Source organism: Bradysia coprophila, unplaced genomic scaffold (genome assembly GCF_014529535.1).
Source record: "Bradysia coprophila strain Holo2 unplaced genomic scaffold, BU_Bcop_v1 contig_138, whole genome shotgun sequence".
NCBI classification, from domain to species: Eukaryota; Metazoa; Arthropoda; class Insecta; order Diptera; family Sciaridae; genus Bradysia; species Bradysia coprophila.
Genome location: NW_023503409.1, coordinates 2,901,660 through 3,187,923, shown reverse-complemented (window position 1 = coordinate 3,187,923; position 286,264 = coordinate 2,901,660). Strand labels below are relative to the sequence as shown.

Sequence of the window (286,264 nt, the reverse complement as noted above, 5' to 3'; positions counted from 1 at the left end):
AAAAAATGTGGTTTCCGATAACTTTTGACGCGTGATATTCAGTGTTTTCATGGTTTGGCGAGTGTAAATTATTAACCGCTTTATGCTCAATAATATGGAGCGTTAAAGATACCTGAAAGACCTTATACAATCAGGATGTGCAAAGTCATACGCTAAATAATCAGGATGTGCAAACCTCCATTTTTCAGAGAACTGTAACAGTGGTTATGGCATCGATAACGACAGACGGCACGATAAGCGATAGCTCTGAGATTTATAGATTTAAGTACCCATCTTTTTTTGCCACGTCTGTTTAAGCTAATGAAGTCAAAACTAAACTATATGATACTTAGAAGAGCAATGACATTCGGTATTCTTCACATTAGGTTGTGGTTTTCAATGAATTTATAGAAGTAAAACGGACGTTGTTGGATTTGATTTATTTTGAAAAAAAAGCAAACGGCCACACATGCAGATAGCAGCATGCTAGTCCAGATAGCCATGATATCGAAATGGAAATACGTTTGGCAAATTGTGTTAATTCTGCAAATTAGATGATACAGAGACAATTATCTATTTAGATACCATATCATTTGTGCACATTCAACGATCCAACACAACGTAGACTAAATTTCCTTTACAAAAACAAAACTGTTAGATTCTTCAAATTAGTAATAAACGCAGGTTCTCGTATAATATGCAAACTTAATTATATTGTGGATAATATTCCAGAAAACTTTTCCAATGTATTCACGATTACAACAGCCTTCACAACCGACAACCGACGTTATATCGATCTCAAATCATATGTAGGAAGAGAACTTGCACTAATGGATGTCACGGGAAATTCGGTTATTTTCATGTAATCGAATTACGTAATTCGATTTACCATATTAATATTGCAATAGCATCAGCCGATAAATGTAGGCAACGGACTATATATAAATATAGTGGAAATTTTATCATTTCGCTTTGACTTCCTTTAATGTCTCGACTTTGGGGTGAATTTGATGAGTACGGAGAAAGCATCCGCTGTAAAGTTTATACTATAAAGACAACTGATGTGCGCGTTGAGTTGTTCAATTATGAATAACGTTCTGATGCAATGTGATGAACTACGTATAGGTACAAATACTTAAATCAATGGATGCAATGACGGATAAATTCATGGAATAAGGATGCATTAGTTCATTGTTTCAAAGATGATTCCTTGATGACTGATCAGAGCAGAAGCGCTTTCATCTTGAACTATAATATGAGACACATGCTCTTCAGGTGTATTATTGACAAAATGATAATCTTTTCATAATACTTCCGGTTTACTTAGTAATTGTAGTTAATAGAAACCTTTTCAGTGATCCATATACCGTTGTATGTGCCCACACCGTATTTTCAACTATTTTTATCACTACGATTAAGATTGCTACTTTTTGCACTTATTTGAATAGAAACTCAAGACATTTTTCACTTATGCCAGCAAAGAAAAAATTCTACGTTTGATGTAAGATATATATATATGACAGACACTCGGCAGCGCGACTGTAACAGATAAGGTTAAGGAAATGATGTTATTTAAATCAAATCTTTCCGGTGCACTTGTATCTGATATAAGGTTCTGTTCACTATAAACGTACATTATACGGTTTGAGAAAATGAAATAGCGATTTAAACCCGTAAACTATGCAAATAGAGTCCAGTAGAAGAGACAGTAATATGTTGTTGGTCTTTACGATAATAATACCATTTCAGTAGGTCGTCTCGGGGCACCACTTTATAATATCCAAGCTTTTTAAGCAAATTTACGATCACTAAAAGATTTTTGTAAAAAATTTCCTGCATCTAGACTATTAAATCAATACGGCGGTTGATCAATATTTCACTTGTCACTGAGTTTACATGCTTTCCACTACATCCCAGTCTATGGCATAAATTATCGTGTAAAATTGGCCAAATGATGAGTGAATCACATTCACAAGCACTTGTTTGAATGAGAGCCAGTGCCTGCACTCAAATATATTTGTCCCTAGATAAAAATTATAGTACTACCTGTTCCGCTTCGCCTCACTTCTTCCATAAACATTAGCAGATATAAAACCTCGCCCACATCACATTTCGCCCAGTGAAATATTCCTTCTGTTTTGATTATGAAACATGTAATGAACGTCTTTTGATGCTCACAAGGTTTAACGTTTAATTCCAGTTGAGTGTAAGTCATTCCCCTTTCAATAAACATAGAGAAGCCTGTTCAATGGACACTTGAATAGAATGGTATTTGTAAAATGATTATATTCTTATCGACATTGCAACTTTAAAACTTTTACAGGTCATTTTATTTCACAAGCAACTTTAGAAGCATAAAGGGATAATATCTAGTTGGAACAGTACGAAATTTCAGACATGTCCAATACATACTCCGATGGCACTACGCCTACAGTTTGTATAATTGGTTCTGGGTAACAATTTCACAAGTCAATTCTAACTTTTACTTTTCACATAAAATCTTCTGAAACAGTTTTTGTGGTTTATGTTCTGCGGTTAAATTGAAAACTGACCTGGGATTTGAGAATTTTGTCATTTATGAGAGAAATAAGGACGTTGGAGGCATTTGGTTGGCGAATACTTATCCAGGCTGTGAGACAGACGTTCCTAGTCATTTGTATTGTTTCTCGTTTGAATTGAATCCCAGTAAGTTCGCTTATTTTTTGATAGGGCGAAAGTCACGGTTATGGTCGAAGTTGACAAAATGGATGAAAATATTGTGTGATTTGACCATTTCCTTTTCCTCACTGAGCTAAGATGGTCACTTATAATTTTTGATTTCCGTTAAAGACTGGTCAAAACATTATGGGACATCAGCAGAAATTCAGGACTATTTCAGCAAGGTTGCCCGTAAATATGACCTCTACTCACACATCAAATTTGAGACTCAAGTTAAGTCAACAATATGGGTTGATTTCATTAAAAAATGGAGAGTGACAATCAAAAATAGAGTCTCTAAGCACGAGGAAGTGCATCTATTTGACATCGTGTAAGGTTTAGAATGAATTAACCAAGTTTCGAGTTATTTCATTTGAATTCTTTAGAATCAATGCTTGTGGTGGGCTTCGTTATCCAAAGATTCCTGAGGAATTCAAAAATTTTAAACGACCAATGTGGCATTCTGCTGAATGGGAACAATCTGTCGATCTAACAAATAAAACTGTTGGAATAGTTGGAAGCGGAACGAGTGCCTGTCAAATTATACCAAATATTGTGCCGAAAGTGAAACAGCTGCATGTCTTCCAAAGAAGGGCTTCGTGGGTTGTCGGACGCGCCCAATTCGAATATTCAAAATTTGTCAAGAAATTATTTCTATTGATTCCATTCCTTTTGTGGCTGTACAGGGCGTACATATTTATAAAGTATGAAATACGTCATCATGCCTTCAAAGGAAAATCTTATTTCTCAGAACTTGGTGAGAGTGCTAAAATTGAAACGGCATTTTAAGAATTTCTTTTTGAATTGCAATTACAGCTAGCCGAGACTCTATTGAGCTGCTAAAATCTCAAATTCCAAACAATAAAGACTTGCAAGAAGCTATGACACCTAAATTTCAATTCGGTTGTAAAAGGTTATTGGTAACCAACGACTACTACCCAGCATTGAATCAGTCTAATTGTACAGTTCACAACAGCAAAATTACAAAAGTTACTGATAACTCAATAATAATGGAAAATGGAGTATCACAGGAACTGGATGTAGGAAAAGTGTACCCTGTTAATTGTCTCTTAGTCCTCAACTATTTTCCCCGTAGGTCCTAATCTTGGCCACAGGTTTTCGTGCACAAGAATATTTTGCTCCAATAGAATTGATAGGAGCAAATTCAGTAGATATATTGAAAAAATGGTTGGATAATGAACCACCGAAAGTATACTATGGAATAGTCGACCGTCAAGTTCCGAATCATTTTTTTCTAATCGGACCGAACACGGTAACGAATAACCATCGGAATACGAACGGAAATAATGTCATTCCTAAATTATAGGCCATATTCCACAGCTCCGTTTTCTTCATGGCTGAATGTCAAGTTTCATTTATAATTCGCCTTGTTAGGGAAATGATGGCCAGAAATGCTAAAACCGTAACTGTCAAGGAGCATGCGGTCGAAGAGTACATGAAATATATGCAAAAACATATGGGTAACACCGTATGGGGCACAGAAGATTGTGGAGGATGGACCGCATCTAAAGCTGGAATAACAACAATTTTATGGCCAATGAATTCTACCGCCTACTGGCTACAAACTCGGAAAATTAACTATTCGCATTTCGATTTTGAATAGAGAATATTTTGCGGAAAAATGGTTAGCCAAGCGAAACTAAACAGATCGACCGGCTTTGATATAATAATTCAAAAACTTTAATTATTTTGTGTGGTTTTGTATAGAAACGGATTATTAGTATTAGTATGCTGAAAACATTTCCATTTTGATTCAATATGATGGTTCAATAAGGAAAAGGTTATTCGTAACGAAATGAATTAAATTTAGTTTTTAAATCTTTTATTTGGTTAGTGCGTTAGTGGATAACGTATATATATTCTGAGTCGATAAAAGCGCAATACCCGACCAGACTAACAAATGTTGAGAAACATAATAAAGGGAAAATAAAATGTTCGACTTCCATGGCTTTATAAACATTTGCTTTCGATAAGATAATGAAAACAAATTACAGCACATTTTATCAAAATTAGTGTGTGTCATTTAGTGCATCGTCATTACAAGATAGTATCATAGAAAGATATGGATGGGGTAACGTTCACGATTCGAAAGAATTGAACTTTGATTTATCGAAATTACTAGGGTTTGTTCAATAAGCACGTTCGAATATTTTTATATTGAGCTGATAATATCTAAAGAAAAATCTTTATTTATAAAACAAAGTGTGCTGCCCTCTTAGAGAAGCTTGCCCGTCCACACAGCATATCCATCAATAATACATTACAAAATATTTACAGCGAAAAGCTTAGTCAAAATCGAACATTAAATTATTATTAGTGACTAGGTACCACATATAGTTCTTAATAACCCTTAATAATAAGCGTGAATTAAAATGATTAGTTGATGCCATAGGTCCCATGAAATTCTAAACTAACCTTATGTATGATCTAACATCTAACGCAGCATTATGATGGGTAACTCACTATATTCTCATATTGTGTTGAAATTTATTTTTCAATTCATTTGTTCATCCACCGATTCACCAAAAATTCAAATTCTAAAGCGTACTTACGCAAGGTAAATACACATACTGAAGGTAACGCAAATCCTCAGGGAATAGCAAGAAATGCGGAACCCAAGTTCTGGGTGAATATAAGATTTGTTATGTTGCATCCGTGACGATTGGCGCGATAATGTTGTTGGAAGTGTGTTGTATAGTATTGAGTTTTGGCATGTGTTGCAACCTAACAAAGTAAATTTGACTTGTGTCCAACATTATAAAAACTATATTCACCCGAAAGTAGGGGTCCGTGTGTTCTTGCGGATTTGCGTTACCTTCAGTGTTTATATACTTTATACTTACGCGGCGTGAATTGAGAGTGACACATTAAATTTCAGACTGACGTTGCTGCATTACACTGCTGACAATCATAATTTTTTGCTTACAAAATTATGTTTTATCTAACAAGTGAAACGAAATAAACTGCGTAAGAATTCGAAGATTACGACTGTACAATCACTACTTGCAAAGCTATTGTGTAGTTAATAGAGAAACGTTTTAGTGAACGTCCCCTTAGATGAAAACAGAAAAAGACAATGTTGCCATTGACTATTAAGTGGAACCCTTTCTCGTCTTTGTTTATTTTATAGAAACAGAGGACTAAAATGCTCTTAAAGGACGGAAAAAATATTTTCCTCCGCACCATTATCGGTTACAACAATAATCTATATTGTCGAAACAGAATTTAATTGCGATTATTCATTCTAGGCCTTTAAACATCAGAACCGAATAGTCAAAATGTCCCTGTGTTTTGCACTTTAAGGCAAAAGCCTTTACAATGGTAAATGAGTATCAATTTTTGAGATTAATTCATTGAACTTCAAACTGAATTTGGGAATACTACATTCAGTAGTCGAGTGAACGTTTAGTAAAAATACATCTTTGTTATCACACGTAAATTTAGAGAGATGCCGAAGCCAGTGACTTACTCAGACGGAAACACGCCAAGGATATGTATAATTGGTGCAGGGTGAGAAGAACAAGATATTAATGTTCATTTAACTCTTTTCATGATGTAATTCATTACGCAGATTTTCTGGTTTATGTGCTGCGATCAAGTTGAAAACGGAACTCGGGTTGAAAACGTTCGTTATTTACGAAGGAAATGATGACGTCGGAGGCACCTGGTATTCAAATACGTATCCAGGCTGTGCTTGTGATGTACCCAGTCATCTTTACAGTTTTTCTTTCGAACTAAATCCAGGTGTGTAATGCTTTAGTGCACGTCCCGAATATCAGCAGACCATAAACACGGAAGCGTGGCGTTTAATCCAAATTTTCTTCCCGTAGATTGGTCGAAAAATTTCTCACCTCAACCGGAGATTTTAGATTATTTAAGGAAAGTCGCACGAAAATACGAACTTTATTCAAAGATTAAATTTCAAACCCACGTTAAATCAACAACCTGGGATGAGTCCATTAGGAAGTGGAAAGTGGTGCTACAAAATAAACTCACAAATCAGGAGGAAGAGCAAATATTCGATATCGTGTAAGATGTTTCTTTACAATAGGTCTTAGTTTTTCACTAACTTTTGTTTCTATAATTGGTGACAGTGTGAGTGGACCTGGAGCACTGCGTCTGCCAAATATACCCAATCAATTTAAATCATTCCAAGGACCTTGGTGCCATTCTGCCGAATGGGATAGTTCGATTGATCTGAATAATAAAGTAGTTGGAATTGTCGGAAGTGGAACTAGTGCGGTGCAAATCATACCAAGTATTGCTCCGAAAGTGAAAGAACTCCACGTTTTTCAAAGGAGATCAGCATGGGTTCTTCCGCGGCAACAATTCGAATTTCCCAAGTTTGTTAAAACGTTGTTTTCGTTCATCCCATTTTTCATGACGCTGTACCGAACCTTCCTTTATTTGTCATTGGAATTCCGATACTATGCATTCAGAGCTAATTCATATTTCGGGAAGGCTGGTATGGTTTAATGTATATTCCGGTCGTATCGTTCAGATCATAAACGATTTCTTTCAGCATCGAAAGCTTCAATTAAATTTCTGAAGGCTCAGATTCCAGACGATTCCAATTTACGGCAAACTCTTACTCCGAAATTTAAATTTGGTTGTAAACGCATGTTGCTGACGAATGATTACTATCCTGCCTTGAATATGCCTAAAACCACAATTCATACATCCACTATAACAGAAGTGGGTGACAATTCATTTACAATGGAAAATGGAGTCACTCAGAAACTGGATGTAAGACATTTTAATATACGAAGAATTAGCCTAAAATAAAAATTCCGTAATTGGCAGGTACTTATTTTGGCGACGGGCTTCCTAGTGCAGGACTTCTTTGCTCCACTGCAAATTATAGGAAAAGATTCGGCGAATATTTTGCAGAAATGGAAACAAAGCCAACCAAGATTATATTACGGAATTGTGAGCAGCGAAACGCCGAATCACTTTACGCTTCTTGGTCCTAACACAGTAACAAAATTGCCATCAATTTTCCGGTGTACAATAATGAAGACATTCATGAATTTCAGGCTTTGGGTCACAACACTGTTGTATTCATGATTGAATGTCAAGTGGATTTTATGATAAACCTGCTTAGGGAGATGATTAACAGAGATTCGAAATTTGTAGCTGTAAAGGAACATGTGGAAGAGGAATACATGGAAAGTATGAAAACCAAAATGACAGAGACAGTTTGGGGAACCGAAAAATGTGGCTCATGGTATGCAAACAATGCCGGTATAATAACAGCATTATGGCCGAAGAACTGCACGTCTTATTGGAGAGAAACAAAAGCTCTTGACTTTGCAAAATTCAAATTCGAATAATATTCAGGTCAGACGTTGTGTTAGACCTAGAAACACTTTAATTAAAATACGTTCGAAGCAGTTTTATTGAAAGCCCTTTAATGAATCTACCTAGGCTCGAAATTGAAAACATTTTAATTCTAAAGCAAGCATCAAATTCGCGCTTCTTCTTACCTTCAAAGTCTACCTCTCTGCCTTCAAATACGACAACCTTTCCACAATCTCAATAAGAATGATTGGTTGAGCTTATACCTATTTTCTTGTCGCACTTTATTCTCGTCAATATTCCTCCCAAACGATTTAAGTCGAATCAAATTTACCAGTCGCCAGAATATATAAATTTCACTGAGTAAAAATGCACAAAATGTTAGGTACACGCATATGTGGTGCTCCTTTATGATTAACAACATATTCCGTCCAATAAATAGAACAGTTTTAGTTTCCCAAAAACATTGTAGTAATCGTACCAATCCTCGGACAAGAATGAGTCCTCGGACACCTATTGTTCTTTCATTCATAAACTAATAACTCGTCAGGTTTCGGCTTCGGATTTTAGAAAAAATCGTTATAAATTTTCATCCTCGTCGACCCATGTAATAAATGCGGATTCACTTTTGTACAGTAACACGTTACCGAATGTCGAAAAGCAGATCACTGGCGCTTGGGAATGGTGTTTCAATCCAAGAAATGCTTCGTTCATAAAAATATTTCGATAACAATCACATCGAACTTGGCCTTAATATGAAGAAAAATTTGGACGACGTCATGCCTTAATGTGTAATTTGTCATTGAAACACCAATGTAAAGATAAGATTGAGTTTGTCTAAATCCAAATTCCAAATCATCCATTTCGATAATATTGGGAAACATCTCTACAATCATTTCAAGTCTTGTCAGTCAATTTAATTCGGTTAATGTTTTACCTTCAATGCGTTTATCTATTCCCAAAACAGTAACTTCGTGGTAATTATAGATTTATCTTGTTTAACTGGACTGATTATTTACAGTTACATTGTGACCTTTTGCTGCAAGTTCCTTCATCAATGATGTACCAGCAATGTGGTGCGACTAGAGGTGTGCGCCGATTTCAAAATAGTCGGCGGCGGTGCGCCGACTGGTGATGGATCGGCGGCGGCGCGCCGAAAGAAATTTAATGTCGGCGGCGGTGCGCCGATCGGCGCGCCGATAAATTTAAAAAAAATCTAAACTTTCTAAAATAATGCAAAGACATTTGAAAAAGCGTGCGCAATCCTTTTTACGAACACTGAATTCTTACTATCTTGCAAACTGAAGAACTGAAGTATCAACCACGAATCCAAGTACAATCTCATTTTTATCTTTCGAATGTACAATCCCTGACCTTCATTTTAAAAACATCTGATTCAATGAATCCAAGAATGATTTGTGAGTTTGCCTAAATGACATATAAGTCAACTTATAAGTTGGAAATTTTCAGTCACATCTTCATCTTCATACTAGATGTTCTAGAAGGTTACTTAAAATTTACAACTTATAATTTATATGTCATTTTCGCAAACTCACGATTGTTTCTTCGATTAACAAGGTTTTGAAAGAACAGGTTAAGACACTTTCGAGTTGATCACGAGAGCGGTGGAACCAAAATTTTCCTCTGTAGCGCCAACTAGGTTTGGAATATTTTATATGACGATTTCAACTTACAAAAAATAATTGTTTTCAAGTTGACTTTTCAACAATATGTAATAAGTGCGTTTGACAAATTTGGTTTCAACCGCCTTCGCGAGTGTATACCCTATTCTTTCAGAACCTTGGGAAATTATGAGTAACTGTCAGAACATCTAGTAGATTAAGAAGATGTGACTTTACATTTCCATATCTTCGATGTAGGAGTATATCTAGGACATAAGCTGAAGTTAGGTCTGGACAACCAAACTGCAGAAATAAGACGTAGGATTGGTCTTGCATGGGCAGCGTTCGGAAAACTCAGACTAATTTTCAAAAGCAAAATTAATAATAGTCTGAAACGCAAAGTTTTCGACACTTGTGTCCTTCCAGTGCTCACTTATGGAGCGGAAACGTTAACTTTAACGAAAGCATCCGAAGAAAAATTGAGAGTGACACAAAGAGCCATGGAACGGAGTATGCTTGGAATAACACTCAGAGACAGAATGACGAATCAATGGATTCGACAACAAACCAGGGTCGTTGATGTCATGGAAAGAATAGCATCTCTGAAATGGAGCTGGGCGGGACATATTGCAAGAAGGACAGACGAACGTTGGACCAAAAAGATCATGAACTGGCGACCATATAAAAGACGAGCTATAGGTAGACCACCAGAGAGATGGACAAACGGAATTAAGAATATTGCAGGTAAAAACTGGCAGCAAATGGCAATGGATCGTACGAAATGGAAAGAAGTTGGAGAGGCCTACATCCAGCAGTGGATAGAAACAGGCTGAAAAAGAAGAAGAAGAAGAAGATGTAGGAGTGAGATCGTAGTAGAAGGTTTGCGCCATAGAGTTACACTCGAGTGTTGGCAAGATGGCGCTTTTCTATGAAAATGCTACTTTTAAGAGGAAACCAGCATTTTGGGTGCCGATGCTCCTAATAATTGTATTCTTGTGGCCAGCAGCTGTTGTTTTTACTGCTGTTTTGACTGCTGTTACATGAGTACTGATGTCTGACATTTTGTGTCATTGAATTTGTGTTATGTTTGTTTGTTTTTAGAGTCGGTTTAAATGTGTGAATTTCGTTACAGTAATTGAATTAATAAATTTTAGGAACAAATTTAACTAAACGAAATAGTGAAAATTTATCAAATTAAAGTCAACGGTTTCAGAGTAAAAATATCACAAATTTCATTAAAGAATACTACTAAATTGGTTGCGAAATCGTATCAAATTGTCGGTACAGGCGTATCCAATTGCATATTCGAGCAATTGAACAATCAGATTTTATGAATCTTCAGAAGCAAAAAAGTGCAATGGTTTGTTTTGATATGAGTCATCATAATTTCCGTTTTGACAGAACAACATATGACTCAGGGTTGATAAGTAACTACAAAGATAGGGTTGTCCATATAGTGGCCACATGGATAGATGATAAAACGACAAAACGCCATCACGCCAACTCTCGAGTGTAACTCTATGGTTTGCGCAAATAAGAGATTTTGATAAACATAAATGTATAAGTAATAAGTAATTAGTAATAAGTGTATTTGCTGAGCAGCATATAGCAACCTGACTTAAAAAATTAAGAGATAGAAACATTTGCTAAAACCTTGTAATCACGCACACACTGTTGTATATATATTTCAGTTTAAGTTTATATTGCCGCCCATTAAAATGGCTGAAAGCAATAAAAGTATAAAATTTCGGCGCGACGAAAATGAAACCGGCGGTGGCGGCGGCGTGAGCCAATATTTTTCGGCGGCGGCGCGCCGAAAATTTGGCCAAAAATCGGCGGCGCGCCGGCGTAAAATCGGCGGTGCACACCTCTAGGTGCGACCTGGAAAATGTGTGAAAAATACCAAGTATTTTATATGATTCACTTATGCCAGCGAAACGTAATAACGAGAATAAGTCCATTTCAAAATCATCAATTTATTAAAAACGATTTTATATTAAATTGAAAGATTGAGAGTAAAATAGGTCCATATGTTGTCAATTTTCAATCTTAATTTTATCTAATGTCAAACATTTAAGTCGCGATGATTTCTTCTCGCGGTAGTCTACTGTTTTGTGTACTTTTAACGTGCGACCAACGGAGTTTAGAACAAGTATATTTAAAAATAGATTTAGTCAGAAGAAGGAAAATAATAGGGAAAAAGCGAAAAAAAATCCAAGTCCTACACGGAATCGCAACAATTAACAATAAATTCCCATGGTAAAATTTCACGTCAGAAGCACTTGTGCCGTGACCTTAAAATGGTATGAAATACGGGCAACGGGTTTACTGTAAAAAAAATAAAAACAAAATCAACTTCGATATAACATTGAATTAGAACTTTAAACATAAAGCATTTTCACAGTTCCGTTATAAAATCCTGTTACGAAAACGCAATGAGAAAACGGAGAAGGAAATACGAATTAATTGTTAAACAATTACAATCCACTAATCAATGAAAACAGTTCGCACAAAGTTTTGTTCAATTTTCGAATTATTTCCACGAAAAATTTCATTATAAAATATACGAGTCCATGCACCACCATAACAACCCTTTAAAATGCCGATCTAAAAGTTCTTCCAACCAATGTATTTCTTTACAGTTAAGATTTAAACGAATAAACTAATATATTGTGTAACCATCATTTATCATGGAAATAAGTCAGTGAAGGGTACTACATTTAAAATTTTAAATTATGACGAAACAGTTACCTTCCGGAACCGTTTCTTGTGGACTATTACGTCATCCAATTCGATCGAAGACTTCATGCTTTAAATTTTAAACTGTGTGCAGTTCAAGCCACACATATATAGCCGAATTTAAACCGCTTATACACTTCGTATTCGAGAATCTATTTTTATAAATTTAGCGATTTGCAATTTACATAACACTTAACTAAACGACGAATTCAAAGATTGAACTAACTGATTTTGAATGACACGGTGAATTTTCAAACAGATTAGAATAGAATGAAATGAAGAAGAATGAAGTGTCTATATTTTTCTTGTAACATTTATTTTTCATTTATTGTCACCGATTAGTAGAAATACAACCTCCATAAATTCCCACCAGACCAGGTATAATAGTTCAGTATATCGAACATGACCGTCTGATGGATGAAAAGCTTGGTTCGACCTTGTAACTAGAAGCGCATTTGAAGTAATCCTTCAATTAAAAAAGCAATCATATCATATATCATTAACTTTTGAACATAATTTCTATTTATCATTATCATAATTCCATGTATATATATTAACTTATTGAGCAGATTTTGCTTTGCACTCTGTCTTTACAACGGTGTTGCAACGAAACTGTTTATCGTATGATTTGATTAAGTGTGTATTCATTTGGATTAGCTGGTAAATTTAGCTTTATCAGTAAATACACATCTAAAACTATTTACAACCGTAATAATTTACCTTAACCCACGATGAATCTAGAGAAAGTAATTAAGGACTGATTTCCATATGTTTCATCTATTTATCTGAACTGTAACCGGCAGTGGCAGCATGGTCCCAACTTATTATAGAATATCCGCGAAATTACATTCTTAAATACTCAATCCATAAAGTAATTGATAACAAAATCACAAATATAACCGTTTCTCATTCACGAGAGCACAGCTGCATCCGTAGAGTTAAGTTGTATTTTTAGGCAGACTGGTAAAAAAAGTATGAAACATCTCCACTACTCAGATGATTTTTAACATTCACTTTTTGTGTTTCGATGGAAGAAAGAGAATATACGTAACACCTCAACTGATTGAACATTTTCTCTCCAAATTTTGAATAAACATATTTCGAACCGGTTGGTAATGATATTCCTCAAGTACGGTTGCGTCTTTTCTTTCGTTTTAAGGCTTGTTTAATCACTTGATATCATACGTTGGACAAATGACATTCAATAAATAAAATATAAAAGGTTTGTTGGTTAATCTGGCACATACAGCTATTCATCTGTTATCGATAACGACGATAAAAATAATGACAAGTTTTGGGTAATATGATCCTTTTTACAGTAAAATGCATGTTAAAAAAATTGAAGTACAAGATTTGAAATCAACCGATTCAAAATATTTTGATCGATGGAAGTAATGGACCCGATAATAATACTGGTCACATACTTGTCGCCTGTAACAGCTTAAAGCTCTAACGTTTAATTTAAACATTTCCGTTTCGTTGTGTACAGCTTATAGCTGTATTAGGTACTTTAATTATTAATTCTTTACGGGCGCTTCTCAGTCCTTAAGAGATATTTAAAAAAACTCGGGGACCGGGTTAATCTATTCATCTATAATGTTTTATTTATATTTATCAGATCTTTTGGTCGGTAGGTTTGTAAAAAATAACTTTACACCCGGAAACTCGTTTCTAGAAGTCTCCATGACCAACTCGAGCCATACTTGTCAAAATAAAAACATCCAAACCAGTACGAAATCTACAATTTTGTTTTGTATATTGTATGTTCTGCCTGAACAGAACGTTCGTACAAACAATAGGCACTCAATCCTTGTATTCGGAATCTATTCCCATAAATCAAATCTATTTACATAATAATTCATAATTCATAACATGAAGAGAAATATATTTTCAATAAGTAAATGAAAAGAGGTACGATAGTCGGTTGGTCAACATTCTCTTCCCACCATTACAAATTTCAAACGGTAAAAAAAACAATTTTCTGTGAGCAGTTGAGATATTTTTCTTAAATTTGTATTTAGTTGTTAAAGAAGTAGTGTTGCTTGAGACTCGGTGCAGTCTTGCAGTCATTTAACTTTCAATTTCGTCGTGCAATTACTCTTTGTGCTGTTGAAAAGTATTATTAATATATCGTACGTATCGTACCCTATGATCACGATCATATTTCGGTCTTTCGAATACAAATTCTAAAATTTTTGAAGATTTTCTCTATAACTTAGGTGAGCTCTTGTAAACGTTTAAGAAATATATGTAAAAAAAAACACGAAGCGCAGACAGTTGTAAATTTGTCTGATGGATCTTTGGTTGGTTTCTAGTGTTTCAATTCAAATTTCAATTGCAAAAGCAAAAGATATTGTTGTAATTTCTTATTTGCAGCGTATAAATAATTAAAGAATGAATCTAAATAATAAATAGTGTTTTGGTTCTTCCGAAACTCATAATTGCGGATTTTGTTTTTCTTTAATAGTAAAAAGTGAAACTTAACCATGTCCAAGAAATAAGTTGTTTTTCAATTTAAAAGTAAAACCAGAACTAAAGCAGGTTTAAAATGTATACTTATTTCTCTGTGCGTATGTGTATAAATCCAACGGCACAGTGCAACTTTAACTAGTGAATAATATCAAATCTGAATTCTTGTTTTAATTTTTAGAGATGGAGGTTGTATTTTCGATCAATGGACAACAATACAAAGGTATTAATTTTACGAGTAGTTGCTTTTTCACGTTCTTGACACCGTTGATAATTCAAATCAATTCACGATCAATATTTTAAAATCGTTTGCATAGTCAACTCAAACACCATACCAGTCGATACATCGCTCAACACATTCATCAGAAGTCATGCACACCTTCGAGGAACCAAATTTATGTGCCTGGAAGGGGGTTGTGGTGTGTGCATTGTCACTCTGAAAGGAATTCATCCTGTGACGAAACAACAGCGAACATGGGCTGCGAACTCTGTAAAGACTTTGTCAAATGTCTCAAATGTGGCCAATTCTAAATTTTCGAAATGTTTAGTGTTTATGGCCGGTATATTCCTGTCAGGGTTTGGAAGTGATTACCATTGAGGGCGTTGGAAATAAAAAGGATGGCTATCATCCAGCTCAGACTCGTCTTTGGAAATTAAATGGAACACAGTGTGGTAGATCTTTTTATTAAATTTTTTATGTTTCGCTTCGCCTTTACACGTTCCTAATGCAACGAACAGGATATTGCTCACCAGCTATGGTGATGAACATGTACAGTTTACTCGAAGGGAATAATGGCACGGTCACCATGGAACAAATCGAAAACTCATTTGGTGGAAATATTTGCCGATGCACGGGATATCGACCTATTTTGGACGCCTTTAAATCATTGGCAGTGGATGCTGATGAAAAATTGGTTGCAGCCTGTGCGGTACGTACGGAGTAACTTAAAAGAATTAAATTTTTCGACTGACGTGACAAATCTTAAGGATATTGAAGACTTGACAAAGGTATGCCCTAAAACAAAAGGTCCATGTGCAGGATCGTGTCACAAAGTACCTGTTCACCTCAACTTAAATGATAATCAAAGGGAATGGCACAAAGTCTTCGATTTACAGTCCCTTTTCGACGTTTTGTCGAAATCAGGCAACAAGCCCTACATGTTGGTTGCCGGGAATACTGCTCATGGTAAGCCGTTAAAACGTCTCTCAGAATCCCAAGAAATTAATTATTGCGAAACAGGTGTCTATCGAAGAAGCGAAGATTTGGAGATGTTTATCGATGTTAACGATGTTGATGAGCTACGATCACACTCGCTCGGCAATGAATTGGTGATTGGAGCTAATGTAAACTTGACCGAAACCATGGACATTTTGACTAAAGCATCGGCTACACCAGGCTTCGAATACTGCAAGCAATTGGTCCAACATATTGATCTGATTGCCAATGTACCGGTTAGAAATGTAAGTTTGGCTCGAATTGACTGAACCTGCGGAAGTTACCTTTTTTTCGTTTACAGTGCGGTACCATTGCTGGAAATTTGAGCATTAAACATGCTCATAAAGAGTTTCCTTCGGACATGTTCATCATTTTAGAGGGGTGCGGAGCAATGTTGACTATCGCTGCTGACGGAAACTCCACATCGTCGGTTAGTGTTGCCGAATATCTCAAGACGGATATGGCGAAGAAGGTTTTGCTTAATGTTAAGCTGCCAACATTGGATCCAACCACGTACAAATTTCGATCTTACAAAGTACAGCTTCAAATTGCCTCTTCCCAAAGAACAACAAAAACTTTTGAATTTTCTAATTTTAGATTATGCCTCGTGCCCAAAATGCACACGCCTACGTTAATGCTGCGTTCCTTTTCAAATTCAACGGCGACATTGTGGAGTCAGCTCGCATTTGCTTCGGCGGCATTAATCCCGGATTCATTCATGCCACCAATACTGAGAAAAATCTACAGGGAAAAAATTTCTACACAAACGAAACACTCCAATCGACGATTTCGGATTTAACCAACGAAATTCAGCCCGATTGGGTACTTCCTGACGCTTCTCCTGAATACCGTAAAAATCTGGCAATTTCGCTGTTCTATAAGTTTGTGTTGAAAACAGCACCGGAAGACAAAGTGAAACCGGAAAACAAAAGCGGCGGAGAAATTTTGCATCGACCTCTGTCGAGTGGCAAGCAAATGTTTGACACGTACAAAGATAAATTTCCACTCACGCAGCCAGTTCCGAAGTATGAAGGCTTGATTCAGGTTTCCGGCGAGGCTCAATACTCCAACGATATTCCCCAACTCGACAATGAGTTGTGGGCCGCTTTCGTTCCTGCCACGAAAGTTCGCGCTAAAATTGGTAAAATCGATGCCAGTGATGCTTTGGTAATGTCTACGGGACATTCTTGTCGGTTTATTTTAACTCAATAACTCAATAGTTTGAATTTTGCAGAAAATTCCTGGAGTTCGCTACTTCTTTTCGGCTAAAGACATCCCCGGCAAAAACAACTTCAGTCCACTGAACTTAAGTGGAATCGTGGAGGAAGAAGAGATTTTTGTTGGAGAAAACAGTGACATTCTTTTTAATGGTCAGCCAGCTGGTGTAATATTGGCTGACACATTTTCACTTGCCAATTCTGCAGCTTCGAAAGTGAAAATAACTTATGTGGAAGATGGTAAAGTTTGCTAGCTATATTTATACAGGAAACCAAAAAGTTATTTTATCGAATGCTTAGATTCAGTCTATTCTCTGGCACGGTCGTTGCTAAATCCTTTACTTGGCGTTGAAACTGGTAAGACTACGGAATTTTGCTGAGTCTGTTTCTTCATGCCCTAAATTTCAGACAAACAAATAATTCCAACAATCCGAGATGCATACGATCTTAATGCAACAGATCGCTTCTACGACTCACCACACAGTCAGAGAGCCACACATTATGGAACTAATGGAACAAAAAAGTTTTCTGGTCGTTTCGAAATCGGTGGTCAATATCATTTCACTATGGAAGCCCAGACTACGTGCTGCATTCCATCCGAAGATGGTATTGACGTTTATTCATCCACACAATGGATGGATTATGTGAATATAGCAATAGCTGAATGCCTAAAAGTTCCGGAAAATTCGATCAATATGATTGTCCGTCGTTTGGGTGGTGGGTATGGTTCAAAAATTTCTCGAGCGAGTCAAATAGCGTGCGCTTGTGCATTGGCATGCCATTTAACTAATCATCCCGTACGATTCGTTATGAGCATTGAATCGAATATGACGACAATCGGAAAACGTTATGCTCTGATCAATGAGTACGAAGTTGAAGTCGATGACAATGGGAAAATTCAAAAACTGAAAAATAAATTCGCTCATGATTACGGTTGTTCATTTAACGAGTCAGTTGAGGCGGCTACGGCTCAATTTTTTAATAATTGCTACATGGCCGACACGTGGGATAATAAAGGTCAATCGGTGAAAACTGACGCTCCGAGTCACACTTGGTGTAGAGCACCTGGAACCACGGAGGGAATAGCAATGATTGAGAATATAATGGAACACATTGCGAGAGAGGTCGGAAAAGACCCAATTTCGGTAAGATTGGCGAATATGAGTGATGATAGCAACATCAAGACAATGATGCCAGACTTTTTAAAGGACGTTGGTCAGTGTTTCAACTAGATGGGACATGTTGATTTTCAGTCTTAACAAATGGTTCAATTTTCACAATTTAGATTTCACTGAGCGGCAAAAGGAGGTCGATGAATTTAACAAAAATAATCGCTGGAGGAAACGCGGTATTGCAGTTGTTCCAATGAAATATCCGCAAGAATATTATGGCACGTTCCAGGCATTTGTTTGCATTTATCACTACGACGGCACAGTCGCAATTAGCCATGGAGGTATCGAAATGGGGCAAGGTATTAACACGAAAGCAGCCCAAGTTGCAGCTTATGTACTTGGCATTCCATATGAATTTGTTAAAGTAAAGCCGTCGAACAATTTGATCTCTGCCAACTCCTTCGTTACGGGAGGCAGTCAGACCAGCGAGAGTGTTTGCTTTGTAAGGGATCAACTTGATGCCAAGGAATAAGAATTTTGAATAAATTTCCATTATTGTAATCCATTAGGCTGTTAAAAAGGCTTGTGAGGTGTTGATGAATCGCTTGAAGCCTGTACGAGACGAAATGAAAGATGCTGCATGGCCTGATGTTACAAAGGCTGCTAACAATAAATTCATTGATTTGAGTGCATCGCATCTATTTAAATCAACTGAGGTGAAACATTACAACACATGGGGTTTGAGCTGTGCTGAAATCGAAACTGATCTACTTACCGGTAACATCCAAGTACGAAGAGTTGACATCTTAGAAGATACCGGTGAAAGTATGAGTCCACTGGTGGACGTTGGACAAGTAAGCAGCAGAAGATGCTTCAGTTGCTCTCTTTATCATTGCTGACCGTTTTTCGTGTTCAAAACAGGTTGAAGGTTCAATCGTAATGGGGATTGGCTATTGGTTGACCGAACTGTTGGTTTACGATCGAGAAAATGCTGAACTTTTAACAAACCGCACATGGACATATAAGCCACCCGGCGTAAAAGACATACCGGTAGATTTCCGCATTAAATTCTTACAGAAGAGTTCAAATCCATTTGGAGTTCTTCGGTCGAAAGGTAGACAAATAGCAAAATTTCTATTGTGTTGCTAATTTCTCCACATCTAGCCACTGGAGAGCCTGCAGTTTGTATGTCAATTGTGGTGTTATTCGCTCTGAGATATGCATTAGACTCTGCTAGGAAAGATGCAGGAGTAATTGAAAAGTGGTTTAAATTGGGTTCGTCTTTCTCGATTTGATTTGCTCCTAATTTCGCTAATGAAAAACTTTTATTTTTTCTGTAGGGGCTCCATCACCTCCAGATGTTATTTTCTTAAATTCTGGCAATTCGACTTCGTCTTACACTCTGGACTAAATAATTTCAACATATATGGGTGGTGGTGCAGATTTCATGAATTTTTTACTCAATGTTGTACAATAAACGCTTTTTTGATGCACAAAACAAAATACTTATAATTGTGACAATCACATCAATTTAAAAACGAGACCAGTGAATCGATGATCAAAGTGTCAATTGCGAGCGTGAGTATCAAAAAATTTGACCTTACACCAAGCTTTACACGTCCACTTCAGTATTTTCAAATAATATTTCGGTGGCTTTTATGTTCCAATTAAAAAAAAATAATAATAATTGTAGTGGGGAAGCACTTCATGAAATATCGAGTAGATATCTTGAAAAAGTGTCCTTTATCCTAACAGATACGTATTTGTTTACAACCAGCCGAGGGGGACACCACTCGGGTAATTGATTAAACACCCTGCTCGGAATTGACGGAGAATCCGGTAATTAAACGGAATTGACAAGAATTTAAAGGAATTGACAGGAATTAATGGGAATTGAAAGAAATTGACAGTAGAGATAGATAGAATAAGTGAGTGGAATATAACCTGCACCTAAGCCTCAGATGGGCCTGTTGTGCTTCCCAACAGTAAGTACCTTTAGAAATTGAAATGGAATTGAAAGAAATTGAAAGGAATTGAACGGACTTGAAATGAATTGAACGGAATTGAAATGAATTGAAAGGAAGTATAGCAAATCCGGCAATTAGATGAATTAGGTTCTCGAATATGAATTTTTTTCAATTCCATACACAAATAGCAGCTAAAAATTATTCTACACTATGCCAAAAAAATGTGTTGTTTTTTTATAAAGTTGATTGAAAGTGACGAATTTAAATAACAAAATTTGAAGGCTCAAATTCTAAAATTTAAAGGAGATTTGGTTTGCTTCTCTGAGAAAAATCCCGATACTTTTACATGTAAATTGTAACAGCTTCTAGTGAATAATTAAGATGGCGCGCTGGTCGCGTGTTGACGATCGTTGGTAATTCTATAAATTTTACCAATATACTTTTTACAATTAAAGGATAAATAAGCAAATAAGCTTCGACCCAAGGTAAATTATTTTTCATGTGTCGGGGCCTAAAATTAGGTAGTTTTGAGATTTTTCTCGGGTTTTCGACCCCTTACATGAAAAATTTGTTGAAAATCTGTTTTGGAGGATTGATTTTAGGCACTCACTTCGTTCGGGCTACAACTGCCGAAATTGCCTAAAATCAATCATCCAAAACAGATACACAAATAACTATAGGTTATTTTTCACTTGTTCGCTCGCAATGTTTGATTATATATTTACATATCTGTATCCCGAAAGAAGTGAGGGCGACAAGTGACAGTACCTAAAATAAACCGTCCACAACAGATACGTAACCAACTTTTCATGCTGAGGGCCTCAATTACGAGAAAAATTCCGTAATTTATGCCCAAGACATGAAAAGTAATTTTTGTTGTTTATGGTAGTCACATTCGGCTTTTTTCATCAACTAACGATCTAACCGATCGAACAAAATAATTTCAAAACAAACAAAAAATGGTACAGCTGAGTAAGACTCGCTATAATAATTGCTGTCTAAGCCAAATTCATTTCAGTTGTGCTTTAACTTTGGAATTCGTCTGATGGAAATTAGTGTGGTCTCTTAAAAATATTTTTTGCTTTTATAGAGTTTAGCGTTCTGCTAGTTGTATTATATAATTACACCGCTGTATTTCGATCAGAGTGGATTTGATAGTAACGATAGTGCTGGTAAAAATATTTTTCGGTAATCCATTTTTTGATTAATTTTTTTCCTTCAAAGGTGAGATGGTTAAAGTAAGATGAATATACAGAAACCTTTATAATTTACTTATGAGTGAGTGCGTCTCCACTTCGGATAAAGTTTTGAAGGTTAAATGCTCACAGAATAGTGAACAACAAAAAATGCAAACATTTATGATGATACTGGTGTACTCATTTGCATTTTTAGCAGTGATTAATTGAAGAAGGAAAGATAGTAGCGAACCGCTAACCCATCGTTTGTTAATTTAAAATCGACCATCAGTGACCATCAGTGACATGACACAAACTTTCATTTTGATTTTCTAATTAAGTCCAGAAGACCGTTAAAGAAAGTCGATGCGGGGATCTATATAACATAATAATAATTTCTACTTGATACTAGTTCGTGATAAGTCTGTTAACAATTTGTTTCATTTTCTTTTTAGCTATGGATATTGCATTTACTATCAATGGAAAGCGTTATAAAGGTAATGAATTGATTGATTTTCCGATTTAAGATTGAGGCTCCAGTGCCATTTCAATAGTATATCTCTCAGTTGTACTAGTTTGTAGTTCAATGGTAGGTATTAGCAGTAAAATATTAACAACGTTAAATTTTGTAATGAAAAACATTCAACTGCGCATTCAACCAATAGTTTATATTACAAAGATTGCGAAGATCAGAATTATTGGCATAAAATATGCTTGCATTGTACATATCTAAATATTGCTGAATCATCATCAAACAAGTATTATACCTAATTCAATTTCAGTTTCATCTTTTTTCCGTTTATTATTAGAAGCACTTGTTTTGTTGTTGTATAATTTTTCGTTTTCATTTTGTCCAACCGTAATCATTAGGCCAGTCCATATACCATCAGAGTAGGAGTAACGAAACATAATAAATAATTGTAGTTATTAGACAATGGAGATTGTCGGTTCCCCTCCTGTGAGCACTACGCACGCACATTGAAAGAGTGTATGCATAAAAATCATAATTAGCTTTTCGTTGAATCTGTGGTCCAGCAAAGGCCACAAAAATAATATTTTATTTTAAATTACATTTTTAAGCAAATCATTTGATAACACTGCTGTGCAATGAGCATGGAATTGATTTGGATCTCGTTATTAGTTAGATAATCTACATTCTACATACCAAACATCGGAGGAAAGTGTCACAATCTTGTCTGTAAAACTCAGGCGGAACAATATAGTTATAGCTAATATTTCAGGGTCTTCTTTCGAAACGATATCGTCGAATAGTCGGTTAGTTTTTTCGAACTTTTCAAGCTAAATCGCCCTTGCTTCTTCAGCTATCGGAGTCTCATTCTTTACTATCTCTATCACCATTTTCCATTTTTTCTCTATCCATCCATGAGTATTGGTGACTTTATGAGTATTAAAACAACGATAAGCGTACTTTCCAATCAGAAAATAATTTTTCTATTTTTCACTCAATGCTCCTGTACAGTCGACGCAAACACGATCTCAGTCGACACTTCGCTCAATACATTTATTAGGAATCATGCACATCTTAAAGGAACCAAATTTATGTGCCTGGAAGGGGGTTGTGGTGTCTGCATCGTTACCCTAAAAGGAGTTCATCCTGCGACGAAACAACAGCGAACATGGGCTGTGAACTCAGTAAGGATTTTCAAATGTCTCAAATGTGACCAACTCTAAATTTTTGAAATGTTTAGTGTTTGTGGCCGGTGTATTCTTGCCACGGTTTGGAAGTGACAACCGTTGAGGGTGTTGGAAATAAGAAGGATGGCTATCATCCAGTTCAGACTCGTCTTTGGCAATTAAATGGGACTCAGTGCGGTTAGCAAATTTATCATACTCTTCAAAGTTTTACCAACTATTAAACGTTATTAATGCAATGAATAGGTTATTGCTCACCAGGCATGGTGATGAACATGTATAGCTTACTCGAAGGGAATAATGGCAAGGTCTCCATGGACCAAATCGAAAATTCATTTGGTGGAAATATTTGTCGATGCACGGGATATCGACCTATTTTGGACGCCTTTAAATCATTGGCAGTGGATGCTGATGAAAAATTGGTTGCAGCGTGCACGGTATGTATGGTGTAGCTTACAAGAATAGCCTTTTTCGACTGACGTGACATACCTTAAGGATATTGAAGACTTGACAAAGGTTTGTCCTAAAACGGGAAGTCCGTGTGCAGGATCATGTCACAAAGTACCTGTTCACCTCAACTTAAATGATAATCAAAGGGAATGGCATAAAGTCTTCGATTTACAGTCGCTTTTCGACGTTTTGTCGAAATCAGGCAACAAGCCCTACATGTTGGTTGCCGGGAATACTGCTCATGGTAAGCCGTTAAAATGTCTCTCAGAATCCCAAGAAATTAATTATTGCGAAACAGGTGTCTATCGAAGAAGCGAAGATTTGGAGATGTTTATCGATGTTAATGATGTTGATGAGCTACGATCACACTCGCTCGGCAATGAATTGGTGATTGGAGCTAATGTAAACTTGACCGAAACCATGGACATTTTGACTAAAGCATCGGCTACACCAGGCTTCGAATACTGTAAGCAATTGGTCCAACACATGGACCTGATTGCCAATGTACCGGTTAGAAATGTAAGTTTGGCTCGAATTGACTGAACCTGCGGAAGTTACCTCTTTTTCGCTTACAGTGCGGTACCATTGCTGGAAATTTGAGCATTAAACATGCTCATAAAGAGTTTCCTTCGGACATGTTCATCATTTTAGAGGGGTGCGGAGCAATGTTGACTATCACTGCTAATGGAAACTCCACATCGTCGGTTAGTGTTGCCGAATATCTCAAGACGGATATGACAAAGAAGGTTTTGCTTAATGTTAAGCTGCCAACATTGGATCCAACCACGTACAAATTTCGATCTTACAAAGTAAAGCTTCAAATTGCCTCTTCCCAAAGACCAAGGAAAACTTTTGAATTTTCTAATTTTAGATTATGCCTCGTGCCCAAAATGCACACGCCTACGTTAATGCTGCGTTCCTTTTCAAATTCAACGGCGACATTGTGGAGTCAGCTCGCATTTGCTTCGGCGGCATTAATCCCGGATTCATTCATGCCACCAATACTGAGAAAAATCTACAGGGAAAAAATCTCTACACAAACGAAACACTCCAATCGACGATTTCGGATTTAACCAACGAAATTCAGCCCGATTGGGTACTTCCAGACGCTTCTCCTGAATACCGTAAAAATCTGGCAATTTCGCTGTTCTATAAGTTTGTGTTGAAAACATCACCGGAAGACAAAGTGAAACCGGAAAACAAAAGCGGTGGAGAAATTTTGCACCGACCTCTGTCGAGTGGCAAGCAAATGTTTGACACGTACAAAGATAAATTTCCACTCACGCAGCCAGTTCCGAAGTATGAAGGCTTGATTCAGGTCTCCGGCGAGGCTCAATACTCCAACGATATTCCCCAACTCGACAATGAGTTGTGGGCCGCTTTCGTTCCTGCCACGAAAGTTCGCGCAAAAATTGGTAAAATCGATGCCAGTGATGCTTTGGTAATGCCGAAGGTACATTCTTGGCGGTTTATTTTAACTCAATAGTTTGAATTTTACAGAAAATTCCTGGAGTTCGCTACTTCTTTTCGGCTAAAGACATCCCCGGAAAAAACAACTTCAGCCCAAAACTATTTGGAATTGTGGAGGAGGAGGAGATTTTTGTTGGAGAAAACAGTGACATTCTTTTTAATGGTCAACCAGCTGGTGTAATACTGGCGGACACATTTTCACTTGCCAATTCTGCAGCTTCGAAAGTGAAAATAACTTACGTTGAAAGTGGTAAGTAGAACTGTGCTTCTAGTCGTTTTATCAAAACGGGACCGGAATCAGACAAAGTGAATTTTTAAGACAGTTGACTGATTCTGGTAACAGCTAGAGTGGTGTGGGTTGAAAATTTAATACAAAGAGGGATTCTTTTGAAAATCCACCTATTAAAATCGGACCCATTTCGTCTGGGATGGAGGGTCTTTGCCAGTAGACCTCAAAACAGGCCTCACACATTCTCGAGCCACACCTGGTTGCTGGTGGAAGATCTCCGAAGTTGGAAAAATAGTGTTTTTTATCCGAATTTTTTGGCCGTTATAAATGATCGTTCCGGGTGAGAGTGGGCTCGTTGGAAAGCTGAGCTTAAGTACTTTCACGTCATGTCTAGTTTGATTAGATTCATTGATATATGTTTGCAAAAATTTGCAAGAAAAATTTTCAAAATCTGTGTGAACTTTAGACAGGGATGGGCTGGTACATTTCTTGCAAATTTTTGCAAACATATATCAATGAATCTAATCAAACTAGGCATTACCCGAAATTACTTAAGCTCAGCTTTCCAACGAGCCCACTCTCACTCGAAACGATCATTTATAACGGCCAAAAAATTCGGATAAAAAACTATTTTTCCAACTTCGGAGATCTTCCACCAGCAACCAGGTGTGGCTCGAGACTGTATGCAGGCCTCACACAGGCCTTTCAAACCATGTATATATCCATCCCAGACGAAATAGGTCCGATCTTGATAGGTGGATTTTCAAAAGAATCCCTCAAAATGTTTTGCTTTATAACGCTTAGATACTGTTTATTCTATGGCACGGTCGTTGCTAAATCCTTTACTTGGCGTTGAAACTGGTAAGATAACAGATAACTTGCGCAGATTGTTTTTACATTCCTTCAATTTCAGACAAACAAATAATTCCAACGATCCGAGATGCATACGATCTGAATGCAGAAGATCGCTTCAGTGAGTCTCCACACAGTCGAAAAGCTACACATTATGGCACAAATGCAACAAAGACCATTTCTGGTCGTTTTGAAGTCGGAAGTCAATATCATTACACTATGGAAGCTCAGACTACGTGCTGCATCCCATCCGAAGATGGTATTGATGTCTATTCAGCCACTCAGTGGATGGATTACATGAACATTGCTATAGCTGAATGCCTAAAAGTGCCGGAAAATTCGATCAATATGATTGTTCGTCGTTTGGGTGGTGGGTATGGATCAAAAATTTCCCGATCGAGTCAAGTAGCGTGCGCTTGTGCATTAGCATGCCATTTAACTAATCAGCCCGTACGATTCGTTATGAGCATTGAATCGAATATGACGACAATGGGAAAACGTTACGCTCTGATCAATGAGTACGAAGTTGAAGTCGATGATAATGGAAAAATTCAAAAACTGAAAAACAGCTACGCTCAAGATTCCGGTTGCTCCTTAAATGAGTCGGTTGACTTTGCTACAAACCACTTCTTTCAAAATTGTTATTTGAACAACACTTGGGATAATAAAGGGCAATTTGTAAAAACCGACGCTCCCAGTCACACTTGGTGTAGAGCACCAGGGACCACGGAAGGAATAGCAATGATTGAGAATATAATGGAACATATTGCAAAAGAGGTCGGAAAAGACTCAATTTCGGTGAGATTGGCGAATATGGGTGACGATAGCAACATCAAGACAATGATGCCAGACTTTTTAAAGGATGTTGGTCAGTGTTTCAACTGGATATGTTGATTTTCAGTCTTAACAAATGGTTAAATTTTCACAATTTAGATTTCGCTGAGCGGCAAAAGGAGGTCGACGAATTTAACAAAAACAATCGCTGGAGGAAACGCGGTATTGCAGTCGTACCAATCAAATATCCGCAAGAATATTTTGGTGCATACCAAGCATTTGTTACCATTTATCAATTCGATGGTACTGTTGCAATTAGCCACGGAGGTATCGAAATGGGACAAGGCATTAACACAAAAGTAGCCCAAGTTGCTGCTCATGTACTAGGCATTCCATATGAATTCGTTAAAGTAAAACCGTCAAACAATTTGATCTCTGCCAACTCCTTCGTTACGGGAGGCAGTCAGACCAGCGAGACTGTTTGCTTTGTAAGCAAGCAACTTACTGAGGTTGAGAATGATGTTTTGATTAAATTTAATTTATTGTAATCCATTAGGCCGTTAAAAAAGCTTGTGAAGTGTTGTTGGATCGCTTGAAACCTGTACGAGACGAAATGAAAGACGCTGCATGGCCTGATGTTACAAGGGCTGCTTACAATAAATTCATTGATTTGAGTGCATCGCATCTATTCAATCAAACCGAATTGCAGACATATATCATATGGGGCCTGAGTTGTGCGGAAATCGAAACGGATCTCCTTACTGGGAATATCCAGTTGCGCAGAGTTGACATTTTAGAAGACACAGGCGAAAGTATGAGCCCACTGGTGGACGTGGGACAGGTAAGCAGTTGGAGTTGTTGGTGGTCACTTGATGGTTGCTGATCCGGTTCTCGTATTCAAAACAGGTTGAGGGTTCTTTTATCATGGGCGTTGGTTATTGGCTAACCGAAGTATTGGTTTACGATCGAGAAAATGGCGAACTTTTAACTAACCGTACATGGACGTATAAGCCACCCGGCGTAAAAGACATACCGGTAGATTTCCGCATTAAATTCTTACAGAAGAGTTCAAATCCATTTGGAGTTCTTCGGTCGAAAGGTAAGAGAATTTTTGAACCCATTTTTATTCGGAGTGTGATATTAAAATTATCTTGACGCAATTACTTAGCCACTGGAGAACCTGCAGTTTGCATGGCTATTGTTGTGCTGTTTGCCTTGCGATATGCGTTAGATTCTGCTAGAAGTGATGCTGGAGTTGCAGAAAAGTGGTTTAACTTGGGTTCGTTTTTCATGTTTAATATTCTAGATTGTTGCGAAAAAGCGGTGTTGGTAATTACTCATTTATTCTATCCCCACTGCCAAATCGCGATTTGTATTGAACTAGTATACTGCTAGCAGTTGAGTTAATAAATGTAAATATTTTTTTAGGGGCTCCGTCAACTCCAGATGTTATATTCTTAAATGCAGGAAATTCATCTTCGTCTTACACTCTTCACTGATGAAATAATTATCGATTATGGTGGTGGGAAAAATTTTGAAATCTACTTTATTGTATTCCTTGTATAATGTGATGAACAATAAACATTTGCTATGGCAAAATTCGTTAGTGCAAGATTGATGATCATTTCAGCAAGTTCTGATCAAGGAAAACACACTAGACACAATAGATCAATTCCCGTCAGAGCTTATATATTTTAAATAAATTTTGACTGACAGCGGTTAAATTTATCACCGCACCGCTGCCGGGAAATAAGCTATGACATTGCTGCTAGAACTGAAAAATAAATTCATTGACGAATGTAACTTTAGAGTCGACAGTCAAATTCAACGAATTTTACAAATGATGGAATGATTTTCATCGATTTACGACTGGTCAAACAAAAAATAAAATGTCCACAAAAAAAGCATCAAAAGGTTCACCTTTCGTCATTGAGCTAAGACAATGCTTGTTACTCTCCGTCAACCAATTACAGTCTGTACTCTATTCCTACACCGTAATTCATACTTTACCCGCTGCAAATGACTTTTCGTTTGGGGAAACATAAACGACATAATTTTCTGGGTGATGGATGCTATATCGAGAAATATTTCTTCGTTGATCGCACGTGTGTGTATAAATACTGCCTATACGGACGATTGGATCGAATTTTTTATTTTTATAACAAAAAAAAATCTCAATTTCCACTCCGTCCGATATCTTCATACCAAGTGGAACGATTCTTCTCTATGTAGTCGGCCAGCAGATCTTGACATTCTATCGAATTGAGTACATCAACTTGTACATCATTCTCTCTAAGTAAGGTCTCGTCGCCACGAAAATTTTGATTTTCGCCAATTACGACCCGAGGAATGCCATACAATCGAATAGCTCCGGAACACATCGCACATGGAGATAGTGTCGTAAAAATTGTACATTCCTTATAAAATGACGGAATTTGTCGCCCTGCGTTTTCTATACAATCCATTTCAGCATGTAAAATTACGGAATCACGTTGAATCCGACGATTGTGTCCCCGAGCGACCACTTGACCATTCCGAACAATAACACATCCAATTGGTACACCTCCTTCAGCTAGGCCATCACGAGCTTCGCGGATTGCTTCGGCCATAAACACTAATGTTTGATCTGAGTTATACGGATTATCGACCGTTGATTGAGCCATTTCTTTTAGTATACTAAATAATGTTAATTCGAAAATGTTCGGCTGGTAATGTTGTAAATCACAGTGTAAAGTGATAAGATAAGGCTGTTATCAATACACTCTGGAGAGAGTATTGCTGTTGTTTGCGTATTAGATATGTTGTGCAATTAAACATTTGAGCAGCAGACTTCACAACTTATACTTTATGTTGAAAAACTCCCAATCAGAATTTTCTGTTGTTTTAAGTTATTTTTCAAAAACGTTTAAAAGCAGGAAAGAAAACTGAACAACGGATATGTTGAATTTTGTAGTTATTAAACGGCTCTAGGACTTATTAACCCCGGACAAAATAACTCCGGACAAAATAACCCGGACAAAATAACCCCGGTCAAAATAACCCCGATCAGGTCAGGACAAAATAACCCCTGGACTAAATGATGACGACATTGAAGGGGGGATACTCCCCCCTTCACCCCCCTCTGCGGGGGCTGCCGCCCCTCGACCCCGCTTTTTTATTTTTTTTTTATTTTCCACGGCCTGCGGCGCAGCATATAATCTATTAAATTATATCAATTATATACTTGAGTATATTCGAACATATCGACTATATACTCAAGTACATTCTAATATATCGACTATTAATTTGAATATATTGACTCTATACTCGAATATGTCTACTATCATCGAATATATGGACTACAACTATGTACTCGACTATATTCGAATATGTTGACTATATACTAGACTATCGTCGAATATGTCGACTAAGAACTAGACTATACTCGAATATATCGACTACATACTAGACTATCATCGAACATATCGACTATATACTCGATTTCATTCGAATATACCGACTATATTCGCATATATCAAATATAAACGACTATATTCGAATATATCAACTAAGTACTCCACTCCACTATATTCAAATATATCGACTAAGAACTAGACTATATTCGAATATATCGACTACATACTAGACTATCATCGAACATATCGACTATATACCCGATTACATTCGAATATACCGACTATATTCGCATATATCAAATATAAACGACTATGTTCGAATATATCAACTAAGTACTCCACTCCACTATATTCAAATATATCGACTAAGAACTAGACTATATTCGAATATATCGACTACGTACTAGACTATCATCGAACATATCGACTATATACCCGATTACATTCGAATATACCGACTATATTCGCATATATCAAATATAAACGACTATATTCGAATATGTCAACTAAGTACTCCACTCCACTATATTCGAATATATCGACTAAGAACTAGACTATATTCGAATATATCGACTACATACTAGTATGTATGTATCGCCTATATTCGCATATAGCAAACATGATCGATTATATTCGAATATATCGACTATATTCGCATATATCAAATATATTCGACAAGATACTCGAATATATTCGAATACATCCACTATGTACTCGACTATATTCGAACATATCGACCATGTACTCATGAATATTCGAATATATTGAGTGTATTGAAAATATTCGAGTAACTATATCGTTTTTTTTATTTGGGAGTTATTCTGTCCGGAGTTATTTTGTCCGGGTTATTTTGTCCGGGGTTATTTTGTCCAGGGGACATTATGTCCGGATTTATTTCGTCCGGGGTTATTTTGTCCGAACGCCTATTAAACAGTTCCTAACAATATCTTGCAACTGAACTTATAAAACCCACATTATCCCCTCCTTTCAGCTTATAAATTATTTTATATGAGTTGACTTAACAACACTTTGTATGTTATAATGCTCATTATGGAAACATTGTTATAAATCGTCTGCTCAGTTGCTTTATCAATTTTATCAGTCAGTCTATACACTCATGTTGTATACAACAATGTAGCGGTAGCCAATGCAAACATATTTTTATCGAAATTCTTTAACATTTTTAGATCGTTATTCATCTTGCTCATATACGAATCACATCGAGCCAGCAAAAAGTTTTTAAAGTTAGTAAACTGCGGTGTACGATTCAATCGAAGCTATTAGTGATTTCCTTGCTACGATTTCCTGTGTCATTTGAGGATTTTTTTTTTAAAGTTATCTTAGACAAAGAAATGAAAAATGCAACCAAATCACATACGAGAATTATTTATTTGAGCTTCAAACAACACTCTTTGCGACATCTAGCCAACGAAACTTTATACATCAAGAAAGCTTATTTGAACACTTTGAATGAGATGGAGATGCCAGATAATTTCTATTTCCATTTTTACGAATTTTACGGATTAGGTTCGGTGAATTTTATAACAGAAGAATCGATTAAAACTACTAGAAATTGGTGACTTACATCAATACAATAGACTAGATGGCATAGACTATGTAAGTACAACATTTCGATTCTGTTCATATCGCTCTATTATCATAATGTTCTTTAACTTACTTACGTGATGTATTCGGTTTGAAGTAGAAGTCATGCCCTTTCTGTTTTGATTTTGATGCTGCTGCCCAATCTGAGGATTTCTATGGAACGAACATATATTTAGCAAACAAAAAAGTTCAATGGCAATGCGTCCAAACATTACCGATTTATGTAAGTGTCTGCTCCACTCCTGAGCGGTGACCATCGGATTGGGATAATCGATTCCTAATTTAACTCCACCTAATTCACCTTGACGCAATGTCCACGGAGCATGAATTCCCGTTTTGTGAATATTGACCAATTCTGGTATCCAGAGTTTTATAAACTCACCCTAAAAATAAAGCTACAGCTCACATGTGATTTGATAGAGCCAATGAGCAGAACTGGCGCTATCGATACTTACTTCCGCATCGTAGTCCAACGCCTGTTTGATCATATTGAATTTTCGATCTGCCCTCGGATCATTTCCGATTCCTGCGGAATAATTCCAATTACCGTAATTGCTGCAAACATCATAGTCGATCTGTACAACAAAACAAAAATTTGTCGATTAAAATCGACAAGAGATAAATTCAACAAACCAGTAGATACTCGAACCATTCAGCTCCCAGGCGCCAGTCAAGTTTCAGATCTTTTGTGAGGAAACTAGCAACATTCTGTCGACCTCTATTGCTCATCCAACCGGTTTGAAGCAGTTCTCGCATATTTGCATCCACAAAAGGAACGCCAGTCTTCCCATCTGCCCATTTTTTGAATTGTTCCATATCTTCAGTCCATTTGTATTTCATTTTCTTAATGCCACCGGAATAGAATAACGAATTCCCATACTTTACGGCGACAAACCGGAAATAGTCTCTCCACAACAGCTCAAATATGACCCAATATGTTGAATCATTCTTAACGCGTTCCGTTTCATACTTCCTAATTTCATAAAATATGCGCCGCGGTGATATGCATCCAAAAGCAAGCCAGGGGCTCAATTTGGTCGAGTATTCAGAGCCCAGCAGACCGTTTCGTGTAATTTTATACTTTTCAACAGCTTGAGTGTCCCACAAATAGGATTTTAGCCGGTGTAAAGCTGCTGTTTCACCTCCATTGAAGGGAAAAGCAGAGTTGGCATGAAGGTTCGGCTCTGTAAAGAAATGTAAAACTAATTGCTGTTGCACATATCACCCGCCAACGGTTGTAAAACGAGGTTACTTACCTTCCAATTTCAAGTCCTGCAATAATGGAATCTTCTCGGATATACCAACCAATTCAGCTGGGAGCGGTTTTAGTTTTTCTGGCATTCGTTTTTCGGTTCTAACTTTGCTGCGAGTCTCCACGTCTTTTCTGAACTGAGTGTATGTGTCCGGGGTGCTAAGCATGATATAAGTTTCACATTTGAACGTGTTTGAATTGTAGGAGCCCAGTACCTTTTAACATCGTACGGAAGATCGTCCTTATGATATAGAGTTGATCCCCAGATGGCTTGAAAAGTGATATTATTTTGCAGACAGAAATTCTCACATTCACGTTCTACGTTGATTTCCTCTTTTGTTATTTCTTTCTGAAATGCAATAGCCTCGAATTTGCATTTTCCTCGAATGAATGCCAGTGCTTCTTCAGGCCGTTTAGATAGAATGATGAGCCCACTGAAATTGTATTAAAATTTGTACTCGGGCTCTCAGTGCAAGAGTTTTAGATTTACCTTCCCTTGGCCTTAATCGTTCTGTTTAAATCATCCACACATTCTATCAAAAACTTCGAACGAAAGTTTCCAGTTTTCGGAAACTGATATCGATGAGTTGTAGCGAACATGCGAGGATCAAAGCAAAATAAAGGTGTTATCGTCTCTGCATTTTCATGGGCCCATAGCAATGCCTGTGAGAAACGTCATAACAACAAATTCAGAAAAAAAAAGAACGCCGGTCGATGACGCTCATGACGCTATACAATTTATCTACCTCGTTATCATGAAACCGCAAATCGTTTCTTAGCCAAACCAAGCAGTTCTTAAATTTTCCCATTTTCGTTGAAGAAAGATAATAAATTTATAGATTGAATCGACTCGTTTGAGCAATAACAATGTGAAGATGACACTGTCACTGAGTGCATGGAATGAACCTTCGCAAATAAGTATACATTCACTATACTCATGCATTAAAAAAGCACAATCGATCGTATAATTACAATTATTCGCATGTTAAATACTACAAAACTGATTTCTCTTTCTTACTTTATTAATTTAGCTGCTTATTCGCTACGAATGACATTTTATCAGTGTACAAAATACAACAAAGCTTCTACCTACGGTGTAAAAGTTCAACAGCTTTGACAGAATCTTCGAAATCCATCATTGTGTGTGGAGATGCCCTGACCATGGTAAAAATTCTCTCATGCCCTGCACTCTCCCTCTCTGTATCGCCCAAAAATTCATGAAATTCTCTCAACAACTGACATAATGTAACTGTACAGAAAAATTGCAATTCGTTTATGTTCTCGTGGGATCCGCCTCTAGTTTGTATTATTCAATGACGGTGGACAGACGTATTCAATATACCGCGATTGTTCTCTGTATCTCTTATTAAAATTCAATATTCATTCACTTTTATGGTGTACCACATATCACAAGACCAGAAAATAACCAAGACAATATTTTTAGCATTCGTACATGGTTGAATAAATTAGAAAACAAAACTCGAAGCTAAAGTTCTATAATAATCTATTTTTGAAGTGAATTTTACTCGAATATTTTATCGAAAGGCCAACAGCAAAGAAAAATATTACCACATCGAAAGAGTGTGTATTAAAATAGAGAAATCTCTTCATCGAAGTGTCTTGTTGTGTGTTTATTTGTTTGGGTTTTACTGAAATATTATTTTGATGAATTTCTGAAGTGCACAATCGAGCGAATAATAGTGTGTTCAATGAATCATGACCTGGCATATTCATCAATAGCATATTGTGCGTAAAATTGTTTAATAAACCGTCGGTGAGACATTAAAAGATCTTCATTTTGGCGGAGAAGAGAAATTGAAATTTCATCGGAATTGAATTCAACAAATTGCTACGCATGTAACAAAAAAGTAGGTATACCGCAAAGATGTTTGTTATAATTGATTTTTAGTTGATTCAAAACTTGGTGATCGTTTCCTTTCCACTTTGTTTGCAAACCAATCTCTATGATGTAAATATACTTTCGCACAAATCATAACATCTCACAACATCATATCAAATCACATTTACATATTCAACAGCATCCGAGTTCGAAATTCTCCCTCATATTATGCATGATACGTGTGACTGTGTGTGTGTAATGTGTACAAGACGAATTGTTATTGTAACTTGTGAATTTTCCTTCTCTATGGGGTGTTCTCATTTTCAGAATATTTTTACTTTTTATATAACTTACGATAAGTGACGTCTCCACCCAAGTTGCGATATAGATCATTAAAGAGCAACAAATACATACAGTAAGCAGCAATTTAGATTCGGACTATGAACGAACATTCTAAAAATTGTTCTTGTTAACTTAACGTCCTTAGCATCTCGTACGTCCTAAGTTGAATTATAAGACCGGTAGAGGTAAAATAGTGGCCGGTCGCAAGGCAGAAATCTCGTTAAGTTCAAACCGTAGTTGTGATGAGTGCAGGACGTCTACCGAAAAATCTTACATATTTTCTAAGGAGCTACAATCGCATACAATTCCAAATGTGAGCAGCTGGTGCAAAATAACGTATGCACACCAGTTCGGTTTATCAATTGTAGCTAAGTCAAATAATTTCTAACAAACGCTTGATTCTCCTAGTTATTCATTTTATAACCGGGGTCCCTATTTTCAATCACGTGAGTTGAATCTCCCTGGAAAATGACGTCACTTTTTTGTACGAAAAATTACGTAATTTTCCAGGGAGATTAATCTTCCATAATAATTGAAAATAGTGACCCAGTCCCCAAGGTTCTGAAAGACAACGGTTCAGTGAATTCTTTTTTCATATTAAACTTTTAGTACTTAAAATGTTCCCTTCTCAGACGATAGAAGAGCTCCTAAAAATTCTTTCTGTTACTTCCTTCTTGATCAGAGGTGTCTTCCAGAACCTTGCTTTTACGGGCTTAAGAATCGATTATGTAAGTGAACAAAATCATATCTCATTAATGATGTAACCTGTTAAAAAAAATTGTTTTCGGTTCGACTGATTGGGTAAACTAAAATCTTAAAATTTCCTGTTTTTTTATGCTAATTGTGAGCTGTGTATTTTTGATTTTTCCATTGTAGCCTGCACCGAAAAAAAATGTATAAAAATCCACATTCCACAAATTACACAGAAAACACAAATTCTCATGGATTTCAATTACCCTGCATGAATTTCTATAAATACGAAAATTTCGCTAAGCGTCATTATTCGCAGTATGCAAAATCTTAAGAAAATAAACGTTTCGTGTTATATACACGGCGATTGTCCAAACAATTCATCTGGTCTGGTATAGTTCTTATGTGCGAAAGCGTATCACCGAACATTTTTTAAATATTTAATTTGAACAGAGTTATATTCGTTGCTTGGCAAAAAATCAAATCTTGTTTACAGATCGTTAAAATTGGTTTAAGAGCATTTTTAACATGGTCAAACAGATGAGCTTCAAGAACATAGGTAAAACCGTTGAACAAACATTAATCACTCACTAGCCATTCGGATTGATGTTTGTCAGTCCAAATTTCAGCAATCCATCCAACGTTTGATTCCTACTTCTATGGACATATTTCAACGGGTTCATAGATTATATATTGTAGTTTATGTGCAGGTTTTTTTTACATTTTAAGCTTGGTGACGCAAAGCGGAAAGCCAAAATTTATTGTGTCAATGGTACGATTCGGATCGAACGGTCATGGTATTGTATTTTAGTCATTTTTGTTCCGTTGTGTGACTTGAAAATTAGGTGTAATTGACTGTACAATACGTATGATACATCTGTTACATACGCTAACACACGGTTCATCTGCAGATATAACGGCAACTCCAAAAATGAGCTATTGAGTCAGAGGTTCCAATGTTTTACCGGCTTTCCCTTCCGTTTTTTAAAGAAAATAAAAACAGTAACTTGAATCAAACCGGTTTACAAATAATTTTTCTTCAGATTTCCTTTCGCTACATCAGTCTTACCTCCATCCCCATCATCTCAACCCGCTCAATGCATTAAATATACTTTTTCTTAGGAAAACAAGGTAACAGTAATTAACAGAGGAAAATTCAATGGTGTAGAATAAGGACAATGAAATCTCTTGTTTTTCATTTCTAACGTTTACATTTTAAAACGAACAAAATGTTCTGACACGGACATACGCTGGAGATTATGCTGGAGCAGAAAATAAACAATTTATTAAACCGTGAAAAGGGCGACCAACGAAACATTAAGTTTTAATGAGTTATTTTTTTTAAATGTTTCGTCTATAGACGATATATAGGTCGATTTTTGAGTGAGAATACCTAACTCGTTGCTTTTGTATTCGTTTGTTTTGTTTCTGCGTGTTGCTCATGATGACTCGACGACTTTGTGCATGAATTTTAGTTGATTAGAAACGGACGAAGTCATGAGTCTTACCAACAACTATTCAATTCATTCACCCTAGTTTGAGTTCATTTTTTGTTCTATAGAATTGGTAATCGGAACGTGCATTAGAGGTAATGTGATATTGATATATGATATAGATGGTGGACTGCTGCAACGTGCAACATTACAAAATTAATCCATACTTTACCGTAACTGTAACGAAGAAGGTTGTATACCTTTCGATAAGTAACTAAAACAGGGCTGTAGTAGCAACGGCGTCAATGGATGGCGTGATATGCCTCAGCATTTAAATACAACAAGCAGACATAAATACAGTGGCAGAGTCTCAATTATTAAGATAGCTTCCTTCAAGGCTTTGTTACTGTAGTTATTGTACCATAGAATAAGAGATTAGGTTGGCTAAATCGAAAGAAACAATGCCGGTTTCGACGATGTGAAGATGTGCAATGACGCGACTTATGTGGCAGGTCAATCTACATAATTCAATGGTACTGCTGCTTCATTTATTTAACTCTGACGTTACTGGGCCAAACATTTTCATATGATTTAAGTGGATTCATAGGCTACCTACGACCCTGTACGAAAAATGCATTCGTTTTCAAAGTTAATGAGATTAATATTAGACTACCCTTTACATTTTGTAGAAGGGTCTACAATGTAGACTCTACATGTTGTAGTGAACATACATCACTGTGAGTTGTAGTTTCTAATTGGAACATTGTAGGGAACATGAAGTAGCACCACAATAGTAGATTACGTATCTATGGGAGAAATTATGGAAAATAGTTATGAGGGATATCGAGCCCTTGGGCGAGAGTCGTACGCTAGTTTACTGAACAAATGAAAAGAAAATTTGGCAGCAGGAAATAATGTTCTATTTATCTCACTATGAATATGAGCTAAAAACCTAGAAGTTAAATTTAAAGCTTAATTTAGCGTCGAGCTTTGTGACGTGATTACGTATTCGATTCAATTGAATCAATGGAACAAAGCTGAGCAACTGCAATAACAAATGGTTTAAATAATTTAGTTACTAACGCTGGCTTAGGTAGTAATCAATTCGCTGGATAATTAGACTGAATCAAAATAACTTTCTCAAGGATTTCAGTCTTACTTAATCAATATTGTGGCTAAGCGATATTAATGACTTTGCATTTATCATAATGTTGTTACTTATGAATTCGCATTGCAATAATTGGTTCTGAATATTTTAAACCTGGCATGTCTATTCTGTTACGTCCTCGCTTCGCTAGCCATAAATTGTATACAATGGATGCATTCTTATGTTCTGAATATCGATTCAGGTATATTGGGAGTGAAATGGTTGGCTATTTTGCTGTTAATTCCAAGGTGATGAAGGCAAGATAACATTAGAATGCTCAAAGTTCTTTTAATTGTTTGACTGTGAACTCAGTCAGCGATGTGAACCGGAACCTTTATAAAGCGAGGTTGTGGAAATGGTGCCCTATTAAAAATAAATTAAATTAAAAAAAAACCTGAAGCAATTCTCACGCAAAGGAATGCTTTAATTAAACTAAAAATCAATTTCTTTACAACATTAATAGCAACAGAAATATGATAATATGCAACATACTAATGCAATGACGTAGATTGCAGTATAATTCGATTGCGTGTGTTGTAGCAATTGTTGCTACATTATTAAACACTCTTTTCTTCCGAACTGAATCAATGCGTCTGCTATTATGTTACCATCATTTTATTGATCATGACATTGAACGATTCTTCGATATTACTCAAGCAAAGCATAAATAGAAATAGATGACTTGCTATACCAGCATCATATAGTTCAAATAATTTCATCTAAAATCTACATCACTGAAAATCATCAAAATAATTTACCACAGACATTCGTTGATTATACAAGGCATCATAAATTTTGCTGATTTTAATATAGTGGCCATGACTTCATTTGTCTCTGATCGAAGTCGAACATTTAAGTGTAATAAAGGCCTATCAAATAGTATCGAAGTATCGAAACATAACGTACAATGGATGTGAATGTGTGGTAGAAATTCGGTTTTAACCGAAACCACAACAGCATTGCTGCAGTCTATATTTGTTTGATTTCATCACTAATATGTGAGCTCAGCTAACGATGCTCAATTTAAAAAAAATAATCAAATTTTTAACAATTTCATAACAATTTTGTCTATTGTGTTACTGGAAACTAACCTGAGGATTAATTTCTCGTAGAAATTGATGAAAAGGTGAAACGTAGGTAGTGAAAGAGAGCCAGGTTTGAGAAACAGTTTCTTTGATGTTATTAGGTAGAGATAGTTTTTGGCAGTTCACAGATAAAAACAGTCTCCTTCTTTTAGCTTCTTGAAGGATTGCTTTAATTTCTTTATGTGACTTTCAGACACTAAGAGAAATTTTGGCATTTGAGTACTTCTGAATAACTGTCTTTGACGATATGGACAAGGTCCGAAAGAGCAAAATAATTCGCCTGAAGTGATAACGTGCAAAATAAATAACACACGCTCCGTTTAAATGTAAGATTTAGCTACTTAATTTTACTTGTCTGTTCAACCTGGTTTGTATTTATTTTACGAATGTTCTTTTCATAAGTTTGCTCATGAAAACACAAACCAACTGGTGAAACAAAAGTTATTGTAAATACACACACGGAATTTCGAAAACCGACACATTTTCTGTTATTTGGTTTACTGATTTGTTGGGAATTTTACATGTATTCTGTATGGAGAAATCAAAAACTGGAGTAAAAGTTTTAAAAACACAGAAACAGAAAATGTGTCTGTTTTCAAAATTCCATATGTGTACATTTCGTTTTTTGCCATAGAGCTAAATTTTCTTTAAAATACTAAGTGTGTAGGAAATTCGAAATGACACTACTGATTGCTCCAAGCCAGGGTATGAGACAGTTTACATTTGTAGGTTGGTATTTGAGTTGCACTGATGGGAAAACTCCCACCTAAGATATTGAGAGATTGAGGTTAGTCCCTGTGGTGTACCATTTAAAGTGTAAGTTAATAGAGCAAGCAACTCTATCCAAATCAGCATCAGAATGTTAGAAAACTTCCAACCTTAGATACATACATAATAGGTATTTATGCAATTCCGGGACCTGTTTTTAATAACGTAAAGAAGAAGATTATTGTACGTATGTTTAAAGTGCGAAGAAAGCTTTATCGCACTAGTGCGTAAAGTTTTTCGCACTCTAAAATGCTGAGAGTAGAAACTGGGACCTGTTTTTAATAACGTAAAGAAGAAGATTATTGTACGTATTTTTAAAGTGCGAAGAAAGCTTTATCGCACTAGTGCGTAAAGTTTTTCGCACTCTAAAATGCTGAGAGTATAAACTTTATTGTATTTAGACTGGACTAATGTTTAATAACACATTAAATCATTCTTCTTCAGTCAGAAATCGTGAACATGTTTATTATGACATCGATTGCTATTACCTAATAAAGTACTTTGCGCCGAGTTTCATACAACGTTTTATGCGGCGTCCAAAATGTGATAATTTTGCCCATTATGATGTTGAATTGCATAAATAACTATTATGAAATACGTCAGATTAGTTTGCGCGATTGTTGGGCCACGTCAAAAGTAGATAGCTCTTCGTATTCAAGTGACTTCAAGTGTTTTGCAGAACTGTCAGAATAGTCAATATAATTATGTTTACCCATTTTATGCTCAAACAGTACAAATTTACATAAAGCATTCAAAATGTACTAAAACATGCTATCGAGAAAACTTTTTTTTCTGTCTGTAGTTTCATTCATCTATCATGCAAGTGTACAAACAGAAACCAAATGTACAAAACTATTATGATGAAACATAACACAGGAAAAAATAAACATAAAAATAAATAACTTCTAATATGAGCTTCCGATATAATATACACAAAAAAAACAGTAGATACGTCTACGTTCAACATAATCATACCGCTATACAGAGGGTTTGTTTTGAAACTAAATTCAAACTTTTTATGTCACAAACGTGTATCATATGTGTAGCCTGTTCTAAGTAGTCAGAACATAAATTTTTGTTTGCTATAGTTTCATGTAAATAACGATAAGAAAATGTAATTGAATTTGTCGATTTCGTTTATAACTCGCAGGGATATTATGAGGTACATTAGTACTACTTGACTTTAACTTTCGATCGGACAAGCTTTAGATTATAGTGAAGCCTGAGTTATAAGTTATAAGCTTAGTCATTTAAGAATTCTGTGGCAAATCTGTTGAAATATGTGCTTTTTTACTCAATCTGAATTTACGAGTTGGTGCATAGACGCACATTCCTTGTATAGTATGAACAATCAAACTTGTGTACAGTCTCAACATAAACCAAAGTGTTTCGGCTAAATACGTGCTATGTGCGCAGCACAGATAGATGACGTCAACTTATTTAACAAGGACGCTGGTGTGCAACTTTTCTTTGTATGTTTACTGTCTTCCTTTTTTACTTAAAATACGAAAAGTTTCTATTTGTGGACCAGCTGGAGTGAAAAAAAAACTCAATTTAACTGTAAAAACACAAAAATCACGTTATTGATTTCCAGAAACAAACTCGATAACAAAACTGTCGAACTCTTTACTTCGTAAGAGCTTCAAGCAAAACAGGCTTACAATAAGGACGTCTGCAAAATTATTTCAACAATATTGATTTACCTAGAGCAAAACCGACTTTATATTAGTCTGAAACTTACAAAGTTAAACTGGTGAGGAGGCATGTATTTCCTGTCCGACGATTTTTATTTCTATTCTGATCACATTGAAGAGGTGTTTAGGTGTCTTAAACGCCTATATGTGCAGAAACATCAGTCTTTAATGAACGTTTCTCTATCTTCATTCAATGTATCAGACTTGTGGAAAAAACATTTTCTGACAGAGATTTTTTGCTTTTTAATTTTTGTCTCTCGCTTCCTCAAGTTTTACAATTTAATAAAATCATAAATTCAAGAAGAGTATATACAATGCAATTCATTTCGTTCGACAGCGTCGTAGTAATTCTATCATAATTACTTCTCATTTCTTCCCATAGAGATATGCAAATATTTATTATAATTTGACGGAGCATAAAATTGCACTCAATGTTGTTTTTTTCTAATTGAATAAATAAAAGATAATAAAAACACTTTACAAATACATTCTATACATACCGCATTGAAATAAATATACTGACAATAGACACGCAGCGTATAAATATATTAATACACAAAAGATAAGTTCTTATCTGCTGGTAATGTAATATTTTGAAATATACACTTTCAGCATTCCATCCATCCATATTAATATCATAGCCTTTCACAGCGCTTGTAATGCTTCGAAAATAAATCAACTTGATTGAATAGAATGATGAACAGGCCAATTAATAGCGTTCCACATTGTCTATTCATTGATTGAATTGATTGTCGCTACCTTACAATTGCTTTTGTTGTCAACTTACAGTTGATATTGTTTTCATTATTGACTTTTCGACGTGTTAACATTTTAAAGTGATTTAGAATTTAGATGAGGCATAGAGAGGCAGTGTAAGATCATTTTATTGACGGTACTACGGAGGTATGTCAGACGCGACCTCCCGGGTCAAAGCACCATTTTTTTGTACCTTAAAAATGCAGTTTACCAAAAACTGACCGTATCAAAACATTTTTAAGTTTCAACCGATCAGGTCAGAAAATTTTTTGGATCCACCTCTGATACTCTAGCTGTTGAATTACGATCGTGACAATGTAAGTAGGGAAATTCAAAAACTCGATTTGTCAACTTTTCAACTAAGTGAAAGTTCATGATCTGTGCAATAGCTAGTAAATCCAATACTACCGGTTAGGTAACCCTAAAATTTTCAACGTAATTAGTAATCAGACAAAGTTTTAATGATCGACGCATAAGTATTAGGTACACAAAATTAACCTTAACACTATGTGAATGGATAATGTAACCATTGCGATGAGTACACATCATACGTCCATACTAATCATTTTATTTATTTACCTTACTTACCCGAACACAATCGAAATCTATTTGTAATTTGCAATCACTGCTAATTTCTATTTTATCATTTGATTAGCAACTTCAGTAAATTGTGTTTGATGTTAACAGTCAAGTGGCAATAAAATTATTTAACCATAAATTACACACAGAGAATTTATCAGATAAAACGTAATTTTGATGTTCCATCATTTTCGTTTCAGATTCAATCAACAAAATTTTCTATTGTTGTATACACAAGATACATTTACCCAAATTATTTGTTTTGGCGGAAACAAATTGCCAAATCAAATTATTTGTTTATCCTGGTGGTCGAGTTGAGATATTTTTGGACAATATAATCGTATCCAATTAGTGTAAAATTGTACACAGAGATGCTTTGGTTGTTTTTGCGACAGTGGGCTGCTTCAAAAGTCTCCATGTAATTTAATGGTGAGTAAGTAAAATTTTAAAATTATTTTTTTCATTGTGTACCGACCTATTGAAAAAGTCTTTCACGTTTGGGAAACACTCGTAACCGGTAGTCAATTTTGACAATTTTTTTCCACTTTGTAATTTGATCGGAAGTACTGGCGATACGACAATTGATAAAATTAATAATTTTGATAAAAATCTTTTCACCATTCAATGTAATTTGGTGTACGGTCGGAGTATATTAAAGCGATCGATTTTATTCGGTATCAAATGGTACACAATGTTTATGTGCTTAGTATTGTGGTACCAGCTGAACAACAACCATTCGAATAAGGACATCTGAAACAAGTTCGGTTACGGCATTAATTTGTAAGTCTTGAACTGTATACAAAATGAAGTTGTTTAACGGTCGATTTATTTGATGTTTGGCTTTTCGATTTGAATGAGCTGTTTCAATTAATATTAAGCGACATGGTTCATTCATTAAAGATCAGTTTATTCGGCTGGAATGAATTGTGGCCATTAATATTAAGCGACATGTTTAATTAACTAAATATCAAAAATGTGTCGTGGGGAAAACTCTTTTCAATCACTTGAAATTATCATTTCGATTTCTATTATTGAAGAGAATTTTTAGTACATTACTTATCAATGGGGCAAATGATGGAAATGGTGCTTCTTGTCAGTACATAGTCAGAAGTATCATTTCCATCATTTACCCCATTGCCAAGTAATAGTATATTACTTCCGAGGTTCCAAGTTGTGTATTTGATAAGTGGGGTGTTACAGCCCGACCCAAAGGGGAGGGCTGTATTTCCCACTTGTCAAATAACAACTTGGAACCTCGTAAGTACAATGCTTTACGTGATTAGGCAATGTAAATGAAAATGAAACATGCCGTAACACGTAAAACGTTTTTATTCAAAAACAGGAGGTTACAATCAATAGAAAAATCGGATTTTTATTTACATGGATACCTACGTATTATTCCGAGAGAAAACAACTGATTAGTACTTTCATAATTTGTTTTAATCAATTTTTTAATGGCAAGCACCATGTGACCGATTTAAAATTAAAACAACGAGACCGCAATCATAATCGTAAATATGAAGCAACAAAAATTCAGGAATTATTTTAATTACCTTCCGTGCGCTGGGTAACAAAAATACCGGACTCATTAGATAGGATAATAAATTTTGATTAAAGGGTTTGCTCATGCTCACACAAAAAATCAATTAACCGAAAGTGTGGCGTCGTTCGAAATAATAACAATAAATCCTACTGTTGTCACAGATGTAACATTCTTTTTCGATTTTATTTTAACAAATAATAATCAATATGATGGCGACATAATGGCGATGGAAAAGTTACTCTGCGTGGCATTAAGCTTACATATTTCTATGTACACATAACCAGCTACTGCTAGAAGTGTATAGAACCGATTTTAATTAATTTCGCTTTAGATGAGTAACAAGAAAAACAGCTAAAGTTTGGAGTGCTAATTGTGCACAGTAACATCTTCTTTCACTTCTGTTTTAGCTTGTAAAATGTATAGTTATTATTTTCCGAAATCGTCTTGAATGTGGCATTTTGTATGGCTGATGATAAAATATGATTTTGGACGAATTTTTCCTTTACATCTTCCATGTTTGCTCTTTTTAAGCTTTTAATTGTCAGTTGTGATGATGAAGTGCGTTCAAAAATACTGTAATATCTGTTCGTACGGTCGGTGTCAAAAATCAACTTGTAGTTTAGAGTGAGTGACAGTAGCTTTCCATGAAGAACATAAGTATTGACAGTGATAACAGATAAATGTCAAAAGTAAAATTTAAATTATAATTCAGATGTGTCAGCACTTGAAAATTGATGGGGGTATCGGAAGCTTAAGATTATGTTACCCACTTCAATTATTTATTATTCATTGGCGTTTCTTTGACTATGTAAAATGAAGCATTATTGTAGTAGGGTTGACATATTAAGTTGTTTGGAGAGTATCGTGAAACTAAAATTTGGAAGATGATATCCTGATGAGATAAAGAAGAAAATCTCCCTCCTTATAGCTAAAAAAAATCAATTTTACAAAATAAGTTTCAATCAAATCATGATGATGAGAGAACCACTTTGTTTTGTGTATATGGATCTGCTAAACAGGTCAATAGATTTTCAGTAAAAATTATTTCGTAAATAAGACAAATGGTTAAATGAAAAGTGGTAGCAAGTCATACAAGAAAGTCAATGAAACTCGGAAACTTAAGATCATTGACTATATTTGCCAATATTATTATTTCCCATGCGATTTCAGAGACACGTTCCCATCACTTTGCAAATGAAACAAGAAAACAAAAAGTTCGCTTCTGACTTATGAAATTTGTTTAGTCTTCAACTTAATATGAAATTGTTAATCGCATTTCTTAATGCATAAATGGAGTCATTCGACACACAAAAATTAAATACATTGAGACTTTCCAGCCATGCCAATTAGTTCTCGGTAGCTCGTTGTTTACGCTTAAAATTTTATGATTACCAAAATATTGATTAAATGAAATGAAAAAAGTTTCTTGCCGCAAAAACCCATTCACTCTGAAAACATGTCAGACTTTATATAATTATCACATTGGCAAAAAGTGATTTGTCAAACAAAGCAGAACTAAAAGGCGAAACAAGATGGTATTATACTATAGCTAAACAAAAAAGAAAGAAACCATATAGCGCGTTCGTATTGAACGTTAGATAATATGAAATAACAAGCTATTACCCGGCAGTTGTTTTCTAATTGAAATGTATAATTAAAAAGTTTAATTTCCAAATTGCCCATTTACGGCCGGATGATTTTAATTTCGCTACTTTTTAATGTTTTGGTTCTTTATTACACAATAAGATTTCATAAAGTTAAGTGTGCGAAACAGTACGTATATCAAATATCTTATATCAGTATTTTTACAGGTTCTTGCTGATTATTATTCATAAAGTTCAATGCGCTAGAGAATAAATATAATTTTTTTTTATACATTTTAACAATTTACTCGATTGTAGCGATGAATAAAGGTTTACTGAACTTGGATTTTTATTTAGAAAATTAGCAAACACGTGATCTCAGTGTTGGAATGAAGTCACTATTTGTTGTGCATCTTCTGCTGTGTTTTAAAGAAATAGAGATAGCTGGGAAGAATGAATTAAATGACTCAATATATCTTCTCATAGACGGCATAAATTATCTGTCCCATAATTGGTTAAAGATCTTTCGTAAGTAATTAAGTAATCGCAGCTGAGTTTGCGGTTATTCGTGCTTATTCCGACCAAGTATTTTCTTTGCATCCCTATGCATCACGAAAGGATTGGTTATCAAGTATCGATCACATCATAAATAAGTTATGTCTGATGACTGGTGCTGTAACGGGCTGGTCACTACGACATCAAATTGTAAATGCATATCAAAGTGTTCTCAAAATATCATTTACATGCTACATGCGTCGAAAACCGTACTTTTCATGTTTCAAGCACTTCTTTTGACGCCCTTAGCATGTAATAAATATTATGCACGTATGACAAAGCGGTCGAGGCTTGCCGAGACGGCTTGTCATACGTGCATTTTCTTTTTTATCGCATAAGCGAAAACGAGACAACAAGATATGCGAATGACACTTTGACAATTTACAGAAGTATAATGTTTGTTTATATATCCTAGGTGAATAACTTTTTCGGGGAATCACACCGCGTATGCGATAATATATATTATGCACCTGTTGCCAAGATTGGTATTTTGACGTGTAGGACATTATTGCCCTAGCCGAAGGCGTGGGCCATAATGCCTACACGTCAAAATAACAGTCTGGCAATAGGTGCATATCATATTTTATCAGTCGAGAACAGATATATCGAGATAAACAAAAACTCCCTAGAGGGATAAGCTCGAGATTATCGTTCTAGACAGATAAAATCCATTACATAATTCGGGATAAAAAATAAAAAGTCTAGTTTTCATCTTTTTATCCCTAGTCATGTAAAAAAACTATTTATTGAGACCCGATAAAGTAAATGAAGTTTAGTTTCCTTCAGTAACAATGCTAGTAAAATATACATCAGACCTGTGGAGTGAAAATTTTTATTTTTCAGCAACATTAAACGAGTAAATCTAAACATTTTTCTCATTTTGTGCTTTATATTAAAAGAAAAATGTGTTCAAACACAGGGAAGGAATAAATATTTAATGAAAATTTTTAAAAGTTTTGTCTCTTACCCTTTATGCTCTGAAATATGCATAAAAATTTATGTTTTTCTTTTCCGTTACGGTACATTATCTTCAAGTAAATTTATTCGTAGAAGTATACAAAATGATAATAAATTTGCACAAATGCTTTTTAATTCGATTTGATTAATTTTAGAATATTTCATTTTTGCAGACGATTACACTCATTGCTAAAAATGGGGCTGACTGTGTCGCCTCTTCGCCGACGTGGCTGTTTTTTAATTATAATAGTCATAATTTTGGTGCCGTTTACGATTCTACTATTGCTTATGGGACCAGGTAAGAATAACTTTTGTGGACCGAATTATTATTATTCGTTATTGACAGCAAAGAATTACAAACATTAATTAACGCCCACTGTTAACTCGGTATGGTATAGTGAGCCTGAAAACGAATGAAGTAATAGATTTTGTGTCTAAAGAAATAACAGTTTTATAGCAATAAGCTTGTTATTTGTAAACGTGTGATCTAGTAGTAATTTAGAATTTTTCCGCGTTATTACAAACAAATGAATAAGTGTATGACGTTTGTGAGTGTTCTATCTTGTACATGGGGTCTACGTGGTCTGAAAAATCAATTCATTGCAGGAAACAATTCAATACTAAGATATTTCGTCGTCTTATGTTTAGATATGGCTAAAAGATGATGGTGTATTAGAAGAATTAATTAGAAAATGCTTACCAAATACACCAGATTGGAAACCAAAGAAGAAGAATAATATTACATTTGTAATGTGAAAATTGTGAAATAAGAGTCTTCTGCCAACGATTTTATATTTCTTTTCAACATTCGCGACCGGGAATGGAAACAAAGGATCAACAGATCTGTGTTTCGAGATCTTCATTGATCGTCCCAACGTGATAGGTCGCTAAAAACATTTGCGAAAAGCTAACGTTAGTTACCCAAACTCCCTTATTTTTAACTAGTTCCAAAAATATCCTCTAAATACTTAAAATGTCCATATTTGCGAAGAAAGTAAAGTGTTAAAAATATAATTATTCGCTCATAATTATACACAAAAATTGTAAATCTAATCTGTTAAATGAAATTGTCTCTTGTGCGTATTACAATAAAACGCTATTCGTTTACATTTATCAAACGCACATAGGTATATATTATACTGTAACGAATAATCCCATACAATTTATAGGTTTGTGTGACTTGATGTTGAAAAAGACAATTCAATTATGTGCTCAGCGCTCATTATGTTTGAACTAACATTTCAGTTAAATTAATTGCCTCCATTTATACAAATTTTTATTTGTTTTGTGTACATACATGTAAATTGAGCCAATTACAATAGCGCGTGCAAAATAAATTCTGTAAAATTGGTGTAGAAAACAAACCAGTTGAATCTTTAATTCGTTTACGTAAGTTCTATTTGTTGTGGTTTGACGTATTTTTCGATTTAATCTCATTTTCAATGATACATTTTTTTTGGTAAATTGTGTAAATTTTGTTGTTTCATTGACTTAACGGCATATGCGAGTAATAAAAACTGTCTCATTAAATTTTTCTATAAATAACATATAGATAGAGAACGTGGCATGGTAGTTAAAATGTATCATAAAACGCGATGCAGAAGTATCGGAAAACTAATTTATGCAACTCAGCATCATATTGGGCATAATTTGCAAACTTTAGATGCCTCTGAAGCCTGTGGTCTCGTGACATCTTGAGTCTAATAAAGTACTTTGCCCTGGATGTCTAAAGAATTATACGAGAACCCCACCGAAATGAGTGACTACCTGATGAAATCTGATGATTTCTAGACACTAGAGACTAGTAAGATTGTTATGGTGCTACAAAGTTCTGACTCATAAAATATAAACTCGATGCTCTACCAATGAACAGGTCAAGTCAAGTTGCTGGATCTATTACTTCATTTGTTTGAAGAATGTTGTTCAACAGATTAATTTAAAATCTTTCATTTCAAGTTTTGTAACACGCGTTTTGCTATATACCGCTTTATTCACAGCTTTTAATTAATTTCTGAAGACGTTATGGATTAAAGATGATAGAAGCCCTTAACGATGTTACGGCGAACACATAGCTTATATTATAATCCACCAAAATGTTGTTTTTTTCATATTTTTTGTGTGTAACTTAAACGTTACACTTTTCCAACTCTTACACACAACGGCCACAAGTAGTAAAACTTTCAACATTATTCCGTATTTCTATTGGGAAATTTAAATATAGTTTACTATACTTGCTGATAACGTTGAGAATATACTTAGAACTGTTGAATAACACCTGGTTGAATAAGTTTTCTAATTAACATATTTGAACAGTAACATCGAAAATCGTAGCTTAGATTATAGTATTTTATCATATTAAACAGCAAGGCTTTGAAGAGAAAGAAGCTATTCGAAAACACGCCTAATCACTATTCAAACTCGACTACATGCCATAAGTAATTCTATTTATAGAACTAAATTTTAGATTTAATCATCTGCCTCATAACGAAACAATTGAAAATTACATAATCAATTTCAGTGTTTTCCTTTGTGTTAAGTTCACAGAGACGAAAGAGAAAGGAAAGGCAACAACAGTTCAACATGTATCTTAGACGCAGTGCTTTCCGTAAAAGCTTTTGTTTGCATTTAACAACGCCCCATTTACACTGTATTCATTCGAAATATCATTTATCTTATGAAAATGTCGATCCGAATGTTGATCTAAGGGTTTGCCGAATTCAACGATGCATATGAAAAGTTGCTTTACATCTCATAAAAGTTGTTATCGCTTGTCCGCTACGGTGATTCGTACCAAGTTTAGATATAAAAAGTGGACTGCCTGCTATTTGCTGTAATTTTGTCTGTTTAATTAAATACACAGCATGTACAATGAACACAATCTTGCATTAAATCTACTTGCGCAACTTAGTTTTGGGAAAAGTCAAATAGAAAATGAATCGGTTGGGGGTTGGAGTTGTAAAATTTCCTATTATTGAAGACGTCATTACGTCAATAGTATATTGATATAGATAAATCGTCAAAAATTTAATTTGTCTTTGAGATAACAAATCCTCTAGAATCGAAAGACGTGGTTGTTTGAGGATTGAACATCCCCTGACCCCATAAGATTTAGTTGCACTCATAATCGTGCCACTACGAAATAAATCAAATGTCGTTTTCTGTCGATAAGCTGATGATTGGCCGTCCGTGCAATGAAAAAAAAAACTTCTTAATAACACGCAAAACATTTGCTTCTTATCGACGAGTGTTATTCGAATTCATTGAGAATGTATTTAGGGTGTTTTCCACAAATCAATGACTGAACTCAATTATTTTGGCTGAACACATAAATAATTTGTCAACCGAAGGGTGGTGAATGTTATTTATAGAATTTTACGAGTAAACGAAATGCCATGGCGTCATATTTCATAATTGTAACATCCATATCGTCGACATGAGCATTTTCTTTGAAAATCCAAATCTAATCGTTTCTCACTACACACGCCCAGTCAGACACACGATTGATCGTTGGTAACTCGCGGTTAATCCAAAAATTGTGTATCACACAACCGCTCTGAACGTTCAAACGCAGACATCATCCCAACAACGCATGTATCGGTATAATTGGATTAAATAAATGATACTGCGTGTGCCGGTTTATGAATATTCATCAAGAACATATAACTCAGATTATATCCTAAGTAAACTTAATTTCGCCAGAGTTTTCCATTACACATACTTTATAAGCTTTTAAATTCCTGTTATATACTCAAGGTGAATTAATAATCATTTGTTTGACCCAACTCCTCCGTCAGAATTTCTAATTCGTATATTAAATTTGTGTCGCCAGAGTTCACTTTGTTTCAGTTGCTGGTGTCTGAAGAACACTATGCTGATGTTTAACAATTACGGCATGGATTAATTAACAAACAACTTATTAATTAACAAGGGGAATGGCGGGGGAGACGATCGCATAGAAAATTTTATTCTGAAATTCTAATTGTCAATTTCTTATACCGTGCACCAAAGGCAATTTTTAATTGGTCTTAATTCAGAATTTTATTTATTCAACCGGCATTATTCAACAATTGTTAATTCACCCACATTGTTAGAAACGACATTGTAATGTGAAAAGCATCCTAGAAACTATTGTTCGTTTACATGCCAGAAAAACGTTCGTAATGTAAATCCACTTCTCTATATGACTATTGCGCACTTTTAATTCCTCCGGCAAAAAAAGAAGAATTCATTACATGGAACAAAGGATGTGAACATACGGTCGACGTTTCTTAGAGACTACATAAAAGGAGTAATAGAAGTAACTAATAAAACGTCGACAAACGATTCAGCTAACCAATTTGTAATCTCCGGATGGTATTATTAAGAATATACCATTAACAAACTTTTTCTTGAGGTTGGTAATGAAATGTAGAGGCCAGACAAACTTTCTGCATTTTTTCTACAGGAGACAAAGTTGCTTGAGTTTTTTTTATTCGTGTGCTTTGTTCTGCAAAGAAATATACATTCGTTTATTGCGATAGACATAACAAATAGTACTTGGATAGACTCATGTAGTATTATACATAAAATGTATTATATGTAAAGTGATGTGATGTTTATGCTAGATTTTCTTTTACTTAAATTTCCACACGATATAGACGATGTGTAATGGTTAATTTAACAGAACTTGAAACTACTTTAAACATACACGATACCTGTCCGTTTTCGAAATTTGTATTAATGTTTATTTAATGTAAAACATTCTATAATATGCCAAAAGTGTAAAAACATCGATGATAGCAATTACATAAATATTTTCCAACTGTGCTATTAGGAAATTATAAAAATCGTAATTCTGTTATAGGAAACACGGTTGAACCACATTTTAGCATGTTGATTTTCAATTAATGTCTACAGTGCAATAATTTGAACATAAATAGCACAAACTGTACGATGTCTGCCTAGTTGAAATTCTTCGTGAGAGAATTTCAGTCCCTAATATCTTAGATGAAATTCTTTCCACTAACTCCTTTTGGCTTTACATGGAAACAATGTTAAAACAACCACTTGCATTCAATTGAAATTTTAAAGGTCGTTTACAAATGAATGGGCGCCGAAAGTTCCTTAGAGTAGCTTGACGTCATTTGTGAACGATCTTTAAAATGTCTTTTTTTAAGTCACATCTTTGTCCCTTTTGTTAGCTTCTATAAAGCGCTACCATTATGGAAATTAATGAACTATCAATAATGTGATTATCTCAAAATTATCTTTCTACCAAAATACCGAATAATCAAATTTCAATGTAATGCTTTCAGCACAATAAAGTAATGATTTTTCTCATGACACTTTCATAATTGGAAATTTTGCTTAAATCTCAACAATATCTGATAGCAAAAGTGACAGGAAATCCATACTTTCAATGTGTATATATAGGTTTCGCGTGACTGAACGCTGTACTCGGGTTTGATAATCAGAAATTTTCATACAGTGGAAACTGAAGAGGAAATCACATCAATTCGGATGATTATTTCTTACCGAAATTATCGAATTATAGATTCATCTCCCAAACTTTTTCGAAATGTCCTGTGTCGGCGCGTGGATCCTCTCTTCTATCGATTATAACTGTATTGGTATAACTTTTATTAGTTCGTCAGATAAAAACGGAATCCGTTCGCAGACAAACCTTTTACAAGATCCTCCAAGCACATCGCACATATAACTGACGTAAGAGTGGGGAATCCGTTTATTTCAAGCAAGATTGGATTGTGGTTTTCATCTATAACAAAATCACAGCCATACAATTGAAAATGATTCGGTTGTATCACTGTAAACTCCACAGATGCTGATACAGTTGCAATGATGTTCTGCTTCATTGCAGGATATATTTTATTGTCCCACAAAGTTGATTTATTTTGTTTGTTTAAGTATGCCAAGAATCGGTCACTGCTCCACTCGTTGCATTGGGGAATATTACGGGAACGATTTTTATCAATGGAATATTTACTTTGAACGGCTGTGTTTGTTATATGAATGGAAACTTTATAATTGAGTGGATCGTACAACTTGGTGCTAAACTTTAAGTATGACTTTTTGTACATCCACAAATGAATCCCCGTTGCATGGTGAACAAGTAAGAAGTACTGACGCAAATCGAACTTTGTATTGTAAATTAACATCGGTCGTTCTGGAATGAATTGTTCGAAATATACCATTTGAAAGTTCATATTCTCTAGTGCTCAGACATCCACACTTACCGATATATTTCTGCACCAAATACTTCAAGTTTTTGTTGTTCGTAGCATGACACAAAATATCGACATCTTCGTCAAATAATTTAATTCCGTTACCAAGTGAACCCCTGGCCGGTTTCAGTAGCCATAAGTTGTAGAAACCATCATTTTCGAAATCTTTCCAAACTTTCTTGCATTTTCTGTAAATGACGTTGCACTGGTCCAACAAATCGTTTCTATCCGCACTTTGTAAGTCAATTTTTGATTTGAACTTAACGATGCTCTGATAAATCTTTTTAAATTTTTCGAATTCGTTGTCAATTTTTTGCTGCATTTCTCTTTTAACAGTAGCGCTGGTCTCTACCTCGTTATTTTCTGGAGCAATAATAGCTTCTAACTTTTCAATTGCATAACTTATCCACTTTGGGCTAATTTTTCCTGTTTCAGAAAATGCCTTAGTTCCAGTCGCTTTCAAAAATCGAATGAAACTTGCGTATGCTGTCAAACGATAGTTTTCCATGAACTCGTTTCTTTCTCCTGTAAATAATTTGAAGGTCCTTGGCACGACCAAGTCAATATTTTTTCCACGATTCGGTTGACTCCTGGCGTAATCAAGCAAAACATCTTTGTAACAAAAATGCCTTCCAAGTATCAAACGGCTCACGATAGGAGATCCTTCAATTACTACTCCATTCGCACGAGATAACCAAAATAATCTTGGCAATATCGGAGAGTCATCGTCCACTTGCTCGGTCCATCCTCGCGCCAACAATGCCCCTCGTAACGGTTCCATCATTTTTCTTTTTTCATAAATTACGAATATCTTCGATTCATTTGCTTGTTTGCTGATACTTGATTTTTGGGATGATGGTTTCTTTGTCACACGAATGATGTTTTTCTTCTTCGGTGGTGCTTCGCTCTCCGTTACTTCTTTCTTTCGTTTGCCCGTTTCTTCATTTTCAATTTTGATTTTTTTGGTGTCCACTTTAAAACCATTATGCCTAATTATATATTCAATTATCCAAAGTGAGTCAAAGTATTTCAATTTCCTTACTCAAATTTACTCATTTTGTTTAATTTTGAATTTTGAGGTGGTGAACGGACAAAATTTTATCTTATTGACGTTAAAATTTTCGAATGTTTCTCTGATGAAAAAGAAACTGTTCAATTTAATAGCACATTGCGTCCGTGATTCCCAATTTTTATTTTGACGAGTGGAGACTTTATAGTTCGACCCGAAAGGGAGGACGGTATTCTCTCTAGTGAAAATAAATATTTGGAATCATGTACGTACTGTACTTTATATGCTTCTGGTCGGTAGATGCGAAAATAAACACACACAAATTGCATATACCGAGCAGAAGCACGTAAAATATTAATCTCGAAGGGTTTGTCACTGGATCATCAATATATACTTTATGCTATACGAGTTTCTTTGATTACGAAGCTACTGTCTGATACTAATACCATCTATGATGTACTAGGAACGAAATTAGTAAGACTATTATACCGGTTCTCCCAACAATGCTTTTGCTGGAAACGCTACACTTAACGTCACCTGACTAGAACCGATTCGATCAGTTTTTTTTTTGTTTCCAAATCTGTCAACAGCTCAATTAAATCTGGCTATTCAATGGAAGACCAGAGTAATTATAGCACATCGCATTGTTGCTGCCGTCTGTTATCATTTCTCGGTGGAAAGCAGACAAGTTGATGACTTAGATGAGAGTTGTTACTAAATATGCAACACAAAAGCATAATCATGGACAAATGGAAATCATTTGACAGCGTAATCGATCCCAATGGTCAAAACATATTAAGCAGCAGAATTCAATGTAATAATTATGTTCTGACCGAACTGATAATATGTTTTTAAGTCGTGCAAGCCGTGGACTCTCACAGAGCTTATGCAAGTGTACCGAATGCATTGGAAATAATCACGCCCAGCCCAATGTTATTTATTATTTAAAAAGTTATGAACCATTTTGTCGAAAGAAAGACAGGACTCACATTAACATCCGATTGTTCATGTATGTTATTAATATAGTCAATACGGTAACGGTAAACACTTAAACGCATGCAATATTTGATACCGTTTTATGCGAGGCAATCACAAACCTAATGTACGGTTCCATGTACGTAATTTACGTAATGTAAAAAAATGTATTTTTAGGCCAGATAGGAAATTATATTTTTCACAATGTCTATTTCCCTTTCACCAACGGTTACCAGCAGGAAGTGAGGAAATATAATATTCTGTTTGATTGTGGGTTGACGGATATGTCGTTAATATTGGTATGGTAAAAACGTCTGTTTGGTATACGTATAGGAGATATTCGTTTCGATTTTATTTTCTGATGGGTGGTCTTACGCTTTTTCGAGTCATTTCAAAACCACTTTGCCACTAAGGGTTAACTCCAAAAGGAAATTCTTTAATGGAAAGTTTTTCATTGTGGCTGTTGTGGCTCTAGTTTATTTTGCGAATCGTTAATCAGATTATCATCTTGATATGGAAAATTATTGATAAAATTCACGTGTACGGTTTCATTAGCCTCATAAGACTCTTATCAAATCTATGCTATTACGAATAATGGAAAACATCATTATCGCAACATACCAATACCCTTTCTGCTAAAAAAACATTAATCCGAATCGGATGTACGAGTTGCGAGCTAATGAATATTATACCCGTTCTATCTGCCATGTTGATAGCCATTATACGATAGTTTTGTTTTTGTTGTTGAATTGATAGACCGTTCACCGTAAATTTCCATTTTATTTCTTGAAGAGATGTGTATAATATGTAAAACTCATGTTTGATGTGTGTCATACACACATCAACCGCTGTTGTGGTTTTTATTTATTTAATCGATTTTCTGGACAAGCATATTGGTAATACAAAAACTACATTATTCACATGAGATTCGAAAATGATAAATATGCTAGCTGTGTTCGTTTATGAGGAATGAGAATATAGACACAAGGTGTGTATACGCACAGGCATCGTTGAATATGTTTACGTGATATAACCGATTATGATAAACGTTTTCTCTTCCTTTTAGTACATTTTCTACCTTGGTGTATATTTCGAGAATAACTTCGTATGTACAATTGTATATAACGAGCGCCAGCGAGTGTATATACAATTGTACATAAGAAGTGATTCGAGAAATATACACCAAGGTAGAACAATGTTTTATCTCCTGCAAGCTGATATTTCATACATTAGCGAAATAACCACAAGAATTTGGATTTAAAATTAATTAATTAAGCATTGTGTTTTAAAACGCATTCACAACAAAAAAAACATCATACAGAGAATCCTTTATTTACTTACTCACACACATATACTATCCACCTCAACATTTCGTTCAAATCACATCATTCCGACTACTCTGATTATTTGATCGATGTAGAAGTGACTAACGAACCACTACCGACACCAATTGCATCGCGCTATGTGATTTGTTGGCGTAGTGGTCAGCATGTTTGGTTGATATGTTGCTGGTCCCGTGTTCGCTTCCGCCGTTCGGCGATTTTTTTTTTTCAAATATGTAGATGGAAAGTAAATTTACCCTAGGTGGGTTATGTGTGAATTATCCAATCGTATAGGCTGTGGTTATGTATGTGTTTGTGTTTATATGCAGAAACGCGTAATGTATGAAATATCAGCTTGCAGGAGATAAACTTCTTAACCATCAAAGTTACGAAGATATGAGAATGATGTAGGGTCAACTAATGGGTCAAATACTTTGTGCTTCACTTCATTGAATGATGTCTAAATGTTCATGAAATATGCTATTCAGTATTGCAATCGTATTACAAATAATAAACTGTTGGTTCTTGAATAGAATATATTAAGTTATCGTTTTTTCCTTTCCTTTCTTTCCAGATTTATCAGCCGAACAAACACTATCCCAACGACTGGCTGAGTATCAAATGCGCCTACAATATTTAGAATCGATGTATCGTTCCCGTCAAGAAGATGTAGCAATTCTCTCTCAATACCTCGGACTATCACCAAGCACCGGTGACGGTGCTAACGTAACAATTAATGGATCGTTGTTGGACGCCTTAAGCCCAGAAACCAGAGCAATATTACGAAACATGACATCGTCACCACGGTTTCCATCTAGTCTTCGTTTACCTACTGCATTTCATTTCCTTCCCCATCTTCTGGATGATCCAAGTTCATTAAGGCCAGCTTATTTATTGTCGCGTGGTAGACAAGGGATTTCTGTTGTGCTTGGTGTACCAACTGTTAAGCGCGATAAACAATCGTATTTGATGGGCACACTACAGAATCTAATTTCTAATATGGATGATGAGGAACAAAACGAAACAATGATTGTCGTTTTTGTTGGGGAAACGGACCTAGAATACGTGCAATTGGTGGCGAAGCAAATCGAAGTCCGATTTAGTATGTATGTTGAAAATGGTCTAATCGAAGTGTTAAGTCCGCCGCAATCATACTATCCAAATATGGATAAATTACGACAAACACTGAATGACCCACCCGAACGTGTTAAATGGCGTTCGAAACAAAATTTAGATTTTGCATTTTTGATGGCCTATTCGCAGCCGAAAGCAACATTTTACGTTCAATTAGAGGATGATATTTTGGCTAAACGAGGTTTCATTACAATCATGAAAAAATTTGCTGTAGAAAAAACGGCTCGAAAAGATGCTTGGTTCGTGTTAGATTTCTGTCAGCTAGGATTTATCGGTGAGTTATCCTTTTTTATAGATTTTTATTGAATGAAAACACACATAAAATCCGTTATATTATCCAACCTAACACCCATTTTTTTCGGAATAATATTCAGAAACAATTTATGTCTGCGGAAATTTATTTTTTTTGTTAATATTTCGTAAAGATAACGCGACAGAGACACATCCATTGATAATATATACAAATTGCTAAAATACACGAAACCGTACGAGCGATGAATACTCCCAACCCAAAAACCCATAAAATAAAGGGAAGACAAATGAATTCGTTCGTTGTATTAAATAATAAAGAAAAGAAAAATTTCTTTGCGTCGAAAGTTTTTCACTTTTAGCATTTTATTAGGTTTCGTACTCAGCAGCTAACACGTAACTCTTTTAATTTGTATACCATTTACCTTAGACATGAACATTTTTAAGGGTATTTTGTTAATCTTCATCCAGGTTAATAAGTAGGTGATTAAATTTTAAAAAGTGTAGCATCAGCACATCAAGGAATGCCTTTAAAGTGGCAGAAGGGTTAGATACTAATTTCATGATTTTGAGGGTCGAGACATGGTTCATTTAGTATTATACGCTCTCCCGATTTTCTTCATGGACATTAAATCAAACGAAGTTCCATGTCTGATTATATTTAGCCAAAATTAGACAACATTTGAGTTCCACTTAATTTTCAGTTTGTATTACGTAGACTGTAGTTTCTTCATAATTTTTTGAAATCGACGATTTGTAAGTTAAAATAATAGAACGCCCATATTAGCCATAATGGCTGACCTAATTCGAAGCGGATGCTAGATCTTTGAAGGATATGTCACCCATTGAGGTTTCAAACACTGGAACCTGCTTGTACATTTCGGCTAATTTCCCGTTTACTTTGGCAAAGAGTGAATGAATTTTCGCATTACCATTGTCTTCATTGATGTTGTCACAAAGACTTTGTATGAAGTAAGTCCCATCACGCTTTCTCTTGGAAACATGACCTGGAAGGAGCAAATTAATCTCGTTAAACCACTACTGTCTTATGTTACAAATTACAAATTTGAGTTTAGATCACAATTAACGAACTTTATCAATACCATCCATGTCGAGTTTTCTTACCTTCATAAGTACTGTAGCTGATTATGCAGTTACTGTAATCGATGCCATTTGCCGTACTTGTAATATGCCCATCGAATTCCACGCTATCACTCTCCTCATAATTGTGCTCTCCTCTGCATGCCACCGTTATAAAAATCTTTGGAATGCCATTCAGACTTTTGTTTCCCATAATTGGGTCGATTATGGTATTTCTCAGATTAAATTCTTTATCTGCTGCAGAAACGAATCCATTTTTGTGACCATGTGACATGTAGACACACACGAATAGTTTATAGGTGGAGAAATCGATTGTTGATACTAAAACAAGGCGTCCGTTTAACTTGCAATCGTAACTTAGTGAACCTGACTTGTTTACTTACACGCTTCAATTTCCTTGACAATGTCTTTGTATTTCAGATCAGGTTTTACTGATGGTTCTATGCCGAGTTTTCTGAATGTAGTTGTCAAATATTCCACGTCGTTACTACTTCCGGCACGAAAAAATCTTGCATTTTTAAACTCTTGATTGAAAATTGTCATGTGACCATTGATGCTAAATCCAAGGTCTTTCAATCTAAAACATAAATAAGGTAAATGATAACATAGGTTTACCTTTACTGTGTCAATATTGTTAGTAACAGTATAAACAGGCAAAATAATCAACAATTAAATGTGAAAAAGAAAACATTTTTATTGATCTTCGATATTAACATCTGAACATCTGAAACTGGCATCACACCATATATCTTGAGAAATAGTAATATCGCTCACTAATAGTGAGTCACTATATCTTAAGTAAAATTGAAATCGCCGATAACTTTAGGTGGTCGTTCATTAACATTTCCATTGTAAGTTAAGTTGCTCGCAGTAAATTCCATATCCTTATTGAATGTAACGTTGTTCCTTAACATACAAAAAAGTAATAAAATCTAGACAATGAGTTGAAACTTATCAGGTGTACACTGTGTACACTCACATTTGATCTCGACAGATCAATAAATTAACATCTGAATCGAAGCTGACGTTACCCTTAATATCTTTGGCAACAGTAACATCACCGATATCTGGATGTTGTCCAGAAACTATTCCATGACAAATTAATTTGCTCGTAACATTTCCCCTTACAATTGTGGATTTAGTGACGGATCCTATTCCCCAGAATATGTTTGGTGTATCTTCAAATCTAGTTCCACACAAAAGTAATTAAATTGAAGAATTGACTAAAATTCATAATGTAAGTAATCAGGCAGCTTATAAGCCGATCTAAAACTGTGCATGAATGACTTAACATTTTTACGTTTTAGTTCGTTTTATAAGGCCTATTGGATACGCAAACAAATTTGAAAAATTATTCTCACGACTGTTTGGACTCTCTGATTCATTGCAGATTCAAAGGGAGAATAGGTTTGCGTCGCCAATAGTATGTAATATTTGCATATAATTGACTTACTGATTGTAAACGATGCTGCCAATGCGTGAAGTTCTTTAAAAAAGAAATGTTGATTCATTAACTAAACTTTATCACTCCGGAAAAATCTATTTCAAGTAATACGAAGAATATAAAATAATCAAAATGTGCAACAAGTGCTGCCCTTGAAATGTTAATGGTTAGCTACTTTAATGTATATTTTAACGTACACGCACAATATGTCGGCATGGCTACCAAAAGGCCCTTCGGGGAAATCGAAAAAAGAGGCCAGCAAATTTCGAAAAAAGGCCATTTTTCATAAAAGTCCGAGACGCCCGGTACTGACATGCATTGTACTGTACATTTTAATTACTTAACTCTTCAACTTTAACAAAATTACATACTATTACACACACGGTTAATTTTATGTTTTTCCTTAAAAAATGTGGGGAAAATGTCCAAATTTGCAAGGAGATAATTGTCGGGAAAATGGGGAAAATTTATAGTTTCGTAACGTCATTTTGTAATGGAAACAGTAAACCTCAATCGGTAAAGTACATTATAAACGCGTCGTCTACTCATTAAAAATTAGTCTTTTGTTTGTCACCATAGTTCATTCATTTAGTTTAGAAGTTTAGTTTAACGGTCTAGAAGCTCTGCTGCAACAAAAATTAAAAAAACAAAAGCAAATTTGTCGGCAATAAAGTCTATAATTTCATGCTGTAAATAACATTGATCAAAAAGTGTGAATAATTAGGCCCGATATAATTGACGAAAGCCATTGTGACGTCACGACTTCTGGTCTGTATGCAATTTTAAGCAAGAATTTTTTGACCAAGGTAATTCCAAGCTCATCGAAGGTCTCTGTGCCGACGGAAAAATTGAACTTGATTTTACTTTAACGCTTATTAGTACTAATTAAGTATGGTCAATAGTCATTAATCAATAGCTAAGAAGACGATAAGAAAATTGTGTTGCATCAAAAAAAAAAGTGCGTAATAAATATCTGTCCATGAAGAAATCATGTCAAATCATGAAAATTCCAATAGAAGTTCAGTGTTAACAGGCCAACCAACACTTGAAATGTGGCTATTTTTAGGAGTCAAAAAATGGTTTTAGTGAAAAATTTCGCTTTTCTACCATGCTCTTCATTTAAAAAAGAAAAAACAAGAAATTTATTATCAATTACAATCATATCTTGGATTATCGTGCCATTATGTACGAAAATAGATTATTGAGTCAGAGTAATTCACAGTAATCGACAGGCGGAAATGGATAACAATCAAATTAAATCTAAGTACTTACTCGCTAGGCTCCAACTTGTAAGCATTAACCTTTGGAGTTGAAGGTTCACTTGATTCGGAATTTGGTTTCTGGTCTGTATGTTCTTGAGTTGCAACATTTCTGAATTTATGAGGAAAGAATATGTCTGATGCAACAATAGTAATAAAATTGTAATTAGATAAGAACTTACAGCTGGTTTTCTTCAGCAAAGTTTATTTCACTCTGTACTTCTTGAGTGCCCTCAAATGTACTACCGATGTTAACGTTTGGTTGGGAATTTGAGTCAGAATTAGTAGTAACACTATTCTTCCCGCCGTAATTAATTTTTCCCTTCGACACTCCTTTGAAATCACTACCGACACGGATTGTGTTTGGATTCGACATTGTCAGCAATCGTATAAAAGTAAGACTGTATCGATTGAATGTTGTTGACTGATTACAAAAAAAAAATCGAAAGAAATTTATAATCCACAAAAATGATAAGACAAGATAAAACGTTCGAACATTTGTATTTGTGTAAACCTCTCTCTTCCAGGTCGTATAAAGTAAATTTTATCTACAGATTCTCAAAAGTCACTGTGACCGTGATATTTCTTTTCAAATATTCGTTCCATACCAATATTTAAACAACAATAAAACCTAAAGAATTCGATCAATCTACTCAGTTATGTCCTTTCTAAGTCCGTTATAACAAAGCCGTCGGCGTGGGCTACAAGCCACCCACTACTCAAAACGATAGAATCATAATTTAGAGTGCTACATTTTGTTTTCAACTTGAAGACCAAACTTTTCTGAGTAATGAACCTAATTCGAAAATTAGCTGAAAGCTCAATCATTATCAAATGTGTAGTAAGTACAAATCGATACAATATTTCCATTTTCGTTAAACCAAATATAATTTGATAATGAAGTGCTTTTACTGTTACACATTTATTCAACATTCATTGTGGGTTGTCAAATTAATTCCCTTTGATCACACTCTCACATGCAATATTTTTTGTTTGATATTTATCGACACGAAAACCCAGACGAGAAAAAAATCACTAAGAGCATTATTTACCTCGTCATGTATCGCGAAGAATGAAAAGGTTCAGAGTTTTTAGAAACGACAAGCGTTTAGCAGTCGCAACAAAATTATCGAATCTAGTACTTCACTTGTGTAAAGTAAATCCTAGTTTGTCACTTCTAGCTAAAGCTCATCGCTAATTAACGTCACCGTTGTCGATAGCAGATAGTTAATTATTGACATAAGTAAGTCCCGTCTGAAATCTGAGCTGACAAGAACAAATTCTACTTTTGAAAAGTCCATCCGTTCCACAATATATTTGTCACTTTTAAGTTGCCGAAACTAATTGAGTGGGTATCGTTTCTATCTATACAATTAATTAAACTTTGACTCGACAACACAGTATGTTAGAGACGGTGTTAGCAATATTAATTATTAAACATGAATAATGGAAATGAATGTTTCATAGAGGTCATGAACGTACAAAAGGACTATTCTCCGTTGAATTCGAAAGCTTTTGTGACACAAATTATTTTTTCGGTTCTAGAATATTCAAATTTAATTTCTCTCAATAACCAGATGTGGAAACGCCTACACATTGATAAAATGAATAAGTAATAACTACGAAAATAAGTTGTGATGTGTTTTGTGTTCCACCATCACATTGTCGGTGCGGTAAATATTCTATGCACGTATTGTGAAAAAGAATGTATCTGAAATCCATTCCATTTTGGCGTTTTCCTTCGTCCTATGCTGTTTTATGTTGGTTGAGGAAGTAAATGTATGTTCCGTTTGTCATTCCATGATTTACAATTCAAAATGTTTCTGGAACGGAAAAAAATGGATTATTGATAATTTCCGGATGAACATTTTTCCGATGGATTGATTGCAGATTTTAATGTTTTCAATTGGAAAGAATCACTGAAAAACAGAAATTTTAAGCTGTCGTAATGCTGCGATTCTTATTTTCTTTTCAGTGAATCAAATATTTGAATAAATGAGGTTTTTGTGTTATTTCTTTATGTAATATTCATGGCATTTGTTGCTTGAAAATTTTAGATGAATAATGCAACAAAAAACGTTTTTATTGACTCGTTGTGAATGAGCAAAGTATGATCACGAAAGCTTTTTTTAAAGCTTTACAATTTTGCTTTGAATCACAGTTGTATTTCTTTAGAACGAAAAATTTAAGTAGACAGAATCTATATACAGGTGTTCCTTATAGCTCGTATATTTACCTAGCGTTATTATACCATAACCATAGCAAATTTTAAGGCTCTTAGCGTGGTGTTCATACTTAACAATTCACATATTTTCCACTCTGGTTCCGCAATAAAATCGAATTCGGTGAAATATAAATGAAATTCGATAAAAAAAATCCTTCATGCTGCTAATATACTCTGTCTGATGCTACGTTTACAACATATACACAGACCATACAGACGAGCATCATTTGAAAATTATACGTACTCATAAAGTTTTTTTTATTTCTCCTTTTCTCATAGGAAAAATGTTTAAATCGGCTGAATTACCCTGGTTAATTACATTTTTCCAAATGTTCTACAACGATAAACCAGTTGATTGGTTGCTGGAGCATTTGATTTACACCAAAGTTTGTAATTGGGAAAAGGATATGGTAAGTTGTAGGAATAAGTAATTACCAGTTAGAAGTCTGTCTGAAATTTAATTAATAAAATCTGTAAACGTTCATCACGGTAACTTTTTATTACGATTCTCATTCGGTTCTACATCGGGGATTATGTGGTTCTTCAAGCAATTTAGAAGTTTTTCATCTGTCTCAAATTTCTGATTGGGTTATTTTGAGTTATTGCTTAAAAATTCTAAAGTAAATGCGAACCCACGGCGTTTGTTCAAAACTTTTGAAACAGCTGATTTAAAAGGCAGTTAATGATTGGTTGATACGTGAGTGGTGTAAGACTAGGAACAGGCCAGTCCGCGATCTCAAACTGAAATTCAAGTCGACCTGAAAATGTCTAAGTCGGAACTGAACTGACCTGAATTTATCTGAAATCTGAAAATATTGAAAAATTCAGGTAAATCAGGTCAGAAAAATCTCAGATATACCTGAAATATGACCACATTTACCAGAGTTTTTATTGATCTTCAGATTGCAGATAAACTCAGGTCAGGTAAAAAATGTCCATTCAGCATCAATACAAATGAGATTTAGAGATGATCTGAACTTTAGGCTCCAGGTTGACCAGACCTGTTTTATTACCTCAGCAGATTTAAAGTGTTTGCCTGATCGCTTTCGTTACGCAACCTAAAATGGGCAAATCGTTAGAATGTTCTATTGGAAAGGGCTGGAATCCATAACGTGAAAGGACGAAAACACATTTTCATTTAAAACTGTGACCGTTAGTCTTGCTCTTTGGTTTCTGTTTATATGGTTATTACTTACACATATAGCAGTCGGTTTGCCTATCCACTGCTACTCCCAAATTTTGTATATCTTTTTATGGTATTCGAGTCAACCGAAGATTTTAACTTTAACTCGGACACAATTTTCATTGTTCAAGCCAAATTGTAAAATGTTTCCTCTAAAATGCGTTTCGAATTTACGGCTTATCAAAATCTATACGACGTTATGTGTAACATCATAAAAGTAGCTGTATTCACAACCCAATTTTTAACAATTTTTTTTCTTCTTTTTCTTCCATGCAGAAACATTGCAAACAAGAAAAATCCAAACTTTGGCTCCACTATAAACCATCGCTGTTTCAACACATAGGCACAACATCATCGCTTAAGGGAAAAGTTCAGAAATTGAAAGACAAACAATTTGGAAAGATTCCAGCATTTTATCCCCATAATAATCCAGCCGCCACAGTTAAAACTGGTATAACACCATATAAAGGACATACCATACAACGAGCATACTTGGGCGAATCATTTTTCTGGGGATTACTACCACAACCAGGCGATTTGATTGAATTTATATTCAACAAGCCGTACAATTTGAAAAAGTACAAAAAAACATTGTTTTTCACCAACCTTAACGATTTCCATTTAAATGGGATTTGTCTCTTCTTTTTTTTAATAGGTATTTGTTCCGTAGTGGCAATACGGAACATCCATCTGATCGGCTATATAACACAACCATTGAAGTGTTACCGGAATCGTTACCAGAGAATTCACCCATCTGGAGCACATTCAATTCAACGGCTGATGGATTTCTTATAATAGGAAGTTTCAATGCATTGGGCATTGCTGAAGGTAGTGTTGAACCACAAATTGGATTGATAAAAGAAATTCGATTACATGTGCACAGCGACAGCGAGAACTGGGCGATTTTAAGTGAGGTATGTATATAATGCTTGACGAGAGGATGAAAACAACAAAATTTCAATTAATTACTGAAATCGATTTTCCTCTTACGCAATACAGATAATGCTTCAGGATAAAATGAACAGATGACCAAAAAATTATTTAAATTCTTTACGACCATTTACGGCGGCATCAGTAGAACGTAGAATCAATAAAATGCCACTGAAACAACTAATGCCGCAAACGAAAAAACAAACAATGAAGACTAATCTCAACAAAACTGTGATAATTTTATAAAAGAAAAATGAGGTAAAATAATAAAACTAAAATGGTGGAAATGATGACTAAGTTAGGAATTTAAGGATCAATGAACTTTGTTGTGTCAAGTCATAGGGGTCTGGTCTTTCATAGTCACAGCTGGAAACTTTTGTATTCATAATTCTGTTGGACTTGATTCAGATTATACCCTTCGTAACGCTGGTAATAGTTTTCTTGCAATTTTTCTTGCATTGAATAAGGTCAACTCAGTTTGAATTGATTCGCTTATCGTCGTGTAGTGAATCACATTTTCAAGCATTCTCAAATATTTCTGTTAATGTAGGTGTGGTTGACGTTAAGCATTTATCATAATCATGATTGCCGGGTGGATTATGTCCTCCGGCACTCCTTTATTAACATAAATGCAATTGCAACTATGCAAGCGTGCAATTTGAACGACACGCACTTGGTGGTTATACAATTTAATTTAGGGGTGTGCCAGATAAATTATAATGGATTTTTGTGGCGTTGGAAAATGGTCTAATATATGTGTCAGTTTGCACTTACGCCATTCAATATCTGATTGAGTGACAATAAACAATCCATTTTTGTAGAAATTCATGTTATTTTGAAGTAATTTACGGTAGTTATGTCATCAATATTTTATCATGCATCAGCTATTGCCGTAATTAGCTAAACAGCTTCATCGAGGCTGTTTATAGTTAGCTAGTCTAACTGGCACAATTATTACTGCTGTATCGCTGATTGTATCTGTCAGAGTGCTTCGATCGCACCAGCAATGGTTTAAAGATTACATTTTGATCACGGCTAGTGCATTTCTTTAAAGTCAATTTTTCGAAAAAGTCTGCTCCCGTTTTAAAGTCTGTCAGCTAAGCCTCGATAAATTTTACGATTTTGCATCTTTTCATTCAATTCATCTGAAAAGATTGATTTTGATTTTGATTCTTTCTTCTTCAGTTTACAGAATTCATTCAGAGAAAATAGTGAAAATTGGTGAATTACGATCATAAACTAAACTCAAAATAACTTTTTCATGTGTCGGGGCCGAAAATGAGGGAGTTTCGAGATTTTTCTCGGGTTTTCGATCCCTTACATGAAAAATTTTTTGAGTATCTGTTTTGGACGATTGATTTTAGGCACTTTCGCATGTAGCCCACTTCGTTCGGGCTACAACTCGCGAAATTGCCTAAAAACAATCGTCCAAAACAGATACACAAATAACTATTTATGTTCGTTCGAAAACAACATAGGTTTGTTCCAAGGTCATCTCGAAATGTCAAATTCCATCCACAGAAGACGAGCTAACCTCATCTTTCAGTTTGACAAAAATTTAATCGGAAAATTTGCAAATGATTAGTTTGACATTTAGTTTGACATCTCTGTGGATGAAATCGTCGTTGTTCTGGTTGTCAAAGTTCGTGTTTACAGTTATTTGGAACAACCCTATTGTTCCACATCACTTTCGAATTCGTTTTCAAAGCTCTCACAGCTTTTCACATTCAACAGATGTCACTACCTTCTATGTTGGAAAAATTGGAATGCCAGACATAAGTATGTTCGATATATTTCCACTACGTGTCGCACCCTTTGTTGCAAATCGCAAATTGGTTGTACAATCAAACTATCTGTGTAATAATCTCAGATGGTGTAATTTTATAGGTTTCTTCCATCGTACGGTAAAAACGAATTTTGACAGGTCGAAAACAACCGACCGTCATCCACAGAAGCAAACATAACCGCAACTTATACAAATTTGTTCGTTAAAACTTCAAAGTGAGGTTGTGTTGGCTTCTCTGTGGATGACGATTGACATTTTGAATGGACTTGGAAGAGACCTATACCAAAATGTAAGCGAAGTTTTGCTTAAAGAAGAAGAAGAAGAAGACCAGGTTCACTTGTGCGATGAAACTAAAGTGTGGAATGATTGGAACGAATAGAACAAATAAAATCCAAGATAAATTGGAAACTTATTTTGAGCTTAGTTTAGTAGCTTTCGTATTGAATTAAATTCAAAATATCCAAAGTTTTTGATTTTGGTAGTGGGCCCATTATTCAACCAGTATCGTAATTCCGTAGCGAGTTAAATTTTTTTTTTGTTCAAATCACTTAAACTTACGAAAGTTCGTTTTAATTTCGTCAAAGACAGGATAAATGAACCAAACACATGTAGAATTGTGATATCTCTACGGATTCATTTTACACGCAAAAGTTTCTTTGAGCTCTAAATCATTTCTAAGAGTTCGGTTAATACAAAGTTTCCTGCACCGACTATGGCTGTTATATGAATGTGTACATTTTGTATTTTATTAAAAGAATAATCTGTTGAGTTTCCAAAATTTAATTTCCAAGGGGTTTTAACTTATCGAATATCTTGTTTCTCTAATTAATTAATGGATAAGCTATAATGCCGGTACAGGAAGACACACAGGTGGTGTATGCGCGAATGGAATATTAAATAAGGCCAAAAATGCTTTATAAAATATTTTTAAGATAAAAAAGAAAAGCGACGAAAAAGAAGAAAATAATCAGAAAACTCATGTGTTAATCAATTGTAAAAAAAATGCAAAAGGAATGTTAAATGTTAGTTTAAATTTAATGGGTCATTTTATAAAAAACCACCAAACCTAATAAAAACCTAAACCGCATAAGAGAAAAATAACAAAGTTTAACTAAATGGAACCCGACAAAACTATGTAAGTTAAAAACATACAAATTAACTGTTAACTGTTATATAAAGGACTAAATGTGTGACGCAGTTCCTGTGTTTTAGCTCATGAATTATTGTGTACCCAGCGAGCCAATATTATAAAAACATTCAAGTAAAAAATTCCAAAATTGTTTTTATTTAACGAACCAGGCCGAGCCCGATAGTTTCTTTTAGAAACGTAAGTAATCTCAAATTGGTCCGTAAACGGCTTGAATAGGACTTTCGCGTTGTTGGTGGCGGGTAGAAGATAAAAAATCTGCATTTTACTCGATGAAGCATGAAATGGTTTCTGCTCTTCACCCACGAAAGTACTTTAACGACTCAATGTACTTAAATTTTGGAAAATTTTGTGGAAATTTTAACTTTTATATTAGACAATGGCCGAGCATTATTAATTCAATTAAAAATAAACGAGCGAACCCTTCCCGAACAGACGATCCAGGGCAGTTGTCGTATTTCTTTTCTGACAAATAGTTCATGACAAATGTTTTGAAGAAAGATAAGCACAGAAACCAATGTTTGGGTCAGAGTCAAAGCGGTCATTGTTCTTTAATTACACTCTACCACTTCGGGCACGTTGATTGATTTGTTGTGATCCTAGATTGGACTTGTTTAAAATGCGAACGTCTGTACTCAAATTATGTCAAACGAAATAAGAAATCGTTTTAGAATTCGGAAAAATGGTCTTAGAATACCATCAAAACCGTCACCCCAGCGTAAACATACAACGATGAAATTCCTCAGCTCTGGTTACAAACTTCACACTATTGTGATACATTCGAAAAATATTTCAAATTTTGTAATTTTATTTTCTCGTGACGATGGCATTCAAGCTGTTTAGAGGTTTTTGTTAAATAACAACTGTGATAATCGAGCAAAAAAAAACCATCACCTGTTCAAATGGTAATGTGAGACAAATGCTTTGAATCATACAAGAAGAAAAACAACATTCGTGGAGTTACTTTGTTTGTATTTCAATGTGATTCACTCCCATTTACGCACCATATTTCCTTAGAAAAACGTGTTAGAAAATCTTCACCAAATGTTTCAAACAGAAATGAAATTGAAATTTAACTAAAAAAATTTACAATGCTGTCTATAGCACTTTCAAACCATCCTACATCATTGCTTTCATCATTGGAGGTTTCCTCCCCCCAATTCTGTTCATGTTCATTGTCGGCCTTCGCTTCTTGGTCGCCTGACTGTTCATTGTCGGTAGCTTGTGCATTGCCGGTAGTCTGTTCGCAGGTATCTTGTTCGTTGCCAGTAGCCTTTTCGTTGCCAGTAGTCAGTTCATTGTCGGTAGTCTGTTCTTCTGTTTGATTATCTGAGCCGGAATTTCCCGAGTCCGTGTTTTCTGAGTCCAAATTGCCTGCAGCGGTATCGTTTGACTCGAGGTTGGAGGAATTGGTTGTTTCGTCCACATTGCCTAAATTGGTATTTTCTGAGTAGGGATTACCTGTAACGGTATTGTACGTGTCGACACTGCTGGAAGTGGTATTCTCTGAGGCGGTGTTACGTGAATTGTTTGAGTCGAGATTGACGGGGAAGGCATTACCTGATATAGTATTGTCTGGCTCGATATTAACTAAATCGGTGCTTACTGAATTAACCTTGTCTGAATCTGCAGTGCCTACATCAATATTATTTGTGTCCTGATTAACGAAATCTTGGTTCTCAAAGTAGATTTCAGCATTGTCTGAATCAATGTCACATAAATTGTTATTGATTGTAAAAACCGTGTCTGTTGAGTCTATAGATTCTTTCAGGAAAATATCGCCATTCACATTTTGATCGTCTATCAGAACGTCACAAGGCTCAATCAGAACATTATTATTATCATCATCTTCAATCAACCCATTTCCATTGAAGCCATTTTCGTTAATATCCATGATTTTTCTTTTATTAAACCAATTATTCCATTGGTTTCCTATTGCATCGAATGTCCGCCCAAACAAAGATCTTACGTTTTTCGGAGTACTATCAGTTACGTCCCTTCCATCAGATGTTGCAAACGCTTTAATAGAATCAATGCGTTGTTTTGCATCGTTTACCCATTCATATGAATTGGTTAACGGACTTTTGTGAATGACAATTTTACCAAGTGTGTCTTTTAATTCGTTGGCTTGAACTTGTCCATATTCATACTTAGCTCGCAGAATGACGTCACTCATTCGAATATTAATTTCCAATAGTTCATCCAATATTGCACCGATACTATAGGTTGGCGCTGCATTTGCTACCTATTTAATTTTAGTTTTAATGTTGAATCAAAAATGGTTAAAGTCAGGCGTTACCCCACGCACATGGCACATGGTACTAAAACAACGCATTTTTCAACTATGTAAAAGGTGAACTCGCACACGATTTTTCGATACCAAAATTTTGTAAAAGGAGTTATTAAGTCGATGACATGGCTAAAAAGCATTTGCAGCAATAAACTTGCGTGTGTGAAGTCACCTTTTACGTAGTTTAAAAGTGCGTTCTTTTGGCACCGTGTGCCAGATTCCCGATACCCATAGGAATGACTTACTTGCAGAGCAAATGCAAAGAAAATAATTGAAACGTACGGACACTTCATTTTATTTTAACGATTAACAGAGAACTAACTCGATTAAAAAATTGCGTTAGATGAGTACGTACTCTTTCAGTAAGACCTGTAGACATCTGTTCAAACAATACGTTATTTAGAAGAAAAAATATCTGTGATGATAGAAGGAGTGACCCAGTGACTCACTGTTCATTGAGTCAACTATAGCAGCCAAAGTTTAAGCTGTAACTCTTAAATGTAATGTCTTATAATAGAGGTAGACATTCTAGACAAGTGTCTTATGAGAATGTACAGAAGCGTTCCGAACTTTGAAGAAAAGTTCTAAAATTCATCCGCTTTGCGAAAGAATCTGTATTCTAAGGTATTCACTATAAACTTCGGAAAGCATTAGGCGCTTATTGTATACTTACGTTGTCGGATTTTTTGTACAATCTCTAGTTAACTCAGCGTTTTTTTGACTTTTTACTTGTGTCGGCCAACATTCAATGTTCATATTCATCGACTAACTCCCTCGTTTATTTTCATACGATTCCTTTTTACATCCCCGCTACCATTTACAATATCATACAAGACGATGGCGAGTAAGAAGACCAGACATGTCACGTTTACATTGCCATTTGAAGTCGACAACCGGACGGAAAAACTTCCAGTGAGTAAGGTGTCCAGACATGCTGCGTGTAAAATGCCGATCGAAGTCGACGAACGACCAAAGAGACTCCCAGTGTCCATAAGACTAGACCCAACAGTAGCTGGAATTATCGTTGAGGTGAGAAAGCTAAAGGATGACGTTGCACAAGTGCAAAGGGATTTGGCAGTGGAAACTGCAGCCAGAAATGAATTGCATTTGTGCGTGGAACAGCTAAAGGTTGATAATGCCGAAACGAAACAATTAATGGCCCAGGCAGCCAATGATGTTCGCAATCCGAATAATTCCGCGAAAACATTGAATCTACTGATGAAAAAATTACCATGCAAATCACTAGATGAATTGGATTGGTTGTTAGCCTTTATCGCCAACCGCAGTTTGCAATGGGTACGTACATTATCTTCGTCTAGAGAGCTCATAGTTGATGGGAAATCTGTTACTCCTTTTGATAAAATTAGTGAGATATCTCGAGAGCTCGAAGTTTGGCATTATCATTATTGTTGGTAAAAGAGTTGAGAAGGTTGAAACTTTTTATAAACGGCATTATCCAACGCACCATGCAGATGCATACCTAGATTACAGATACCACGCTCGGACAGTGTGTCATCCATTGACTTACACTGCTAAAAATAAAATTGAAATCTTCATACATTATCTGTCACTTTCAGATACTTGTCATGTCACTTTTTTTGGTGTTTGTACATGGTGCGTTGCATTATCATATAATTATCGAATCTGCTACTTCTAATGTTCAAACTTGCTATTGATAATTTGACCTTCGATAACCGATGATTCACGCTTTCAGACGGACTACATTAAATTGATTGGGGGAACCGATTTTAATTCTGCCATAAAAACGATCTTTAATACCGTAATGGAGCGCTCGGTACAGAAACAATTATCTTGGACCGGTCTTCACAGCAAAAAGCCAAGCTTGAAATTCAAATACAAAAGAATTGTTGACGGAATTCATGTTGCAATGAAGGAGCAGTTTAAGGATTACACGATTGTTCGAGGAGAAGCAAAAATGCAAAGTCTTCTGAAAAATGCAGCTCAAAGCTCCTGATTAGAAATCGTTTTCTAATTTAATTAAAAAGGCTTGTTCCGCTGGTTTAATTCTATGAATTTCGAAGTCACTTAAGAGTATTGCATCGAACTACCGTTGCAATGTGCATTCTTTATTACTTTAAAAAAATTGCGTTTCTGGCCATCACTTGGTCGGTAAACCAGTTCATAAAGAATTTATTTTCCGGTCTGTGATTACTGCAATGTCAATAGCAAAGACGCAGCACAGAGCTTGGTATACAAATTTTTATTAAAAGAAAAATTTCGAAATCACAAAATGCTCTGAGATATAAAGTAATGGAAGTTCAAAATAACAAACGCTAGGCGATACAATCTCAATTTCCCGGCTCATTTCTGCCATAATTCGTATCTTTCAAATAGAACAAACTATTTTCGTTTATCAGCTGAGCAATCAAACGTTTCAGTCCCAATAACGATGCCAAACGATAGCGCATTGTAACGGATTCGACCATTTCGACCAGATTGGATATGTGCTGCTCCATTTTGGCGGTTATGTTTGTTTGAATTTGAAAACTGCAAAGAGTTTCAATCATCAGTTACGAACAGAATTTGTGTGTTCATTGACTCACTTTTTGACCAGATTTTCGATCATTTCATCAGTTATGGAATGCCTATCACAGAAGTCGACCAGAAATTTTTCATTCGACAGCAAGATGTATTGATTGAATATCGCTTCTGTCCAGTTGATTTCGTACGGGTAGGCGTGACCTAAGATCTCGGACTGTGGTACGCTGATTTCGGATTCGTATCAGTTAGAAATCATGATATAGAAAGGTAAAGCTCTCACATCACCCACCTGAGATTATTGTTTACGATCCAGCGAAACACATTTTCAGACTGAATGTTTAGCACACAGATGCATCTCTCGCCTTCCCGATTGTTTAAATCAATTTGTAGGGCAATCAGTTCAGCATTGTAGGCAGCTCGCTGTGCCAAGCTTAACTTATTGTCAAACAAATAGTTTTCGGCCGAATTCGCATACTCGTCCATTGCTATGGTCAGCGAGGCGGTAATAACTGGGTCACATTTCAAATATGTAATAGACGCCTCGTCCTGCGATCGAATATTGGTGTCGTCGTTTTTCTGTTCATGCAAAGTGATAACTTCGGCGACAATTGACTTGGCATTGTTTTCAGACATTTGAGACAATTCCTTGTAGATTGAAAAATGAACCGCAGCTAGTCGATAATAATCGGTAGCATCGGGACAGTTTTCGTTTAAATATGAAATGATTGCCTGCTTCAATCCATTCGATTTGTCGTCATCGAATTGACCTGAAACAAGAAGTATTTTAGTTCGTTGCTCTAACCATGCAATGTAATCGTCGGACTCACCAAGAAGCGACTCGAACTGTTCATTTTTGATGAGGGTCTCGAAACAGTAGTACATGTCTCGATATCTCCCGATGCCAGTCAACATTTTCACAATTAAGTTCCATGATTTGGCTTTGGTCAGGACGCTGTTCAGCTGTTTGGTACGCTGTAATACGATTGCAATACCTTCCATGTAGCACTCATGAACGAAACATTCATGAGCTTTGATCAGCAGCTCAACGTTGATTGTATTTTGTTTTTTATGCGACAATCCTTTCCGTCCGATTGTTGCCCGAATCTTCTCCAATATTGAGTTGACTCCGTCGAAAAATTCAGTGTCTTGATCAATATCCGCATCAGCCAGTTCTTTGAGATCAATTCTTCGATACAGCTTCAACGCATCACAATATTGCAAAATTGCATTTCCCAGCATCGATGTGTTTGGACAAAGCTCCAGAAACAAGCGGAATTCTTTGTCCAGATCGTAGCCCCACAGCAAGCACTGACCAATGGGCACTTTAATCGGTGGCGGTGACTGAAGGAGGTAGAATCGTGACACGATAATCGAAATTGTAATTTTTTCGGCTAAAAAATCGGCTATCTCCGCGTGGGTCATTTCCATGGACGTCATTATATCATTCATCACAACAAGTTTGTTCAGACAGTCTTCATCAATTGCACTTTGAAGCAGCAGGTATGGATCTTTTATTTTCAAAACGTCCACATATTCCTTGTCCAGATACATTGCAGCTTGACTCGTCATAGCAATACGATGACCGATTTTCGTACCGTGGTTTATTCTAGCTGCTAAACTCTGCAAATTGTGGTACACTTTAGTCATTATCTTTCCTGTTAAGTTACTCACAATACAACTTTTACCTGAAGCGCTTCCAGAACATCTTGCCTTTCGCGTGAAGGAATCTCTTCAAAATCGTTTGTTGTGCTACTGTCTGATGAATCGAGAGCAGGTGGTCGTAACGAAGACGGAGATGAACTTGCTATAAGTACAAGAGCATAAAGTAAGCGCTGTTAAGCTGTCGGCAAAGATCGCCGTAACTGAATGAACCCTCACTTTGACTTAATCTGGTTGATGTCAACGTTCTGCGATTGAATTTCGATGAAGCCAACTTAACGCCATCGCTCAGCATTTTCCGTTGTTCCACGGAAAGATCATAGAGTGAAGCCAATCCTTCAGCTAACGCCATACAAAATACGAGATAATGCAAATCGAGGGGACGATGATTGAACATCGACTGAAGGAAGAAGAAAAACAGTTTTAGTTATAATGTCCTTTAGGTGTTTCCGAAACCAGCAGCCACGAAAAATTACCTGTAACCGTAGAGCTTGTACAATGTCACCATCATCCAACAAACGATTCATTATGGAATTCAATTTTTCGATTTCTGCATCCCCGAGCGGTGTCTTATTGCCAACTGTAAGCTGTTCAATTCCGGCCATTTCTTTCAAATCCAGAAATGATTTGTACAAAACAAATCTCTCCTTTGACATGATGGTCTCGAAATATTCCGAATAATACAGCTCAATGTCGTCAATGGTCAATGGACTTCTCAAAAAACTCAATACCATTTCGTATTCAATACGATCACGATCGAAGCCTTCATTGGGGAACAGATGATGCCTCTTGATGACATCCAATATTTTCTTCAAAATTTTATACTTTTTCGGATTGTCATAGTCAAGATCGGATGCCACATGAATGTAAAAATTGATCACGATATCGGGCGCCAGCGAATATTCATCACTTTCCCGGTCGTAGCGATCCAAATCGGATGTGTCATCCATTTCATAATTCCATATCCAACTCTCATAGATGATGTTGTCTTTCGGTAAATTAAACAAATCCGCCGCTGTCATCGCTTTCGAGAATTCGTGGTTCACCACCAACTGTTCGCAGATCCGTTCGTATTCCCGTTTCATTTCATCGTCGCTACGTCGACCTTTTATGAACGACGATATGTCCATTTCCACATCAGTAAAAGTAAGAATTTCATTGATGGAACTGACGAAACAAAAGTCGATAATGTCGTTGAAATCGATTCCAGACTGGCACAACGATGCTAACATTAACCGTTGATATTCTTTTGACTCAAATCCGAATTGCAAATGATTCACCAACAGTACAACTGAGAAATCTAGAATTTGATGATTGTCATTGTTCAGACAGATTAGTTCGACGTCATTATTGCTCAGTTCTTGGAAATATCTCTCTAGTAAGTCGGTAGTGTCAGTTGAAAAGTCTAGCAACTTCGTTTTCAGCAAATATTCTGTGAACATGTTGAAATTACTGTCTGGGAAAAAAGTCGCCATGCCATGATGCAGAGTACGACTGAATCCATTAATTACACTGAACTCAATCAGGGCTCTCGAAAGTTCTTGGATATCGGAAGATTCCTTCGGCAATTGATACGAATCCATGGCAGTTATCATCCATGTGGCCCAACAATACTGAACATTGAACTGACTACTCAATGCAGCCAATACCGATAGGATCGGACGCTGTGAATCAATTGCGTTTCGTAACAAATTTAGATGTGTCGTGGATTGCATTTGTCGTGGATTTTTCAAGAGCTCTAGAAATTTGTCGTACGATAACAGTTCACTACCAACAGGACTCACGTCCACAACGCTCTGTATGATCACCGCAAACAGATCCTTTTCATCCGCTATGAATTTCGAAGAGGAATGTTTCAGTTTTTCTATCGTTTCCGTTGAACTAATTGACGATGACATCGTATCGCCACTCGTGACCATGATTTCGTTCTTATTTAACGCTTTCCGCTTTTCCCGATAAGTTAAACTGTTGCGACGCTTAGTTTTATCGGGAATAGGTTCCCACCGAAGAGCTCGTTTCAGATTCATACCGAGGTTGGTGCCATGAAAAGCCTGATCGCAAACCAATATCACTTGCTCCAAACTATAGTTGAAGTACGTTGCAAAGACGATCATCTGAAACCATCCCTTGGTCTCGGCGATATGAAGCAAAAATGATGTTGGCAGCTTCTCTTTTTTCAATTCAAATACCATACGCGCGGCGTGCAGATCACAAATAGATAGTTCATCCCTTTTCAGCTTGACTAACATCACACGTTCCAACAACGACGTGGTTAGAGATTCTCCTTCCGACGAAATCGTGTCCGAACAGCCTTTGATCAATTTCAAGCATTTCACGTAAGCCCTAAGATGCATTGTATTCACGTCAAGCATTTCCATAAAGGCAAAACAATGTGTTACGACCTCATCATTCTCTAAATTGTTGATTGCCAATTCTGATACGGTTTTGCACGCGCACATTATCTGTTGGTCGGTTATTTTGGAAAATGACGAAAGTTGCTCGATAAGAAACTCGTACACTGCGTACGAACTTCGACATTGCTTTACATAGTAGATGTAGTTGAGTTTCGATGTTCTTCCGTGGCAATATTTCTGGAAGGTAAGTAAAGCAAATACTTAGGGAAATGTGAGTTTGAAAGGTTTTAAAAACAAGCAAACCTTAAACAACAACTCGTTCGAAAAATTCAGGCCTTCCTCTCCAGCGTCCAAACCGATAGAGTCAAGATCAACTCCCACGAAACGCCTTACTAAATCTTGGAGCGTTACAGTAAAATCATTTAGACCAGCAGACGAACGAAATTTTTGAAAAATTGCTGCAAGAATTGGAATATCTTTGAAATCGCTTGGCAACGGTATTTCTGCGTTTGACTTGTCCTGCAACAGTGTGTTCATGAGTTTGACGAGCGAATAGTCTTTCTGAGGGTCTTTTTTCATCAGATATTCCATAGTTTTCGTTGACATTGTGGCTAGATCTGATTGTGGAATTTGCTTCAGTCCGATGCACAAATCTAGTTCGTCCTTGTCATGTGGATATAGTGGCGCGACATCTATTAGATCGGTTACGTTGATGCATTCTTCAATCAGAAATGGTATGAGTTTTCTATCCAAAATTCTTTTGATTATTTCTATTGAATGAGGTCTAGACGACAGCATTTCTCTGTGTTCAATGACAGATTCACTGCTTAATAATCTTTTCACCAGTAATTCAGTGTTGTCCTCCTCGTGTTTCATAAAAATTGATCTCTTGGCAAGACAATCCAAAAGGTAATCGGGGAGTTTGTACTTTGGCAGCTTAATTTGATCAATCATCTCACTGTCGATATCCCACGCAGAAAATTTCTTTTTCAAAACATTTTCAAATGTGACGTCCAGTCTAGCCAAGTTTTCCGACGATTCACCGATGGACTGAATCCAAGAACAAAGCAGAGCAGACAACTGGTGATCGAGTAAGTAACTCCATGTTATATGCTTATCCAATTCTTCGATAATCAACTTGCACTTGAACGAAAAACAAACATCGGCTAATAATTCCTTTTGCGTTTTCGCGTCAAGTTCTTTGAACTGCTCCAGAGCGTGGACTTTTGGATATTTACTTCTCAACTTTTCGTCGCTTTGGACCATTTTTAAAGCTTTTAGTTCGACTATGATTTGTTGATGTTCGCGGTCATAAGCATCAGCCAACGTTTTTTTGAGATAATTGACTATTGAGCACCTCACTTCACTGTTGTCACAATTTTCGTAAAATTCATAGAAATAAAATTTTGGATTTATGTTCACGTTGGACAGGACATGCTCTGCTTTGAATACTTGTTTGTTCAACAGCAATCTCTCCACGTACTTATTAACTTCGATTCGAAAGAATGTCTTCGCTTCCTGAATTGTTTGAACTTCCAATCGTTTCGCCAAATAGCTGATTGCCAAGTTGATGTACTTCCCTTTCGTTGCAACATCTTTAGCAATTGATTCATTCGACATTTCATCCCATCCTCGCTGGATAAAGTCTCTTTCAGCTGCGTTCATTGCTTGTTTTTTTAGTGGTTTAACATGTAGAATAAAACAACGCCCATTTTTAACTTTAACAGTGGACTAAAATTAATTCGCGACGAAGGAAATATGATAACAAAAAGCCAGATTATTTCATTGACTATCATAACAAAAAAAAAGTTGTTTTGACAGCTGCAGCTGTTTTTACAATAACAAAAAAATTATGGCAATTATGGCGTAGTATGTATAGTAGAAAAAGACTGCGTCCTATGATTTCGGGCGGGAATTTTAAATTCGAGTTTTTGTTCAAAAGAAGATGAGTAATCTTTAGGAGAATGGAGTTTAGAAACTAACGGTAAAATCTATTACAATTTAGTACCTTTCTTCATAAAAAGACTGCTGTCACTGAATTATTTTTTCATGAACAAACTTCACTGCTGTGACATTTCGTGGGAATAAATCAATGTGAAGTTGTTACTATAAAGAAAATGTGACGCCTCTACAGGCCAACCGGCTAGGCGATTAATCGAACTTATTACTTGCAATGTTGAAATTGTCGCTCCTGACGAGTCCCCCTGTGTGCTGTATCCACAAAAAACTCAGTAAAATTGTACGGAAGTGAACTAGTGATTTTCGAGATCACCGGTACGAAACAGTGTCTACAGATCACTGACAGAAAAACATATGTTATTAGCTCTTCCGAATTGTATACTATATATTAGAGCTACGCAGACTTTTTATCTGTATTTTATATATAAACGAAATGAAATTATGTATATTCAGATTACCTTGTTATACTTCTCTTTGCAACATCAATTAACCCACTTTTGAAGCTTGTTCACGTATATCATAATGGGCGGGGGCGGAGAATTAGTGATGAAAGGTAGCCAAGATACAAGTTGCCTAATATGTAGACTTGTGGGCCAGCCAGTCATTCCGACTTAGGATTAGCTGATTCCAGCTGATCGACTAAGCCGGTTTAAAACAGCTGAACACAGCAAATTACAAAACAAGAAAGTTGAAACGGATCGGGACAGCTCTTTTTTTCAAGGCTGTAAACTTTGGGGATGTCATGCAGATCGCCCTCCCCAAAGTTAACAGCCTTGCTTTTTTTTACAGTAATCAATGGGCTCGTATGCAACTTCATTCATCTCTGAAAACTCCTTGAATGAGAATATATTACAATTCTTCAGTTAATTATTTTGAATTTCAATATCTCGGTAAGTGAAAAAAATATATTTAATGTTCAAGTACAGTTTGTGCACATGTCGTGTTCGTATGTACAGTTTGTGCACATGTCGTATTCGTATGTACAATTTGTGTCGTATTCGTATACACCATAATGCGAATTAAACATTTCCTAAATGTTTGCAAAGACTGTTGTAGAATATTTTTCAAAGTCCAATGTGTCTGTCTTTGATATTGAAAATAAATCTTATTTATCAATGAGTTTATTTAAATTAGAAAATTCAATGCGGGAAATAGCAATGAAACAACTATACTTTCATTGACAGATAGTATCACGTAATTCAAACAGTCTATATGTTACTACAGTCATCGTTTCTGAATTCTTATAATTGTTAGCCCTGTCCAAATAATTGCTCCGCCTAAGATGGTTTCAAATTCCCTTTTAGAATGTCAGGCTCGTCAAACTACCCAAATTCGCCGGCCACTGGAACATCATCGTCCAGTTTGACATCTGATCCAAATGCTCGCGTCAGGCGTGAGATACCAATACATGCGAACACAAACGCTCAACTTTTGGCCGATGATGCTGAACAGGACGAACTTGACTCGGAAGGAATGGCAACTAGTACGCGAAGTGTTCAACTTGTTTCAGAGAACCGGGCGGTTCGCAAACGTGCTGTATCAGCGCAAGTGGCAGCAGATATATCAAAGTTTATAGATGATTACAAGCAAATGCCTTCACACGTTAAGGAGGCATACAAGGAGGCAATTCGCCAGAATGACATAGATAAAAGCAACAAGGACGCGAAACGAGTCAGAATTGAAATTGAAAATATGTCATTAAACCAGACGTAGTTTACCAAATTTCGCTTTGGTACACTCTTTAGTAAAGAGTGGTCCAAAGCGAAATTGGTAAAACTATCTGGCTAATTGATATATTTTTCATTGCAGTTCAAGAACCGAATCATCATCCTTTTTTAAACTATACTTTACTAAATTAATTATATCATTCACATAATATTACTGAATTGCTTGACTTTGTACATACATTATTGTTACATCGCGAAGAGTTAAATGTAGCCGCGCTAAAATTTAAATATATTAAAATACGAACTAGTTGTCTCTAAACGCCGTCATTACTTCTGTCTATAAAAAAGTATGGGATTCAAATGAAGCCAAAAACAAGTAACTTTATTTTATCTAAAACCCCAAAGCGCACAAAGCATCCTTGTCTAAGATATAATTTCTCATTTTTAAATAAATGACAAATATTTAAATTAAACAGACATCACTAGAAGGTGAATAGTAATTAGTAAAAACCAAGCTTTCGAATTTTGAACATTCACACGAAACTGCTTAAAAATTGAACATGCTCCTAGCGCCTTCTATAACGTCTACTGAATTTTTCTCTAAGAAAATGTTTTCGTACACAACTATCTAATACTGAAAATATTCATGTTTGAAACAATGTTTGACACAGTGTTGTATGTTTTATATATCTAACTCACTCCTACACCAACTCCTTCTTCAAGGTGCATGAGTACTTCCACGAAAATTGAATTAAACAGGTAAAAAGTCCGGCATTGATAGTATATGTAGTGTGTAGTGGTCATTCATCTCAATACGAATATATACAGTGAAAAAAATTCTTACAACTTTTCAGTGTGTGCTGCATTTACTCAATGCTTGTGTGAGTAAATTTTGTTTCTCGGCATTTTCTTGTTTCTTGTTTTGCGGAATTTCTTCTTGTAACACACACCATTAGTAACCGTTGCCGATGCAACAACATAATATTGTGCATTAACAATTTGTATCGTTGTGAGTTTTAAACAATTTGAAAATTTATTTTGTAGACAAAATACGGCTGAAAGATCTAACAAATATTTTTGATTTTTTTTTTCTTCACTTAACGGACATTGCATAATAAATTTAGTGTTGTGATTGCGGCGTCTTATATTAGTAATAAATAAAGGAAAACAATAAAAGAACACAACGAATTTTATTTCGGACATTCAAGTTTCTTTTTCCGTGTGCAATTTCTACGTTTAAGCAAAACTAGTTCATTTGTCAAATTCGCCGATGAATACAGACTTTAAAGAAGTAAGTACTGAGATAAGTACTCAAGTTCTTGTCTTATGTTTCTTTAACTAAAAAAAAAATATTGTGTATTGAACAAACGGGTTGTGTGTACGCGGTGACCAGTGTGTTTCGACAAAATGAACAATCTTAAGTAAGCACAAGGTCAAACACTTTTTACTTTAACCATTCGGTTGAACGTTTTAGATTTATATTTCCAATTATTTCATTGTGTGGTTTTCTGTGTTTGATGTCTGATCGCAAGACGTGAAAGAGTTTTACCAGTCGTGTCTGTGTTAGTGCAAGTTCTTTGCAGCCACTGAGAACTTGTGTTCATGCTAGTGTTGTGTACTTAAACAACTTACTTAAATCAAAAATGGTATAGATACTTTATGCCATCCTTGTGATAAAAGTTGTGGAGCTGGATGAAACCAACTAAAATCATAAGCGCAAAATAAAACAACTTTGACAATAAATAATGGAGCTCCGATTGCTTTGTCAAATAACAATGTTAAATTAGAACATGATGATTTACAGCTTAAAAATGAATGTAAATCTCAACATTGGGACATTAATTTTTTGGTTTCTACAAAAAAACTTAATAACTCTTGACCAGTGATTGTAAGAAGAATTTTTGTGCGTTAGACTTCCATTGTAATTTGATTATGTGAACCAGTAAACCAATCACGGAGTTATTCAATTAAATAGAAAAAGATTTGTTCTCAAGAATTTTTTGTTACGTTTAAGTGATTTTCGGATCGTTAACTGACCTATTGTTGTTGTCGTTGACCATTGAACATAGATCTACAAGTGGACTAATTATGGTGATATTAAGGTGAGTATTTTTTCTTAAAATTGATTATTAAACTGATAGTCCAGCACGCACACATTATTTGTGACATTGGTTGTGGAAATATGTCTTCCGACTAAACTCGAGTAATATTTATTTTCTGTCTAGTGATTCGAATACTCGTAAGGTAGATCCCACATATCATAAACGCTGCTGAACATCTGAACAATAGTCATTCCATAGCAATGTCTCACACCAAAAGAAATCATATAAAAATGTCTACCTTTGTTTCTAGGGCATCTAAGATCTACTATACAAATTTATTGAAAAAAAAATTCTTTTGTACAAAAACGTGAAACAAATCGGTTTTCAACTGGTTCTCTCTTTCTGCCTTCATAACTCAAAAGTGCTGGAAGACGATTTTAAAAGTACTAGCCTAGAACGGGCCTCTTTAATCACATATTGGCTCTTATTTTCATTTACACTGAGCCTTGCAAGCAATGAACGTAGGTGAACGTGTGGACACTGCCAATTTGACTTCAGCTTGGGCTGTACAAAGTTTATACTCGCCAAATTTATACTGTCCAAGTAATGACGATCATACCACTCGTTACTAAACGAACTATTACAGTATCAATTGTGAATTGACGAACCTGCATAAGTTAACCTATTGCCATAACATCACATCAATGTAGTTTTGGAGTACATTACTATTGTTCTTGGAAATTTATTGAACGGATAGTTGCTACACCAACCGGAAACATTACTTTATTTGTCATGTCCAGAAATGTTAAATTCTGATGAGGACCGTCATGACACCGGAATAAGATGGAAGGGTATTAGTGTAGTTGATAAGAACAATTTTTTTTTTAGAACGTTTGGCTCCTTCCCTGGAATATATATTTTTAAAAGTCATTCTCCAGACTTTTTCTAAAAGTCTCAGACCAAAAAAAGGATGAAAAATTAAACTTTAGGTTAAACTTTAGCCAAACGTTTTTATGGTTGTAAACGTTCTGTTAAAAGTAGTCCTTATCAACTTAACTATTTTGTTATTTTGGCTGCGTACGCTTCATATTGTAGTAAGTTAAAACCTTTAGTATGGTTTTCACTCAACAAAAAGTACTCAGTGAGAGAGCGAGCTGTGAAGTAAACAGAGCAAAAATTGATAAATTACAATTTTGTCTTTCACACGGAGTACTTTTCTGGTAAGTGGAAATCAAGCCTTATCGTCCTACGAATGCTGATAACTATTTCACGAGGCGTATTTTAGTCCTAAGTCATTTATAAATAGTTTACGAAATGAGTTATGATTCCATTACTAATATGAAAGAACCTGTTTTTGGCTAGGTAAACCAAGCAAACTCTGTCACACCCACATCCATTCACCTCTTCTGGCGCCCTATTTCCTTCTATTGGCATAGTATGTCCTTCTATTACAAATAGCACCTGGACCAGTATTTGCTTGTGTAGTTTCCCCCTGGTGTTCAACACACTTATTAGCAAGCGAAAGAAAAGTCTTTCGACATCCGTTTGTATTAAAGTTGGCATCGTTAATTCACTACGAAACAAGACACCGATGTATGAACCGAAAGGGATAACAAAAAGTCGGTAAAATACAACATTTATGTACTTAACGAACGGTCCCAAATCCGTGTAAATATTCTACACAAGAGTACTCAAACGCACTTCATACACCGAAGCAATAAGCTATGGCTAAATACATATTGCAAAATTTATCGCTGGCTTAAGATTATTGTAAGTTTGTATTGTAGAAGAAGAACGAGGTATAGTTAAAAATAAAATAAAATTTTTGTTGAAGAACAGGTTCAGCGACCTTTTTGTGTGGGACTTGACAATTAAAAAAAAAAATTGATAAAAATACAAAAAAAAATTGTTCGAATAGTTCGTATCAATTTAATGTATCTATTGCTAAATGTTACAATGTTATTCGCGATGATATTATCTCTTTTATGCTACAATTATAAGTATATATAGAATTTCGTTCGTATTTATCATTGAGCGTACAGGTATGAAACCGTTACATTTTAAAAAGTTTTGTTCCACACTCTTCTCACTCGGTAGGGTTTTAAAAATTTGAGAAAATAAATTAAAAGACGTAATGATTTACAAAATGAAAAAAAAAGAATGTAAAATCATATCACTGTAGGTCTTAAAGAGTCTCACGTCAGGAAAAACTGTTTTTTTTTTCTTCTTCTTCAATTCGTTCAAGAATTTTATGCAGACGTACATTAAAAGAGCAAACCACGCAACAAGGTTATTCAAGGCTGCTGAAAACGTTATAAATTTTAAAATGTTTTGCATGTTTTGATTCAATTTTTCAATATACGATGGAACGTACAAATTGTCATGTAATACGTTGTGAATGACGTGGGTCTCATCCGAACCACGAATTTATCGAACTGTAAGAAAATTGAAGAACACGAAAAGTTGATATGTGACTTGGTAGTACAATATTTTGGCTAAAACATTTCGATTACTTTAACAGGTAACCTTTATTTAGTTCATCGAGATCATGCGATAATTACCATTTTACATCAACCATTTCGATGGCATAAAGTAGCGATAACGAAAAGTTTGTTACGGGTTTAATATCTAAATTATTTGAGTATCTGCCTAATATGACCTTCTCTCAAGTAGTCATAACTGACGAGGAGTTTTAATTTTCGAATCTTTACTCAAAATCTTCGGATTTCCGATCGTAATTCCAGGAGATCTTAATCAAGACACATAGAAAGAAAGACCTAATTTCTATACTGTAGCTACAGCTGCCTAATAGAGAATGGTGGTTTCATATTGTTGTTGGTGAACTAGTTTTTGTTGGTTATTCAATCTATATAGCGATTTAATCAGTCTTCCACAAGCATCTGACTGTTAGATACCAAAAAATGAACAATTTATACTCTTGTGGAATGCATCCATCAACTTGAATCATGACTGATATATTTAGACTTCCGCTATTTTGATAAATACATAAAAAAAATGTAACAACTTTTTCGACCATACCTACATTCGAATGAAAGAACTTTTTTGTTCATTTAAAGGCGTAACGCATAACATTCAAAATTAATTACATTTCACATTTATTTGAGGATGTTGTCGCCAACGAATTCTGAAATAGCTCCTTGTATTCGCACTAATGAACTGAACTGAAAAAAATAAATAAATAAAATAATCGCCAATCATTAACTGATCATTTTTCCTGTGTGCAAATGGTAACAATGTTATAATATGCCAAGGACACCGTTAAAAATTCCGCAATGGCATTTATTCTAGAAAAATATTGGAAGCAAGAGAGATATAGAGAGGAAAAACAACAATAATTTCAATTAAGAATGAAGGGACGCGTTGCTCAGTCTTATTTTAAAATTATTATTATTATGTTATTATGATGATGTAGTCGACCATTAACAGACACACAATTTTTTTTTTCTTCTTCTTCTTTTTGTTCATCTGCGTTTACTATAATTATTTATACTTTTTTCTGTTGCTTTTATTCATATTTTATTTCTGAGTTAAACAACCTAGAGTGATAAATTTTATGAACGAAGCTTTTCTTGGCTCGCATATCTTTGGTTTTATCATCCATTCATTACCCATATGTATTATAAACAACAAATGGTTAGGGCGGAGAGATTCGGATCTTTTATTGTTTCGGTTTTTTTAAATTGCAATTCAAATATTAATCTTACTGTTTGGTTTAACATTTCGATTTTCTTTAAGATCAAACCAATGGAAGACCTTGAAATATTTTTTTTAATTTTAAAAACAATTACCCATTTATGCGGTCTTGTGTCGTTCCTTACCTTCAACTCAAACTCTGGTAAATGTGATTTTCATATATATTTATATACTCGTAATCATTTAAAAATAAATTAATTTGTCAAGCTGACGGGTATACATAAAAGCATAACATGTTTGGTCTAATACAATTTTTTCAAATTAAATTCATATACAACACTTTTCATGCTAAAGTCAGAAAAAGTCGTTACACGGTTAAAATCTTTCATTTAATCTTTTAGAACTCAAGTCATGCTTTCATAATTGCAGAAAATCGGTTCCGTTAAGTACCTGTAAAAACAAAAAAATTGAAATCGTTCCGCCCTAAGTATATATCACACACTCTTTTTAACAATTTACTTAAGACTGCTCTCAAAACAAAAGTTAAAATTTATTTTTTTCTTCTTTTCTTTAACTCGTATAGGTAATGTTCACCGACGATATGGAGAAGGAAAAAAATGTGCATGTAAGATGTGTGCTAAATTATATTATATGTGCTCATTAAAATAAAAGAAAAAAAAAAATTGCTCAAGAAAGTATTAAGTAAAATAATAAGTGCCTTTTTCGTACACCATTATGTACAATCAGTGTTTAAACAGCAATAAAATAAGATAAACGAACGATACGAATTTATAAAAAAAAAACAACAACAACGAAATGTTTAAAATATTATACTTAGTACCAAATATATAGATTGAACGGCGACAAATAACATATACATTCAGTGTCTTCATTTAACTCATTTCTTTTTTGGGTGTGAAATAATAATTGTGATAAATAATTGTAAACCTTCTAATTATGGAACGATATTCCGTCAAAACCAGCAACGCATCATCGCCAAATCGTGGTAATAAAAAAGATCTACGACAATCGCGTATCGGTTCGTCATCATCGATGGACTCAACGAATTCAAGTTCTATGTACAGAAAATCATACCCAAACAGTGACATCAATGCTAGCTTTAGTTCATCTGTAGCTGGTTCCATACAGGTTTGAGTTTTTTTTTCTTTTCTTTTTCTTTTTTCTTCGTTTTTTTTTTGCATTGTAACGTATGCAATATATATAGAGAAGATTTGATGTTATGTATGGAATAGAATTGGTAAATGTATGTGCTAGTGTCAGAGGAAATATCAAATGCTAATGAACTTTAGAAATTATTGGAGTCGATGACAGTGAATTTTTGGCAAGGAGAATATTCTCTTATAAATAGATAAATTGCAAACAATTTGATACTTTTTTAAGACATAAATATTGCCATGTTTATCGATTGGTTTATTGTTCGACTATGCCGGATAGTCTTAGTTAATTATAATAATATTTTGGACATTGGACTTTAACAGTTACTTTGGATATATTGCAAAGGAAAAGGCCTGAAACTTCAGTAGACTTTTAAACCATTATTCTCATCATTATCCATTGAGGTTAATCTTAAAAATTATTTAAGTGTATTTGAGAGTGTGAGTTGTCAGGAACATTTCGAACCAAGATTCGGGCCACCCGATTTTTTTTTAAGTCTACATGGCTCGACGAGTTTTAGTATCTTGAATCGTATCGCCAATGTAGGAATTTTTGATAATTTACTAGGACGCCAGTCTGTCTCTTTTGCGTATAAATCAAAACGTTTTTCTGTCCTGTTCGGATCGGACTTTAAAAATTAATTTCAGTTTGGGCTTCAGGGCCCAACGGGCTTTCAAAAATCTTGTCCTTAACACCTCTCATTTGAAAGCAATTTTTTTAAACTACGCTCTTCTCTCTATGAGACTGTGTTTAATTCAAGAATTGACATTGTTGTGTTTAGCTTAGCGTCCATATATTTTAAATGACAATGGCGACGTGAAATAAACTCCGTCATAAGCTGTAATAGCAATAGCAGATCAGTTCCTAGTTAGATAAACTTCGCAATGTTTAAAAACTACTTGCACTTTAATACCTCAGCCAAAGACTTGCGCTGAAGTGTTAATGGTTGATATTTAATAAAATTTAATATACGTAAGCTTAAGCTGAATTGATGTTTAGTTAGTCACGTATTGCACAATATATATACATCATTTGCCATCTTTAGTATCGTTTTCAGGTATTATTTTAGCATCAAAGGCTTGGTGACATTTTTGAAACGACTTTTTTTAAGAGCATGAGTATTACTCATTGAGTAAGAAACGTTTTGAATTATTGTCACTTTATTTCTGCTATCGGGATAGCTGTTAATTTGTGGTTTTCTGCGTTTATGCGGTGATTAGCTTCGTAACATTTTATTAAATTGTTGCTTCGAATAAATTCGATTAGTGTAGATGTTGTCCAAAAACAATAATCCGACAAACCGACCAACTGTACTTAACTTAATCCTAAAATTACTAAATTAATTTCTGATAATTTTTTACGAAATACTGTAGCCTCGTTATGCCAAAACAGTGACAGGGAGCATTTTGAAAATAATAAAAAAAATCCGGCAAGAACATGCTATTTCCATGCATAAATCACAAAACAAGATGATTCATCTTGGACAACTTATTAACATTAATTAATTACGTTATTTTACCATGTTCTTGTTCACATAATAATCAATAGAATTTCTATTCGATACATTACGTATACGCGACATAGAGCCAAACGCCATTATTTAATAACATGCCCATTATACGCTCACTAACTGGAAATTATAATATTTGTTATATGCGGAATCTATAAATAAAATTTATAAAATTAATAAAATATTATATTACTCTCTACGTTGGCAATATTACGATTTTTACAATTACTTACACATGTCGTTGCGGCTTTAAGTTTATAATTTCCTCTTTTGCCAACAACAAAAAATCGTTGTGCGATGTAATGGAGTATATGATGTGGATGGATACACTGAATAGACAGAATTATAGATATATATGGCTGTATACTTTCCTTATGCTAGAAGACTGATTGAAATGTACATATCGAATCGATGAAGAAGAAAAAAAAATATTTGAGAAAAACTTTTTTTTATATCTTCTACATTTAAGCATGATTCTATTTCAATCGTCATAAATTGCTTATAGTTATTGTCGAAGCAATGTTTCTGGTTTGGTGAGGATGTTGTTACCTCATTACGTGTGGTTGTTGATGGTAATGATAAGATTGTATTAGTTTCACAGCCCGTTTTATGTGCTCACAATTCATAAATGCTGACGTGTCAAGAAATTACAGGGTGTGTGGTATCGAATAAAATTTTAAGAAAAAAAAGTTCAATATCCAAAGTAGTTGGATTTACCCTAACGGAGCGTAACGCTAACAGGTCTATCTTCTTATAAAAGTTTGTTTCAGCATTGAAATTGATTTTTTTTACCAAAACGTTTTACCAGCGGAAGGGTAATAGTGTTCCTGAAATTCTTTAGTTTTGCAAACGATTTTGTGTCCGAAAATACTCGTTAAATCCTGAATGCCTATGACAATGGCTCTAAACAGTTCAAATTAAGGCATTAAGGCAAAACTAACCCATAGGTCGAAAGTGGTATCATTTGTATTGACATTCCTTTGTATTTATCGGTAGGGAACGTATTCAAGCTTACTTGAAATGCTCAATATAGAGCTATGGGCACCGACTACAAAATCGTACAACATTTGATCTATTGCCCCAGTTAGGGCGTGTGATAATTTTGCATGTTCTGAATCTTAGCATTTCCGATATGACACTTCGTGAGTATATTATCGCTCAGGACGTTATTATCGATCTCGAGACTCAAGAATAATTGTCCGAAATATCTTGAGTTCTTACGTTTCAACAGTTTAATGGTATACTTAACGTTTGAAACCACATTTTTGATGAGAGTTATCCAAATTCATGCAATGGTCTGTCTGTGCTAAATTTTTTTAATTGGCTTACTTATGTATATCTAAAGTTGTTTCGGTCAATTGCACAAGAATTCCAAATTTATTTACAACGAATTGATATTGGAACATAAATAAATTTTTCGACTACCCAAAATGTATCTTCAAATATGACATGCATATATGTATAACCTCATTTTGTGTCCACGAAGCGAGTCAGCCACATAGCATTACCAACAATTTTATCACGGCGAAAAATTTATTGGATTAGCCATTATTATATGAGAAAATACATTTGCAGCTGATTTATTTGTTGGATTTTTTTTTTCACTTTAACGTAAACGTGGGCATTGGGCATACCTATACGGATTTAAAATATTGATTTGGTCTTTTTTTACGATGGGGTACCTTGAGCATTGTTATTTTACAAAAATGAAAGAAAGAATTTATATTGATTGTAATACCACTCAATGTATTTTACCCGAGTAATGCCTCCACAAAGTTCTGTAAATACTTTTCTATTAATAATATATGCGAAAAATCATTTTGTTATAAGTGCTTGTCAATGCTATGATGTTTATGCAAAATGAGTTTTTGTGTTTCGCTGAGAACACTCATTTTTCTATTAGTTTTTATGCTAGATTAGTGTGAGTACCTATAAAATATATATTTTTTTTTTCAAATAAGGTTTCACGTTATAAGAAGAACGAAAGAATTCGTTAAAAGTCTATATCGTCTCACGTACAAGTGGTTTAAGCATCTCTCCATCAAACAAAAACCTAATAAATTGATTTAAGATTAGAGGATAAGATTTATGACGTTTGATGGGTTGATGTTTTTCGAATGATTTTTTTTTTGTTCGTTTGTTTTTTCTTCGTCGAAATGTGTAAAACCTAATTGAACTTGAACTTTGAGTAGATGGGATTAAGAGTCTTGTATGGCAACAATTATTCATATGTTCGAATACAGGGTGATTACACTCTACCAAACAATTGCAAAGGTCTCGGGGATAGAGTAGTTTCATTTATTCGATACGTTGATTTTGAAACGTATACATTGACCACTCAAGTATAAACAAGTTATTTCTATCGTGTAGCCAACCCATAAATACTGCGGTAACAAATAAAATATCAAAACTATAACTTCGAATCAGAACATAATATGCACACGGATTTGTGGTCATTAAAATGCATATACAGTGTAACCTCGAAGAAATCTGATAGCGACCATTGATAATGCATGTAGTGAACATTTGGTGACTATATGTGTCCAAAAGTAATTTATTTTCTTATTTATAAAATATAACAAACATGCTGTCTTGGACACCTGATAAATTCTATAGTCAGAACGAAAGCACGAGATCGTATCATTTTTGCAACTTTTGTGTTCAATCACGTATTCAAATAATATTTCCATTTCGTCGATCCTATTCACGCTAATTCGCATTTTTTCGTTCGTTTGAAAAATTGAATGAATAAACCGTTTTAACTTATCGAATTCGTTTAGAAAGTCTAAGCTTAGTCATTCACTCTTAGTTTTGACAAGATACCACCATCATTATAAACTACGAAAATCATAATAAAGTATTTCTAATAAAAAGCTTATGCTTCAAGACTGTTTCCCACGTGACATAACCGTAAGAGCCGACCATTTAATTTTGTTGGAACCGAGACCATCATCTGTTACTGTCCGATTGTCCCAAACAGTCATGCAGTAAAACGATTACATTAAAATCGAAATAATATGACTTAATTAATCGTCTGAAGATTCTGTTATTTTCACCGAATGCTACGATTAATCTCGCTGGACATATTTTACTTAACGATACCTAGGACTCGCTATAATCATAATCTCGTTTACGATAATCGTAATGAATGTTTATGTGTCTATATGCTACTGCCATGCGGAGTTCATACGTTATTCTATGTGATTCACTATTGTGGTTACATTAACCACCTTTATTACATTTATTAGAAGATGTTGTATTGGCAAGTATTGTAACCATTCTTCTTATTATTGATTTAAGATGAGATCCTCGGCTAGTTATTAACGTCAATGCGCAATATAATATATGAATGCTATTACTGATGTTCAATAGACAAATGACCATATAAATTGTACTTTAGCTTGTTCATTTATTATGCATACATTTGGACTGACGACAAATTGGCACAATTCTAATTGATGTTTTCACGTTTCTAGTATTTCCGCTTAAAATAGAGTCGAAACGAAAAAAAAAACGCAGGATAATTTAAAGAAAATTGTCAATCATTAAGATTTATAAAAAAAAAGTTTATGTTGACAACATTGTAAAGAGAACCTCGAACAATGTATTTGCAGTTTAATCGTCGTTGACGCAACATTTCGATTCTTATTATTAGAGAATTATAAAACTGCAATCGCAGTCAAAAAAGGTTTGCCGTTTTGTCTCCGTTTACTTGACAGACCATTTTTAACAATAGGAAAGCAGTGTGGTTTACTTAAAGGAATGCCTTTTTTGACTGCGTGGACTGTAAACAGACAGTAAACATCAGTGAAATTTAGACATTAATTTGCTTCAGCTAGTCCACAATCACAAGTGTATCAGCAGTAGTTTTTGTATGGATTGACCAGAGAAAGTAATTAATGTCTAAAATCCACTGACGTCGACTGCAGTAATCATGCTATTCTTACCACATGCGATATAGTTACTATACATACACTAAATTACGCAGGTGTCACACGTGGTAGAGTAGGTGGGACCATCCCCTGCAACTAAGCCGATAGGCCTGTTGCGTTTATATCTTGTGATTTAGAATGAAAAGCGAGAGGATTCTAAAGGAATGTTCCAACCATTCTCTAACAGTGGATCCATTTTGTTTTTTAGAAGGTTCTTTGAGTTTCCAGCTGTACAATGAGCCCATCAGTCTCCATATATCAGTTAAACACCTATCGTTTTTCATATATAAACTTTGTTGTGAATGAACCATTTGTGTCCGGAGACTAATGTCGTCACCCTCTTTTATTGAAATTTACGTTTTTCTTTTCAATCGTGATATCCATGTAGTATATGGAATACATATGTGGCAGCTTCTGAATGAATTCAGCATTCGTACTAGTGTACCATAACCATAACACTGATATTTTTTGATATGACCTAGGAATCGATGTTACATGTTGAATATTGCAACGATGTAATGGATTTGAAAGATTTAAAAACCGACACCACACCAAACTTCTTTATTTTTTTTTTCGAAATTTAAACGTTTTTTTGTCATTATTCGAAAAAAATGAAACTTTATTTCCTATATGTAGAAATTTGAATGTTTCTGTCGTTATATTTATTGCCATGCTGTGGTCTAACGAAAGCGATTACAAAACACGTGCGTTTAATAATATTACCTGCTACAGACCCATTACATTACCATAATTAGATGATTTCAGTACATCACCAAACTGAATGAAAATAATGTCAAATGATATACAGCGCATAGACAACACAACAATAAACGAATTTTGTCATTCAAATTTTGTACATGAAAGTAAAACATATCTAAATGGGAATTCAGTTTGTTCATGGTGTCTCAACGAAATTCAATTATTTATTGTTATAGCTAAAATAAAATTATAGAAAAAAAAGAACGGTGTGCGTTTCAAAAAATACAAGATTGTGCTAAGGTTGAATTGAATAGCATTAAGTTTTCTTCCATACGTCGCTGTGATGGTATCTTAGGATTGACGGATCAATTGTTGACTTGGTTGATTTATTGTTGCAGGAGGACTATTTTGACATAAATGAAGAAATGTACCATGCTTTGGAAGCTGATGATTTTACCATAAATCAAATAAATGCAGGCGGTTAAATGTTAGTGCTTTGAATTATTTCAAAATAAACGTAGAAAATGTTGCCCGTTAGAATGTAAGCTATTTTCTCTCTGTCCCTATTGAACTTTGACCTTTGCTTCGGTATGCCCCTCAGCGACATATTTGTATAAAAGAAATGTCTTTGTGTCACATATTTCTTTACGGATGATCTTTTTACACCCTGGAATAGAGAAATAGAGGCATGAGTATTAACGGTCTTGCAAGCATTAAGTTTGACCCTGCCATTATTTCTTGTTAAATGTTTCTCTTTATATTAATTGGTTAAGTTTAAATTTCGTTTAACAAAAAAAAACCGCATATAACACGAAAGTTGTGTTAAGTTAAATGCGGTTTTTTATATGTTTTGTGAGTCAGTTGTCAGTCGCGTCATTACTCGTAAAATAATATGCCTACTTATTGCATAACAAATTAAAAATAATATTCAAATGAATGAGATATGTTATAAACCCGCTAGATTAATACCATACATTTTATTTAAACAAATTAATTATTTTATTAAAATATAAATTTTCGTGTTGTCTATTTTTTCTTTCGTAGTTTTTTTTTTCTCTCTTGTCATTGTGCTATATGACAAGATATTATACTGTGTTTTCATTGCATTTAAATTCGACTGGTTTGATTAGTAGGTGGTCTCAGACTATTGCACATAAAAATAACTGCGAGGCCAGGAAAAGTTTTTCGTTCATAACAGCATATAGAGCCGCTTTGTACCACGACACGGTGATAGAAATGTTTCCATTACTTTGTCCATGAATAATTTTTAGTAGTTTAGATTGTTATTTTGTTGGTGCATTTAAAGTCATTTCATTTTCATTGACCGCTTCTGATAATAAACATCAATGTTACGAACGTGAATAATTTTTTAATCAAACCGTTTGGAGTCAGGCAACACATTAATCTGTGGTACAAGTTATGGTATAGAAATTGTATCTCATACTAATATTATGATACCATTTATGTCTAATAATAATGTTCAGTATTAATCAGGAGAAATTAACGTTAACGATCGCAGTATCTTGTTAATCCTTAAAAACATGTATTCACCATGTGTCCATTGTTAAGAAATGTACTATATTTTGTGTTCATTTTTGTATTTACCAACCACAGGCAAAAGTATAGTACATACATGATTCACAATTTTATTTTTACGAGTGAAAATACCACATTCTCCTTCGGGTCGGGCAATAACGTTTCCACTCGTCTAAAAAAAAATGTCGAACCACTGACGAATCACAACGTAATGTACCCTTAACAGTTTTTCAAAATCTTTTACTTCAATAGTTGTAACGTACTATATAAAACCGCATAAGTCTGCAATTGTTTATGCCATGGTACTTCTGTCGATAATAGATGAGACAGTCGTCTGTAAAAGGTTGTCATTTAAAAAATGATGGGACGAATTGTTGAAAAAGTATTCTTATAAAAAATGAAGTAGACGCAAAAGTATCTAAACGAGAAAGATAACTTTTCCTTTAAATCTCACATACTTTAAAACTATAAATACGACGCAAGTGAAATATATTTAATCGTCAAGCAGACTTTGTGTAACGTAGAAAACGGTATGAATAAGTAACAATATTCAAGGAAAATAAGAAGGTAGGTTAACTATAGTCACAACTACATGCATCAATAGCTAATATTTGTATTCCTTATCTTTTCACATTCCGTAGCTGTATTTTTATGGTAGACGCAAATCTTAATAAATTACATAGGTAAAAGACATCACAAAAAAATTCCTTCATATCTTTTGTGTAAGTGTGGATAGCTAGCCCATGCATTTTCAATGCATTTAAAATAGCTAAAAAAAAGACTGTGCAGTGTTATCTTTTCTGTTTGCGATAGTATAGCATTATACCCCTTAAACGACACGAACATTGTAAAAGGTATATTGCCTACATAAAAGATATTTTCGAAAAAAAAACTTTTTTTCCTTCGGTTTGTTGAAAGTGTGATTTTTTTATGGTTTTAAACATGTGAAGCTAACCGATCGATGTGCGGCACCGTAACACTGTAACATTCGATTATATGCATATGGTCATTTGGCGCTCGTAAAAGCTTATGGCTTTTTTTCTGAAAGAAACTGATAACTACAAACAACACATTTTGTCTTTAACACATGGAAAAACAACAGACCATGATTATCCTATAAAAATCTTCACAAATTGGAGAATTGGAATTTTTAGTAAGGATGTTAAGGCGTTTCGGAGTATTTTGTCGAAAACTGTAAAAAAAACTTTATGCAAATGAAGTTGAATCACAATGGGAATAATTGATAGACGCAACGTTTAGAATGATTCATGATACATCTACTAATGATGAACTTGATGTTTTTAGAAAATTATGACAAACTTATACAAACCGATTGTTTATTTATCTCAACTAATAATCTATTCTTTCAACTTGTTGTGGAGGTGGCTATGCTTCCTGTCATCATATAACTAGTATTTTTAATCTTTCACGGACGGCAATCATCCGTTAGCATATTAACCGAATCTATTACTTCTTTTGATCAAAACATTGTTGACACGATGGTTCAAAATCTTTTACTTCGTTGGTTGTAACAATGTAACATATATTTTTGTATATAAAAGCACATCCTTAACTAATCGCTAATGACTGCCACTTCAGTCTTTAATAGAAGACAGAGATGTCTGTAGAATATGTAAATTCAGCAACAAATCTGATTGGTTCTAATTTTCTGCACTAATTATTTCAAGAAAGATAAATTCTTCAAACCAACAAAAAACTGACGTTGCTTCAAGCAAATAGCGAATTCGAGAAAACCAATTACTTGGCGCCACATCATTCTTCATCTCCATCGCTTTTCGATTTCAATAATACAACAAATAAATAATTTTCCTCACATATGAGCATAACGATCGCTGTGACACTAATAATGAATACACGATGATACGTACCATTAAATAACACGTAGGTACCAATTGCATCTTGCCGTTCTTGTGTACACATTAGATTCGATTATTCATCATACGTGTGTCGGTTATGTAATTACCATTTTAACTAATTATGGCCTGTCGCGTTTCATCATTACAAAATGGATTTTGATTTTTTATTTTTCAGCATAAATGGCATTTGTTATTAAATTGACAATATTATTCTGTTGTATGGGTTACTAATGGAGATCAAGACCCAATCTTCCGTCACTGGAACTATGTATGTGCAACCATACATCAGATTCAATAAAAATAGGTTTATTGTTCGTATGAATTTCATGATTAGCGTGAGCATGAAGAAATGCAGTTTACCAAACGGACTATTGTATTTAAATTTGGTTTTAATATCCATTTCAAGAAACAAATCGTTTAACGAGTACTTAGCGTTTCCATTCAGGCAAAATTTGTGTTTTTTTTTTTGTTTGTGTGCTAAAACAGTAAAATAGAGATCCCTTATGATGAGGCAAATTGTGTTTTTTTACATAATAAGAAAACATCGTTGGATTAACAATCGTATGGATCTATAAGTAATTGACAAGGTTAATTATGCTTGTCGTGTGTTTCTAATACGAAAGCCAGAAGGTCAGATTCTCTTGATCTGTTTGTATCTTTTTCATAATTGCATGGAATTTATTCAATTCGCGGCTTAGACGGATGGTGAAATTGCTTGATTTATATTTGAATTTAACGATGATTTGCAAATTAGAAAATAAATATTATTCTTCGATTTCTAATTGCTTCATTATCCGTGTACGTAGCAAGAAGACTAATCAATTTGCTATAAATTTTCGAAAACATTTATTTATTGTGGACTAATGACTGGTGACAGGATAAAAATTGATAGCGGTTCGAGTACGATTACCATTTTTTACATTAAAACGAGTACCCATCCAATAAAACTTTTTTTTTCTTAACCTCACAACAGCACAATGGTATGCATGCTCGTTTGGTGAATTTATAGTGAAGGTGTTTGTGAATTTAAATTATCACTTCCATCAGTCAAATCATAGCCTCTACATCAATTTAGTGAAGTCGATGCATGGAATTGATTGCCTTTCTGTTGTTACTTCTGATACCAAGCGGCATAATTTTGCTTGGTAAATAAGTTACGTTGCAATTGAATATTTGCGTTAAAGAAGTGAATTAATTTCGTCGTCGACTGTAATAACACGAGCAGTATAATGTGAAATGAGGCTAAATCACGTTTACCTCCTTTTCTTGTTCTGATCTCATTCCTGCAAGGTCGTAAATCTTCTTTTATTATTTCGATTATTTCAAATTTCAGAAATTCCAAATATCTTTTCATGTTGTACGGTGCACGTACACAAAAGTCAGCAATGGAACGATATTGTAACCGCAAAAAATTGCTAAACTTTTCTTTTATACGCTCAAATTCAATTTACTTGTACGAATAATTTCATGCATTCAAGCTTTTAAAAATTAATTAAATTTAATTTCTGCTTTTAACGACTTTTTTCCATGTCGTCACCTATACTTGTATTTAGCGATAAATTAAATGAAATATATATCAACACTGAATGGTATTGCTGTCAATAACTGATAGAATATTATACATACACCCATGGGTTTGTAGCGTAATTGAATTTAAACACGAAATTTGATGTCTGATTTTTGCTTCGTCTGCGAATTGCTTGTTTACCGTTTTCCCTTTTACCCATATCACAGCCAGCATATCGTTTTACAAAAGGTCACATGGCCTATACGCTTAAATGGTCCCGGATATTATAGAATTCGTACACTCGCAATCGAATTCAGATAAAATGTTTAAATTGAAAGAAAATGCAATTAATTTTAATGCATCCCATATTCAAAGTGGAAGGTCCATATCATAATAAATTTTATGTACTTCAATCATTGCATCACATTCAATGTAAGAAATTGCTCACGATATTTATCATATTAAAAGGTAATCCAAATTACATTAAAAATATTTCTTTTTTTTCGAAAATGAAAACACGATATTTGCATCTGCCGTTCCATTTGTGTATATTTGAAGAAATATTTACGATTGGGAAATGATTTTTTTTTTTCGTTTTTTTTTCTCAAACATTTTTGGCCGCTAAACGTAAAAAAACGAAGAAAAAAAAACTTTGATGATATCCATACATCAACGGTCACACGTTACACCACATTCAAAGAAGTGTTGAAGTTAAACCTGATTTTGTTTAGTATTAGAGACGTCTACGACAAACGTTTGCCGAGTGTTTTTTATTGCTTGTTCGAGAGTAGAAAAAAAAGAGAACCAACAACCAAAACTGAAACTCATAACTCAAATACCAGTGCGATAATATCATGCTTTGGATATTTATTGAGTTTGCAAATATTTGATCTGCGATAAAATGTAAATAAAAACGTCGCATACAATAAATATTAGCAAATAATTATTTTATTGAAGAGCTGGTAATTTCTTGTTTGTCCATTAAATTTGAATTTCGAGAATTATGATTTGCATTCAATGTCTTTTCGTATTGTTTACCGGAAGAAAAATTTTCTCATATTGAATTGGTTTTGATTATTTCTATTTTATTCATTCACTACGGTAAGTCATAATCGTTGTGTACAAATAGAAATTCACAGTTTTAACATGCTACGGATTTGTGCAAATAAGATGCTACCAATAGATTAAATAGATTGTTTCTGTTTGCTTTTAATCCATACTTGTTGAGGACTTCTGCGAAAGCCACGGCAAACATTTTTAGTGGGAATAGTTTCTTTAAAATAAAATCGGCATGGACATATTGCTTTCCTAAGCAATACATTCGTTTATGCAGAGACTCGAATTAATTGCTTCCAAATAATTTCCTTGTAAAACAGATGTTGTGCACACAATTCCAACCGTGCAAAATGCGATGTAGAAAGCTTACCAGTCAATGTGTAGGCAATTTACAGAACAAGAAATTTCAATAAAATTTTAATTTGGAGCATAGCAATAGAATGAAGAAATAGTAATAACCACAGATAATTACATTGTTGAAATAACATTTGACCCAAAGAATTAATAACATTTCTAGAAAGGTATATCTCTCTCTCCATCGACGATTAGATTGTTTTATTCACTTAAACAACGAAACATAATTTGATTAAAATAACGATTATAATAGCAAGTCAAATCTAACGAATCCAGAGTAAAAATTCATCTGAGGAAGATCTCGTCTTAAACCAATTTTTTGTTTCGATGAAAGTGAAAAGCTGTGTTTGTAAATAAATAATAATGCATTCCTAACATCATGACTGAAATTGTATAGTTGTACAATATAAAAAACAATCAAACATCCGATTAAATTGAAATTTAAACATTACACAGAAAACGTATAATACACGAGACGTGGGAAAAATTTGAATGAAGCGGAAATGTTGCGAAAATCTAATTTTAACTGTGTGTATATGTTTCTAAAGTGCCAATTTGTTATAGAAATTTCTTCCAAATTAAATTTAACTGTATACAACACACAACCGATTCAGATAAAATAATCTGTAGTGGAGATATATGTAAAAGTTGTTTCATGATTTGTTATGTTATAGGTGAGGTGTATTAACACAATTTACTCGATGGAAAAGGATGCATATTGTATATCATATGCTATTATTTTGTGCAGTATTGAATTATAATACTTGAACATAGTCGGAGCCGAGGTCAGGCAACTTTTTTTTCGTCCTAAAAACCAATATTTTGAATGTTAACACAACCACTGCATCTATGCACCATTTTTATTGATACAAAAGTAAAAAATTATTCAAGCAAAATTTATTATAATTTTTAAAGCACCCATTGTGTCGTTATACCTGATCGGCATTTATAAAACCTTTTTTAAAGCTTAAAAAATGCATGTGTATGAAAAACGGATAAAAAACGGTTGATTGGATTTTTTGCGGTCAAAATTAAACGTGTTCCAGCTACAGCACAAAATTCGGATTACATTCAGATGTGTTATAACTTTTGCCGATGAAATTATCAAGAAAAGAGGCTCGATAGTCGCTGGGATTAGTCATTGCGTCTGGGCCAGCTTTATCGGTATTTTTCGGTTATAAATGACTCAAAAAAAAGTTGCCGTCTCTCGGTGGTTTTGAATACTTAACCACATAATACAATACAATGAGGAAAAAAATAATTTGACGCAGACGGGAATATAATTAAATTGTAAGACAGAATCGTAGCCCAGGTTAAGAACATTTAAATTGTAGTAAATTGTAGCTCTGTTAGTTTATGAATGAAGATTTTGCGAAAGTGATAGGGTATCTCGTGTAACCACATTGTAAATTTAATTTTTAATGGACTTTGAGACCGTGGCACACGAGATCACATTTTCACAATAATTTGTTTACAATCTCGTATCCATGTTCCCTCTATCTGACCTTTTTTCTTTGATTTTCGGTACGAAGCTAGCACATTCAGTCACATCTTCAGACATGTAATTTCGGAAGCCCATGAATCTTAAGATATTTTTTAGCCTCAGTACTTATAGCGATGTTGCATGCCTCCAAAGAACTGCAATATTATTCTTCGCATATATGCATTTAAATGCTACATTGTTGCAAGTATTTACAGTTGAGCATGCAAAATTTAGAACGGCTTAATTCAATTAATACCGACTCTAACATCGATTCGAGTGATTTTCGTTGAATTATATAAAGTAAAATAATTTTGATTTTGAATATTTATGTTGAAAAATTACTCATAAAATAGACGCAAAACAATTACATCACCAGTTCAGTATATATTATGAGTGCTTTACTCATTCGTATAATATTGAACTTTATGAGCACTTAACCATTTTGTTATGCGGTCAAGAAAAAAAAATATTTAATTTTCGTTGAACTATAAAATGCCAGATTTAATATTATTATTATTTGTGTTTATTGTTTGCGTATGGTTGGATTTTTTTTTCTCGACTTGAACAGAGAGTATCCAAACAAATTATCATTTAAATTTTGAATGCAAAAAAATTTGTTGTTTGCTTATTTCTTATTGTCGATCCAAAATGATTTTGAATTAATTGTATATTCAGTTTGAAGCCTATTTAAAGTTATCAATAGTTTATGTTCGCACAAACGATATTGTGTCCTTAGGGGCTATCGCCATTGCCATCATATTGCCGCGGTGATTTGAAAATATACGAAACATATTCCGTTGATTGTTTTGATTACAATGAGTAATGAAGTTTGAACTTTATCCAAGGTCATGCCGATAGAAGTCTAAGATTGAGTGTAACGTAACACTGGTGGTAAATGTTATTCTCGATGAACTTTAATGTAACAGAACAATTTACCGCTCTCGCCCACATCGTACATAATCGTGCTTTTAGCCATTGTCAATAAAAGCAGAAATTGACTTATTGTACACCGAATATTTAATTTGGTTTCTCACTCAACGTGTATGAAATTTAAGCAGAAGAAATTTTTTTTTAGCAGACCACTCCTTTGCTTTGTTTACGAAATTTCATATCTTATAATTTCCAAATATAAGACAAGCGTATTATAACACATATGGTTATGTGTTTCGTCCGTGATCAAATTGCTGTTGATATTTTTACAAATAAATCTACGCTTAAAAGGTTTTATTGGATTCATACGTAAACTTGTTCATACGCAAATGTTTAGATGGTATAAAGGATTGACTTTTGGCGATGTAACTTCTTTCGTACAGCAATCATTTCTAATCAGGGTATCGTTTTGTGTTAACTAACATACATATGATACAAAAACCCAGATGTAAGTCCTTCTGCAGATGCATATTTCCTAAACAAGTAGGTACGCATTGCATTATACGCCAGTAAAAAAAATTACCAAAAATTTGACTAAAAAAATTTTAGAAAGAAGATTTTACCAAAAAAAAATTGCGTTGCATGTGGCATATGTCCTTCTAAAAACAGAAAGTCATCTGTTTTCGACAATGGCGACAAAATTAAGTTAAGGTCTTTGGATAGTGTCTCTTTAAAATACTAAATTATTTGTTTGAACTTTTGAAGTAGCAGACTTTGCATCTGACTGACTGACTATGCTACTAAACTAATAATCGACAAAAGAAGTAACAGATTTAATGGTTATGTCGCGATACCTTTGCCGACCGTTCACACAACATACTATAGATTAATGGAAATAACGTCAATAATTTCTATAATTTCACAGTAGCTACAAATTACTCACTTGATCAGTCTTCACAAATATTTCCTCTTTCATATTATTCAGATAAATGAACATATTAACAGAACAACGCATTTGAATTCTCCCATTTACAATGTTCACACACATTCATTTATAAGCACTGACTCATTTATAAAACGTGCAAATGTCATCCTTTGTATTGTAACAATACTCTTTTTTTTGTTCGAGTACTCTTGACTCTATGTTTTGTTTTTCCTTAAACATTTAAATGCATTCACCCAACATCCTCATTTAATAAAATTGTCGTCAGTTCATATTTCAATATAAAAAATGCATACATGTGAATGAAAGTATAGAACAGCACACAATGTATAAGACGGAAGAAAAAAAACTCATATAAGCGAGTTACACCTTAGAAGGAATCATCAATTAATTCACACTTAATTAATTTTGTTGCATATGGTTATATGGTATACATGTATGTGAGTTAAATGCGAAACAAAGAGCATACAAAAGTCACTATTCTACTTTAAGTAAAATTAGCTGATGAACGTATGCAGTTTTACTATACGATTACGATGATAATGCAAAGTCCGCTTGCATACCACATCCATTGCATACACATATTTCCTTTTAACAGAAAGTAAATATGGCAAAAAATGCATAATAAAGAAACATCATCAATTGTCTTTAACTAGATGTGTGGTGAGAAAAACTATTTCATTTATTTCTCGTCTTACAATTCTCAAAAGGAACTTAGAATTTTTTTATTATTGTCATCGAGCGAACAGGTATCTTCTCCGTATTTTAACTTTGTTTTCATCAAAGCGGTCTTCCTATTGACTTCTTTCTCTCAGGTCTACTTAATTAACGTCGGTCACCATCGATACAGGAATTGGTAAAACCTCTTTTTAGGTTAAATGGGGGTGATTCGGACGGGAAATAGTTGTGAACCTTTGCTGGTTAGATTTTGGCAGAACTCGTTTTTTAGTATAATAGTTTAATCTGTGTTCGTCGAGGTGTTCGTATAAATTCGAGGAGAGAAAAGTGAATTCGAAATTTTTCCTCTGTTGGGAGTTGTTTAGGATTGTAAATGATTCCCTACAAAATTTGTCTAACAAATGAAAATCATTTTTTTTTTATTTTAGTAGTAATAATAATAACGTATAGTATCGTTCAACCGGGAGATCACACTTAATGCAGGTTCGGCTAACAGTGCTGCTATAGTCCAAGTTCATACATAACCAAAATTCATAAAATAAAAATCTAGATTATCATTTGTTCAACGAAATTCTTTTGGAATCAATTAAAAACCTAGTTACAAACCTCTCCCACAAAGCATGTCCATGTTCACTTCTGTACAGTACGGTTATGAACAACCCTCTACTATTTCGATGTAACAAACTTTTTCTAGCAATACCGCGAATAAGAATAGGAAATGTGGTATCTCAAGCTTATCGCATTAACAAAGGGATTTTTGCTAAACTTCGTAGGAGCAGCTGTCTGGTCAACTTAAATTAATTTAAAAAGAAAGAAAATTCTTAAAGATGTGATGTGAGATGTAGCGAGACCGTTTCTGAGTTCATGTGTAGTGACTACAAGTAACGCTGTGTAGATGTTGTATGCATGTACTGTATAAAACAGCAACGCTGTATAATATATACATCCACAAGCTCTAATTGTGAAAAGACTTCAGAATTTTTAAATTTACGATGGTTTATTTTAATTTAGCGTAAATACTGTTCGATGCACGCTGCGTAACCTTTACAATTTTATCCATCGAATTTCATTTTTTATTAAGAAAATATTCTATTTGTACATGCTTGTGGCGGATGATTATAATACAATGTTGTGTCCAATTCAAAAATGTTAAATCGTTGTACATCGTTTCTGCAAATGTACTCCACAGAAATGCATAAATTAATTATGCAAATTACGATTCTAAATGCGAAGAACTTGAAACTTGTTGATCTCAGAAATATTTGCAATCAAATAGCAAAATCGATTGTCATAAGTTTTGATGTGCAGTAAAATGTAGCCTCTCGCTCTCATAACGATCAACAGATTGGAAATTCTGATTGCTTAATAAAGAGTAGATATGTAAGTGAAAAATGATCAACTGATTGATATGCAAAGTACCACTCAGGCAGAGTTATGCGATTGTTTAACGGTAAATAGCGCTGTAATATTTCAATTTTTCACTTATACTCCTGGTTATAAACAATATTCAGTCGTCCATACTTTTCTCGTATATACATTCGTTCAACCCAACTGATTGATTGGTTTAAATTTTACCGTAGAAATAGCAAAGATTTAAGCGACGATAAAGTCTTGGACCAAACTTGTAAGAATAAAAATTGCTTGGCATAATTATGCATTTTATTTCAATCACAATAATTCTGTGAGTTGCTGTCTGATCAGAGACTTAAATGTAAACTGTTTCGCGGCTTGTCTATTATTTTGTTGACAAAAACAATTCCGGTGAACAGTGTAGTAACCCCTAGAGTAAATAACTCGAGCCAGCGCCCATAGAGACCCCTTTTTTGCAGTTACCAGAAAAATGTTATTGACTGAAATTTCTTTGCGCTAGATTTACATTTTATCTATTTTATCTACCTTCGTATAACATACTTTGCTGGCCCATATAAATGCAATTAAAATTATGCTGTTGAATAAGTAATATCCATCAATCACTGAGTATATTGAAGTCACAATGAGGGCGCTGGGCGAATAAACGTTTAGACAATTTTCTTTTCAAAGATTAATTTTAGTGATCTCATTTTCAAAATAGGTACAAAAAAATCACGACCAATTTTCGAAACGAACAGAAAGTCAATTATCTTTTCTACAAATGAAAATAAAATACAAATCTTTCGATGAACTATGCCATTCCAAAACGTAATGTAACTGTTGTTTCCAATAATAAATAATATACTCGAACAACCGTCGGTCAAGAATGCAACAGACAATCTAAATCTATCATCTCATATATATATATATAAATAGCCGTAGTGCAATCATACACATTTATTATGTTGAAAATTTACTGAAGAATACCACGAAATGGAAATATAAAAAAATGAACAAAACTCAGACTCAATGCACTGATAATAATGTCGCACAAGACTCGTATTGAGTGTAATTATATATTTTACGTATCGTCTTATCGCATAATACTTTACTTGCATTAATCCGTAGTATTCCGTAGTAATAAATTTCGTTTTTTGTCTTTGAAAGTTAGTTGATTTTACTTCCTCGTTGTGTACTGCAGAAATATTTAACTTACAGCTAATTGTAAGCTACTGTTTGGAAGGCAAGATGCCCTCAATTATAAAACTCGCCTTTCTCAATGGAATTGTCTTGATTCTTTTTGTCAAATAACTGTGTTTCTGATCAATTAAATGCTAAGTAATCCAAAGATTCTTCATTTCATGACTTTTACGTGAAGTTTTCTTATTCTTATTCAATTTTCGGTTGCAAATGGTCTGTCACATCTACCGCAATTAACATTTAACTCAGCGGTGGCATTGATGATATATAATTTAATGCATAAGTAGCACCACCAAAGTTTCTTAATAACCGACATCTTAAGACTATCCGCGCGCGCATAACTCAAAAACTCTGGATTGATATCGAAACGTATTATGTGAGTACTCGGTTTTATTGATGAAATTATGACAATTTTCAATTATAACATCATCGCATATAGTCACTATGATGTTGGGTGTTCATTTACATAATTCTCATGAATATAGTTACTTATTCGGTGTGATACATTTGCATATATTTGAATATTATACGTTATATCATGTTCGTAACACTATTCCGATTAATTTCATTATGTAATTGAAATATGTGAACGTGAAGAAAGCATAAATCTCTCATTGACACAACGACCGAGTTTCAGGGCTTTTGCTTTCTTTATGTCAGAAATAATGTCAAGAACCCTTTGATTTAAAGCCCCGGTAGCATTTTTTTAATTTTTAATGTATAAGGACAACCCCCACACATCAACAACATAGTAACAAAAATTTGATCAGGTAACATATCCATGAAGGTCATATGGAATTCCTGTTCAATTTTCGACAATTTTCACGAATACAAGATTAAATGGTTAGCCATAGTACACGGCCGTAAAGTGATATAATTAGAATTCTACGATTTCAATTAAATTAAATTTGCGACGATATGAAACCATATCAGTGACATTTTTGCAATGTCGATGGACGTGAATTATACTAACAGTGATAAAAACATGATTCCACGGTGATATTACCTTAATAGGAAGTTGTCTGCATTTCAATTCCGTTCTGGAAAACCTCCGTACTAATCGACTTTTCAACATTTCTACGATCATACATTTTACATTCTATTGCTTCTATAATTTGTGTCTTCTTTTTTTAACTCGTTGTTGGTTGAGTAGACAGACTAGTCAGATAAGAATGTACTTTAATCTCTCCGTGTCGACATCGCTAACATTGTTTCAGCTGCTGAGCCAGTATATCATTTGCCGTAATTCGTTATTTTTTAAGTTATGTTATAGACCGCGCATTTGATCAACGAGGGTAGAGTTAACCTACCTAAAACAATTTGAAGTGTATTGTTCGCGATATAATAGGCAAACACAAAGTTATCACGTTCGATGCAATTGATTGAACTGGTCTCCCTTCTACACTCCCTAAAGTTCTGTTTGTCAATTTGGTTGTTATCTACTGTAAATCCAGCCATTACGAAAACGGCAGATGTGTGAGGATGAGTACAAATTATTAGGAATACCGAAAAAACGTTTAACCTTCGTATCGTATCAATTGTTGTTAAGTTCAAATCTCCTTTCAAAAGTATTTTTAGTGACGACAACATAACATCATATTCGTTCCTACATATTAGCTTATTCACATGTGCAAGCACACCGGGAACACACACAAGCAGACTACTTATTTCGCGTGCTTTCTGTAAAATAAGGTAGTGTGCACATGTTAAATTTATGTATTCTTGTCCACATTAAATGAACATCGTATATGGATACCTACCTCAATTGTAATAATAGTTTTTTAATACTCATATATATACATAAAGCAACGTCTCGATCATCGCACAAAAATATCTATTTGTAATATAATGTATTTAATGGCTTTGTCTTATATATAAAAGTGAATATATTGTTTTGGTATCGAGGCTTTTTTTTTCGAATACTAAATTGTGCCATTTGATTGCCATAGCTACGTCTAGCTGTTCACCTCTTTTCTTACATTTACAAATTTAATGATTTCGTTTCAAATAATTTATCTACACTTTTATATTCACATTGCGGGTCAATTATTGACGATTAGAGAAATGTATACGGTTTCCGGAATATGGAAAGTTTAAGCACAGTTTGATGGATGATTTATCGATGTTATTAAGAAGAAACAGAAAACGCAGAAGCCGAAACTTTATGGCTTAATTTAAAATTTATATTTTGCTTTGATATAATAACAGCATGTTGCGTACTATAAGCAAGGTTATAATGACCTACATCATATATAAAAACATAAAACCATTAAAAAACGGAACAGAGGCATTTTGCCATACATTTTTGTTTGTTACTTGGGTCTCAATGGGTTCATGCAAATGAAATTGATGAGTACATTTTTATGTACGTGGTACAGCTGATAGCATGTTTATCTCAATTTTGGAAATAAATTGAATCAGTTCTGTTCTGTATTGCTTAAGTTCATGGTTGTGTATGCAAATGTTTTAATGCTGATACAAACAAGCAAAACCTATTATATTTAAGGCAATCCACACCACAAGCCACATAGAAACAGAACAATGACTACAAATTTCTACCTAAATTTTCGGAAAAACATATGTATAATATACTACTATCTGTGGTGATAAGTAATACGTTGCACCTGACCTTCTACATCGATGTAAATTTCTTTTATCGTGTAAGGGAAAATCGAAAGGATCACTATTAAGTGACCCAGTATATTGACTTGTGCAGATTTGAGAACGATCACTGAAGTTAACTACTCAAACCCTGCGTCTTTCCCAAGTTAGTCTGTAGGCATTTGAAAATGTAACCTTTTAGAATACGAGGGTAAAGATCTTTATTGTAATAATTAAATCTGGTACTTCTATTTTGTTTAAACTGGTTTTTCAGGTTTCATTTTTCGTTTTCGATCGATAAAACATACATAAAACAAAAATGTGATAATTTCTATTTTATGATAGTTGTATGTAAATTTTGCTGTATACGAGATTCTGTGGTAGAACCTATGGACATATGGAAGTGATAACTCAGTGGTATGTGCTAGTTCTCCACCAAAATGACCTGGGTTCGATTCTAGTATCAGACAATTCCAAACAGAATTGTTCTAACTAACTTGTGGCTTAATTTGAGAAGTTGTTTTTGTTAATAGTTTCGTGTCACCCTTTATGCAATTTAAAAAATTCAAAGTGACAAATAAACTTCTTCAGTTTTTCAAAAAATCCGAAAAATTTCCATTCCGGTATAATTAATCAATATTGCATCAAAATAGATTCGAAATTTAATAAAACTTTCCGCTGTTTCTAAAAAATCAGACCAACTTCATCCGAAATGTTTGAAACAGCTCAGGTAATCAAATCAATTTCAAAAGCAAAAAATTTCTTCGAAATAACCTTTTCATTGTTGGATCAGCTTACAAAAAAAAGATTTTACTTACCATTTCGTATTTTCTTTTTTTTATATTGAAGTCAATTGGCCAAATGCAGCTTGTTAAATTGAGAATTTAAATGAATCCACACGCAAATGAATGAAATTCTCTTTATTCTTTTCCATCTTTCATTTTGTATTACACGAAATATATATATACAACGGCTGTTTGTATATGGCAAACTTATTTCAATAATTCTCCGTACCACAAAACGTCACAAAACGAGAAAAATCCTATTGCAGACCTAATTTCCATTTTATATAAAAAAAATTATTTGGTATGTAGGTCTGCACGTTGTGAACTGTTTTCTAAACATGCTTTGCATTAGGAATTATAAAACTTTGGTTGTGGATTACGAATAGAGTTTATGTACATCTGAAGACACGGCCATATAACTATCTAATAGAACAGCTGTTGCCGTTGCTGTTGTACTGATTTTCTAATGATGGTTCGTTCGTTATTTTATTATATCATTATTCAGAAGAAAAAAAAAATCAAATAATAATAATAATTGAAACATTTAAAGTATTCAGACGAAATAAATTAGTTATTAACGGATCTCACAGACTCAGCAAATATTTGTTTAGTGAAAATCATTCGAGAAGGAAATAAATATATAAAAAAAATCAAATTACACAAAAGATCTTTTGTTGCATTAGATTTTACATAAAATGCGATATTAAGGTTTTATTATTATTATTTTTTGTTTTATCGTGATGAAAAGGTAAAAAAATGTCGCCTAAGACATTATGCAATGGATTGGAGTTTTTTTAGTACTTTCTATTATGAATTTGTATTTAATGATTATTAAGGTATGGCTTCGTTTTCGTATAAAAAAAATTCATATCGAAATCATGACAGATAATTTGTTTAGCGTTTTGCAACCTTAAATAGTTTCTGTTGTATTATTGAATAGTTTATTTCGACCTATTGTTGCTTGTATTAGTGTTATACGCTAAACTAATAACCGAATTTTTACGGATTATAAAGTGATTTATTTGATTGATATAAACTTTATACATTTAACGTAAAAGTTTAGTCGCTACGAATATTATCATTTATTTAGTTAAATAATTACAAATTGAATTCATTTAAAAATTAAAATATGAATAAAAGACCATCCATAAAGGGCTAACAGACGAGAGGAGAGGGGATCTGAACTTTATTCGCATTGTTATAGGTACTGGATAATTACGGGTAGGGGTAGTAGATCTACGTTTCATAATGCATCCGTAAATCTTTTATATTTTAAGTTCTAAATCAGTACAGAATGTAGACTTATCTCACAAAAACTTTTACTATGAGCACACCAACACTATCCGTTAATGTTAATCAATGAATTGATGATGATGAATCGATGAATTTTTGGAGGAAAAAAATAGGTCAAGCGAATCAGATTGAAACATTAAATTTTTTTTACAACTTGAATTTTCATATATTTTTCAGCTGAAGCCGTAACGGCTTCAATTTATTGATTTTGTTGATCAGCGCTGATGTCTTTCACTCCAGACAATGTTACGCTTTTTTAACCAATAATGGTAAAAAAATAAGTCTGAGAAAATAATAAAATGCTTCTGAAGGGCAAGAAATTGCGCAAAACTTTTATGTGCAATGGGTTTGTGGGCAATTTGTTCACCGAAATTGATTTTTAAGAATATTTTGAACGGAAATGAAGAATATTTTGCGTAATGTCGTTGAAGATTTATGGATTTTACTGTACAAGAGATCAAAAAAACAAAATTGTGCAATGTAAAACGTGGGTTTCTCATGCTTCAATTCATGTTCTGTACAGCAACGAACGGACACTGTGTTATTGTGTGACCGTGTAGCTCCAATGCTTTTCGAAAAAGTTTTTCATTTCATGGTATCTTTATTTATCTTTGTGTATTATTTTACCTTAATCATCAAAAACTTCAATAATAAAATCGTCATCAGTGAAATTTCGTTCTCGTTAAAACCTTACTTGCCCATTTTGGTGAATTTGTATTTTTTTTTCTCCATTAAAAATAGTAACAAAATGTTGAAACAAACTTTTAACAACAACAGAACGATGACAACAAGAATTACTTAAACGTTCAATGATTTTTATTTATTGAGATTACATAAGAAAATTTGCAGTTAAAGAGAGGCCTCTTTAGTAATACAATAAAGTCTTTGTTAAATGGTTTTGTACTTTGAAGCTTTTTTTTGAAACCGTGCTGTTGATTCACATAGTTGGTTGTTAATGCTGTTTGTGCATAAATAATTCTACAGACTAGGTATTTTTCAGTTATTTCACAAATTTCAGTTGAATTTTCTATATATCCAGCAAGCACAAGCAATAGACCGTCTCTAAACAAATTTATTTCTAATGTTACTGTCATAAATCGTTTTATATATGTTTATGCTTTCATGTTAAAATTAATCGTTTACAGGATGACACAATGAATGATCAATGCAGTCTGACGCAAGCGGAGCTCGAGGAATATAGTCGATCATATTTCGGACAGCAAGTGTTTCATCATCAAAAGCAATCGTCTTATGCTCAATCGGAAGGCTATCATAGTTATGTATCCAGTTCGGACTCAAGTTCAGCGACACCATTTTTGGATCGGTGAGCATACGTTTTTATCTAATTTCTGTGACACATTCATAACAAATTTATTTCTATGACGTACGAGTACGATTTTAACATTGTCGTGTTCATTTTGTAATAATTAAGGTTAACATTTTGTTTCATTAATCAATGAATTGTATGAAATTCTTTTTTTGCCCTCAATTATTGTGGTTGCGACAAATGTGTGGCAAACGTCGTAAGCACATCGGTCAGCTGAACAACAACTGAGGTTTAGCTATTGATGACAAATTAATTGAGTATTTAGATCAAGGTTAAATATTATGCAAAGCCATCAAATTTGAAGGGATCTTTATTAACATCATTTAATCCAATTCATATTTTAGACCTCTCTTTCTTGATAGTTTTTAATTACATGAGACAATAATTTTAGAAGCGATCGGACAGAATTCGCATGCACTCTTTTTAGTCCAACAATTTCAGTAACAATTTGCGTAAAGATTCTGATTCTGTTCTAATGAATTTGCATACATCATGTACAGTACAATGAATGTTATAAGCCTTATTCCATCAGCGCTATATATACATTTCGAAAATATCTTACGATACAGGAATTTATTGAATTTAATGAACACTGGGTCAAATCTACCATATGGTGTCTACAACTATTAAAATGAGATTAAACCGATTTACACAAGAACGCTTTTCATCTATCCAACCAAAGTGTATTACTGGATTCTTTCAAAGATTTCATTCTGAAAACAATGTAACTGAATTTTTCGTAATGAAATATTTATACTTTGCAGAAACAAAAAAAATCCTATCCGATAAGTCTTTACACAAATTCGATTTAGTTCGCATGAATAACACGAATGACCTAATTGACTAGCGAAAATGCCATACAATAAAATAAAAACACAAAATTATCGTCATGAGTCATTTTTCTTGGTTTAGCATTTCTCAGTTCTACCAGTCGGCATAAATAAAAATAAACGGAAAAAAACGGTCTTTGATTATGCATGCATTATGTGTATGCCTGAGATCCCGAATTCTCATGAATTTCAAGAACACTTTGAAACCCTTGAAAAGAACGGTTCGTGCAAATTTGTTCGATTGATTGTTTCATCGCGTTTGAGTGATGGAGCGACAGAGACCAATATTTAAGCTATACTATCAGAAACAAAGGTTTAGTGTTAATTTAATCACGCGACATTTCGTTAAATCTAAAACCAAAACATCCTATTGATAAGTTCCATTCCTAAGATTTTTTTTCGTGTCTTTCGAGTATTATTGCTTATGACCTCATTTGTAGCATTTGAAAACAAATTAATTTATTTACTCGCAAAAAAATTCTCAGAATAAAAAATTGAAATAAAATTTTAGTTGTGCAATGTTCAAGCGGTGAAGCTGAAGCGGCCTGCGTTCGTTTGAAAATTTTCTGATTGCATTCTTTCCATACAAGATTAGAATTTAAAGAATTGGTGAAAGATGTGATGAAGCTATCTGATATTCTGATTTTTGATGACGTAGTGGGATGGACATTCATCAGCAATTTAGGAAGCTACATTCATTTGCAAATTGAAGAAATATATTAGAATGGTTGATGGTATGATATCACTGCGAATAGAAACCGATAGTGCATAGTTTTGGAGAATCACTTCCTACCCAAGTTTCTGGAAAATTAATTTTACAATGTGTACTAAGACCCGTTTAACATGATCAGCCGCCCTTCTTATCACCATACTTGATAAGAGCGGCGCATGCATCGATAGTATTTATTAGAAGCCATTAGGTCATAGAGAGTAGCTTTGTAGGTTTCGCCTAATGAGAGACACTTACTTTTAATACCATCAACCGGTAGCTTCATCTGTTGAATACACAGAGCACACAACTAATTTCTATAGGGATCTTGTGGTAGAGACATAGATACTTTACAAATCTATTACCGATAAAAACGAGAAAAAGCAATGACTTCAATGTTCAAGTATAGTTTAACTAAATACGTACTAGATTTGCTTTCTAATAGTTAGTGATATTTTGGAAATTATAGATAAAAGAAGTAACAGCATTTAATCGCTGTATGGTGATACAGTTGCCGTTCAATTGTATTAATATCATATACTGCCACTACACTGAATTTACTGCCATAAATTATTTCTTTGATGACACAAAAAAAAACTAAATTTTCTGCCTTAATGAATCAATACTACTGACAAAAAAAATAGTTGCCAATCATATTGCTCACACAAATCAGTTGACCGTACCGAAACGTGCTCTGTATGTCTAACAAATTCTAATCGCACGTTTTCATTACAAACTATCTTGCAAATTCAGCAACCAACGTTGATGACGAAAAATTTCAAAAAAATACAAATGAAAAACGACACAGAACATAAGATGTATTAATATGAGCATTTGAGTATACTGTCCAGATTATAGCGGACACGGAAAATTTCCTGTTGCTATTTCGCATAGTACACAATTACAAACCGCCATGAAACAATGTAATTCACAGATTAATCGATTTATATTTAACTTAATTGCTTGGATTATTCATTTCAATATTATTAGGTCATTGATATGAGTTTCGTTATTTGCAGTGCATTGTATATTGTTTTTCTAAATGTTAAGTAATGTATTGTTATTACTATTAAAGCATAAATCGATGTGTATCGGTCGATTTAGACGGTGGTACGCTTGCACGCTATTATAATAACATCTAAGCAAATAACATTTTACCAATGGCAGTCGATATTTCATTCAAACGAGTCAATTTTCATGACACTTTTTCAACATTCACATTGCACATAATTTTGTGCATATAAAAGCCGATATATGAATGGTCCAGTTAACTCGTACGATAGTCAATGATTATTCGCTTTAAGATCTGTAGCTGTAGTAATTCGAATAGATGGTAGCCTGAAGCGACATTAAATTGTAATCCAATTGTTGACCCTTCCAAGTGATATACGTTTCTTTAATTCACTGATCTATTGATTGGTTGATTTGTTTCTTACTCGGAATGTTGCGGATTATATAAAACTGATATTTAGTGAGCTGAAACTGGTGCTTGTAGAAAAGTTGGGTATTATGACTAATACTCCTAGACGAGTGACTCAACTTAGTAAGATATGGTGTTAGTTGAAACTATGTGTTCGTTAAAGAAGAACAAGATCTTGCAACCGGTTTAAATTAAGATATAATTCGGTTGATGTTACTGAAGATTTCTGGGAGATTTTTTTTTAGTCAACTTACAAGATCCAAGATGAGAAATGTAAGAAATCTTATTAACCAATGAAAAATTTAGCCTTAGGAGCATAACCATTCCCACGTACTGTACAAAACTAAAATTTTTGCATCACAGTTACCAATTATTTTTTGATGATTTCTATTTATTGAATTTCATTGTTTTCAGATTACGGCAAGAGAGTGAATTATTGTCAAGATCGTCTCACTGGTCACAGTCAGATCTTCAATCGGCTTCCTCCGCAAATAACATTACAGAGAATAATAGCTCGGAAAGTACATCGTCATCGGAAACATTAAAATGGTTAGGCTCCATGAGCGATGTGTCTGTATCGAGTCATGCAACTAATTCATCGAACATATCCGGTTCGGGTAAGTTAACTATTATGAAATGGTTATTGTCTAGCGAAAACTTGTGTTGTAGATACGTTTATAGATTTACGCACTGATACGGAGCATATATAAAAAGAAACAATAAAATTGTTCGTTGTTGAAACTACAAATCAATTCATTTTTCAAATACACCCCCTCATCAAAAAATTGAAAACTATCGAACAAAAGTTACATCCTCCGTGCATTTTAATGTATTTGTACTTCATCATTTACTCGGCCAACACTTATTTCGCATATTTTTTTAATCTCAAAGTTTAATGGCCGTGAATTGTTGGTAAATTTTGTGTTGGTCTGTTGATATTGCCAAAGAATTTGGTTAACGATCAATAAGCCTTTTTTAATTAATTCTAAAGCTGGGAATAGATCGACCGCCTTAAACCGCAAGCAATATTAATTTTAATAGAAAAGATTATGAGACCCTTGATTATGGAAACTTGTTAGATCAGGTTTCCCTAAAATGTTTCAGGTAACCTGCCTTTCATATCAGGTTTGACTCGATTACTAAAATTTATCGTTGTGGTCAATTTGTGAGTCAGGTAAAAAATTGATCATACTTCTAGAAAAACTACTGTAGAAACACATTCACTTATCTTCGTAAATTTTGAAGTACTAGATTTGCTATTTACTTAAATAAATTCCAGTTTCAGACGTTATTTATTTATTTAAATCTAAATACTTACTAAGTCGATAAAGAAGTTTCAAGAGTAAGTTGCTTAAAACACATAAGTGAGTTTGCGAGTCTCATTACATTGTCCCGAATTGATGAATTGCTTCCAGCATCCAATGTGTGTTATTTTACTCGTGTCACCTAGGGAAAGTTGTCATTACAATGTAAGGATTACATGTATGTGTACATGCAATGAACAATTTCCCAAACATGCATGTAATAGGTTTGTTCCAAATAACTGTAAACGCGAACTTTGACAACGCGAACCACGACGATTTCATCCACAGACGACATAACCTTTGAATTTTTGCAAAAATTGTTTAGGTTATGTTGTCTATGGATGAAATTTGACAATTCGTATGGCCTTGGAACAGACCTATGACAATTTTCTGTAGGTGATAGGGAAATAGTATTTTACTTTACTAGTGAGGTAATATGGCCATTCCCTCACTAGTGAAGACCCATTCCCTCGCTCGTAAAGTAAAACGCCATACTTTACACGTGAAATAATTTGATATCTCGTATCACGATGAGTAAAAGTACCTCGGGCTGAAGCCCTCGGATACTTTTACTCATCTGGATACGAGATATCAAATTACTTCACTGGTATAGTAATGTACTATTACATGACTAGGGATAAAAAGATGAAAAGTAGAGTTTTCATGTGAATTTTGTTGATCCGAGGCGAAGCCGAGGTCAATAAACACACGAAAACGAGACTTTTCATTTTTATCACGATTAATGGATTTTACATGCTGTGGGCGTCGAAAAAAGTGCTTAAAACATGAAAAGTACGGTTTTCGACGCATGTAGCATGTAAAAATATTTTCATATACAAATGTGCATAATGTACTGGCGTGTAAAGCAAACATTTTGTTTTTGAACAGCTAATTTTTATGCAGCGCTTTTACACCGTCCACGAAAAACAAACTTTTGCTGCTATACATTATCGTTGAACAAGAGATGACATTAAAAAAATTGTCGAATATTGACTTCAAAGAATAATTGACTTTAGTTCGATCAACACACAAAAATATGTCAACAAGCTGATGTCAATTCGATGCGTGCTCATAGAGTGGTTGGTTGTTGCAGACTGCAGAAGGAATTTTATTTTAGGGATGAGTGGGATATTCTTGACGTATTATTTGTTCAAATCATAGCGATAGGTGCGAACACAGCCATTTCATTGTATTTAGCTCAGATAGACAAAAACACGATTTGGTGAAAGTTTTATTAATAATTTATTGGTTAATCCATATACAAATCCAATGAAGCAATGAGTTTAGTGTTTGTCTCAGGCAAAATTTCAATTACTTCTGAATGTTCTATTTCCCGACCAAAAAAACTCGCTTTACCCAAAAACAGGATTTCAATAGAGTAAATGGAGTCTGCTTCCAAAATGATTCCTTCTCGAAAATCAGAATTGTCTCCAAATGGGAAAAAGTCCGTTAGAAGAAGAAGTTTTTGGTTTTTATCTGTGGAAATTTTGAAAACGCTTGCCAGATATACATCCTCGTCACTAAATTTTGTACATTGACTTAATGAAAAAGCGTTCAGTAGCGATCGTTTTTTTGGAATAAATTGCAGCTTCTCCTGTGATCCCTTTGTTAGTTCTACCATGAGATCAGTTTGTTTAGAAATTTCATATTCGGCATGGCTACCGTAGCTCGCCTTTGTATTACTCGGGCTCTTCGCTAAAACCATGAATACAAATTGTTGCAGCTCTTGCGCAGTGAATAAATCACCAAATTTTTCAACACATTCTGCGATTTTGTTGCGCTTCATTGCACTGAATTCGATCCGCTGAAAACAATCGCCCAATTGATCGCGAAGGTTTTGCATAACCAATATATCGGTGTTTGCCCGTTTGCAAGCGGCTTGTGCCCACCATATGCAAGCGTCAAAAATGAGTTCTGAATTCGCAATGCGGAAACGTGGTATTTCAATTATTTGTTTCAGAAAATCGCGATCGATGGCAGCAAAATATTCCGAATGAAAAATGCGATTTGAGTAGTCTTCGATAGAATTTTCCATTTCTGTCTTCAATTTAGATAGGCCAAACCGAATCGATTGTTTGTACGCGATGAGTATTCCTTTTGCTTCCGTTTGTAGCGATAAAAATTGGGAGCATTCAGCAAAATACGAATCGACCAGATACTTTTTTGCCAAATACATAACTTCATCGATGAATTCCAAGCTTAGTTCCATACCGTTAAAGTAGAAATAGCGCAAAAATTGACGGAAACCGTCCGGCGTAGCATCGTCTATTTTAATCTCGTCACCCTCGCGAAGCGGACCGTAGAACATCGTATCAAACACATCGGTCGATGCGGCCAGAAGGATTTTGTGAGCTGGAATGCGTTCTTCCATTTCATTATTTCCACAAAGGAAAAAAACGTCCGCCGTCTCTTCATTCAGATAATGACGTTGTACATTAAACGTATGGTGCGCAAATAAGCAAAATTTCAACATCTTGTGAAATTAAACTGCAAAACATAAACGAATTTTACAATATTCACTGAAAGTAACCTTTGAACGAGGAATATGAGCTTGGCACTTACATGTTATTGGATGGAAGTTTCGTGGAATTTTATATCGTGTGAATGTAGTTATCGACTTCCGTAGGTGTTTATATGAAATGTCAAATGGGTATCGACCGTATCGACGCATGAATTTTTTAGAGATTTGATAAACGGCGTCCCAGCCGTAAAATTATCAACTCTCTGGAATTTTTTCGTGATTAAACCGAAAATAAAAATTTGAGCGTGAATTTATGAAAATCACAAAAAATCCATTAGATCTACCAATATTTTGTAGTTCACACTAATTTCATTTCATTACACCAATCTAAATGAGTTAGTTTTACCTTTGTTCATACATACACGAAAATTAAATACTTACTGTTGGACATCTTGCGTCACGGTAGCCATTTTACATACAGTGGTACAGTTAACTGGTGACATCTGTTGCGAGAAATGACAACAAGAATAAACGCGTCGAAGACGTTGTCAATAGAGAACGTCAGATTTTGTTAACGCTAAATGCCACACACTAACGCTAACGCTAAATCCCAACGATAAAGGCAACATTAATGAGTTAGTCGACGCCATGTTGCTTTTAAGTTTAACATCTGTGTGGCCGCCAATATCAGGCACTTTTTCATCTCTAAATATATCGGCAATCGCTGTTTGAAATTTTAAAATTAATTTATTGCCATAATTCTAAGGTCCCGTCAACATGAGATTGTTGTTGATGTTTCCGTATTTAATAAATAAATTTTTAATTTTAGTAAATTTCTTGCAAATAAATCTAATATTAACGGACCTTAGAATTATAGCAATGGATTAATTTTTAAATTTCAAACAGCGATTACTGATATATTTAGAGATGAAAAAGTGTTTTATATTGGCGGCTGAACCTTAAAAACAACATGGTGTCGACTAATTCATTAATGTTGCCTTTAACGTCGGCATTTGTCATTAGCGTATGGATTCAGCGTTAGCGTTAGTGTGTGGCATTTAGCGTAACGCTAAATCTGACGTTCTCTAATGTCGTTCGAGATGTCAAATAAGTTGTCATTTTCATCCAGATAACCTAAAAAATAAATTCTTTCAAATTTTTACTTCTTTGAAATTGGATTGAAATTGGAGTTATAATCCAATTTCAAAAAAGGAAATATTTGAAAGAATTTATTTTATAGGTTATCTGGACTGGATGAAAATGACAACATATTCTATATGTATTAGTGAAGAAACCGCTATTCGATAATGATCCATTCTATCAATCTTACTGGTTCGTTTAAACTGTGTTCCGAGTCAACGTTGACAAATTTAGCAGCGATGTTAGATTTCTCACAGGCAAGCGATAAAAATAATCTCATTAATAATTTTTTTTAAATAGATTTCTAGGAACCAGATAGCCCGTCTGTAAAAGGCTACCTTTTCATTTCAATTACATTCTTTAATTGGGCTCACAATTTGACTAACGCTACCTTTCGAAATAACGGTAACCTTCACCCTGAAATTAGGTATGCATCAGCTGCATGTGAAAAGCAATAAGGAGTACCTAGCCTACAGTCACAGTATAAATATTATCTAATTGGTAGCAACGTTAAGTAGAACCATAGAAAATTCGACAAGATTTCATTTCGACTCAAACTCAACCTGAGCAAATGTTCCAGTAGTTATTTAAGTGTGCTAAATATTTCGAAAACTTTATCGTTCCACAGCATTTTTTTTTCTTAGTTTGTATTGCTAGCTGAGCTAACATAGCTCTATCAGGTTTAAATAAAAAAAAAAAACTTTTAATTTCAGATTCAGGTAAACCTGACCTGCTCCGAGATTCACTTTATTCCTTTACGACCCTGATTCAACAGTTCTTAAATCGGAAAAGAAAAATTGTTGAACTCTATTCATTATCATTTTAAAAAACGAAAGAACAAAAATTTACACTCGAAATGCATATCAGGCATGAATGTAAATGTAAATTTAAAAGCGACTAAAAGTGAAGATCAACAGTCTGTGTCTATGGTTGTTGTTTTTTTCGAATCACTTTCTCATAGATATGTTCGTACCATATGATCTTATTGCATGTCATGCACGAATCGACAAAGAATACCTTTGCATTATTCATTCTCACATATCTGTGTATAATATGAAATTAATATTCTTTTTCCAACTGTACCATGGATATTTTTATTTCACTAATTATTTATTAAATTAATTATTTTGAAATTTGAAATATTTTTCTATTGTACACGTATTTTGAGAAGCTTTTCCAGTTCACGTATCCATATATACATTTTTATAATTCCAAAATTATTTATGCAGTTTTTTTTTTCTGATTGTGTTGTGTGCTGTTTTTACCACCATTTACCATGCATCATTCTACGAAACGTTAAATTAATATGATATGAATAAAGCTAGGTGATTGTTTTTATTCGATTTTTTTTTCTTCATAGAATGTATATGTATGTAACCTTTATGGTTTAGTGCGTTCATCCATTATTTTAATTTATTTTTGTTTTCATTTTGTAATTACACTGAACCTTTGTTGAGAAATCTATGACACTTGCGTAAAATTGATTTTTTCTTTGATAGTTGTTGAAGGTAGTCCCAAGAATTGAATTGAGAAACATGAATGAGTTTAAGGTCGAAAAGATAGTCCATAAATTAATAGCGTCCACGGCATACATTTCTTTGTCATTCTGCAAGGGCAATATTAGGAGTATCCAATATTTTCAATCGAAGCGGTGAAGAGATTGTTTAGTTGGAAGAAAGAAAAAAAGGTCTCAGCAGTTTTATGCATGATCACATTTTCAAGATCTTTTTGCTTAACACGTAACAGCAGAATAGCACCAAATTGATTTTATTCATTCTGCAAGTCTTTTAAAGTTTGCTTTGCATTAAAATTCAGACTGCAACTTAAATCCATTGATTCTAGAAATAAGTTAATTTCTAAGCGGCTAAGTTCCAAATTAATAATCAGATAACGTCTTGCTTACATTCGTAGTTTTAAATGGTTACAAGTGAAAAAAATGAGAATTTTAGAATCCCATCTCTCTACTTTAATATTGTCCAACTACGTACTTAACCTCATTCTTTGCATTCTTCGTCGATTAAAACCAAAATTTTGAGTATCGGTTGAGAATTACGCGAGTTATTGTGGTAACAAGCATTAAAGCAACGCACTTCAAGCAAAAGTGCTGTTAATGACAGCTGCCAAATAGAGTACTTTTTGTATGAAATTTGATCCCCACTCTTTTTACAAAGCAAAATTTTGTATGGAGCACTGTCAAGTTTCAGTACCCTATTTAGAGTACCACTTTTGCTTGAAGTGCGTTGATTAAAGACGTTTTCCGTATTTCAGCGTTGCGGACACTTCGAGTAATTTTCTGCCCTAAGATCCTGACTTTCAGTCAAGGAAATTATGGTATCACTAACATATAATACTAATTTTCAGTATTATAATCAGGATAAATTAATGTCAACGATCGCATCTATTACTTCTTCTGATCAGAGTATTTTCAACATACTTCCAAAATCTTTTACTTCATTAGCTGTAACGCACGTTTTACTAAAACAAATCGCATTAGCCTGAGCTCATACGGTATTTTTTTTGGCATATCTTTTAGCATATCTTTTCAAAAAAAAATTTTGTTTCCAAAAAATATTTTTGTTTTCAAAAAAAGTTTTGTAAGTATATAAAGAATTTTGGTTTTCAAAAAAAAAGTTTTGTTTTAGTATATAAGGAGTTTGGTTGAAGAAAAAGGAACAAAACTAAAGTTTTGCTTTTTCTACATATGAGAAAATATGGTAATAATTGATTGCAAAGAGAAATAATTTAGAAAGGCATCGAATTAAAGTGATACACTGAAAAATGATTTTGATATCCTAAAAAAAGGTTTTCGATGTTTTGAAAAAAGATTTTTGATATCCTGTCAGCATGATACACTAAAAAATAATAAATTTTGATATCTTAAATAAATAATAAAGATGTCAAACCTTTAAAAATTTGATCTCTCGAAATTGATATCCCCAAAAATGATTATGATTCACCGAAATTTGAAATTGATACCCAAAAAAGGAATTCTGATATCCAAAAAAAAGGAATTGATGACCCGAAAAAATAATTCTGATATCACCAAAAGCAAATTTTGATATACCAAAAAAAGAAAGTTATTTCATAGAAAAGGAAATTTTATTTCCAATAAATAGAAATTGATAACTCAGAAAAATGAATTTTCTCGAGATTTCTTATAAACGGAGATAAATAATTAACAAAGCGAGATAATTTTATTGAAAACGGAGTCATAGTATACCGTCATTCAAAAAGGAAGTCACGCTCATAGGGACGGACCCACTTTTCGAAAAACGTGACGTGTTCTGACATATGCGACGGACCCACATTCTCTGAAATCGGACGTCCTCTCTTTGTTAAAACACTTAAAAGAAGTTAGCATCTCTGATATTTCTTTATGTTCTGATTGAGGGACTCGAGTACTACACGAAACTGTATTTATTTTCCGGATCCGCTCGGCATACATGACCGAACAGAACACGAGTCAATTTGAATACAGATTGTTATCGCAACGGATAGAGGGACTAACTCTAAGCTAATTCGTGTTAAAATGGCTTCCCTCTACAACCTGGCCACGTAGCTAATCCAGCTAAAGTCGAAAATTCGCCATTGTTCAATGGTGATATACGTCCAAGACGAAGACAGTTTGATACTCTTTGAATATTGGTAGAGGATTGCATGCTCTATTAAAAGCTGTGAATTGATTTTACAAAAGTCATCTGAATTGTGCACCATTAGAAAAGTTTATTTTCACCATTAGTGAACTAAAAATGTATTGAGTGGAAAGACATAAAATTGAAATCGAAATTTTTCTCAACGTTGACAAAGCATGCAAAGTCGTCTAAGTCCTCAAAAATCGATTCTTCTGCGGCAGTTATCGAACCATGACTTTTGTGTGATTTTTTTGGTTTTAGAATATACTTATGCTGTTTAACTTGAATTTACTTTTCCCTTATACGGACGTCCGCTTTGGGGGATGGACCCCAAAATCAGAAAGCGGACATGGTGTGATTTAGGATGGACCCACCTCAAAAAAAATCGAAAAAAACGTGACGTCTTTTTTGGACAACGCCTATCTACTTTTCTAAAGGATAGTAATAAACGGGAGATATAAAAATCAAAAAAGGAAATATAAAAATCAAAAAAGGAGATATAAAAAACAGAAATGGAGGTATAAAATTAAAAGTCGAAGATAAAATATTTGAAATTGCAGATAAATAATTAAAAACAGGAGATAATAAAATTAAATTTGGAGTCATACCGTCTCCTTTTTTGAATTTAATATCTTCATTTTAATTATTTTTTATCTCCATTTTTGTAATATCGTTATCTCCAATTTTTAATTTAAAATTTTCATTTTAATATATATTTATCTTCAAAATTAAATTTTTTATCTGTAAAATATATTCATTTATCTCCAAAACTAAATTTTTCATTTTCAGAATTTAGTTTTTTATCATCTTTTTTATTTTATTTATTTCCAAAATTAATTTTCTTAATTCCAAAATTTAGTGAAAATTATCTCAATTTTTGAATTTTATTACGTCATGTAATGTGCATACAAATTTTTGAAACTTGAGTCAGTTTTCATAGCAAGCGCTCTAATTGTGCAAAATTGTAGTGGCAGGCACAGTGCCGCATCCAGCATATTCAGCGCCCTGGACCATTTTGGTTTCTAGGGCCTCTTTTTATGAAACACCTTTTTAGTTTTCATGATGTAAAATAGATTGAGGAAATTGCTCTCGTCACTCCTTCGAGTCAGTCTTTCCAATGTCCATACAATCCGGAGGAAATAGCGATTTTATCTAAAAAATTCACCTCTCAATTAAAATCATTGAAAGGTGAGTTTGTTTATATGAAATTGCTATTTCCTACACTCCATAGAAATTTTGACATTAGACCATACCTGGGAAATTCCAGCGTAAGTCATGTTACCAAAACAGAATTTTGTCTCTTTTCAATGTACGAATATGCACCAAAGAAGATGCGAAAAAACACACCGTAAGTCATGTTACCAAATGTGAAAATGGATATTGTAGAGCGCTATCGCTACAATACAGTGGTGATGTTGTGAGAGTGAAAGAGAAAAATCACTGTCACAAAATACGTGGATTTACCCACCTATTGAGTATACTTTCATTGGGTTTTTACTGTACGATGAAAGAAACCTATAAACAGTTTTGTTTTTATATTTGGATTAGCTTAAAAACAGCTGAAGCAAATTCATCCTGAAATTGCATTGTCTCTAACTGTATTGATACAATATAAAATTTCTAAGAATCTATACCTTAAAGTATTGGTTTTAGTAATAGTTGTTCGACTTTATAAAAAGCCTAAACTTTTAAAGTTTGACCCTCACCGCAAAATCTTACTTTTTTTTCTTTTTTCGTTTTTGTAAAAAAAAGTTGAAGATCGTTATCATTAGAGACGAATCTGGCACACATGAGTGGTAAATCGAAAAATCTTAAAAAATTAGCCTGCAGTTGTTTACTTGAGTTAGAACAGTGGAACTATATATCTTAAGATGGATATTAAGGTGAATTGTGTTAACCCATTCACAAGGGTTTGTATCTGGATTTTGAACAACGACTCACATTTGTAACTATTTTATCTTCCTTGAGTTCGAAAACTAGAAAACAGACCGCAGCTGAAATGAAGTTGCAACCTTACAACTCTTCAATAACTAGTCTACATCCCGTGGCACTTCGTGCCACGTCGCATCTTAGCAAGCTAGACCGGGCAGACACCTGTTATTGAGAAACACCTGTTCGAAAGCAACTCTACATTTGCTTAAAAGAGATATACGAAAATCGAGGGGGTGGTCAGTAACACACAATAGCTCAATAGCTTACACTTTGGTCCCTTCCACACAACCACTCTTTCAATACAGAATAATTCTTTACCGAAGAAACTAACTCTGCATCTGCTCGAGGGAATGGTCACTAAAACCTGACTTTGCTTTATGTAAAAAGGCCCTTTAAGGGTTTGTGACTAATAAACACTCCATCTGCCAGTCGCAGTAATTTCAGCACATTTCTGCCCCGGAAAAATTATTAGACGAAGCGAGAGAAAAAAAATTAACACCTAAGTTACCGACACCGTTCCGGCGCCCGGCTCGCATTGCGGCCCTCCGCTTCGCTCCGGGGCAATGGGCCGGATCGCTCGGCGTGTTAAACACCTATTATCGAAAAACACCTCGTTCCCCGTAGTCATTTTTCCGTTTCACGTACACATTTTTCCATTTCCCTTTGTTGAAAACCGTCAATTTGGTGAAACCCGTACCCTTCTACACCCCACACCACAACCACTGTTTCAATACCGAACAACTTTGCCGAAGAGACCAACTTTCCATCTGCTTCACACAAAAAGTTAAAAAAATCGAGGGGGTGGTCACTATTACATAGAAGCGTACACTGTGGTGTGGTCACTTTCAGCCAACAACTTTGCCGAAGAAACCAACTTTCCATCTGTCAAACCGCTCCACAATTGTAAACGCGTTAAATATTTATCTGCAATTTCGAATTTTTTATCTTCGATTTTTACTTCCATTTCTAATTTTTTTATCTCCATTTTTTGAATTTTATATCTCCACTTTGAATTTATTTTATCTCCATTTTATTAATTTCGGTATCTCCCTTTTTAAATTAAATATTTCCATTTTAATATATATTTATCTCCTCTTTTATGTTTTTTAACTTCATTTTCAATTAATTTATCTCTTTTACTATTTTAATTATTTCCAAAATTTAAATATTTATCTCCAAAACGAAATTATTATCTCCAAGATTGTATTTTCTATCTCGAAATTTGATTTTTATCTCTCCTATATTAATTGTTTTTAACTCCTTTTATGAATTTCATATCTCCAACTGTGAATTTTTTATCTCCAAAAATATTTCCCTTTTTGATTTTTTTATCTCCCGGTTTAATATAATCCCTTTTCTAAATTTTTTATCTCAGTTTTTAGTTGTTTTTCTCCATTTGAGGCTCCGTTTTTAAATTCTATTTTTCTGAAAGTATTCTCTCAACTTTTTAATTTGTTGATTTGTTTCTTCCATACATTTATTATTTCCATATCTAGCTATAATAGACTGCTAAACTGTATGCTAAAATGATGTATGTCCTAGGATCTAGTAAAACGCCCTTATGTTCCATTTCGTAGAAGGATGTATGTCCTAGAATCGAGCAAAACGCCTTTACGTTACATTTCGTAACGGATCAATCAAGGAGACGAAGCGAGAGAAAAAAAATTAACTCCTAAGTTACCGACACCGTTCCGGCGCCCGGCTCGCATTGCGGCCCTCCGCTTCGCTCCGGGGCAATGGGCCGGATCGCTCGGCGTGTTAAAACACTTTTTATGTGCAATGAAAATTGGTATTCGTTTCGTAAAAAAATGAATTCTGTGGGGACGAACTAAACTCCTTTACGTTACATTTCGTAAAAGGATAAATCTCCTAGGATCGATCAAAACGCTGGCCGTAAAGGAGTTTAGTTCGTCCCCACAGAATTCATTTTTTTACGAAACGAATACCAATTTTCATTGCACTTAAAAAGTGTTTTAACACGCCGAGCGATCCGGCCCATTGCCCCGGAGCGAAGCGGAGGGCCGCAATGCGAGCCGGGCGCCGGAACGGTGTCGGTAACTTAGGAGTTAATTTTTTTTTCTCTCGCTTCGTCTAATTTGTTTTACATAAAACTGAATTTACAGAAAAAAAAGTTCAAAAATATTACATCTAACCACCGATCCATTGATTTGTTTCAATAACAATAATCATCCACAAACTTATAGTTTTTTTGCGAAGTCATAGAAAATGATGTATAACACAACAGATAAAGAGAGAGCAATTTTTAAAAGGAAACTCAATCCGTTGCTCTAATAGTTATTTATCTACCAAGGTAGGTATGAAGGTATTTTTTCGCACTAGATGTCGATTGTCGATCCGAGGCGAAGCCGAGGTCGACAAGACGTCGTGTGCGAAAAAATACCGGAATACCTACCGTGGTAGATACAACGTTTTTCGCAATTTCGGGCCATAATCACCTTTCCAATGCAAAATATTACCAAAATTTCTCCCAAACATTCACATGCAAACATGAATTCATTTGAACGATCAGGCAACCTGCACTATATACACATTGCAATGTGATGTATAGAGACGCGCTAAATAAAATCAAGTAGTCAATGCTTAGTATGTACGCTTCAACAATGCGTTCTGTATAATTGTGTGACTCTGTAGCCGAATGGCTATGGTCGTTGCTTGGTGTTTGGAAGAATTTTGGTGTTGGATGTTCAAATCCTGGTCTGTGCAAAGTTTTTATTTATAAAATTTAGTCTTTCTTAAAGGTACTAAGCTATGTAGCGTGCGAAAAAAATGTGAAAAAGCCCAAGTGCGAAAAAAATAATCAAAAACGCACTGTGAAATAAATACCTTCAAAACGACATTAAATGGATGAATGGAAAGGTGATGATTATGGACCGGAATTGCGAAAAACAAATTACCATTCATTTATTCACTTTTATCTCAATCTTCTTTTCGTTCTCATTTCAAAATTATTTCTCTTTGCAATCAATTATTACCATATTTTCTCATATGTAGAAAAAGCAAAACTTTAGTTTTGTTACTTTTTCTTCAACCAAACTCCTTATATACTAAAACAAAACTTTTTTTTTGAAAACCAAAATTCTTTATATACTTACAAAACTTTTTTTGAAAACAAAAATATTTTTTGGAAACAAAAATTTTTTTTGAAAAGATATGCTAAAAGATATGCCAAAAAAAATACCGTGAGCTCATTGCTTATTTCTACCATGAGACTTCTGGCGATAACAGATGTGAGTCCCATCGAGTCTCGTCATCATCAACGTTCATATTCAATAAAAAGAATTTTCTCAAGCTAAAAGGTAGTGAAAAATGTCACTGGCTTATATGGAAAATAAAGAGAATTAAATAAAGAGAATTAATGATAATTCACCGATTCAATTATGAACCTAGATTTAAATCTTTTAAGGATTAACAGTACGTGACTAAGTTATTTGAGTCCATAAATTTACCTGAAGTGCGGGAATGACTTTCTTTGTCTTCACAGTTTGAGTCGGAATACTTTCATAAGTATGTCAGTGGGTAAAGGATCAGTTCTAGGGTCAAAAATTGTAGGAAATGAATAAATGGAAAATTTTTATTCAAACATTCGGTCATCAAAATTGTCTCAATTTGTAAATGTTAATACTTGTTACTTGACAATTACAAATATGCTGCCGATATGAATCAAAATCTTGTAATTTAATAATTATTTATTGCTTATGATGAGAATGATAATTTCTTTTTACAATATAATATTGTGCAATCGTAATAATGCAGACGTTGATATAAACAATACCTAGCACTTATGTAAATGGAACGTTTCATCTCCAACATAAAAATTCAGATGAAATCGTGAATGGAGAGATGCGTGTTACCGTCTGTTGCCCGACTGATGAAAAGTAGAAATAAAAATCTTCAAATTAAAATTTAAATAAGCCAACCAACACCGCACGCACAGACTGTCACGTTATAAAATGGTAATAATGTGATGAGATAAGATGACCAATGCATTACGCATTGGTAATTGTATAGTAGCCCTACTCACGTTAAAAAAATTTGGTTCAGATCCTTCGGAGGAATGTCGATTTCGTTTCTTTATCGAATCCTAAACAATACTCTAGAACATCATAATTGACAAAAAATTGTTTCCGAGTCGCGCAACGCAATCGAAAATGCATGCGTTTCTATGCGTTACCATGCGTTTCTATGCGTTTTCATGTAAACTTCAAACGCGTTGCGCGACTCGGAAACAATTTTTTGTCAATTATGATGTTCTAGAGAATTGTTTAGTGTCCAATAAAGAAACGAAATCGACATTCCTCCGAGAGATCTGAACCAATTTTTTTTAACGTGAGTAGGGCTATTGTATAGTAATTTAGGCGGTGAAGACAACATACCGCGGCTTTGTACCAGTGGTATGGAGAATAATAATTATGTCAAAAATAACTACAATGGGTCAGATGATACCCTTTTTTATGAATTCAAATGAAACATCAGAATTAAAACAAATTAGAAATGATAACTATACGTGCTATGTCGAATTAATAAGACAATAATCGTCCAAAGGCTTATCCAAATAGTTATATGACTGTACATATTTCTCGTTATTTTGATTGTTTTTTTATGTTACTCTTTCACTAGGAAATAAAGGAATCGAAAATAAACAGAAAAACTAACATAAATAATAACAAACTCTCAAGGTTTTGTAAACCAGCAAAACAACAACCACCTACAGAATCAATTTGTTATTACTTTTTATTCCCTTGACTGAAAGTCAGGGTCTTATGAAAGAAAATACCCTTAAATGTCCGTAACGCTAAGTTCACTTTGATATTTTGAAAATGTTCTACATTGGCAAAAAACGTTAAATACAGAAAACTTCCGTACACTTGTGGACTCGATAACTCGAGTAATTCTTTACCGATTTGCAAAATTTTGGTTTTAATCGATGGCGAATGAAAATCATGAGGTTAAGTTCGTAGATGGGCAATATTGGGGTAATGAGATGGGAGTAATTCTCAAGAGAATTTTATTCCTTGTTACCGCGATAACTTCCGTAATTCTTATCAGATTTTCAAATTTTTTGTGTAATTCGACGAAGATTGAAATTCTTGAGGTTGAGTTTGCAGATGGATAATGTTAGAACAACGAGATGGGAGAAATTCTTCACAGACGCTTTTCCTTGTGGACTCGATAACTCGAGTAATTCTTTACTGATTTTCAAAATTTTGGTTTTAATCGACGGAGAATGAAAATCATGAGGTTAAGTTCGTGGATGGGCAATATTGGAGTAATGAGTTGGGAGTAATTCTCAAGAGAGTTTTTTACTTGTTACCGCGTTAACTTCCATAATTCTTATCCGATTTTCAAAGATTTTGTCTTAATCGACGAAGATTGAAACTCTTGAGGCTGAGTTTGCTGATGGATAATGTTCGAACAACGAGATGGGAGAAATTCTACATAGACGCTTTCTCTTGTTACTGTTTACTTGAGTAATTTTTACCAGATTTTCAAATTTTTTGTTTTAATTGACAGAGAATGACATATTGGAGTAGTGAGTTTGGAGTAATTGTAAAGATAACTTGTTATACCACGACATTTTTGCAACGGATTTCCAGAAAAATTTCTTATTTGACGAGTAGTGAAATTCTGGATTTCTTGTCTAACAGTTTAGAAGTACTTCCCAAAAGAGTTTTTGCTTGCTTGCTTGAGAAACCGATAGCTCGTGTAATTCTCAGAGGCTTCAAAAATCAATTTCGACCAGTAGCGAAATTCATGTGGTTAAACTCGAACATTGCAATTTAATTGGACTAGTAATCTGGGATATACGACAATTTTTGGGTGAAATCGTATTCTTAAAAGAATTTTTTTCGTTCCTAAAATGTTTGAACGAGTGTGAACTTTGCGGCCAGAGCGAAGCGAGGGCCGTAATTCACACGAGTTTTATTTTTTCAAGCGGTAGGCAAGAAATACGCCGCCTTTTCAGCGCTTTTAGTAGACTCATATTAGGAGTTAAACGTACCTCGCTGGACCTTCCATTCATAGTGCTTTTTAGAAGACAATATAAACGACTCGTAATGGAGTAAAAGAGTAAAGAGTAAAACTAAAATTTTGTGATCGTTTTTACAAGATATGGGAGAAATTATACTCAGACGCTTTTCCTTGTTATCGTGATAACTTAAGTAATTTTTGTAGATGGTTAATATTGGAGTAGTGAGGTTGGAGTAATTGGAATTGTAAACACAACTTGTTACGACATTTTTGCATCGGATTTCCAGAAAAATTTCTTATTCGACGAGTAAGTGAATCTGGATTTCTGGTCGAACAATCTAGAAGTCTAAAACAATCTTGCTTGCTAGATAACACGATAACTCGAGTAATTCTCAGAGGCTTCAAAAATTGCAGATTTGAAAATATGAAGTGTTTTAAATTCGAACATTGGACTTTATTGGACTGGTAATCTGCGATATACGACAATTTTTTTTCGTTCCTAAAGTGTTTGCACGAGTGTGAACTTTGCCAGAGCGAAGCGAGGGCCGTAATTCACATGAGTTTTTTTCACAGGCAAGAAATGCCCCACCTGTTCAGCGCTTTTAGTAGACTATATAGGAGACTCATATTAGGAGTAAGACATCGCTCGCTGGACCTACAACTCATAGCTCTTTTTGTTTCTTCAGGAAATTAAACAAATATGAGTAAAATGAAGCATGTGAATCTGCTGTTTTCTAAATAAAAGAGACATCACCTTTTCATGTGACTTTAGTTTTGTTATCTCAAAAACACCACCTTATTTAAAAATGGCTGGAAAACTAAGACTGGAATTATAGAAAAAAAAAGCCAGTCAAGGGACCTGACCCACCCAAGAGGTGGGGCCTAGTTATAATTTAAAAATAAAATTTACAAACAACGCTGCCATACAAATGAAATGAAAAGAAAACAAAATGTAAGTTAGTTGTGCAAATAAATGACTACATGATTTCCATCAAGATGAATAAAATGAATTGATGAGACTGGGTGTTAAAACCAACTTTTATTTCAATGATTTATGTTGGAATTTTTTTTTTCGAAAACATTTTATTCGAAAGTACACGAAACTATTATCCTGTTTAACAAAAATGTTACCCACGACATCTTTCATCTGTCAAAGTCGAGCCATATAAAATGAAAACACAAGTTGCTATTCCCTATGCTCTTCACATAGCACTAGAATTAAGCATAGATCTATGACTGCTCTATCCGCAAGTAATCACGACTCCCTCGGTTGTAAGAGCCGCTTTATGGGTTGCTTCATTGCTCTTCAATATACACTGGAAATAACAAAAGAATCGTTCCAGTTGTTTGTGATTTTGCAGAATATGAAAGAAGAAGATAGATCAATGGAGCAACCATTAATACAAGATGCTCTGACATATCACATCATTAGACATATTTTTCGAATGCATTTCAATCTTGAATTTTGAACTGAACAAAAACAGCTAAAAATATCAACTGTTGCTGGTACCTTTGTCTCCAGGTAATCGATATTATCTGCCACAATTGTATGTTTAATATGGACCGTTACAGTTGGGGCAGCTATTGTAGGCTAACCTGGAGACGAACTTACATGCAACGGGAAAGATTTGCAAATAGTTTTTGTCAGTGGATTTATACAGAATTTGTTCGTTAAACGCTAGAAAAAAGTTGTATCTTCCTGACACAATATTAACGTCACGTACTACCGTTTTAGGTTCATCGTCGCAGTTGATTGTACACAGCTCGAGAGTAAGAACACCAAAGAGACATAATTCCGAAAGTGTTCTGTACATGACTGAAGAACAAATAGCAACGGAGAGTAAACAAGGTTCACCGCGTGAACGATCTAGTCGAAGCAATAATCGCTTATTTCCTATAAGTACATACGCAGAGCCCACAGTTGGTGCAAGTGATAGTCAAGCAAGTACACCAACCAAGTAGGTTTTAAATTCATGTTCAGCACTTCCGGTTTTACTAATTGAATCGTTTTCTTTCAGATCACAACAAAATGGCAATAATAATAATTGGCAATCAGTAGCTGATAGAATAAGTGAATTGGAGCGGCAACAAAAGAGTCCAAATTCAGCGAATCCCTATAATCAAAAGTACACCTTTCTGGATCCGAGCAAAACCACTCGAGTACCGAATCCGGCACTCAAAGCATTCCAGAAAAATGCAGTTCAATCATATTTTGAACGGCAACAATCGACGGCAAAAGAAAAGGAAGTTGCAAAGAATTTGATAAATTCGCAACAGAATATCAAGAATCCGCCTCGACCACAGTCTTTGCCAATACAATCAAATGCGTCAAAGATGGTGATACATTCTCGTTCCTCATTACCCAATAACATGCAACTAAATAGCCTAAGTCCGAATAACAAATCACCACAACAACAATTATCTGTGATTTCACCGCCAACAAACCAGTGTTCAACATCAGCTCCGATAGCCAATTCAATCACAGTGTCTACAACATCTCCTTCTGCACACAGCCCGTTATCACAAACTGCGATGGAAGCGCCTCCCGCAAAACTAACATCACCTTCATATCAAGCAACATTTCACCAGGCGCCAACCGTTTATAATATTCCAATGGTAGCCACAGCCGCACATCTATCACATGAACACTACAGCAGGTCATACAACGGCAATATTTGTTCGAGTAACAAAGTTGTTTCCGTTGAGGATGTTTCATTGCAATCAGCTAATGAATCGGGAGTACCGCCTCCACCACCGAGGCGGAGTAGGCCCTTAATGCCTGTACGAAGGTGAGATATTGATATGACATGAATCTGGTTAATGACAGTGGGATAATTCTACTTTTTGAAACAAGAACCCTGAGCACAGTCTCACACGAAAGTTTAGTCTCCGCTTGCGCAGCTATTACATTATCTAGTAAATAGTAGATTGGAAGTTATAGGCTTATCGGTGCCTTATGTAATTTGATATAATTAGAAAATCATCCGCCGATTTGCCAAAAAAGCACCATAATGGCTGGTCTGCAGAAACTTCATTTTCTACAGAAGGTCGGAGTCATAGACATATTATTTAAGAATAAGAAATGAGGAGTAGACAGTCAAAGCCATGCTACAGCAACTAAGGCACGTCCATTTTTCCATAAGACTAACATAAAATTCTACTTTCAAATACTTTATTATCCCCGCTTCGCCCTTCCCGCAAGGATCAGTCTCTCACTAAAAATATATTTCCCAAACTCGAGAGTTAAAGGATCGAAACGAATCATTCTGACCTGACTTATTGGAACAAGTAGTAGAACGATCGACGCTATTCACTCGCGCTTTTGTATGTCAACAGTTAATTGATAGCTGTCTTCCTGTTTCATACAAAACGTAGTTTCTGCAATATTTTCCTGTGTGCTTTATCGCAACAGACCAGGATTGGGTCGACACCTTCTGATGATCGATAGATCACATAAGGAAATAACAAAATCTCAAACGTTACCCGAAAAGTATTTCTAGATCGAGAAGCACATGTGATGAGACTAAATTTTCTTGTTTTTAGCCCTTGTATTCCTATTAAATCAAAAATATTGCCAATCCAGCAAATTTGATGTAATCAAAAGTAAATTTAAGGGAATCTTCACGCTTTGCAATGTTGCTTCTGCAAGAACAAAGCTCTTGTTTTGTCTTTTAAACGACTGCGATATAATCTGTTACTTCTTTAATTGGCACTTTGCGTTTGATGGAGAGTCTTTACCTTCATTTCTATTGACATACGTTGACTATAAATATCTAAATCATCCAGATCTCATCGCTTATTTTTGTCGCTCGATTATCGCTGGATGTGAATGTGTTTTTCGATTTACTTTGTTAACATTTGTCACATCGCACGTCGTTGATTGATGGTATCACGTCGCGTATGAGGCTTTGCTTTGTGGCTCGAGTGCAGGTATTGTTTCGCCGTGCTGTAAGGAGAAGAAAATCCATATGAAACACATGATGCGATAGGGAAAGTATGGTAACAATGTATAACTTACCCGGGAAATTGAAATAAACGGCTGAACCGTTGGTGGCATTGAACGCCCAAAATCTCGCTCAATCCCAAGTAGCAAATGTTCCGTCCAGCATTAACATCGCGGTTACACCTAATGGTGCACTTTTTGCAGTACTGCAGTACCATCTATGGGGAGATCGCGTCAAAAATTGGCAGATGTTTGGGCTTTCCTCCGTTAGAATTCCTTTCTTTCAGAAAATATTTTTCCTTATTTTAACAATTTTCCTCAACATAACAGATCTTCATAATCTCCTTGTTGATTTGAACTTTTGATTACCGGTGACGTTTTTAATGGCTTGACCCTTTCTTAAAATACTACAGATATCATGTAGCGAATTTCCTTGATTTTAGGTAAAATCAAATTTTATGTTGCAAGTTGTCCAAGTTGTAATCAATCATTGAGTAAATTATCGATTTCGTTATCTGCGATAATGTTTTTCACTTAATTTGAATCAGTGTTGAAGTCCAGTGAATATTTTTTATGTAGACACTTTGCAACCTTTAGGCAGTGCTTATCGATTCGATTACCTTCCATAAATTGATAAGAAAAGACAGATGCCACTTTGTGTGTTGCATTAAGGAAAAATTAGGCAAAACTTAATCTAAAATGTTATGGTTATGTTTATCACAAAGAATTGCAAAAAAAAAACAAAAACCAAAAGTGCTCATGTGTAGTGTAACGATGAAGTAGAGCTGACATTTTTCAATTCGGAATTATTCAAATTATTTAGATCGATTTCGACCCTTTTTAGACCCGTACGAAGTACTGGGGTCTTATAGGTTTACGCATACGTTTGTAACACGTCGTGGTTGTCTAGAGATGCCAAATCCGCGAAAAAAAAATGTCCGTCTGTCCGTCTGTCTGTCTGCACGATAACTTGAGTAAAACGCATCCGATTTTGAAAATTCTTTTTTTCCCGTTTGGTAATGTCAAAAGACATGCTAAGTTCGAAGATGAGTGATTTTGGATCGACCCCTCCCGAGCTGTGGCCCAATAAGTGCTTTACGGTTTTTCGAAGATATCTCCGGACATTTAAACGTTAAACTTGTGAGTGATACGTCAAATAAAAGGTATTTACAATACCGATCGACAAAAAAAAAGTTTATGGAAATCGGATGACCGACTCGTGAGTTAGACCCCTTGGTGTGGAACAGGCACAGGGTGGCAAGCAGTTTTTGCTTGTAGGTCGGCCACATTTGAACATATTTCGTCTGTTTTAGCTTTATTAGATAGGTATTGACCGTACCAATCAGGGAAAAAAAATTGTATGAAATTATGTTCTCCGGAGCGTGAGCTACGTCTCTTGGAGTGAGCTCTTATCTGGCTACTCGGCCGTACAGTGAACGTGGTGTATTTTGACAATATCTCGAGTAAATTTTGACCAAATTTCATGAATTTTTTTTTGTTTGAAAGGTATTAACGAATGTAAAGCGTCGGTACTATTTCCGGTCTCCTAACAAAATGGCTGCCGGCGGCCATATTGGATTTTAGTAAAACGATATAAAGTGGGAAAAATTGTACTTAGAAATAATTTGTTATGTGTGAGGGGTTTCAGGGATTCCATATATGGACATCTATATATACCTATATACAGCTATATTGAGCTATATACAGGCATATAGAGCTATATAATAGCATATTCCTCTGTGAAATGTTTATTTATAGGAAAATATAGTTAAATATAGCGGTATATAGCTGTTTAAATAGGAATTTATGAAATTTGTCTTCGTACGGGGCTGTCTATATTGCCTCCGGCAATTTAGTTGTATATGATAACAAGGCAAAGAGTGGATAATGTAAGTGATTTTAAAGGGAGAATAGTTTTTCAGCAGAGAAGAAAATGAAGTAAGAGAAATGAAGAGTTTCACATTAAAGGCTTTTGATACGAATAGGTGTTTCGTACGGGTCGGCGTTAGCTATGTTTCGTATTAGTTTCGAGTTTCGACTACAATTAGAATATGACTCAGGCTTCGATTTTAGTTGTTGGTAGTTGTATTCGCGCCTCCTAGAAAACTGGTTCAATATTTCCTGTTGCAATACTTTATCTGTATTTATGCATTCAAATCCTAGGTCGCTGACCTCGACTAGAACCCTCTGTTCGGTCGACCTCTCTCAGTAACCAACAAAGATTATTTTCCACAAATTCGAAAATTCATTGAGGAGTCATTCATCACTTTAATGCTGATCAAATATCTCAGCTAACCTACCACAAACAAGACTACATGCAAATGTTACCTAGCGAAAATGTACCGATGTTAAAGATTTTTTTGAAAACGAAAACGAAAACAGTGTTGACTGTAAATCCGATCAGTAAGCAAGTATGTGAACACTTGAATCGAAGTTGTATAATTTCATTTTGACTTTGTCATATTAACTGATAACACCATACCAGTCAACACAAAGTTTTATTACTACGTTTCGTAGAGTCGACATTATTGATTTTATTGGAAAATTAAATCAAGAAAACATAACAAGTGTACATGAAGTATGAAGCCATCGATATTACACAGGCAAGTAAAAACCGATGTGTCTTCCTGCTCCTAAACTGAATACATCCGACAAGGTCATACATTTCAATGATTCGAACCTATGATCAAACAACTACTTTGTGTAGTAAATATTTGCTCAATCTATTATGAAATAGTCGTGGTTAGAACTCACCTTGTATACCAGTTGAAATTCGGTTGGAACAGTTGATTTCGTATTGATTTTATGTTTTTCCTACATTTTTGTACATTGTGAACCTCTGAAAAGTTAATGAAGATCATAGGTGGATGTATGTAACATAAAGGCTTGCTCGATCAGATAAAAGCTTATGTAATTCCTCTGTGAAATGTAATTAGAGAATTTGGAGTATTAAAAAAACTTAAGAAACAATGATTTTATTGTTGCAGAACATCGTCAGCATCGGATTATGCAGCAGTTAGAAATCAGAACATTCAAAAAGATCTACTAGGACCAATAGTAATGGGACCAATTATATCGCTAGACGACTGGGTACCAGAAAGGCCACCGAAAAATCCAGCATTGCGTATACCCAGTCCCGAACTTCCACCTCCACCACCATCGACTGTTGTTGAGGATGAGAGTCCGATAACAAATCAAGACGAACCACTTCCTCCACCACCTGAACCACCAGAATTAATGCGACATATGCGTCAGTTGTCCGAACCAGATAGTAAATCGGCAACGCCGAGCCGACGAAATAGTTTCGCCGGTTCCACATCGAAAAAACCGTTGCTTCGAACATCGACACTCGAAAACCTATTACCAGCTGCGCCTCCGATTCCGAAAAAACCAACATCACTAGAAACATTGCATCCAAAACGTGCCGTGTCTAGTTTTGCCAAGCATCCCCCACCAATCATTTTGAAACCACACAAATTAAGTGCCAGTAGAAAAATTGAACCACCAACGTCCTTATCACTCACACAACACCATGTCGTACCAATTCAAGAACGCTGCAATGATACTCGACCGGCCATCAGGAAACGCTTGCATAATGCTCAATCTCCGCTAGAATTAACATCGCCGAAATCGAAAATGATTACTCCACCTCCATTGAAGCCTCGAATAAGTGCACATCAACAAATTGATACAAATATACAGCCGTCTGGACAATCCGGAAATAGATTAAGGTGAGTACATTTCACAAGTTAATTGATTTTTGAGATTAAAGACCGAATAGGGATTGCAGAAGTCACTTGAATTTGTAAAAAGGATAAGGTCTGGAAAAGATCTGGAATTGTGTTTGTGGAAAGATCTGGAATTGTGTTTGTGGAAAGGGAGTTTCAGTATCATTACTGATTTCTCTAAGTAAAAGTCTAAGTGGGCGGTGTAACAGGGTCGATATTTTGAAAATCATTTCGGTCACGTTTCATATATCTAAATGTTCTTAGTTTACTGTTATTAAGTAACTACTGAAGACCGCCCACAACAGTGATTTCATTTTCATTCTAGAGGTGCTAATAATGTTACCTACCTCAAAATAAAGACATTGCCGCGTAAAACTTGATTTATAAGGAAATGTGCCATGAGTATACGCAAGAAATTAGTACAAACTTGTCATTGATTGATTGGAGTCATTCCGTGCGAATGTACCATTGGAATGACTCCAATCAATAAATGACATTGTACCATCCGTAAGATTTTATTTTCACCATATCCGAACCGAAAAGAGCTGGAACAGAGAGAAATTTTTTTGTGTTGTAACTTGATAGAAACAGAATCGAACTTACGTAATTATAATGTCTGGCAAAAAAACCTCAATGTAAAGAATATCTCACGAGTAGGTCAGTCGCGTGGAATGATTCTTAACCTAATTAATATGAAGAATGTGATAATCGAAGACGTGTCACAAACCTGATATATAAGCATTCGCATGCAACGCAAATTATTTAAGGTGATTCTCATTTTGCGGAAAGTGCTAAATTAAAATAAACGAAAATGACCTGATTCGATACCTCTATACATTAAAAAGATTCGCTTGAACTGTAAGGAAACAACAGAGCATTGTTCTATTAAGTTTTTACAAGCGTGTCGTTATCGTGACATCGTATTGAATCTGTTTCTTCTGTGGTTTTAAACGTTGGAAACTTTAATTCAAAATCTTGTACTTCATTAGTTTTACCATATATTTTGCTAAAACATTATCAACGTATACCATCGCTTATTTTTGACATAATTATCAATATATATCGCTAGAGTGATCCATTCTGCGCCCGAGCTCAAAAATATGGATGACGCAAAAAATAGGCGATAATCTACGTTGGTGGTGACAAAATGTGTAGTTAAAATAATGAAGTACAAAGTTTTGAATCAAATATTCCTAATATTTTTGACTGATTTTTGATAACAGATGACTATCAGACTTATAAGTCTTTATCAGTGGGAAGACAAATGTGTCTGGTCACATCCACTACATCCTCAGTGAGAAAAATATTTTATGCAGAGATATCCCGCAAACAGATTTATTCCATTCCTTATGCATGTTTAATCGAACAAAAGAATTGTTGAAGATTCAAAAATAAATAATTGACGCCACCATAAGGTAAATTGCTGAAGAAAACATTTCATAACAACAATGACCGATCTACATTATATTCCAAGGTTATGCTGTAAATTTAAATTTGATAACCGAATATTATTTAACCTCAATAATCTTGAAAGAGAGAAATATTTTAATTTGTTCATATTTATCGTGGCAATAACCAGCAATAAAATGCAATATTAATCCGATAATTATTGGGAAATTGCACTTAATCTCCAATAAATCACATTAATACAATCAGCATTTTTTCTTCTGTAAAGCCAAAATTTTATCATGCCATCCAATCAGTAACCAATAAGTAAACAAGTAATGTGTAAGTGTAATCTTGATGATGAAACGGAAAAAGAAACTGTTTCTTTATGAAAAAAAAAACAACCCAACGGATGGAATGATTTATTTATTTACACAGTCGACGTAGAAATAATAAAACGGAAAAAAAAATTATTCGTGAATTGGCTATTAAAAATGATTGAAATTATTAAAATTTAATGTTGATTTTTTCTCTAAAATATTGTTTGTAATAATACACAACTATTATATTTACACACAACGATTGTACGAAACACGGTCTAAAGGCGCGCGCGTAAACAAGACAGTCGTATTACATTAACCTAATTTAAATTTCTTATCGTACCAACGTGTAAATGAGTATTTTGGCTTACTGACACGAAACTGATATGCTCATATTCCAGTGTAACCATTTTTTAAATGTGAATGACTGCTCGCGTTATCGACTTTTTATTGCAATAATTTGAATTTATACAATTTCTAGTTGGGCTCGTATGTTAGGTAGTGGGTACAGTAGCAAGACGACGTCTATATGTAATGTTTGCAACAGCTGTTTATATTTGGCCTCTTCATTTTTAACGTATTGTATTAATTGCGATGTATTCCTTGTATGTATGCTCTGGCCCAGTCTGACAATACTTTTTTTTTTAAATATTATGTTCCTCCTAGTACATCCCTACCATTTCCTAGTAAATACGCCTTCAGACAAGAGAACAACAATGTAAAATCTACTAAATACTTTCAGTTGATAGACGTTTCCCACGACTTGACAACGATGATCTTATGTTAAAATGTGAATACGATTTACAGTACCAATTTAAACTCTTCGTTTGCATAGTCGATATTTTAGAACATTGCTATTTTCTACATGTTTAGGGCTGTGAACCCTTCTTAGGTTAGTACCGATCCTTGCAACAAAAATTAGAACAATGGAAAAAATTGAATTAAAAAAATAAATTCATCTCTGTCACAACAAAATGACCGTTCCGTACTGTTTTCTAAAAAAAAAATTCTTGAAATTCCATAAGCCATATGGCTAGCCATACAACGACAGAATCGAAGGAGATTTGAATTTTGTCATTATTTTAGTCATACGAAAAAAAAACGCCGCCAGTAAAGTTAGTCGATTTGCAGCTATTAATCATTAGCACAAAGAAGGTATTTAGTGAAGAAAATATTTTTTTTTTAATTAAATTAACTGCGCATAATGTACAATTTTATACAATCAATGGTTGAACTATAACGTTATGAAAGATATCCTCGCCGATAAAGATCTCATAAACGAGCAAAACAATTAAGAATAAAAAAACGAATCGTTTAAAGCCTCGCTTTTTGTTCGTTTAATAAATTTTTGCCGTGATTTGTGTAGATCTTTAAATCAGATTAAAAATCATTGAACATAATGGTCCAATTCTGACACTAACACACCAGAACAAATGGATAATTTAGGAGTGCCAAGTGAACCTATGAAAAAAACTATGAAATATGATCGCACTCAAGCATTCAAGTAGTTAATTGAAAAAAATCAACGAAGAATTTTTGAGATTCCATTTTCATTCATCAAGTCCTGTTGGGCATGTTTAAAAAAATCACCTAACTACTCAGAAACTCAATGTATAAATGATTCCATGTTCTAAAAATCTATTCGCAAGATTACTTTTTGTTCATCGCATAATTATTTATTTTATTTATTGTTATTTAATTGTTTGAATAGTTTTGGTGATTCGTCTGTTAAACAATCACTCAACTATGTTCAAACAGATGAAATGATATTTTTAATTGAAACAAATCGATATAAATCAAGATCCGCCAGTCAGATAAATGGACTCGGAATTACACACAAAACAAACGAGTGTTAAAATATTAAATAAAAAAAGAAAAATTACTCTACGCCAATAATCAAAGCGAAAGACTATTTAAGCAGCCTTCAACTGAACACTATTGTAAAGTGGGAAAAAAAAGATCACAAAATATCTGTGCTACGGCGCCCTTGGTTTATAAAATGACAAATCGTATTATACGGTTAGTGACTTCTTTGGATGTGTTAATTAATGTGCCAGGGTTCAATATTAGTGATACAGATTTTGATCAATTGTGTTGGATTTTAATTTAATTCGTTTTTTGATGAGAAATTCTCACTCAGATTATTTCAGTAGGTACATCTTCTACTTCTAAGTCAATGTGTTCCCTCTACATAGTTAATTTAACGCCCATACTTGTTTTATGATCCTACACAGTTTGTGCGAGAAATATTTTTTGTCTGACTTTGATTTATACACCAGTCATCCTCCTTCGTCTCATAGGTCACCTTCTAACTTTTATTGATTATTATTTTTAATGTAAATCCCATAATTTTGTCCTCTCTCTGTGGATCAAAAATCTTGCGGATGACTTAATTATAAAGCTTCAGTTCAGTCTGACTGACAGAAACCTAAAAATATTATTTTTTTAATCATTTCATGTGAGCTGTTTCTGACAGGTTAATTCATTTCCCTTAGTTCACAAATGTCAGACCTTGTTTAATCTATTCCTCCTTCCGACATATTCGATTCACGAAATGCATTGCTAAGATGCCCCTTACAACGATAACAATTACTCGGAAATGTAAATAAAAAACAATTAAATTTAAAAAGAAAAAAATCGCAACCAGCAAAGTTTCCAAGTGTGATGACAAAAAGATGTGCGATGTTTGTAAAACCGTTGTGCAAATAAGACTTATTTATAATTTCGATGTATGTAAAACCATTATTGAAATTGAGAATAATAAGTTCATGGTCGTACACGTGGCGGGAGTTTAATGATTAATTATTTAAGATGACAATATTGAAAATGAAAATGGCACGGTTTGTTACGGACTTAGATTTACTTTTTCTTGCGTGTAATTTCAATTTTGAACGATACGCTTCATTTTTCCCACAAAATGTATCAATTCGTACGTGAGGAACGTTACATTAAAATTTGAAAGACTTTCAGTCATCTACACATTGCGAACAGAGCAACAAAATGTCTATCAGTCGTATTCAACAATAGATAATAATCTAAGTGTTTTATAAAAATTCAATATTTACACGTACATACCGGCGTACAATAATTTGTAGACATGGCGTGCATTATATTCGAATTAAGGGACAAAAGACGAATATGTTCTGGGAATAAGTCGGATGAAAAACAAAACGGATTGTAAATGTTCTTTATCAAAGGGCATACAAGTTCAAGAGCACATTCTTATTTCGTCTATTATTGACAGTCGTCTTCTAAAATTATGACGAAGCGCTACGTAGTTACACTGTACATCTTTCGGTATAATTCCCAGAAATTGGCAATATTTTCTCAACCAAAAACGGATGTTCTCTTCAATGCAGTTAAGAAAAACAGTAACTAAATAGTATTTTCATGTGTTGGGCCGAAAACGGGGGTGTTGCAGAAATTTTCTCGGGCGAAGCATAAAGCTCTATCTCCAAGGCAGACACGCAAAATATTTTAAGAGATTTGGAACTCTAAAATTTGAGCTTTAGAAGTCTTTGGTAAATTCCGTCGAAACTTTCAACCCTTGACAGACGGAAAACATAATAACTAGTTCAGTTATTGAATCTTTCTTACACCTCGTTCTTCAATTGTGTTGTACGCACGGAATTTTGCATGGAGAATTCAAAAACTGAAATTGTGTCGGTTTCCAAAATCCCGTGCATACAACACAGACTGTTCTATATAAATACAACATTAACCGAAGGTCATTCTCAATTTTTCTACTGGCTGTCAATAACAGATGTCCAAAATGGATATTGTTAACACTCGAAGTAATTCCAAAAACTTTTTTTCATATCCAACCATTGCGTTATTATAATCAGGTAATCAGCAAACAATGAACGTTGCATGATGTCTTTGCATACGTCATACTTAACATGTACATACACGCTTCGACAATGCTTTAAGTTCTGCGCTAACACTCAGCTGATTTGATAAAGTCACTTAACAATACCTCTCTGAACATGCCTCCTAAAATATGCACCGCAAAACTATTGTTGATGTCTCTCACCTCTCCGGAGATCAAGCAAAACATTTGCTTTTTTCTTCTTCCTCATTTTATACTCACCGTCGTCGGTCCGCAATACTCTCGCAACCGATATTCCGTTCAGTCAGTATTTACGGTTCGTGGAATAATGATCTCGAATTATCAACGTGTCGCGGCTTTACGTTTTTAAATAAAAATAAATTTTTGCACGGTTAACCGTAACGAGACTAAATTTCTTTCGAAAAAAAAAGAACCATCTTCCATGCACGCAGTTGCTGGTTATTACACAATCAGTGAAGGAACATTTATTTTTGATTCAATGATATATTCAATGGTAACATAATAAATCGTTGATATGCGGACAGTTTAAAGTGAAATTGTTTGATCTGAAATTTAACAACAACAAAAAAAAACTGTTCCGTCGTTGTCGTCGTAAACTTTTAATGTAAAGCAAAGTTTAAATGGAAATAACAAGAAAAAATCAATAAACTGTAATTATGCAAGTTGACATGATGGTTTTGTGTCCAAATTTAAGAACACGCAACTGGTCCGTATTTATGTGAAATAATAAGAGAAAATTACATAAAAAGGAAAAATTTTTCGTCCTATGGTTAAACGGAATGATTTGTAAATGAAAGTGAAGAACATTTTTTTACAGGACAGAGTTGTATGCAAAAATTATTGTTGTGCCAATTTGTTAAAAAAATATTTTCGGCGATCGGTTATGCGATATTGCGATGCCTTATGCAACGAAACTGACCATGTTTAACTAATTTACTTAATTATCTAAAACTATTTATGAATGGGTTCAATTAATGCTGTCACTCATTAAGTGTAGAAATTTCAATACAGTTCAAATAAGAGGCTCATTTGGTTGTACATATATACAATACAACACAACGCATACGATAAATTAAATAATCATAAAACTCTCTCACAACAAGTGAATATTTAATTGAATTTCAGACACTTTACAGTAATAACGTGATGTGGTGTTTTTCGATAAATTACAATTTTCATGCACAGTAAATACAGTTCGAATTCAGTTAGAATAATAATTTTTTTTAATTATTGTGCACATTATACTTATTATTCTACCGTCTACATAACGTTGAATATGTTTACGAATTTTCGGTTAAAAAATTTGTCATTTCTATGTGAAGATAAGAGAGTGCTGTGTGTTACGTTATATGGTGTAAAGGTTGTCCTCTGCGGTTAATTAACATAAAAACGTTCGTTACAGTTAATTACACTGTTGCTATAAGATATAGACAAGGTTTGATGACCTTATTTCAATTTGGGCAAGTTTATTCTGCGGTGAAGTTTCCGTGACTAAGGTTTTTCGGCATTTCTCTTTTGTACTTTAATTATCAATTTATTGTATAATCGCGTGCTTCAAGAAGTGGCTCATCAATATGGTTTTCGGTGGAAAGTTTCGCATTAGAAGGTTTGTTCTATTTTTTTATGACTACCTATTTCTGTAGCACTAAAATGTTCCGGCACGTAATTACAACTTAGAACTGAGGTTCATTTCTCTTGGTTTCGAATATGTATCGACTACATTTTTCAAATCAACAAATTTTGGTAGACCGTTTCGTAACTCAAGTCAATCTGCTAGTCATTCAAGGTGATGATCATGATATCTTGAAGAAGATTGCAATTCTAAAACTGAAGCAGTTGTTTTGCACTTCTTAATTCTCGCTACGAAGATCAATGTTTTTACTTTATTTAAAAATGTTTCTCTAAAAACCGTTAAGTGTTTAGTGCGCCCGTAAATGGTAGACATTTCCAAAAAATAAAGTGTTTCATTTCCTAGCAGCTGCAATTTGAATTTTTAATTAAACAAGTCAATCGGATGAAATAAAGGATTAATATAGCCAGACACACTTGATGTCTTGATGATCTTTATACTGTTACCTCATACGATTTCTAACACACAAAATTCCGCAACAACCGCAGTAGAATTAAATCCGTTTTCGTTATTAATTGTGTGGCTGGAATTGTGTAATGCCAATCAATTTAATTATTTATTTCAACGTCAAAGTTGTTACAACAAGTGTTGATCTGCAACTTAATTGACTAATCGAAAACTGATTGAACATTTTCCGATTCTATTCAATGAATACTTGCAATAGTATTCATCAATGTCAATAATAGACGAAACTAGCTCGCAATCATCAATCTAAATAAATCATCACCATCAAGTCGAATGGATGGCAGAATCCTAGCAATGATAATCTATTTGGTAAACATTTAAGAGAGCAAAGAATAGCAAAAGACGAAAATAGATCTACCGCTGAATATTGTTTAATTGAATAAATTGAACATTAATTGGCCACATAATATTTTTGCCATTTTTTTTCCTTATGGCATAAGAATTCAAAATCGATTTTAGACGAATGTACAATACTGAAACCAAGGTTGTTTTGAAATTAAATTTTATTTAACCATTTTTGTGTGTATCTCCGGTCTTAGTTTACATTGGATACAGAAACTCCGCAGAGTATAATAAAAATATGAAATAGTTTTCATTCAGCGTAAAGCTCTAGCATCTAGAGGCACAGTTAAAAAAAATGTAGCCAGATAAAGGCAACATTGAAAAAATGTAGTTTTTCAGTTAAGTGAGCGTATACAAATTACGTTTTAATGGGAATACAAAAAAAAAACTGGGATCGTTTTTCAGAATTTAATTTCAATTTGAATGTCAGTAATGTTCACTCGATTGTACGGTTCTTATATATATGCGCGCACAAAGTGTATTTTATATATAGATACACCTAAGTCAATTTTATTATCGAATATATGGTTCACTTTATTTAAATTAATTTGATATTACAGTTCATTTCCAAGTCTCTTATGTGTATTACATTATGACGAGCATGTGTATTGTGTTTAAATATGTGCGCATTCGTGTGATCAGGCATTTATTTTACATCTATCTAATCAATTTTCAAAGTGGCAGATTTACATTTATTTGAGACATTTATTTGCTCTTATTGCTTTCATTTATAATGAATACAATGACACTATAAATTTCAATGACCCTAATTGCAATAGATTTTACTAATGCGGTCGTTCTATTTTAAAGTTTGATTGTGGTAGAATTTATGGAATAGTTTAGTGAAATTATTGAGACAGCATTTACGTAGCTAAATCAGAAAGAGTACATTTTGGATAATTCAAGGACTATCGACCACAATAATCCAATGGACAATTCTCATGACGGACTAATTTAATAGAAACAATCGGCTGACTTATACCAAAGAACGATTGTGATTCCATGGAATTCGGTACAAATTTGAAAGATGTGAATAGATAAAATAAGCCTTGTGTTGTAGGTTTAAAAGTGTGTAAACATGAAGCAACCAGGGGATTCAGTGTCCTACAAAAATTTCACACTTGACGAATTGTTATATGTAAATTTTATGTTACGGTAGCTCCCTATAAGGCAATTACCTCTTTAGCAACACATTATTGACTGATATCTCGGGCATTTGGTAACAGAAGACATTCCTGCCAGCTGTAGTTAATAGCTGAGGAGTCCAGCTATGAAATACCATAAGAACGTTGTTGACCTTCGCCTTCACGCGGGCAGAACCAACCTTAAGCTTCGAAAACAGAGCTCCTGCAAGTTTTTTCAACTCGTTTTCAACAAACTTCTCTGCAATGTATTCTCTCAGATTACCTGTTCAGACATACCTCACACGACATACTTGCAAATAAAGCAGAAATTTTTTGTTGAAAAGTCTTAGTCGGGAACACTGACATAGTTACCCTGCCCGAGTGAAGGCGAAGGTCAACAACTTTCTTATGGTATCAGTCATCAATGTGTGCAATTTCATGCTACTACCCCGAAAATCAAAATCAGCCAGAGGCAAGGGAAAAAATATTTTTTTTTTGCTGTTTCGGATTCCTTGGTCAATTCTCAGTACAGCCTGGGGCCAGGCCTTTTAAAATAAAAACAAAATGAAAATACGACCCACCCTAATGTATGTATCTATGCTTGCATGTGCTTTGTGTTTTTATTCACACCAAGAAATCATGACGCCTGTCTTTACGAAAGAAATGATGAGCCTATATTTATTGCAAAAGTCTCCTTATGTACATGCTGGGACCAGAGCTGTGATCAGTAATTAAGGAATTAATATAAGAGGAACGATATCTGTCGGCTGAAGAATAATCGACGGCAGTGTCGACCTAACCGGCAAGCGTAGTACTCTATCAATTATTCAATAGAAATGTAATTCATCTTCTTATATCGTGTACGTAGTCTTTGTTTCACTCTCCGCAATGCAACACAAAGAGTAATAATTTTAAAATGACTCAATTAACTTCCACTGCGTTTTGCTCAACATAATTAATTACATAATTAAAATTTTTTTCATTTATTTTTAACTTGATACACTTTTAGTTTGTTCACCAATTAGTATCTAGAAATAAAGAAAAAGAAACAACAATTTTTGAATAAAGATGTGCTTCGTTGCAGTTTCCTTTCCATTAATTCAATACTCTACATTAATACCATGTCTCCATTAACCACACAATAACACAATATTAAAAGTCTAACACAATTAGTGAATGTGAAGCGATATCATTTTTAATAAATGTTATGATATTTATTATTCCACAAAGAATATGAATATTAATGTTGTTAAATATTTGCTTTAAAAATGGTTTACACATTAATATCTAGCTAGGTATTCCATCCATTTTATAGCCAACAAAAGCAACACACCAGCATTTATACAAAATGTTAAACGTAAATATTAGTTATAACAAAGTTCTATGTAAATCGACAATATTTCACATTGTTTTTCACTCCAGTTTTTTTCCCTCTTCACTTCTATTTCGTTCATAACATTTTCAATTTATTTTATTTAAAATGTACAGAAAAAAAAATTAATGTAAAATGTTATGTTTATGTTTTAGTGTTAATTTGATCCTAAATTGAAAAATTAATGTTTTATTTGTTTTTGTTTTTTAATTGACTTTTCGTTTAAGAACCAACAAAATTACACGCAAATATCCGTACTGTATAAATATTGAATACTGATCTTGAGCAACATAACAATGAATTATATTGTACGAGAATATAAATATTGTTTGGGTTTTATTGGTAAAAGGTCATTCTGCGGATATTTTTTTTTTTCTTTCTCGAAATGAATTAAGAAATTGACTTTGATTTGTATTATAAATGTATTAATGGTTAATGGGTTGTGTTGTATCAAATGGAATAACACGGAGTGTCTCTGAGTGTATTTAAAATATCGAGCAGGGCATTATTAACTGATTCGTGATGTATGATATTTTGATGCTTGAATAATAAATCATTTACATTGTTTGACTGTAAACTATGCCTTTGGTCATTTCGAATAATTTTTGGTTCATTAGCATAGTCAACTAATTCATTTAAAAACAAAACTGACCTGAATACTCTCAATTTCTCTAAGACGATTTTAGAGCGCCGTTATTCTGCAATATTTTCAAAGGAACAATCTTTTATGATCGCTTCACGAATTGACAATTATGCCTTGACTATACGTTTATGGACTGTTCACTAGTTTAGGTCGATTGTCTGCTTTGTAGATCAGAAACGACAATTACACTGTTACAAATCGCTGGTAATAACGTCTATCTGACACCTTTCATTGTCTGCAATGATTTGTAGCTTGAATAATTCAATCTGCCTCACGACCTAGAGGAAGATATCAAATATTTTATTAATTGGAATGAGGAGTAACCGTTTTTCCGAATTATTAGTGAGTTAATTGATGCAATTATTTGGTCTTATTAGTACAGAACTGTTGTAGTGTTGTGAATATTAATTAAGAGTGTAACTTCTCTCGACCATTTGTTGCATATGAACGCCTACAATTTTAAATATTAAATCTCATCTGATGGTGCTAATTCACGACATTAGGATATCATGAGATCAAAAATGTTTGCTAAATATTTGTTAATATTCGCTCATTGAAGTCCTTCTACTATTATAGCAGTTGAGTTTGTGCGGGTATCTAAAATCTAAACAAGTGACGCAATTGATATTCGAAAATTTTCATTTAAAAATAAAAGCCTTGAACGTGAACAGAACACCCATGTTCACAATTCTCGAGTAAAATAAATTATGAACAACATTTTACACCGATTATGTCTGTAAGAGTTTTTGTCTTTTTAATTTTAGGTCAATGTGTGATAGGTGAGACCTATTACCATCTGAAATAATTTGAAATTTTAAATGAAAATAACCAGAACTGTTGACTTTGTCGATTCAGTATCAATTGAGCATTCCTTCGATCAAGTTCTATAAATTTAAAAATATTCATTTCTGTTAATCATTCAGCATGATTCGAAATTCGGCAAAGGCTATCGAAGGAGTTCTAATATTTCTTAAAATTTGCGGTCTTTGGCCGAAATACCGATACTACCTTCCATACACTATCTATGCGATCATCTTTCAAATAATTTTCACTTTCATTTACACCAGCTTCAAATTGATAAATTTCTACTTTCTAACCGAAGTCAGTCTTATCACTAAAGAACTGTTCATTTGTCTGAGTGAAGTAGCACTGTTCGCCAAAGCAATCAATTTCGCTTTTTACAATACAGAATTACATCAAATGCTGGTTGATATCAAAGAATTTAAATTTATAAACTCCGTGGAAATGGAATTGTACCAAAGAAGACAATTATTATTTACCAGAATTCTGAACTTTCAGTTATTGATGGCTGGATTGTCCGTATTCTTCTCTTGTGTATCGCCTTACTTTTTATCGGAGCCATCACTACCGTAAAAATTGTTTAAAATTATTCAATTGAAAAGAAAAATCAAAGAAATCAAATCGATTCCAGATATCCCGGTTGGTATCCGATTGATTGGCGAAACGATACAACTTCTTATTTTGTGGTTTTCATTTACCAATTCATTGGAATAATTTTTGTGTCGCATTCAATTATATTAATGGAAGCATACGCTATGTACTTGATGATCGTAGCTGGTTCCCATTTGGATATTCTGGCAAATAGATTAGAGACGCTAGGACACAAGATGACCGCTATCGATATTTTTGAAATTAAACGGTCATTTCGGATTGATTGCATACAAACGTATACGAAGATTGCAAGGTTTGGTTAATTTCGAGGAAAATAACTCTTCTCACATTAATGACTCCATGTTCAATCTGTTCTTACTATTCAAAGATTTCAAAATTTAATCGAGAGGATCTTTTCCATTCCCATTTTTATTCAGTTTCTCATCAGTGGTGCAATTTTGTGTGTCACGGTATTCCAAATTGTTACGGTAATTTGATAAGTTCGTTTACCAGTTCCTCTAAAAAAAACACAATTTCCTTCAGATGGATCCTGGAAAGGATATTGCAAATTTAATTTTCTATTTATGCTACTGTGCCACTATTTGCATGGAAATATTTTTGCCGTGCTATTTTGGTACGGAACTAATGCTGAAAAACAATAATCTAACAACAGCTGCCTATTCATCGAATTGGACCGAATTTCCCATTTATCTACAGAAATTGCTCGTTGTATTTATGGAATTTACAAAGAAACCTAGAATTCTGCTCAGTGGAAAATTGTTTAGCTTGTCTTTAAACAGTTTTTTGGTGGTAAGAATGTTTTTCATTCAGAAATTTACTGCATTTCATATCTCCAAATATGTTACAGGTGTTGAATCGAACGTACAGTTTGTTTGCTGTTCTAAAAAATCTTTTTAAATAAATGTTATCACATTGTAAGTGTTGTTGTTGCTTGTAAAAACTGAGAATAATAAAGCGAGTTGTCTAAATACACAAATTTCCAAGATTTTTACGATTTTATGAAACCAGTTTTTCCAACAAAAAGTTTTGTTTTTATCTTTCTAATCCAGAAAGTAAATACACGGCTGTGACAAATTTCTGTAACTGTTTCCACAAGTGAATTCATATTAAATTAAAAATCGTTCTGGTTCACACACAAAAGTAAACACTGTGAAATTGTGACCAACCGAATATTTCGCACTAAAATTTTATCGGATCAATATTGGGATTTGTAAATTGTTTGTGGTTCGTGTTATGAGACTGCAGTGTTTTACATGAAATTTCGACAAAACACATTAAAATTATTTATTCTATTCGCTACCTATTGAATGTAGCTTTCTTAATGATTCACTAAACGCCTAACGACCTTCGGATATAAAGATGATGAGATGATACTGACAATTAAAATAGTTGCGTTTGTAGTTAAGTAATTTCATTGAACAAACATATCTATCGATTTGAGTTGAATAAATTTGCTTGTTTACGCTTACTCATCGCAAAACAGATAATTAAAATGCATTTTTTTTTGCTTCGACTTGAAATCCCTCGATTCCAAGGTATCAATACAAAATATATTAACAAGCGGTGATGTTATCAAATTTTCGAAGGCATGCCAATAAGATGAATCTAGTGAGTGAACTGTTTATTACTATTTTTAGGTTCGTGATGACATGATTAAGAAGCCATTCTAAAGCCAAACATTAATGTTGATTTATAGGTTAATACTTGTCACAATTACATTACAATTGAAAATGTGTTTCGAAAGTCTGAATTTGAATCAATAGATAAAAAGTTCATTAAATTCCGAAAATGGCATTTGACGTAGCTGAACATTTCTGTAAAACGATCAGTTAAATTTTTTACAATTTCAATGATGGAACAAATAATCAAATCAATTATTAAACACACAAAAAAACTCCGTCTCCACTGGATATTAAAATCTTATTCACATTGACATTATGTGTGCGAGATCACATCGTGATCTTTGACTTATTGATCGAATAGTTCAATAGACAAATATACATTTTTAGATATATCATAGACAAATGGTCCCTCTGTGTACTTAAATTATTTCGCTTTTATTTTAGACTTTCTATACCAGCTCTTAAAGCGGAATTTACGCCGATCATAATTTATTTAATTGCAAGGAATTGATTGATAGAATTGCCAAATCAGAACACTTGAACTATACAGCGAAAGTGATCCATTGAAAAATGGAATTTTGGCTCTTGATTTCAAGAGAGAAAAAAAAAACCGACACTAAATCGAATTTATTTGAATTGTAATCAGTACACTTTTATTACACCATAAATCTGTTGCCGTCACTCTTCACAATGAAATTAAATTTTATTGCAGAAAATGAATTGGTTCAGTGTTGCCTACAATGGAAAATAACAATCCATCGTCTCATAATTGACATAATACTGTGTTGAATTGATATTGTTTTAAATTAAACGGCATAATAGAATAGATTTTCAGTGCATTCATTCGAGTCGTTGTGTTTCGTTTTCCGTACTCTTCAAATAAAACAATTTTTTCTTATAAAATGGTTTCTTTTCCAAAACCAGAAACATTTTAATTAAAAATATTATTTCTCAAGAATTGATGATTGTATATTACTGCATAACAACACAAAGAAAACATTTAATACTTTTAATTTCAAAATAAACCCATCCGATCGACAAAAAAAACCAATGGCAGGCATCACGATCAACAAACCAAAAATAGAATTAACATACAACAACAAAAAAAAGTTTTCATTTTAACTATAAGTTTCTATCAATTCTTGAATGGAACATTGTTGACGGAAAGGCAAACTATTCAATTTGATTTTCGTTATTTCGTCTATTTATAATACATTTCTAGTGCACAGTACATGAGATCTGCCCATCCGTTTGTAACACTTTATAGTTCAGTTTTCAATTATTTATATCTGATATGTGATCACGATCAGATTGATGGCGAATTTGAACGTATTGCAGGAAAATTAATTCTATTTCAAGGAATCATACAATGAGATAAATTTCATTTTCGCTACTGGTGTGCAATGGAAAATAAATGTTGGCATTCGACTAGCTCTTGCTCTCATGTCTGACTAGTCATTTTCATTAAAATAGTCTGATGTTCAGTTGTCTTTTCCGTCAACACTTTCACAGAAAATGAAACAAAAAAAAAACGTCCGAATCTATTTGTTTAACTGTCCGAGTGAATTTTTATTTTTATTTCGAATGTTCATTTGGAATTCTTGCAGCGTCGCTAAATATATATATCTCACTGTGATTAGTTAAAATAAAAACGAACTGCCTGCATGCACTTTCATCAAAACGCATATAAATTGTGACGATGAACTCAAATTCTGTGATCGCTGTCCGGATGTTACAATTTCACAGCACAATGCTCTCAAGAGTGACAAATCTAATGCTCTAATTAAGAATGTAATATCGTTAACTCGATGCTTTCTCTGCGTAAAATTAGTAGTTTTCTTTGATTGATTTACAAAGTGACAGAATTTTTCTAAAATGTTTATGGCCCGTACAAATGAGTCAGTAAAAAATAAATGAATCGAAAGTTGTAGAGCGACTTAATTGTTTTCCTAAAAAATATTTATTTGAAGACGAACGTTGTTTTAAAAATCTCGAAATGTTAGTTCTATCGGCCACATGTGAAAATTGGATTCTTCTTTCTGCATCAAAGTTATAGGTCTAGTCTCCAGGAATTTGCTGGGTTGTTTAAAATAAAATTGTTTGTTGTAAGAAACCGTTGATATAAATAAATACGAGAAAGATGTGCAGTGCTTAGATGTTGCTAAAGATGGTGAATTCCTTCCCAAACAATGCAAACCATGTTTTGTATTGCTATTTCTAACTTTTAATATGTCTATAGCTCTATTACTCTATACGTATACTCTTACAGATCGTTTACGCAATCTCCAAATACCACATTAGGACAGGAGAAAAAAGAATTCAATCGTTTCACCTCTGATGCACGAAATAAACGCTCAAAGTTCATAAACAAATATACAATGTGAACAGCATTTCAATTCAATCAACTTCCTTCATTCACTTGCAGTCAATTTTTCTTTCGTTTTGTTTATAGACATAAGAAATTCCAATGATTTAATTACGTTTTATTATCAACAATCACCATGTGAAACTATCACCCAAAAAAAATAAATTATGAAACAAGAACAACAAATTTTATTTATGAATTCTTGTCGCTTTAAAACCGCACATACATTTCAATCTGTACATAAAACACCATTAAATTGACCATAAATTACTGTGATCAAATTAATATTTAAAAAAAACGAAAGAAAATAATTAAAAAAAATATTTTATTAAATGTTTTGGAATTCGTAATGACAATGACCCTGACTGTTTTCGTACAGCGTTGGAGAGAATTTAAATAAAATTTTGTTTTCTGAAAGCATTCGCATAAAGAGGTTTGGCGCATTATACACTTAAATGAAGTGTGTACGAGTATAATATTGGTATCCGTTGATTCGATCATTCGTTGTTGAACATTTTATGAGATTATACATATGTATACATATCATCAAAACACTTTCGCCTTTCACGTATTATGGAAATAAAGTTTTGCGGTTTCTTAAGAGACAAAATTTTATGCCCATGTAACATAAGAAAATTTATTAATTTTTCCTCGTACATGTTGTTAAAATTACTGGTTTTTATCGCAACGTTAATTATTAATGAAGTAATAATATTAATTGTTAGAGTGACATTTTTACGTACTTGATGTGGTTTTATTCTTGTTATAATGGTTTTATCGGTATATATACACCATGTACAACTGCATATACGACGAGAAAAGAGTTATACCTCGAAACATAACTTTTTTCTACGATGATAGACCACAATGTTATACATTTTCCTCAATTGCCTCAGGCCACGCAAACCATTAATCTCATACTTCTAAGTGGATTTGTCATTTCGGATAATTTGAAGTGTGATGTATCTAAAAGCATTGAACGAGTACGTCGTTCAACACGGCTAGTGACGTTACATATTTACTTAAATTATTTTCATAAATGATCTTCCAATATTTTGGGAATTTCGAAGAATAAGTCTAATAATGCATGAAACACAATTCGGCCTTTAGAGGATTCGTTTTGCTTTTGCTAACTTATATCTTCCTTTTTTTTTTTTTTTTTAATTCATTTATTTTATCATTCCTTTATTATAATGTGGGGAATACTATAAGTATATGCGAAACAATCATAAATTAATCTTACAGATAAATACAAATACATTTTCATCGAAAACTTGGTCTAAGAAATTTTAGTTCAGCGATTAGAAATCAAATCTTTGTCTAAGCGTTAGGCTATATCACAGAGTCAGATAAATAAATAAGTTCAAATTGCACATCTCAATTCAAGTAAAAGTAAGGCGATATCACATTATAATCACTGGCATCTTTCATCACTTCGATCTTCAACTTAGACCTGAAAGTTTTTATACACTTCAAACTTCGAAGGTTATTACAGAGGCTGTTGTATTCATGCGTGGCTTGTTTCAAGATTGGATGATAGTCGGGGCATCTTAAGTTGTCCGCATAGCGAGTATGATGGGAATGAACATCGCGATTGTGTCGAATTGTGAAATTGTGCTTAGTTAGTCCATTCACGATCTTGTGGAGTTGAGCCACCCTTTCGACGACAGCAAGTTTTTCAACAGGTAGAAAACTCATTGAGTAAAGATACGTTGACCGCGTCAGATGTGGTAAACGATACAGCGCCTTAATGCAACGATTCTGTAGTCTCTGCAGCCGATTCAATTTTGCTTTGGATCCGGCACTATATATCGGCAGCATATATGCAATGTGGCTCTGTACATACGCGAAGTAAAGTTGTTTTCGCTTTTCAATAGGGACATATTTGCCTCTTTTCCACATCAGTGGGATAAACGGACGTATCATTTTCATCACATGATCGATGTGCTGCTTAAATGACAGATTCCTTGCTTAGTAATCACCCAGATATAACCTGAAATGAATTCAGATTGTAATTTTTCGTACTTCCTATCGAAGCCTCTCTTGGAATTTTTATGAAAAATTTCATGAACATCTAGAAAAAAAGAAATTGGAGAAATTCAAGAAAATTTTCAAGATCCTCGAGACGTTTCTCTCCTAAACTGAATCTTGACCATTGAAATCGACCCGTATTCCGCTAGTATTTACTTTTCCCTGTGACAGAATTTAGCTGGGTCGTTTACCCTTCGATAATTCACTACAATTTTCTATAATAAATTCGCTGAAATTTCGATTCGACGTTGCCATAGAAATGATTAGAAATGCATAACTCAACCACATTTTAATTTCATTTTTGATGTGATTTGACTTGATTTGACTCGAGGTACAATCACGGTGTCAACCTGAGAAAATTGAATTAATGTTAGCTTGTGTTTTTAATAAGCTCAATTTATAGCGTGATCTCAGGTAATTTACGTCGTTGTTGATGTTCGTTTTTTTTTTTGCAGTGTAGGATTTGTGTTCGTAAGTGATCATAATAAGCTGACTGAATTATAATTTGTTATAATTTATAAAGAGGTTTTTTATCTAATTTAGCTATGCTACATTGAAAAGGTATTAGAAAGATAAGAGTCTCGACTCTTTCATGCAATAATGTTTCATAATTTTTTGCTGTCGGTCGATTGTATTTGTACTTAAGTTTGAAGATTTCGGTCCGGAAAAGAATTTAAAACAAACAAAAAAAATGTACGAAATCGTTACTTTATTCTTAGAACTTTTTTTTTATTATTTTAATAGTCAGTTATGTCAGTTCAATTGCCTTTATTTACGCTTGTTCGTCCAAGTCAAAACAATGCGAGACCAATGTGGGACGGTAAACTGTTTGTTATTGTCGTGTTCGAAACTAGGTTGAATTTTGTCAGTTTAATTTGAAATTGTCAAAATTTACAGCGTGAGAGCTATGAACGTTAAGTTAGCACTCCTGGCACACCAATTGTTTTTGTTTTTTTTTACAGAAACGAATCAAATTCAAATTGTGTTTCAATGATCATGGAAATGAGGTCGAAAGCAGACCTGATAATAACAGTAATTTACTAAACGTTTGATCGTTTTTAAGTCTAGATCAAGACTCAAGTCTTCAATCACTTATAAGAAGAGGAGTCGTTTTGGTACTTTGTTGGCATTGATTTCTATCTTCTAAAGGAATGTAATACACTATCAAGTATTTGAATATTAGCTAGAGCAAACTTAATTGAATTAGATTTACTTCAGCAAAGATTGAAAATATGAAATAGCAAACGATCATAAAATGAAATTTGATATACAGGCCATGCCATATCATTAAAGCAGATTGCTTTCCTCAAAAAAAGTATGTAATAAAAGCATGTCATCTGGAAAAAATTAAATAAATCAGACGAACATTTTACTGTACTGAAATTACATAAAGTATTGTATACTAATACCACTCTCGTCAATAAAAATTTCTTTACGGGAATGATTTAAACGAAGACAAGCTAGGAAACAGCAACAAAGCTGAAAGATTCGTCACACTCGGTTAAAATTTGTTTTACGTTTTAATTACCCCCAACGCAATTAAAATGCAGGAATGTTTAACAGCAACAAAAAAAATCATTTACGTACCAGCAGGTGTTTCTGTTTCTTCAACGTATTCGATAAAAAATGTGACTTATTTTACAACACAAAAAAGTGCTTCCATAGTATTGTCCAACTAACTGAACTGGTATTGCTGTAGAAATTCGTTTAAAGATATGAAGCAGTGCAAAAGAAAAAAAAATGTCAAAGGAGAATTTCTTCACAACTGACCTTTCCGTAACAGATGTAGAAAGTGAGATGTTTTCATGATATCGACTAGGATATTGAATTAACCATTTATAATGTATACACTTACACAGACCGTTATTCGAACACTGAATAGTAGATAAACAAACACATGAGGTAAACTCCAAGTAGTCCTCATCTTTGCTCAAAACAGAAACAACTGGTAGCCAACATATTCAAAAAATAAAAATAAAATTCCATCTCAAAAACGTTTTCATCTTATTTTCTGTAATGCTTTTCCTATGATTGAAAAGTTACATCAACACGGACAGAATGTTTGACTGGCGTCACTTATTTTATTGAATACGCAACGTCAATGACACATCTGCCCAAAATTCGAACACATGAAGCACATCTGCAAACAACGAACTAAAGGCAACATTTTAATCAATTGCTCATTACTTAAATAACAAACTTGTACGCAATCATTATTCATTCATATCGTTCAATAAACAATAGTATGATCAGTTAACAGCAATACGTAGCCTTCGCTCACGTGTGCTGTATCTGACGTTGGAATAGAAATATGTTTTTCATCACAGATTTTATATTAGATCTGGTGGTAGAGAACATTGTAAACAAAGTTTGTAGTTCGGATTGTGATGCGATTCAATGATAATATTCTTCACGCAAGGTCGTGTTGAATAAACGTGTGTCTAGTCTAAACACGGAAGGTCACTATTGTACAATATTATCAGGGAAATGAGTTTGTCTTCTAGTTTAATGGATGTCAGTTTACTGAGTGTCAGGGGTCTTTTTGTCATCTAATTGATGACGATTATTTTTAGAAATCATTCACAAAGTACGGACTTGCAAACTTTGATCCCCTTCCTCATAACGTGCAAAAATGTCTGGACAATTATTTGAAAATGAATGAAGCGCACGCTTTGTTCTCTGAAACCCCTTCCCCCTAATGAGCGTGCGTACTTTGTGAATCAGCCTGAAATAAAATTTGTTAATTTACGTATAGAAATTGATAATTTGGTTGCCTTTTCTTAAAATGTTTATTATGTGTGTGAAAATTGCAATTAACGAATTTCTTTTCTTTTTTATTTCAGGTAAGCTCTTTCACATCTTTTGCTGCTGCATAATTTACGTGTTCCGCAAAATGATTCAAAATATTCAAAAATTAGATCCATTCCTTTTCGTAAGTATATGCATAACATTTGTCGGTTTTTAGTTTATATTTACACGATCAGAATGAAGTGGTTTGGTTTCACATACAATATTTTGAATTAAAATTCAGAATTCAGAAGTTTATCATATATGTTTTCGTATAATTACAGACTTTCTTTTCCATTATAATTCAAATTTGTGGCTTTTTTCGCCAAAGAACTTTCTTCACAAAACGGAAATAAATGTTAAAACTTATGGTTTTGTTTTATTTCGCATTTTTTTGGTTATTATTTTGTTTCTTCTTCTCAGTTTTTTTTTACCAAAAAAAATCGTAATTGTCGGTCTTGTAAACACCAAAAAAATTCATTCGAATTTATTTACTGTAAACGAAGAAAAATAGTAGGTTTTCAGAACAATGACAGAAATGTTGTTTATTGAAAAAACATTGTTTTACTTATGTACTTTATTAAATTTGTAACACTTACCGGTCGAGAAACAATGCAAGCGTTTGTGTGAAGCTGAAAAAAAGTTAAACCCAAAACCGACATTTGTAATTCTACATGGACGCTAATAAAGCGTTAGCTTTTTTTAATAAATTATGCTGAGTCTGTTTCTTTGTATCGTTGTTGTTTTTTGTCTCGTACATAATATGTATTATACAAAGTGAGATCAAATGTACGGATAATGCCTTTCCAGAATATCATAATTATTAAATTCCTCTCATAATATTATCCAACCTCCCATTGAAAAAAAACGACCGTAGAGGTAGTCTTTTTCTTCCATATCTGCCTTGATGGTATACGTTGTGCGTATAAATCGCTTAATCGGAATTTGATCACTAATAACCAAGACAAATCATGTCTGGTCGTTTATCAATCTTCTTCTTTATTAAATTCACAAAACTTTGTTGCGAATCGGATGTTGTACTACATCAGGCATACATGTGAAATTTATCAGAAGAAGTTCAATCACCCGTTTATGATCGATAAATGTTTTTTTGGAGGTGATCGTGTGTCGAATTGAGGACTTAAATGAATCACAATTAAAATTTGAATTCAAAACTGTGTGGGATCGTGTTGAAAATGGTCAAAGTATATATCTGCACCCATTTTCTTACCTATCGCTCAAAGGACATTCAAAGAATTACATAGTACTTATAAGTACACTCAAGACCATCGTGATAGTATAATAATGTGTTAATTTTTCCCGAGTTCGATTTCCCTTTAAATTGTAATCAACGTGTCAGATAATTACTGCAGCGCATATAGTACGTCGTAAATTCACAACTCTACAGAAATAATAGTCTGGGATTCCTATTTCGTGACACAGACACGCAACTGTTGAACTCTTACTCTCGAGGCTTCCTAACGATAAATCATGTTTCGGCCAGTGGTTACTAATGAAAATGACCGGGTCATATTTTGAGAAATACAAGTATTTCACGATAACTGCAGACTAGCATATGAAGCATTCCATTACCTATCTCGTGACTAGCGAAACTTCAAAGAAAAACAGCTCAAAATCTGTTATCTTAGAGCATCTTCGATTCTCTAGCTTCAAGCTGTTTTAACACAAAATTACGTTCATCACACGACAGGTCATGGAATGCGCCGTACAAAGCTAATACTATATTGACTAATTTCAAATTCAGACACTGACAATATCACGGTTTCTTTTCAGAAATCTAATTTTAATATTAATTCTAAAAATATCGTAAAGAACAACAAAAAATTACTTAAAGCGCGTTGTGAAAGGAGAAATACCGTCTCTATGCGTGTCTGTTGAAACACCCACATCCCACATTTATGCTCAACTTAACCTATATTCACAAAATGTAGACCCGATTTGAAATGTCTTAATTGAAAACATAAATGTTGAATCTTAAAAACTCAACGAACCGAATAGAAAAAATAATAATAAAAATACTCAAAGATGCATGCAACATATTCATACATATGACCGCGCTCAATTAACATTTTGAATAATTTTTGAGAAAATTTTTGTATCCGAAACTGTTAATAAATTATTCTTTTGAATGTTTCGTTTTATTCATTCATATATTTTCTCCTTCTTCTCAATTCATAATATTCATTCAGATAACATTTGAATCATAATTATAAATAGTTTCGACTGCAAGAATTATGAGATGTTATTTAATCTATTTTCACTTGAAGATTGAACGCGTTTTTTGTGCCTCTATTGTGCAAACATGTTAAAATAGTAAATCTGCACATTTTTTAGCTTTTAGTTCGTATGCTTCAAGTTATTTCGAAATTTATTTAATTAAATCAAATTTCTGAAGCGAAAACGGTGTTTAATTCAAGTCAAATACTTCAATTAATAACAAAAGGTTTTACCGCAGCAATAGTTAAAGTTAGAATCTATTTCATTCCCAATTTTCTCTAAAGTTTGTCTCTATAAGCGTTGAAAATCTAACACAATCGGAAGAAAGTGAAAGCAACATAATATTTGACGAGTGATTTACGTTTAACGTAAAAATTAACAAATAAGGGACTAGATTTTTTCTTAATTTTTGGATTCGCACCCACGACTAGTTACGAAATGTTTAAACCTTATAATCAAGTCCTTTATCTGAAAATCGAAATATGCATACCATAAATCATCCACAACTAACACACGCCACAATATATAACGAAATTTCATAGCTAATTGTCAATTATAATCAATCTCACCACAATTTCTGCATAAGCCCTTCCTTCAACACCTTCGGGAACTTTTTAGCCCCGTACGAAGTACTGGGGGCTTATAAGATTAATATGCCGTTTGTAACACGTCGAATTGGAAGCAGACAGTAAGGGCAAAGCATTTGGTTATGTTCATAGATGACGAATCCGCAATAAAAAAAAATGTCCGTCCGTCCGTCCGTCCGTCCGTCCGTCCGTCTGTGACCCCTCTAGCTTGAGCAAATCACAACCTTTTTTCAAAATTCTTTTTTTCCCCGATTGGTATCGACAAAAGTAGGGTCAAGTTCGAAAATGGGCATGGTGGGGTCGGCCCTTCCAGAGCTAGGGCCCTATAGGTGTTTTTCAGTCTTTCGACGATATTTACCGAAATACGCACGCAATAGCTGCTTGTGATATATCAAATGAAAGGTATTGACGAGTAGAACAAAGTTGCTGAACATTGTTTTTGTGTAGGATGCAACGCGAGCTTGTTGGGAGGGCTCAAAGGTCGTTACTCGGCCCTAAGTGTTTTTTCCACATAAATCGAGTAAATCTCATCCGATTTTGCCAAATTTAGTTTTTATGGAAAGTAATTGAATACCGAAAAGAACGTGTCGAAAAAAGTTTCAAATTTGGGCCCTTGGACTAAGGCCGCTACTCGGCCCTAAGTGTTTTTTGCACATAAATCGAGTAAATCTCATCCGATTTTGCTAGATTTTGTTTTATTTGAGAGATAATTGAATGCCGAATAGAATGATGGCAAAAAAAGTTTCAAATTTGGGCCCTTGGACTAAGGCCGCTACTCGGCCCTAAGTGTTTTTTGCACATAAATCGAGTAAATCTCATCCGATTTTGCTAGATTTAGTTTTTTATGGAAGGTAATTGAATACCGAAAAGAACGTGGCGAAAAAAGTTTCAAATTTGGGCCCTTGGACTAAGGCCGCTACTCGGCCCTAAGTGTTTTTTGCACATAAATCGAGTAAATCTCATCTGATTTTGCTACTTTTTGTTTCATTTGAGAGATAATTGAATACCCAATAGAAAGTTGGCAAAAAATTTTGGGTTTCTAAAATAATATCGTAAATTGTTGGTTTTATTTGAGAGGTACTTCGTACGGGCTTTCGTAATTGCGCTCTGCGCAATTTTAAAAATGAACACTTTCAGTAAATTTGACCATGCCCAACTTGACTTGCATTTTGGTAACAGACGCATTAGAGGGTTGTAGACGTATTAGGGTTCCGGGCGTATTACGGCTACGGACGTATTATGGTTACGGACGAAATAGGATTACGGGTCGTACGGGGCTAAGTCGCAGCAAACGCTCCTACTGTTCTGATGCCTTGTTTTTAATTCATTTTATTGTCACTCCTCAGTCTGGGCATGTAGAGTACGAATTATAATATACAACTCGAGGTTTTCATGCGATTGTTCGGATTCGCCTCGTATCTATATTTTAAATGTTCGCAAGATAGCTTTACTCTTGTCACTCTTCCTTCCTGGTTACATAACCAATTACCAAGCGAATAATTTTGTCGCATTCGGTCGTCCGTAGTATATTTAACGACAAAATGGTGCAAATATAGTACATATTAACTCTTTGGTTATGGTGTGATGATGTTTGAATCACTAAAGCAAATTAGCATGAAGAGAAAAAAAGTTATTCAATATTTGAAATGACCAAAATAAAAAGTCAATAATTGAAAATAATAATTTGAAAAGACGTTTTTCTCGTGTTACTCATATCATTGGCAAAAATTTGCATTTTTGAGTAAAAAATTGTCAAGAGTGTACGCCATGGAAAAGTTGTTTGTAAACACCAGAGACCAAGATACATGAAAAGAAACAATCCATAAATTATTTTTTTATTATTTTAATACCTACCGTTATGATATATACCGCGCGCTATTGAAATAAAAGTGAAAAAAATATTTAAAATGTAAAATTAATAGTATCGACTGTAGTGCGGTCTTCCGATAAATGCTTTGAATAATAATAGATAGCCCAATAAATAATAAAATTTCTAAATTTGCTGTCAGTTTTATCTTTTAATATTCAAATCAGAGCCAAAAAATCATTTGCATCGGACAATATAAACTGAATTTTTTCTGTTTTATAACAAAAAAAATGTTTAAAATCCGCTTTGATTTGCAGAATTTCACCATTTTCTGATTCGGTTATTTTTTTGCATGAATTTTGTTCCTCATAAATTATAAAGTGAATTGAAAGAAATTGGAGAAAATGAAAAGGAAAAGTTTTTCAAATTTTGTAATTTTATTGATAGAAATGTCGTTTGTCCTTTTACGTAAGCCACCCAGAAGTTTCAGTTATGGCTTTCAATAATTTTATTGTTTGGCGATGAACATTAGATAACGATCCAATCTGTAACAATATGGGATTATTGATTGTGAATCCTTGAGTATAGTTTGTACATTTCACAAACAACTTTTTGTAATTTTTGCAACTTTTTTTTTGGCGAACATCAAATTTCGATTTGTGTTTCGTCGGTCTACTTTAAAAGTTCTCTTTTAACATACACCAAATGTATTTTATCTCGTAATTGTATTTGTTTTAAATGAAATGCCATTTTAGTGCAAAATATTTTTGTGCCTGTAAACTGAACACAAACCACACAGCGCAACCACCATCATTTTTTTAAAATATATTTTTAATTTTTTTTTTATTGAAACAAGTGTGTTTGTTGCTAGGAATACAATTTAATGTCTAAAATAAATTTCCAGTAATGCGATCCACTTCCGCTTTAAGTGACGTGTCATTGAATATGCAAAGAACGCACACCTTTGCGACCAGCAATTCTGTTTTGAATTTAAACCGATATTGTTTCCGTTTGTAAATTGTTACATCTTTTTTTATTGTTCATGCTCAAATTGATTTACATAACTTTTTCACTAAACTTTCGGTGGTTTTAATAAACGACAAAAGAAACAGTCCAACTCAGCTCCTAGAAACATAATTTATTTGACCAAATTCAAGGCTCTTATGCACTATGATATTTACAATTTGTTATGATTATGGGCGTTCCAGTCAATTATCGAAAAAATATACAAATTGAAAAATTCGCTTTCAGTACTACTATTCAAATTACTTGCAATTTATTTTCGTTCTGTAGAATCGTAAATTCAGTTTGAATTTTGCTTATTCATCTCAAATATACACTCGAACATTTTTGCAACATCACACAGCACAATTTTGCGCTAGAATCAGTTTCTTGTCGGGCTAGTTAAGAGTTTATTCATCAGAATAAAAACTATCATGTTCTACTCCAACGACCTTCAGGTATTTATCCAATTTATTGTTGTCACAACAGGCTAAAACTAATTTACAAAATTGTGGGGCTGAACCGAGTTTAAATTTGCCGGCAATGTTTACGGAAATCATTTTTTTTAGGTAGAAGGTCGGCGAAAAGTTTGCTTGTTTTGTCGAAACAAGACGAACGGAATCCTACGCATCCTATAAACAAAAATAAGTTCAACATAAAATTAACCTTTTGTTGCGCTCAGTAACATTTACAATGAACTGAACGTATAGATGACTGTAACTAATTCAACAAAAATAAATAATTCAGCATTCAATTTGCTCCAAAATGAGTATAATTTCCATGCAAATAAACAATATATTCAGAGATGTATTGAGCGTACATCATCGATAAATAACAAAGAGAAAAATATTTTTTTTTAAATATTGGAAAACAATAAATATATAAAGAAAGCGGTCGCTTGAATTTGCACTACGTACGTATGTATGTATACATTGTTTACCGATCATCTTGCAATTTATGAATAAATTGAATAATTTGTTTCAATTCTTAAGTTGGTTGTATTCGTCAAGGACGCTCGATTGTATATAATTAATTTATTTATATTTTCATTTCGTATATATCTCTGAGTACAAATTACCCTAATTATGGTTCTTGCATTCCAAACCTATTATTTTCCGACGAGAAAATACACTTTTTATTGTTTTTAAGAAAAATATTTTTTTTTCATTTTCTGGCTTTGTTTGATTTGTGATTTTATATCGTAGAAAATAATTGGATATGATGGATGGGATGATAGATAGCAAATAGCATTACTTATTATGCATGCAAAGGTATTTTTATTTAAAGAATTCTGCACAAAATATTTCTGTAGAATTTTAACTGCGTGTTCCATTCTGGAAGAAAAACCATTTAGACTTATCGTTTCTCTTGCCTATTATCGAAGTAAGTTTTAATTGGAACTTGCCACGAAACCGAAATTCTGTTGCAACATAACAAGATTCGTTCGCATTAAAGTTTACGTTATCCCAATGAAGTCGATAGTCTATCTTCGGTTTCTATTAATTCCTCTTCGAATAAAATAAAAAATTACGTTCAATCTTAGGCTTTTTATATCGTGCGGATATTCAACAGTACTAAACTAAACGTTACGTCACGTCTACAAGATTCTACATTAAAGGTTTTTTTTTGTCTGATAACCTGCACTGGTTTCAATTTTTTTTACTAATTTCTTTATTTTCAAACCTTTTTTGAGCTCATCCCTAGCTTATCAAGTGGAAATTTATTTTGCCGCAATTGATAGAAAACTGTAAAATATCTGAATTCTGGACAGGTTTCATGTTATTCGTTGGATTTTGTTTGTTCTCGATTTATTGTTTAGTTTGTCTGCAACAAACTGCTACAAAGTACCTCGCAAAGTACTGCTTGCAATTCAATAATTTGTTTGCATTTTAGACTTTGCGCTGTGTTCCTCCTATCAGAATAACGAAAGGAATTTCTGTAAGTCATCAAGTCGAAAGAATGTTCGAACGGTCACACATCATACGATGTACGTACATAAGAATGAACGAAGAATAAAAAAAAACATAAATAAAATTCAAACATCCGCCTTCATAAACAATACTCAGATAACTATAGCAACGACACCAGTCAGCGGCCAATATAGCACACAGTTATATTATGCACAAAGTTCATTGATTTTCTATGCAAACATTTTTAAAATAACAAACAAAACATTTAATGGAAGTGAATCGCGATTTTATGCGCGATTTACCAGCTCGTATAGTGTGAAAAGTAACAACCAATGAACCATAACAATTACGATTTTCTTCATGAGTATTTTTATATTCCATTGTACGTGCTCGATTATGTGCTAATTTTTTTAAAACACATTTTATCTGATAGGAAAAACTCATGCATACTGTGAAAATTTCTTTTTTTTTATTTTGAAGAAAATAAGAAGTGATTTTAAGTGTGTCAGACTTTGATTTCAATATTGACTCTCACCACATTATATAAATTTTGTAAATTATATCGAGATTCACTCAGAATTTTGATTGCCTGAGTTCAACACAAATTTCATTTAAAAAAAAAATAGAAAATCAGTAGAAATTGCTCTGAGTACTGAAAGGGTCTTTATCAATGTAAAGCGAGTCACGAATGATCATCAAATGTATGATGTCTGGTGTAACATCAGTTTGATTCACAATCTTTTACTTCACTCTATACACATACTAAAAAAACATACATCAGCTGTGAATCGCAAATTATTTCGGTCTCTGTTGTCGACAACAGATGGGCTGAACGTTTCTAAGAAGCCTTTTTCCGTTCGAGGTGATTAAAATCCAAATATTATTTGTGAACGCCAAAAAAAACTTGTTTACGAAATAAACGACTCGCATGTGTTGGTAAAATTTACATTTCTTGCAAATGTTTATAGAAAAGATTCAACGTATCCACATAGCAGTAGAAAAAAGAAAAAGCCGGGTACGATTGTGGCATTTTTAATCTTTTTTAATTGAATTTTATTGTTTCCGGAAAAGTGTATAAAACGTACTATTAAAGTATTACTCATTTGTATTTCATGGCATATCATATGGAGGCATCTCTAAAACTTACTGGAATATGACATTCATACTAATTTTTATAAATTAACTTTTGCTGGTAAATATTGCGAGTGAGAGAGGTTGATTTGGCTGAAAATAATACAGGCACTGAGGTAGTGTGTTGGTGCTTCCTTTGTTGTACACTATAGCTTCAATGACTAATATCAACGCTAAAACAAATACCTCTTTGTTTGTCTTTATTAATAGAATGTTACTTCCAATCTTGAAGATATATGAGTGACACATTTCGCTTTAAATCGATAAGAAAGTCATCATAATACTTAAACGTTCCGTTTAGTAACTGAAGAGTGAATTTTCGAATTAAAATAGTGAAAATGGAGCAACGTTGCAAATTTAGGTTTCATATTATTTTACCAGAGAGTCTAATACATCACTATCACTCATCCACCTTGTCACATAAACGTCCCATGAGACCAATGGTCACCATTGAAATTTCCAACAAAACAAAATACCAATCAGATTTCTCTACTCAAACAACAAAGTCTTCGTAAAACAATCATCATCTTTCAAACACACACACTAAATCCCGTATTTACTGTAAAGTTTCTCCAAATTCATCGAACTTTATTCACCAAAACAAAAATCTAAATTCAAATGAGAGTAAGGTCGAGAGAAAAAAATCCACAAATTAACATTTACCGAAAAAAACATTTAGTGTGCCCTTAAACTTAAACTTCGTCGTTGAAAAATTATGCAAAATTATTCATTCAATAATAAACCGAAGATGAAATCAAAAGTTAACGCATCTTCTTCATGGTTATAATATTTCTCTCGCTTCGTGTCTTTCTTTATATTATGTGTATATTATACACAGACCAAAGCTGAGGTTAAGCTTACTTTTCAAATTAGTAATATAATAATTATGCGCATAGTTATTAGAAATTGATATAAAGAAGCTGAAGAAAGTTGCTTCTTGTTAATGTTAAATGTCATATGCATACACACAATGAACGTTTGGTCTTTTCGAGTTATTTTTTGTGAATTGTATATACCATACCTACAATGATGATCAAAATTTTAATTCTTTCCTTTGTTTTGTGATTAAAAAAAAACTTGCACTTTTTTTTTCTACCGAAGTGTTAATCGTTTTCTTTCGATGCGATGGTGTTTAAACTTTGGTATTTAACTGGTCTATCACACTCTCTCTCTCCCTCTGCTTTCTTTATCTGAATCGGCTTGTTTGACTTGTTTAATCTAACTTCATTCGTGCCAAAGTTAAAAGTCAAAAACAATTACAAATTTTACTAGTAAAACAATTTCAAATCTCTAATTATCGCTTCTAAGACACATTTACCGACAATTCGCTAAGCCGTACATTTCTGATTATACCCAGTCTAATATCATCGTAGGCAAAAAAAAATGTAATTACAGTTCCGCCATACTTGACGGTACATTTGTATAAAACAAATTTTAGGTGTGATACAATCGCGAAAACAATTCTATAATATGGCGGAGACGATATAATACGTGCGCACATAAATTTTCACATTGCTAACAAATTTGCATATTGTCAAACATGACTTTCCTAATACTTTCAAGTGGCATCACAAGTATCAATAAATCTTCATTAAAATTTCGTTTTGGCCGGTTGTGTTGTTGAAAAAAAAATCAACAGCACCACACAACCATTTTTTTATGGATAACATTCAACTTGAATGTCGAAAAACATAATATATGTCTAGCAATCAATATCATGGTATTTAAATTTATGTTCAGCCAGTTCAACTTACAAGTGCAATAAGTTTTGCGAGTCTGTGCCGCTAGGTGTATTGGACCATCATCACCTTTAATCATCAGCATGCATATTATAATGTCATAATGCTATGTTAGTTGTGTATTCAAATAGACGTGAATATTCGTCGCATTCGCATCACCGTATATGTTCACTACATGGATGTAACGTTAATAAGTGGAAAAAAATTGTTTCCACTTTCCCTTGAATAATATGTTGTCTCTTTGGTGTAGTTTCAGCTGTAGCGTTTGTTAAGTTGTTTTGTTTACAATTTTAAATCTTATTAGTACAACACTTTAAAACCAGACACCATTTATGTGTAAGATAATTTTGCATCATTCTTAAACGAAAACAAAAAAGTTATCTTCGTATCGTTCGTGTCTTCAATTCTCAGACCGATGCAAAGTGCAAGTTTCAACGGTGCAATTAAAGTACGAGTGTGCTGGCAATGATAATTGTGAAGAGTTTTTAAAATTGCATTTAACTACCAGAGACAGCCACTGATTTAATTTTACGATGTTTCTGTATAACCAATTTGATTTTTCAATGTAACTGTTGCTTATTTGAAAGTCCTTGCTGCCTATGCAAACCGTCTATAACTCACGATCATAGAAAACTCTTCGTGGTGCACACATAACTGATCGAGTCAACAACAGTTCATCAATGCTTACAATTTGATTGTGGCATTTTTCTCGCGTTATTCGGTTTTCTTCTGGTTGTTTTTTTCCACTTCATTCTCCATCTTCAACACAATAACTTGTTTTACTGCATGCTTTTGTTTTGTGTGCATAACTTTTGTTTTTTTTTTACATTTTTCATTTAATGATAAATTGCTGATTTACGTAGTTGCTTCAATATGAAGTCAATTTCGTTCGTAAAGTTGTTATTTAAAGAGTTTAAAAAAATGATTGGTAAATTGGTTGATGTAAACAGTAGCAGAGTATGAAGATTTTTTTTCCACTCTCTTTACACAGAACTCATTCGAAAACCTTTTTAAATTAATTTATCGCTGTTACCCCATCGGTCAATGTAAATAGAATGATATAATTAACTTGTACGCGTGCTGACACTATACTTGCCATGCTCATCAGAATATCAATCCTTTGGTGATGGAAATGACTCGTAGGCGCCATAAAACGTTTATGTTGCTTTCTGCTTTTCGAATATATTTATGAATACAATTAGAATAGCAACACTAAAATAGACAGACACAAGAAGGAACACGTATTGTCGTTTAATTAGCTACGTGACGGTATATATGTTCAATACTCGTCAGAGTTTATTGGCGTTGAATAATTTAACTCTCGCAGATAAAATTACTGACCCGATAAGCTTATTGCAGTCTTGAGGCTAGAAGACTAAAAATGTTCATCTATCAAAAACTTTGACAGTAATCCAGCTACTGCTATAGGACAAGATTACCCAATACGATTACCTACTGTCATACTACTGTCTTTTCTTTTGTTCGTTCGAATGGGAAAGAAAAGGCAATAGAGGGGTCGCATTACAGCAGGTACTCGTATTCGGTTGTTTTACCCTAGTTTCTCGGTTTCACAATTTACATAAGAAACTAAATCAGATTCGTTAAACTTTCATTTCCATAACTGAAAGACAATAAAAAAGAATGGGATTCATCACAGAAACTTGTGCCGGACGCGCTGACTTCCTCCGTTTATTTGAATTATTCACTTTAAATACATTCGCATGGATACTTAATTTAAAATTACACGGTCCTACATCAACGTGCCATTACGTGAAAATCTCTCTACTATTAATCAAATTAAAAATGTCCACACTAAAGCGTATAGAAGACATACCGAAAAAGTATCATACAACGATGACGTTCTCACAGTCTGCGGTTATAGTTTCCACTCTATACTGCGCGCTTATTTCATAACCAACCGATCCATTTTTAGCCACCTGATGGTAGCAGTTAACATCTTAATTAGGAAAATGCATCTTATTCAAATGTAGCTCTTATGCAATTCACCAAATATCCAGAGTGTCGTAAGAATCGCATATTAATTACATTAACTTTTATATTCAAATGAAACTTTTATTTTCATTTATATTCTCGATTTGTACAATTTGTACATAAGCAAATTATGTAAAAAAAATGTGTAGATTTTTATCACACTCGTTCGTCTGGATGTTTGTATTCGAATACCGGTAACGACGAAAAAACATTCTGCATTTCCATTTCATTTATTTACAATTTTTTTTTCATGTTACATTTTTTGATGCAGCGTCAAATCAATGATCAACATTAATACACATTACAAATGAAATACCAACGGTATTATGCATTTAATAACTGTGACTCTAAAAAAGAAGAGAATATTCAGTGGAACACAAAATATGAAAAATATTCGTTGAGCATTTTGAATTTTTGTTTTTATTTTTATTCATACATAACATGGATGTTTGTGTATGAGTTTATAAATGTTAACTGTCCATAAAGTGAAATTTATTTTATTTATTTTTTTAAACATAATAATAATTCAATGTTGACAAGCGAGAAAAACTTTATTCTATTTTTTATTTGTAATTTGAACCATCATGTTACGAATTATCGATGTAATATTTGTTGTTCGGAAGTTTTTTTTTTCTTCTCTTCATTACTTTGTTATTACAATAACGAAAATCGTGATAAATCATCTAAAATTGAATATAAATAAGGAGTTAGTTTAGTCACACTCACTGTTTAGTAATTGTTGATCTGAGAGTGTCAAAAATTGATTCTGTGCGTAGTGCGTTTAAGCCACACTGCACGATCGCTTTTATTTTGAAAAATGTCGTTTTTATATAGCGTTTAATTTGAAGCAATTTTTTTGTTCATTTATTACGGACGTGATCCAAGAACAATAATGGTTTCATTGTTTTCATACAACAATAAAAGTTGGTAGCTCATCCAATTTTATAACTCGACTCAAAAGTTTAGATCTGTTTATTCCATTCCAATATTAGTATTTAACCGACGGACATGCCAGAATCATTACCCACACTGGTCAAAAACTCTCTGTATATAATATGTCTTCGACGTGTACTCTTCGTGGATGAATTGATTAAAACATTTTTGCTTGGTAAAACATTCTTTGTTGAAAACAATTTCTGTAAAAGAATCTAGATTCTCATCAAACGATTGCGCATGCCTTTATTACATTATATGTTGTGGCTACATCATTAAAATAAAATAATCAGGTAAGACGTTTGCAATTCAACGTTCCGCCCAACATATATGCAATGTAATAAACATAAAACTTTATTAAAAACGTACAATTTCATAACACCATAAGCAATTAACAGAAGTTAATTTGTGATTTTCTCACATATTTCCGAGTAAAATGCTCACAAGTTTTGCGAAAAAAAAATGGTTTGCGTCAATAGCCAATGTTGCTCGGTTGTCCATGGGAAAATTAATTAAAATTCGATAAACTAAAATCAATTCAAGTAACCATTTAATTAGTTGTACCTTATTTTGGTAATGATCAACCATGCAATGGCGAGAAATATGTCAGGTTTCTGGTGATTCTATGAACAGGGCGTCAGTATTGATGCTAAAGGTGTACAAAAATATAATCGACAACCATGCTAACATTTTCATAGTCTTGTTCAAAGAAACAAAATAATTTAGTTTCGGTCGTTATTGATGGAACATCACAATTAGTAATTGAACTGCAGCATAACGAGTTCACTTATGTCTAGCTGCAGGATACTGATCTGTTCACATTTATTATCGTTAACCTACATAGTCGATTTTAAATGCTATATAGAGGTCACAGTCACGGCAGCGTACGAATATACCGTCCTATATGCCATTTAGTGAAAGGACCCCCAGTCAGATGTAATAAAATCGCAGAGAAGCAAATTGCAAAATTAAATTAGATTAACTTCAACGACTACGATACAGCGACAAGAACAAATATTCTCATTTTAAACATCAGCCAATAGTGTGCAGAAAACGAACCTAAACAGAAATGTATTGTGGTAATTTAGTTCATGTCATTTGATGGAAATGATATTTTCAACATAATGTTCCACTTGTGATTGATATGATAATTTGTGGTTTTCAATTGAATCACATTATGCATGTGAGGAGAAATGCAACCAAAGCCATTAGAAGTAATAAAAATTAATTTGTTGTGCATGCAGATAAATTATTGTTAAGCTCTTCGTTCCATGGCTATGTGTATGATGTAATTTAAGATAACGGTGCGATGTGGTTTTGCGAAAAAGGGTTTTATTGTACACTTAATATACACCATGCACACAATATGTACGGCTTTATCAAATGGAAATTTCTTTTTAAAACATTTAATGCATGCGAAGATTAAATATAGAATTAATCAAATCATTTTGTAGCACGAAATTGCTATATTATTTTCTCGCTTGACATTCTCGTTCTTCTAATGTTCATTTTCATCATATTAAAACATGCAACAGCGTACGACAGTTTTTCATTATAATAATATATCCATATTGTTGCACCAGCCTTGTTTTACAATTATTTCGCTTTTATATTCATGTTATATAACAGATACTTGATTTAGTGAATTTAGCATTACAGATTTTTTGTTTTGTGTTGTAAAAGGTTAAAGGCTAACTGAATTATATTATTCCGTCGCACTCCACAAAAGTACAATATCTACACAATAACATTAAATAACATGCTCATGCCAACTAAAATTTAGACAAAAAAAAAACTATAATTGGCTCAACGTTCTGTTTGCTTTATTTCTGTTGGTTTTGTAGTCGGTTATACCGATTGAAATCATTCAAGTCAAACTATATATTACAAAATTTACGAAACGAGTTTAGGTTATAGTGTTTTTAGTGTTCTTAAGAGTTCCGCATTTGATGTGTATGTATACATCTAACCCAACTCTATTCAATTTTCTAGTTATTTTTTTTTGTGCCATCTTACGCTTTTGTGATTTTTATATTCATAACGATGATGTTTAAGGTCAGTTAAAAAAATTAGATTAATCTAAATTATGTTCGGAACGTGAATGTTTGAAAGTTGGGCTTTAAAGTCGGTATTAAAAGATAAATTCTGGAAAACATTTAAGCTTGAACTATGGGCAAGGCTTGGGCAAGAGTCACAGTGACATTATTACATTTTAATTGTATTTCCAAAAAGATTAAATTTGACTCTGCTCTTTTCAAAGTATTTCTACGAAAATGTTAGACTTTACAAATTGGAATGGTTCACATAACGTAACGTAACGTCATCAATGTTACTAGATAAATACAAGCTGGGTGGTTAGTTTTGCAACGATCATAAAAATTTAAAAAATTAATCACGAAAGAGTCGCAAGTATTGTCACAAGAAATAGGTAGTGATCTCAGGTCATAACGTTTGAATAGGTATGCTTAACAGGAACTAGTTTTAGGAAAATATTTTCCAAATTTTTCCCTAATATTCCTAAAAAAAAATTGAAAAATTTGTTTTTGTCAAAAATAGCCACTGATGGTTTATCCTGAGATGTAGAGGGTCAGTAGATAATTTGTAAGCTTTTTAAGTTGATTTTTTTAAAAAGATTTTTCATTTGTTTGCTAGTCTCAGACCTTCTTCAGGTAGCACTCAAAGCACAAAAATCTGACTCAGACCAAAATCTAGCTTCACCTATCCTATCAAATCAGATATTCCTGCCGTCTATGGAAGGCTAATTTGCTTAGGCTTCGCTGAAAGTTATATTTACGTCGAATAAAGTTGACTCTTCTTCTGTACGATTTCAATTTAAAACTTGTTGTTGGTGATCATCAGATCGTCTGTTTCCTAATCACCATTTACTGTTAAATATTGTTTTACCTTTCTCGCGATGTACTTTAATTCGCTAGAAGTTACAATTTTCATAAATTGCACCAAAATAATACACGTTAAAAAGTCAATATCACTTTCACCTTTCTTATTCATCACCAACGCTGTAGCTGCAAACAAAATGTATAATTACAAAATAAATAAAATTGAAATAAGTCTGGTTTATCTTATTAGCAACACGCGAAATGCAAACAATTTGTCATTAAAAAATACCGGTATATCCATCTATTCGTGATCTTGTAAGTTAAAGAACCTCTATAATGTTGGCGTACACACATATGAGTGGAATAATGTATGAAATAACATAATAATAATAATAAAAAAACGTAACGCATCGAACAAAAATAATAAAATTGAAAATAACGCTTACCATATAAAGTCTTAAAATTTTAAATTCAATTGCGACATAGTTCTTGTTTATTGTACAAATCAGTAGCATTCACATAGACTTCGTCGTTATGTTATGCTCAAACCTCCGACCTACCAATCCTTACCGAGTATAATAAACAGAGAGAGAAAAAAATCTTTTCGCGACATATACGCTTGTGGTCTATTTTGGCAGTATAAGATACATTTCAACAGCATAAAATTGAATAAATTAAACTCGTGAAGTTTTTCACTTTTTATTAAATAAATTTGAAGCGAAGCTGAACAAAAAGTGAATGTAGGTCAACGTAAAATGTACAATACTGAATCTGAATTAGTATGATGATTATCGTTATTATAATTCAAATTCAGTAGTTCAACAACAGATCTTCATAATGGGCACTTTAAGAAAAAAAAAATTGTATTTTAATATAACAAATAATGTGATACAGTTAATTTAAGTGGATCCCACTTCTTCTTTATTTATCTTCAACAAAATTTATTTTTTCATGTCCTACCTCTTTTACCGTAGACACCAATTAAATATTATTATTTTTTAAATAATCAATTTTCGGTAACAGCATCACTTTGAATGTGGTAAATAGTGGGTCTGAATGCGTAGTTTTAATTGTTATTATAACCAAACAATGAATTAAGGAAAATATTGCAGAGGCTTATACATATCGAATGTACAGATTACATGAGTTTCACTGGACAGAAACATCTACTAGTTTCAGCTGCTTGAGTTGTTTAGTCCCTTCGAAGCTATTGTAAAAAATTAGGGCTTCGGTAACCGAAGTCACGTTTAATTCCACGTATCGACACATTATTACGCATTAAGATAAAACAATAAAGTTATGGACTGACTGTTACGGACCCAGTTTTTCCATTTATAAAGAAGACGCTCGCTCCTATTCTGTAATCCATCAGCGCATATGAATTATTGAAAATGCTTTCACATAACCACATGTGTTTCCATTACAAAATGTAATAACAGACATTATTCTTCTTTTTTCTCGTGCTGCTTTTTGTATAACAATGAAAAAAGCTGAGCATATTAACACGTTAACTGAATGAAACGTCTTATTCATTCGGATGTGTACCAGACCAGACAATTACATTCGACATCTTTCGATGGACTATTAGACCAGATAATGTCACTAATTTCTTATTTGCTAATACGAATATTATTCGATTCATAACGTTGGAGCTTGTTTTATTGTTCATTTCATATTATTTTCCATTAAAATGAATATTCAGTTACAGACATTTCGCTACGAGTAGGTTGAATTGTGTCTGCCTGCCTGAAAGTGAATTTCAATGAAGGTACTCAACCATATATATTATACACCCGATATTGTATTTTCCATGATAGTAATGCATGTAGACAGATCAAATACAATGAAAAATTTATTCCATCGAAACGATAAAAGAGATCGAACATGTTATGCATGAAGATTTATTAATATAATGCATTGTTGACGCTGGCGTTATAATACTGATACCAAGTCCCTGGGGTCAATATGTCACCTATAACCAATTTAAATTGAATGCCTGTGCTGGCTGTGAGGTATTTCGTTCGGACGATAAATAATTCATTTTCCTATACAGTGTTGTGTATAATATTGTTCTTTTGTCCATCAAAAAATTTTCAATTTATTCTGTGCTGACGTTGCGTCGTGATCTGACTGTAATGCATGAAATGGAACCCTTTGGGGATTTGGTTTGATGATAATTTGTCGTTGAAGATAGGAAGGGTACAAATTGGACATTGTTTGAACATGGTTTTTTGAATCAATCGTAACAAGGTTCGTCACTAAATTGATGTCTTTTGTTTCAAACTTTAATGGCAATGTGCTGAGAAGTGAATTGTATATTTCTATGCGACTATGCGAGACAGTTTTGTATAACTTGGAAACTGTATGAAGTTATGCAGAAAACGGTTGCGTAGAAATAATCTTTTTTGGACAGGGAGCAAAAAGACGTTAGCTTTACGCAGTGTTAGGAGAAAATTATAGATTGAGTTTTTGCTTGTTCACATAGGTCCGAAACTTCATTCAACTAATTTACCTCACCGTCCGAACATTTGTTATTGGAGTACACAGTTAGTTGAAATTCTCCAACTTTTTGATTGAAAATTGAAATGTTTTCAGCCGACAAGAAACCAAAAACGTTTTTTTTTTCATTCCAATTAATGTCATCATCTGAGACAATATGCTAACAAGTCTCACGTTACAAAAATCGCATTGTTTCATCGAATATAACATCTATGAATAGATATAAATGTTTTTGTCTAAATTTACGATTGCACTTTAAATTCTCATGTCGTAACGGCCCGTCTTTTTATCTGTTATAAAGTTTATTCAACAATTGTTATTAATAAAAGAAAACAATTCCACCTCTCGTCAGCTATCTGATTTATATTATAATTTTAGTTAGGCCAAACTGACTTTCTTAAGCTTGACAAAATGTTTCGAAACCATTGCTTGATCTCCAAACCACTTTTGAATATTTGATTAACGAGTCATGCATGTGTATGATTTCAAACAAAGCTTTACAAGTGCATCAATCAATCATGCAATATCCCTTTAACCGATGTAAAACCATTTTCTTCTGGGAAAAGATCACAGCCACGTTAATTCCCTGCGATTAATGTGAGTCTAGCAATATATGCCCAAAATAACATTCGAAAAATGCGAACGAAAATAAATGCCGACACGTGTATCGAATATTTTATTTTCAGTTTTAATGTGAATTCCTAACGAAATGGCCAGAATGTGCTGAATTCAAAAATAATTGAAAATACTCGCAGCATTTCTCATTCTCTTGTGTTATTTTCGTATACAAGTTTATTGCAGGCCTTTGTGAAAATTTAGAAGAAAAGTGAAGCGACTTGATGAACGTTCACATAATTTGAGACTTTTGTTTTAATTGTTCAATAAAACGACAATTCATTAATTATGCAAATATTTTTGTCTGCGAAAATTGTATCATCGTATCTGTCCTTGTGCCGAATTGATTTTGGCTAATTGCGTTTAATTTATGAGTGCAAACTGTATGTTGCATTTTGTGTCAGAGATTAAAATTGATTCCATACCTGAATATTATGCAAATTTCGTCTGCCGCTATAAAATATATGCGGGAGATTACTGACGAAACATGTCAGGCATTGCAAAGCGCATTTTAGTTACTTTAATGTGTATGCCCTGACGTAATTTAACTGTTTTTAAAACAGTTTGCAAAATTTAATGTCCGATTTTATGTGCATCAAGTAAGATATAACAATCGCATAAAGATTTACTGTTAAAAACACAATCGATTCGTTTCGAATGTTGAAAATAGGTTTGCGAGGAAGTAGCTCAATATGTCTTTGTTCACTAATAGCAATTAATCGATTTTCGGTTTACTGAAACGTTTAAATCTTTCTGAAAGGAATTGCGAATGGATCTATGAAACGAAATTGAATCAATTTAAACCACAGACATTTTTAGGCGAATCTGTTGAGCTTTCAGATATCATTTGGTTACTTGAAAACCAATTCATATTTTTCATTAATCACAATCCTTGTTTCATTTTCAGGTGTAACTCAAAGGCGTCGTATTTGCCACGACAATCACGTGAAAAACTCAATTCCGATCCCGACCATGGCAGCTATAAACTCACCCTTACATCGAATGAGGATTGCATTAATGAAAATAGTGTCTTCCTCGAAGACAATTTGTCGCCAAAATGCAATAATCTTCCAGACGTATTGCCAGTTGGTGCCAAAATTCATTCGTCGTCACCGCGTTACGGTTCGAACAACAACATTCATCCCAGCTACATCAAATCTGCACCAAGTGCACCGGTTCAACAAACTTATCCAATGAAGTCGATGTTCAATTTCAGTCAGAATAGAAACAGTACGCCGTCGCCCACATCACCACCATACGGACGAAATCTTAGCGAGTCTATCAGTCCGAAATATATGTCGCAATCAAACGTAGACCTGAAAAAGACTCACATTCTCGCCAATGCTGATACGAATAAAATTGCATTTCTGGAAAATGATGGAGTTGATCTGACAGCAAACACACAAGCAACAAATCGTCAATCACCCTATGCATTGCGAAATGAATTTGTCAATCGGAAAATTAGCTTTGAAGATCGCACGAATACGTCGAATCAGTTTGTGCCAATGGCTGTAAATCGATCGATCTCATTGACACCGACCATGAAAGATGACAAATTGATTCGCAAAGATAGTCTAAAGGAAAATATTGATAAAATCACGCAACTTCAAAGCAAGCTGATGTCGGCCCATCTATCGGAGAGCGAGAAAAATATTGCAAATTTATGCCGAGACTTAAACGTTAAAAACAATGTGAACGATATGCAAAACAGTGATTTGATTATACCTGTACATCAGGCAGCTGAATCGAAGGAAATTGAGACAATGGATGAAACAACAGTCAGAATCGATTCACCAGTCGTCGTTGCCGAAATATCGGAAACAACGATTGCACCTGTGGATGGAGAAGGGGAAGGTGGTGTCCATATGATACAGAGAACTGAAATTGTGTTGAGACTAAATCCTCCCACGTCGGAAGCCGCCTCACAAACTGATGGTTATGAATCCATGTCGTCTGACTGTGAGGATTGCGATGAAGATCTAGTACACTGCAATAAATTGAGGCATACAGAGGATTTAGACTGTGAAAAATTATCGATGGATTTAATTAGCCAGTTGTCGCCAACGGATCGTTTGCATCATGTATTTGGTAAGATAGAGATTTTCTATTCAAATTCCCATTAAACAGGAAAGCTAATTTTTCTAAAGATTTAGGGTGGGCGGATCATTGAACAGTTCAACTAAATTTTATCTCTTTCCTTTGCAGCTCCAAAGTCGTTTAAGTCGTCATCGGATTATGTAACTGGCTTATACAATCCGTATATCACACCTAGAATTATCAAAAAGGACGTCGCAACTTCGACCCCCGAAAGAAGTCCAAATGGTGTCAAAAGGTGCATTGCTTTTGCATTCCGTCAAACCAAATCCCCAACTCACGATTTGATATCTTTCAGTCCATCCGCAACATCTACATCACCCACCAACTACTTCACAATGCCTGAACCAGCTAAGCAACCAAAGTCCAACGCATCGCTACGGTTTAATCGGGAAATTAAAACCTTAATCAATGGTGACAGCTGTGATCTGACGAAACAAAAGGAGGAGTTAGTGTCCCGGATTAGTAAGAAATTACTTGTATTGGCCAATGAACAAACTACGATCGCCGAAGAGAGTACAGCCAATGATTTGCTGGGCAACGATGTGTCATTGATAGTGGAACAAAAACTTCGACCCACCGATGCATCGAAATTCCGTACATACGTGGACGATGTTGGACACATCACAATGTTGCTGTTGTCTCTGTCCGGACGTCTGGCGAAAACCGAAAACACATTGCATGAAGTTTGTGATGAAGGGGAGAAGGTAAATGATCAGCAACTTTTTATACTTCACACGATGTCTGCAATTAAAACCATTTTTCTTTCGTACAGAAACAATTGGAAACAAAACGCGATCGACTAACTGAACAACTGGAAGAAGCTAAGAAATTGAAAATCGATATCGATCGTCGCGGTAATTTGGTGTCGAAGACGTTGGAAAAGCATTTAACGATCGAAGAGTATGCAGACTACGATTATTTCATAAATATGAAAGCTAAGTTAATAGTTGATGCACGTGAGATTGCCGATAAAATTAAGTTAGGGGACGAACAACTAAGTGCTCTTAAAGATACTTTGGTGCACAGCGAATGTTAAGCATTTACTTCTTTATTATTTTTTTTGAAATTTTATTAAAAATATACTTTGCAAATGGAATTATTACTAAATTGCTATAAAACTGAGAGCATTTTACACGCTAAAAATAGAGATGTAGAGAGATGTGTGGAGGAATGGGCGATGCTCGATATTCCTTCGCAATTGATTTTTTTTAAATTGAACTGGCTGTTGTTTTCATAAACTAAAATAATTTTTAATTAAGAATTTTTCTTTTAATTTATTTTGGCTTAGTCGATTTGGACACGTAGGTAATTTATTCGGAATGTGTATTTCGTCTTGGCAAAGTCAGTCAATCAGTGTTGTTGTGATGTCAAACAGAAGTTCCAGACTCTCTAAAGGCATTTAATTGAGTTCCGAGTCCTTAAATTCTCTGGATTCATTTTGTCAATGGAACTTTTTACTCATGGTAAGACTGGGTAACTCACTGCTATTATCAAACATTTGTTGTGGCAATTGCTAGACCTCAAAGTCTTCGAATTGTTGGTATGACGGCGATAATAACGTTGAAAGTAAAGCTGGTAGTTCATATTAACTCTTGCATTTCAATAGAAAATAGTTGAAATACAGTGAGATCGATAGGATGTGAATAATGCGATGAATAGATCAAAACAATGTTACGTACAGCACCAAATAAGTTTTGAAAATACTCAAATTGGTGCAAAACTCAGACATTTCAATGTTACCGCTAATGGTTGAACAGCAGCCAGCTACCGCTTACAACAACAACAAAAAAAGATTTTCAATTGATAGTGCAGTTTCGGTAATAAATAGCGGATTCAGTCTTCTGTTTAGAGACGTCCTGCTTAATTTTTATCCTTTCACAGACGACAATCATATCACTCGGATCTATTACTTCATTTGATCAAAGTATTTTCAAGTTATTGACTTCAAATATTTTACTTCATTTTAACCTGATTTTTGCATTAGTCAGTGACTGAGAGTCACAGAATGAAGTCATGATTGATAAAACAGATGACACCCTAAACAGTTTAAATATTTCAGTTGTTTAACCTAGTGTTTGGTAACTGCATTTTTAAATAAGAACAATTTGGAGAGCCTCGTCACTTATTTTTATCGCTACTTTCAATAATAAATGAACGTAGTGCTTTGAGCAGTGTTTGTACAACAATCTGAAAACTATTGACTTTGGCATGGGCTCGGACGGTAGCAAAATTAAACTTAAAAAAAAAGTAAAAAATCAAAACGAGATGGTGCTGCAAAAAGATTTGAAAAAACGAAAACATAAAAATTCTGCTGCTTTTATTCTAATAGAAAGAAGACAAAAACAAAACTTTTAAAAGAAACACAAAAGACGGATAGAATCCATATTTTACGAAACGTCTTGCAAGTATATAAAAAAATGTAATTTTAAATTTAGTGTGCTTCATCATTAAAATCATGTGATTTGAATTTATATAAACAAAAAATAATTAATTTTAAGAAAACTCAACAAAAAAACAGGAAGAGTTCAATGTTAAATAAACGAAAAATTAATTCGACATTCGTTTCACTTCCATTTGACGGGCCGTTCTCATGCCGAACGAATCACTCCAATATAAGTGCCGTGGAAAGGTTGACTTCTCTTTAGCCAGCGTCAGAACCCGAAGTCTGGAGTAAATTTCATCCCAGTCCAAATAAGCACCGATCAAGTGTCTAGTATTATTGGCTTGATCTGTGTATCCGGTACGACCATGCAGACAACGTGTATTATCGAATGTCTCCTAATTGAATAAATACAAAGAATATTTATTCCATGTGAGCTATAGAGCAAAAGTATTCCATTTTAAGATTTTACCTGGTTTAGTCTTAAACGTAACTGCTTCTTCATGAATCAGCTCAACAAATTTGGCTTTAGCCTTGTACCACTCGTCCACCTTATCAATAGAAATGGAAAATCGACTGTCCCTCTGTGGTACACTGTAGTTGATTCCATCAACATTTCCGTCATGGTCCAAACTAAATGGATGGATTGATTTTTTGTATTACAAAAACACAATCCTTAATACCAATCGACATACCTAATAATTGGTGCCCGATGTAAGCTGTAAAACTTCTCACCATTCTCTTCGCCAATATCACACCAATCCACCAATGTGGTCGTCAAGATCTCGTAATACTTTTCCCAGTCTAATTTCATTCGTTCAGCCGCCAAAAAACCATCGGACAACAAATTCGAACCTCCGGACGATTGAGACTGTGTCAAGCAATGCAATAGAATTACGCCGGGTTTGTAGCCGTAATATGGGAGATCAGTATGCAATTGCAGTGGCGTTGACAAATAGGCTACGTTCGACGTGTTTGGTTTGGCTTGGACCGTAAACTCTTCACCGTAGTGGGTTTTACGAATAAACGCCACACGATCGCACAGCTTTCGGCATTCCTGTTCGGAGTGCGGTGTATTTTCAATAATTGAAACGCCGTTTTTGGATAAGGATTGCAGCCAGGATCTAAGAGCTGTAAAAAGTAATTTTGTAAGTAAACGAGTAGCATCGACCGCTGTATTAACGTTTTGCGGGGATGGCAATGTTTAATCTTTCACATACAGCACGCTTATTATGACTTGATCTGTTACTGCCTTCGTATAGTATGTGATAGTAAATCTTTTACTTCTTTAGTTTTAGTATACGTTTTGCTATGCAAGAAAATACCATAGCCAGGGATCGACTCATCTTTGTCGTCGTTGTTGATAACAGATAACTATCCATGCATTCGTCACACATCCAAAATATTAGTTATTTGAAGAAAAACAGCATGGTCTTATAAGGCTAGATTGCCATTTACCAAAAAAGTACTGCGTCTGAGAGACATAATTGAATTTTTTAAATTTTGCTTTGTTTACTTGACAGCTTTCTCTCACACGGAGTACTTTTTGTTGAGTACTTAATTTGTAAAGATGCATTTAGGGAAAAGATGAACATAAAACAACAACTGAATGATATACTGAAAGAGAAGAAGAAATTTTTATACACCCAAGACCCATATTACCGATGGAATGCCCTCGTTCCAGCTTAAGTATTCCATTTTTAAAATCACTGTTCAATCATATCATATCATATCATATCAACGGGAAATTGATTACTTAATGCCATTGGATTTCAATTTTAAGTGATCGAGAGGGGAAACAAATGAAACGAAAAATAAATTTCAACGCATCTTTATGTGTCAGAATGGGAGCGATTTAACGCTGGGTTAACTTACTATTTTCAATTTTTTTTAACGCACTGACGGTTTGAACTGTGTGTGAACAATCCTATGGGATCCCAAGAAGGACCGCGCAAGTACCAATTTTTATAATTCAAAATGGAAGACTTGTTCATTTACTGATTCAGTCCAATTTGTTGTAAATATAACGATCATTGGATTCATTATACACAAAACAACACCCTGTTGATATTGTTTTCAACTGCTCAATAACGTGTAAATTATGGTTTTGTTTACTGAGAATTAAAATGTATCCTACATGCGTGCTTTAAAATGAATATTTCAAACCAGATTAAGTTGTTTACTCTAAAAGTCACCTTCGAGAAGTGATTTTTAGACCCATAAGATATTTAATGAATTGTTCTTTACGTTTGTTGTCTACATTTGTACCTCTCCTGATTAAGTAATGTGAAATTAAGTGGGTTATACCTGACCGACTATTTTCGCACTACAAGCATTATGAGACGTGGGGCGTTTTTGCTTAATAGTTGAGGACTTTCAACCAATATTTGATTTACCTTCATTATCGTACATCAAATCTATAAATTTATATTTGTCCAACACTTGGTTATAGCCGTCCTTATTCCACAACGTTTTTTTCGGTCGATAGAATGTGTCCAAGTACTCCCGTCGATTGGCATAATCAAAACTGCGTTCCCTTAACCAATCGAAGCTATGCACGGAAGAATGATTGTCGTTCCATTTTATAGTCAATTCCGCCGCTGTGTCGTTGAACTGAAAACGAAAACATGTTTTTGTTTGTTATTTACGTTTTCGGTTTCGTTGAAATGACCTTCATGATAACGATAGACGATTGATTATAACTCACGATAAGTGCACTTTGAAACGATATGGAACAATGCCTGAATGAAGTACATCAAATCGGAAAAAAAGATTTCTGATTCATTTTAATCAAAGTAAAGGTAAATCAATCGTAGAAAAAGAGTGTTTATGACGATGGTGCAACCAGAACCGGGACACGGAAGGGCAGTTCATTTATCTCTTTTAAAATGAATGGAATTTTTGGGATCGCTCAATGGAACGTTTCATTCAACGAGGGAACTTTTTCCGAAATTTTTGAGTAACAGTAACTCTCCCCTCGCACGGAAGCCAGTGAATAAGTGATAGCGAAGTAAACAAAAGGTAATAAAAAATCACTCACCGAAATATTGTCGATTTTAACATTCACATTGAATTTACTCCAATCAATAATTCTACTCATTGAACCACCGTGAAAGCATTCCTTACATTGACAGTTGTCTCTTAGCCAAACTATTGGATACTTTAAACTTTTACTATCATCACAATTCAACACCACATATTTATCATCATTTTGAACATTTATTTTGCCGGTACATAGGGCACTCTTATAAAAAGTTCGATTGAATCGTCTCACTACTTTCGGTAAATATTTTGAATTTCCGGTGAAAAATTGAACAAATGTGTTACTTCGTACGTTATTGAAAAACATATTTTCGCTTAAGAGAACTTTTCTTTTCGATTCTTTCTTGTTCGAATGATTTTAGCAGACTGACGCACTTGACGAGATACATTGAATATTTTATATACAAATTATCGTGGTCAGAGGCACACATTCATTTTCCCTCTTATCAGAAGAACTATATTATTTTTAACGATGTAATTACTGTTCGATGTTGTACTTTAACACATGCTATACAACAAATAATAAATTACAATCGCTAAACCGAACTGGTGTGCATACGTTATTTTGCACCAGCTGGTCTTATTTGGAATTGTATGTGACCAGCTGGTGCAAAATAACGTATGCACACCAGTTCGGTTTAGCGATTGTAGGGCCTTTTTGATCCGATATATGGGTTTTATAGTGAATACCGATTAAGTAGTAGTTAGTGATTTGGACGCAGTGTCACTATTACAGTAGACATGATCAAAAAAGTAAATTGTTCGTAGCTTAAACGTTGACGAGGAGAAATGGACTCAAGGGTCATATAAAACAGCGGAGGAGCTGGAGACAGACGTCCTTTTTGAAGTTTTTTCCTGATAAAGGTCTCAGATAATAAAAGTAGTGGGAGTAGTAGTTTATTCGTACAATAAAAGGAGTTCATAAGCTTTATGGAATAGTGCACGTTTCACTCATTGATTACCAAAAAAATATTAGGGAGCCACCATTGCCGTTCATATTGTTTGTGTCACCTAAATTTCCAAGGTTCTGAAAGAACAGGTTAAGACACCCACGAGGGCGGGTGACACCGAACTCAGTACAGATTGTGTGTGAAATCAACTTGAAGAAAATGTTTTTTAGGAAAATTCGGAATTTTGTTTTTGTTACGTTGCCTTTTTCTGTGATCTCTGTGATTGTTAAGGACCAGGGCTGTGATTTATGCGATTAAGGGTTAGAAGATGAGGTCCCAGAGTGGGCTTAGAGATTTTAATGATGACAGAGTAGTACAAAGGATCCACTGATCTGTGTGCATCGATCAGTAATGGTCGGCCCCAACTGATGAAATCTAGAGTTTTCACTGTTCAGAGGGTTTGTACATTTTCCAATATATCACTTATAAGATCAAAAAATTAGGTCACCGAAATTAAGCAATAGATAGATTCTCTTTGTTAATTGACATACAGAAATCAAGGAGTGACTCGTAGATCGCCTTGTTGAAATTATCTCTTTGAAAATGTAGGCTTTTATCGATATATTACAGAGATAAAAATATGGAATTACAATTGTTAGGTCCGAGGGGATTACTTTCAAAAAGTAATTCTTTCGGGATTAAATTTTTAATCTTCGCCAGAAATTGAAAAAATGTAATTCTTTCAGGGATTAAAAGTAGGACTAAACAATAATTTTGAGTATTGAACGATAATACTGCTGCTTAGAATTTTCCGTCTATAATTTAATCGTCTTGAAATCACACTTTTGTGTTAATTTAGTTCGAACACGATTTACGAACAAGATATGGTTATGTGAGAAAAATTAATTGAAACGGACATTTATTTGGTGTTAAAATGTTTCAATGGTATTACCGATGGTTTATTCTGCCTTACAATACCAGGCTCAGAATAGAAATTTTAAGTCGGTTTGTAAAGATACTACCAGTTAATATGGATATGGTTAAAGATATTATAGAGAAATTCTAGAATGATAATGGTAGTAAGGCCAATTTTAGCAGCGAACTATTTAACATTACTATGGGAAAACAGACATTTTTGAATTTAAATGGTTAAATACTTATAAAGAGTAAGGAAACTACAGAATGAAAATCATGAAAAAATATCGAGGTTTAAAGTGACGATCTTGCCATCTGGTAATTTGCATTTTAATCCCAATTTTAATCCCACGAGGAATTAGTTTCTTTGAAACAACGGTTCACAATATGCCACGTTGGAATTAAGAACAAATTGCAGCAGTGGTAAGATCGTTGACCGAAGTGCAGGAGGTCCCGGGTTCAAATCTCGTCAGGTAAAAAAAGTAATTTCTGTTTAATAAAAACATTTCTCATTCCAGATTCACAAAAAAGCTTCTTCTCATATCAGACGTTTAGCTAAAAACTGTGGTATCACACAATATCCGATAAAAAAATCTTTTTTTATTTTTTTTTTTCTGAAGTGAAGGTAGGAAAGGTTAGAATTTTTTTTTATTGCACTACAGTACAAATAACATTTTGATCAGATTAAAATGAGATTTTCGTTTCAACACATAGTAAACAAGCGTCAAACGTTAGGGCCTCAAAAATTAAAATATAATTCCTCTAGGGATTAATTATTTGGGGATAAGTTCAAGTAATCCCTGAGGGGATTAAATTTAAATTATAAAAAGATTCGGTAGCGTACTGTTAATCCCAAAAAGATCTAGATCTAGGTCCATATTTTTATCTGTGTACGATTGGAAGTAGCAGGAGCAATAATAGCCCATTAGGGTAAGGAAAAGGAAAATGGTCTTCGTAACATAAAAAAAATTATTAGTAAATTCTAATTCAAGAGCGCAGTGATGTTTAAGCGTTAGGGCTGTGTGTCTGAAAGGCATTGCCTCCATTAGTCTGAATTCACAGTCGTCCGATGAGCTCACCCATAGCATCTGAACCTTTTTTTGTCTATGGTATACCTGGCTGTATCATAGTTCAGATGTTATGGCTCACCTCTTCCGTGACGTTTTCATGACAACTGATGGAAACTAAACAATACAAATTCAAACGAAGCAATACGTGACATTTCAAAACGGAGAGCTCAACTGAGTGACGACGGAGAACTGTGAGGCCACCTTTACTCCCCAACTATAAAAGCCAATAGAGTGTTATGATGAAAGAGATAGAAATATTTTGACAAGTACCCCAAGGCAACTTATAATAAACTGGTCTTCGGTCCTCTCGCTCTCAACGTAACACGTTGAAAGAGAAAGCAATATTTTAACAAGTACCCCAAGGCAAGTTAAATTAACTAGTCTTCGGATCTCTCGCTCTGATCATAACAGTCTATACATTTTTTACAAACTATGTTAATGTCATAAACGTCAACAGAGAAATGAGAGAAACATCAATGACATCAATGACATACACATAACTGAACATCTGCCAACTTCAATCGGCATCAGTTGTCAAACATTGGCGCTCTAAAATTTTATCTGAATCGTAAAATGTTTTGAATTTATTCGAAAAATAAAATTAATTCTTTAAATATGAACGATGCAATAAGATTTCGAGAATATCAACGTGGTAATTGTAAGTGTTAATGGGTCTGCATGAATTTTTAATTTAACAAATAGTCACCGTTCATAGTTGCGCTCGAGTTTTGTACATAAGAGCTCATTGACTACATAAAAACTAAAAATTTCTTTGTATTTTGATAAATTTCGCAAGATCAACTAATTTATTTATACATAATTGGCGATCAGCAATTCTAAATATTGATTCAGTTGCGTTTATTGCGGCAAAATAGTAGCAATTTCCAATATTTCTTTCGCTACGATGTGACACTTCAAAGTGGCTGCATTAATATTTGGAGGGAATTTTTTCGATGGAAAATTTTGACGGAAAAATGAATTTAATTTGATTTTTCCAGCTAATTTACGCAATTATGATGTTGCCTTGCGACGTCTTCGTGTTCACGAAAGTGATCAATGGAAGGGTATTGCACCACCACCGATAGCTTATGACTTCAATCCTGAGCCACCCATTTTTTCGTCGAAATTCGCCAATTTTGGACAAAATAAACACATTCTGGCCATTTCTAATGAGGAAGGCATGGTAAGAATAATTTGTTACCTTATTGATGGAGGTGTGGTCATACCGTTCCGTTCTCGATAATAGATTGCGTTGCAAGACACTAATTTGAAGAAAAGTGCTCCGGAGAGTGAAAAAATGCTAATTGGACAACAGTGTCACAACAATGCCATCTTTGATTTGGAATGGATGCCGGGCGATATGAAATTTGTATCAGCATCAGGTAAGAACGAAAATTTGTCTTTTTTAATCTCTGACTGTGCCGACAATTATTGCCTTGTCTTGGATATTGTGTTAATGCGACGTGACACACTTCATCTTCAATGAATTCCTCAATCCATTTCAGGTGATCATTCAGCCAAACTATGGGACGTGCGTGATTCAAACTTCGTTGAATCTCGTGTTTTTAAAGGACATAGCCGCTCAGTGAAAACGGCTGCATTTCGTAAAACCGATTCGGCTGTTTTTGCGACGGGAGGTAAGACGCTTTTTCAGTTTACGCGTACCATGTTCCGACAATAATCCGTTCCCTCAGGTAGGGATGGTGCAATATACATTTGGGACACACGAACAGTTTCGCATGTTCATACGATGCGAGCGGATAATTGTATCTTAAGCGGGCATGCGGCTGGTCCAGGAACACCACAGTCACACAAGAAACGGACATCAACAAGAGTTACGCCGAAACTACAGCCAACTATATCTACAAATAGCATCACCGGTCTAATATTTCAGGTGAGCAACAGTTTTGCTTGCAAATTTTAAAGAATTTTCGTAATATGAGCAACGCGTTTTTTGTCGTCTGATTAGGATGATGATTCGCTTGTGTCGTGCGGGGCTGGCGATGGAATAATCAAAGTGTGGGATCTTCGACGCCACTATGGCAGCTTCAAAAAAGAGCCTCTACCGAAATTTAGCATTCCATATCCTGGTACATCAACATCGAAAGGCTATTCAAACCTCCTGATTGACAGTTCCGGTCTCAGACTGTACGTCAATTGTTTAGACAATAACATTTACTGCTACAACTTGGCCACATACTCACCGAAGCCAATAATGCAATATGTAGGCTTAGTCAACAAATCATTTTATATTAAATCGTGTTTAAGCCCAGACGGACAATATCTACTTAGTGGAAGTAGCGAAGAGAAAGCGTACATATGGAATGTGAACAATTCACAGCCGTTGGCGACACTGTGCGGGTATGTAGCTTGAATAATAGGCTTTTCGTGCAACTTTTTTTTTACTTTTTAACTAATTTCAGCCATCGTGCCGAAGTAACATGCGTGGCATGGAGTCAAACGAAAGACTTACGAGTTGTGACTTGCAGTGACGATGCAAGGCATAAAGTGTGGCGAGTCGGTCCGGAATTTATCGACAATGATCAAAGCGAACTGTATCCATGCTATACGGAAACTGTTAACGAGTACATGGCAAATAAAACCAAAGTTCGGCTTAAGGGATTGTTGAACACACCGCGGTCGTTGAAAAGACTCGTTGAACGAAATGAAACCACACCCAGTACGACAGAATGTTTCGGTACTAAACGAAGTTTTCATGATATGGCCTACGATTTGCACTGTTACGAAGGCAACGAACCCAAGCGGCAACACATTGAAACAAGAGGTCGAAGACTTTTCAGTCCACCATCTACTTCTACTGGTTACTTAGGTCGTGTCAGTGAATTTGGATGTTCAGCGAATTTGGCTTCGATTTTGGAAGAGACTGAACTACAATCGGAACAGGTATCGAGTTTACGGTCTCCCAGCAAGTACGAAAATTCCCCAACGAAACAGCAAAATCACAAAATACTGTTGTCTCCGCTGAGCGAACGGCTCAATCGAAACTTCATGTCACCGGAAATGCCAGGTTCGTCGTCATCGATGGATCCCGCTATATTTTCGCCCACGCACAATTTGCCAAACTATGTCGTCAGTGGTGAGGCTCCACATTTGATAGCACAATCACCAAAGCGAAAACTGAAAGAAAACGTGAAAAGTGATTGGTTGACAACGATGCGGAAGCAGAAACTGATGAATTCAACATCGCTGAACCGACAAATGACCGCCAAGCTGACTGATCCGGCCGCACACAATTCCGATCTTCTTCCGGATGAGAGTTTAATGTCACCCCGATCGGTGAAGTCATCGGATCATAGTCCTCGTGTCTATCCTGTACCCAAACGACGAACGTCACGGAGTGGATCGAACGATTCCCTAGCGCCACGAACACCTACAAGTCGACGACAGTCGATCTTAAATTTTTTTTCTGTTATGCAAAGTCCTAATCAAAGCACATCTCGAATTAAAAGTTAGTGTTACACGATGTATAATGTGATTGATGTTTTACTTGGTAGATGTTAGTAGTTAGTTGCTATGCAGAGAGCAACGATTGGGAGAGAGAACATTGAGAGCCGAACATTTTCTGAAGAATTAGACATGTGTACCAGGCTAAGGTAAGTCATTCAGCCCTTTTCTTTAAAGAAATCAAAATCTGTGTTCTGTAGAGTAAAACTTCGGCATCATTTCGATATTGTTTGAATTCCTTCCAATTGTTGATCCACTTTCCCAGGTACAAATTCGTCTATCGTCGGCAGAGAGACGTCATTGAAATTTAGACACGAATTTGGCTCATCTGTTTTTCAGCCGATTCACTCATACCTCATATTGTGGTAGTGGTAAAACCTTATATGGTCAATTTTGTTTGTATAAGTGGACTAGCTCAAAACAGCTGAAGCAAATTCAGGTCTAAATTTCACTGATGTTTTCTGATGCAACATGCAATGTCTATTGTCTTTGATGGATTTGAGTATAATTTGATAGGTGCCGCATGGCAGCCAAATCGGAAAATGAAAACACAATTTCATAATCACAATCGTATATATTTTACGGTCTTCAAACAATTTTTTTCCCTTCTTATCACTCGATCCTTATTCACTAGAATCACAAATTATATTAAGTTAATTTTCGGTGTTTTAGTCACAATAATTAATTTCTAAATATAATTTATATCTCAACCCAAGCATTTCGTAGTTTAAGTTTGTTAAAAATTTATAATTTGAGGAAAATAATTTTTTTTTTCAATAATTTGCTGGAGTATTTTATTGTAGCGGTGGCATTTGGTTTTAACAAGTTATGAGTATGTATGACATTGTAGTGTTATGTTATTTCGTTTATTTTGTTAATTGATTTTTAAATTTATTCAATGGATAAACACTAATTTTTCTTAATTTTTACAAATACTTCACCACTCTTTTTGTCATTTATTCAAAGCTCGTGCATAAAGTGTTACCGAAAAATCGCATAATTTGAAAACCGAAAGTTACTTTTATAATGGAGCGTGTATGAAACACGAAGTTTTATATTTTTCAAGAATTTTTTTATGAGTTCAACTACTCAGCCTAAACTTATCATTTTTAGAGACAAGAGCTGACCTTACCTTTTCGATCAATTGTTCAATGTAAACTTAAAAATCCTTTTTTAACCGTAGACATGAGAAGGGGTTCGATAATAATATTAGAACCAATAGCAGATGATTCTCATTTCATATCTTGACAGCGAAGGATATTTATCAAAAATTGTCAGCAACCCCTTAACGATTGCATTTTTGTAATGACACTCAACTCTAGAAAACGAAAAAAATTTCTCGAAAGAAAAATTGGTCAGCGGCCTCCGCGTCTGAGAATTTTTTTCGGAATCGGTCAGAGATACGAAAATTGTCTTAAGGTACTTAGATCTGTCCGGCTAATGTGACTGAAATAGTACATTCGCTAATTCAATTATGAACAAATTAAGAAAGTGTGGAGAGAGACATCTGTTGTAAGCGTATGGTTATACTCTAGAGGTGACATACACTGCATGATTAATGTAAATGACAAACGAATATATTCAAAGCATTTTAGGTTTCATCTTTTTAATTTTTATTCTTTAAATTTTCAAATGTATTTTTTTTGGCAAAGTTTTCGTAAATAAAAACTTAATTCTATCAAGGCACATCTACGTCTTTCAATTCTAAAATTATTTTTTTTTTATTTTTAAATGCTTTTCATTGAATGAAAAATACATTCTAAGAAATTGGCATAAAGATCTAACTACAGACAAAAATTGGTGCACAATTTTGATATTGAAATTAATTTAAAAAATATTTCTTTTCATTTTTTCCCCCATTTGGTGAACATTAGATATATGGCCGATTAAAACTTAAGAAAAAATATCACGTCTTTTTGGATCGGAATTTTTTGTATTTTGAAAGTGAGAAATGCAGGAAAAAAAATGTTCAATTACAGAAGGATTGATAATACACTTTTAAATAAGGACTCGTAAGTTGACTATGACTAAACTGCTTAAATGTAACAAATTGATTACAATTACTCTAGGCATCCAGACCACGACTATAAGGAAGGCCTAATATATGAGAACGATTTGCGGAGTTGTCGTGAAATGTTAGGCCTCATAACATAAAGAGATTGTTCACAATTCACGTCAAGTACACGTACTTGATATGGTGAAAACTTTGGAATATCGAGATTCGACTCGTCTTCCATTCCGTTCACATTAAAAGATTTTTTTTTAAAATACAAAGGATGATAGTTGGTCTGAGGGGAAGACAATTGGTTCTATCAACTAAGACACTAAAACTAGTATGTTTCCTTAGACTCAATGTTAGTTTCGACGATTTCATTCAGCTATTACAAACTATGATCAGGCAACAGTAAAACTAAAGTGTGCACTGAAGAAATCATCATCACAATGATTATAACGAGCTAGCAATAAATTTACCTAATTATCCAGAAATGTTACCATTTCTTTCGTCATACCAGGACGTAGTGGTAACAGATTGGATTCAATTTCCTTGATTTTGTCAAAACTAAATATTTTCAAGCAACTACCATAGGAATTCAGATCAGGACATTTTGTTGAAAGCTGACTCAGAATAGCCGTCATAACAGTTCTAGTAATAAGGCGAGGGAAAATGTGTTTTCCAACAATTTCCACTCAACTCAAAGCAGTGCAGCTACACGTAACACAAAGTCTTATTAACTAAAAATTATGCTGAGTTTTAGCAGACATAAAGGTAACGACACAAACACTGATCGTTAAATAATATAAATTTAGTGAATTTTCCACACATGATGTGAGGTAACTAGTTAGGGACAAATACGGTTCATTTGCAACCTCTGCTATTTTTCTTCGCACGTCGGACGCGGAAGTACTTATCCGGTTTCGGGCAAAAGGCTTTTGTATTCGTTACGAATTCGTAAGCTTTCCGAATATCGTTAGCGGTAAATTCATGTTTTGTTATCATACCTTTCAGTTCACAAATGTTCTTGTAGGACTGGTAGCTGAACAGTTGATGATTTCGTGGCGCTATTTTTGCCGATTCCGCACAGATACCTTCAAGAAAAGACGAGGAAAAAACGTTAGAAATGTGACCGAGCTTCTTGTTTTCGTCGATGGAAGTAGTCTCTTGTTCAGTAACTGACCTGACGTAAAGTTCGATCAAATAAATAGACGAAACAACTTCTACCGTCAACTTAATAGTTTCAGCAAACCGTTAGCCGCTAATATTACACATCACTTACCAGTCAAGTAAACATCTTCCAAATGAAACAGCTGCGTTGACAGTGACGTTTTGTACAGTTTCTCCACAACATCCATGGACATAACATAGCCGGTGCCAGATAAATATGCCGGATATATGTTACCACTATACATGTACATGGGCGTATACCATTTGCTGCTGATGTTGGCAATTGGTTTCGAATTGCAGAACCGAAGGCCCAGCAGTAGTTCTTTGTATTGATTTAATCGATTTGCCCCCAATTTCGCTTGGATACTATGCTGATCGTACTCTTGTATCGTTGCATTGTAAACTGGAACTGTTCCGCCGAGTAAAACATGCAGAAGATTTGGAATATTTACGAAAGTGTCGTCGTCACATTTCATTAGGAATTTAGCTGCGAGAATCGGCGAGAAATTACTGAGAGTTCGTCGAGTTATGCAATCACTGTTCAACTTACTATTCTTTAGACAGTTTCGGTTCACCCATTTCAGCATCATAACCGTTTTGAGTGTTAAATTGTTGTACGTATCAAGGAAACTTTCCTGTATCACATCGCCGTATACATCGCTTTCGGTGTTTATTTTCGCTTGAGTCTCATTGTTAGGTGTCTGGCCCAATAAAAACAAAACCTTTACCGAAAAATTGTGATGACTAGGGTCCAATTGTGACGATGATGTGCTGTAGTTGTGCCAGTCTTTGTATTTGATGCCCAAATACGTTCCGTTGAAACGAGTATGCATTTTGGCGAAAAATGAGTAATTAAATTCAGTTACATTACCCCATGTCTCACGTATGGTTTGTCTGAAATCGAACATGTTTTAGCGGTGTGGCTGATGAATGTATGGCATATGGTATAAATCTAACCGTGTTTCGTGGTTGACAGCAGACGAACACACGATCACCAATAGAAAGAGTTTGTCGTTGCAAACATTGAACGGTTCTATTATTGTTGTGTTATTGTCCGGGAAAACATAACTGGCTGTGTCTCGTGTGGTATTTCGATCCCAACCACTTATTGAAACTGTGAAAAAATCAATTTTCGAAATGAAAATTCGCGCAAAATCGATTATTTGCTATACGTACGCGCTCTAGATGGTGAATTGCTGGTATACACATTGTACAAGAAAATGTACAACGACACCAAAATACACATCAAAACAATTCCAAGTGTTGGACACGGATTGCAGTATTTCTTTTCTTTTCTTCGGTTTTTATGGTGCCATCCGTCGTTCGACCCAATAAGTCTATTGTTCTCGTTACTGTCCAAATAATCGCCATCCTCATCGTCAGAATATAAAATTATTTCATCGTTGAATTGAAACTTTCTGCTGCTCATCTCATTGTTTCTTGTAGCATTTCGTTTATTTCACGCTGTTTGACGTCCTGAAAATGAGACCCAATTTCAAGGGCGACCACCGATGACCAATTAATTGGACAATACCTTTTCCACACTCCTAATATTACACTAACAGGCACTTCTAAATACACATATCAGTCAAATTCATTTCCACTTTTTTATGTTAATTTTGACCGCAGATCGCATTAATTAAGCAAACGTAGCGCGATCAAAAAATAATATTCAAAAAGTGTCAAAAGTCGTCAACGTTAGTTGTCATGTGCGGTGGTAGTAGAGTGATGATTCACCTACACTCATACACTGAAAATAATTTACATTCCACTGATTCCACTCGACTTTTTTTTGTTGAACTGAGCGGTCGTTTAAAAGAGTTGGTGAAAATTTGGCGCAATGATGAAAACGAACGTTCGTTCAGTAATCATTAACAGAATTGAATCTCCGGAAGTGTGTAACTTGTCACTATATTCCAGATGAACGCGAGACATACAGATACGCGGGTGACACACACAAAATTTGACATTTTCGTAGAAGATGGATTCTCAAATTTGACAATTTCATAGTAGGTGAATTCTGTTTTGTGTGTCCCCGGGTCCCCGCGTATCTAATAAAATGGCGGTCTGCGTGACCTCCCCAACAGTCCATAGCCTTGGTCCTAACACTTTCAGAAAATCAACATCAGATAATCGGACCAAAATTTCATTCGGATTTCCAATTTCAAAAGAGTCGATCTCCGAGCCTGTATTTTCGACTGTTTTATGCTTTAAAAGCTCGTTAAAATTAGTACATCTGCACTAGTCCGAAAAACAGATAGGTAATGGCTCCATCAGTTTTTAGGGAGGTAAATTAATTTTTCGCATGAGCAGATTAAATATAGTTACCTAAGTGCTTCCAGATTGTTAAGTTGGCACGTGAGGTTATACCCCTTGCCTTCCGCTGAGGCTATAAACTTCCCACTTCCCAAAATAAATATTTGTAAGCAGTTAGTTAATGTTATTGATAATAATGATTAATATCTGTAACGACTCTACGACTCGTTTTAAATGGTGAATTGTTGTTTAACTATTGACACTGTATGGGTGTTGAGGAATTTCGCGCCGTGTCATTCACAATAACCCACAAAGTGACATTTTCCTTATACAAAATGTGTCATTTTATCAATTATTGTGAATGACGCGGCGCGAAATTCCTAGCAACCAATTGTATGGAATGCAAAGATCACTTTCTGGTCTAAATGTATGGAGGATTTCGGTTTTATCTAGTTTATTCAATTCCTTTGATGTTTACACAATCGAAAGAAATTTTTAATCATTTGCACTGTAATTACACACAAAATAACACGGGATGTAGTAATTTACCAGGCAACAATTTGAGCTGAAAAAAATTAGATTTGTTCAGAATTAGGTTGGGCTGCAAAACACGCGGAAGAAAAGAAGTACGAACCCTATGTCGATTTGCGAGAACAATTTATTTTCATTCCAGTAGCCACAGAGACGTCTGGTGTTTTTGGCAAAGAAGCAATTAAACTAATAAAGGCAATAGACAATCTGCATATTTATAGAATCACTTCAAACCATTTTTAGACGAAAACTAACATAGAAATAAATAACATTCACCATTACGCATAATCAAAATATTGCTTCTATTTTTTTTAAATTAATTAAAAAGATTACTAAAGGAGTTAAGTGTGACGTCATACTCTAACGAGCATTTATTTGTAATATATCCACTAACACATCGGTAAATCATCAATGACGTCATTGTTTCTTAGTTTATCAGTCTACCAACTTTAAAAATCAAAAAGTAAACAAACGAATGTCAAGTAAATGTGTAAAATTACTTAATGCCGGTTGTGTAATCGTTTTTAAAAATGAGCAACGTGCAACAATTTACCAGAAGTAGATTTTGAAATGTTTATGGATTTCATAGCAAACTCAGTGAACACAAGATTGGAACATCAAGGCTGGAAAATGCAAAAATCACACCTTCCGGACTTTTAGAATGAATCGATCCATTGCTTTTTGAAACGAACGACGTGAATGAAACAATGTTGGGTGAAAGATTGTCCAGACGTTTTAAGCACGGAAGGACACCATTTTTGAGTTTGGATTTCGATGCTGGATCTGGATTATCCTCGAGGTCTTCATCGATCTGTAAGGGACAAAAGGATTTAATAATCTTTTCGTGTTGATCGATGAGACTTGAGGTTATGTTTTTACATTGAAATGATCTTCGCAGCAATAGGCCCTTGAGTTAATACCCATACTTTTTACATTGCGTCCAACTGAAATACACCAATTTGTTCTTGTAGATACATTTCTCGGCACGTTAAAAAAAAGTTTATCTGGATTTTTATTTGAATTATATCTGCATGAAAGCACAAAACAGTATTTCGGTGACATTTTGTTTAAGCTTTCGTTTTTTTGTGTTACGTTGGTGGTACTGATTTTTACAGGTCAAGTGTTACAGGTCGAATATTTTTTTGATTAAAAAAAGGGAAATTTGAGTTATAAATTTAATTTTTTTTGATGTTTTACTTAATATTGTTAATATTTGATATTTCATAGTGAAACATTGTATATCAAAAAGGCAGATGTGACTAAGAAATAAAGTCATATGAAAATATGTACCGTTTGAGGTACCCAACTATAACTTATTCATGTCCACTAACACTTTCAAACAAATCCAACTACAACTTTGCGAAAATGATGACGTCAGTGACTAGCGAAAACTTTAACAGCTAATTAAAAATATTAATTAACATCATTGAGCTATAAAACTTCGTATCTATGGGTTTTGAGACCTAACCTATCAGAATAAAATAGTTTCAAAAACTCATGCAGATTGTCTATTGGAAGCAAGATCGCTGAAGTTACTCATGAGAAAAGAGCGACGAGTTTTATGTTCCAGCGGTTAGCACTCTCAATTCAGCGTGGAAATGTTGCATCGATTCTTGGTACAATTCCACCTTCCAAGAACTTGGCAGAATTATTTTATTTATAAATACTGTAAAAAGCTGTTAAACAAAATATAAATCATCACAGATTTGTTCATACATTTTGACTGTAAATGATCTTTGCTTTTCACGATTTCTTTTGTTGTTCAGTAAGTTTTTTTTTGTCGGAAGGTGTCGCCCGTGTCGCCCACTTCTACTTAAGTGCCATTAGACAAGATTCAATATTGCCATAAAATCACTGCTTTTTGAGACAAACTCTTTCCTTTCTCAAAATCTGTGCTGCGAAACCTAAGGTTATTTGGCCTTGGCGAAACCCATTCAAAATTCAATGATTATTTTGAGACGATAAATTAATGATACACAGCCCGCCTTATCGGAACCGATTCCTAGAGCAGCCGTTATACATGTAGACTTGTCGCTTGTCTTGCGTCATGTCGTATTTTCCAATGTCGTATTTTGACGATGACGCATCCCATAATATACATTTGTCAAAAGCAAAGTATTTTTCTGTGTGTTGTTTCGTCTAGCCACGAAAAAAATTTTTAAAGTCGCAAATTCCCAAAATCACAAGGATTAATTTTCGTTTACAGTGATTGTGATATTTACAACGGAAAGATGAGTTTTTTCGGGAAAATGTTTGGTGCAAAGAAGGAGCCCACGCTGACAACGGGTGATGCGATTCAAAAACTGAAGGAAACGGAGAATATGTTGCTAAAGAAACAGGATTTTTTGGAAAAGAAAATAGAAATCGAATTGGCCGAAGCTAGGAAAAACGGAACGAAAAACAAACGAGGTAAATACCGTCACAATGGCAATGTGATAATGTTTGCGATAATGAAATTGCTCAGTTTACCCAAACGCCCTGACTTTCTTTGTTTGTACAAAATAGCACCTGTTCCCTTCCAGACACAATTGCAACAATTAAAAAAAAACTTTCTCTTGTCATTAGAATCACCCAGTCAAATCACCCTTTCTTGTTTACGTTTTTCCCAACTAAACGATGATGAGTCATAACACAAAAATGTCCATTTGTCTTCATGAAAATGGTTACATGATGAAGATGATTGCTTTTACCGTTTTATTAACTGTGCGATGATTGCAGTCTTTCGCTCATATCTTTTTCGTTCATTGTTCAAAGTTACATATTAGGTGATTGTGACTCAATTTTGCTTTATCTCGTAGATGTCTTATTCAAATGATCATATCTTGATGTTACATTGAAACGCCATAAGTGATGGGTTTCTGTCAATTTTTTTCAGTGAATTTTTCGTTGACGAAGGTATTTGATGTTCTACAAGTTTTGAGACAATGTTTTGTCTTCGTCGATTGCAATAATTTTCCAAAATATTTTGGTTTTTAAATTGAAAGGTGAAGTGGGACCAAATATTCAAACGTCGAATTTTGAATGGGCTTTTGGTTCTTAATACAAGCAACACATGTCATGACATGACTCTACATTTTTATTGGTGATTAGACTCCTCTGAATCATCCTAAATATTCGATTTAGAGTGCTTCAGAGGAGTCAAGTCTCCCATAAAGTAGAAAACATCCGATTGTTTCTTCCTAAACGTTTTTGTCGTATCTCAAAATTTCCTTCGATTTTGCAGCCGCAATTGCAGCCTTGAAACGAAAGAAGCGATATGAAAAGCAATTACAACAAATCGACGGAACACTGTCGACAATCGAAATGCAAAGAGAAGCACTGGAAAGTGCAAACACGAACACCAACGTATTGACTACGATGAAAGTTGCTTCCGATGCTCTTAAGGCAGCCCACAACAGCATGTACGAATTATGATTATTTCATGAATCGATCTGACCGACTCTAATTTTTTTAATTATCAATTTTCAGGGATGTCGATCAAGTTCATGACATGATGGAAGATATTGCTGAACAACAAGACGTAGCCAAGGAAATTAGTGATGCCATTTCGAATCCAGTCGCTTTCGGTAAGCATTTTCAGTTACGCTATTCATAGCGATGCATTGCTCAAGGTTTTTGTTCTTTGTCCTGTAGGAAATGATATTGACGAAGACGAATTAGAAAAGGAATTGGAAGAATTGGAACAAGAAGAGTTAGACAAAGAATTGCTCGGTGTCGGTGGTCCAGCGACGGAACTGCCAGAAGTACCAACGGATGAACTCAAGGATAAGACAAAAGTCAAAAAGAAGCGTAAGTTAACCGAAAACAATATTCATATTCGTCGAATGATTGCTGATTTCTATGAATAATATTTTAGCCGTTGCTGCTGGTCCGGTTGAAGATGACGATGAAGATATGAAGCAGTTGATGTCGTGGGCCAATTGATTGGTTTTTGTCATACAAATTTAATTATAAACGAGAGAACAAACAGAATTTTTATCTCCTTTATTCTTCTCATTAACCAAATTTATTATCAACTCAACAAACACACACAAACTCCTCTTGGTAAAATTGATCTTTCAGATGAGAGAAGTTAGAAGTTTCTTTGTTCTTTTCTCATAAAAAGTTTTCGGTTTCATTATTTTTGTAAAAGAAAAATTCAAAAATTTTTGTTTCGTAATTTGCGTCGATTTTTTTGGAACAGTCGGAGATATTCGGATAGCAACTGAAGAAATGTACATAGAAAAGGGAAATCTGGTTGTCGTTCAGCATATTTAATGTAAGCTTACGTTGTTGCACACTGAGTCATCAAAATGCTTGTTCCGAATAATAGGCTAAAAATCAATAAATTGAATCTTAGCAATTAATTTTGACTAAAAAAATTTGATGGAAATAAATTTACCAAATGCTAATTGACTCAGGATATGCTTTGTGTCTGAAATACATACATTGTCTACAAGCAGTCGGACCAAAGACGAGAGGATGAAACAAACTATTGACAAGCTATTCCTACTGTCAACAAGCTATTCCAACAATTGTGCGAAGGGTGTAAATGGAAATTGTCGCTTCAGTAGTTCAACTGTTAAGAACTCGGAAATTGAACCAACGACTTCAAATTGACAGGGGCAGGCAGAGTTTATAAAAATCCTCCCAGAAACCTGCGCAGAATTATTCCCAATTAAAAATGCACATTCCGCATAGCACACACATGTAATTTCGATGTGATTCCTAATTCCAATTCTTCGACAAAATTAAATCTATTTACTGATATTCGTCGTCATCAAGCATCAGGTCCTCGTCCATGGCCATCTCTTCAACGATCAAATTCTCCTGTCAACTTGACACGCTGCCAAACTTCTTTGTCTGCTTGTAAGCAATCACATACCGTTGCGGTACATACAATGGGGGCGAAAATCCATCAGCATATGCAGCATCCTCGAATAGCTGAAAAATAAGTCGAATGTTAGGGGATTCGGAACGGAAATGCATCAATGTCAGTATTACCAGTTCATATTCATCGGTGGCAGCCTGCGGCAATTGATTGATGATTGCTTTGTAAAAGCAGGTCGTTTGTGGATACAAAGCGTTCACCATGGTACCCTTGGAAAACAATGCGCTAGCATCGGTTTCAGGATTTGCTCGCATCAACGGCAACGGAATCACGCGACATTTACTCAAAATATGACGATCTTTCTGCTCCTCGTCAATGTCATCCACTTCGTATTTATTTTGGTTCGGCAAGAAGGACACGACTTCGGCCAAAATCCAATTTTCATCTTCTTCGAGACCTTTGACCAATGCCGCAACCATATCTCCTGGTTTTGCCACGTACGACGAATCTGCTGGGATGCAACCGCATAGAGCTGGAATTTTCGTTTCGCCGATTTTACTGACGAACAACGGTAGTGTTTGCGCTGATATTTCCAACATTTTCATCAGCGCTCCTCGACGAATCGTTTCCTTGTTACCAGAATTTCGTGCGTGAATTCGACGCTCGTTTCGTATGGCTCGAATTTCTTGGATTTTGGCCAACGCCTGACGCAGAAGATTCTCTTCTTGGGAGGCGTCGTGTAGGCCGATCTTGTACAATGTACGAATTTTTTGCTGCAATGAACTTTGTTGCATGGCGTCGAATGACAGTTTTTCCTGAGTTCGAAAGATGCTGTTCAGGTTCTGTTCGTTACGTCGCCTTTCATTGTCGATGTCATGAATCAACCCTTGAAGAGCGCGCAGACGTTCCTATATATAAAATGAGTTAAAATTGAACAAAATGATGGTAAATGATAGTAAATGCTACAGCATTCTTATAAATACCTGAACTTGAAAAGCTGCAGCTTCTGCTGACATTGTTTTTTCTGTTATTATTTCAATTTTCCAGGTGAAGTTGCAAAAATGTTGACAGCCACAACAGAAGCTATATAATCAATGAGTGTTTGTGTCGTTTGTATACTTTGTATACCTTTTCGTAAGAAACGTCATCAACGTTATGACATTAGACTTACCATTACCTGTGATACCAGCGATACCAGATGCGAAATAGTTGTTTGATTTGACCACTGTAAAATTGTGTCGCTCTTGACGAAGATGGTAATGAGAATTTTTTTTAAAGACTAGTAGAGGACGTAGCAGACGCTGCGACGTTATCAACTGTACGAACCGTACGAACCTGTATATCTTTGCTTACGTGACCCTTGTACGTCCGGTGATTTCTTTATTGCATTAAATGGTAAAAAACAAAATTTCAAAAGAGGAAGTCGACAGAAAACCCAATGGATTGTACATTAAAAATGAATTCAGAAAATTTGAACAAGCATATTTAAGTATATAAAGTAGATGTAGGTCTTCATTGGGACGGTATTTTTTTTGGCATATCTTTTAGCATATCTTTTCAAAATTTGTTTTTGTTTCCAAAAAATATTTTTGTTTTCAAAAAAAGTTTTGTAAGTATATAAAGAATTTTGGTTTTCAAAAATAAAGTTTTGTTTTAGTATATAAGGAGTTTGGTTGAAGAAAAAGTAACAAAACTAAAGTTTTGCTTTTTCTACATATGAGAAAATATGGTAATAATTGATTGCAAAGAGAAATAATTTTGAAATGAGAACGAAAAGAAGATTGAGATAAAAGTGAATAAATGAATGGTAATTTTTTTTAGAGCAACGGATTGAGTTTCCTTTTAAAAATTGCTCTCTCTTTATCTGTTGTGTTATACATCATTTTCTATGACTTCGCAAAAACTATAAGTTTGTGGATGATTATTGTTATTGAAACAAATCAATGGATCGGTGGTTAGATGTAATATTTTTGAACTTTGTTTTTTCTGTAAATTCAGTTTTATGTAAAACAAATTAGACGAAGCGAGAAAAAAAAATTAACTCCTAAGTTACCGACACCGTTCCGGCGCCCGGCTCGCATTGCGGCCCTCCGCTTCGCTCCGGGGCAATGGGCCGGATCGCTCGGCGTGTTAAAACGCTTTTTAAGTGCAATGAAAATTGGTATTCGCTTCGTAAAAAAATGAATTCTGTGGGGACGAACTAAACTCCTTTACGGCCAGCGTTTTGATCGATCCTAGGAGATTTATCCTTTTACGAAATGTAACGTAAAGGAGTTTAGTTCGTCCCCACAGAATTCATTTTTTTACGAAACGAATACCAATTTTCATTGCACATAAAAAGTGTTTTAACACGCCGGGCGATCCGGCCCATTGCCCCGGAGCGAAGCGGAGGGCCGCAATGCGAGCCGGGCGCCGGAACGGTATTGGTAACTTAGGAGTTAATTTTTTTCTCTCGCTTCGTCTCCTTGATTGATCCGTTACGAAATGTAACGTAAAGGCGTTTTGCTCGATTCTAGGACATACATCCTTCTACGAAATGGAACATAAGGGCGTTTTACTAGATCCTAGGACATACATCATTTTAGCATACAGTTTAGCAGTCTATTATAGCTAGATATGGAAATAATAAATGTATGGAAGAAACAAATCAACAAATTAAAAAGTTGAGAGAATACTTTCAGAAAAATAGAATTTAAAAACGGAGCCTCAAATGGAGAAAAACAACTAAAAACTGAGATAAAAAATTTAGAAAAGTAGATAGGCGTTGTCCAAAAAGGACGTCACGTTTTTTTCGATTTTTTTTGAGGTGGGTCCATCCTAAATCACACCATGTCCGCTTTCTGATTTTGGGGTCCATCCCCCAAAGCGGACGTCCGTATAAGGGAAAAGTAAATTCAAGTTAAACATCATAAGTATATTCTAAAACCAAAAAAATCACAACAAAAGTCATGGTTCGATAACTGCCGCAGAAGAATCGATTTTTGAGGACTTAGATGACTTTGCATGCTTCGTCCACGTTGAGAAAAATTTCGATTTCAATTCTATGTCTTTTCACTCAATACATTTTTAGTTCACTAATGGTGAAAATAAACTTTTCTAATGGTGCACAATTCAGATGACTTTTGTAAAATCAATTCACAGCTTTTAATAGAGCATGCAATCCTCTACCAATATTCAAAGAGTATCAAACTGTCTTCGTCTTGGACGTATATCACCATTGAACAATGGCGAATTTTCGACTTTAGCTGGATTAGCTACGTGGCCAGGTTGTAGAGGGAAGCCATTTTAACACGAATTAGCTTAGAATTAGTCCCTCTATCCGTTGCGATAACAATCTGTATTCAAATTGACTCGTGTTCTGGGCGGTCATGTATGCCGAGCGGATCCGGAAACTAAATACAGTTTCGTGTAGTACTCCAGTCCCTCAATCAGAACATAAAGAAATATCAGAGATGCTAACTTCTTTTAAGTGTTTTAACAAAGAGAGGACGTCCGATTTCAGAGAATGTGGGTCCGTCGCATATGTCAGAACACGTCACGTTTTTCGAAAAGTGGGTCCGTCCCTATGAGCGTGACTTCCTTTTTGAATGACGGTATACTATGACTCCGTTTTCAATAAAATTATCTCGCTTTGTTAATTATTTATCTCCGTTTATAAGAAATCTCGAGAAAATTCATTTTTCTGAGTTATCAATTTCTATTTGGTATATCAAAATTTGCTTTTGGTGATATCAGAATTATTTTTTCGGGTCATCAATTCCTTTTTTTTTGGATATCAGAATTCCTTTTTTGGGTATCAATTTCAAATTTCGGTGAATCATAATCATTTTTGGGGATATCAATTTCGAGAGATCAAATTTTTAAAGATTTGACATCTTTATTATTTATTTAAGATATCAAAATTTATTATTTTTTAGTATATCATGCTGACAGGATATCAAAAATCTTTTTTCAAAACATCGAATAGTATGTTACATACCAAGGATCAAAAAGGTGTGTTTTAGACCCAGGTGGTGAAAACGTCCAGGGATGGAGCGACGCGAAGCGGAGCGGAGACCAAGGACGTTTTCACCACCGTGGTCTAAAACACACCTTTTTGATCCGTGGTATGTATACTATTTTTCTTCCTGGAGTACCAAAGTCACATTCCGAACAAAACAACATACAAAAATTTAATGTCGTTGTTTACATTTGTTGACCGTACAGCATTTTTCGTTCAGCGCGTAGCAATACCAATTAATGCATACGCGCGTAGCATTATCATTTAGTGCATTCTTTATAACAAGAAAATCATATTTAATACTCTTCGAAATTCGAAATGTAGTGAAACAACGCTTAATATTAATACAGAATGAATATTGAACATAAATTAGTGTATGTTATTGCAGTTCACACAATAAATTGCTGGATTTGAGTTTAAATTGACTTCATTATATCACATGACACATTTGGGAAAGAATAAAGATAGGATCGAAAATGACATAAGCGGGAATGAAAATTGAGAGAAAAAAGTGTCGGAGAATGTAGCTCTTTCGGTACTAAATTTGGTGAGTGAATGTGACGGTTTTGGTACTTCAGGAAGAAAAACCTTTTTTTAGGATATCAAAATCATTTTTCAGTGTATCACTTTAATTCGATGCCTTTCTAAATTATTTCTCTTTGCAATCAATTATTACCATATTTTCTCATATGTAGAAAAAGCAAAACTTTAGTTTTGTTACTTTTTCTTCAACCAAACTCCTTATATACTGAAACAAAACTTTTTTTTTGAAAACCAAAATTCTTTATATACTTACAAAACTTTTTTTGAAAACAAAAATATTTTTTGGAAACAAATTTTTTTTTTGAAAAGATATGCTAAAAGATATGCCAAAAAAAATACCGTTTCATTGGGAAAAGATAGATAGATAAATATTTGTGGATGGTAGATACATTTCCTGGTACCTTGAAATGGATTCGGCGCCAGTGAATAGCCCTTTTGCCTGTGTAACCCTAGCGCGAACTTGAAATTTTTACTGAAAGCATTTACTTTTCACCTTTTGAATAGAGAAATAATGTGTGGAAAGACATGAATGTTATCAAAAAAAGTTGGAAAAATTTTATACACGGCCATTATTGGGCTGTGTTTTATGTCTTGTCTCTTGTCCGTAGACTCCGTATATTTAATTTTGTTAGAATATCGATTTCATGTCAACCTGAAACTGTGTTGACCTTAAGTAAATTGTAAATTCGATTCGAATTTCATAGTTGCACTCGACCAAAGTACCTAGCAGGGTAATAGAGGTTTTACCACGTCAAATAGAGTAGTATTTTAATACAAATAATACATTAGCAGCCTTAATGGTAGTTTTGCAATGACATTAAGAAAAGAAAGGTACCCTGCTAGATACTCTGACTCGACATACTTCCGATGAAATTCCAACTCAAACAGGCACAAGACGCCTTCAAACCAGAAATTGATAAATATGATAGTACGGCGCAGTTGTTTCTTTACGTCCAACACCTGGCATTAAAATCTGACATCTGGCTCGAGAAAGCTCCGCTCGGAGGCTGCATACTTATTCGATATTTATACCCTTCATTAAAAAAATTCTAATGCCCTTCCGGACCTTGGAGAGTGCAAGAAATATTTTGTTACTCTCCAGAGCTGTCTAGGTCAACCGGTTAAACGATGCTCGCTTTCGATTTGAATCATTAAAGCATTATTTCCATAATTAGTCCACTAATATGAAATTTACTATTCTTTTACCCAATGCAATGATAACTATCATAATACAACTTTGTATGTTTAATTATGTAGTAATTTAACATTATTATAAACTATAATTACAAAAGGGTGCATAAAACGCAATTTTTTTCGTTTTTCCTTCTCTTTCTGTTTTTCTAGTTATATCTTGAGTTATATGCAGAGAATACTTTTCAAAAATGTATTCAAAAATTTCCTAAGGTTTAGTTGCCAAACGTTTCTTAAAAAGATACAAAATCTAAAAGTTCTCAAATTTCTAAAAAAATAACTTTAACAAATTAGAGAAATATTTGAAGAAACTAATATATATTTTTGAAAAATAGGCCCTGGCTATATGAGTACCAGTACATAGAACTGTAAATTAATGTGTTCCGTTGATTCAGAGTAAAGCGAACACGTTTTTTTTATCCACTGAGCCAAAAATATACTTTTTTAACTTTAGTTTTTCCCCCGAAATTACTTTTTCTGTACCGGTATTGCTACTGACACGACGTACTTTATCCGCATTTTCCTGGAAAAAAAAACCCTAATAACATGGAACCTTATCTCCAACGTTAAAGTGATGATATCGAATGGGGTGAAGATTTAGTTTTGTGTGGAAGCCAAATTTTAGACGTTGGTTTACTAACAGCCTTCTTCCCTTTACCTGTGCCCAACTATTTTATTGACAATTAAAGTATCTCGCAAGAAGTGAACGTAGAAGAATTTTCAAATTGTTCGCTTTGTATGGGATATCAATATCGGTAATTGGCATGAATATCATTACCGAAAAGAAAAGTTTACAGAAACATTTCCGTGTTTCATTAGGATCAGGTGCTTTGATAAATACTTTAAAGAAGTGACGGCATTGCACATATTCAGTTATAAAATCAGACGACTGGTTGGTAAGGATGCAGCGGTACAACTGAAAAGGCAAGTGTAACAATCTGAAAATATACAAGCTGATTGCTTCGGTAACACTAAAATGACTAACATCGGTCCTACTATTCGTGTACAATCTAAAGAAATCATATATATTCAAAGGCGATCTGGTGTCACTATTACCCATTGAAATATGTTCATCGAACAGACCGAGTCGTCTGGGTTTTTATTAGCAAATTTTATTATGGCTGCAATGGGTTTCTACGCAATTTTTATATCTTTGTTTATAGCCATGAATTTCTATGCCGTAATCCTAAATAACTCGATCCAAGTGGATCTTATCGAGCATGATGTTCGGCAGCTAGACGCACTTTAGGCTGAACCGGAGAGAACCAAGATAATCACTTTGTCAGATCGATACTTGCTTCTTGGGAACATTTGCCAGAAATGCAAGGACAAGGATAAGTAAGACTTAATATGTATGTCAGTCCAAAAGTGCATACACTCAAGGCTAGGCAACACAGCCTTAACGATCTTACAGTTACATCACTGAAACGAAGAGAATTGTTGACCAAACCAAACTTTGCTGCCGTCGAATCATAGTTGTAATAGCTGTAATTTTCCTCGGATTAAGCCAGAGGAAGACCTTGGTGGAAAGCTTTATTTCACCTCAGTGTTAATTCTAGGTCACATCAATTAAGTTATGGCCTTGCTTTAACGTGAATTCAATTTAAGGCTTACTTCGCAATGCTTTTACAAATGCACTAATTGTTTTAACACTAATTTGCATATGAAATTCGAAACGAAATTATTATAATCACTAGGTTGTGTGTGTACCATAAAACAATATTGGCGGAAAAATCTGTGGTATTGGAAAACTTTAAAGCCATGTCGGTCTGGTAAGCTAAGGTGGCTTAAGTATTTCCGTTTGTTACTGATACGAACAATACTCGGGTATTGCTACGGAAGTTTAAAATTAAGTAAGTTTAAAGATGACATTTATGATTTTGGATCAAGTAAAAACTGTTTAAATTGTAATGTTTTAACTTTATCTTATTTATGTAGAGTATGGTAGATGGATACTCGGCTATAAAGGGGAAGCTATTGAGTTTACGAGTAGAAAACGCTTGTATGACACGAAACGATCTAACAACTAGGCTCTAAGCAGATGACCTTGAAACACTGTAAAAATGTAAAATTACATGGTACACTGTCCTGACGTACTACTCTATGTACTTTGATGGTTTTGGATAATCAAATTATATTATATTTCAAAACAATCGATTTCGTGCGAGGCTAGGTGTTTCCGTTTTCTACCCTGTTTATAATTTAATTGTCATGGCAGCATTTCATGGAAAACTTTAGAAATACACAATTTACCACTTTGATGTAATATTGTTGTAACTTGTTGGCAGTCCTACCGATAAGACATTTTTATTTAAACATTAAATTGAATACATAACAACGTAACGCTGAAGTGATGATGCCGAACGATCTGGAAACTTTGAACAGCAAAAATAAATCTAAAAAAATGTTACACCGAGTCCAAGTTAAAATGAAAGAACGCAATAACACCACCAGAACTTTGAAACAATCGTTTCAATTTATAGACATCTTTGGTACAGTGTTGGGTTGGAAACTTGGCTACGAAATTAAAACTAATATTAGATTTTGGTTTACTATGATTCTTTTCGCTTTTTCGTGGCTTCAAATATTTTTTACACAATTCAAGAATGTTGCAAACGGTGAAAATAAGAAAATTTTCCAAGCGTTTGCTTTGTATGGAATATCAATATCGGTAATTAGAATGAATGTAATGAGTACTTAAAAAAAAGAAATATTTGCAGTAAGTGTATTACAGTGTTCACTTAGGATCAGGTGCTTTTTTAAATACTACAAAGAAATAACGGCATTGCACAGATTTAGTTTTAAAATCACACGACTAGCTGGTAACAATGCAACCGAGCTATTGAAGAGGCGACAACGTTACAACTTGAGAATATACATATTCATTGCTTTGGTGGAAATAACATCAGTCCTAATATTCTTGTACAATCCAATGAAGTTGTTTATATTCAATGGCGAGCTGGTGTCAATTTTACCCATTGAAATAGTGTTCATCGATCAGACGGAATTGTCCGGGTTTTTATTGGCAAATTCTATTATGACTGTAATGGGTGTCTACGCAGTTGTCGGTTCGCTGTACGTCGGCTTTCAATTTTACGCTATAATCTTAAATTACTCGATCCAAATTGATCTCATCGAGCTTGATGTCAAACAACTAGACGCATTTTGGGGTAACACTGCAAAAAGCACTTTGTCGGATCGATATTTTCTACTTAGAAACATCTGCCAGAAATGCCAAGATAAATATAAGTATGAAATAATTCCGACCAGAGTTAGTTCCAGTTAATGTTAGGGCAAAAACAATCTTAATTTTCTTGCAGTTATATTGGAGAAATGAAGAAAATTTTTGACCAAACCATTTACTTGTACTTTGCGGCTGTGTACATATCACAAATCATTTGCTTGTACGAAGTTAAAGTGGTAAATGATCAATTTAATTGAATCTTTTCAAGTGGTTCGCACATTTCGATTATAACTTCTAATTCGAAACAGGAAAACTGGAATTCAGGCTATGGAATCGCGTATGGGTTGTTTATCGAAATGTTGTTGCAATGCTTATTTGGAACAAGGGCAACAATTTTAGTGAGTAACTGAACATTTTTCGATTGAGTAACAGTCCAAGAAATTGAATTTGATGCCTTAGAACGAGCGACTGTGCTATATACTAACACAATCCAATTGGTATACCTACGATGTGTACTCGCAGAAGAAATTTTTGATTTTGCTAGGATCGTGTATGAATTCCAAAGATTTGTGGATCGGACCTCTAGCACCACTGTCAGTAATAACTGGAATACAGGTACTCAATTGAGTTTTGCTCAAACATTTGACAGAATTATCATCGAATATTGTTTGTAGATACTGAAAAGCATCTATACGTACTACACGTTTTTAACGGAAGCTGTTTAGTCGACCGACAACTGGTTTTTTTCGTTCAATAATATTTTCTGTAATTTTCCTCAAACAAGTCAAACATGCATCAGACATAATTTTCTCAAACAAAATCAGGATCAATGCTAGGTCTACTCAATTGTATTGAAGATAATCGGCTTTGCTTGAACCTCGATGATAACAAGTTTAGTTTACATCTCACCGTTTAATAATTAATATTTTAGCACTTACCTTTAATTGTAATTGACTTTAATTTTCATTTTGTTGAAAGCTTTAGAAATACACATTTTACTATTCAAAATAATTTTTGTAATTTGGAATGAAGCCAAGCTAAGTACTATGTCGATATTTGCTTCTTAGGAACATTTGTCAGAAATGGAAAGATGAGGATGAGTATAGACACAGGGCTAGGCAAGCCAATTTTTGACCAAATTATTTACTGGTACTTTGTCGTAGTATATTTTTTACAAATTCTTTGCTTGTACGACATTGAAATGGTAGGTTATTAAGCAGGTCTTATGTGGTCGAAAAACAAAACAGAAAAATTGGATTCCAGGCTAAAGAATTATTATACTTCACTGGTTTGGACCGAGCTACTGTGCTACAAACTAACCCAATCCAATTGATACACTTACGATATTTATTCACAGAAGAAGTTTTCGATTTTGCTACGTTTGCATGAATTCTAAAGATTTGTATATTGGACAGTTATCACTGGAATAGTATAGTACACATATCAGTTATCACTGGAATACAGGTACTCCTGTATTGACTTTTGTTAACCATAATGTATTACGTATATGCTATTGGCACGTCATTTCGCCAGCGAATAGTCTTTGTGAAAGGAAAAATGCTATGCCTGCCTATGTAAAAGGAAGATGCTATTGGCAGGCGCCTGTCAATAGTATATTTAATAATAATTTGGCTATTGGCAGGCGCCTGCGAATGGTCACTACGAATTGATTCTCGGTTATCGTTCCGTAGATACTCAAAAACATCTATTCTTACTACGCTTTTTTGACCGAACCACGTGAATTATAACTTATAAATTCGGATTTATATGTCGACTTATAATTATATGTCAATTACGCAAACTTTCTATTATGCATCAGCACGGAGAGTGAGTTTGGGTTTATCTTTGCGTCGACACGAGTTTGATTATGATCCGCGCCTTCGGCTTAAAATCACAATCACCAATTCTTCAAAATAAACAATTGGACACAGGTGCGTAATATTTATTATCTATCTAGAACGATAATCTCGAGCTTATCTCCCTAGGGAGTTTTTACTTATCTCGATATATCTGGTCTCGACAGATAAAATATGGTATGCACCTATTGCCAGACTGTTATTTTGACGTGTAGGCATTACTGCCCACGCCTTCGGCTCTGGCAATAATGTCCTACACGTCAAAATAACAATCTTTTTTTTTTTATTTTTTTTTATTTATCAACAGTATAAAACCAACTGATATTTATGACAAAAATAGAAATTAAAGATGAAAACAAGAATCATATTCAAACAATTGAAGAAAAAATATTCGTCAAAAAGATAAAAAAAGCTGAAGAAAATTCAAAAACAAGAAAAAGAAAAAGAAAAGGAAAAGAGGAAAACAAATCAGTAAATCAAATCAATCAAATTGCAATGAACGAAACGGCAGCTAAACACTTAGCTCATCCTGTAGGTGATAAACGAATAGCGCTCTGGTAGCTCCATGGCACGAATGCGATTACGGAACGTAATCCTATAGGTTGATCTGTCGTACAAATGTGCGAATCGATTGAAGATCATGCTCATATAATTGACTGGTTCATATAATCCATAGTTGGTTCGGTGTTGGTCGATTTGCAGAAATTCATTCGAACGAAGATCGCGGGCAGGTCGTCGAATGTTTATCTTAGACTTCAGCTCGGGAGCGTCAATTCGTTCGGTGAGGACATCGTACATGAAAGTTACACTCAAATTGATGCGCCTTCTTGATAATGCCTCAATACCAACTGTCCTACAGCGAGAATCATATGAAGGCAGTCTGAAGGTATTGTCACGCCGTACAGTTCGTCTTAGGGCGTAGATGATGAATTGTCTCTGAATGGACTCAATTGCAGATATTTTCGTGGTGCAGTGCGGTATTCTAGACGTGATCTTACGTGAGCACAGTAGACGCTTTTTAGGGCGTTGACGGAACGAAACTCGTAACAAATCCTCTTCAAGAAGCCGAGCATTGAGTACGCTTTACTTGTTATATGTTCGATGTGGGCTGAAAAGTCTAATTTTGTATCCAGAATCACACCCAAGTCACGAAATCTTGGCAACAGGTACATAATATATATTGCATGCATTTAGTGCTGCGAAAGTTGATTTGCCCTCATTCGTTAAGCGAAAGTAGCAGTTTTCGCCTAATGGCATGATAATTCGGTAATTTTCCTTAAATTAAGCAAGACCTTAGGTATAAAATTATTAGCCGTAATTTTCTCTGAGAAAATCAGAATTTAATAACGATAACTAGGTCGAATCAATTTGCTTAAACTTGGATGAATACAATTTGAAGCTTAGTTTACACCTAACCCTTAAATAATTAATATTTTAGCACTTATTTGCATGTAAAATAAGTAGCAAAATTATTGTAATCAATAATTGTAATTAACTTTAATTTAATTTACATTCCATTGAAAGCTTTAGAAATACACATTTTCCCATTCAATAATCTTTGTTACTTGTAGTGGTAATCGAAAATCATCGAAAAAAGCAAAAACAGGTTCTGAACGGTCGAATTTTCGAAGAAAGCAAAAACAGGTCGTGTTGATTAACGAAAGTGCCTAAAATCAATCGTCCAAAGCAGGTACACATGTAGGTTTTCATGCAAAGGGCCGAAAACTCGAGAAAAGAACAAAAATTGCCCTCAATTTCGTCCCGAAGCATAAAAACAAAATTGAATTGAGTCATAGCAAGGCTGTAAACTTTGGGGAGGTTTACATCCTCGGAATCTTAGCACAGTGCTCTGAAAGAATGAATATTTTTGAGTTTCTTAAACTAACACTAGTGCTTCCAGCTCCATCTACAATTCAATTAATCGATGGATTCAATCTACAACATCTACAACCAAAACGACCAAACACACGTTCCACAAAACATTTATCATAAATCTGTCAATGTCAAAGCCACAAACGTTTCACAAAAATGTTTTGAAGAGGAAGGAAGCTCGGTAAATACAAAAGAGTTTATTTAAAGCCAAAACCATGGCAAATCGAACGGTGAAAGATGCACGAAATGTGCACGGTACCAATCCACAGTATCTGATCGAGAAAATTATTCGTTCGCGCATTTACGACTCGAAGTTCTGGAAGGAACAATGTTTTGCATTAACAGCTGAATTGCTCGTAGATAAAGCAATGGAAATTCGATACGTTGGTGGTGTATTCGGTGGAAATATTCGTCCAACTCCATTCCTCTGCCTTACACTTAAAATGCTGCAAATTCAACCGGAGAAGGATATTGTGATCGAGTTCATCAAAAACGAAGAGTTCAAATACGTTCGTGCGTTGGGTGCATTCTACTTACGCTTGACGGGTACATCATTGGACTGTTACAAATATCTGGAACCGCTGTACAATGACAATCGCAAGCTGCGAAACCAAAATCGTTCCGGTCAATTCGAAATTATGCACATGGATGAATACATCGATGAACTGTTGAGGAATGATCGGGTGTGCGACATTATTTTACCGCGAATTCAAAAACGTATGATATTGGAGGAGAACAATGAGCTGGAACCGAAGGTGTCAGCATTGGACGACGATTTAGACGAGGATATGCCTAGCGATGAGGAAATTGTTGATAAGGTCAGTGAATCGCCGAAGAAAAAGCCGAAAAAGGAAGAACGAGAGCGTTCCCGATCAAATGACAGAGAACGCGACAGACGTCACGAACAAAAGAAGGTCGACAGGGATCGAGAACGCGCTAAGGAAGTCGAACGAGCGAACAATGCAAGAAAATCGGAAATAGACAGAGATCGCAAAGAGCGGGAACGCGAGCGAATGGCACGAGAGAAGGAGAGAAAGTTTCGACACGACCAGCAGCGTGACAGCGATCGACGAAGGGATTACGATAGGGACTACGATAGAGACTACGACAGAGATCGAGGTAGAGATAAGGATCGTCAGTCTGACAGGCGGAAGCGACATTAATGGTATGAAGTATACATTTTCAATAAAGATTGCAAAGAAAAACGAATGCGTTTCATTCCGTATACGTTACCTAAGGATTCTGTTACTGCGTTGAAACTACGTACCATACAATCATCAAAGCTCAGATCCTCAATTAAAAAGCAAATCAAATTTTTGTGATATTCTCCACACTCCTAGCACACCAAACGATTCTGCAAAAATTTGAAGACGAGCTAGGATGGTCATGTACAATACAATTGCGATCGATCAGACAACTGAAACTAATACAATTGATTGCGATGGGGTAACCGAGAAGGTATAATCGGTAATTAGTATGCGTGGCTTTTGATATAAAAGAAATTCACTTTCAATCGGCCTCATGAATTGAATGCTTAATTAGGCAAAGTCTAGTGACATGAACAATGAATAGGAACAATTTTGAATTTAAAAAAAAAATCAAAACTGCACGACAACTCATTGCAGTGTGACTATTCAATTGGTGAAGATGAACCTGCTGAATTTGTTGGTAAGTCCAAAGACTCCGCGCAACGATTTGCGAATTTGATTCAACGAATCCACTCTCATTTCCTTTGAAATAGTTCTGTTCTTCGCTGGTTACATTTGCAATTACTGAAGCCACACTGGATTTATCGAACTTAGATCTCAGAAATGTGAAATTCTTCAAATATCCACAACATACCCGAACTGGAGAGAGAATTTATGGTCGTCATCAACCATTCAACATAATCGATCCATTTGATAACTTCAACCGGATCAAAGCGATGATGGCCTATTTTGCAGAGGTTATTCTCGGTGGATCTAAATACCAACGTGATATTGCCGTGTACTTTCATCCCGACACCGGTGCTAAATCCCGTTTCAATTACCAGCAAAAGTTTGGATATCGTGGTGAACGATTGATAGCTGCCCTGGGAAATGGATTCCACAAATTTGACTTTGCTCAGCATAAGAAGTGGACGAAATAAAAACTCGTTTCGTAACCGAAATTCAAAGTGAGTTTATTTTAGACTCTTCTCTTCTGCGTAGAAATATACAGCACATTGTTACCACGAATGAATGCATCGCCGTATTTGTTCTTCAACTGACCATTTGCATATTCCTCGGTTTGATCCAGGGCAATGTTCATGTAACCATCGAGGCAGGCGAGAACACCTGATGTGAAGTGATTTTTTTTTTGTTATTGTTTCTCATAAATCTGAGAGTGCGATGGTTATATTGAAATTGGAATATTTCACTTACCGCGATAATCCACTCCACTGTTAAGTTTTACGACAACCGGTCGGCCATGAATCTGGTTGATAAACTGCGAGAGAGCTTCCTTACGGGACATTGCGATGAAATTTGATTGTAAATTAGTCGAAAAATTGTGCAAAACGTTTGGAAAGCGATCCGTGTATGTTCCTGTTTACCTCTGAATATAGCGCTCAATACAAAAACTTTAGCCACTCTAAAAAGATTTGAGCTGTCACAGCTAAATTGTTTGACACCTCTGAAACACAGAGGTCTCTGCTAGTTGCAAGTTTTGGCGCAATATACATAGAAATTTTTAACGAGCTATAGGTTTATTCCATTGTACGGAAAAAACGAATTTTGACAGGACGAAAACAACCGACCGTCATCCACAGAAGCAAACATAACCGCAACTTAAACAAATTTGTTCGTTAAAACTTCAAAGTGAGGTTGTGTTGGCTTCTCTATGGATAACGATTGACATTTTGAACGGCTTTGGAAGAAACCTGTTTGCGGCAAGGTTCTGAAAGAACAGGTTAAGACACTTTCGAGTTGATCACGAAGGCGGTGTGATCAAAATTTTCCTGTAGCGCCAACTAGGTTTGAAAAATTTTAGATGACGATTTCAACTTACAGTCTTTGACATTTCAAATGTCTCACTGTCAAATTTTTCAGAGAATTTCATTGTGTCATTGCGAATTCACAATGACATTCTTTGGAAAAAATGACAGTGAGACATTTGAAATGTTAAAGCCTGTAACAAAAAAAAAAATAAGTTGACTTTTCCAAGGCTGTATACTTTGGGGAGGTCACGCAGATACAGATACGCGGGTTACACACCACAGTTGATGATAAAATGGCCGATTTCATACAAAAATTCACCTACTCTGATGATTCTCGTAGTCTTGATGATGTGGTGAATTTTTTTTACATGTAAAATCATCAGAAGTGGTGTGTTCCCGCGTATCTAATAAAATGGCGGTCTGCGTGACCTCCTCAAAGTATACAGCCTTGGACTTTTCAAACAATATACATGTCTGAATTGTCAATATTTGTGTTTCACCCGCCTTCGTAAGTGTCTTAACCTGTTCTTTCAGAACCTTGGTTTGGGATGCTCGCTGTAGATGCAGTCTTTCTTATTTCAGCAGCAAGAAAATGTTGATTAAAATTATGATGCTCGCTACATTTTCTTCATATCTCTAGGCATTTCTACCTTATGAAAGTAGTCAATTTACTACTTTACAGTTTTCCAGGTTCTTTTTTAGATTTTAAGCAAAGCACTGTCAAGCACCGAAGCTGACTTTGACATCAATTAGAAGGCCAAAAACACACCTGTTGACTTTTTTTTAATTTTTTGATAGCCATTGTATGAAAACCCCAAAGTACGATTTTTTGTGTGCATAGAAATCGAATAATTTGTATAGATCGACTAGATCGTACAAAATCCTCTCCTCTCATATGCCGTACTTATACTTGACACCTCGTACGTAGTTCTTCGTCCTTATTCTAAATCTATAATAAAATAGTTTCTAGGACGTCAGGATCCGGAGCTAACCCAAGTTGGTAATGCATTGGTGCGAGCGTGATGCAATGATGTCACGTAGAAACTATTTTATTAGTGATTAACAATCAGGACGAAAAACTGCCCATAGGTTTTCGAACTCGTAACTGCTATGTACGAGGTATATGTGAAGTAGTATGAGTCCAACACCTTTCCAAAATTCTCATTTTAATAATTTATTAAAAAATTAACAAAAAAATTAACTACAAAACATGCAATTTATTCAACACCCCATCAAATATCCTCAATGAATTCCCTCTAATGGCGAATAGCTTTTGTATTGATAAAGTTCGGGCCCACCATATCCATATAAGAGTTTTCCTCGTCCGTTTTCGTCGTAATACGGATAGCGATATTTCGGTCTACAAATAAATTTCCATCAAACTTTATGCATTCCAATTCAATCATTTTATTACCTTTCAAAATACTGGAAGTTCGGTGCCCGCGGTTGAACAGATGCAGAAACTAGACCCAGTGACAACACACAAATTATCTGAAAACATACAATTACCTTGAAATTCCTATTTTATTGAGAAACTTGAGGACTCATAACTCTACAGGAGTTACTACTATCGAGAAATTCGCTTATTGAAATACCTAGAACGTTTTCTAAGAAATTTTGGGAAGGTAAGAATGTTGGGCGAAAAGCACTTAGCTTAGAGACAAACATTTATTCGATGTCGATGTCGATGAAACGAGTCACCAAAAGAGCACTTCACATACTCTTGACGAAGATATGTACTTCCAATGCAGAGCTTTTCGAATAACATTTTTTTCTCCGACCTATAAATTATGATTGTCGATACGACAAATTTTTGACTTCACAAATTACTAAAAATTCACCGCAAAAGTCGGATTATTTCAACGTCCTCAATTTCATAAATGGAAAACGTATCAGCCATTTTTACACTACACTGACACGGGAAACTATTTTTAACGTAAAACGCCGCACTATATTAGTCATACTCACAGCAATAATAATCCAGAGTTTGGCCATTATAAAATATTTCTCTTCGAATGAAAGAAGTGCAATGTGAAACGATTTTATATTTTAAGTTTGAACCATCCAAATAAAATGGAACATGAATGAGCTCACGTATCAAACTGTGTGTACCTGCGCGTTTAACAAGAAATCAAAATGTTTAATTAGCGACTATATAAATGTGTTACACAATGTCTAACAGTTATAAACAAAATAACCGGACGAACGTACTAATATCAACTGAAAAGAGTTTATGGTTTTTCAACGAGCAATGCCAACGACTTTAACCACTCTTTACTTCTTGTGCAACATACCATGGAATAAATAGCGATGTAAAATGATGTAGTCGGAACGTCGGTTTATGTAAAAAAGACTCAGTCAAAAAGTGAAAGTCTTTGGTGTGTCTGTGTTGCATTACGAAATGATGATTGTTAATGGATGTTATCGTCGTCAACACTTGTTGTGTTAGTGCCTTGAGATGGTCAGTGCATCATAATATGTAATAGATTACACTATCGCTGTATTCTTCTTTAAAGGTGATCTTAATTCTGGATATGTAGAACAGTACTACATTACATGTAGTGCTAACTTCTTCTATTGGTCATACCTAAGGTAACATTTCAGTTCTTTTGATTAAGATTAATTCATTAGTATTAGCCAGGCAGGAGATTAGTAGTATGCAACAAGTAGTGTGCAACGGGGGGATAAACGCTAGTACTTGTAACAAGTGATTTTGCGGTTGACCTGGAAGTTAATGCAAACATCTCACCTTCATTGTTCAGCTTACAATATCTTACAATAAAAGCAGATTTTTTTGCGGTGACGATGTCATGTAGTGCTCTGCAGGTACCTTGTGGTAGGCATTATATTGAGCTCTTATGCGATGCGCATGTATTGGTGATTCATATGGAACCGTGGAATATACTTCTCTTATGTAATTACCCGATAATTAGCAAGCTCGGTCTTTGCAACTTTCGATTTTCAATGATATTATGTTCCATGTTCCGTATCATACGTGAATTCAAGTTTGTCTCGAATGGTACAACATTGTCGTTGCACTGCATCGCAAAATAGTTTACTGTACACAGAAAATATATAAACAAAAGGAATACGAAAATGAATTCGAGAAAATTCAGTGTCTGTTTGATGGTAAATTTAGTTAAAATAATTTATAAAAATGGTGATGATCATTGTATAGTGATGCTAATACTTTTTTGTTTGTGTTATATGTTTCTTTGCTGTGTAATGTCCGGTCAGATTTGAAAATATGTCGAAGATAGAATCCCAATCAAGTGTTAGAAGCGTTCAAACAATTTCTTGTTGCGAGGAAAAGACCTTCCTTTAACGGTTGCTAGGAATCTCGCGCCGCTTCATTCACAATAATTCACATTTTGACATATTTTGTATAAGGAAGATGTCACTTTGTGAATTATTGTGAATGACGCGGCGCGAGATTCCTTAACACCGACACGCACTTCAAACGAAAGTGATCATAGTTGACAGCTAACAGATGGAGTACTATTTTGTATGAAACAGTTTTTAACATTCGTTTTACAGTTGTGTGACACACTGTCAAGATTCAGCACTCTTTAGAGTATCACTCATGCTTGAAGTGCGTTGCTGCATACAAAAAAAAATCCCGTAATGTGTCTCCAAAACATTGTAAACATTGCGATAGTAAACCGCTTTAACCTGGTCTTAAGACATTTACAGTTAGGAACACCTAAAAGTGTCGCTGTGTTGTCAATCTCTTTTTTTTATTGCATACGAGCGACGATTTCCCTTAAATATTATTACTCTAGGGTGATATACTCGACATTATTAACTTGTGACGTTCCCCTTGTCATTCAGCTAAATCAGTTTTCTCTTTTTCTCTTATGCAATAAAGCCTGATGTTCTCATATATGATGAAACCTCAATCCCCACCACATAAATATGAGAATTACTAAAGTCCACTCTTTGGTCAATATATTCATATCTTGTGACTCATACATACTTTAGGTGTTCATGGCTGTAATTTCAAGAACCGGAGAATTTTTCAAATATTAAATCGAACTATTTTTGATTCAGAATAATATGACAAATTGATTAAAAGTTAATTCCTAAGGCCATTGGACATGTTAGGGATCATTGCTGACAAGTGTAACAACCTCTTATAAATGGATTTCCACTAGTCATGTCATCCATCGTCGATATTGGAATTTTTTCTCCGTCTGATATAAAATATTTTTCATACCTAGGACCCGAAAGTCTCCGTCAAATATAAAAAATACTATTCGTACCACGGAGAAGTTTCCAAACAGAGCCGAAGGCGAGGTCTGGAACCGAATACGCTAAAAAAGACTTTTAGACCTAGGTACGAAATGTACTATTTCGACACTCGGTCGCGAAAAGTGAAACTTCTGCTGCCTTTTTTTTCGAAAAATGTTGCATACAACTCGTGACAAATGCTTTTTTAGGCACACGACGTGTGCCTGCGGCCTCGTTTGAAAAAAACACGTCTAGTGCCTAAAAAAGCATTTATCACTCGGTTGTATAAATAACTAATTCGTACCACCGACTAAAAGACTTTGTCAGCGTATTCGATTCCAGAACTCGCCTTCGGCTTTTACCTTTTTAGTCCCAGGTACGAAATGTACTATTAATTATTGGGTTCGTTGAAAAGGTTAAAGGAAAATCAAGAACGTAATCATTTCGTCGAAATGTTTTAAAGCTTACGCATCCTGACTTCAGAGATTCTTGTTTTAATTTTTATGTTTTTTTTTTCAGAGTTGGTAAATTCCATTCATTTATTTTCACTAGCTAATAATTAGTACACGAACATTAATTGTTTATTAACAAACTTTTACGCGATCCGGCAATGTAAATGTCGCTTCGCTCAAATGAAATATGCATTCACATTGCCTATTCACGTAAAGCACAGTACGTATGTGGGTCTCAAATTTCTATTTTGACGAGTGATAATACCGCTGTTCCCTTAGAGTCGGGCAATACCGTCCCAACTCGTCAAAATAAAAATTTGGACCCACAGACGTAATCTACCATTAAATAAAAAAATTTGTCAATAATTTACAGTTTTTGTGGTTAATAATACTCGTCTACAGCCGCGAGAAACACAAATATAAATTTTAATGTTAAAATTCTTACCCTATTCAGTTTGCAGTTACTTTATTAATCCTAACACAGCACCGAACAAATGCACAAGGTCCCATCGCTTTGATACGAAGCATACTACAAAATAACCTCGTTGGAGCGCCTGTTGTGCACAAAGTTAGCGAATGGGATTTCGATCCAGAAATCAGTCAGAAACGCAGAGCTCAATTTTATGAGGTATAAGTAAATCAAAGGTTTCTTCACCAGAGTAACATTTAACCGAAAGAAAATTGTGTGCTTTAATAATCAGCTTCATGGATACCGAGCCGATAAATTGATCGAACGGCTAGGTTTGGGCATTGACGGGCATGCAGAGGAAAGATTGCAGCAACAACGGGCACGCGATGCTGGACAACTTAACGGAGTAATTTATCGGAGTGACAAATACGCGAGTCTTCATTAATTGATTTTTCTTTTTTGCAATCGCAGATATATCCATAGAACACGGCCACAATTATGTGATATAGATTTAGTTCCTATAACGACATCAAATAATTAAGAAACGACTTTCGAATAACCAAATTCAAAATTCCATTTTTCACGCACAATTAGAATGTTTTTATGGTTAAATCTGCAAAGAAATTTTTTTAGTTCTGTGCCTTTCGATCGGGCCATTTTTAGATGTTACAAAGATCGACCGTTTTTTTGTGAATATTTTTAACTTTGAATTCAATTTTTAATGATCAAAAATCTGTTTGAAGTTAAACAAAAACGTTTTTTTAAGCAATTAACAGAAATTCATCTGAATTAAAAAGGAACCGGAAGGAACAGCATTCGAATTTTTGGTTACACTTTGGCCAATATTCAGTGACTTTTTGGGAAAAGATTTTCTTAGATTTTTTCAAATTTTCAGAAAAATGTGTTTTTTTTTCAAAGTAAGGAAAAATGTTCACTGGCTAAATTATAGGTTTTTATCTTCCATGTGTGACTATTTCATACATTACTCGTTTCTGTATATAAACTCTAAGACATACGTTAATTCTGGTTTTCTAGGGATATAATTCTATTATTACTCTTCTAGGGTAAATTTTATTTCCGTTTTTTTTATTTTGAAGAAAAAAACCAGTGACCCGACGGAGATTCGAACACGGAACCTCCGACTTATGAACAAACTACGCTAACCATTTGACCACAGAGTCTTCGGGTATATCAGATATACATACCCTCATGATTGTCTTATACCGCATTGTGCGACTCAATTTATAAAGTATATAAGCAACATGTACTGCAAAATGTGTCGCGTGTATGTGTGAATGCCATGTTGGAATTCGTTTAGAGCAAAAAATAGTCAAATTTTGATGAAACGGATACTCTTCATTCAAAAATTTCTTCTTTTTTTGTTTTACCTCAAGATTTCTGTAAATTATTTAGTGATCCGATTGAACCTATCTGCCGAGAAATATGCCATCGCAAATGTGGTGTAAAAATGTGTAAAAAAGCGTAGGGTCTCAGTGCTCAGCAGAAATTCGTACGAATGAAAATCAACTTACGATAAAGAGATGAGCATAGTTTATTTGCAATTTATTTTAATAAAATGAATAAATAAAAAAAAATGTTTGGTGCGGGAAGAGAACTCACGACCTCATGCATAAAAAGTTCACGCTCTAGCCAATTCGGCCACTGAGATTGATGATTCCACTTAGTTTTGTTGTCATGAAACCCCACATGTATGTAGAACATAAAAGCAATGAACATAGATGCTCGCATAGATGTGTTAGTAAGTCTGTCGCAGGTAGTCCGATCAATTTAAAAAGTGCACGACAAAATGTCGCGTGTGTATGTTTAGAACGAAAAATAATCAAATTTTGACTAAACGGATTCTCGTTATTCAAAATTACGTTGTTTAGTGTTTTATATCAGGATTTCTGTAACGTTATTAGTTTTTCAATTGTACAAATATCTGCCGAGAAATGTGTCATTGCAAATCAATATGACAAAAAGGCTAAGGTCTCGGTTTACAGCAGATATTCATTCGATTGAAAATCTACCTACGATACCGGAGATCAGTTTATTTACAATTTTTTGATAGAAGATTGAAAAAAAAAAAAAAAAAAATGTTCGTTGTGAGAATAGAACTCACGATCATGTGCATAAAATTGACGCGCTCTAGCCGATTCGGCCACCGAGACTTACGATTACATCTCGATGTTGCCATGATTTTGCTTGATTGTCACACATGATGCTTGTATTGTGTACTAGATACACCAAATATTTCAGTGGTGTTTGTGTTTGTATGTCTTCGAGTTTATATACAGAAACGCTGAATGTATGAAATAGTCACACATGGAAGATAAAGCATTGTATTGGTAGGCGAGAAAAATTCTCGAATCACTTCTTATGTACATATTGTATACACACGCGTTCGCTACGCTCACTTGTTATATACAATATGTACATACGAAGTAATTCTCGAATTTGTCTCGCCTACCAATAAAGTACTATTTCAATTCATCCCTACCAAAAGTTTACAGCCGTCGAAAGAAGGACTTCCATAGACAATCATTTTAAATGTATGCGGATGCGGATGGTCCACTCTTCGTTTGAGAGTTTTATTTATTGATTGATGCCTTAATTAATGCACATTTTACTCAAATTTCAATTTAGAATTGTCGTCGTAAGCTAATTTTTTTTGAACTCTTTTTGAAAATGTCTGGATCACGCAGGCCTGATATCAAGTTTCACTCCCACAATAATGCTCCTGCTATTACAACTTGACTCACTGATGTCTTTTTAGATTAGGCTGCGATTTGAATGCCGTTCCACATTTCGTGCAAACGAACTATTTATTTGACGAAAGAACTTGTCTATGAAAAGAGAGTAGTCCACTCGTTTTAAATTTATTTTTACATTTTGGATGGGTACCCGCGTACAGTCTTTGATCCAAGTGAATTAATTTATGTATTTTGAGTTGTCGACTTAAATGACTTTCCACAATCTTCATGATCACAAGCAAAAGGTCTAACATCTCAACGCGAGCGTACATGAATCCGCAGACTGGTCTTTCATCTAAATTCCTAGTAACATTGGTCATAGGTAAACGGTTTACCTTCCACATGAGTAATCGAGTGACAATTCAAAATTTCTTTTGATGCATCTTTTTCCACACTGGAAAAGTGCACCGATAAGGCCTCGATTTTTTGTAAATAAATGCTTTGCCACGATTACCGTCCTCGCATACACGACGTTTAGTAACATGTGGATTTTCTCATATTCCTCAGCCATGACACGAGTTTTGAAATTTCCCACACTTTTCATGACCACATCCATACTTTCTCTCGTTTACGAGGGGGTACTCACTTTAGTAGCTTGCAAGAATTCAAAAAATCTCTAAGGGAATTTTGACAAACATAAAATTACCTTTCAAATGATACCCCACACGACCATGTACATTTTGTGTAACTCGAGAAATTTCTGTAAGAACAGTGTAAGTCTTCGGTTGAAAACTTAACTGGACATATTTCAGTGTGGATGAATTTTAAAAACAAAAGTTTCCTATTCGGTTTAATAGTACATGTGATTACCTTTCTAATGACACCCCACACGACCCTGCACAGCTAGCATAACAAATTTTGGTAAGAAAAATGCAAGTTTTCGGTTTTTGACCACCTTTTACCAGCTACACAAGCTTCGAAGAATTTTTTTTGAAAGTGGTTTTGGCTTCTAGGGTCGAAGTCCTTTCTAGGTACATATAAAAAATTCCACTAGAAAATGCGTCCGATTTCGGTAGGCTGTTTTTCAAAAGAATCCCTCTTATGCGCTTCGCGAAATTTCCTAAAACCTAACAATTATCACAAGCCAGTCCAATCTAGCAACGAATACTAGGAAAGCTAGTTTACATTCCTTTGGTTAAAGACCCGAAAAACCAATAATTCGTTGTTTTATTAACCGTTAATTGCAACGCACCAGCACTTGACAATGTAATGAAAATTATCTTGCTGCGCTGCATGAACTTCATAAGTTAGTGTAGGTCGAATATAATACACTACCCAATTGTGGTCAGTTATAGTCAATAGCAATTGCAACTTATTTTCGCTTCGAAGCGATAAAAGTTACATCAAGAGATGCTACACTCGCGGAACTTTGAAAACCGACACATTTTCTGTTTCGTGGTTTACTGGTTTTTTGTGCATTTTGCATGTCTTTTTATATGAAGAAATCAGAAACTCAAGTAAAACACAGAAACAGAAAATGTGTGGATTTTCAAAATTCCGCGAGTGTATGGTCATTGGTCACGCTGATAGTTTTAAACATGTAATTTTTGGGTGCCGATTACCATCAATGCCATGCTACCTGTCGTGTACAACTCTATGAATTTTTCATTTCCTTAATATCAGTTCACCAATTAATTTAATTTTTTCATTACAATCCGTGAATATTTCCTATTCTTACATCAATCTATATAAATTCTAAGCATATCTTTTGACTGCTGTCCATCCACTTTGCAGTTTGAAGCTGTACCTCCGCCCCATTCTTACAGAAAACTTCTATCACAATCATTAAGTTGAACTAGTGTTAAATTTTCCCTTCCGGTTCCGAGCACATCATCACATCGATGTGCAATACCTCTTGTCTCATCGTTACCAGTATCTGTTGAATACACGTTCACATAGTCGATTATCATGGACTGTGGGAAAACTGTCTTTGAATTAGGTGGTCCAGGCCATCCGCCACCTACTGCTACATTAAGAATGATGAAGAAGTTATGATCGAAGACCCATTTCTTACCAGGAGGAGTATCGGATGGTGATTTTGTAACATATTGATGGCCATCAACTGAAAATGATATAGAATTCGATGTCCAATCTGCTCTGTATACATGAAAATCGTCAGCGAATGGTTGATTATTCGGCAGACGATAAGTACTCGTTAGACCGTCGGCTGCTGAATATCCCGGTCCATGTAGAGTACCGTGAATTGCTAGAGGTTCTCGTCCAATATTCTCCAAAATATCAATTTCACCACATTGTGGCCAGCCCACTTGGAAGATATCGTCACCGAGCATCCAGAATGCTGGCCATAAACCCTGTCCTTTGGGTATTTTTATGCGCGCCTCAATGGCTCCATACTTTTGACTGAATTTACCAGCAGTTAGTAATCGAGCTGACGTGTACTGACATCGACCGTACCAACATTCATAATTATTATTATTTTCTTGCCGGGCTGTAATCACAAGGTTGCCGTTGCCATCAAGGGCAGCATTCATATTCGATTCTGTATAGTACTCAAGCTCTTGATTTCCCCAACCTCCGCCTCCTGTATCGTATTTCCATTTCGTTGAATCAGGCACTTGTCCTGCAGGACCATCAAATTCATCTGACCACAGTAGTGTATCTGCGTGGACGTGTATTGAAATAAGAAGCACAAAAATTACCGCAGTAATCATTTCTCATAAAAAACTTTAAAATATCTGCGATCAAGGCGACTACAACTTTTACAACTGAGATGTTCGATTGTTATTTACACTTTACTACATATCATTTTCTGATACACTGCATCAGTATCATACAGTAACTTTGCAAATCAAGTTAATTCAATACCATTGTCAACCATTACTTGCAATATGCAGACCAGAAATTGACGAGATTTTTGAAAGAACTGGACTTGTCCCAAGCAAGTAAGCAATACGATGTATATAGTATAAGAAAGTATAGAGAAGAGGAGTAATTTTGTATAGAGAAGTATATAGAACGAGAGCATGCAGTAGTCGTGTATACTTTTGGTTTGTATATTTTACATTCAGTAAGTCAACAATATCGATCTCAATTTAATTTTTACGTTTGTAAAACCAACGTACTACATACGCTGAAATTGAAATTTCATTAGGATTGTCCAAAATTTCTCATCTTATAAGTTTAAAATGTTGACGTAATGACACTGCCATATATGAATGAGATATATATCACTCTTTCATATATGACACTGCCTTCCGATATTTACCGATAAAGAGACCGTGTCTTCAACAAAAACTCTTGCCAGGTTATAGATGCTTTGGTAAAACCCAACCCATACCATACCAATGTATTACAGTTAGCAGTCACAATTATTATAGAATGAATGATAAGAGATAATCGCTGTAAGTCATGACCTGCCACTTATTAAAAGAATGAATGAGATTAAACCGTACGAAGAAGAAGTGTTTAGTCAGCTGAGTTAAAAGGCAAGACAGATAAGGGTATGAATTAGAAAAATACAAATCAATCAGTGAAGAGAAAACCTTTTCCAATTTTCGTCCCTATTTTTCGTTAGATTTTTAATTTAATTTATTGCGCAAAGAAAAATCAAGGCACAAGGTTCTATTTAAGTGACATCAAATCTCACACGAAACTTGACTTTTCAATTTTTTGTTCCAAGTTATACAAATAACTGTTACCGACTGGTACATGCGTGTAATTAGAATCTCGTTCACCGATCCAACTTGATAAATTGAGAAAAAGATTGAAGCGTTTCTTCCCCTTATTTTTTATCGATAAATGTTCCTATATCACGAAGCACTTTGCAATCGTACAAATGCACAACGAACTTGTAATAGTCACAGACGTTTTGTAAATGTGTTAAAGTTCGACTACCATTATCGGCGCTTTGTTTCTGGAATATGTCAAGATTTTTTCGATTTAAATGTATTTCCGGGGTGAGAGAGAATTTTCAATTCTTTGTTTAATTTAATGGTATTGCGGTTTATGTGGTGCGTTACAAGCGAAATAATTGCTACTTGAATTTCTATTATTACGAATCGGCGACTGTTTTAACTAAAAAGGAAATTGAAGGCTTTCAATTTTGTACTTTAGAAAACATTAATTCCAACAAAGGATTGGAGATCCTTGGATGATTGGAAAATATTTTGTTGGTTGTTTGAATTGATAGATTTGAATTTTGTATTGCATCGAGTAGCTAACGTAAGCTTTTATCATTTAAATATTTTCACACGATGGTCACAGTCATAGGCTTCTTTTTCCAATAAAAACGCAGTCTTTGGATGCTTCTCTTCTTCTTCTTCTGATGCAAACAGGAATAATTGGGCTAGGATATAAAATTTGTACCGAAAAAAAACGCCCAGCACAAAGAATTGGTACACGATTTTCCAGTATCAAAAGAATTTCCACTTTTCATTATTATGTTTCTACGATAGACGAATAGATTTTCATTCAAATAGGAAAAGCTCAAATATATTGTCAACAGAAATTCATTCAAAATCTATTGTCGTCAATATAGTCAATAAAACGGCATTATTAAAATTTGTTAGGATGCTCATTTCAATGGGTTTTGTAACAGTGTGCATACCGTCATCCCAGTGTGCTGTATGAATATATAATATTCGTGCATATAACAGTCGATAACAACCTTATAAATAATGTAATAATAAATGGATGGAAAAGTTGAATTGATGAAACACTTCACAATTGACAATAAACTTGTTCAATTGTAATTAAATAGTAATTTTCATATTCATAAATTGTATAATGGATGTGAATGACTGAAGCCGGGTATTGTATTAAAATATTATGTAAAACAAAAGGGGGATGATGAGAAAATGAAAATGTACTATTTGATGCTCAATTCATTTATTGACTGAAAAGATTTGTATTAATAAGTCTGTGTTTGACTGGGAGATTTGATAAGTGATACTTCAGAATAATGATGGTGGAATATGCAGCAAGGTGGTATTATACGCTATATAGTAATAGTATTTCGGATCAGTGGTTATATATTTTCCACAAGATGCAATACGTTTGCGGATCCATTTAGAAGTCTGAAGTTGAAAACGCTGAGCCTAAACTTTTTTTTAACCAAAATTATGAGTCGGTTTTAAATAATCCAAAAAAGTGAAGTGGAAATTAAGCTATGTCACAGGGCTCATTATGTACAACAGAAAAAATTTACATCAAACACACATGCCCGTGATACAATGGAGTGTTGAAACTCGACAGCGTATCGAACAATTTTTTGAACTATAAGAAAATTTGGAACAAATTTTCATACAAAATAGTACTCCATTTGGCAGCTGTCATTAGAACCACTTTTGCTTGAAGTGCGTTGGTCCAAGGCAATTTTGAATGAAGGGTAGATGAAGCAATAGAAGCGTTGTCTCATGTATAACAATTATCTAAGACAAAATTGTAACCAACCACATTAAGTGACCAAGGTCACTACTTCAGCATGTTGCTTTAAGGAGAAATACCAAGTTTTAGTGAGTAAACCAGCAGAGCAATATAACGTATTCTTACTGTTCATCTAGCCACACTTGATACAAAATATGGGCGAGAAAAACTTTTCTTTACCGAAAATTGCCAAGCAAATGATCAGATGCGCTGAAGTTCCTTCGAAGCTCCTTTGGATTGTTTGTAAGCATACTGGAGCTATGCTGTATAACAATGTCTTGTCGATTTGATAAATGAAATAAAGAAAGAAAGAAATGTGATCATGAACGTCGACTTCATTCAGTCACTACTCCAAGTGCCTCGAAAATCAAAATAACTCAACGAATCGTTGCAATTTTGAGCTATACCAGAATATCTGTCTGTGAAATAAGTGGCTGATATGCGTCGAACAAAAAATGCTCAGGCCGCTCTGAAATTAACAAAGCCACACAAGCGTGAACAATCGTTTTTGTGTTAAAATGTAAATAAATTTTTAATTAAAGCAATCGCTTTATTCAGACCATAATTCCATTGAATTATAAATTTTCGGGTTAACTCTCTATATATACTCTCATCGGAAAAATATCCGTGCAGCGCATACCGAATATATATAGCATTATAGCAGACACATCGCTTATACACATGTATCTATCGAAACGATACACCGCATCAATAAATCACTCAAACCTTTCAAAAAATGTTCCGCATATATTCCCCCGAAAAACCAACTTTGAAAAAGCTAACTTTATTGAATTTGGCTTTGTTTGCATTGGGTGAACCCAACCGATTTGCTAAAACCGACTTTAATGAAATTCTACTTCAGTGTCGTATTTTATTAAAAATTTGCTAAAGTCAATCTCTATCCGCTCTTCTATCTCCACTTCAATATGGTGAAAATCGTTGTCGTTTAGATTCATCTATATATTTGTGCCGACGTGTTAGAAGGGTGAGTTTTTTTTATGTGCTATCTGATGAAAAGTATACGAGGTGTGTATACACAGTTATAGATATAGATGTGTGGGTATAATAAAAAAGATAGAGGGTTGGGCGGAGTGATGTAAAAACGTTTAGACAATTTTGGAATAATTAATTTTATTCCCGTAGGAATGTTTATTCTAGTTTTGATTGAGTTTGTGTAAGTTTCTTTGTGAGTAGAGACTACTTTATTATTGGCGTTGAGTGAAACAGAAGATAAAATTGTTATAAGGGTGGAATGGTGTTGAGCTAATCGGATGTTTTCCGAGAGTTTTCCAAATTTCCTCAGAATTGTAACACTACTGGAGCTACGCGGTGTACTTAGATAAGAAACTATGTTTAAAAATAAATGAAATTGAAATTATCTAACTTTCACCAGAAAGCCACTAGCGAGTAGTATCAGCGTTCTAATGAAATGTGAGCTCGCCAAACAAAGTCGCTAAGCATAAATATAAAATTGAAATTGGGGACCGTGGAAAGTACACTCAGTTCTATCTACCACCACAGTAGATATCATTTCGATCATCGTCCGACGAAAATAACCAACGCAACGAACAAAAAGTGGATGATAATCAGTTCTATATTGTTTGATTCGCATTTAATTATCCGTATAAAAGCCTGCAATTAACTTAATCATTTCCGACAATTTGGCGTTCTTTATCATTAAAAGTCTCTTTAAAGCTGAATGAGTCCTGGATGAATGAAATAGATGAAAAACAGCCAGTCTTTCAGAGACAATTAGGTGGAAAATTCACAAATAGTTTCCTATTTATTATACAATTTTTCTTTATTCAAAAAATATGGATATACACATGCAAGTAAAATTGGATAGACATTGTAGAAGAACACGGTATTCGTTCGGTGTAATTGAAGTAAAAATCAGCCAAGCTTCAATTTATCATATATACAACCGTGCTTAAAATTCTGACAAAATTTTCTTCTTTTCATATGCAACAAACGAACGGCAATTAAATATCTCAGTGGGAAGTATGCATCTGCTAGCATTAAGGACTCTGTGTATGTTTTATTCAATTTGTATTATAGCTACCATCTTATGTTTTGCAGTTGATATGCTAGACGAATAATACGAAAATGACTCATGTTTACGGTATAATTTGACAAGAGCATAATCGTTACGTAACAGTTGTAATAATAAAAAGTTATGTGTTTCATTTGAAAATAATGAGAAATGTTTGGTAACCTACCACACTAAATTTGAGAAGATTTTGGGGAATGCGATTTGATTTAGTCAGACGTTTAAAATTCATTATTTAATAATGAAAATGACCGTGGAAATTGAAATTATTTCTAGTATTGGTGACTTTCAGCGATCGATGGTTGGAATAACCTCCTAAAAACGGCAACCGTATCGCTACGGAATCATCAAATCTGTTACTTCATTTGTGTAAAGTATCTCCTATTGTTTGATACAAAGTCTATCACTTCAATATTTTTATAGATCATATTCAAGGCCGTTTGAAATGCCTTCCACGATTAGAAATGCCACCCACGTCAATAAAATCTCATACGTTTGAATGAACGAAACATTTAGCGAAACTTAAGTGAGGTTACGTGTGAAAGTACCGTATCATTATATATTTCGCTATAAGACAACACTAACTAGCATGGAGCATTTTGTCCCCGTTGTCAATAGCAGATGATGAGACTTTTTGGATCAAGTTTTATAAATCACGTCAGCACTTGGAAGGAGTCGATTTTTTCACAAAATATGCAACATTTCAAAAATGACAGAAGTATGCATTGCGATAAATGGTTTGTTTTATGTATAAAAATTCAAATAAATGAATAAAAGTTAAGTATGGAACATCCCAGCGGATATAAAATTAAAAATTCTCCAAATTTTCATATTTGGTGAAAACATTTTTTATATTTTTCCTTTAAAGATTAAGGATCAAGCTATCCAATGCGCCATCTTTCGTGAAATCCGGTACCATTTCGATTTTTGGCGCCCTCTCAAAGTTTGTCAATTTACACTGAAAACACTCAATGATCGAATACTTTTGAACGGATTCATTAAAATTAAATATTTTTAGTTATCGTTGTCGTAAGATCCAAAAATAGTGCATTTTTTGAGTATTATTTAAAAAAAAAAAAAACAAAAAATTAGTTTCTTCGAAAAACCTTACAAAGACAATAAATCTTGAAGGGTGAACGTGACTCAAGTCTACTTACAAAATTACTGATATCACTGAGGGTGACGCATTCTGCGCCTGTACAAAAATGGGTCACGCAGTGGAAAATTATTCCGTTTGAATTCCATTCTTTCAGGTCATATTCCCTATTTTAACAATTTTCCTCAAAGTTTCCGGAAACTGTTCTTCAAATTTATTCTTCAAAAAAATGTATCAGAGGACTTGCGTCACGACCGATTTTTGACTCATTTGAGAAATCTCCATTTTTGGAACTTCCGCCAGCGATAACTCAAAATATTTAAGTTTACTTCTCGACACTATTGGATGCGCTAAAATTAACCAAAAACGAGAAAAGGTATAAACAAACTTTTCCTTGAGGAGGTGACTTTTTAACTTATAAAATTCTTGAAAAAGGACCTCGGCAAAACTAGGTGCCACACATCAACACGACGATACGACATTTTTCTTATTTTTTATAAATTCTAGATTCGGTGCAGAATGAAAATTGAAAACTTTGGAAAATCATGTGTAGATTTCAAAAAAATCCTTTGTTGATTATAAATTCTCGTGTGATTGTGAATGGTAAGGTCGGAATCCGTAATCAATTAAAAAAAATAGAAATTGACACACAAATTGAAAATACAAGAATCAATACTTTGAAGTTCAATTTCTCGGCCAAATCTTAACCGATTTTGACGTGTGATAACTCCGGTGATAGTTCTAAGATATTCGACTACTTGGTATGAAACCTAATATGTTTTCTAATCAGTGAACCTTTGTACTAACGTAAGGAATACATTAGATCATTCATCAGTTAACTGGCCAAAGATCTCAATACAGTGTTAACTAGTAATAAGTAAAGTGGATAAATCAGTCATGAAAACTCTACACAGACCAGTTAATCAATCTAACTACGGAAGAAACAATAGGTTTTCATGAAAAATTTCTAAAATTTCGTAAAAAGCTGAAATTTTCCATTGCATTTAATCTGCAAAAATTAAACGTTTATGTTTAATGAGACTATCTACATCCTGCCTGGTGTGTAATATATAATGTTCAATGTTCATGAAAATACATATATAATTGAAATTTAATATCTTTTGATTATAAAATGAATAATAATAGGATGTCACTAACAATGATGTCTCCCATTTGTCTTCCGTATCGTCGGGTTATGTTTATGACACACTCTTTTGTATTTTATTCGAAATTTAAATGTACAAAAGGTTCCACACAACATGAAAGTAATTTTTTTGTTAGCTGGTACTTTTTGCTGTTGTTGAAATTTTCTTGTGGCTGATGATTCGATCAAAGAGGTTGCAGTAAATTGTAATTGATTCTGTTACACACAATAAAAAAAGAAAAATCTTGGTCAATATGTAACCGCATGAATTTGAGTCAACTGACCTTACAAGAAGTAGCCTTTGATGTTACTCTTACAAATGATAACTTAGCGTTAAATATATTCTTTTCACCGACCTTATCAATAACAATTATACGCATTAGCTTTGCATAGCGGCCTTGGGTCGTTCCGAAAAGATAAGTATTTTTAGTGTACTGTCGGTTGGACCAGCAAAACAAACGCTGGAGACACAAAAAAACATAATAAATTTTGTTAACAGAGATAATGTAAAATGGCACTGATCCTGATACCTTTTCAAAACATAACATAAACAGGCTAACCGTATTAGGTTCATGGACAAAAGAACGCAATTGTTTGTGTATGCAAATCCTTTTTATTTTGTTCTTAGAAAATTCAACACTTAGAATTCTAAAAAAAGGAATGGTTAATGCGAGAATTATTACATTCTTGTGCTAAGGTTCTTTTTGTAGATTAACGGTAGCGAGTACTTACAATTACATTTTCCTTGTTTAAATATATTCATAAAAACAACATCCAAATTTACTAGAATCAGAAGAAAGCATTATTGTGAATTGTGGTGTACATGTACGTACACGAATGGCTCTACGTCTACATGACTAGCTAAAACAATATGGTTATGTAGGTTGTATGGGTTTGGATAGACGATTTTAGTTTGCCTTTTTTATGGAATTAGAATATTATCCGACATCATATCTTATCATATCCATCGAGCTACTCATCCATCCCTGCAGAAAATGTGTGGAATCGCATCATCTGAACACTACACCTTTATGTAAATGCCCACGCAAATGTCACTTTTCCACATTGTTGCATAGTGAGCATCCTGGCTAATCACCTACTGGATTACCTTAACAGAACAGAACAGTAATGCATAGAGATAACTATTAATACTGAAGCAAATAAATCCGTCACAGTTCACAGTTAACCCGCCATTTTATAAAATTCTAATTGAGCAACCAAAAAACTTTCATTTCCAACACTGCTCAATTTTCCAAATGGTTATGGTCAGGAGCTTTAGCATGCTCCACAGATTAATCATTTCTCTCGACTATCAACTTGCTTCCAGCTCAATTATCTCAAAAGCAGTTCTCTCCTCTCCGTTTTACGCTAAATCTATTTAAAGTTAATGTGAGTGAGCTCCACCCCAAACAAACGATCAGAATCTTCAATTGAAAAGAATTTCTCCGCATTCTATCTGTCGTGAATACGTAACGAATTTGGAGAATGTGGAAAACATTTATTATTTCAGCCATACTATTCAATTTCCGACAAATAACAATATTTAATGAAAGCAAATTTTCACAATGCTACACATACATTGCTATATAACATATTGCTTGTGGTATGAAATAGTATGTATGGTTGCTTCACATGTATCATCTTTATGAACCTAAATACATCAGATTTTTCTTTTCAACAAACTTGATTTGATCTCATAAAACAGTTATTATACCCTCGGGTCAGGATATTGATAAATAAGTTTTATTTATCTAATGTTTGCCAACCGCAAATAAACGTTTTAATGTAGACATTAGAATATATCTGAGTCCCTTATTGAATTTTATTATATACAATTCATAAGATAATTAGGAAAATATTTTCGCATTGCCAAAGATATATAACGTACTTATTGGTGATATAGACACGTTAGGTAATCGATGATAATTTATTGGAATCACACTATTATGGTAATGGACTTGCCATGTGTGTAGTGAGTGGTGATGTTAGAATAATACCCTTGAACAAATCAAAATAGATTTCAGGATTGTTTTGGGTCAGAGATTTAGTCTTTCAATATCCTTCGAATGGATAAAGAGACCAGAAGTGGACATTCTGTTTTTAAAGAGAGGAGTGGCTCAATTTTAATTGAAACTGTTTAATGAAATAATGACGATGAGGCATTGGAAATATTTCTTACAGTATAGTCACTGAGACACATCGCAGGCTGATTTTTTTCGGTGTAGTGAAGTTGGCTACGCAAAAATACTTCAATAAATATTAGTCTCAAATGCATAGACAAAGCACCAAAAAGTTTTACCACGCCAAATAGAGTAGTATTTTGATACCAATAATACCATTAGCAGCCTTAATGGTAATTTTGCAATGACATTAAGAAAAAAGGTATTGACCGTATTGACATATTCGCATACTTAGATTAAAGTTCTACTCTATTTGTTTCTATCACCCTGCTATGTGCATAGACCAATGTTTATCCAATCAACAAAATTTATTGAACATTTTTCTTTCCTTTAAAATCAACTTTCATTTGCCCAATTTAGAGACTCTAGCAGCAGTGGTGAAGTTACTTTGAAAAAGATACGGACAAAGCACCTAGCAGGGTAATAGAAAGAAATAAAGTAGTACTTTAATCGAAGTATGCGAATATGTCAATACCTTTTTTTTCTTAATGTCATTGCAAAATTACCATTAAGGCTGCTAATGGTATTATTGGAATCAAAATACTACTCTATATGACGTGTAAAAACCTCTATTACCCTGCTAGGTGCTTCGATACGGATAATTTTCAGTTGATACAGCTATATAAGATACGATGGCCATTTGAAGTCGACTTTGTTAGTTGTAATTTTTGTTACGCTTTTTCATTTTTAATAATGTGAAGAAATGACCATCCTTCAAAAAGTCTTAGACTAAAGCTGACTTTGGCAGAAAGAACTTTGGATTGGCCTTTCGAAAACAGGCGTACCCGACCGGTTTCACTTCAGCTGGTCTCTATTGACATTGTCAGTACGATCTGCTCGATTAGTTTAGTACTCGTCGCATCCATAAATATACACATGGTGAACTGTAGATTTCTATGCAATATATTTTTAAATATTTAATCAGAAAATCAGTTACAATTCAATCTTAACAACGAAATTAACGAATGCCAATGGTATTCCTTTAATGGTGCAACGCAAACCCTTTTTTCAATTCAATTTTAATAAAGTTTCAACAAGCGCATTCATCAGATAATACAGACCAATATTCAGTCATTATTTGCCTCATTTTCAAAATATAAAAACAGTTGCAACAAAATGAACTTCCTAAAAAAATTGGCGCAATTAAATTTTTTTCAAATATTCAGATGCAACGACTAAAAATTATAATGCTCTGCATTGTCTGTTTATGTATCCAAATGAGCGACAATCAGTTTCACCAAATTGTGTACCGAAAATTGTATTTGACTGGCATAGAGTTAAGAGACTATTGGAGCAAAGCAAACAACAATTTGTTTTTTTTTTGTATGAAATTTTCGTATTGTACGTTCAACAAAATTTTTTATTTTACGAACAAAAAATCTGCATGCGAATAGATACAGGAGTATAAGCGACATTATACTTAAATAATAATTTTTCAGGATAATTAAATTTTAGAGTGCACTTTAGACGCTTAATGTTTCATTTATTGTGGTACTTGAAACGATAAAGTTTTTTTTTAATTTGGCCCTACTAATAAAATTCAAAATTTCAATTTTGCTATTCTGTTTTTCAGTCACATGCTGGCACATTATATTATGCATTTCATCTTTTGGGCGAGGTAAAAGTGACAAAAGTTTTCGATAATGAGAAGTATTTTGTAGCCAATCGGACGTGAAAGATTCTGTTAAATATAACGATATACCGCATGGATACAGGAAACGTCAGTGAAATTTAGGCAAGAATTTGTTTCAGCTGGTCCACTCACACAAACAAAACTGCTGAATCAGTGCTGATACGTCTTTATAAGATTCGTTTGTATGAGTGGACCAGCTGAAGGAAATTCATGTCTAAATTTCACTAACGTCGACTATAGTTCAAAAAGTAGAGTTTTAGAGCTGAAGATGCAAAATTAGGAATATTGAAGTCAATTTGGTAAAAAAACAACGAATGTTGAAATGGCATCGGGGAACCTGGCACACGCGATCATGCCGTAATGTAACGAAAAGTCATGATTGTGCCAGATTCGCCCTTAGAGGTGAATATGGCACACCATCAATTTGTATGGTGTGCCAGATTACCGCACCCCTGTTGAAATATCTTATTATCTAAATACATAGCAGTTATAATCTGAAGCCAAAATATAACGAATGTGAGGTTGTCAACCAATAAGGGAGGGACTAATCGATTTTTTTCGTGTTTTTTTTTGTCAAATATCAGCAGAAACACGAAAAATAAGAAACTGGTACATTGTGCATTTCCAAAATATTGCCAAATTGAAAAGATTTTACAAAAAGAAAATCTATGAAAATAGCACTTCCCAGTCTATTTCACACCCAAATCACATCCAATCTGAACTTAGTCAAATATGGTTGAAATCGTCATTAAAGTCGTTAATAGGTTTGTCAAATATGGTTGAAATCGTCGTTAAAGTCGTTAATCGTAACATGAGTATTGTTTTTGAAACGTCAAATCACCAACACAAAAATTTAGTGTCGGTTGTGAAATTTGAAATAATTTCGGTGATTTCGATGTGATTTAATACAGATTTTGTGCGTAAATGTGTTTCTTGTGTGGTTTTAACAGTTCACTTAGCGGTTGACGTAAAATATTCGTCAAAGCCACCAAATCGAAAAAAAAAATATTTTGACCAATATTGTCGTTTGGTGTGATGTGAGTTGCAGAAGAGGTGATCTAGTAGAAATAAAATGTCGGCGGTAATCTTAAAAATTGCGTTTTAGCGGAAACGCTTTAGTTTAAATGTGTGCACGTTTCCGGTAAAATAAATTATTGCGAAAGCTATCACTTTTGAGGAACTTTACGATAACACCATTAGTTAGGGGTGGGTAACATTCCTTATTGTTTGCTCGTAATAGAAATATAAACATTCCTTAAAACTTTGTAAGTCAATATGGTCCAGTTGTCTTTTGGCATTACTTCGATTGCTCACTTTGTCTACTAATCGATATTTCCGCAAATTTCCATCAATGCCGAATCCCGGTCTACGTAAATTACACTCCTTCCTTTCGTAAATTGAAATATCAATTTATTTAAATCGAAAACATTTTTTTAACCATCAGAATTGATCAAACCCTCTTTACAGTAATAAAAAACCAAATCAAACATTATCTTCTTTATTAAAACAATAAGAAACACCCACAATATATAAATGCTCCCCTTCAATTTCGTTTACGGTAGATGTACAGCACAAACACAGGGTTTGAGATGTTGGATCTGAAAATATATATATTATTGTCTGTATATGGCTGAAAATGTGATTCTTTTCTACAGTTCGTAGACTTGTGAATGCTACAACGTGCAGCTATATAATGCATGTGTATATGCTTAGCCTGGGATCTATATAAATGATTGCATATATACATTCCAATTGATATCAATTCAATTTAATTTGCTCTTCTGGAAGTAAACATTTCGCAAAACGAGCAGAAACTATGACCAAAATAGCTGCTTGTGTCGGATTTTTCCTTTTTGATTTTTTTTTTTAAATGAATGAGGAGAAACCACCCCTACGTAAGTTAGTGCGGTAAAGTAAAGTGATTTTTCACACACATTCTGCGATATCATATTTAACGAGGGGGTTAGACAAATAGTTTTCTACCACAAACTTATGGAATATCTTTAAATATATCTGGGTGCACCAAGCAACAAGAATTCAGTGCATGTGTAAACTCTCTTTTCGTTCATGTTGTGTCTTATTCTTGTATCATTTAATGTATCCCAAATAACAGTGTATAATATACCCTAAACGAACAACAACAGATTATACGGTTTGTGATGAAATTCATTTTACTTAATTAATATTGCATTCCTCACGAATTCTTTCATTAAACTTTTTGCTATTAGTTAGATTATACCATCCTCCAATGCCACATAATTTCGTCATCCCTCCAGTTACCATCATATAAAACACGATGAACTGCATATACATAGCAACCAGTTAGCCTATCAGCTTTTTCCGTTCCCATCCAATAGAGAATAACAAGACATGGGAGAAAATAGAACTCGTGGAAAATTGTTTAAATGAGCGCATGTCTTTCATATCATTTTTTTCTCTATCTGGCAATGCTTTATCTGGATAAATTTCGATTAGTTTCAAGAAATGTATAAGTAGTTTATGTGCAATGGTCTTTGTTGATGGAAGGAACTAGATTAGATGGTTGCAAAAATTTTAAGTTACCAGCAACTATATAAAATGCTATTTGGCATTCGAGTTTGAACGAAATCACTAATATTTTAAGTACTTTTGGTGGTGACAATGTTATCTTTACCCATAGAGTTACACTCGAGTAATGGCATGGTAGCGCTGTCATTTTTAAACACGCCTGGGCACCAGGGCCTATTTTAAGGGAATTAATTCCTTAAAATTCCTCAATTTTTTTTTTTGACTTATTTACTTTTAAGGCCATATATTGAACAATTTCTGGATTTTTACCTGTTTTCTATCATATGTAAGACAGTGAAACCATTTTGAATGATCATTCTTAAGATTCACGACCAAATAAAATTTGTGAATTTTCGGGAATTTTAATTCCTTAAAATGGGCCTTGCTGGGTACTCATGTATTTTTTGGGTGCCGATCAGCAACAACGCCACCATGACACCTCTCAAGTGTAACTCGATGTCTTTACCTATTCGGTAAGTAGTTTTAAATACTCAAACAAATTATGATGATGGATATCTTAGATTAGCTTTTTTTGTGAAAGCTCCTAGTGGGACTCGTTTTAAATTCGTACTTTTCCCGTTCTTTTAACGTTTTTTTATCGGTGGTTTGAAATGAACAGATCATTTTGAAATGTTTTTTTGTAGAGGTTTTGAAATGAAACAAAAAAGCGTTTCAATATGGTCTGTTCATTTCAAAACGCCTAAGCGTTTCAAAATGATTTGTTCATTTCAAAACACCTACAAAAAAGCGTTTCATAATGATCGGTTCATTATAAAACGCCTACTAAAAATAATTATAGGCGTTTAGAAATGAAGCGCTTTTTTATATGCATTGTGAGGCAGAATTAACATGTACTGTGTATAGCACAATTTTGTACATTAACAATCTATCAAAAACAATTTGTAGGAAAATCGTCCTGCGTCGGATGTGGTATGATCTGTAAGCCGTAGAATCAATTGCAGATGACCGGTGAATTAAAAATGACCTGATGGATTAAAAACGAAGAGCTATTATCTGGCGGCACTTTGTGTTGCTAACTTGTTGAAAATGGAAAAGATCATTAATATTTTCACAAATAAGCCAACTAACGTGTAGTAAATAATAATCATCAATCCAATATTAAAAGTTTAAGTTATTAAGTGTAAGTTAATGAACAATAAGCGTCGCTCTGGAGCGATTGTGATTAGACTAATGAAAAATTGGAAAAATGTTACTACGAGACATTTTGTTTACAAATTTACTATGTAAACAATAACGTAAAACTTCCATTCATAAAGTTGTGTTAGATATCTTTTGGAAAAATTTAACAGAAATTGCATCATTGGTTAGTCATAATTACGATATGTTATGTAATTATGCTGCGACGCATATTTATCAGGTAGATTTTAACTATTGCCCTACATTAGCGCTAATATATATCGATTATCTATGCTAATGATGATTTGGACAAATTGCTAATAATCTATTTTGTCAACTTTAGTATGCAATTCGATTCGCCATTTGTATTGGAATTCATGATGGTGTTCATAAATTTTGTAAATATTTCGGAGCCGCTTAAATTTTCTTATGTTAAAAGTGTATTGGATAAAAGGCATTTAGAATACATTTTTATTATGATTCTATATGAAGCAATAAGTTCGAAATAAATTTGTCAGAAACTTACAAGTAGTACAAAAGCAGCCGAACATATATTACAAATTTGACGTCGGGTTGGGTTTTAAAGAAGAAGAAGAAAAACGAGAAAAAAAATTAAAATTGTAAAATTATATTTATTGTAACTGATTAATTCATTTGTAGTTTAAATTGACACAATTATATTGCTCCTCGGATTGTTGTGCCATTTCATTCCGAATGGTATAATATACCATTGGTATATATACTACATAATTGTTACAACATGGTTGATCTATCTACGAATATATATGTATATAAAACGAATCAAGAACCGTGATTTGTGATATGTGATAATCTGGCTAATAATTTTATTACTACGCTGCAAGGGCTGTAGCTTTAAGTCTTATTTCGGTAAGCTTGCAGAGGATGTGGGGTTCCTCAACCTATCCTATGCTATGCAGTTTACCATAAGAGGTCAACTAAAATATGTATATGGGTAATTCCATGGTTAGTTGCGTTACAAATTTCGTTATCTGCGAGTCATAAAGTTGATTGTGCTGGCTATGTTTTGCGGTAACAAATCAGTCTATAAATGTTCTAATACTCAGGAGACACAGTGCTTTCATACCAACAAGAATTGGAATTTTTAGCCTGCGAAGTCTGACTTGTGTGATCGCAAAAGTCGGCGGTTAGTTGCGTTACACGTTTGTGACCCAGAATTTGGGGGAGATATGTCTAAAAAAGTGATATTTTTCGGAGGTCATAAATAGCCAGAAATATTTTTTTTTCACAATTGGTGGTTGTTACCCCACAGAAAATGTTGTTTCGGCTCAAAACCGTTTAAAAAAATGGTTACAAAATTTTTCGAGATAATCTCGAAGAGTTAAAATTCGAGGATGACTTTTATCACCACTGGGAAGCTGTTGTCACCTACTTTACTCACCCAACTAACCTGATTGACTCAAAGTTATTTTTCTCGTGAAGTCATATGCTGTAGCTTTCGAATGACACCGATCTTCAGTTTTTATTTGAAAAAATGTAATTTCAGCAACGTTTGGGTCGAAGTGATTTTACCTTACTTCGAAGCAGAATGAACCAAAAATCTTCAAAAAATTTAATTTCGTGTCATTTGGAGCAATTGTGGAATTATATGGTCCACATCTACAGGAAAACAAATTTACAAAAATCATTTGAGATTTATTGAGAATATCTCGGAATGTCGAATACAAAAAAAAAAACACTTTTTGGTCATGTCTCCCCGAGACCGCATTTTACAATAACCTCATTATGCGTATCAAACTACGCGTCTTGTCAATAGCTTTCAGCAAAAAAAAAGTTTAGTGAAATCGGTTCAGGTTTCGTGAAATAAACTAGAATTTTCAAAAAATTTCTGAAAACAAGCATACATTTTTATGGTTGTATTTCCCCGAGATTTTTGGCCACCGACGTAATATGGGGCTTAAACGACGCGTCTGGTCAACAGCTTTCAAGGAAAAAAAAGTTTGCCGAAATCGCATTTCTATTGGTGAAAATATTTCGAACAGTCACAAATTAGCTGGAATTACCCATATACAGTGTGAGAAATACAATAAATGTTGGTAACAGTCCTGATTTATCAGTAAAACTGGAAATATTTGCAGTTTGACGATATGGGCTGGACTGGACATCTGGAAAATTTGTGTTAGAACTACCAGAGTGTATGAATAAAATAAGAACGTAAAAATGACTTCTTTATTTGTGCTAATCCTCAGAACGAATGAAACAAGAAAAAACGATTTGTGATTACATGGCCTAATATGATTACTTTGAATTTATGTAAATGCCTCCTTCAGCACAAATAAAAAAATCCTGTTAAAAATCAGGTTAACCTGTTACAGACGGCTGTCATCTGCTATCGACAACGACAGCAATAATAAACGACAAGCTCCGACAAATGAGGTAGCCAAAAGCAATGAATGTACAAACCAGGTATGGTCTGTTTATACAAACCGGAGGACATGGCGATTTCATATAAACAAACTCACCTCTCATGAGAGGTGAGTTTCTATATATGAAATCGCTATGTCCTCTGCTCCATTTAAAGTTTGACATTCGACTATACTATGTTGACGTTCATTGGCGAAAAGCACGGTCAAAACAAATGAATTAAAAGATTTCTGAAATCAATCTTTGAAAATCTTCGATCTTCTTAAAATGCATAAAATGTCAACCGTGAAATAATCGTCTTCCATCACAATTCTACTCCAGTCTTCTTTGATCAATTTAGCTTGATCACCTTTAGATTGTCTTCTTTCCATCTACTATCGAAACATAAAAATAATAGCTTCCGCACCGGATGTCTGACAAATTTGATAATTACTGAATTTTACTATTTTCATTCTAAGAAGCCATTTTTCACACCAATGTGATAAGCTTCATTTTGTTGGCGTCTGCAAGATTCTAATAGATTCTAATGACATTTATTTTACATATTATTTTAAACTATAACGTCAGCTTGAAGCTTGTGCCCTTAATAATAATTCAAATTTTTAATGGAATAATTTTGTCAGCCATATCGGCCGGCATGCATGTAAGAAGAATAATGTAAACAGATAAATATATTCGGGAAATAGCTTATAATTTTCTAATACAAAACGATGGTTCCGAATGGCATTAAGTACTTCTACCTGTACCTTTTCTAAATCGGAAGTAATTACTCATTCACGTAGTTTTACTACGAAAGGCAATAAAACCATTTACGTTTGTAAAATTTCATTCATAAAGTCAAAGCGTCGTTGCGTTAAGAGTTGTAAATGAGAAAAAACATGATTTATGACATTTATCGAAATTAAGCCTGATTAAGTCAAACCTTATTTTTGTAAAAAAAAAGTTGGACACTCGTGTAGTACTGTGACTATCATCGAAATGGACTTTGTATGCCAAGAACCTAGTATCAATCAATTTAATCGATTATCTGTTGGGAACGACTATCATCTATGTCCGTCGACAACAAATTCAGGAATGAACAAGCTGTAGCTAAAGCAGTTTTATACAGCAAAACTCGAAAAATTGAACTAAATGGCTTGAAATCAATCTATTGAAAATACATCAATAAAATGAAGTAATAGATGCGATACGTGCTTACTGCTTACCGTCTGTGAAATGTTGACCTTTCTAAAGAAGTATATAGCTTCCAAATATCGATGCAAATCTTGGCTGACAATACGAAATATGAATTCGTTTAGGTGAATGGAAAGTCCTCTGTGTGAGCAACTTCAATTTAAACACATACATTTTGCTAACCATGTGTAGTACACATTGTGTATTAGTAACTTTATTAATAGGGCGTCTTTGAGTTCTTTGTGTTGGATATGATCCTGTCTGCGTTTTTTTAATGGCAGCTACTATTTAATTTTTCAATTTGTCTAAAAAACTTCTTATCTAAATTTCTTAAGCTTATTCAATCGTTATCACATCCTCTTATGCATCATTTTCCGTATCAAAATACTTAACCATTTGAAAGAGTCTTAAGTTTTAGTTCAATAATATCGACTTAGAACGTTCCTACCAGGATTAAGGGATAACGGAACACTTCATTCAGATCTTTTTTCTCTTTAATTTTTACTTACAGATAATTAAAAAAAAAAAAAACAAAAAAAAAAACGAAACCCCGAATCCCATTCGATACGTAAACGATTATGCAGTGACATACAATTACTCTACGGTAACAAACCGCTGGTATCGCATCGACAACAATATCATACAAATATAGCACATAATATATAATATGCAATCACAACCGGCAACCCACGTGATAACTCCAGTTCATAGAATCCATTCCCTGAGTCGATCAACATCGTAAATTACTTAAAACCATTTTATTAAACAATTTTATTGCTATATTCCTCATGTGTCATGTGATACAACAATAAAATACACACAAACCGAAATGAGCACGAAACCTTCAAGGTAAAACGAGACAACAAGCAACCACATTACATTTTGTGATTATATGCATCGAATAGAGGGGGTTTTGTGTAGTCTTGGCAACGAAACAACTACCCCTAACATTTATATTTGTCAGTTGATGTCGCACGACTTTCAGTCATTGGTTGGGTTTCGTGCTGCGAGGAATAACGACGGATTTGTCTTTTACCGCAATTAATTGTATCGGTGAGTGAATGATATTCCAATGCATTTGTGATACGGTCAAGTGAATATTATTGATAGTGACATGCAAACAAAACAGTGAATGTGAGAAGAAGAAAAACGTGCTCCAAAAGGAATTGGTTCTAGCCGTAGAATAGAACAATTATGTTTGAAATAAATTAAATTTTAGCTGAATGACTAAATTTAACGATATAAAATGATGACTCAACCTACAATGGCCCTGCGGCCGCAGAATAATGGAATGTCGAAGCCGAGAGCAGTGTATAGCATAGACCAAATACTCGGAACACAACACAGGCTCAATAACAATATTGGTAAGAAAGATTCAATTTTATGAATTATGAAAGCTTTGCATTCGCATTGAGAAGTTTAACACGGCATGCATTATCTGAATATAACATCGTTGCGTTGTAAAGGTTTTGTTCAACACAGAGAAACATAAGATGACATGTGTTGATTAGTTAAGATACAATAGCCACATTTGACTGATGGCTTGTTTTTTGAACTTTGACATGACAAGGAGAAACTCGATAAATTAACTGAACAATCGTAATGATAGATCAGACATAACTATAATTCTAACGTTACGTTGAATTGCTGAAGCTAGTGGCTTAATCTAAGAATTTTCAAAAATCAAATTAGAAAAGATTTTGGGTTCTTAATTTTTCGTTTTTTCAATATCTAACGTTAGGCCAAGGCCTATGCTTAAGGCAAATGGTCAGCTTAAACTCCACATTAAATGAATTCATATATTACGAAGAAAAATCAAAAAATTATTTTTTTAACTCTGATTCTTTGACCCAATTATTGATTATCCACATTACAGACACGCCGTTGTCTCGAAATCATTTATTGATAACTGTGTCATTTTAACCCTCCGAATTCAAACAAAATATCCGAGAAATGACTTCCGTATTTCCTCAAAAGTATGAATAAACTCAACGTTTTACACCTACCTGCAAGAATCTACCGCAGGAAGTCAACAATAAGCATATTCATTCATAAAATCCTCAAATTGACTTTATAAGTCAATTTTGAGGTTCAGCCCACACCTCGGGTTTATTGCTTTGCAAGTTTTATGGTTTTATGGCTTTATTGTTGTTTGTTCTACTTCTTAGCCATTTATGACCCTCATTATGTTTTTCATATGTCTACAAATGACTTCCGAGTGAAAACACGAGACAAAAAACGTTGTCGTTTTGGTTTTCCTAAGTTCATGAATGTTGCCTTCCAGTCTATTGATTCTGTTAAAAATGGAAATTTGTTCAGCAACTTAACTTCAGATCAGATAAATTTTCTGTCTCTTAATTAAGTTAGATATAAAGATTTGGATGATTCGAATGGACATTCTTTCTAAGATTATGTGTTTCCCATGTAGTTAAGGCGTCTTTAATTACGTGAACAGGTACAGGCTTTCAGGAACAACCAACAACACTGTGGGCAGCATACTGATCACAAAAAATGAAAATCATTTCTAGTGCAGATTTACCTTTTTTTGCCAACGAAACCCCAATACATGCCTAACTTAAGTATTTTTGGAAAAGTGGCAAAAAGCCCGTGTTTAGTGATGGAAGAATACTGTCCATTTTTTTTAGACGGGATTATAGAATTATTATGAAACATTTAACTCTTGTTTTTACAACAATTCACAGCCGAAAGTCGGTGTACATAAATGGTATAAACGTCTGTAAGTGCCCATATAGCTTGTTTTACGTTTTGGTTGAAAAACTGAATGGACAATGGTGATGGATTAAAATTATTAAAATTTTCGAGCACCGTTATGTTGCTGTTTGTGTCTTCAGCAAAATTTGCACACAAAAAATCTAAATTTTGAGTGATTACAGAGGTCTCAACTTAAATTTAGTAAAGAGAGAAAACCAGAAGAGGTTGCTTTCCATATTGAAAATGTTTTGTCCTCGTCAATTGGTAATTTAAATAAGAAAAAATGCAATCCACTGCACCGACTATCTTGATCAAAAATTCTTTTCAATTATTACTGTCCGAGCAAAATAAGACGCTACAATTTATTCAGTCACATGCATTACCAATATTTAGACAATTATGTATGTGTATGGATGGATGTTAACATTGATATCGAATGTGGAATGAATAAAGGGTGTAATCGTTTCAGAACGGACTTCTTTAATTTCTCCCACCATAGGTTAAATAACAAAAACTCAAGTTTTCTTAGGAAAATACGCGGAAGCCACAACACCTTGTTCATTACCTAAAGTTTACCTAAATCGCTTTTGGCTCGTATGGTCAAACATAATATTTGTTCTGAAATAAATTACATTGTGTAACAGGATAAACTGCTATTTAAGGCAAATTATGAACCGTACCTAGAAAATTGTTTCCAAAGTCATTATTGTATAATTATGATGTAAAGTAAACGATCTCGCGGTTTTGTGTGTTCCTAATAGTTGGAGTTTTTTTACACATATCCTGTCCGACCATGAAAGCACATTTATTTTCTAACCAATCATGTACCTTACAAATTTCCCGTTTTAAGTTCTTAAATATTTACCTCAACTTTGTTTTTAGATTTGGATAAGTGTCCTTCTCTGAGTGATCGTATTATCAGTTTTTTCTTACTGCTGATGCTGAAGTAAAAACTAAAATAAATTTAAGTAATTTTCCATTTTTGTACTTAAAGTTTTGCCATCAAAACTGCTCTAATTAACGATATCCTTGATTAAAGCTCGTACACATCTGGAAACTTTTTTATTTTAATTTTCTGCTGCTGCTGACATATACTTCTAAGATCTATTGGTTTCAATTTATTAGGTTTTTGTGAATGAGATACGTCATGTCCACGTTTTCCTAACAAAATGCCGAATCTAGTACTTCAAACGATTTGGATTTATATTCAAACTCTAACAAAACGTTTGTTATGTACAAGTGAGTGGAGTTGTGGAATTTGTGTGAAAGGAAACAAGAAATCTAGCGTTATGTTAGTTGAAATTCTTTTAACTAAATTTTCGATCCAAAACTCTACCCTCAACACATTCATTTTGTAACACTAACTGGTGTCTTAATTTATGTTAGTCCTTTTGCATTTTAAAAACATCGACAATAACTACCCGCTTCTAAAAGGTAAACTTCAACCAGACAGATTCGCCTACGTCAAGTTACCTAGACACAGACCATCAAAAAAAAACTTGTACAAATCTAAACATGTCGACATTCTGAGTAGATAACTGATACATTTCACAAAAAAGTAAAATACAAACAAAAATTCTTTGTAAAGGATTTGATATTATTTCAGTAGAATATGTTCGCATTGAATGTTACAAAAAGTGGGAACATTATTTTTCAGTTATTGCTGCTTTCAAATCCGAATCAATTTATAATTGGTTATTAAATCGAGATTTACATCGATTCACCTTTTTCAAATTGAATATATCGTCATTGAATTGAATTGGGCGCGCATTTTTGTAATCCTGGTTCAAATGCTGAACATACAGAGAGAGTTCTTTTTAAACGTTCAATTCTTTGATGTTTTTTTTTCAATGATAGCAATGTAGCAAATTTTCTATTTATGCATTACCTGACAAATTGGATATTATTATCAATTTTTATATATAAAAATCAAACCTGGTGGGGTGTATGCCGCGTCGCTATACAAATGTGCGTATGTGTAATGCAATTTTATGCTGACATTGATTTCCAATTGAATATGGTCTACCCGTCTAGTTAATAAATAATTTTTTTCAAATTTCATTTAATATGACTAAGAGAACAAGCCATTTTTTTGTTTCTCTTCGTTTTTTTTTTGTTACGGAATTAATTAGTAACGGTTCACTAAAGTTTCAATTTACAATTACAAAAGTCATTTCTTTTGCTAGACTTGCCATAAGATGTCCTTTTTTACATAATAAAAATATTTTTCAATACCTCAGCGTGACGCATCTAAAATTTTATATTTTGCAACCCTTTATATAGTTGCTGATGTAACGCGGTTATCGTATAGTGTAGCATGATGTTTAATAGGCGCGGTTTTTACATTCATTAAACTTCCTGGTGAGATACTGTATGGTTTTCGAGTATGCCAAATGAGATGAAAATTAAGCAATTTTTTGACATTAATCCTAGAAGACTGAATGGGACAAAAAAGATAAATCGAATGCACACATTTACACAATACATGAATCGATCGATTTAATAATTGGTGCTACAGTGAATGTGTATATTGACGAGCGCAGTATAGGGGTGAGGAACAGACAAATGGATTTTAAAAATGCGTGAGCTTACGAAAGCTAGTTTGAAAGGGACAGCCGAAAGTTGTGACAAATTCAGTTCTTTCGAATGGAAATTATTTTACGTCGCACCGTTATCGAGAGCGTTAGATAGTAACCTTTGGGTCAAAAATGTTTAAAACCGATCGTTTCTTGGCGTGGGGTAATTTGGCACACGGTGCTAAAACAACGCATTTTTCAACAACGTAAAAGGTGAACTCGCACACGATTTTTCGATACCAAAATTTTGTAGAAGGAGTCATCAAGTCGATGACATGGCAAAAAAGCATTTGCAGCAATAAACTTACGTGTGTGAGTTCACCTTTTACGTAGTTTAAAAGTGCGTTCTTTTGGCACCGTGTGCCAGATTACCCGATATCCGTTTCTTGCATGTAGACAACTTGATTTTCCGGTCAGAAATTACTACTGAGCTACATCGTCTTTTCTTCAAGAAATGAAACGAAAACATAAAAATCGACAGCTCATTGAGTGGAATTTATCACTCCAAAAGGAACACGAGAAAGTACTTCCCAATTTAATTTAATTGTCTAAAGGATGTTGTCATAAATGCAATATTGAACTGAGACTTAGACTCACTGGCTGTAACTTAATCCCCATTTCCATCTGTTCTGCTCTGTCTTCCAAACAAATTCATTATGTATGCGCATGTAAAATTGAGTAAATTTTCAATTTTCCCGTAGTTAATTTAAATCCAATTTTTCTATCAAAATTGGCATAACCGGTCCACGTAGCTCGCAAAGTATATTAAAATTTGGTGTGTGTGCATGTTAAAATTTATTTTGAATAATATTTAACGGTCTGACCATGACAACAATTTCCAAAAACACGGGCTTTGATGTTCTGAAAATTGGAAACAATACCAACGAAAATTTATTAAGTGTCGAACGTTTATAATCATATTTTATGCATTTTTTTTCACATTAAAATTTTAAAGTATGCAAATTGGAATTATCAAATTTTGATGATCCATTTTGCGGCATGTATGCATACCTATATGCATGCATAAGCAATTGGAACATTCTGAGGATCAAAACTTGAATGTGTAGTGGAAGTATTTTGAACAGCTGAATCCAGTCATAACATTTAATGAGGCTTAATCGGATTAACAAATATGTTGGTCCAAAAAAAGCATTAAAAAATCAAAGTATAAATTACAAGTGGTTGTGAACGTACTTTTTCTATGATAACTTGCACAGATTAAAATGCAACATGAATTACGCTTCTGTTACCATTGAATCCACTGGATATATTGATTCATATACATACAAAAATTCATGATGCAAAGAGGATTTGCAATTTTGTTTTACGAATTAAATAAAAACCATCGCATTCATTCAAACAATAGACTATGCCAATCATATTTAACCAATGATGCCATTTTAAAGGTCATCAATAGTGGTGACTTTATCACTATTTTATTTTACCGGAATCATGCACACATTCAAATAAAAGCATTTCCGCCAAAAAAATCATTTTTTAAATTAACGGACAAAAAAGTTTCAGTTTTGTGGTGTCACTTACGACTATCTTCACAACAGACATGTCAAGAATTTTGTTTACCTGAATGGCAACATATTTTTGTATGTTTTCTTCACATTTTACCGACTGCATTAGCACGAAACGTATTGCAGGCAATTTCTAGGCACATAAAATTAAGGAATTGAACACTGAATGGCACAATTCACACCAAATTACTTTTAAAAATGAGATTTTCACAACACCCACAATGTTTGACCAAATTAATTTGTCTTTTAAAGTATTTCGGAGAATTTGTCCTAAATTCTGTTTAAGACACTAGCATGAGCACACTCGGAACTATTTTCTGTGCGAAATTTAAACTGAATCACTTTGTTTTACGCGAAATACTCCAAATTTTCGACACAAACTTGTTTGAGAATTAAAATTTACTGTCCCGATTTGACATTTCATCAAAACAAAATTCAGTGAATCAGTCAAAACTGGATGAACTGAGTGAACAATACTACTCATACTACTGTAATTGCAAAGTGGCAAACTTAAGACCTTATGTGGAATTTGGGTGGAAAATGGCGCAAATCACATATTTCAGGAATTTATAAAGTGAAAAATCTTTCCGGTTTCAAGTTTTTTCGTCAAAAGACGAGACACGGGTATCTTTATTTTCAATTTTTAGCTGCTTTATGTAAAAAAATTGAGAAAAAAAATCATTTTGGCGTAGTCTATTTGTTTAGAGTGATAATAGTTCTATGTCTTCGTTCCCAGACAAACAGTTTTGCTGGGAGCCATTCTTTCCACTCGCAATCTAAAATTATTGTCACTCTGAAATCCGAGATTGATGTACCAGTTGACGAACTTTCAAGACGATTTCTCATTTCATCCTTATTTCGTTTAGATCATGACAAAGACAACTTAAACGACGACAATGGCGTCGACATTGAACACGACGACGATCAGCCGTTAATGGGAGATTTGGATGGCATGGATCACGATCCCAATGATATGAGCCGACCCAGAAAAATTCGACGGTAAGAATTAAGACTTCGTCGATTGTAACATAGCCAAGCGTAAAATCGTTTACAATGTTTGTGTCGATTGAACTGATTTGCAGGACGTGTTCTTCTCACAAACGGCGATTCGATTTTTCGACTTGTTCCATCTGGTTTCAAGTAGCAAGTGTATAAAATGAAATTTTCCTATTCTCGTTTTATCAAGTAGATCAAGAACCACATTTACGACATTTCAATTACATCAGCTAGAACGAGCATTCGAAAAGACTCAGTATCCAGACGTATTCACCCGAGAGGAATTGGCCATGCGACTGGATTTAAGCGAAGCTAGAGTGCAGGTAATTAAAATTTCCATTATCACATTAGTTGGACCTTATTAGTATCACACATGCGACCCAATAATTCACTTTCAAATCTGATGTAGTGCGCCTTCGGGGTATATGAAATGTTTAATATGTTTATGGATAATTAAAAATAAATTAATTGATTGGAAATACTCGTTCAGCAAATATAAATAGAGAAACAAACTGGTGAACGACTGTTTGCTGGTTGTATTATTTTAATGCCATCAGTAACTGGATGACGATAATGTTTTGGTCGATAAATACAACATTAATTTGGTATAGGTAAAACTATGCACAAACAAAATGCGTTAGATTATGTAATTGACATAATCAAATTCCAATTAATTGACCCGTAGGCTCAAAATGCTTTTAAAACATTTTCAAAATATAACAATTTTAGTTTTGTACAGTACAATTCCATTATGTCGGTCGGTTTATTTATAGTGAATTCAAATTGACAGAATTCGATTTTAATATATCGTTTATACGTATCATTCCCCCGCCAAATGGCAATTCCCGTTTTTCATACCATTGAAAAGGACTTACAAGCAGAATTAAATGTTTTTGATAAATTATGTACTTAACCACTTCATTAATTCCTAAAAAGCACTTCATTCGTATACCAACAATATAATCTAGTTGGGAACAGTTTAATTCAAAAGGGTACCGACTAACATTATTATAGCCGACGATAAAAATCCTCATTCGCGAACCCCAAAAACGTTCGAGCTATCTACTCAATAACAATATGAATGTTGCTACACAAACGTGTTACACTTTAGATAGTTGTAGGCCCATTCACGCAGACCTTGTAATGATTTTGGTGTACATTTGTGATGATACATTGAAATTGTAATTAAAGCGATACACTTAATAGACGGTAAATAAATTGAATGTTTAAATGTACTCATGTGGAAAATTAAGCGAATTACAGCGGTTCATCCATTAATAATATGTATTCTCGTGTGCTTCACATTGTTCCCTTAGTTCTTTCTTAACACTTCGCAGAGCAATTTCGAAGAAAACTACAAGTCGCAGACTTTATATCTTTACTTTGTATACAGTGTAGAGTCTACACTGTAGACTCTACAGTTAGAGGCAGTGAAATTTTCAGCATATGAATTTCCGTCAGCTGTTTTTCATCTGATCCACACAAACAACCCAAGCTGTTTATAAACAGTTTTGGATGTATGTGTGGTTCAGCTGACAAACCGCTTAAGGAAATTCATATGCTGAAATTTCACTGCCTCCGACTGTATGTAACGCCAGACTACCCTAAATTATACGCGTAACATTTTGTTCGGGTCAATAAAATAGTCAATGTTGGATTCGAAATTCAACTAAACATTTTTCTCACTCATATCCGTATCCCCTAACGATACTTCATAATATGCATTATACAAAAAGAGATTAAAGATATATACCAGTTGAAAAATCACAAAGAATAATTCACCAACAAACTACTTGATATTATGCAAATGTGTTGACGCATTTATTGTAATGGAATTGTTGTAAATTAATGCCCAAGTTGTGTCAACTAGTTGTTTGTGAATTTATCTATTTGTTCGTAATGTTAATACTGTTTTGCGAAGGGAGATTTTTTCTCGTTCGAAATAAATTGTGAATTTCGATTTTTCTTTAGGTCACATCGTCCGTTTCGTTTGACTCTTACCTCAATTGAAGATTTTCCATTCTTCTTAATACAATGTAAGGTTTACCATAGTCAAGAGATTTCCACCCATTGGGATCGAATACTTCGGCCCATATTCATTTCCATAAATTCACACCACTCTGTCGAACAGAACCAGAACAAGTAAATATATTCTGTGTGAGAGTTAATTTCGGTGTCTTTTGCTCATACCGTCTGCATTGACGACGATTTCCGGTTCACTTCCGTAGTAAATAACTGTTTGCTGGGTAATTGCGATGGGACGGTCCGATTAAAGCAAAAACAATAGAATTAACTGAAATATCGTTCAAATGTACGTAACGCATTTGGATACAACAGGGTTGGTTGTCACTGAAAATTGTACAATAGCAAAACGACCATATATTACGTAAATTAACAAGAAAAACAAAGCGAGAAAAAAAAAGTGGTTGTACGATTTCATTTTTATCAGATAACACCAACAAGGGTGCTATGTATTTAATGTAATTACGTAATTACGCCCATGTTCCATGTAACAAATGGCATTCAAACAAGCCCCAATCTGCTAGGATCTAGTATATATACAGGGAACATGTACAAATGTAGTTAATACCCTTTGTGTGTAACTATACGGCAGACAAACGCAATAGACACGGGGAAATGAACACAAATGAAATTGCATTATTTTGTCTTTTACTACCCGTATACGAAGTGTTCATAGCGAGGTTCATAGCCAAGTGTAACAAAATTAGACTGTCAATTTTTTGGCAAAAAAAATACAACTTACAACTCTTCAAATTATCGTTAATTTTGCGGAACAGGCAAATCAAGACAAAAATTTTTTTTTGAGCAACTCAGTTGAATATCAACTGAATCGAATTGTTTAATCAATAAGTAAAACAAATTTAACAAATCCCAGTCCATTGTCTTCATCCAATACAATATTTTTCGCCCATGCTTTGCATACGACGGTGATAGCAAAAGCTCCTAAAAATTGCAATTTAAGCAATATCGAACTCGGCTCGTTATTTTTTATAAACTTACTGGTTGGTCGTTCAAAGTGAACTGCAACAATGGGTGACTGATAGCCTTCTGTATTTTTGAAAGGGAAATAGTAGGTAGGAAATCCATTTCGCGGATAGTAAGAAATCGGTCCGACGAATTCTTTATCGGCTGCAGTATCACCATCACATGTCAACCAAATATATTTCTGTGGAACAAGCGGAATAGGTCAATTAATATAAAATACGCCGAGCACTTTACCTAAATGCCTATCGAACCTCCAACGGCTTCTGAATTTCGTTATTAACAATCGAATCAACGAGATGTTTCGGCATCTTGGAAAATGCATCAGACGGTGGTTTTTGTATATCGCTTCCGTTTAATGGATATGGTATCCAATCTAGGACCTTTCGTATGTTTGAAGAGAAACGACTTCATTATGCTGTCGAGACGAGACACTCATGCCGAATACTTGCCTGGCTTAGTGTAAAGTAAACGCACGGAGAACCTTCGTAATAGCCGAAGTCATCCTGTTGTGAACAAACGTGTAGGTTAACTTTATCGAAAACACAAACGGCACCTTCGTCATGTGGATTATTAAATTCGCATAAACGAACGTCTCCTGCTTGATTTGTTTCATCATAGGCATTCAGGAACTTATTAATTGAGTTAATGTACGGTTGAATGGTTGAGTTTCCTCCATATTGGAAATAGATAAAATTTCCATCTGACACTGGAGCGATTTTAACGCTTGGTGCTGCTATTGCGTTTCTTTTGAATGGCCAAAAATCCCACGCGCTAATGGAATTTTGAACAGCTAAAGTGATGCAACAGCAGAATAGCGCACGTCTCACTGTAAAAAAACACAGTAAACGAGCAATGTTACACTTAGTTTATGAAATAGTATTTCTGATTACGCTTGACAAAGTGACCCAAATTTATCACTTATCACTCATGCTTTACGACTTACCATTATTCAACATTGATATGGGTAAGTTATACGAGAGCAGACGATTTGCAAATGAGTGATTTGAAAATGTTTGAACATTTCACACTCTGTATCAAATCATGCTTTTGAATTGAACAGTCTTACAGATTTGTATTCACCGTTGTTGCAGTAGAGACGCATAGATTTCAGGAAAATGAAAAAATAATCTGAAAGGTATTGGTGTACCATGTTCTGTATCGATTCAAACCATGGTTAAAATGGACTCACAAAACTCCTTACTTGATCCAATGGCATCATTTTCAATCTGTGCTGAAGTCCACCCTAAAAATGCACTTGTGTGCATTAACTCATCAGTCAATAAAATCCACTAAATTTCAATTTCAATAAATTGCATGCCTTGTTATTGTCCCTAATTTGGATGATAATTGAAAACATAAAATTCAGTCATAACAAAACAAGCTACTATCACTCAGTTTAACCGAATCCCTGCCACCCCATTTGTTATTTGCCATCCCGATTAATTCATAATTTGGCCCAGCTAATGGATATATTGCCAATTTCGGTATGAGTTGATTGGAAGTCACAGAGAAATTCCATAAACTACATTCACTGCACAGATATGATGACATTCGTAAGGCTAATTTCTCGAATGTAATCAGAGATTTGCATTGCATTTTGATTTTATCAAATTGGCCTGTATTGTATTTTCGAACAATGCCACCAATCGGAAATGTGCGTCTATGTAACGGCTGTACCAAATGGTTTTCTGTGTTTCAAATTCTCAACAGTGTGTATGATGCATATATCTATATGTATGCCACCTCTGTGTTGTTCATTCATTTCATTTCATTGCTCATCATTCAGTTAACCATCGTCATGCATAAAATGAATGGGGATCCTTTAAATGAGAGCTGAAATTGAATTTTAATTGTGTTATTAAGGACGCACAAAAAAGAATAACCTTTTTTCGGTGGAATAAGTTAATTGGCGGCGTTTATTTGAGATAAAATTGATCTGTGTTGTGTCAGACATTGAATGTCATTTCATGGAACAGAAATTTATTGCATCGAGAACGGCTCGCAGGTGAAAATTTTAATTTTTTTTAACTGAATTTATTTTACTAAATCTCAATTTTTACGTCCAATGTATGATAATTGGCAATGCCTACATTATCTACTAACTGTAATCAGTGTCAGAGTTCAATCGAACGAAGAAATACGGCCGACCGACGTCATTATTCAGCTAACCAATTTTCGTTAAAACTTTTTAGCGTGCTAAATGCTTAACATAGAAAGTGGAACAATAAATTGGTTCCATTCAACTGAACATCACCCATTTCCGCCATTTCCTCTATTTCCGAATTAGATTTATTAAGATTCCCATTTGTCGCATCTAACGTTAATACGCATTTACATTGTTCTATTATAAACATAACACAAATGATCCTTCCAACCAGTTATATATATATGTACAAATGCTGCACACACACCATAATTTCACCGTCTCCATTCTGTCTCTTGTGTAATCTGTGTAGATAATTGGCGAGATAATTGGCATATTGTCAATTAGATATAGCGTTTTATACTCACTAAGTGAATCGTTTAAATTCATTCCAATTCAATTGAAACGAATGGCAAAGAAAATTGGATAAAATTATCTAACCGTTTGAGTTTTGTTATATATGGGAATGTGGGGGGTGGCGCTTCAGTGTGTATACATATATGAGAGTGTGTGTTGCTGGTGCTGACTTCTTTTTCATCCGAAATTTTAGCTTATGTTAGTGTGGAAGAATTCAGATCGGTGGTGATGTTGAAGTAGATGTGGGAAATTGTCGTGAAAAAGTCTTGATAGACGGCAGACATTGAAGTGAATTTACGGAAAATTGGAAAATTGTTTTAAGTGCAGATCATCGCATTGACTAAATTGGATTGATTTTTATGAGCAATTTTTTTCAATTTCGTTGAACATAAATTTTGCAAGATTTTACGACATTTTCATAGCTAATATTTGCGTAATCTGCGTAATAGAATTACGCATTCGAAGCGAACAATTAAACAAAATTTTATATTTTCCCTACAAGGAGATTACCGTTTTTGTTTCCAATTTAAGACCAATTGATCGTCATGATTATAATATCATGTAGATGCATCCTAAATCCTAAATAATTGCTCTCGGAAAACACGTGTATTACATTTGTATAACGTAAGGTATGCGATTATACCATGAACCCTATAATGCACGAAAACATATATCGAGACAGTAAAAAATCATGATTTTGTAGGGTAAACATTTTACAGAAAGAAAAGGACAATAAAATTGTGTTCACAAAACAATTTCGAACAGAAACGCAGTACATTTCACATATTGTATAAAATGTTACTTAATCGACTGAATGAAGAGTATAAAATAAGCTCTTCCAAGGACAATTGAAAATGATTATCCTAATGCAATGTATAAAATGGCTTATTATGCTCGTAATTGTAATAATAAGCTAATGTGATACACTGATGAATATTCCTACTCTCGTATTGTGTGTGCTTCAACCAACAACAGAAAAACGGAATCCTTTTTATCCAGAAAATTAAAGCAACGGTTTTAAATGTGCCACGTACGTAATTCAGTATGGTATGACTGGCTGTATATTCATTACATCCCCTAATAAAACTGCAATTGAAATGTTACCAATTCCATATAACCGTAGCATGGTGTGGACACGTTGCACAATTTCTGTTCCGAAATAGAAGGAAACGTTTCGTAACGACAAGGATATCCGAAAAGGTGCAAATTGATGCTCGACAATAAGTATTATGTTGATAAGTGCCTAGGTTGGATAATAATGCGAAATTAAGTGCTAAATTGCGTTCAATTATTTGTAAGTTAGGAAGGCATCTGTGGTAATGTTCAGTAAGTCCACTTATCTACATCTTTACGGAGGCCGATTGATATATCTTTAGAACATTTCATTTCTTACTCGTAATAGTAGATTTAAAATGCTCTTCACTCAAAATATGAAGAAGAATTTCTTCTGTAAGTGACATTGTTAACAGTCGGGTAGTTGGGCTCACGTTTTAAAAATCTTCCGCTGTCGTTTAGGATATTGATGTCAGTTGTTAAGCATACCAAGAGAGAAAAATTAAAATTTTGTTTCTTTTCCTTTTCAGGTGTGGTTTCAAAATCGTCGAGCCAAGTGGCGTAAAAGAGAAAAAGCTATGGGCAGAGACACATCCGCCTATTTACATCATGAACAAGGTAAATAAAATGTTTTTTTTTTTGTAGTCAGCTAGTCAGCTAGTGCGTCTAACGCCTGCTCCAAAATTTGGTCTTTCGTTCTTACTTTCCTAACAACCCTACGTAATATGTGTGTTCCAGTACAGACATGAGAACACATAACTCTAAGTATCCTAACTTAAGTTACATTTTCTACAAAAATTCACACAGAATATATCAGACATCTCAGTGAATTTCCTCATTTTACCGCCATTCAACACCTGTCAAATTGTCCCAACGTATAATTCGCATGATAAACTAAAATTTTGAATTCCTTTACACAGTTCTTTTTTGTGTGTTTGTCGTTTTATTTGTGGTTTTTTTTTTGGCTAAACGCCTTCATTGTGCAACACCTCCGAACAACACAGGACCCCGGCGACAAACTCATGCGAGAATGTACACATTTCATTAAATTTAACTATGCAGAAACCATTAATTATCTTCAAAGTTTGACATAATGTTAAAACATAATTTCTGTTGACAATATTCATTATAACGACTGCCGCATATCAATAAAGTGCTGTAAACATTTTGATGTATGCTTCATATCAGAAGTAGTTATGAAAACGCACCAGGTCTCTCTGAACATACATACTTATGTGTGTCTATTTGATATTGTGTTATAGCACATACGTATGCGACGAATGTTATATATGCGGTGGATGTAGAGTGTGTGGTAATAAAATTTTCAGAACTATAATTAAATAGCAATTAACAAGTGTCTACACACATTCTACACTTACTACAATTTATTGTGTATTTTGAGAACGGAAAAAACAATGACAAACTCTCCTACGGCTTTTGTGTACGTTACAATATTCGAAGCCATTTACTCATGAACATGAAAATTATTTTGTAATTAAATCAAGTTTACTGATAAGATATTTTTATCTCTTAATTATTGTTTTATGTGAATTAAATTAATAATTGAGTCCAGAATACGGAAATAATTCCATATTAAGTTGAATAATATTGTCGTTTGTTAGGTCTTTCAATTCAATTAAAACATATAGGGACAGGAAACAGCCTTGTCAGCTGAAATAGTAAATTAGGGAAGAAAAAACAATTTGACGTGATCGCCATCGAATTAACCATCCACTAACTATGATGAATTACGGGCCATATACCTTCACAATGACCCGTGTGCTGCTAAAACAATCTTTCATGCAAAATTCTTCCCAGCCTTCAGTTCAGAAGGGTAACAAGATTTTCGTCTTCGTCTCGAACCGGTTACTCGATCCAAGATACCTTTTTATAGTTCTAGTATCATAAATATCTATTGCGAGAGCTGCCTTCGGGCCCAAGCTTCGTTGTCAAATTATGCTGAATAAACTAAACAATTTTCATTTTTTTACAGGTCTCAACGAATTCCAGTTGCCAATAACAATGCCTCACAATATTGGACATCCATCAATGCCAGCAGAATTTTGGCCATCAAATTTCAGCCTTCATCCCCCATTCAACCATTCCGTGCTTCATCAGAATCTAATACACAATTACAAGCTGCCGAACATTCATGCCATTTTGTCACAGTACATGGGACTGAATAATTTGGGCTTTTTCGGTTATCCTCAAAATTTATCGGTTAACAATGCTAGAGTTAGCCCACAGACAAGCCCTGTAGAAAGTCCGACAAATCCAGATGTCGGGGATAAATAATTTTCCGCTTTGTGTAGAAAGGATTCGCTCTAACTAACGCGGAAACGATAAGTGAAAATGTATTTTCACAAGAATTGTACATAGTAAAATGATTTCTGTTTAGTAGAGGGGGAGGGAGCATTTCGTTAAACTAAAAATTTTGCGTCCTTATGGCATTTAAGCAGGAAGTTACTGTGAGACGATTTCAGTTATTTTTAGTAGTCAAGAGAACAGTAATTGGAATTTCTCCAGGTCATGAAACAACAAGGTTTTGTCAACAAACAAACCTTTGAACGTCAATGTTAAATCAGACATACAATGCCAACAGCCGATTTGTTCGAACACTTGTCATTATTTTCAACGAGAATTGTACACAAAAAAAGAAACTTCAGTCTAACATACGACACTTATCAGGAATCATCAACGAAAGTTGAACATTCTCGGCAGTTTCTAACAACAGTACTTGATGCCACTGATTGCGATTTTTTCTTCTTCTCGTCTGCCCCTGCTTCGTTTTTGCTAACGAATCAAGAGCAGACGTATAAAAGTAGGAAAAGAAATCGCACTCCATACCATGTACCGTTGTTAGAAACTGCCTGGAATGTTCAACTTTCGTGATGATCAATTCAAAGTGGAATATTTGCGGCAGTTTCTAAAAACAGAACTTGATGCACTGATTGCAATTTCTTCTTCTTCTTCTCGTCTGCTCTTGCCTCGTTTTGCTAACGAATCTAGAACAGACGTATAAAAGAATAAGATGAAATCGCTGTTCATGCATCATGTGCTGCTGTTAGAAACTGACTGGAACTTTCGGTCAAAGTTGAATATTTGCGGCAGTTTTCAACTGCAGTACATGATGTATGGGATGCGATTTCGTCTCCTTCTTCTCGTCTGATCTTGCTTCGTTTAGGTAACGAATCAAGAGCAGACGTATAAAAGAAGGAGAAGAAATCGCACTACATGCATCATGTGCTGCTGTTAGAATCTGCCGGAAATGTTCAACTTTCGGTGATTATCCCCGATTCAAAGTTAAATACTCGCGGCAGTTTCTAACTGCAGTACATGGTGCATGGTATGCAATTTCGTCTCCTTCTTCTCGTCTGCCCTTGCTTCGTTTTTATAAAATAAAAACGAAGCAAGGGCAGACGTATAAAAGAAGGAGAAGAAATCGCATTCCATGCATCATGTACTGCTGTTGGAAACTGCCGCGAATGTTCATCTTTTGGAGATAGTCCCCAATTCAAACTTCAATATTTGCTGCAGTTTCTAACAACAATACTTGATGCACTGGTTGCAATTTCTTCGTCTTCTTCTCGTCTGCTCTTGCTTCGTAACATTCATTTTTGTCAACGAATCATGAACAGACGTACAAAAGAAGGAGAATAAAATGTTTTCGGTGCAACAAGTATACTGCTGTTAGAAACCTCCACGAATGTTCCACTTTCGGTGAATATTTCCGACAAATGCTGTATGTTAGGCTGAAAATCCTATTTTTTCACCATGTTTGTTGATAATGGCAAATGTCCGAACAAATCAACTGATGGCATTGTATACCTAATATTACGTTGACGATCAAAGGTCTATTTGCTGAAAAGACTGATTGTTTCATGATCTTGAGAAAATGTAATTACGTTTCTTTCGGATAAATAAGTGAAATTGCCTCACAGTCATTTTTTAATAAAATACCATAGTAGAAACGCTAAAACATGAAATGCTTCCCTAATGCAGGGAATAAGGTAACGATAATTTGAATTGACAGAGAGTTTCACACGAATTGTATATAATAAAATCAAGTACATCAAATTGTAAGCTATACTGTACAATAAATTAATTTCAATTCTAACCTTCGTATCAGAGCTGAATGAGTATCACGTAGTGACACGCATAAATGATCTCTTAATATCCTGCAATTAATTTCTTCATTTTTTTTTGCAATTTTCTAGTTTTAAGTTTAATTGAACATTCCTAATTCGTTGCACAGACTGCGAGGTTCAAAGACGCCTCTTACCACAGAATGCAATCGACCAATTTGTTGGTGATAAGTGGACTAAGGTGGGACTCTCTCATTGAAATTGTTGTTGGAAGGGACGATGCCAAATATTAATTACAATTTTTGTACATAGTGAACAATTATACCAAAATATAATATTAGTACGGCCGGCCGGCTAATTCCATATTAATTGTAAAAAAAAAGTAATTTAAATAATTTATTGTGTCTATATATTTGAAGTGATAAAAGAAAAGAGTTTGTTTATGTCATCAAGCTTAAAGGAAATTGTACATTTTTTGATAAAGTAAATTGTATGTCTGCGCTTGCGCAGCTAGCTATATATAAAAAAATAAATTTAAAAGAAATATTTAGTAGTAGCATAATAAATACTAGCAATTAATTTCCAATTTAGAATTTTATTTGAAATGAAAAATAAATCGTACGCATTATAAACACTGAGTTTGGTTTTGTGGCCAGTTCTGATATTTCGTTCAACAAAGTGAATAAAAAACAAGGCATCAGAACAGTCGGAGCGTTTGCTGCGACTTAGCCCCGTACGACCCGTAATCCTATTTCGTCCGTAACCATAATACGTCCGTAGCCGTAATACGCCCGGAACCCTAATACGTCTACAACCCTCTAATGCGTCTGTTACCAAAATGCAAGTCAAGTTGGGCATGGTCAAATTTACTGAAAGTGTTCATTTTTTAAATTGCGCATAGCGCAATTACGAAAGCCCGTACGAAGTACCTCTCAAATAAAACCAACAATTTACGACATTATTTTAGAAACCCAAAATTTTTTGCCAACTTTCTATTGGGTATTCAATTATCTCTCAAATGGAACAAAAACTAGCAAAATCGGATGAGATTTACTCGATTTATGTGCAAAAAACACTAAGGGCCGATTAGCGGCCTTAGTCCAAGGGCCCAAATTTGAAACTTTTTTCGCCACGTTCTTTTCGGTATTCAATTACCTTCCATAAAAAACTAAATCTAGCAAAATCGGATGAGATTTACTCGATTTATGTGCAAAAAACATTTAGGGCCGAGTAGCGGCCTTAGTCCAAGGGCCCAAATTTGAAACTTTTTTTGCCATCATTCTATTCGGCATTCAATTATCTCTCAAATGAAACAAAAACTAGCAAAATCGAATGAGATTTACTCGATTTATGTGCAAAAAACACTTAGGGCCTAGTAGCGGCCTTAGTCCAAGGGCCCAAATTTGAAACTTTTTTTGCCATCATTCTATTCGGCATTCAATTATCTCTCAAATGAAACAAAAACTAGCAAAATCGGATGAGATTTACTCGATTTATGTGCAAAAAACACTTAGGGCCGAGTAGCGGCCTTAGTCCAAGGGCCCAAATTTGAAACATTTTTCGCCACGTTATTTTCGGTATTCAATTACCTTCCATAAAAAACCAAATCTAGCAAAATCGGATGAGATTTACTCGATTTATGTGCAAAAAGCGAAATTGCCTAAAAACAATCGTCCAAAACAGATACACAACAGGCTACAACTCGCGAAATTGCCTAAAATCAAACGTCCAAAACAGATACACAAATAACTATTACGTATCGATTGAGTAGGCCGAAAGAGTTACGTATTAAGTTTTGTATGCTTGCAAAGAGGACCGAAAGTAAAGAAATGTCAATTCAAGGGGCGAAAGCGTTCGCTTTCGCCCCTTGAATTGACAGCTTTACTTTCGGTCCTCTTAGCAAGCATACAATTTTTCTTTTCATGCTTCGGGGCCGAAAATGAGGACAATTTTTCGAATTTTCTCTGGTTTCCGGCCCTCTGCATGAAAACTTACATGTGCACCTGTTTGGGACGGTTGATTTAAGGCACTTTCGCTTGTAAGCCTCACTTCGTTCGGCCTACAATCCGCGAAATTGCTTAAAATCAATCGTCCAAAACAGGTACACAAATAACCATTCACTTATATCTCTGACGTTACCTATTCCTTATACATGATATAATATTCTTTAGTTTCCGTACGACCCGAGGTACAACAACGAGTTAGCATAGTTCGTTAATACAGGATCCTCTCTTGGTGTGAGCTAAAGAGCATAACACGCATACCTCTATCAAAATTTGTAGACTTTATTTTACCGCCTGGAATACGAGTGTTAATGCTAGGAGCAGTTCTATATAGTTAGTCATAACAACTTAGAAAAAACTAATGTTGGATTTCCACTTACCAAAAAAGGACTCCGTGTGAGAGACAAAATTGAAATTTTTCATTTTTTGCTTCGTTTGCTTGACAGCTCGCTCTCTCGCGGAGTACTCTTTGTTGAGTGGAACTCATACTTAACTCCAGCTACACATAGCGTCGAGAAGGAAGCCTAATTAAATTTTTTGTGTTGGACTGTCAAACTACAGTAAGAAAACATCAAACTCTGACATTTTTGGCTGTAAAGACACTAGATACCAAACTTTCAGCAGTGCAGTTTGTGTTTTCTTCTCCGTTAACGGTTTATGGTTCTGATTAGCTTGCTGATTAGTGCCCCACGTTCAACAAGACGGATGTAGGAATAGAGCAAATTTTCATTCCATCGAAACACTCAGCACCCAAAACGTTTAATATCAATTATTAAACCGTTCGAATTTGAGTGCCACAGTGACTAATACTTATAGGACCTTTGCAAAACCAAGCCAGCAAAAAAAAAAAGAATATTTAATCCTCATTGTGTTGCGGTGAACATTTGCCATAAAATGCAATTTTATGAATGAACATTTTATTGAAGTACGCACAAATAAAGCATGCATGTAAGTATATATTTATAAACACTTGAGCACAATGAGAATGAAACAAGAAATGCTCTTGAATAAGAGACCATTTTTTTTCTCCTGTTTTGTTGGTGTGTCGATGTCGATATGTTTTTCCGTAATTTTTGTGTTCTTATTTTTTGTGTATCCTTCTATTATATTATGTGATGGATAGAGGCATAAAGTAGTCTCAATTTACAAGGCATCGATGGCTATCATGCTGGGTGATATACATTGGAAATACAACAATTTGTTTGCTTTTATTTACACCGCAAAGCGCAAATGGGTATAATAAGCTCACAAATTGCGTATTTATTGGGAGTTTCAATTGTTGTAGCAATACTACCAAATCAGAGCAGCGGGCTGCTCGTACCAAAACTAATTTTATGTGTCGATTGTCGTTTAAAATTAGACAAACGTGCGTTCATTACATGTTTCACGGCAGAGTAAAAAAAAACTCAATTTACAATTTTGATATGCTCGTTAAACTTTCACCGAATCTATTACTTCTTTTGACAGTTTCAATAGGCTGGCAAAATCATTTATTAGTTTAAATACACATTATCTGATATAAGACAAAATTAACACCTGTTTGTTGCTTTTTTGTCGTCGCTGTCGATATCAGATGATAAGCCCGATGATGTACTGTTGGCGCCCGAAAAAAAGCGACAAGAACAAAAATTTATTTATTTTTCAAAGTGGCCGTGGCGCTGAAAGGCGAAACTGGTTGCCAACCAGTGGTTGGCTTCATCTGCAACCTAAAAGAATTGTTGTAGCTAATTTTGGACATATATTTAGAGCCGACAAGAAGCAGCTACACATTACAAATGAGTGCAGAACAATATGAGCCTCATAGTATGAACAACTGCTGGATAGTCACATCATCTAGAGATTATGAGTTTATTGTAAAATGTAATGTTCGGAAAAGGTCAGGTTTGACCTGATTTGAACCTGATATGAGTAAGGTTTATTTCAAATCAGTTTTTGTACTTGAATTAGCTAAATATAGTTCTGGTTACTCCAGGTCAGGGTCAGGTCAGGCCTGAAGTTATCGGTACAAAATTTCAGGTTGACCTGTACCTGAAGTAAGAACACCTGATTCGAAAACAGTTCAGTTTAAGTTTGAACCTGAAATCTAATACTCAAGTTCAATTAAGATCATGTTCGGGTGAGACCGAAATAATTCAGGTCGATCTGAACCTGATCGGAGCCTTATCTTCTTATATATTACCATCGTATGTGATGTGATGTGACTTTTTCTTTTTGCCACATTAAAAAAAAATTAATTGCTTTGCGAACACATTGTTAATTTCCATAGAGATATTGCAAGTACAATAAAAAGATCGATTTGCGGCATCGATACAAATTTACCACAATCGACTTAATTAAATTAAATTAATATCATCAGGTGTGCGATTATAATAATCTGTCTCAGGTGGATGACTTCCCATGATATTCATGTTATTTTGGAGTTGTATATTTCATTATATTTGATAACGGCGTCGGAACAAATATTTTTAACACAAATTCGATAGGTGAACGTGTATGTCTATCTGAAAAATACTTGTAATTTAATCATCATCATTCAAGGGGTTTATTGTATATAATTTGATAGAAAAATCGCTGGGTAATAGAATAAATTTACATAATAACAGAGATATGCGATACGAATATTGAATTGTTTGCTCAAAACTTATTGATAATCACGTTGTTTTCATATTATTAATAAATCTACTGGAAAATGTAATCAATTTTGCTATTTTTATCGTTTTCATTTTATGAATCTTTTTCAGTTTATTATTTCCCGTTAATATTTCAATGTGGTGTGGAGCAATATTTACATGTTTTGTTGATATTATTTATTTACATTACAATGAACCTGATGTGTTGTTATAATATTGTTAGCGACTGAATTCGGATAATTCGGAAAATTCGTAGAGCAGGTTTCTAGCACTGTCACATCACAAAAATTTATGTCAAATAAAGGTCATATATAATTACAAAATATAAGGAATTATCACATTTTTGTTTTATGTAGGATCTGATATTTCTAATCGGGAAATTATATTCGACCATTCGAGTTTGTGGGACGACCACTGGAATCTTTCCTTTAACAAATATTTTAATTCTCTCGACAGTTGTTTTCATCAAATTGGTATCAATTGCATGAAAATATGGAGTTATTTTTAACGCTCAACCAAAAACTAATAACGTTCGTTTATTACCATTTATTTCTAAACCCTCAGATTCTAACACGCAAATGTGTCCATCACATCAGTTTGTATCAGATGCATATTTCGTACGATTTTATGTAGAATGTTACACCAACGTTCAAATTATTCAAAATCCTTTAAAAAGGCTCAAGAAAAAAGAAGAATACAATAATAGTAGATTATTCACCTCTGTCCACATGTTTATTTAGACACTCGGGGAGTTATTGCATGAGCCGAAGGCGAATGTTATAACCCCAAGTGTCTAAATAAACATTTGGACAGAGGTGAATACGCTATTTTATCTACCGACTGCGAAATAATAGCACTTTTTCACTGCTATTATTTCACCTAGGTAGATAAAAGAATTTTATCGCATGCGCGGTGTGATTCCCCGAAAAAATTATTCACCTAGGATATATAAACAAACATTATACTTCTGTAACTTGTCAAAGTGTCATTCGCATATCTTGTTGTCTCGTTTTCGCTTATGCGATAACAAAGAATATGCACGTATGACAAGCCGTCTCGGCAAGCCTCGACCGCCTTGTCATACGTACATAATATTTAGAAGAGGCTCAATTTAATACCACAAAAAATGGTACGTACTCACTAAAAGCCAAATTTACTCGCAAACCTTCCACTTAACCAGTAAAATTATTAACTTGGTGGTTTTCAGTTTAATGAATACCCTCTCTAGCAAACAAACTTCGGTTTTACGCAGTCACAAATGTGACACTGACTTTTTTTGTAATAGTTGCCGTGCCGCGCTTTTTTAAAAGAAATATCGATGTCACACGAAAAAGACAAATTTTGAACTTTATTTCATTTTTCAACACAAAAAATGACATCGCTGCTCATATTTCATTTAATTTATTTTTAAAAGTGTATGACAGTATACATATTTACGTGTTACGGCATGTTTCGTTTTCATTTACATTGCCTAATCACGTAAAGCATTGTACTTACGAGGTTCCAAGTTGTTATTTGACAAGTGGCGAATACAGCCCTCCCCTTCGGGTCGGCCTGTAACACCCCACTTATCAAATACACAACTTGGAACCTCGGAAGTAATATACTATTACCACCTTAATTTTCCCAGTTTGGTTGCTAGATTGGTTTAGTATTTTGAAAATTTATCATTAATTTACTGTAAAAATTTTATGCAGGCGCAGAGCGTTTTTTCGAGTGTAGCTTAGTAGAAGTGAAACGGTCTCAACTTTCAAGTGTTTTTTATGAATTGTGTGAATTCGAAAATATTTTTTCACGGAAACCTATTTAAATAAATCACTCTTTTTCGCTTTTTATAGCCCAGTCTCTGAAAGTTTCCAACTTCATCTCCAAGGTAATCGTTTTTTTTTAATTCAACAGATTTGCGTTTGAAAAAATTGAATTCTCCGCGCTAATTTGCCCACCAATTCTGCTTCTATCAAAAATTTCGTTCTTCATGTCGAAATTTTACAAATTACACAATTTATACGTAATTTTGTTCGTTATTTCCAGTCTATATACAATACGTCTAAGCTCACGCCTCAGACTTTTTTTTTATTTTGATTACAAAGTCCTCAAAAAATCTCAGGATTACTTTCTCACAACTTTTACATTATTACTAATTTTTGGGAAAGTTTTAAAACAATAAACAATTAAAAAAAAATATATATTTTGCAACGATGAAAAGGCTTGAGGCTTTTTAGAGTTGTACGGCAGTAATATACTGTACCATGTTTTTTTGTTGCTGAGAATGTTTTGACGTCATTCTGAGCGTCAATCCAACTTCTACTGTGATAAAGTAGCATCTAGTGCGAAATACTTAGTATAGTCAAATAATTTGTAATACCACGCATTGCATCACCGATTCTTTTTCGTTCATCGGACAATTTCGAAATCTGATACCACCCCGTAGTGCCGGGGATATTATAAATATCTTGTGTACTCAATTTTCTTCCGAACATACTAATCGGTGTTTACACGTCGAGGGCTTAATATAAACCGCAAAATCAATTTCAAGTACTAGCACGCGCTGCAAATGAATTGAAGTAGCAACAGAAATCACACTCTTCTCTTTCCCAATATGAATGCAATATTAATATTGAACATATCATTTAATAACAAGAATTTTTCCCTTCGAAATTCATCTTATATGACTGCATTTACTATACACACATAATACACATCAATGGCCTTTTCATCACTTAACAAATATTATATCTACTCAACCTTTTATGCCATCATCCATGCTAAAATTTTCATTTATAATATTTTTTTCATAAAACATACCACCTTTTATATTAAATTTTCAAAGTAATCGTTTGAATATACTACACATTACAACATTACATTCCATATAAAATGGTTACAAATGCAATATGAAATTTATAAAAAGGACTTGTAAATACATAAAATGTTGGAGAGGAGAAATGAAGGAGAAGAAGTAAAAAAAAATTGTCGAAGTAGTAATACTCTGCCACTCATTCGATATGAGAAAATGATATCTCAAGCCCACTTCATGGTATTAAAATCAAATGAAAAGATTTTCGATTTAAGTATACCAGCCATAAAGTTGCAACGGGATATTCATTTGCGCGGAATTGTATAAAATGTATATTATATATACGACGAAAGCGTACCAGGCCGCTAAGAGAACTCATTATATTGGTTACAAACCATGCTCAATTTTGAGAGGAATTATACTTTAATTTCAAAGTCGAATGAATGGTGACATAATTTTTAAGTCTTTGATTACACTTGATGATGATGTTGGTGGAATGGAATTTTTTTTGTGAATAACGTTTGTAGGGACAAAACGTAGATTATTATTCGCTGGTTGGAACAGAGAAAGACAAAGGTAGAATGCTAGACATTCATCTTTCGGCACCGATATCACCAGAAAGGACACCGGTGTCATATGATATGATTTCAACGTTTCTCATAATTATGTATGTGACCACAAATACAATTCATTTTTTTTCAAGATTTTTCTCTCTCCCGAAATGTAATAGATACGTACGACACTAAAAAGAAGCGAATTTGATATGAGATCTTTGCTTGCGAATTGTTAGGAGATATCAATACGATACATTCGGCAATCTATTTTTAACTATAGAACTGTTGCGACTGATTTACAAATTACACGATACACAAATAAATAAAAGGAACACAAATAATGGAATGGAATGAAATGTATACGGGAGGAAAGCGAACGTCTGTACAGATTCTTTTCAAATTCGTTAAAAAAGACCGCATTGAATGCAAGATGCAACATTGTGTACAGTTTAGTTGATCAAAGGAATTATATTTTCAATTCGAATTTTATTGCATTTCTTTGTGGCTGCTTCCGACTGCAATTAGTTTTAGTCGTCGCATTATTGTTACATTCGCGCACCCTTAATAATAGAAATTTTGCGACGATAAAACTTAAAAAAAAGAGATTTTTTATAAGAGACTCGTCTGATTCTTAAAAACAAGGTTACACATAGCTAGGCATTGGTATTGGTAAATCAAATTTCTTCTTTCGACATTTTATACCCAACCATCACTAACCCTAACACCATTAGTGGCACGAAAATTGAATATACTCGTGATGCCCTTGAAGTCTCTCGAACTGAATAGTAATTCATTTTTGAAATTTCTACTTTGTGCTTTGTCTTTTGAGCAATTTTATTGAATGTATACCGTTCACCCCTATAATATTACCGTACACGCACATAAATATTATATACAAAATCATAACATGTTAGCAGTGCAAGCAGTGTATTTGATTCATGTACTCGTTAATTCATTTAAGCATGTTATTCACATTATTTAAAGGCACCTCTTTCATCCACATAATACCAAATTAATTACTTACACATCTTGATCAATCAAAAACCATAACTTCTTTTTGTTGTACCAAAACAAACATCTGGAGAAGTGGAACCCTTTGCGCACAATTTTTTTGTGTATCAAATTTTTGTATTGTTGATTTCATATTAAAAAATCGACGAAATTTTTGATCTTTGGTAGGGCATCGTAGTCATTTTTATGTCACTTAAATTCAATCTCTTTAGATGGTCAGAAGTAATCCACTATTTTGAAAACTATATCACACATACGACTATTCATCTGTTATCGATAACGACGACAAAAATAATGACAAGCTCTTGATAATATGGTCCTTTATATAATAAAATTCATGTTAAAAAATTGAAGTACAAGATTTGAAACCAACAGATTAAAGATACCTTGATCTATGGAAGTAATAGACCCGATGATAATACTGGTCCGATGCTTGCCGTCTGTAACAGGTTAATACCACAAAAAATGGTACGTACTCACTGAAAGCCAAATTTGTTCGCAACCTTTCACTAAACCAGTAAAATTATTGAACTATTAAATACTTACTTTGATTTATATATCTTCAACGAACTGACACAAAATCTTTAGTTCGATTATTTTATCATGTGTTTTTTTATAGAAGACGACGACTGACTTAAAGCTGGTTATTTTTTTGTCTGCGTGGTATAGGTCTATAACAGATGACTGCAAAAGTAAATTAATCAGCCATTATTAATTCAGACACGAACTATACATACGATCGAGGTTAATGTCACCAACTGAATAGGATGATGTGAAGGCAACTCTATAGACATTCCATTTTTAAGGACATATCAGCAGCCTATCAGACTTAAAAACTCCTGAATCAAAAGGTGTCTTTAAGTCTCAAGAGATACATATAATTCTAATTTGCAAGATTACATACTATCCTTCCACCAAAATTACCCTTGTCAGACAATTCTATATGTATTTTTTTCTAGCGATTATATCGCATTGGTAACGTCCTACAGTTCACTCAAGCTTCATAATTTGGGTAGTTGCAGTTTGTACACACTGAAATACGATGAATTTGTGGTCAAATGTCGAGCCTACATTTTGGCGAGATTGAACTTACAGTGAACGACATCTCAAATGTCTCACTGTCATTTTTTTCAGAGAATGTCATTGTGAATTTGCAATGACACAATAAAATTCTCAGAAAAATTTGACAGTGAGACATTTGAGATGTCGTTCACTGTAGCATCAACTCAGATTTGCATACTTTGAGGCGTGGTTTGAATATCATTAAAAGCCGGGGTCCAGACTTTATTTGTTAATGGCTATAATAGGCTGTTAGTGAGGTGTCATAACAAATTCAATTTATGTGAAATTTGGAAATTAACGATCGTTTGGTTATCAAGTAAGGGATTTTAAGGGGTAAGGTGAACAAGTAACAATCACCTTCACCGATGTTTCTTTAGTAATTTCCCACGATTTCAATTTGAATTCGACCCTCACTATCACGTATTCCTCGTTGATTTTTGTGAAACCGCCGATTTTTATTTCGCATTTATTTCTACTTGCTAAAACATTTATTAAATTGGACTATAATTGCACAATTACCGGCGAAATAAAATGACGATGAAAATACCCCCAAAAATAAAATATTGATCAGTTCATTGCAAATAATGAATTGAAAAGAAATTAATAAGCGAGTATATTTTCAATAACCACCAATGAATTACAATTTATGGGAAGAGTTTATTTTTTAAATCAGAATTTTTTTTTTTAATCCATTGATTGTGACTGAACATATTCAATAAAACACATAATAACTGGAAAATTGGCACTGAAAAATGCTTTCCATTTGAACCACACACCATTATGCATATATAGCCATACACGCCACATACGGGAATAAATCACTGAGCGTAAAAAATTTACTTTTACGTTTCGACGAGTTTGTTAACAAAACTGTTTTACGAATATGGAAAAAAATTGATTATTGCACAAAGCAAAAATGTAAAATTGAAATCTCTTTTCAGTAAAATCTAAAAAAAAATTCCCACATTAAGTTGTGTTAGGTGCGAATTATTTTATGCTTGACTTAGAAACCGAACTGACATTGTCGTCCTTGTATATAAATGCATTGTTGATGTGGTAATAATGGGACGAGCATTCATCTTTACTCTTTGTTAGTACTTGGGCTCAATAACGCATTGAAAGTAGGTGTATGTTTGTGTGGCGTTGACGGTACAAGTTTTTTTTTTTAATTTGTTTATTTTTTGGATATTTACAAGTTTATTAAAAAAAAGGTGGCTTTCGGTTACAAAGCCATTCAGGAAGTTTATTATTCAGAAAATATAACATTTTTGACATAATTATCGGTGATAAGAAAGGTAAAATTTGTTTGATTGTCGGCGTTAAGTGTTAAAGTGGGATTATATGCTTGAACACTCTTCTTCATCACCTTTTCTGCATCTCAGATAGATTGACGAAAAAATAATAATGCATCAATGGAACCCACTTACTAATTGAATTCGGCATAGTGTTTGATGTAAACACCAAACATTCGCTAAGCCAATGCTGAAGTGGTCGTATGAGAGATGGGATATCATACATATTTATCGGAAACTTGAATAGAGGGGACAAACTATACCGAAAATTGCGTTTTGCCCCCAACAAACAATGTTAAAGATGTTGCTAAATAGTAGAGCAAAATTTTCTGTTTTTTGGATTAGAAAAATTGTTAAAAGGATCGGAGTTGTAATTGACTATATTTTTAAAAGGATTGCAAGAGGGCCAGGTGTGCAGACTGATTTTATTTAAGGAACCAACGCACTTCAAGCAAAAGTGCTTCTAGTGACAGCTGCCAAATAAAGGACTATTTTGTATGAAAAATGTTTCCAGATTTTTTTACAGTGCCAAAATTTGTTTGATACACTGTCCCGTTACAGTACTCTATCACTCATGCTTGAAGTGCGTTGAAAGAACTGATTTTTTTAGATTGATTTACATTTAAATTGACTAAATTTTCTCAAAGTGATTGACCTACGACTTCGAAATGATAGCTGAGCTTATCGAATGAAACCCAAACCATAGATGCAATGCAACGACTTCTTATCAAAAACAGCCCTATTACAAATAGGTAATAAAGGAGCTTTGATCTGGGTTCCTGCTCCTCAATCTATCTATCCATTATTTTACGAGATGAGGTGGGATACTTTGTACGTTTACATCCTTAACTCCACCTGGAACTTGATACAGGCCTCAACTATGATTTATTCTGTAATAAATCTACTCGACTCGAGTAGATTTATTACAGTAACTTGACTGAGCAAACCGTAACAAAAAATTGCTATAAAAGTATCACTTACGCGGCAACGTTAAAATTATATTTTTTGTTTGGATAGCAAATGAAAATAGCTGAATACTTTACGCAGGTATGACTCACTCAACTGTACACATGTGTCTATAAATTTAGCTGACAGAACCCAATTTTTTTTTTCGTTTGAACGAATAACATGGTTTTTCTAATGATCGGTTGTAATAACATCTGACTCGAAAATAAATTTTTCATTTTATCGTTACCTTTAGCGACGCAAAGTCGAGCTACAAATTTTTAATTCAATTTGAAGCTGCGAAAATCTTTCATTTATTTCACGTCTAAATCAATCCCCTTTCGTTTGCACATGCATCGGTATCGGTACACACATGATATATTTACATTTTCTTACATCAACATTATAACGTAGAGTCGATGGATTCACAGAATATTTTCTTCGACATATTTTACGAGTCGAAATATTTGAAACACAAGCACCACCATCAAAGGTAAGCGGCTCGTTCAGTTTTGTGTCTCTCCGCAATTTGGTGTTCCACTACTTTCTTTATTTTTTACGCCACACATCGGCTGAAATCAGTTTATGAAATTCACCGAAAATATTTTCTTTTTCTCTTTCATAATTTCCTCAATCGTAAAATTCATCTCGCTATATTCAGACTTCAAATGTACTGTACGCTCATGGTTTTTGTATTTTAATATTATGTTCATGATAATCAACATCCAGTTCATGTTGTGTTATACACGAACTGTACGGATTTTTTTCTTCTCTCTAATAATTGTTACCAACCCATTTTTGGTGATGCGATGAAATTGAAGCTCTCCACTGGTGGAAAGTAAAAATAACTTTTTTTCTTCTAAAATTTTCCTTTGAAATATGCTTATGGCATAATGTGGGTTAGGTATTTGTTTGTAATCTTCAAAATTCTTCTTCGTTTTTTTTTTATAAATAACTGGCGTGGATATAAATTTCGTTGGAAAATATTCGAAAAAATAGAAGAAGTCTCTCGAAAAGCTAAGAGTCTAAAAATAAATATTTAAAAAAAACTCAAACTAATGAAAAGAAAAATATGAGAAAATTTGAAATTAAAAAAATTATTTCTGGAACAGAAGCAAAATATGATGATGGCCTGAACAAATTAAGTTATACGATGGAGATGAACAAAAAGAAGAAGAAAAAAAATCGGGAAAGAATTATTTTTAGAAATTTTGTTGGAATTAGAAATTTGGTTCTTTGTTTGTTTACAGTTGAAAGTAAAGTAGGTTGGCTTGGCATGGCAAGATGTGATACGGATTTTTTTTGGATCGTGTGCATGTTTTTTTGTTTTTGTATGTATGATGAAAGTTTCAGATTTGTGGGTAGTATTCTGTAGTGGTTGTTGTTGGTGTTTTTTGTAGGAAAATACATGGATCGATCAATTGCTCAACAGACCCTTTTATTGTACAGATGGTAAAAAATAAAAATATTTCTCGTAATCAAAATAAATCCTTACAAGATGTAATTATTTATTTATAAAGTAAATTAAATTATAATTAATAATATTAGAGTATAATCTCTAGTTTCTCTTTTACAAAAATAATTGCACTTGTTGATGAATGAATTTTAGGTAAGTTAAATTGTTTTTTTTCTATCATGTGCTGATCTTCTTTTACTTTTGTTACACCTCTCCAAGGATTCGATGGTCTGAATAAAATTGAGAGAGGCGATCAGAGTCTAACCCATATATTTATGATGACGATGTTATAATGTACAATTGGGATTTTTGATGTTTGACGTTGTTTGCTGTTGTTGTTGTGCTGGTTCTGATGGTAATTAGAAGAATGATTAAAATACTTAGAAGCACTTGCGGTGGACAATTCCTGGGCCGGATTCGTCGTATTCTTCCTTTGAGATCCACATCTGTTGGAAAGTGGAGAGGGAAGCAAGGATGGAACCACCTGTAAGGTAAAACAAATTTAGTAAACATATCCCACTGCGTTGTCATTTCTTTGTTCAACTTACCGATCCATACGGAGTATTTACGTTCTGGTGGGGCAATGATTTTGATTTTGATGGTTGATGGGGCAAGGGCTGTGATTTCCTTTTGCATACGATCAGCAATACCTGGGTACATTGTGGTGCCACCAGACATGACTGTGTTGGCGTACAAGTCCTTACGGATATCAACGTCGCACTTCATGATGGAGTTGTAGACTGTTTCATGAATACCGCACGATTCCATACCCAAGAAGGATGGTTGGAAGAGGGCTTCTGGGCAACGGAAACGTTCATTACCGATGGTGATGACTTGACCGTCAGGAAGTTCGTAGCTCTTTTCCAATGAGGTGGAAGCAGCAGCTGTGGCCATTTCTTGTTCAAAGTCAAGAGCGACATAGCAAAGTTTTTCCTTGATGTCACGAACGATTTCACGTTCAGCTGTGGTGGTGAATGAGTAACCACGTTCGGTGAGGATCTTCATCAAGTAGTCGGTCAAATCGCGACCAGCCAAATCCAAACGGAGGATGGCATGGGGAAGGGCATAACCTTCGTAGATTGGTACGGTGTGAGAGACACCATCACCAGAATCCAATACAATACCAGTGGTACGACCGGAAGCGTACAAGGAAAGTACGGCTTGGATAGCAACATACATGGCTGGTGAGTTGAAGGTTTCAAACATGATTTGTGTCATCTTCTCTCTGTTGGCTTTTGGGTTCAATGGGGCTTCGGTCAAAAGAACTGGGTGTTCTTCTGGGGCTACACGAAGTTCATTGTAGAAAGTATGATGCCAGATTTTTTCCATATCGTCCCAATTTGTGATGATACCGTGTTCGATTGGGTATTTCAATGTAAGGATACCTCTCTTGCTTTGGGCTTCATCACCTACATAGGAGTCCTTTTGTCCCATACCGACCATGACACCTTGATGACGTGGGCGACCGACAATGGATGGAAAGACGGCACGTGGAGCATCATCTCCAGCGAAACCGGCTTTGCACATACCGGATCCTGTGATAAAAAGAATGAGAATTCGTTAGCGATTTTTGCATGGCGCGCAGCGAACAGTTTTAATGACGAGAATAAAAAAACGACATAACGTGACGAAAAATCGGATGAGACGTTTTTGAAATTGAAATTTTATTTTTTTCAATTTTTAAATTGAAATCAATTTTTGTAACTTAATCCAGTTACCATTTGCAATTTGGATTTCCGTTTTCTTCAATTTAATTTCTTTTTTATGTGTATGTGCCACAATATTTGGAAAAAGTGAGAATTTCTAATTCAATGATCGGCTCAAACTTTTAACGAATGAAATTGCATTTTCAAAAAAATTTCACTTTCATTTCACAAAATAATCCACATTGGTGCTTGTAATCCAAATGATAATCCAATGTCGCTATGAACTGACAATTTCAGTTAATTTCATAGTTTGAGAAACATTTAATTCACATTTTCAAAAATATCCACAAAATGTTGTTAATCCAATAGCCAGTATCCGTTATTGGTCGTTCATTTTTCCATCAAATTAAAATAATTTTAATCCATGAATGAATGCACTGAATTCACAATTCCGCGTACAAATCCAATTCAATTAAAAATACCCACCATTGTCTACAACGAGGGCAGCAACATCATCGTCACACATTTTGTTAAATTTTTGTTGTGCGTCTGATCACCACAAATTAGAAACTTGGAACTGTGTCGTGACGAGAAATGTACCTTACTCTTATATACTGCGGGAGCCGAACAGTCAAAAATAGATTGTATGTACCGATCCGTATAAGGGAAGGACTTCTCGTTATGTTTTGCATTTATGATTATACATATTATAGATAATAGAGGGAGTATAAGCGGGACGCTAAGTATGGAATTGTAGTGCAAGAATTTCAATTCGGATTTGAATAGACCTCGCTAATTGAGATTTTCTGTAATTTTGTGTGACATCTTAATATTCGGAATTCACTCTAAACTAATTGGATCTGTTTATTGACACCGATTGTTACGGATGAATAATAAATATCAGCCAGGCTGGATACAATGGAGAATTGAGGAAATAGCTATTCGCGCAACATGAATAGTTACACTTTTTTACAAAGGCATAAATCGCCATTATTCGACTGTTGTACATTCGCGGAATTTAGAAAACCAACACATTTTCTGTTTTGTGTTTTACTGGTTTTTTGTGAATTTTTCATTTATGGAGAAATCATAAACTCAAGTAAAAAACATGAACAGAAAATGTGTCGGTTTTCAAAATTCCGCGAGTGTAGACAATAAAGTGTTTTCCTTTGTAATTGTTTTATAAGCTCATTTCAAATTTGTTCATTTGACTCCAGTCACTACCTTCACACAAGTAAAAACAACAATTTTGGAAACAGAACGTAGAGTATGACTAGATTTGTCTAGATAGCTTGATAAAATGTGTTTGGACTGGACAGTCATCACGTACCTTATAATACCACACGTTTTACAGATCTCCGTGAAATTAGGGTTAATATTTGTTAGCTAAGTTGTCATAGGAATCTCCAACAATAGTGACAT

General features: G+C 34.3%; 30 protein-coding genes across 43 annotated transcripts; 15 read left to right on the top strand and 15 right to left on the bottom strand.

The window, feature by feature from the left end:
* The first annotated feature begins 2,058 nt into the window (after positions 1-2,058).
* LOC119073522 (FAD-binding monooxygenase ktnD-like) lies at positions 2,059-4,686 on the top strand. The gene is made up of 8 exons (XM_037179056.1): positions 2,059-2,185; positions 2,303-2,432; positions 2,492-2,664; positions 2,809-3,007; positions 3,063-3,433; positions 3,493-3,716; positions 3,773-3,949; positions 4,004-4,686. The coding sequence occupies exons 2-8, from the start codon at positions 2,377-2,379 to the stop codon at positions 4,298-4,300; spliced, it is 1,497 nt and encodes a 498-aa protein (XP_037034951.1). The 5' UTR covers positions 2,059-2,185; positions 2,303-2,376; the 3' UTR covers positions 4,301-4,686.
* Positions 4,687-5,812: 1,126 nt separating this feature from the next.
* LOC119073521 (baeyer-Villiger monooxygenase-like) lies at positions 5,813-8,079 on the top strand. The gene is made up of 7 exons (XM_037179055.1): positions 5,813-6,207; positions 6,269-6,441; positions 6,528-6,726; positions 6,792-7,162; positions 7,220-7,443; positions 7,501-7,674; positions 7,734-8,079. The coding sequence occupies exons 1-7, from the start codon at positions 6,146-6,148 to the stop codon at positions 8,028-8,030; spliced, it is 1,500 nt and encodes a 499-aa protein (XP_037034950.1). The 5' UTR covers positions 5,813-6,145; the 3' UTR covers positions 8,031-8,079.
* A 6,927-nt stretch (positions 8,080-15,006) lies between these two features.
* LOC119073438 (xanthine dehydrogenase-like) lies at positions 15,007-19,890 on the top strand. Its single transcript, XM_037178922.1, has 16 exons — positions 15,007-15,048; positions 15,143-15,315; positions 15,374-15,497; positions 15,564-15,754; positions 15,813-16,011; positions 16,066-16,286; positions 16,343-16,576; positions 16,639-17,208; positions 17,276-17,498; positions 17,559-17,615; positions 17,667-18,473; positions 18,544-18,872; positions 18,940-19,224; positions 19,292-19,484; positions 19,535-19,645; positions 19,711-19,890. The coding sequence occupies exons 1-16, from the start codon at positions 15,009-15,011 to the stop codon at positions 19,779-19,781; spliced, it is 3,828 nt and encodes a 1,275-aa protein (XP_037034817.1). The 5' UTR covers positions 15,007-15,008; the 3' UTR covers positions 19,782-19,890.
* Positions 19,891-21,346: 1,456 nt separating this feature from the next.
* LOC119073440 (indole-3-acetaldehyde oxidase-like) lies at positions 21,347-28,532 on the top strand. 3 transcript variants are annotated; one of them, XM_037178928.1, is made up of 17 exons: positions 21,347-21,561; positions 21,968-22,009; positions 22,993-23,165; positions 23,222-23,345; positions 23,412-23,602; positions 23,661-23,859; positions 23,914-24,134; positions 24,191-24,424; positions 24,487-25,056; positions 25,116-25,335; positions 26,119-26,175; positions 26,228-27,034; positions 27,100-27,428; positions 27,497-27,781; positions 27,847-28,039; positions 28,109-28,219; positions 28,369-28,532. In XM_037178928.1, exons 2-17 carry the CDS (start codon positions 21,970-21,972, stop codon positions 28,437-28,439), a joined length of 3,825 nt encoding a protein of 1,274 aa, XP_037034823.1. In that variant the 5' UTR covers positions 21,347-21,561; positions 21,968-21,969; the 3' UTR covers positions 28,440-28,532. The 3 variants fall into 3 exon arrangements, with proteins under 3 accessions (XP_037034823.1, XP_037034825.1, XP_037034824.1); XM_037178929.1 differs by having other exon boundaries at positions 21,352-21,509; XM_037178930.1 differs by lacking the exon at positions 26,119-26,175.
* Positions 28,533-29,080: 548 nt separating this feature from the next.
* Positions 29,081-29,653, bottom strand: LOC119073660 (cytosine deaminase-like). The gene has a single exon (XM_037179264.1). The coding sequence runs from the start codon at positions 29,601-29,603 to the stop codon at positions 29,115-29,117; it is 489 nt and encodes a 162-aa protein (XP_037035159.1). The 5' UTR covers positions 29,604-29,653; the 3' UTR covers positions 29,081-29,114.
* Positions 29,654-31,705: 2,052 nt separating this feature from the next.
* Positions 31,706-34,105, bottom strand: LOC119073515 (cryptochrome DASH-like). Its single transcript, XM_037179041.1, has 8 exons — positions 33,939-34,105; positions 33,683-33,855; positions 33,408-33,626; positions 33,197-33,351; positions 32,574-33,124; positions 32,396-32,515; positions 32,156-32,323; positions 31,706-32,093 (listed from the first exon to the last, which is right to left on the bottom strand). The coding sequence occupies exons 1-8, from the start codon at positions 33,999-34,001 to the stop codon at positions 32,010-32,012; spliced, it is 1,533 nt and encodes a 510-aa protein (XP_037034936.1). The 5' UTR covers positions 34,002-34,105; the 3' UTR covers positions 31,706-32,009.
* Positions 34,106-34,484: 379 nt separating this feature from the next.
* On the top strand, positions 34,485-67,502 carry LOC119073496 (alpha-1,3-mannosyl-glycoprotein 4-beta-N-acetylglucosaminyltransferase A). Of its 3 annotated transcripts, XM_037179008.1 has the most exons (9): positions 34,485-35,060; positions 38,454-38,455; positions 43,727-43,955; positions 48,338-48,462; positions 58,266-59,099; positions 65,382-65,512; positions 66,562-66,863; positions 66,941-67,199; positions 67,285-67,502. In XM_037179008.1, exons 4-9 carry the CDS (start codon positions 48,360-48,362, stop codon positions 67,312-67,314), a joined length of 1,659 nt encoding a protein of 552 aa, XP_037034903.1. In that variant the 5' UTR covers positions 34,485-35,060; positions 38,454-38,455; positions 43,727-43,955; positions 48,338-48,359; the 3' UTR covers positions 67,315-67,502. The 3 variants fall into 3 exon arrangements, with proteins under 3 accessions (XP_037034903.1, XP_037034902.1, XP_037034904.1); XM_037179007.1 differs by lacking the exon at positions 38,454-38,455; XM_037179009.1 differs by lacking the exon at positions 38,454-38,455 and having other exon boundaries at positions 43,727-43,959.
* LOC119073535 (tubulin glycylase 3B-like) lies at positions 52,323-55,501 on the bottom strand. The gene is made up of 4 exons (XM_037179076.1): positions 54,398-55,501; positions 53,827-54,327; positions 53,679-53,765; positions 52,323-52,650 (listed from the first exon to the last, which is right to left on the bottom strand). The coding sequence occupies exons 1-3, from the start codon at positions 55,167-55,169 to the stop codon at positions 53,692-53,694; spliced, it is 1,347 nt and encodes a 448-aa protein (XP_037034971.1). The 5' UTR covers positions 55,170-55,501; the 3' UTR covers positions 52,323-52,650; positions 53,679-53,691.
* On the bottom strand, positions 59,818-63,318 carry LOC119073581 (caspase-3-like). Its single transcript, XM_037179152.1, has 5 exons — positions 63,061-63,318; positions 62,892-62,990; positions 60,559-60,752; positions 60,200-60,496; positions 59,818-60,081 (listed from the first exon to the last, which is right to left on the bottom strand). The coding sequence occupies exons 1-5, from the start codon at positions 63,252-63,254 to the stop codon at positions 59,876-59,878; spliced, it is 990 nt and encodes a 329-aa protein (XP_037035047.1). The 5' UTR covers positions 63,255-63,318; the 3' UTR covers positions 59,818-59,875.
* A 3,603-nt stretch (positions 67,503-71,105) lies between the features above and the next one.
* LOC119073552 (putative uncharacterized protein DDB_G0282133) lies at positions 71,106-72,796 on the bottom strand. Of its 3 annotated transcripts, none has more exons than XM_037179107.1 (3): positions 72,684-72,796; positions 71,422-72,393; positions 71,106-71,388 (listed from the first exon to the last, which is right to left on the bottom strand). In XM_037179107.1, exons 1-3 carry the CDS (start codon positions 72,729-72,731, stop codon positions 71,221-71,223), a joined length of 1,188 nt encoding a protein of 395 aa, XP_037035002.1. In that variant the 5' UTR covers positions 72,732-72,796; the 3' UTR covers positions 71,106-71,220. The 3 variants fall into 3 exon arrangements, with proteins under 3 accessions (XP_037035002.1, XP_037035003.1, XP_037035001.1); XM_037179108.1 differs by having other exon boundaries at positions 71,106-71,395; positions 71,447-72,393; XM_037179106.1 differs by having other exon boundaries at positions 71,106-72,393.
* A 383-nt stretch (positions 72,797-73,179) lies between these two features.
* Positions 73,180-74,413, top strand: LOC119073189. Its single transcript, XM_037178496.1, has 2 exons — positions 73,180-73,734; positions 74,153-74,413. The coding sequence occupies exons 1-2, from the start codon at positions 73,276-73,278 to the stop codon at positions 74,411-74,413; spliced, it is 720 nt and encodes a 239-aa protein (XP_037034391.1). The 5' UTR covers positions 73,180-73,275.
* A 227-nt stretch (positions 74,414-74,640) lies between these two features.
* LOC119073433 (spatacsin) lies at positions 74,641-80,793 on the bottom strand. Its single transcript, XM_037178911.1, has 8 exons — positions 79,257-80,793; positions 77,076-79,190; positions 76,819-76,999; positions 76,626-76,744; positions 75,768-76,560; positions 75,230-75,707; positions 75,003-75,164; positions 74,641-74,946 (listed from the first exon to the last, which is right to left on the bottom strand). The coding sequence occupies exons 1-8, from the start codon at positions 80,616-80,618 to the stop codon at positions 74,748-74,750; spliced, it is 5,409 nt and encodes a 1,802-aa protein (XP_037034806.1). The 5' UTR covers positions 80,619-80,793; the 3' UTR covers positions 74,641-74,747.
* Positions 80,794-83,528: 2,735 nt separating this feature from the next.
* Positions 83,529-186,056, top strand: LOC119073435 (protein Shroom). The gene is made up of 11 exons (XM_037178916.1): positions 83,529-84,681; positions 88,859-89,424; positions 114,271-114,449; positions 117,826-118,028; positions 135,604-135,826; positions 135,887-136,657; positions 140,799-141,542; positions 183,087-184,267; positions 184,385-184,511; positions 184,572-184,980; positions 185,049-186,056. Exons 2-11 carry the CDS (start codon positions 89,233-89,235, stop codon positions 185,310-185,312), a joined length of 4,293 nt encoding a protein of 1,430 aa, XP_037034811.1. The 5' UTR covers positions 83,529-84,681; positions 88,859-89,232; the 3' UTR covers positions 185,313-186,056.
* LOC119073551 (BTB/POZ domain-containing protein 6-A-like) lies at positions 119,941-121,367 on the bottom strand. The gene is made up of 2 exons (XM_037179105.1): positions 121,278-121,367; positions 119,941-121,202 (listed from the first exon to the last, which is right to left on the bottom strand). The coding sequence occupies exon 2, from the start codon at positions 121,186-121,188 to the stop codon at positions 119,965-119,967; it is 1,224 nt and encodes a 407-aa protein (XP_037035000.1). The 5' UTR covers positions 121,189-121,202; positions 121,278-121,367; the 3' UTR covers positions 119,941-119,964.
* Positions 153,851-155,055, top strand: LOC119073600 (odorant receptor 94b-like). Its single transcript, XM_037179173.1, has 5 exons — positions 153,851-154,041; positions 154,104-154,376; positions 154,452-154,551; positions 154,607-154,873; positions 154,932-155,055. The coding sequence occupies exons 1-5, from the start codon at positions 153,872-153,874 to the stop codon at positions 154,983-154,985; spliced, it is 864 nt and encodes a 287-aa protein (XP_037035068.1). The 5' UTR covers positions 153,851-153,871; the 3' UTR covers positions 154,986-155,055.
* A 130-nt stretch (positions 186,057-186,186) lies between the features above and the next one.
* Positions 186,187-190,096, bottom strand: LOC119073563 (gamma-butyrobetaine dioxygenase-like). Of its 2 annotated transcripts, none has more exons than XM_037179119.1 (5): positions 189,697-190,092; positions 189,053-189,269; positions 187,352-187,787; positions 187,129-187,289; positions 186,187-187,054 (listed from the first exon to the last, which is right to left on the bottom strand). In XM_037179119.1, exons 1-5 carry the CDS (start codon positions 190,003-190,005, stop codon positions 187,041-187,043), a joined length of 1,137 nt encoding a protein of 378 aa, XP_037035014.1. In that variant the 5' UTR covers positions 190,006-190,092; the 3' UTR covers positions 186,187-187,040. The 2 variants fall into 2 exon arrangements, with proteins under 2 accessions (XP_037035014.1, XP_037035015.1); XM_037179120.1 differs by having other exon boundaries at positions 186,553-187,049; positions 187,116-187,289; positions 189,697-190,096.
* Positions 190,097-193,072: 2,976 nt separating this feature from the next.
* LOC119073470 (protein lethal(2)denticleless) lies at positions 193,073-196,067 on the top strand. The gene is made up of 7 exons (XM_037178975.1): positions 193,073-193,231; positions 193,572-193,756; positions 193,820-193,955; positions 194,079-194,210; positions 194,268-194,467; positions 194,543-194,934; positions 194,997-196,067. The coding sequence occupies exons 1-7, from the start codon at positions 193,189-193,191 to the stop codon at positions 196,045-196,047; spliced, it is 2,139 nt and encodes a 712-aa protein (XP_037034870.1). The 5' UTR covers positions 193,073-193,188; the 3' UTR covers positions 196,048-196,067.
* A 528-nt stretch (positions 196,068-196,595) lies between these two features.
* Positions 196,596-200,923, bottom strand: LOC119073534 (beta-1,3-galactosyltransferase 1-like). The gene is made up of 6 exons (XM_037179075.1): positions 200,736-200,923; positions 200,378-200,677; positions 200,159-200,315; positions 199,752-200,095; positions 199,314-199,688; positions 196,596-199,125 (listed from the first exon to the last, which is right to left on the bottom strand). Exons 2-6 carry the CDS (start codon positions 200,628-200,630, stop codon positions 198,896-198,898), a joined length of 1,359 nt encoding a protein of 452 aa, XP_037034970.1. The 5' UTR covers positions 200,631-200,677; positions 200,736-200,923; the 3' UTR covers positions 196,596-198,895.
* A 3,144-nt stretch (positions 200,924-204,067) lies between these two features.
* On the top strand, positions 204,068-206,383 carry LOC119073635 (charged multivesicular body protein 4c). The gene is made up of 5 exons (XM_037179228.1): positions 204,068-204,397; positions 205,212-205,389; positions 205,457-205,554; positions 205,622-205,777; positions 205,845-206,383. Exons 1-5 carry the CDS (start codon positions 204,220-204,222, stop codon positions 205,910-205,912), a joined length of 678 nt encoding a protein of 225 aa, XP_037035123.1. The 5' UTR covers positions 204,068-204,219; the 3' UTR covers positions 205,913-206,383.
* Positions 206,384-206,658: 275 nt separating this feature from the next.
* On the bottom strand, positions 206,659-207,958 carry LOC119073599 (SAGA-associated factor 29). The gene is made up of 3 exons (XM_037179172.1): positions 207,782-207,958; positions 206,972-207,706; positions 206,659-206,911 (listed from the first exon to the last, which is right to left on the bottom strand). Exons 1-3 carry the CDS (start codon positions 207,812-207,814, stop codon positions 206,801-206,803), a joined length of 879 nt encoding a protein of 292 aa, XP_037035067.1. The 5' UTR covers positions 207,815-207,958; the 3' UTR covers positions 206,659-206,800.
* Positions 207,959-214,960: 7,002 nt separating this feature from the next.
* Positions 214,961-216,441, top strand: LOC119073187 (odorant receptor 67d-like). Its single transcript, XM_037178495.1, has 6 exons — positions 214,961-215,203; positions 215,267-215,781; positions 215,853-215,952; positions 216,025-216,114; positions 216,176-216,331; positions 216,391-216,441. Exons 1-6 carry the CDS (start codon positions 214,961-214,963, stop codon positions 216,439-216,441), a joined length of 1,155 nt encoding a protein of 384 aa, XP_037034390.1.
* A 3,129-nt stretch (positions 216,442-219,570) lies between these two features.
* Positions 219,571-220,649, top strand: LOC119073587 (pre-mRNA-splicing factor 38). Its single transcript, XM_037179159.1, has one exon. It carries the CDS (start codon positions 219,660-219,662, stop codon positions 220,605-220,607), a length of 948 nt encoding a protein of 315 aa, XP_037035054.1. The 5' UTR covers positions 219,571-219,659; the 3' UTR covers positions 220,608-220,649.
* A 374-nt stretch (positions 220,650-221,023) lies between these two features.
* Positions 221,024-221,587, top strand: LOC119073670. Its single transcript, XM_037179275.1, has 2 exons — positions 221,024-221,112; positions 221,186-221,587. Exons 1-2 carry the CDS (start codon positions 221,092-221,094, stop codon positions 221,570-221,572), a joined length of 408 nt encoding a protein of 135 aa, XP_037035170.1. The 5' UTR covers positions 221,024-221,091; the 3' UTR covers positions 221,573-221,587.
* Positions 221,580-222,056, bottom strand: LOC119073676 (U6 snRNA-associated Sm-like protein LSm6). Its single transcript, XM_037179282.1, has 2 exons — positions 221,847-222,056; positions 221,580-221,759 (listed from the first exon to the last, which is right to left on the bottom strand). Exons 1-2 carry the CDS (start codon positions 221,935-221,937, stop codon positions 221,611-221,613), a joined length of 240 nt encoding a protein of 79 aa, XP_037035177.1. The 5' UTR covers positions 221,938-222,056; the 3' UTR covers positions 221,580-221,610.
* A 1,508-nt stretch (positions 222,057-223,564) lies between these two features.
* LOC119073677 lies at positions 223,565-224,847 on the bottom strand. 5 transcript variants are annotated; one of them, XM_037179288.1, is made up of 4 exons: positions 224,695-224,847; positions 224,369-224,512; positions 223,815-223,891; positions 223,565-223,760 (listed from the first exon to the last, which is right to left on the bottom strand). In XM_037179288.1, the coding sequence occupies exons 2-4, from the start codon at positions 224,393-224,395 to the stop codon at positions 223,643-223,645; spliced, it is 222 nt and encodes a 73-aa protein (XP_037035183.1). In that variant the 5' UTR covers positions 224,396-224,512; positions 224,695-224,847; the 3' UTR covers positions 223,565-223,642. The 5 variants fall into 5 exon arrangements, with proteins under 5 accessions (XP_037035183.1, XP_037035180.1, XP_037035182.1 ...); XM_037179285.1 differs by having other exon boundaries at positions 224,612-224,838; XM_037179287.1 differs by lacking the exon at positions 224,695-224,847 and adding an exon at positions 224,569-224,687.
* A 529-nt stretch (positions 224,848-225,376) lies between these two features.
* On the top strand, positions 225,377-228,150 carry LOC119073671. 2 transcript variants are annotated; one of them, XM_037179277.1, is made up of 4 exons: positions 225,377-225,529; positions 227,537-227,710; positions 227,784-227,897; positions 227,963-228,150. In XM_037179277.1, exons 1-4 carry the CDS (start codon positions 225,497-225,499, stop codon positions 227,972-227,974), a joined length of 333 nt encoding a protein of 110 aa, XP_037035172.1. In that variant the 5' UTR covers positions 225,377-225,496; the 3' UTR covers positions 227,975-228,150. The 2 variants fall into 2 exon arrangements, with proteins under 2 accessions (XP_037035172.1, XP_037035171.1); XM_037179276.1 differs by having other exon boundaries at positions 227,784-228,150.
* A 3,690-nt stretch (positions 228,151-231,840) lies between these two features.
* On the bottom strand, positions 231,841-253,333 carry LOC119073594 (beta-glucanase-like). The gene is made up of 3 exons (XM_037179168.1): positions 253,321-253,333; positions 240,560-240,567; positions 231,841-232,961 (listed from the first exon to the last, which is right to left on the bottom strand). Exon 3 carries the CDS (start codon positions 232,914-232,916, stop codon positions 232,005-232,007), a length of 912 nt encoding a protein of 303 aa, XP_037035063.1. The 5' UTR covers positions 232,917-232,961; positions 240,560-240,567; positions 253,321-253,333; the 3' UTR covers positions 231,841-232,004.
* Positions 251,960-269,475, top strand: LOC119073622 (retinal homeobox protein Rax). Of its 2 annotated transcripts, none has more exons than XM_037179206.1 (5): positions 251,960-252,356; positions 258,673-258,805; positions 258,993-259,125; positions 265,892-265,979; positions 267,355-269,475. In XM_037179206.1, the coding sequence occupies exons 1-5, from the start codon at positions 252,239-252,241 to the stop codon at positions 267,654-267,656; spliced, it is 774 nt and encodes a 257-aa protein (XP_037035101.1). In that variant the 5' UTR covers positions 251,960-252,238; the 3' UTR covers positions 267,657-269,475. The 2 variants fall into 2 exon arrangements, with proteins under 2 accessions (XP_037035101.1, XP_037035103.1); XM_037179208.1 differs by having other exon boundaries at positions 251,961-252,356; positions 258,996-259,125.
* LOC119073612 (sodium/potassium-transporting ATPase subunit beta-2-like) lies at positions 261,619-262,888 on the bottom strand. Its single transcript, XM_037179189.1, has 5 exons — positions 262,752-262,888; positions 262,258-262,634; positions 262,060-262,188; positions 261,824-261,989; positions 261,619-261,766 (listed from the first exon to the last, which is right to left on the bottom strand). Exons 1-5 carry the CDS (start codon positions 262,762-262,764, stop codon positions 261,663-261,665), a joined length of 789 nt encoding a protein of 262 aa, XP_037035084.1. The 5' UTR covers positions 262,765-262,888; the 3' UTR covers positions 261,619-261,662.
* Positions 269,476-283,218: 13,743 nt separating the features above from the next.
* LOC119073565 (actin, muscle) lies at positions 283,219-285,482 on the bottom strand. Its single transcript, XM_037179121.1, has 3 exons — positions 285,329-285,482; positions 283,745-284,731; positions 283,219-283,680 (listed from the first exon to the last, which is right to left on the bottom strand). Exons 1-3 carry the CDS (start codon positions 285,366-285,368, stop codon positions 283,577-283,579), a joined length of 1,131 nt encoding a protein of 376 aa, XP_037035016.1. The 5' UTR covers positions 285,369-285,482; the 3' UTR covers positions 283,219-283,576.
* Between the last annotated feature and the right edge of the window lie 782 nt (positions 285,483-286,264).

Excerpts from the sequence above, each read along its gene's own strand:
- LOC119073438 (XM_037178922.1), top strand. The coding sequence starts at position 15,009 with ATGGAGGTTGTATTTTCGATCAATGGACAACAATACAAAG. Across the intron at positions 15,049-15,142 it reads CAATGGACAACAATACAAAG|TCAACTCAAACACCATACCA; the intron begins GTATTAATTTTA and ends TCGTTTGCATAG. Across the intron at positions 19,225-19,291 it reads CACTGGTGGACGTTGGACAA|GTTGAAGGTTCAATCGTAAT; the intron begins GTAAGCAGCAGA and ends TGTTCAAAACAG.
- LOC119073622 (XM_037179206.1), top strand. The coding sequence starts at position 252,239 with ATGATGACTCAACCTACAATGGCCCTGCGGCCGCAGAATAATGGAATG. Across the intron at positions 258,806-258,992 it reads CGACCCAGAAAAATTCGACG|TAGATCAAGAACCACATTTA; the intron begins GTAAGAATTAAG and ends CGTTTTATCAAG. Across the intron at positions 259,126-265,891 it reads TAAGCGAAGCTAGAGTGCAG|GTGTGGTTTCAAAATCGTCG; the intron begins GTAATTAAAATT and ends TTTCCTTTTCAG.
- LOC119073440 (XM_037178928.1), top strand. The coding sequence starts at position 21,970 with ATGGATATTGCATTTACTATCAATGGAAAGCGTTATAAAG. Across the intron at positions 23,860-23,913 it reads TGCCGGGAATACTGCTCATG|GTGTCTATCGAAGAAGCGAA; the intron begins GTAAGCCGTTAA and ends ATTGCGAAACAG. Across the intron at positions 27,035-27,099 it reads AGACTTTTTAAAGGATGTTG|ATTTCGCTGAGCGGCAAAAG; the intron begins GTCAGTGTTTCA and ends TTCACAATTTAG.
- LOC119073563 (XM_037179120.1), bottom strand. The coding sequence starts at position 190,005 with ATGTTTTTCAATAACGTACGAAGTAACACATTTGTTCAATTTTTCACC. Across the intron at positions 189,270-189,696 it reads TTAAAATCGACAATATTTCG|TTCAACGACACAGCGGCGGA; the intron begins GTGAGTGATTTT and ends TTTCGTTTTCAG. Across the intron at positions 187,290-187,351 it reads CATCGGGCACCAATTATTAG|TTTGGACCATGACGGAAATG; the intron begins GTATGTCGATTG and ends CCATCCATTTAG.
- LOC119073660 (XM_037179264.1), bottom strand. The coding sequence starts at position 29,603 with ATGGCTCAATCAACGGTCGATAATCCGTATAACTCAGATCAAACATTA.
- LOC119073189 (XM_037178496.1), top strand. The coding sequence starts at position 73,276 with ATGGCGAGTAAGAAGACCAGACATGTCACGTTTACATTGCCATTTGAA. Across the intron at positions 73,735-74,152 it reads CCAACCGCAGTTTGCAATGG|ACGGACTACATTAAATTGAT; the intron begins GTACGTACATTA and ends TCACGCTTTCAG.
- LOC119073612 (XM_037179189.1), bottom strand. Across the intron at positions 262,189-262,257 it reads TTTACTTTACACTAAGCCAG|GTCCTAGATTGGATACCATA; the intron begins GCAAGTATTCGG and ends AACATACGAAAG. Across the intron at positions 261,767-261,823 it reads TCACTTTGAACGACCAACCA|GAGCTTTTGCTATCACCGTC; the intron begins GTAAGTTTATAA and ends TGCAATTTTTAG.
- LOC119073435 (XM_037178916.1), top strand. The coding sequence starts at position 89,233 with ATGGAACGATATTCCGTCAAAACCAGCAACGCATCATCGCCAAATCGT. Across the intron at positions 141,543-183,086 it reads CAATCCGGAAATAGATTAAG|GTGTAACTCAAAGGCGTCGT; the intron begins GTGAGTACATTT and ends TTTCATTTTCAG. Across the intron at positions 184,981-185,048 it reads TTTGTGATGAAGGGGAGAAG|AAACAATTGGAAACAAAACG; the intron begins GTAAATGATCAG and ends TCTTTCGTACAG.
- LOC119073470 (XM_037178975.1), top strand. The coding sequence starts at position 193,189 with ATGAACGATGCAATAAGATTTCGAGAATATCAACGTGGTAATT. Across the intron at positions 193,232-193,571 it reads AGAATATCAACGTGGTAATT|CTAATTTACGCAATTATGAT; the intron begins GTAAGTGTTAAT and ends TGATTTTTCCAG. Across the intron at positions 193,956-194,078 it reads GAAATTTGTATCAGCATCAG|GTGATCATTCAGCCAAACTA; the intron begins GTAAGAACGAAA and ends AATCCATTTCAG.
- LOC119073594 (XM_037179168.1), bottom strand. The coding sequence starts at position 232,916 with ATGATTACTGCGGTAATTTTTGTGCTTCTTATTTCAATACACGTCCAC.
- LOC119073515 (XM_037179041.1), bottom strand. The coding sequence starts at position 34,001 with ATGGGAAAATTTAAGAACTGCTTGGTTTGGCTAAGAAACGATTTGCGG. Across the intron at positions 33,627-33,682 it reads ACGATTAAGGCCAAGGGAAG|TGGGCTCATCATTCTATCTA; the intron begins GTAAATCTAAAA and ends ATACAATTTCAG. Across the intron at positions 32,324-32,395 it reads CGTTGGACTACGATGCGGAA|GGTGAGTTTATAAAACTCTG; the intron begins GTAAGTATCGAT and ends CTTTATTTTTAG.
- LOC119073535 (XM_037179076.1), bottom strand. The coding sequence starts at position 55,169 with ATGATGGAACCGTTACGAGGGGCATTGTTGGCGCGAGGATGGACCGAG. Across the intron at positions 54,328-54,397 it reads TTTGGTGCAGAAATATATCG|AACGACCGATGTTAATTTAC; the intron begins GTAAGTGTGGAT and ends AATTCATTCCAG. Across the intron at positions 53,766-53,826 it reads CTTGGAGGATCTTGTAAAAG|TTATAATCGATAGAAGAGAG; the intron begins GTTTGTCTGCGA and ends ATACCAATACAG.
- LOC119073587 (XM_037179159.1), top strand. The coding sequence starts at position 219,660 with ATGGCAAATCGAACGGTGAAAGATGCACGAAATGTGCACGGTACCAAT.
- LOC119073565 (XM_037179121.1), bottom strand. The coding sequence starts at position 285,368 with ATGTGTGACGATGATGTTGCTGCCCTCGTTGTAGACAATG. Across the intron at positions 284,732-285,328 it reads TGCCCTCGTTGTAGACAATG|GATCCGGTATGTGCAAAGCC; the intron begins GTGGGTATTTTT and ends TTTTTATCACAG. Across the intron at positions 283,681-283,744 it reads TAAATACTCCGTATGGATCG|GTGGTTCCATCCTTGCTTCC; the intron begins GTAAGTTGAACA and ends TTTACCTTACAG.
- LOC119073552 (XM_037179106.1), bottom strand. The coding sequence starts at position 72,731 with ATGAAGTGTCCGTACGTTTCAATTATTTTCTTTGCATTTGCTCTGCAA. Across the intron at positions 72,394-72,683 it reads TCTTTGCATTTGCTCTGCAA|GTAGCAAATGCAGCGCCAAC; the intron begins GTAAGTCATTCC and ends AAAATTAAATAG.
- LOC119073600 (XM_037179173.1), top strand. The coding sequence starts at position 153,872 with ATGCTGGTTGATATCAAAGAATTTAAATTTATAAACTCCGTGGAAATG. Across the intron at positions 154,042-154,103 it reads TTATCGGAGCCATCACTACC|ATATCCCGGTTGGTATCCGA; the intron begins GTAAAAATTGTT and ends AATCGATTCCAG. Across the intron at positions 154,377-154,451 it reads ACGTATACGAAGATTGCAAG|ATTTCAAAATTTAATCGAGA; the intron begins GTTTGGTTAATT and ends TACTATTCAAAG.
- LOC119073522 (XM_037179056.1), top strand. The coding sequence starts at position 2,377 with ATGTCCAATACATACTCCGATGGCACTACGCCTACAGTTTGTATAATT. Across the intron at positions 2,665-2,808 it reads CTCGTTTGAATTGAATCCCA|ACTGGTCAAAACATTATGGG; the intron begins GTAAGTTCGCTT and ends TTTCCGTTAAAG. Across the intron at positions 3,434-3,492 it reads ATCTTATTTCTCAGAACTTG|CTAGCCGAGACTCTATTGAG; the intron begins GTGAGAGTGCTA and ends TTGCAATTACAG.
- LOC119073677 (XM_037179288.1), bottom strand. The coding sequence starts at position 224,395 with ATGGCCAAACTCTGGATTATTATTGCT. Across the intron at positions 223,892-224,368 it reads AACTCTGGATTATTATTGCT|ATAATTTGTGTGTTGTCACT; the intron begins GTGAGTATGACT and ends GTATGTTTTCAG. Across the intron at positions 223,761-223,814 it reads AACTTCCAGTATTTTGAAAG|ACCGAAATATCGCTATCCGT; the intron begins GTAATAAAATGA and ends ATTTATTTGTAG.
- LOC119073521 (XM_037179055.1), top strand. The coding sequence starts at position 6,146 with ATGCCGAAGCCAGTGACTTACTCAGACGGAAACACGCCAAGGATATGT. Across the intron at positions 6,727-6,791 it reads GAGCAAATATTCGATATCGT|TGTGAGTGGACCTGGAGCAC; the intron begins GTAAGATGTTTC and ends AATTGGTGACAG. Across the intron at positions 7,444-7,500 it reads GAGTCACTCAGAAACTGGAT|GTACTTATTTTGGCGACGGG; the intron begins GTAAGACATTTT and ends CGTAATTGGCAG.
- LOC119073599 (XM_037179172.1), bottom strand. The coding sequence starts at position 207,814 with ATGTCAGCAGAAGCTGCAGCTTTTCAAGTTCAG. Across the intron at positions 207,707-207,781 it reads CTGCAGCTTTTCAAGTTCAG|GAACGTCTGCGCGCTCTTCA; the intron begins GTATTTATAAGA and ends TTTTATATATAG. Across the intron at positions 206,912-206,971 it reads CCACCGATGAATATGAACTG|CTATTCGAGGATGCTGCATA; the intron begins GTAATACTGACA and ends CTTATTTTTCAG.
- LOC119073187 (XM_037178495.1), top strand. The coding sequence starts at position 214,961 with ATGAAAGAACGCAATAACACCACCAGAACTTTGAAACAATCGTTTCAA. Across the intron at positions 215,782-215,852 it reads AAATGCCAAGATAAATATAA|TTATATTGGAGAAATGAAGA; the intron begins GTATGAAATAAT and ends ATTTTCTTGCAG. Across the intron at positions 216,115-216,175 it reads GAACAAGGGCAACAATTTTA|AACGAGCGACTGTGCTATAT; the intron begins GTGAGTAACTGA and ends TTGATGCCTTAG.
- LOC119073496 (XM_037179007.1), top strand. The coding sequence starts at position 48,360 with ATGGGGCTGACTGTGTCGCCTCTTCGCCGACGTGGCTGTTTTTTAATT. Across the intron at positions 48,463-58,265 it reads ACTATTGCTTATGGGACCAG|ATTTATCAGCCGAACAAACA; the intron begins GTAAGAATAACT and ends CTTTCTTTCCAG. Across the intron at positions 66,864-66,940 it reads AAGCCGTACAATTTGAAAAA|GTATTTGTTCCGTAGTGGCA; the intron begins GTACAAAAAAAC and ends TTTTTTTAATAG.
- LOC119073676 (XM_037179282.1), bottom strand. The coding sequence starts at position 221,937 with ATGTCCCGTAAGGAAGCTCTCTCGCAGTTTATCAACCAGATTCATGGC. Across the intron at positions 221,760-221,846 it reads CAGTGGAGTGGATTATCGCG|GTGTTCTCGCCTGCCTCGAT; the intron begins GTAAGTGAAATA and ends ACTTCACATCAG.
- LOC119073635 (XM_037179228.1), top strand. The coding sequence starts at position 204,220 with ATGAGTTTTTTCGGGAAAATGTTTGGTGCAAAGAAGGAGCCCACGCTG. Across the intron at positions 204,398-205,211 it reads CGGAACGAAAAACAAACGAG|CCGCAATTGCAGCCTTGAAA; the intron begins GTAAATACCGTC and ends TCGATTTTGCAG. Across the intron at positions 205,390-205,456 it reads AAGGCAGCCCACAACAGCAT|GGATGTCGATCAAGTTCATG; the intron begins GTACGAATTATG and ends ATCAATTTTCAG.
- LOC119073534 (XM_037179075.1), bottom strand. The coding sequence starts at position 200,630 with ATGAGCAGCAGAAAGTTTCAATTCAACGATGAAATAATTTTATATTCT. Across the intron at positions 200,096-200,158 it reads GCTGTCAACCACGAAACACG|ACAAACCATACGTGAGACAT; the intron begins GTTAGATTTATA and ends GTTCGATTTCAG. Across the intron at positions 199,126-199,313 it reads GGAAGATGTTTACTTGACTG|GTATCTGTGCGGAATCGGCA; the intron begins GTAAGTGATGTG and ends CTTTTCTTGAAG.
- LOC119073551 (XM_037179105.1), bottom strand. The coding sequence starts at position 121,188 with ATGTTGAAATTTTGCTTATTTGCGCACCATACGTTTAATGTACAACGT.
- LOC119073581 (XM_037179152.1), bottom strand. The coding sequence starts at position 63,254 with ATGTCGAATCCAAACACAATCCGTGTCGGTAGTGATTTCAAAGGAGTG. Across the intron at positions 60,753-62,891 it reads TACAAGTTGGAGCCTAGCGA|ATTGAAAGACCTTGGATTTA; the intron begins GTAAGTACTTAG and ends TTTATGTTTTAG. Across the intron at positions 60,082-60,199 it reads CAGCTACAGTACTTATGAAG|GTCATGTTTCCAAGAGAAAG; the intron begins GTAAGAAAACTC and ends TGCTCCTTCCAG.
- LOC119073671 (XM_037179276.1), top strand. The coding sequence starts at position 225,497 with ATGAATTCGAGAAAATTCAGTGTCTGTTTGATG. Across the intron at positions 225,530-227,536 it reads AATTCAGTGTCTGTTTGATG|TTTGCAGTTACTTTATTAAT; the intron begins GTAAATTTAGTT and ends TACCCTATTCAG. Across the intron at positions 227,711-227,783 it reads GCAGAGCTCAATTTTATGAG|CTTCATGGATACCGAGCCGA; the intron begins GTATAAGTAAAT and ends TTTAATAATCAG.
- LOC119073670 (XM_037179275.1), top strand. The coding sequence starts at position 221,092 with ATGAACCTGCTGAATTTGTTG. Across the intron at positions 221,113-221,185 it reads TGAACCTGCTGAATTTGTTG|TTCTGTTCTTCGCTGGTTAC; the intron begins GTAAGTCCAAAG and ends CCTTTGAAATAG.
- LOC119073433 (XM_037178911.1), bottom strand. The coding sequence starts at position 80,618 with ATGAACGCAGCTGAAAGAGACTTTATCCAGCGAGGATGGGATGAAATG. Across the intron at positions 77,000-77,075 it reads TACAAGCTCTACGGTTACAG|TCGATGTTCAATCATCGTCC; the intron begins GTAATTTTTCGT and ends TTCTTCCTTCAG. Across the intron at positions 75,708-75,767 it reads ACAGTTCGAGTCGCTTCTTG|GTCAATTCGATGACGACAAA; the intron begins GTGAGTCCGACG and ends TTCTTGTTTCAG.